Source organism: Saimiri boliviensis, chromosome 9, assembly GCF_048565385.1.
Source record: "Saimiri boliviensis isolate mSaiBol1 chromosome 9, mSaiBol1.pri, whole genome shotgun sequence".
Classification (NCBI taxonomy): domain Eukaryota; kingdom Metazoa; phylum Chordata; class Mammalia; order Primates; family Cebidae; genus Saimiri; species Saimiri boliviensis.
Genome location: NC_133457.1, coordinates 25,717,814 through 26,006,171, shown reverse-complemented (window position 1 = coordinate 26,006,171; position 288,358 = coordinate 25,717,814). Strand labels below are relative to the sequence as shown.

The 288,358-nt window shown below is 34.0% G+C and overlaps 1 pseudogene; it reads left to right on the top strand.

The window, feature by feature from the left end:
• Window positions 1-58,664: 58,664 nt before the first annotated feature.
• LOC101041509 (neugrin-like) lies at window positions 58,665-60,148 on the top strand (annotated as a pseudogene).
• Window positions 60,149-288,358: the final 228,210 nt, after the last annotated feature.

Sequence of the window (288,358 nt, the reverse complement as noted above, 5' to 3'; positions counted from 1 at the left end):
TAAGTGTGTATATACTTATATCCTTAGATTGTTTGTGGTAACAAGATCAGTGGACACACAAAAATAAAATATTTTTATAGATAATTCAATAAGAGTTCCAAAGCTGTTACATATTTTTTCTGATTTACATATTCATCTCAACTTTCATTTTTCATTTATGTATTCATTTATTTAGCATATAATTATTAAATGTTTTCTCTGTCAGATATATGATAGGCCCTCAGAATAGAAAAAAATGAATGTTACTCTCTTTGTACTGGAGAGGCAGTCAACTTTGAATATATACATATCTAAAACAGTATGATCTGCTTTATACCCTGAAGAGTAGCAGGAGAAGTATAACATGCATTTTCTTCTTAAAAGAAAAATATATGCTAATTAAATTGTTTATATGAAGTTTGCAGTGGTTTTTTGATCATGAGCTTTCTAGTTATATTTGAGTCTTGGTAAAACATTGCACTACAGAATATGATACCTTAAAACAAAAATAACCTATACAGAGTATATAAGGAACAAAATGAGTATTCGGAAATCATTTAATTAGGTAATCTTTGTTTCTTTGAGAAAAATTTCTTTGAGGAAATTTGAGATTAAGGTTTTTGTTTTATTGTTTCAAAGCCAGAAATCGTTCTAGTCTAAAGCAAAACTCAATGACACAGTCTTCTTTCACTCACTAAGCTCACAATTTAACCTTAAATCAATATTTACTCTACATGACTTCAACCAATTTTTTAAAGCATTGACTGTTGACTGACTTACCCAGTCATTGAGGTTATAGGCCAACATTCCTCACGTAATGTATTCATACTCTAGAGAAGCTAGAGTTTGCCGCTCAAAATGCCAAGAACAGAACAGAAGGAAACGTTCATCCCTTTGTGGTTGCTTCTCTCTCTTGACCGGGAACCCTGGCTCAGGCCTGTAATCCCAGTACTTTTAGAGGTCGAGGCAGGTTACTCACTTGAGGCCAGGAGTTTGAGATCAGCCCGGCCAACATAGCAAAACCATTTCTCTACCAAAAAAAAAAAAAAAACATTAAATTAGCTGAGCATGGTGATGCAGGTCTGTAATTCCAGCTACTTGAAAAAGAGAATATTAAGAATCACTTGAACCTAGGAGGTGACGTTTGCAGTGAGCCAAGATCATGCCACTGCACGCCACCCTGGGTGACAGAGTGAGATTGTCCCCAAAAGAAAAGAAATAAGAATACTTCGCTGGAGCTGCAGGAGTACCCATCTTCCCAGGAGAAGAACGCTTTAGGTTCCTTTATCCCACTAAATTTACAGTGCAAATTGCAAAAGAAAAACAGCACAATAAATCAAATTAAAAGATTTCAGTTATTTTCCAAATTCTAAAAAAATGCTTACAAAAATTGAAATTGTTTTACCTATTATATAAATAATGTTAACACCCTATTTTGGATCTGATGGAGTGCTCAGTATCAGTTGCAGGAAACCCATCTTCCAATAAGAGGAAACAATAATCAAATAAATGTTAAGAAAGTACATTTATATAGAATTTAGATTTTTCTCATAAGTTAGATATAAAAAGAAAATAAAGAAGTTCAACAGAAATGTTATGAAATAACCAAAGTTAGTAAAAGCATGAATATGTTTATTATTTACATTGTGTAATACAGTTTATTTCTGTAAATAAAATTATCTTTTCTGATATTAAGCATTCCATTATGGATAGAAGTGGCATATATAATTGATGTCATTAAACCAGCCCACAACACTTGTGAATTTCATTGAAGCAAAAAGATAAACCGGAAGCCAAAAGCTTTCCCCTGAATTATATACCAAATTTCAATTCAATATATCCTCATTCTTTACAGTTCTGACCCTTAAATATGCCAGTCATTTGAATAGCATAAGATCTGAATATCTGAAGTACTGATTTAAATCTGTTTTTTCACTTAATAGTCACTGGACTAACACAGAACATCAATCTGTTCTCTGATTTGCTTGGCAACAGTTGAAGAAAGGCCTATCGCTTTCGAGAGTAAACTCCGGTTTGAATTCTCCAGAATAGATACATTAAAAGAAGTATTTGGGGCATATTACTTTATTATCTCTGTCACTGTAGTCTTTGCTGAACCTCTAAGAATTTTCAGAGGACTAAATTGGATACAAAAAATAAGTGCAACATATTAATTCAACATCTTGCCAAAATATAGTAATATAGTATATAAATGTGTACAGATACGTGTGTGTGTGTGTGTACAGAACTATAATTCAAGCTAATTAAAATAAGAATACCGCTGTTTTGTTATGTCTTAATGATTGCAACTAAGGCCCATTAGCTTTTTTTTTTTTTTTTTTTTTTTTTGAGACGGAGTTTCGCTCTTGTTACCCAGGCTGGAGTGCAATGGCGCGATCTCAGCTCACTGCAACCTCCGCCTTCTGGGTTCAGGCAATTCTCCTGCCTCAGCCTCCTGAGTAGCTGGGATTACAGGCACGCGCCACCATGCCCAGCTGATTTTTTGTATTTTTAGTAGAGACGGGGTTTCACCATGTCGACCAGGATGGTCTCAAACTCTCGACCTTGTGATCCACCCGCCTCGGCCTCCCAAAGTGCTGGGATTACAGGCTTGAGCCACCGTGCCCGGCCCATTAGCTTTTTCATATAGTCTTAGTAGTCCAAACTCTCACTATTTGGGTCATGTTATGTGTAAATTTATATTTACAAATATATGTTAATTTATAAATCTCAGATATACTTTTTCTATATATTGCTGTACAAATGAATTATAGGTGTGAGTAATTTCTCTAATGTTGAAATATAACAAGATAGATTTATTTTTCTTAATTAAGCTGTTAATTTTCTTTCCTCTTCTGGCTTTGTTATCACTTTTGAATTTAAGTAGCATTAGCCCTGTCTTCATTAGTAAATGGAGTTTCAGGTTTGAATTCTGAATACAAGGACCCCAAATAATAAAGGTTATACTAAATGAACCTAAAGTTAGTGTCTGCTACCAATCCCTGTAGATCAATGCTAGACCGTATTTCCAGTGGGAAAGTTACTGTAATTGGAATAAATAGCATTCCATATTTATCCTTAGCGCTGCAACATCTCCACCTTTCTCCCATCCTATAATGCTTAATTGTGTAAGGGTCTCTGAGGTGTTTTCAATTCACGTTAACTATTCTCATCATCTCCTGTTTTCTTTGAATTATGTAAGCTGCTTTCATATCATTAGAAATATCCTCGGCCCTACTCCATAAAAAAAAAAGTTTAATTGGGAAAATTTATTAATTTATCTAGGCTAGAAATAATGAGTTTTTTATTTGGTCAATGAGTAGACAGTAAAGAACTTTTTTTAAAGGATGTTTTAATTTGCATGGAAACTTATTTCTAGAATATTATATTTGTTCTGTGTAAAATGTACACAAAACATTTATTCACTTTCCTTTTGTCAAATAAATGGTCCTCTTAAAAATAAGTATTAAAAAGATGTAAGTGTGAAAGTATATCTAAAACAGCCCGTGCAAGAATATAAAGCCTAATTGAGTTGCCCTGGCCTATTCTAGATAAAATATATATTTCTCAAAGCAACTAATCACTACTATCATTTGTTATAACCTTAAAGTAGAATATCTAGATCCATGCTAATATCCACACTCATTTATCTACACCCACTCTTCAGAATTCTGGCAAAGAATTCGACATCAGAAAGTGCCACTCATTCATCGTACAAATGTTCATGAGTGACTATATAAGATACTAAAATGAAAGCCGCAGCAAATATGAAGATAAAACAGATACAAGCACTTCTGCTACTGAATTTTGAATGAATAGTAAAGCCACACAAATGCATATGATGAGGTGCTACATACTGAGTAACATAGGAAATGCTTATCTCATATGTTACAGTAGTTCCTAAAAGCTTGATCATGAATCCAACCTCCTCCTTCAGAGATTAGGAAAAAAAAAAAAATCAGAAAAAGAAAATCTGTAGTTCCCTAAAAGCACCTAGTTAGTTGAAGAAATTTCCAACTTGTTTAAACACAAGACTAAAAATCTAGAAATCCATATGTGCTTTAATCTAGTGACATAACTGTAGAAACTACTAAAATTCTTTATACGGCATGCAATTATGAAGAAGCTTCTGTCCTCATGTAAATTGAATCTGGGCTTATGCCTCACCAGGACCATCCTTCAGCCATCTGATCTAACCTATAATAAAGGATTTTCATTGATTTCTAAAGCTTCAGCATTTAATAGGAAGCAACTATTTAATTAGTATTTCTGTGAGTTAAAAAGAAAGCTAGAAATATACATTCATTTTGGGAATAAATGTAATTATAGAGAACAGTTCATGTCAGTAATAAATTTGTGTCAGTGATTTTACTTTTTAAAAGTTATTACCAACAGCATGGTATAGTATAAAGAATTATAAATTATTTTCTGAGGTTCTGAGTTTAGTCATGTAGTACTGTATTATAGAATATGTTATTATATTTAGGCTTTATTATTGTGTGTAAACAGCTTTTCTAAACAGCCTCAAACATTATAGGTTAACACAATTTACATGCATTGGTTGCTCATAGCAGTCCAAGTAGTTTACAGAGCTTGGGCTAGTGTGAGGGTTGAAGTCAGCGACTGGTTGTGGTGTTTATGTATTCTTTTCCATGAAGTTATTCGAGGACTAGGCTATCGCAGGCTATGTAGTCTTTAATTTGTGGCTTCCAAAATAAAACTAAGCATTATCATCCCGGTGCCTCCCGAGCAGGGGGTAATGGTGAAGCACAAGCTTTAGAGGCAGGTCTGAAAGTGGCAAAAATACTTTGTTCAAGTTTCATTGTCTAGAACAAGTCACATGGCGATACCTAAATGTGAAAGAGTGTGAAGATAGTCAAGTTATTTTTCAAAGTAAAATGGATCAATGAATTTAAGGCCAGCCATTACTTTCTGGAGCAATCTGATTTTCAGATATCCATGTCACTCCTGTCCTTACACTTAGAATTAATTCAGTCCTTCCCAAAACATGGCAACATAAATTTCCATTTGCTTATTGCATCAAACTCAAGTTCAAAATCTGTGGTCTGGAGGTAGCTTTCTGTAGTTCAACAATTATAAATTCATAAATAAATAAATGTCTCCCATTTGTCTAAGTTCACATATACACAAACACATACCACATACACACGAAAATTGTGGAAGACAAAGTATTTCTGATATATCATTTGGAAAAAGAGAAAAACCATTTCTTATTCTATAAGACTTATACAATTCTTTTTTTAAAAAAATCGATACATGTGATATTTTGATACATGCATACAATATGCAAAGATTAAATCTGTATATTTAGAATATTACCTTGAATATCTTATTATTTCTTCTTGGCGTTGGGGATATTTTAAATCTCTTACAGCTATGGAGTATGAACTATGAAGACTCCTTTGGCTCTATCTTTTGTAAAAAGTCTTTCTTTTCCATTATTCTCAATGGCCACAACTATACAGGTTTATAGCAAGTATGTCCTCCATGAGCAGGAGAAAAATGTGGTTTCATGAGACTAGTCCAGGGTCCCCATTTTGTGTACGGCCTAGGGACTTGGGTGTCCTGTGTCTCAGCAGTTCCAGCCTTGGCTAAAAGGGACCAACACACAGCTCAGGCTGTGGCTTCAGAGGGTGGAAGATCCAACCCTTCACAGCTTCCATGTGGTTTTGAGCCTGCAGGTGCACACTAGTCAAGAATTTGGATTTGGCAACCTCCACCTAAGTTTCAGAAGACATATGGAAATGCCTGGATGCCCAGGAAAAATGTTTGTTACAGGGGTGGGGCCCTCATGGAGAACCTCTGCTAGGGCAGTGCGGACGGGAAATGTGGGGTCGGAGCTCCCACACAGAGTCTGTACTAGGGCACTGTATAGTGGAGCTGTGAGAAGAGGGCCACCGTCCTCCAGAATGGTAGATCCGCTGATAGTTTTCACCCTGAGCCTATAAAAGCCACATACATTCAATGTCAGCCCATGAAAGCAGCTGGGAGAAAACCTGTACCCTTCGAAGTCACAAGGGTGGAGCTACCTAAGACCATGGGAACCCACCTCTTGCATCAGCATGACTGAATCCGAGACATGGAGTCAAAGGAGATCATTTTTGATATTTAAAATTTGACTGCCTCACTTGATTTCAGACTTACACAGGCACTCTAACCCCTATGTTTTGGCCAATCTCTCCCATTTGGAATGGCCGTATTTACCCAATACCTGTACCTTCACTATGTCTAAGAAGGAACTAGCTTGCTTTTGATTTTACAGGCTTATAGGTCAAACGGACTTGCCTTGTCTCAGATGAAACTTTGGACTGTAGACTTTTGGGTTAGTGCTGAAATGGGTTAAGATTTTGGGAGGACAGTTGGGAAGGCATGATCAGTTTTAAAATGTGAGGACATGAGATTTGGAGGGGTCAGAGATGGAATGATATGGTTTGGCTGTGTCCCAATTCTCAACTTGAATTGCGTCTCCCAGAATTCCCCTGTATTGTGGGAGGCACCCAGGGGGAGATATGCATCATGGGCACTGTTCTTTCCCATGCTATTCTTGTGATAGTGAGTAAGTCTGGAGATCTGATGGCTTTATCAGGGCTTTCCACCTTGCTTCTTCCTCATTTTATCTTGCCCCTGCCATATAAGAAGTGCTACTGGTACCATATTAAGTAGAGATAAGACATACTTTCCGCTCTGCTTCATGGATATTCCAAAGGGGTAGATATGTAAGAAGCAATTTAAAATTAAAAAAAAGAGTACACTCAAATTATGATATGCTAGAAAATTAAGTAAGAAAACAGAAAATACTGAAGAAATGAAGGAGTATGCTGCATTATGTATAGATAGACTTCATAGAAATTTCTGGTAAGAAATTGTACTTAAAAGAGAGATAAATTAATGATGCAAAAAATGAGGGAAAGAGCATTCCAGGCAGAAGGTACAGTATATAGAGCATCCATGAAATAAATTATTTGAAGTTTTACATGTTTAAGAAACTGAAAGAATATCAGTATGCTTGTGGCTTAATGTGCCAAATTAATTTGAATATATGAATAAGATTAAATAACTAGGAAATACACATTATATTTGGACTTTTATGTAAAAAAAATTCTAGATTTTAACTTTAATTGCAATGGAATGCTACTGAATAATTTTAAGTGTTTAAATGACATCATCTAATTTATATTTGAAGGTTTATCTTGCTGATACATGTAGAATGAACTAAAGGAGGAAAAAACAAAAAGTAAATAGTTAGAATGCTGTTTCTAGTCCAGGTAACAATGGTAGGGGTCCAGTTCAGTTTTAATGGTGCAGTTTTAATGGTGGAGAAGGAATAAACAGGACTTGTGTATGGATTGAATAAACAGGACTTGTGAAGGAATAAACAGGAATTGTGTGTTGATTAAAGGAAAAAGGAGAAAGGAGAATACAAAAAAGGTAGGGATCAAGAATGACTCCTAGATTCTCACCATGGGCCACCTGGAAAATTGGTGATGACATTCACTTCATTCATGGAAGTGAGAAACACCTAAAGGTTCAGTAGAGGGTATGTTTAGATAGAAAAAGCTAGACATATTAAATTTTTCCAAGCAGAAATTTGAAATAAGTAGGTAAACATGAAATATACATTATGATGCATTCCATAGTTTATTCATTTATCAAAGCATCGTGTTGTACATCTTGAATATATACAATTTTTATTTACCAATTATAACTCAATAAAGCTGGGGGAAAAACTGGCTAAGTATAAACTATGAACACCAATAAAGAAGGATTAACTTGAAAGAGCAAGAAAATTAAGTCCATGGGGATTAGCACATTTATGATAATGGCATTTTGTGAACCAAAAATTTATATAAATGTGCTGAAAAAAATTTACTTACTCAAAAGCTTTATAAATGCATAGTAAAGCATCATTTAATTACCTATATTTTACTTTTAATTATGTTTCCATTACATGAAATAAAATTTACACTAGAAAACATGTACCATATATCTACCATGCCTATGACAAATCATTGGTACTTTGTTTAGCAAAGCCATTTGTTTCCTTTTATTCATTCTTCAGAGATATTATACTTACATTTACCTTATTCATAGTTATTTTTACTTTTTGATGTTTCTTAGATTTCCCTAAATACATGTTTTGAATTTTGCCATTAGTTTCTATTTTATTATAAAATACATGACACAAAGTTTCTAATCTTAAAATGTTAGACCACAGTTAATTTGGAAGTCACCTGTATTAAGCTGATTAAATAATGAGAAGGACAGGAAATTGTCTCTAAAGTACCTAGAGAAAAAAAAAAATCTGCAATTTAATGGCACAGATAAGGTTTAAGGGCTTATCTTTGCTTTTTTTTTTTTTTTTTTTTTTTTTTAAGACACATTAAAGAATGACTATCTCTGTAAGAGATAAGAATAAGTTTGGTTATCATCCCTTGTTAATTGCAACTATTGATCTTTTCTGTAAAAGTTCATTTATAGCTAAGTCCATGCATTTGTCTTCTAATTTATAGTTGTCAAAGCACAGAAAAGATTAACTATTTTCTGTTTTGTCAGCGAATGAAAAGTAAATTTTATATGTTTTCTTAACTTTTATATGACATTAGTACCACAAGGAAGGGAAGAGTTGCCAATGTTAATTGAAAGCCTACTTTGTTTAAGATACTATGCTAAGAACTTTCACAACCTTTCCCTAACCTAGTCAAACAGGCTATTAAGTACAAATGTCACATTAAGGAAATTTAGTATGAGAATAGGAAACTTTCCCAACATCATAAAAGTAATATCATAAAATGTTTTTCTGTTTTCAAAGCTATAAATCCCCACAGCATGTCACTACTTATCCATGTCTTTATGGCAATTTGTTTAAATAATTATTTAAAAAAATAGAAAAATAGTAATAATGCATATAAAATATGGATTTTATTAATTCACCCTTACTGTAGCCTTTACAATTATTTTCAATACCAAATGGTCTATAGGTGTTTGATACCAAGCTGTTGGCCTCTGATGGGTAGTGACTAAAGTTTTGAGAGCTCACATTAAGGCTACCCTATAGTGATACTCACTTTTTAAAATAACACTGTCATTTTTCAAAAGAGAAGAATGATTAGAATTAGATACTATTATTAAGTAAATTTAATAAATAAAAATTGCATTCTCAACTTTCACAATAAACCTCTGTTTTTACTCTCCAAAGTGCCACAATTCAGCAGATAAATTGTGTTGCTGTGGCTACAATAGAAGTGTATTTTATGTGTTACAGTATCACAGATAATAACAGCAAAACTCACAAATATGTAGAAATGATACAAAACACTCTTGAATAGCCGGTGAGTCACAAAATAAATTCAAAGTAAATTGCAAAATATTTTGAGGAAAGTGAAAATGAAAATACAACATGGCAACTCTTTGGGGATACAGAAAATGCCATAAAGTGAGGGAGGTTTATAAAGTCTTCAGGGTTTTCTATACATAAGATCAAATCATCTGCAAACCTGGGCAATTTGACTTCTTTCTTTTCAATTCCCATGCCTTTTATTTATTTGTCTTGCCTAATTCTCCATCTATAACTTGCAGTACTGTGTTAAATAAGAGTGGTGACAGTGGACTTACTTGTTTTGTTCTAGGGTTCTTAGAGAAGAAGCTTTCAGCTTTTCCCATTAAGTATGATATTAGCTATGGGTTTGTCACGTATGGCCCTTATTGAAGAGATGTTGATTTTTGTCAACTGCATTACAGTATCTATTGAGATTATCACATAGATTTTGTTCTTCATTCTTGTTGATATTATGTTTACTGATTTGCATTTGTTAAGCCCTGCTGCAGTCCTTGGATAAATTCTACTTGATCATAGTATACTATTTTTCTTATATGCTGTTGGATTTGGATTGCTAGTGGTTTTTTTGAAGAATTTTGTGTCTATGTTCAACAACATATTGGCCTGTAGTTTTCTTTCAAAAATATTAGAAATGATGAACAATTCAGTAAACTTGCAGGATACAAAATTAACATATAAAAAGTAGTTAGCATTTCTATACATGAACAAAAGACTAGCTTAAAAAGAAATCAATAAGGCAATCTCATTTACGATAGCCGCAATCTACAAAAGCCTAGAGATGAATTTAACCAGGGTGGTAAAATACCTTGTGATGGTTAATATTAGGTGTCAATTTGACTGAACTGAAGGATGCTAGATGTCTGGTGAAGTATTGTTTCTGGGTGTGTCTGTGAGGGTGTTGCCAGAAGAAGTTGACATTTGAGTTGGTAAACTGGTACAGGAAGACTCACCCTCATTGTGTATGAGCACCATTCAACTGGCTGCCAGTGAAGCTAGAACAAAGAGGGAGAAAAAAGGTGGGATAAACTTGCTTGTTGGGTCTTCTGGCTTCCTCCTTTTTCTCATGCTGGATGCTTCCTCTCACTCCTCCTGCCCTTAGACATCAGACTTCAGGTTCTTTGGCCTTTGAATTCTGAGACTTCCACCAGTGGCTTGCCAAGGGCTCTCAGGCTTTTGGCCACTGACTGAAGCCTGAACTTTTGGCTTCCCTGATTAGACTCAGACTGAGCCACTACCAGGTTCTCTATTCCTCAGCTTTCAGACGGCCTACTGTGGGACTCAACATTATAATGTGAGCCTATTTTCCCTAAGAAACTCCCTTTTATATACACGTATATTCTATTCCATCTCTCTGGAGAACCTAGACTCATACATTAATTTCTTTCTTTTTTTTAAATATACTTTAAGTTCTGGGGTACATGTGCAGAATGTGTAGGTTTGTTATGTAGTTATATATATATATATATATGCACCATGGTGGTTTGCTGCATACATCACCTCATCATCTACATTAACTAGCTTTTCTCCTAATGCTATGCCTCCTCTGTACTCCCACCCCCTGCTATCCCTCTCCTAGTACCCACACACTAACAGGTCCCCGTGTGTGATGTTCTCCTCCTGTGTTCATGTGTTCTCATTGTTCAACACCCAATTATAAGTGAGAACATGCAGGGTTTGGTTTTCTGTTCTGGGCCACTTTGCTGGGAAGGATGGTTTCCAGCTTTATCCATGTCCCTGCAAAGAATATGAACTCATCCTTTTTTATGGATGCATAATATTCTCTGTTATATATGTGCCACATTTCCTTTATTCAGTCTATCATTGATGGGGTATATGAGTTGGTTCCAAGTCTTTGTTATTGTGAACAGTGCCACAATAAAGGTAGGTGTGCATGTGTCTTTATAGTAGAATGATTTATAATCCTTTGGGTATATACTCAGTAATGGGATTGCTGAGTCAAATGATATTTCTAGTTCTAGATCCTTGAGGAATTGACACAGTGTCTTCCATGATGGTTGAACTAATTTATACTCCCACCAACAGTGTAAAAGCATTCCTATTTCTCCACATCTTCTCCAGCATCTGTTATCTCCTGATATCTTAATGATCACCATTCTAACTAGCATGAGATGGTACTACAAATTGCTGCTCATGGAAATAAGTGACAACATAAACAGGTGGAAAAACAGTCTATGCTCATGGTTAGGAAGAATCACTGTCATGAAAATGACCATACTGCCCAAAGTAATTTATAGATTCAATGCTCTCCCATTATGCTACCATTGACTTCCATTATGGAATTGGAAAACACCACTTTTCACTTTATATGGAACCAAAAAAGAGTCCGCATAGCCAAGATAACCCTAAGCAAAATAAATAAATAAATAAATAAATAAAAAGAGAAAAAAAAGCTATAGACACCACACTACCTGACTTCAAACTACACCACAAGGCTACAGTAATTAAAACAGCATGATACTGGTACCAAAACAGAGATATAGACCAATGGAACAGAATAGAGGCTTCAGAAATAATGCCACATATCTACAACCATCTGATCTTTGACAAACCTTACAAAAACAAGCAATGGGGAAAGGATTCCCTGTTTAATAAATGGTGTTGGGAAAACTGGCTAGCCATATGCAGAAAGCTGAAACTGAATCCTTTCCTTACACCTTATACAAAAATTAACTCCAGATGGAGTAAAGATTTAAACACAAGACCTAACACCATAAAAACTCTAGAAGAAAATCTAAGCAGTACCATTTAGGACATGGGCATGGGCAAGGACTTCATGACTGAAACACCAAAAGCAATTGCAACAAAGGCGAAAATAGACAAATAGTATCTAATTAAACAAGAGCTTCTGCACAGCAAAAGAAACAATGATTAGATTGAACCAGTAACTAACAGAATGGGAAAAATTTTTTACAATCTACCCATCTGACAAAGGGCTAATATCCAGAATCTATGGAGAACTTAAACAAATTTACAACAACAACAAAAAAAAACAAATAACCCCATCAAAAAGTGGGCAAAGAATATGAACAGACACTTCTCAGAAGAAGACATTTATGCAGCAATAAACAAATGAAACAAAGCTCAACACTGGTCATTAGAGAAATGCAAAGCATTCTTTATAAATGTGCTTTTGTGTAAGCTGGTCAGTAACCAGGATTTTTTTTTTTTTGGTCTCCTTTATAATTCTTTTTTGTTTTCTTTCACTAGTTACTTATTTTGTTCTTTAAGTCTGTTTCTGCATTCACTATCATTATACCTTTTGGTTTTGACACAAAGTAAATTCTAACATTTTATATAATATACCCCCACCATCTACTCATATCCTGGCTCTTTTAGTCAGCAAGACATTTATTTTTTGCTTACTGTCATATTATGTAAACTGCAGCATAAATGTCATTCTCGCTGGCCACACAGGAGAAAGCTAAAGTCTTGTACAAAATATTTTCAAAATTTTATAAAACTGCTAACAGAAACTTATGTAAATATTGACTTTTCTATATGACTAGTGAGCCAGACAAGACCCAGTTTCCTTTTTATTCAAAGATGATAATGTAAGTTACAGACATGTCTTAAATTTCAGGAACCCATATGATTTGTTGATATAGAGAAACCTATATTTGACTATATTTAAGATTGGGTATCAATTATTCATTTTATAATTCATTTACATATTAAGAAATTTGAAATTTCTGCCATACTGAAATATAAAGCTGTTTGTTGCAGACGAATTACCAGTCTGCCTTGTCTTGTCCTGTTGCACAACATTTGATATAAAAATGAACATCTTTTGAAAGAAAACAAGAACACTGAGACATTAAACTTTATTATAGTTGGTAATGGCAATGTCAAAGTCACCATCTTCATTGCTTGTTAAAAAAAGTGAGTTTTATTCCAAAAGGCATAAAGCTAAAATTCAAATACATAAGTCAAATTGTCAGTTATTTTGCAATATGTAATATATAAAACATTAAATAATTTTCTTTATTATAGAATTATCTTTAAATTATGAGCATCTATATAAGTGCTAAATAAGAAAGAAAGAAACTTGGATTACTTTCAGTGCTTAAGGCTTGTCTTCACTTATAATAGGATAAATTGTACATAAAGTGTTTACTGATCACGTTGCAGATTAGAAGAAAAAACTTCACTTTTGGCTTGGTTTTGTAAAATTAAGAGTGCTACAAACTCATTATTATTATTGTTCTTTAGCCACCAACTTCTTGACCAAGTGTTGAAGTCCTGACAATTGAAAGTGTAACTCTATTATTTTCCACCAAGTCCTTAAAATAATCAGGACTGGTTATTAAGCAAATCCCAAGTAAGTTAAACTAATTATGTAAAGTCAGTCTTAATTATTTCCATACTTTAAAATAGCTGACTTTTATTTAAATTTTTATTTATGTGTAGGATCTCAACCATACTCCTAAACTCAGAGCTAGAGGATACCCAAGAGCAATGAGTTATTCTCTCCCCTCATTTTACAGGTGAGGAAAGATTTCCAAGACAGGTTGAAATGACTGCTTAATATTAGCAAAATAGGATGTCTTAAAATTATAGGACATGAATCCAGGACTTAGAATTAATGAAACATAACTGAGCATTTACACAGTCACATAGGACTTGACATTTTTTTGAAATTTAAATAACATTGAAAAGTATAAAGTAATAATCTTCTGTATTTTATCTAAAATTAAAAATTGTTAATGGCTATATGTATTTGCTACTTTTTTTACAGAAATATATTACATTTAGCAAATACAAACCATCACAAGGATGAAAGTATAAAATAGTTTCTCAAAATTCGCCATCAAAAAATCAGCATCCAAGTCTTTAAAAAGCAATTGTTAACATATTTGTTCAGCAAATATTTAATAAGTACTGTGTACTTGCTATATGATAGGAAAAGTTCTATGCACATAGGAAAATATACGTAAAATCAAGGCAGAAGTTTTGTTTTTTTAAAGGATTCTCTGCTGTCATGAATCAGAAAATAAATATTATATCTAAAACAACAATAATAAAATGTATTATATTTATTGCCAAGTGAAAAATTACCCCACATATTAACAGCTTCAAACAATAAATATGCATTATCTTGCTGGTTCCAGGGGTCACAAATCTTGATGTGGTTTAGTTTGATCCTCCTACTCAGGAGCCTTCACAAGGCTGCAGTCACATTTCCAGCTGTGGCTGTATTTATCGCAAGGCTCCACTGACAGGGGTGCCCTTCTTAACTCACTCACAGGCAGTGAGTAGGTGTCAGGTTCTCACTGTCTTTTGGCCTAAGACTTGAGTCCTTTGCTACATAGACTTTTCTGTAGGACTGCTCCTGAGACAGCAGCATGCTCCCCTAAAGTGAGGATTCAGAAAAGAGAGCAAGAGAAAGAATGAGCAAGTCACAGTTTTTGTAAGCTAATCTCAAAAATAAGGTCCCCATCACTTTAGCTGCACTCTATTCATTAGAAGCAATTTACTAGGTCTAGCCCATGTAAGCTGCTTCTTCAAAGAGAAGAGGTCATGAAAAGACATAAGTATCAGGAAGTCACTGGAAGGAAGACATCACTGGAAATCATTTTATAAGCTGCATACCACAAAATATTATACGATGATAATACAAAGGAAAACTCAAAATGAGGGTGGTTGGGCCATTGAAGGTAATTGGAGATGAGGAGGAAGTTCATCTTCAAATCTAAATTAGACTAGCCTTCATTGAGAAGGTGACCTTTCAAAGAAGAATTAAAGAGGTGATGCCATTTTCTCCTTGGAAAGAGCAGTATAAGAATAGATACAACCTGTTTAAAGGCTCTGAGTTAGAATAATGTCTCATTTACTATAAAACGAGCAAGGAGATCATTGTGGTTTACCGCAGTCTTCTGGTGGTCTACCATGTTTTGACAGTTTTCCCAGCACTCTATCTCTGTGTTACATTCTACCATCCTGCTCTTTGCCTACTCTACTTCAGCTCTCTTTTCATCTACGTTAAATCTGTTGAATGGTTTTAAGCAGATGAGTACCCAATCCAGCTTATTATGTTGTTTTACATGTTGTTTTGCTAATAGACTAATAGTGCGATTTTGCACTTTGCTGTATTGGCTCAAGGGCAGTGTAACTGGAGAATCAGGTTTAACGAGTCTTGTGGTTTTACTGAGATTAAAAAATAAAATAAAATAAAAGCTTTAAGAGAGTTCCAGGTATAAGCAATTGGATGATTATTAAAAAAATGATAAAGTTTAAGCTAAGTATGGTAGGAAAAAATTACATTAATGGCAACATAATTGAAATGACTGACATAAGTGAAAAAAAATATCAGTATTATTGGACTGATACTCCAGCAAAGGGGGAAGAAGTTCAGTGGGGAGTCAACAAAGTAATGAAAAAATTAAGTAGAAACTTAAGAGACGTTGAATAGAGTAAGAAATGCCACAGATGACACTTATTACTAATGCTTAGTTTTAGCACTGTAAACAAAGGAATAAGAGTCTGAGGTAGAGTAGAAGGAATAGTGTTTCTTTGGGATACAACCAACCAGTTGAAAGGGCTTCCCAGGAATTAATGTTTTCAGAAGGCTAGGTTTTCATAAAAGCGGAAACATTCATTAAGGAAACATTCACATGAAAGACTATATATAAAGAACATTTTGCCTATGGTGATCTGGTAATTCCAAAGATGACAGTGGGAATATTTTAAAAGATGGAGAAATGTTAATAACATATGACATATAGACGAACTTATGAGAATAAGAATTCAAAACATGAAAAGTGACTGAAGCCCTGATTTTTAAGATGAATCACAGTAAGTTCTTTATTCCCTGAGTACTGCCTGGATATATAGGGAATAAAGAACTTAATGTGATTCATCTCAGAAAACTCAGGGAAGATAGTGCTAATGTTATTTAAAATATTAGGGAATAGGAAGAGTAGGTGTCAGCATTTTCTGACAATTAAGGCAAAAAGGTTGACTTTTGGGAAGGTGAGCATTAGCATTTATGAGCTGCCTTTGACTCGATACAGTGTCATAAATATTGACTAGAACAACTAGGTAGATGTATTGTTTGATTCAGTACATACGACTTGATTTTTACTTTTGTTGGAGCAAAATAAAGTTGCACGAGTCTTTCCATTACTCACTGATTATAGAATTGGAAATGCCTAGGGAAGCTCGGTGTAATTCTGGGAATACAGAATGTAGTTCATTTCTGCTGAAAAATATTCAGGACATCATGTTAGGTAGCATACAGATAAAATCATTTTATCAATATATCTAGAGATAAAATTGTATAAAAATTTGAATTAATAGAGCTAATTGTTAATATTTTCATGCTCTAGTTTAACGCAGCATATTATCTTTGAATTAGCTATCATCCAGTACAGGCAATAGCTACACATTTAGACCTTAAACTCTGCCGTATACCAAAAAGCTTTAGTTCTTATATAATGACAAAGGAAAATATTTGTAAAATTTAAAGGCCTTGGTTCAAATGAAGACTTGAAATAGTTTTGTTACACTGGTCAAATCATTTAACTTTTCATTTTAAATATTTTTAATAGTGGTAAAAAATACATAAGATCTACCCTCTTAATAATTTTACATGTTGTTGTTAACTGTAAACACGGTGCTGTACCATAGAATCCTATAACTATCTTTTAGTCTTCTATGGCTGAAATGTTATGACTGCAAAGTAACTCCCCATTTACCCCCCTCCCAGTCCCTGGTAACTATCATTCTGCTTTCTGCTTCTATGAGTTTGACTGCTGTAAATTCCTCACATAAGTAATACAGTTATGCAGTTGTTGTCATTTTGTGGCTATTTCACTTAGAATAATATTCTCAAGTTTTATCCATATTGTTGCATCAGACAGGATTTTATTTTTGTTTGTAATTAAATTATATTCCATTGTATTTGTAGACCACAGCTTTTAAAATCGGTTCTACCATCAATGGACATTTAGGTTGCTTCTATATTTTGGTTAGTGTGAATAAGGCTGCAATGAACATGGGAGTGCTTATGTATCTTTGAGATTCCAATTTCAATTCTTTTGTATAAATATCCCTCAATATCATTTAAAAATATTTAAATACCCATAAATTTAATTTTCTGCATTTCTTGAGTTATGTGTTTTTTAGTCTTAATTTTATAAATGTGGTTTATCTTTGCAATTGATATTCATGTATTCAACTATGCCCTCATCTGGGGAATATGCCCCATTGGTCATGGTGTATGAACCTTTTAAAGTGCTGTTGAATCTGGTTTTGCTAACATTTTGTTGATGTTTGCATCTATGTTTATCAGGGATATTGACCTATACTTTTTTTTTATTTTGTATGGTGTCTTTCTCTGGCTTTAATGTCAGGATAATTCTGGCCTCATGAAATGAGCTTGAAAGTATTAGATCTTCAGCTGTTTTTAGAAATGTTTGAGAATTACCATTAATTCTTCCTTAAATACTGGTCATGGTTCACCAGTGAATCTATCTACTCCTGATTTTTCTTTGTTGGGAGAGTATTGATTACTGATTTAATTTTAATTTTATAATTCTTTTGCATATGGATATCTAGTTTTCCCAGCCCCATTTATTGAAGAGACTGTTCTTTACCCAATGAGTGTTCTTAGCATCTTCATGAAAAAATCAGTCCACTGTAGATACATAGATTTGTAACTGGTTATGTATTCTGTTCCACTGGTCTATGTACCTGTTTTTATGTTGTATCATATTGTTTTTGAAGTCGATTAGTATGATGCGTCCAGCTTTGCTATTTTTGCTCAGTATTGCTTTGGCTATTTGTGGTTGTCTGAGTCCCTTTGTGTTCCTATAAAGGAATACCTAAGGTTGTGTAATTTATAAATAAAACAAGTTTACTTGGCTCATTGTTCTTCAGGCTGTAGAAGCACCATGGCATTGTCATCTGCTTATCTTTTGGGGAGAGCCTCAAGCAGCTTCCACTCATGGTGGAAGGTAAGGGAAACCAGCATGTGCAGACATCACTTGGCAGGAAAAAGCAAGGGAAAAGGTGCCAACCTCTTTTTAATGACTATCTCTTTAGGTAACAAATAGAGTAGTAACTTACTCATTACTGTGAGGAAGGCACCAACCCATTCATACTGGATCTATCTAACCAAAGAGCTCCAACTAGGCCCCACCTCTAATATTGGTACGCTAGGCTGTTCTCACATTGTTATAAGGAGTGGGTAATTTATAGATAAAAGAGGACTCATTAGCCCTCTGTTATGCAGGCTTTACAGCAAGCACAGTGCTGGCATCTGCTCAGCTTCTAGGGAAGCCTCGAGAGCATTTACTCATGGTGGAAGTGATGTGGGAGATTGCACATCACATGGCAGGAGCAGTAGCAAGTGAATGGAGGGGAGATGCAATGTACTTGAACAATTAGATTTAGTAAGAATTCACTCACTATCAAGTGAATGGCACCAAACCATGAGGAATCCACCACTATAGCTCAAACATCTCCCACCAGGACTCACCTCCAATACTGGGGATTATATTTTAACATGAGATTTGGCAGGGACACAGATTCAAACCAAAAAAGTTGAGGATCAAATTTCAACATAAGATTTGGAGAAGTGAAAAAGAGGAAGTTATATCTGGGATCTTTTCTGGTTTCATACAAATTTTAATATTTTTTGTTACTTTGAAGAATATCACTGGTATTTTGATAGAAACTATATTAAATCAATAGATTGTTTTCAGTTGTATGATCATTTTAATAATATTGATTGCTCCCATTGAAAAGCAGGAGATGTCTTTAAATTTGCTCAAAACCTCTTCTGTTTATTTTCAGTGTTATGTAGTTGTGCTTGTAGATGTCTGTATTAGTCAGGGATCTTAAGAGGGACAGAATTAATAGGAGAGTATTTATGTATATATGCAACGGAGTTCATTAGTGAGAACTAGTTCACATGATCACAAGACGAAGTTCCACAATAGGCTGCTTGCAAGCTGAGAAAGAGAGAAGCCATTAGTGGTTCAGTCCAAGTCTGAAAACCTCAAAATCAGGGAAGTTGACGATGCAGCCTTCAGTCAGTTGCTAAAGGCCTGAGAGTCCGCACCAATCCACTAGTGCAAGTCCCAGAGTCCAAAGACCAAAGAACTTGATGTCTGATGTTCAAGGGCAGGAGGAAAGGGAAGAAACATCCAGCATGAGAAAAAGAAGGAAGCCAGAAGTCCCAGGGAACCAGGTTATCTCATCTTCTTCCACCTTTTTTGTTCTAGCCTCTCTGGCAGCCACTTGGATGGTGCCCATCACATCGAGGGTGGGTCTTCTTTTCCTAGTTCACCAACTAAAATGTCAATCTCCTCTGGCAACACTCTCACAGACACACCCAGAAACAATGCCTTACCAGCCGTCTAGCGTTTTCTTCAATTCAATCAACTTGACACTTAATATTAACCATCGCAAATCCATCCTTTGAAAACTTGCCAACCATACACATCTCCTTGAATTACACTTAATCTCCAAATAAAGACAATAAAGTCATAAGTATCCCTAATATAGCACAGCTATCCTTTATATAACCAGAAGCACATTAATTCTTAAGCTAATGCTACTTCATTAAGTTAACACCTATACGCTGACATGAACTCAATAAATCTTATGTTACATGATATGGGAGAAAAGAAAATAAAAGGAATATATTTTCTTAGTTGTTGTGTATATATGCACAAATATTCTTGAGAAAGCAAAGAGAAAATATTTAAGACAATTAGTCCTCATTTCTGCAACTGGTTACCTGGTCATAGCTGGTATTAGTAATTACCTTCTAGAACCCATTCTGTATTTCCTTTGTCTTCAGCAAGCACCCCAGTTGGTCGTGGTTGTTTTTTACCTGGTGACCCAAACCCTCATTTCTGAAAGATCTAGGCCATCTGTAATTCTTCCTGGATTGGATTGTTGCAGTTTCCTATTGACCTCAATCACAGGGCATGGTAATACTAAGAGACACCCTAAAGGAACTTCTTTATTCCAGACATACTTTTCCTTATCTCCATTGTAAAGTAATAGTCTGACTCTATCTTGATAGTCTGGGTCAATCACCCTAGCCAACACTGTAACTCCTTTCTTAGCCTGTTGACTTTAGAGGCAAGAGGAGTCCAAAGTGGCCTGGTGGCAGGCTTAAATTTCAGTTTAATGGAATCATTGTTGTGTCTCCTAGTGACAGCATTTATTCTTATGAAACTAACACTTCTAGGCAAGCAGAAAATAATGTTGCAGGAACAGGAAACAAAATTTTGCTAGTAGATCTCTAGGGGTAATGGTGAGTGGAGCCACATTCGCTTTAATTCCTTGATTCCTGGGCCCATGAATCCTGGCTATGGGGAGGGGGGGGAAGCAAGTATCAGTTGGTAATCTATAATATTAAAAATTGACTTTTAAATCAAACATACCAATACATACTTAAATGAATACTATTAGTAAAAAAAAAAAAAAAAAAAAGTCACTGAAAGTATGCTAGACCAGAAAATGTCAGAGAAGGGAGTTACGATCCAGATTCATTTTAAATTGAGTTAAAAATATAGAGGTACAACTAGTTTTTACAGAGCAAAGAAGATAAATGAACAAGATGATTTTTTACCATAAAAGCATGTTTAAATTTAATTTAAGCATACATTGTGCCATGATAGTGATGAGTGAATGAAAGACTAACATTTTATTTCTCCAAATATACTTGTTTATATGAATTTAGCATAATTATTAAAATGGCAGTAGTAAGCTTTTTAAATATCACTAAGCTTTACCCATTAATTTAAAAGCAATTCTAGTTATAGTTTGAGTTAATTTTAATCACATTTTAATTCATCTTTCTCAGAGTTGTTACCTTTGATATATTTATTTTAACCTACATTCTGAAAAATAAAAATTATCTAGAAATATTAAAATAATAGATGTTTCTCTGAACAGTTATTGAAATGAGAGAGTTTCCTGGCCCCCCTCTCAGAACTTGCAACAGGGGTATGGCTTGTTTGTTTGCCCATTGCACCCAAATCCCTTAAAGGAGAGGGGGAATGCAGATGGGAAGATGCAGGAGCTGAGGCGGGCACTTTTGGGCTCTGGCCCCACAGTAGTGTTGAGGGGTGAGTGCCTCCAACTCCCAAAGCCCAGTGGGCATGTAATAGTGTTCTTTTAGCTCTGCCATCCACAGGTGGCTTAAGTGTTAACCAGCTTAGTGCCTTCTTGGTACCTGTGTTCTTTTCCAGCATCCAGGAAGAATCAGGCCACAAGGACAAATCAAAGGATGTTATTGCAGTATGGAGGTGGCTTTCAGTAGGATGGATGGGGAGCTGGAAAGGGGATGGATGGGAAGACAATATTCCTTTGGAGTTTGGCTGTCCTGTAGTCCATTTCCTCTTCCACCTTCCCCAGCCAAACTTCTCTCAATGTTCAGATGGTGTTTCTCTTTTTTCTCTGCATCACACCTCTTCTGTTCCTCTGTTTTTCTGCTCATCTACATGTCTGCTCATGGAGCCTAGGGTTGTTTCCAGACTTGAGGATGGGCCCTTTGCCTTGGAACTGCCCTCTTCTACCCAGTTTTCTCTGCTTCTTGTCCATATAATTATGAAGGGGGTGTTTACTCAATATTTAAAAAATAACTAGCTCTACAAATGGCAATTGTAGCTTTCTCAAATATTGTTCATTTCTGAAACTATTTCTGTGGTAACTGAGTTATGTCTGATCTTATAAAATTGACAAATATTAGATAATCATTATATGAACCATGCATTAAGAGATCAGAGAGATTATGTGACAAGAAATAAGTAACCTATTGACATATTAATTAAAATTGTTCACAGTTAATATTACTCATATTTCAAATAATATACATATATTTGCAGATTTTATCCAAAGTACTATGACTTATCATGATACTATACATACATTACACAATATATGAAATTAGAAGATGGCAAAAAGGTCCTGGGATGTATTGATACTTAGTAAATGGTAGTTATTTTTCTTTTGCGTGGTAATGTTCCTTAGTTTAGAACTTAAAACTACTCTCTTTTTCTGTATATTCTTAACAGCCTACTTTGTGACCCTATTATCTGCACATCAGCTTGTTTAATACATTATTTTATGTGCTGTTGATGGTCAATCCAGTTTATTCTAATGGCCTTTTATTGCTGCCTCATTAAAATATAGCATTTCAATTCCATTATATTCCAATGGTCACTCATTGATTTCTTTCTTTTATTAAAACCACTCAGCCTCAACAGGAAACCTAATCAGGATGAATCATCTCATCCTCTACAAAAATGGATGGAATATTCCTAAATCAACTTTTTGCAACTTTGAAAATACACTATACCTTTTAACAGATATAAAATATAATTACTTTTCTCTTTGTAAAAATATTGCTTTTTGGTATGAACACTGTTTTCTATATAGTTCAGACATGTCCCTTTTGGAATTGGTAATCCTGTCATCAGTGAAAATGCCTATGGCTTCTTTTGTTACTCTGTGTACAAGATATTCTAATTCCTGCTTTTGCTGAATATGTGTTACATATTTTATATAGTAAAAGCCAATACTTTGTTTTCTTAACTGAGAAACTACTCTTCTACTTAACGCAAAATATAAAGACACATATATATATATATGAATTCCATTACTCTAAAAAGTAATTTATTAATCATCATGAAAAGTTTATTCATTCATGAGTACCATAAGTGCTAATAAGCTCTATTTTATAAACAATAATTTGTGATGTTCTTGCCTAATTTTGGAAACTATTGTTATTGTGTATGCATATCCAATCACAACTGTTAAACAAAAATTATTCTAATATGAGAGTTTGGTTATAATCTTTTATTAGCAATGAAAATAGATAGCTCCTTTACATAACATTGGTGTTGCAATCTTTATTTTTTTTCTATTTTTTTCTATAGCATAAATGTTAAAATATTTTTGTTTTACAATTGTTTGAAGAAAAATAGATCCCCAGACCATATAGCATTAAATACATAATGAGTTTTTTTCTGATAGTTGTTATAATTTCAGATTTTGCATAGTCAAACAAATTAAAATGTATTCAACTGTAATCATATAACAATAATAAACTTATGTGTACTAATAGGTAGATTTTCATTTTTTTTCTACTGTAACTATTATTGGCTAATCTTGATCTTATCTTCAAAATATTATTCAAATACTTTTTTTTGAATAGCCCTGAATCTTTTTTGTCTGGGGTGGTACAAGTCTCTGTGTCTTCAGCCATCTTGGGATCAAATATCTTTATATAGCTTTCTAATGTTGAATATATGTGTAGCTCATCCAATGAACCCATTTATCTGCTCAATGTCTTAATTTTAGCCATTGTTAGGAGTTAATTCCATTAAAAATAGTAATGAAGCCCAGCATAAGAAATGTCAATAAAAAGCATTTTAAAGAAATAGGTTACATTAATTATTCACTTTAAAATGGACAATAGAGTCTGGAAAATATTTAAAGAATTAATGTTCTTAAAGGCCTTGGGTTAATCAGGTAGAATAAATAAAATACAATCCATGGTGCTGATTGTATCCTGTTAATAAGAGAGCTTATGTTTTTTTATTTTTACTAAAACAAAACATAAATTTATTTTTATCTTTGAGTTTTCAAAGTTAGTATTTTCCCTTTTCATTCCCAGCCTTCAAATTTGGGGATTCTAACTACTCATGACAGTTGATAGTTCATCATTTGTCTTGGTTATATCATAGCCTAACTTGTGTTAGCCTAACTGACTCCATCTTAACTGTGAGCCAGACAGACTCCATCTTAGTCTCTCCCTTCCCACCATTTCTTTCGTCACGTCTCCCTTGGGTGCATAACTGGGTCATACTGATGCTGTGCTTAAGGTCGCTGTGCTTATTCTACCAAATAACCATTGTCACCACATCCTGCTTGGAAAGCACACCTGCTATTGTGAGTACTCCTCCTTGGACCACCCCCCCCCCACCCACTTAGTGATTGTATGGAAATACCATGGCCTGCAACCACTTCCCTCTAACCTGCTCATTTTGCTTCTGTAAAATTCCACGTCAGCTAGGCTCCCCCTCCCCTACCTTAATCAAGGTACAAAAAGGAATCAAGCCCCTTCCTCTGGGCCAAGAAAATTTTGAGCCTTGACCATCTCTTGGTCACTGGCAGTAAAGGACTCCTGATTCTATCTCAGACTGTGGTGCGTGGTGCTTTCTCTATGACTCACTTGGTTACAACAGTTATTTTATTTTATTTTTTTTAAATGGAGAACATTAATGACTTTTTCAATATTTAGTTTGATAAAGCACATGCATAAAAGCATCTGCAGATGCCTCAGGATTGTAGATTTAATAAAAAATTACCAAGACTATACAAAACAAGTCTTTTATAAGTTCAGTAACACTTGCAGATAGTTTTGTGTTTTATTACTCCACACCAAGTGCATACATTAAAAATAACATCACATTAAAAAGTCCACTTTATTTTTTCCTTAACTTTAACAAGCAAAGCTTCTAATTTCTATATAATATACAGTTGGAGACAAGTACTATAATGTTTAATAACATCAGTTTTTCTTTTAAATAACAGAAAAAACAAATATTATAGTTTTTATAAGTTGGTAATCCTGTCTAAACTTCTGAATAAATGTTTAATGCCTCATGATACTCATAAGGCTTTGAGCATCTCAAGAGTCACTAATAATCATTCATTTTTAAAATGATGATCAAGCTCCTACTATCTGCTAAAAATGCTCAAAATGCAGCAGTAAATTTACAAACAAAAAATTCTGTATTCAGAGCTTATGTTCTAATCAAAGAGATAGAATATTATTTTAGAGAGTAATAAACAGTAACAAAAATATAAATTAAGCAACAGAATTAGGAAATGTTGAAAAGGAATTTGATTTCTAGATAGAATGGCAAAAAAATACTTTATTGAAAGTAACATTTGAATAAAGACCTAAAGGAAATTGGGGGTTAAGTCATGTACCTTATAGGGAGAGGAAGTTCCTGAGGCTGAATATTCCTGTAAAAATGTAGTCTGATGGAGAAAAGGAGTGGGGAGAGTGATGAGATAAGTAATCTGAGTTAGAAGAGAAAAGTTGAAATATTCTAGTAGCTCCACTCAGTGTGAGGACCATGAACAATTTGTTTCTAGTGTAAGGAAATGGATACAAAAAATTAAGAGTAAATATTAAGCAACTTTTTATAGAAATTTGATACAGTAATAATGTTATGTTAAAATTAGTATTGAAATACTGGGTTTTGTATGTCCTGCTTTTACTCATTTTATACTAAATTTTTTTTTTTTAATTTCACAAGAATGTTGAGCCATCATGGAATGAAGTAAAAATAAACAAAGTCCTTCACTAATAGTTTGAAAAGTTCTAATCTCGGGAATTTCAGACACAATAAAAACATTGACTTCCATTATGACTGAGATGGGGAACTATCGAAAGGTTTTATTTAGAAGGGTGACAAGATCAGATGTGGATTTTTAACACAAACATTCTGCTGTGCTAAGAAAGTACTAGAGGCAGAGGCGAGAGTGAGGAAGTAAAGAAAACAGCTCAGATACTGATTTTGAGAAGTTATAAAATTCTAGGTATCTTAAATGTATAGCCAGCAAAACTTGCTGACAGATTGGAAGGAGTGTGTGACAGCAAAAGAAAAATCAAGAATAAACCAGTTTGTGGCTTAGGAAGTGATGGAATACAGCTGACATTGATGAAGAAGAGCACAGGATGAAAGTGATGAGGGATACCAGGTGCTCATTTTTTTTCATTATTATACTCTAAGCTCTGGGGTACATGTGCAGATCCTACAGGTTTGTTATATACGTATACATGTGCCATGGTGGTGGTTTGCTTCTTCCATTTTCCCATCATCTACATTAGGTATTTCTCCTAATGCTATGCCTCTCCAATCGCCCCACGCTCTGCTGTTCCTCCCCTACCCTCAAGCCCCAAGCTCCCCAGGCCACATTGTGTAATATTCCCTCCCCTTGTCCCTGTGTTTTCACCCACTTATGAGTGAGAACATGCAGTGTTTGGTTTTCGGTTCCTGTGCCAGTTTGCTGAGAATGATGGTTTCTGGTTTCGTCCATGTCCCTGCAAAGGATATAAATTCATTCTTTTTAATGGCTGCATAGTATTCCATGGTATATATATGCCACATTTTCCTTATCCATTTTATCATCGATAGGCATTTGGGTTGGTTCCAAGTCTTTGCTATTGAGAGCAGTGCCACAATAAACATACTTGTGCATATGTCTTTATAACAGAATGATTTATAATCATTTGGATATATACCCAGTAAAGAGATTGCTGGGTCAAATGGTATTTCTATTTTTAGATCCTTGAAGAATCACCGGGCTGTCTTCCACAATGGTTGACTTAATTTACACTCCCACCAACAGTGTAAAACCATTCCCTTTTCTCCACATCCTCTCCAGCATCTGTTGTCTCCTGATTTTTTAATGATTGCCATTCTAACTGGTGTGAGGTGGTGTTTTAATGTGGTTTTGATTTGCATTTCTCTAATGACCAGTGATTATGAGCTTTTTTTCATGTGTTTGTTGGCTGCATAAATGTCTTCTTTTGAAAAGTGTTCATAGCCCACATTTTGATGGTGTTGTTTGTTTTGAACTTGTAAATTCATTTAAGCTCTCCATAGATTATGGATATTAGTCCTTTGTCAGATGAGTAGATTGCAAAAATTTTTTCCTATTCTGTTGGTTGCCTGTTCACTCAATTGATAGTTTCTTTTTCTGTGTAGAAGCTCTTAAGTTTAATTAGATCCCATTTGTTTATTTTGGCTTTAGTTGCCATTGCTTTTTGTGTCTTAGTCATGAAGTCCTTGTACATGCCTATGTCCTGAACGATATTGTCTAGGTTTTCTTCTAGAGCTTTTAGTGTGTTAGGCCTAATGTTTGGTATGTTTAGTTTGAGATGTTTATTAGGCACTCAAGTAGAGATATTTGAAAAGGTAGTTTGGTTAAGATTTTAGAGTTCAAGAGAGGTTGTTTGGGCTTGAAAAATAAATCTGATAATCTTTAGCATTTAATTGGTAATTAAACTTAGAATTTTAACTCACTTAAAGACTGAAGGATCTTAATTAGAAAATATAAAAGGGGTGAGCACCATGTCATGCCAATGTGTATATTATGGATTATAGAAGGTTGAAGCAGACTGACCAGAGAGGTGAAAGAAAACCCAGTTAAGATATAGTGCCTCATAGATGAAAGTATTTGAAGGAGAAGCGTGACTAATACTTTAAGTTCTATAAATAAGGAAATGAGAACCAAGTGATAAGGACTATGAAAGTGTAGTATGTTTTTTTGTTTTTTTGTGTTTTTGTTTTTTTGAGACAGAGTCTCCATCTATTGCCCAGGCTGGAGTGCAGTGGTGTGATCTCAGCTCACTGCAACCTCTCCCTCCCAGGTTCAAGCGATTCTTCTGCCTCAGCCTCCTGAGTAGCTAGGACTACAGGCATGAGCCACCATGCCTGACCAATTTTTGTATTTTTAGTAAAGATGGGGTTTCACCATGTTGACCAGGCTGGTCTTGAACTCCTGAACTCATGATCCGCCGGCCTCAGCCTCCCAAAATTCTGGGATTACAGGTGTGAGCCAACATGTCCAGCAGAAAGGGTAGTATGAATAAACCAAATAAATTTTTTATTGAGATGGAGGGATTGTTAAAGATGTGGTACCAAGGGAAGAGTATTGGAAAAAATTATATTCAGAGTTGCAATAATTAAAGTTGAGATTAAGGAAGATTTGTATTTAAAGTTTAAGACAAAGTCAAGGGCATAGTGATGCAATAAAGTAGCTAAGGTGGGAAAGAGGACAAGATTATTGGAGGAGGGGTGATTATAGAACTGAGATTATAAGAAATAAGTATTTTCTACATCTATATTGAGATTAACAATTACTATGAAAGAAGGGATTCTAGAAAGAGACATAAATGGCCCTATAGAACTGTGGTTCTAGACTTAAGACCCAAGACTACAATTACATAAAACATATCCAAGTATATGTATTTTTTTACCTCTTGCCTAAAAGTTTTACATTTTGTGGTAGGTATATTGAGGTAGAGTTCAAAATTTACAATTAAAAAGGAGGCCAGGAATTATAATAATGGACTAACAAATAAGGAAACTCCTGTCTTAAACATTGTATTTTGTATTCATTTTTCAAATCCCTAGAAAAATACCTGATTTCAACTCAATTGATCACTGCTATATCAAGTAAGTTTCTAGAGACTTAATTTTAATTTTATAGGTTAATCTTAGTACAATGTCAAGTCACATTAAGAATTGAGATAATTGACTTTGGGAGGCCAAGGCAGGTGGATCATGAGGTCAAGAAATTGAGACCATCCTGGTCAACATGGTGAAACCCCGTCTCTACTAAAAATACAAAAAATTAGCTGGGCATGGTGGTGCAAGCCTGTAATCCCAGCTACTCAGGAGGCTAAGGCAGGAGAATTGCCTGAACCCAGGAGGCGGAGGTTGCCATGAGCTGAGATCGCGCCATTGCACTCCAGCCTGAGTAACAAGAGTGAAACTCCTTCTCAAAAAAAAAAAAAAAAAAAAAAAAAAAATTGAGATAATTGGTAAATAATCTGTCTTCATACAAATAATTACATAAATTGAACCAATGTTTATAAATCTATTTTCTTTTTCTTAAAATATTTCAATTTTCTTATGTCATATTTAAAATATATTTTGCATCTGTTAAGCCATCCTTGCATTCCTGGGATGAATCACATTTAATCACAATAAAAGATTTTTTTTCACAACTTCTAAAATTTTCCTTTTATGTTTCTCAAACCCACACATTTTACATTCAATATAACTTTTTAATATTTCCATTAGCTGTTCTGTTTCTACTACTTTTTTTAAACAAGTAAATAATTAGACAGTCACATAAAAATTCACTTTTCTTCAACTTTCTTTTTGATTTTATGTCATTTATTTAAAATATTACAGAATGTCAGTCACTACTCAAGGCAGAAAAGAGAAATTTTAAAAATAGCATTTGAATATGGGTCCTTCACGTGAGAAGTCTATAGTTTAACTGCAGAAGAGATGTGGGAACACACAATTGTAGTGATACAATTTGTTCTCCAGCCAAAGCATTGAGGAAACTTCTAAATTTCCTGATACTATCGTGGTGGCTTCCTCAAAGAGGCGGCATTTGATTTGAAATGTTACAGCTAAAGAGAAATTTACTTCTTATCTATAGACTGATGATAAACCAGAAGGAGCAAAATGAACTATTATATGCAAAAGTTAAAAAGGCAGTAAGGCATGATGGTTTTCTGAAAGTTGCAAATGTTAGGAGTTAGCGTAAAATAAGGAGCCTTATAAAGAAATGTCATGGTGAAAGGCTAAAAAGGCAGAAAGTTTTGGAGTATGAAAAGCTACTAAAAGAAAATTAGATTTTTCCCTCTCATTTATGAGGAAATATTTAAGGTTTTTAATTAAGAGAGCCTTATGATTTTATTTTTCTTAATATGGGATACATAACATTTCACTATATATAATAAACAAAAGGTGAGATTTTATATTGTCAGGCTTTAATTTTTCTAGGGCAAGAGTGATCTAGTCAGCCATGTAGTGTTAGTTTTTTAAGGAAAAACAATGTTTTCATAAAGAGTAGATTTAAATAATTGTAACTTTTTAAATGCTTTTGTATGCCCTATTTTCCCAATGACAATTTCTTGCCCAGATTTTACAAGTCTCACACAAATGGACTAGATTGGCACAGCCTAAATGTGATAAGTATTATAAAAGACACTGGTAAATTGATAGGACAGAATTTAATGATAAAATATCTAATTTCAATTCCCATTACATATTCAGAAACCAGAGGGCAGTATTTTTAATCATTGATCATAGGGAGGTTGGTTATTTAATTTTCAAATATTTATTAAATTTTAGTGAAGTATTTACATTCATTAAATCATATGTATATATAATTATTAACATTAAATTTTTTAGCATGTTAACTATTAGTTTAAGGGCAAAAATTACTTACAAATTTATAATGTGAAAATGGAAATTAATATCATTAATCTATAACTAGAAATTAATGTAACTTTCTAGATCGAGTTTAGCCTAAAGCTGATTTATTACACATTTGATGTTTGGCCTAAAGGTTTTTTTGTACATCATGAAGTCTAACCTAAATGAAGTTGTATACAGACTATAGCCTACTCTTCTACCAATTACCAAGTTTTGGCCAATCAAAGGTAGCAGCTGTTCAAACCATGTTTAAATAAGTTAGACACCAAGATGTAACCAATCCAGCTGTTTCTGTACTTCACTTCCATTTTCTGTATATCATGGGAGGCTGCTCAATTCTCAATTTTTTCTTTGCTGAATTATACTCTGTTAAATTTAATTTGCCTAAAGTTTTTCTTTTAACGGATGGTGTCAGAAATAGGATTTGAAGTAGTGCTTCTAATGAGCCCCAGAAGGGCTGAGTGACCAGTGACCAAGCAAGGTAACCATCAGGCTCCCTGTGTCCATTCCTTTCTCTGGGCAACAGAGGATTGTGGTAAATTCACTCTCAGATTCTGAAGCTCCACAGATTTGTGTTTTGAGTATTCTGACTTTATTTGAACAAATTTCTGATCCAAACTAGGTTTGTAAGTCACAGGAGAAACTGAACTGGGTCCAGGATCAGATTGGATTTGATGATTAACTGGCTTGAATCCAGTTTAAGTCTTCTTATATCTGACTGGGTCAGAAAAAAACTGATACTAAATGACAATATTGCCCAGAGTATAAAATTTGGCTTTTTGAATTTCGTAGAAATATTTGTGTTCAACCCCTTTGTTTTATTTTTCTTGTGTGTTTGGGAAGGGAATGAAACCATTGGCTAACTTGATCAACAAAACCTGAGAGCCAAAGCCAATATTTGAGGTAAAAATGGTATCCTCAATTTAGGAAGAACTGAATACCTTCCAGCTTATACATGCATAAATATTAGGCCCCAAAGTCAGCAAAGTATTACAGAAATAATAAAATCTTGCTAAAGATAAGTTACAGAGCAACATTCCAAAGGAACAACACTGCACTGAAGTGCATTTGAAAATAAGAGCTCCTATATTAATTTCATCTAGGGAGTCCTGTTTATATGCAGAAACTTCTAAAAAGATTTTAGTATTTTTATTTAAAGACTTTATAAAGGCAAATCAAAAGCTTAAGTGAGTAATTGATGAGACTAATTAAATCTGCTAAACTTTTGGCTTAGTTACTATCCTTCCCTAAAGGTGGAAAGAAAGCTATTCTAGATAAGGTCTTTATAAAAAGTAGGCCTCATATAAAATAAACTTGATTCTTTTTCAAACCTATCCATGCTGAGTCCAGGCATACAATTCTTTGTTGGCCCTATTAGTCAATGAGCCCCATCCATTAACCCGAAATCAGGTAATTTTAGCTAAAATACACCCTATTAAACTAAAATAAACCTTTTTAGAGTTTAATTGGATATTCTTTTTTTTATTCTGTAATTTCATTGGAAATTCTTTTGAGAAAATAAATTTACATCTATAAAGGAAGTCTTCAATTTTTAAGGATGTCTGCCTATGTGCATTAGAAACTCTTATTCTTTTAAATTCACGTAAGAAGTCATAACGTTTCTGGCTGTCTTGCCTTAAGTGAACTTTTATTTCAGCAGGTTTTATTTCCTTGATTTGAGCAAATGATGATACAATATTTAGGCCTAAAATCTTAGCTCTGCGCTTATAAAAACATAATTTGTTTTGTTCCACCTAAGGGTTGTCCCTTTAGAAATGCAAATTTGTTGCCTAGTTAACAATGGCTTAGGGGAATGAAACAGGTAATAGGAAGAGTGATAGACCAAATGGGGAAAAGAAAAACTATTTAAAGGCCAGTAAATGAAAATCTATTATAAGAGCTATAAGTTCTGCTTTTGTGTATTTTATGTCTATATGTATTATGTGTATGTGGTATTTTGTAAACAAAATTAGTTTTCTTTTTTTTTATTAGGGGATATTTTCACTTTTAAGTTCAGGGGTACCAGTGCAGATTTCTTACATAGGTGAACTTGTGTTATGGGGGTTTCTTATATAGACTATTTCAACATCCAGGTATTAAGCCTAGTATCCACTAGGTATTTATTCTGATCCTCTCCATCCTCCCATCTGTACCCTCTGAAAGGTCCCAGTGTGTATTGTTTCCCTCTATGTTTCCCTGTATTCTCATCATTTAGCTTCCATCTACAGTATGCAATATTTGGTTCTCTGTTCTTGAGTTAGTTTGCTAAGGATAATGGTCTTTGGCTCCATCCATATCCCTGCAGAAGACATGGTCTTTTTCTTCTATATGTCTGCATAGTATTCCATAGTGTATATGTACCAGATTTTCTTTATCCAGTCTATCCTTGATGGGAATTTAGGTTGATTCCATGTCTTTGTTATTGTAAATAGTGCTGTGATGAACATACTTATGCATGTGTCTTTATAATAGATCAATTTGAATTCCTCTGGGTATGTACCCAGTAATGGGATTGCTGCGTCAACTTCTATTTCTGTCTTTAGGTCTTTGAGGAAACTCCAAACTGACCCCCACAATGGCTGAACTAATTTACACTCCTACCAACAGTGTATAAAAGTTCCTTATTCTCCACAACCTCAGCAGAAATCTGTTGGGTTTTTTTTTCACTTTTTAATAATAGCCATTCTGACTGATTTGATAATGTATCTCATAGTGGTTTGGCCTTGCATTACTCTAATGATTAGTGCTGTTGAACTTTTCTTCCTATTCTTCTTGGCTTCATGTATGTCTTCTTTTGAAAAGTGTCTATGCATGTCCTTTGCCCATTTTTTATGTTTCTTTGTTCTTGCAAATTTGTTTAAGTTCCCTATAGATGCTGGATATTAGACCTTTGTCAGATACATAATTTGCAAATATTTTCTCCCATTCTGTAGGTTGTCTCTTTACTCTATTGATAGTTTCTTTTGCTGTGCAGAAGCTCTTTAGTTCAATTGGATTTCATTTGTCAATTTTTCCTTTTGTTACAATTGTTTTTGGTGTCTTTGTTAAGAGATACATGCCTGTGCCTATGTCCTGAATGGTATTGCCTAGGTTATTTTCCAGGGTTTTTATAGTTTTAGGTTTTACATTTAAGTTTTATTTTATCTTAAGTTAATTTTTATGTGGTGTAAGGAAGGGGTTCCATTTCAATCTTTTGCATATGGCTAGCCAGTTGGGCCAGCACTATTTATTGAAGAGGGAATCTTTCTCCCTGTACTGGTTTTTGTGAGCCAGTTATCCCAGCACTATTTATTTAATAGATAATCTTTTTACCATTACTAGTTTTTGTCAGATTTATCAAATATCAGATAGTTGTAGTAGGTGTGTGGTCTTAGTTCTGAGTTCTCTAATCTGTTCTATGGTTCTGTGTGTCTGTTTTTGTACCAGTTCCATGCTGTTTTACTTATGGTGCACCTCGTTAAAATTGGGTAGCATGACATTTTCAGTTTGTTATTTTTGCTTTGTATTGAATTGGTTATTTTTTCTCTTTTTAATGCTATTTTTTTTTAAATGTTGGTAAAATAGAAATGGTTTCCAAATTATCAGCCAAATATAATTTGATACTTGCTTTATTTGGGACTCAGAATTACAGGGAGAAAATATTAAGGAAGTACCAGTGTCATGGCTTGAAATTGTTTTACTGTAATTTAAAATCTTAAAGTTATAGGCTGGGCACAGTGGCACACACCTGTAATACCAGCATTTTGTAAGGCCAAGGTGGGTGGATCACCTGAGGTCAGGAGTTTGAGACCAGACTGGTCAACATGGTGAAATCCTGTCTCTACTAAAGATACAAAAATTAGCCAGGAATGATGGTGCATGACTGTAATCCCAGCTACTTGGGAAGCTGAAGCAGGAGAAGTACTTCAACCTGGGAGGTGGAGGTGGCAGAGAGCTGAGATCGTGCCACTGCACTCCAAACTGGCCAACACAGTGAGACCCAATCTCAAAAATTAAAAATAAAAATAAGAAATTTAAAATAACATCTTAGTCATATTATATTAAATTAAGTAATAATTACTTAAGTCTGAGTCTTCTGTAAGTCTTCTGTTTGATACTAATTATTAAATATTAGTTTAGCTCTATACAACTTGAAATTTATAATCATATGGTAAATAAAAGATAAATATATTTAAATCTATTAATAACAACTTGAAAAACTATTTTTCTTAAACAATTATAAAATGGTTTTCATCTAGAAACATAAATATAAAACAGTTAATATACTTTCTAGGGTTCTCAACAGAAATTACAGTTACTAAGAGTTTAAAACTACTAGATATAAGAAAAAAAGTTATACAGACTATATAAACAAAAGCAAAATATGCATTCAATGAGAAAAGTAGTAAAGGCATAAACGTGTATTTTTCTGGTTTAAATTTACTTAAAGATTTCAAATTGGAGTAAGAAGTAGATAAAATATGACGAATATAGAAAGTTAAGGAAAAAGGTAAAGTGAAACGTTGATGGAATTACTGTTTGGTTAAAAATGACAAATTTAATAAATTTATGAGGTTTTATTAAAATTAGTTTTAGTATTCATGATACACTAATACAAAGTAAAGTCTGGTGACTTCTAAATTTCTAAAGTGCTTTGTGACCAACATTTGCTTTATCAAACCCATATTTCTGAGAAGATAATAAAAACATCAGGTGCATTTCACTACCTGATGGACCATTTAAATATTTATAGAGGAATTTCATTCAATCATCATTTTCAGTACATATTTTCTGGTTGTATAAAAGCTTTTCCCATGTAAGAGGGTTGATATTTTAACAGTAGCTAATTATGACCTAGTGTATTTTCACCAGGTAAGGAAACCTTTTCATATTTTACTGAATGAGGAAAATCAACCCCCTAATCAATTAAGAATCTGAAGATTGAATCTTCCAAGAACCTCAGAGAAAGACTGTCCTTGCCATTCATACTGTAGTAAAACTTCAGGACCTTGAACTTTGGGTTCATAATTTAACAACTCAGAAGGGCCTCTGCACACTCTTGGAACAGTTCACCCATTGAAAACGTTAAGGTAAAGCTAACCAGGAAAGTTTTTCCACAGAAGAAGGCATCCTTAATGTGAACAGATTTTCCCCAAGATACAGTTTACCATTTCTCTACTATAATGATACTCTTGTATTTCCATTTTTACCCTTGTTTATGTCTCTATGAACAATGAGGTATGCTTTTATTTGTAAAGATTTTTTTACAGCAAGCCTTATACATGGATAACTCTATGCCTTAGTAGATGGAAGATGAAGGCCCAGTATAGCTGAGATATCTTAATGGTACATTCATTGTCTCATAATCAGTAAGAAACAAACATTTGTCTACTCCTCTTAACCTACATCATGAGTTAAAGAGAACATTTCCAGGAGGTCTTCACTCTTCTAAAAAGAGAATCATATTTTAGGTCTTTTCTTCCTCATAGTTTGGGGTAAAGAAGACAATGATTAAAAATTTATCCCTCATGGTAGGATCTATAGCAGATTTTACTGTAAAGGCTATGGTTGCCCAACAGACTTTAAATTGTCTTGTGTAGGTTATGCTAAATGATAGAATTGCTCAAGACTACTTAATGGCTAAACAGAGAAGCATCTGTGCAGCTGCTGGCACTAGTTTTCAATGGAAAAATACATCACATAAGGCATAATAGAGATACATTTTTAGGGGATTAACAAAGAGACTAGTTAAAGCGAGCAGACTCTTTAGCTCATTCTTGGATCTATTTAATTTTAGATTAAATATGTATGTATGTACCATTAAGATATCTATTTAATTGTAGATCAAAGAATGAGCTAGATATTTAATTTTGGTTTGTGGGAACCTTGGCCATGGAGCATAACAAACTCTTTGTATTATCCTCCTGATAGTCATATTAGTAGTCTCCCTGGTGCACTGTGTTGTCTCAAAAGTTTTAAATGTTTGCATGCAACCATCTTTAGATTGTTAAATGATCTCTTTAGAATGTTAAAGTGAAATGACAAGAGCTGAAAAAAAAACTATGTGACCATCAGGGCACCTTTTAATGTATGATGATGTGTTGAAGCTAGAAATCCAAAATGACAGTAACTGAGAATAGTGCCAAGGTCCTAAATTTTGGTCACTCTAAGTGAGAGTGTGACCAAACGGGGAGAATTTTTAAATAAAGTTCTGGGAGGCCATTGTTTTGAACTGAGCTCATGCACTAGGCCCAACAGACCAGGTCAAACCAAAATGGACTCATTCATAATGAATTTGCCATAATCAAAATTTCTAAATTTGACATAATCAAGGTAAGACTTTAAGAATACACATAGGTCCTAGAAGAGTTTGGGTTCTTTGTTTTCTCCTATCAGCAGGGCATTGATAGGAGATGGAATAAGGACTTCCACCTTATTCCACCTTACAAAACACAGTGTTGTGTTATTTCCCACTAGGTTTCAAGAACCAGTAAGTGCATTTATGATGGTGATAGTGACATTAATGACTACAGTTTGGTCCTCTCGAAATTGAGATGACCAAAAGGGGGAATTGAGAAGACCCAGTTTGGATGATCAAAAGCGGGGAACTGTTAAATCAAGGTTAGCCTAAAGTTGCCTTCTTAAATATTTTAAGATTGGCTTAAAGGTTTCTCTGAACACTGTGAACTAAAACCTAAATGGAGTTATGCACAGATTGTAGTCTTCTCCTGTGCCAGACACCGAGTTTTGGCCAATCAGAGATGGCCAACTGTTCAAACCGTGTTTGAATAACCAATACAGCTGTTTGTTTACCTCACTTCCCTTCTCATTATATCACATTCCTCTTTCTGCCCATAAATCTTCTTCTACCATGTGGATGTGCTGGAGTTTCTGAGCCTGCTCTGGCTTGGGAGGCCGCCTGATTTGTGAATTGTTCTTTGTTCAGTTAAACTCTTTTAAATTTAATTCAGCTAAATGTTTTTTTCTTTTAACCATCTCCTGTCTTATGTAGTATTTAAAGTATGAAATTATGTTTAAATATTTCTAAGAAACTATTCTTCCTTCAGAAACTAATAATATATTTAGAGCTTATTATAAAGACAATTTAATCAGTGACACTAATACAGCAATATTGCGAACTTATGAGAAGAAAAAAGGTCAAATTTAAGGAAAATATGCTTATTGAAAACAGTAATCTGACTAAAACAAACAAGAATTATTTAAGTGACAGTCTTTCAAGTAATGGCAATGCAAAAAATTAGTTCAGCTTACTAACTATAGTACATACTCCTAGTCTATAGATTTCTGGGTATGTTTGTATGTGAGAACCCTTTCTTGGATTTATGTTATGTTTGTATGTCAGGAGGACTTTTTCAGATTGTAAGAAACATAGATATTATTAAATAATGTCAGATAATACTAGTTCCTTGTTAGTATTATCTGGAAAATTAATAAAAGTTATCTCAGAATTCAGACTACCAAAATTCACAGACAGGACTGTTAGGATATCACAAGCGATCTTGTAACTAAATCTCTTCCATTCTTACCTACTTGGGATACTTTTCTTCTGTCTTAACATATCTTTGCAATGTCCTGTGGTTTTTACTTACAATGTGTCTTTTAATTTCTAATACTTTCTGCTAATTCCTTCTTCTAGCATAAGGAACGCAGAGAATTTTCTATAATAAAGGGAGGGCTTTTCTGGGAAATGAGTGGGCAGTTCCCAGAATCAATGCCATCCTTTTTGTTCTTATTAAGTATGTTTAATCTGAAACTGTCATGGCATCGGGTGTATGATGGAAGTAGGAGTTTCCCCGAGGAATTTTTTTGATAATAGGGGCATAATGCTGCCAAGGGTCAGCAGCTGGTGAAGTTTTCAGCCATCTTGAATTTAACCACTTGAGGATTTATTTACTTGCAGTTTGTTTTTTGTTAGGACATTCTTATCTGTACCTAAACAGGATATCTATAATCTGTCTTCATTGTTATAGCCTGTTGTAACAGTTCTTTGCTACTAAGGGACAGCTCCTTGTGACAATGTGTTGGGGCCTATTCGTATTGCTTTTAGCCTGCTACAAATAATTATGCCCTGTTTCCTCATTAATTGCCTGACTTACATTCACAAAGTTTGTTAAAGAAGGCAGTAAAAATTCTTGCTTTTTTCTTTGAATTTTGAAGATAATAATTACTTTAACATCCACCAAGAATAATTAGGTGTCTGTTTGATTGTCTATTGTAAGGGAATATATATACTTTAAATGTAGATAAATTGATTCTCTGTATACATTTTCAATTGCTGATATGCTTTTTAAAGTGTTCCAAACAGAGTTTTACTTATACATTACTGAAATATCCATGCCTCAAATTATATTCTTGCAGGTAAAATTGAAATTGTAGTTAATATGTATGGTAATTTTGGCCAATAGATCATTGTGGGTTCTTCTTTCACCTTGGCAAAATGTGAGCCTAGAGTTTAGAAGCAGAGATATCCAGGATAAGTACTAGGAACATGGGGGTACAGAGAAACTTAGTTCATAAACATATACAAAGTTTTGAAGTTTAATTCGGACCTATAGGAGCTCACACAGACAGAACAAAGACTTTTTAGCTCAATATAACTTTTAATTTTTAACTATTAAATTTTATCACTTGTTTATAGAAATAAGTATTTAACTCATGTCATCTTAAAATATACCTTTCAATATTTTAAATTTTTCTTCTTCCTTTGTTAAACTATTGGTATTTTGCTACATTCACCATGTTTTATTGTTTACATATATTTTTTGAGATTTATAAAATAATACAATCTCTTGGAAAGCATAGGTTATTTCTATTTTTCATCTTTCAAAATACCAAATGCAGATTTTTACATTTAGTATTTCTTTTATGATAGCTTTCAACATTTACATTTAATAAAATACTATTTTCTATATGATGAACTTACCTTTTTTAAATTAATACTTTCAGAATATATAATGATCTTAATTGCTGATATGATCTGCCTAGAAAAGCATTTCTCAAAATGTGTAAACTATATACATAAAGACTACTTCAGTTATACCATTTTTTTTTTAGTTTTAAATAAATATAACAAGGCATAGCAAACATATCACAAACATAGATATTTACCCAAAGGAAGAAAATTGCCAACTAATAAGTTACTATAATTTCTCATTTGCATTCTGTAAATCAAAAGTAACAAAAATATTTAAAGAAAACAAAGTGTAAAGTTTGTACTGTGTAATATTTACTTTAAATATAAAAACTAGATCATTTTTAGATGTGTAGCTATGGTTCCATTGTTTTTTGTCTGGTCTAATCGTATGCCTGATGATCTTCACTACCAGACATTTTGTATAAAAAATTACATGTTGCCTGATGATGCTTTCCTTCTCTAGTAAGAGTTCATCGTATTTTTTGATAGGTGGCCTGGGTTGGGGGATATCACCTTAATACAGTGAGAGACTGACCTGACTTGAGCTTGTCTTGTCAGCTTTGTAAGGATCAGTTTACTTCATTTCACTCGATGACATTTCTACGTGTCTGGTAAGAGTTTTCTTCTAAACTATATCTTTAAGGATGTTTGTGTAGAAAATAGTTCTGGAAGGTAAAGTTAGTTTTTTCTCCAGGCTAAAAATCAATGGATGTTTTTATTTGCTTACTTGTTTGTTTGCTTGTTTTTCTGCTTGGAATAATATTGACACTATTTCCCTTAAAGGCAGAAGTTTGGCAAATTTGCTATTAAGGCCTGTGTAAGACTGGTAGCATTCTAAGCTTAAGACTTCTCACTTGCGACACAGACACACAGTTTTGTCTCCCTGCACCTGATTTTATATTGCTCCTGTGTGACTTAAGGGGAAATAATCACCAAAGTTAATATACCATCTGCTGTTCTATGAGTAATAAAGTTCTCTGTCTCTATTTCAGAAGTCTCATATATTTTGCCAGCATTTGTGAAACTATAACAGGCTTTCTTATCAGGTAAAATCTTAGTCCCTTCATATTTCTCGATATTCTTAAGATTAAGTCTTATTAGATCTCAAGTGGAAATTCTACATAGTTAGTAGAGGCCTTCCTCTTTGAAAGGCTTGAACTCCATTTTTTTTTTTCTATTTCTATTTTAGATACAGGAAGTGTATGTGCAGATTTGCTACATGGGAATATTGCGTGATGCTGAGGTTTGGAGTATGAATCCCACACCTACTTAGTGAGCATAGTACCTGATTTGCATTTATATTTAGTGAAAAATTTACATTTTATTAATATTAATTTTTAGCCAGCCCCTCCACCATTTGGTAGTCCATAATGTCTATTGTTTACACACTTATGTTCATTCATATATGCTCCATGTTTAGCTCCCCCTTACAAGTGAGAACATACAGTATATGATTTTCCATTCCTACATTAAATTGTTCAGAATTATGGCCCCCAGCTTCATCCAGGTTGTTGCAAAGGATGTGATTTTATTCATTTTTATGACTGTTTAGTAACCCATGGTATATACATACAACATTTTCTTTATTTAATCTTCCTTTTATGGGCACTTGGGTTGATTTCATGTCTCTGTTACTGTGAATAGTGCAGCAATGAACATAGAAGAGCATGTGTTTTTTGGCAGAATGATTTATTTTCTTTTGGTTATATACACAGATATGGGATTGCTGGGTCAAATGGTAGCTCTGTTTTAAGGTCTTTGAGAAATCTCCGGACTGTTTTTCACAGTGACTGGACTAATTTCCATTGCTACCAACAGTGTATAAGTGCTGAACTTCAATTTTTATCTTCTCAGCAATGTGAGACTGCAAAAATTCTGGCCTGCTTTTTATTGACTTTATGTTTAGGTTCTTAATGTCTGGCTCTCAGCACATTAAGAAATCACCTAATGCTTTGAGGGGAAAAACTTGCTGAGAAAGGTTCCTCTCTTCTCTCTGGATCTTGTCCCCTCAAGTCCCGTAAACTGAAAATGTCTAAAACCCAACTTTTAACATCTGCACTATGACCTTTCCCTAAATTTTATTAGCTTCTCCATGTTTTAAATATAATATTCTCTCTGAGTTTCTAGACATATACCTTACTCAAAATTAAGCAATCCATGAGGGAAAAGGTACTCAGAGAATTTTGATTCACATTTATACTTCCTTTGCATTAGGCATTCCAGTCCTGGTTGCCTCAGTAGCTCCCAGGTGCCCTCAAAATAAGCACTTGGCCGGCTGCCTTCCTGCCTGCCTGCCTGCCTGCCTGCCTTCATTCCTTGGTTCCTTTGTTCGTTCTTTCCTTCCTTCTTCATTTCCCTCCTTTCTTCTCTCCTCTTTCTTTCTTCTTGCTTTTCTAGTTCTTAACAACAATACAGTTCTGCCAAAAGCTACTCTACTCTAGCCAGTCATACAGCATTTACTTTATATCTTATGTGTATTTAAAGATATATATAATATTAAAGTAACTTTTGAGGCATTTTAGTAAAAGTGTCTCTGAAAGCTAATTTTCTCTCTTTCAATAGTATGGCAGAATTTAAAATCAACAATGGACTGTTTCCATTTCATAATATCTTTTGCAAAACATGTGAAGCAATATTTTTTAGACTATAAAATTGTACAAATATGAAATTCTATAAAATTTTACTCTACAAAAGAGCTCCATTTCTAATAACAATTTGATCTTGCCAAATCACCTCAATCAAGTATTGTAACTCTTAGATTCAGATTTATTAATAGATCAGGGCTTAGTTAAATGCAGCATTTTCCAGTTTATTGTTTTTCTCATATTCTTTCAAAATTGACAGGTATTGTGGCATATATGTATTATGGACATGATACAATATGCCACAGGCATTGTGGCAGAAATGCATCGTAGGTAGTGATTGCTGTGTCTCTTCTTTTAATGTAAACAATCCATGGTGGTAAATCTGAAGAGTTAAATGCTCTATCTCTATTGACTCGGCTTCCAGTCTCAGCGACTGCTGCTACTACTGGTCTCTGAGTCAGATATTTACCATTGATCAGCTCCCGCTTTGCCCAGGTGCTTCACATTCTTAATTCTAGGGCTTTGTCACCCTTTGCTGCTAACAATCCCTGGCAAGCATCTATCTCTTAATTCTGAGTAGTATTTTATGCTTCGTTTGGTTATTTATAAATTTTTATATGCTTCCTACCCTGTAGAAGCAGAAAATATTCAGAGGCATAGGATGAGTTTGGGTATCTAATTTTCTCTCTTCATTATAATATTGTAGTAATGATATTTGGTATGGGTAACTAACTGGAAATTGCCAGAAACTCAAATCAATAATAGGAAATATCTCCTCTCACATTTCCAGAATTATCTAGGGATTTGTATTAATTCTCTTTGGTTTGTTTTCTAAAAGGAAGATAGGCAGCAGGGAATTGTACTTACTCTTATTTTTCAGTCACATTAAATCACAGAATAACTTCTTGGTTGGCCACTGTATGATGAAACAAATGTTTATGCCTTATTTATTTCTTATATTCTCTCTCTTTTAACCTTATATACTATGATAGAAGCTTATGTGTCAGTGCACTCAAGCTTTGATCAGAATATACTGGGCCAAGTTTTAAATTTCTGAAGCACCATGCAAATAAAAATGTTTTTTATTTAAATCTATAGTCTCTGGCATGAGTTTTAAAATCATCCCAACATTGAATTAACTACTTTTTGAGGGACAATACCTTCCCTTTTGCAAAGCAGTAAATGGTAGTTTGACTTGATAGTCAGCTGTGGTTAACTCCACTAAGAGGGCTCAGAAGATAAACCATTCAAAATGTCCACCAGAATTGTGTTGGTGAGATGGATAATAATGTTGCAAGGAAGACTGGTGGTTTCCTCTGTAGGTCCTGGCTGATGGTAGGTAAGGCAATGAAGAGCTAGGCTCATTAATATTGATGGAGATGCCAGGGCTTTAAATTAAGAAGTGGCAAGTAGTAATGCTTAATCATCAAAGCTAGGAGGTCAAAATTACTATATCCAAATGGACAGCCAAAAGAACTTATCTACAGTAATTTATGGAGTTGGTTAACAAAGCATAATGTTCTAAGGTAAAAAAAAGAGAAAAGGAACCAACAGAGTCCTGGGATGATGGAGGAATAGGAATTACCAGGCATCTTTCTAACAACTTACAAAATAATTGCACTGGCAGTTTTGGAACTAAGGATTCTATTGATGCTTTGCAAATTCTAGGGGAACATTTGGATAGAAAATTGCGTTAATGCAGTCAATTGCAGCTCTCAGTTTACAGCACTTGCCATCTTCCCTATCCACGCCTCATGGAAAGCTGCTGTGCGCATGTTCCTGGACCAGCTTGCATAGCTTGCTGGAGCCACAGTGGACGATAAGGACTCTGTTCCCCCCAGATTAGAAATCTGTGTTCTGATCATTGACTGCTGCCTCTGTCTAAAGAGGTGTAGATATAGAGATGGGAAACTGCTATAACATGAATGCTGCTTGTTTTCTGCTCTATAATGTGAAGATATTGCTGAAAATGTCAAAAACATCTGTTGATACCCCATCAGTAACCATTAGAAGAAAAACAGGAAGTCTTTGTGTTTATCTATAGCACAGAAAGTAAAACTGTTGGAAAGACTGGGCAGTGATATAAGTATGAAACATCATACAAAATAGTACGATGTTGGAATGACCACTATATATGACTTGAAGAAAATAGAAAAACAAACTGTCAAAGTTTTAAGCTGAAATGATAAACAGGAGTTAATGAAAATTTAAAAGTTGCATGAAGCTAAAAAAATCTTGATTGTGTATTGAAAAAGTGAATCCATTTATGTTCCAGAGAGTACATGCCACTTAATCATATGCTGATCATGAAGCAAGCAAAGCAACAAATAGTGGACTGAAATTGAAGGGAATTGTGAATATTCAACAGGCTAGTTGTAGAAACGTATTAGAAGACCTGACATTAAATTTTTAAAGTTTCACGACAATAAAGAATTTACTCATTTCAGAAAATATTGATGAGTTTGCTAAGGTTATTCTTGATAAACATCTGATACCAGAACAAACAAATAATGCTGATAAAATGTCACTGTTTTGATATGATTGCTCCAGAAATATACTAACTATGGTTGAGGAGAAAACCCCTACAGGCATTAAGAATGCTAAGAATGGGAATGTGCATGCTGAGATGTGCTAATGCAACAAGCATGCGTAAGTGTAACTTTACTGTGATAGGTAAAAGCTGACATCTTCACTGTTTTCAAGAAGTAAATTTATTTGCCAGTAATTATTATAACAAACTGATGTGGATCATTATGAACATTTTTTTCTGATGGATTTCACAAACACTGTGATTTTTTCAGAGAAGCCAGACTGGATGACAACGGCAAGGTTTTGTAATTTCTTATGTGTTCTACTCATCCTCTGGCAAAAATTCTTCTTAAAAATAATGTTCATTCCATATACTTTCCCTCAAATATGACTTTATTAAGTTAGCTATGTGTTCAAAAAATTCTCCCCCTCTTTCCTTTTCTGCTCTCATACTCACATCCTCAGATAGGAAGTCTAGACTGCATTACATTCCAAATATGATTGTCAGTTGCTTATCACACTATGGACATGACCTCCATCTGTGCCTTGCCTCATCAAATTCCACTTGCAATAAACTTCAAATACAGCATAAGCCTGGGGTAATGGTATGTGCTTGTAGTCCAAGCTACTCGGGAGGCTGAGATGGATGTTGAACCTAAGAGTTCAAGTTACCAATAAGAGACCAACCTGGGCAATACAGTGAGGCCCTATCTCTTAATAAATATTAAAAGTACCTGTATAGTGCAATACAAGATCTTAAATATAATTTGAATAAATTTGACAAGTGAACATTGCATTCAAAACCCTCATAAATGCCAGAAAGCATTTTCTTTCTTTTTCTTCTGTAAGTTGTACTTTTTTTTAAACAGGAGAAAGGATGAATTGTGATACAATCACACAATAGAATATTACACAGAGATAAATATGAATAAACTAGTTGTTATAAACAAGTTTTAGGTGTACAGGATTGAGTGAAAAAGGTGATTCCCAAAACACTTTATTCAGCACTTTCTATAAATAACCAAAGTGACTAAAATTAAGCATATAGTATGTTATACATTTATATGTGATAGGTTAAGTAACTTGTCCAGGTTCACAGATTTAGTACTGGGGTCAAGGACATAATCAACTTCAGCACTCAATATCCCTCTAACTCTGTGGGATGAATTTCTATTTGGTGCCAGGAAAAACTCTGCTAAAGAATGGATGTTTTCCACATAACTTCTTTAATTTTCCTCTAAACTTTTTCATTTAAGTCTTTAGCCAATTATGAATTAACTTCTGCAGGTAGAGTGAGGGAGGCATCAAAATTAATTCTTTTTTTTTTTTTCTTTTGAGACCAAGTCTTGCTCTGTCACCCAGGCTGGAGTGCAGTGGTGCGATCTTGGCTCACTGAAACCTCCACCTCCCGGGTTCAAGCAATTCTCCTGCCTCATCCTCCTGAGTAGCTGGGATTACAGGTGCATGCCACCATGCCTGGCTAATTTTTTATATTTTTAGCAGAGATGGGGTTTCACCATGTTAGTCAGGCTGGTCTCAAACTCCTGACCTTGTGATCAGCCCTCCTTGCCCTCCCAAAGTGCTGGGATTACAGGCATGAGCCACTGCGCCTAGCCAAAATTCTTTTCTTTCCTCACATATTTACTGAATTTGTTGTAAGAATTTCCTTTCTGAATTACAGTACCATGACAGCTCATTGAAAATCAATTGACCAAATAAATACAGGTTTAGTTCTGAGCTTTCTAACTTTTCCATTGATATTATTTTCTTTCCATAGGGCAAAACCATGCAATCTTTATTAATAAAACATTATTGAAAGTCAGAAAATCAATGAGTCTTCCACCATTTTTTCTTTCTTTCAAGATAGTTTTAAGATTGTCCCTATCCTTTGGACTTTTGTAATATTGAGTCAGTTAATACATTTCTACCAAAAAAAAGTCTGTTAAGATTTTGACTGGAATTGTTTAGAAAATGTAGATCAATTTGGGGAAATCTAGCATCTTAACAATGTTGAGTCTTTGAATATACGTCTATACTGTATCTTTAAGATATTCTTTAATTTATTTTATCATTGTTTCATGGTTTATTATGCAGAGATCTTAAACATTTCTTAAATATTTTTTGTTAAATCTTTTAAGAACTATAATTTTTATGCTATATAAATACTACTTTAAAATTTTATTATCTACTTCTTTGGTTATATAAAGTCACAATTGATAATATATTCTGATCCTATAACCTGAACTATTCCTGATCCCCTACCATGGCTAGTTATAGTAGTCATCTTCAACATTCTTTAGACTTTTTTTTTTTTTTTTTTGAGACGGAGTTTCACTCTTGCTACCCAGGCTGGAGTGCAATGGTGTGATCTCAGCTCACCGCAACCTCTGCCTCCTGGGTTCAAGCAATTCTACTGCTTCAGCCTCCCGAGTAGCTGGGATTACAGGCACACGCCACCATGCCCAGCTAATGTTAGTATTTTTAGCAGAGATGGGGTTTCACCTTGTTGACCAAGATGGTCTTGATCTCTTGACCTCATGATCTATCCATCTCAGCCTCCCAAAGTGCTGGGATTATAGGAGTGAGCCACCGCACCCAGCTTAGACTTCTTAATGTAAATAATTATATAGCATTCTAACAATGAGTGTATTACATTTCCCTTTCCAATCTTTATGCCCTTTATTTTCTTGTTTTATGGCACTGGCTATGAGCTGTAGTAATGCCTAAAAGAATGTGTAAGAATGTACATTCTCTGCATCTATCTTATTTTAGAGAAAAAAGTATTGAATAGTTTAATCATTCAATATTTCCTATGATTATAAGAAAATGTTCTAAACCTGATATAAGGTGTTTACTGGAACTGTTGACAGTTTCAGTAAACACTCATTAACCTGAAGCAATTACTTTAGCACTTGAAGTAATTCCACTGGCAATATTTCTCTCATCTTTTGTTTACCTAAAAATTTCCTGAATTTACATTCTTACTTTTGTTTTTGTAATTTCTATTGTTATAATTTCTTTTAAATTTTGTCTTCAGTTCTGTGGTTCATGAAAGTGGCCATAAGCCAAGAAAGCCGTTCTGTATGAGAGCCCTGATTATGAGAAAGCTAGGATTGTGTGCGAGCAGTAAGAAACAATAGAAAAGTAAAAACAGAATAAATGAAAATGAAACAGAAGAAACGTATTACTTACATGTCCTAGATAGGTTCTGGGGTTGAGAGGATGCTGAAGGGATGTTTGAAGGCAGCAAGAAGCTCAACCAGAAGACTGAGTGTGTGTGTGTGTGTGTGTGTGTGTGTGTGTGTGCATGTGTGTGTGTGTGTTAGAGAGTCAGAGAAAAAGAGAGACACAGAGAGAGACAGAAAAGGAATACAACCAGTGGAACTACACCTTTATTAATGTCCATGGGTGTTATCCCTTAGGGTTTATCTCTGAAGTTGTCAATTGGCTAGTTTAAAGAATATACACGTGAAGAGAGGAACTTATTTACATTGCTTTGATCAACTCTAAGTCATGGGGTTATGTTGGGGTTTAAGTTAGTGAGATGAGGAATAAGTTGACTATATCACAAACAACCACACAGAGAAGGGAAGTTTTAACTAGGGAAAAGGTACGATTGAGTTTCAACAATTTATGTAGTTCCCCAAATTACTGATTAACACTAGTGATCTCTTTATCTAACAAGCTCTAAAGCTTCAATCTGCATCTTGAGAATAATTTCTTTGAACAGGTCTGGGTTCACTCTGCCCATAGTTCAGTGACAGTTGTCAAAATATCTTTTGTCCTTCTTTTCTTTATTAACTTTTCTGTCTTCTGATGTTCTCAACAGCACTGCACTGCCTAGACACAAAGCTCTTACTGACTCAAGTAAACTAGCTTGCTTACTTAAATTTAATAGAGGTCATATCTTGGGCTTGCTATGGTGGTGAAATCAGTCTCTTTCACTACATTGCATGCTGTGGTAAAGGCTTCAACTCAAACTTTTTAATCATAGCAGGGAAGGATAGCTGGTATTCCCCAACTATGAGTTCTGAGTTAGCAGAAAAGCATGGCCAGAGACCAAAGACTGCCTGTTAACTGCTGTTATCTTTTCAGCAGAGTAGTAAATGCAGTTTAAATGCCCTGCACTTGAAGGGTCAGGATACCTTTAATGGACTCTAATGGCTGGGTCTGCTAGACTTTTGTGCACTGAGATGATGGAACACTGCACTTACTTCTGCCACCATCTGTGATTTTTTTCTTTTTAATTTAGTTCCTCTGGCCTTGTGTGTAGGCTTCCTGGCCACTCATTGTTATTTGGTTGATAGCCTCAAACTTTTGTTCCTATATGGAAATGAACTTTTATGCTCTTCTCAGAAAGGCAAAGAAAAGTGATGTATATTTAGTTAAATGTCTCATATCTTTTATCCCCAATCTAATAAAATATTGATGTTACATGACAAAGTAGATGGCATCATAGCACAGAGAAATAATGTGCTATGCAATATTTCAAACAATCAAACTAACCAACTTACTCTTAAAAACCAAAAAGCACCCAAGAACATTACAGTGTACCTACTCTATACATCAAATTAATCCCCAAGGTGGTCATTGCCATTGTTTAAGAGAAAGTGTTTCAAACATAATTGCTTTTTCTATGAGAGAATAATTTATGATACCTGACAGTCTGTGATATCCATTAAATTTTATGTTGTTGAGTACGATTTGATCACATTTTGAAAGAATATTTCAAAACAGAATCCAATTTCTCCTTTTGATGGTCATTTTTGCTTGAAATGTTGGTCATCAATTTCTTTAAAAACAATGATTGGTTCATATTGCTTTGGCACACCATAAAGCTTAATAGTAACTGAAATGTCAAGAATATTACAAAACTACTTCATACTTGCTTCAACTGTAGAATTAGCTATTTAATTATGATCACTCATAAAATTCTCCATGTTTCTAATATAAAGTCTTGAAGGAATAGTAGAGTGGCTTTTGCTCTTACAATGCAAAAGACTGTAGATGAACATGAGATCTACCTACACCAAGAAATGTGATTTAATCCGCCAAATGTTAGCACAGGTAGGGCCCAATTTTGTTTTTACTGTGAAATGCCTATGCATAAAATAATAAGAGTTGTAATAATATTTTTTATCGTTTGCGTATTTATACATGTTTTATGGCAGAAGAAGATGTAAAAATGAGTAGATGGGCACTGGAGACCAAAGAATGTGCATGTAGGAAAATTTTGAATAACTAAAATAGGAAACGTGAATGTGCTCATTAAAAGAAATTCAATGACATAATATCAGTAGATTCTATATAAAAGTGTTATGTACAAGAATTTAGGTTATGAGAGTAAAATTTAACATTTTATGCATTCAGAGACTTTATCCTGCAAGATTGGCAACAAAAAGAAAAAAGAAAAAACAATTAACATTTTAAAAATATATTTTTAAGTATTTTCTAACTCAGAATAAAGACAGAATTAATACATTTTATGGATCTGGAAAGAATTTTTGTTATATACTTTAAGAATTTTTTCTTGAAAATTTTTTATACAGACTGCCAGTTGTTTTGGAAAAGGATATGTATTTATTTGTACAGAGATTATATCTCAATCAATGATTTATCTCAATAAAATCTTATTTACCTTTTTTATTTTTCTTTCTTTCTTTTTTTTTTTTTAAATGTAGTCTTGCTCTGTCTCCCAGGCCAGAATGTGGTGGCAGGATCTTGGCTCACTGCAACCCTCTGCCTCCCAGGTTCAAGCGATTCTTGTGCCTTCACATCACACCTGGCTAATATATATATATTTTTGTATTTTAGCAGAGGTGAGGTTTCACCATGTTGGCCATGCTCATTTCAAATTCCTGGCCTCAAGTGATCTACCTGCCTTGGCCTCTCAAAAGTTCTGGGATTACAGGTATATGCCACTGTGCCCTGTCAAAACTTTCTAACAATGAATACACATTTTAAAATATATTTATATAATCTCTGTATACTATTAGAAAACTAATGTATTAAGAAATTGTTGGTTTCTTTTACAGAATTTAATTTCAAATTCTGTGGTTTCACAATTTATAATTCTAATTCATCTTTAGCTGGTATACCATACATTTAGAAATCTATTCAATGAATAAATCACTGACATCTAACATATACTAAGAACTTAATATGAATTTGTCATTGATTAAGATGATTAGATTTGCATAGCTAATTCCTTTCTCATTGTCATCCTTAAAGCCATGCATCATGATTCAGATTTAGTGATGTGGAAATTGACACTTGCATTGATTAAGTAAACTATAGCAAGTACAGGTATTGATCGACTTACGACCTATGCAGCTTACGACCATTCGACTTTACGATCACGATCACTAGCCACGACTGCTTGGCGTCTGGCAGCGCAAACCTTGCCCAGCTGGGCGTAGGACAGTGCGGACCAGCTTCTGGCAGCACTACCATCTCCGCGTGCACCATTTCAACTGTACGTATAGCCTACTCAACTTACGACCAAATCGTGTTACAACCGTTGCGCGGTCCCGACCGTGGTCCGTAAGTCGAGCACTACCTGTATCTTGGTCCAAATAAGTTCTTTGATCTCCAATCCATCTTATGCAGTGGGAGAGGAAATAACAATACCTGTTCTACAGATTTTCATAAACATGTGGGCCCCATCTAATTTATCTTGTGCCTAGGACAAAAGAATTATTTAATCCAATTTTAATTCTTTTTTTGGTAGATATTTAAATTCTGTCAATTCTTATTTTCCCTCTAATTTTCCCATTGGCTAAGAGGAATCTTATGACGAATACCAGCAAGCAAGACCAATCATATGACACTGCTCTGGGCAATAAGCCTACAGATTTTCATAGGCTTATTGCCTACAAAATAAGCCATAAATCATCAACCCAAAGATTTATAGATCATTTCTTAATGATTTATGACAGAAATGTCCTACCTTTTAGCTGGGCAAGCTCTGAGTTCATGGATTTTTCACTTCTTCATTATAAACTAATAGATCCGTTGGAGTTCATTTTCTCTCAGCTGGTATTTTTTTTTCAGTGGCTTGGGTAATTTGTAACTCAAACTTTTGTCCTAATATTGCTGATCCCATCTGTGCACTTCTCTAGAATCTTATATCAGCTTGCTATCCCCACACCCCACTCCATTCCAAACTACCCACTGCAAAATTTTGCAATATTCCCAAAAGTCTACTTCTCCGGGTTAAACTACAATCAATTTTGGTTCCATACAGTACTGATGTGAGTCACAAGGCAGTCTGCTCATTCATCTCCTTTATAGCATCATTTTAGGGCATAGGATTTTTTTTTGTTTTTAAGCAATAGGAAAAGCAAACATGTTTAATATAGAATGTGGTAAATGACTTAATTAAAAAGTGGCACTATTTCCACATCTCATTCTTGAGTACAAGTGTCAACTCTTACTATTTACAGCTTATTTCTACAGAGACTTGAATGGGGTTAATTTAGAACATACACATACATGGATATGTATATTTTTCAGAATATTTAAGCAGAGTACTTAGCAACACAAACCACCTAGACTCACATATAGTACCCTCAAATAGGAAAGCCATTGCCCTTGTCTGCCTTCCCTTATCTCCAGGAGGATTAATTTTAAATTAATGGAGAATTATAATCTACTGCTCAGCCTTTATAATTCTGAAACTCTAAAGCATATGTATATAGGACCAAATGCTTTTGATCATGAACTTTCTGGAAGCCAAGCTGGTATTTAATTATATAGTGGATTTAAAAGCCTCTGGATTAACTTGTACTGTTTCCTTTTGCACTGGATTATAGATGATCTGATTTATAGGGTGCATTTACTTAGAAGTTGTTTGGAGTTTTGTTTTTCTCTTTCTCTCTCTCTCTCTCTTTTTTTTTTTTTTTTTTTGGCTTGATTTATTGATTAACTTACATTCAAATTTTCTTAAAGTATTTAGTTAAACCTGTGTAAACATATAATAATGTAAATAATCTAATTCAAACTTTTGAATTGTTAAAAGCTCAAGTCCACATTCAGCATCTTTGAACTGAAAAATACCAGTAAGTAAAACCATGTTATTTTTAGCTTAACAGTAGGTAAACTATTGTTTATGTTATCTAAAATTTATGGAAAAATTATACTTCTCAAACTTTTTACAAACATCAAATTATACGAAACAAGGCTTTCAACCTAAAAATATCTTCTTTCTTCATTTTTTACATTTCTACCAAATTTATTTATTAAAATTTTATTTTTGAAAACCCTAAATTATTCTATTGCTTCAAATCCAGTTTTGCCATTGGTATAATACACAGACATTGTAGCGTGATACACGATGTCTTTATATACTGACATTTCTTAATTTTTTTACATATATTTTATTATTTGGTACAAACAATCCATGTCCTATTTTTCCTTTTCGTAAATCTATTTACTAGTCTCCAAATCAACAACATTGTCTCATCCCTCCATGCCTTTATTTTTTTAAATATTTTCTTTTCATGAAGTGGACTATCCTTTTTCCACAGTCAAAAAATTTTACTTTATTAAATATCCAAATAAAAGGTCTTTCCTTTGGAGCTTTTTCTGTTTCTTATCTCTAAGACTATTTATCCTCCTCTCTAGCCTCTTTATGTAGATAACATTTGCATCCGTATTTTTATTTACAACATTTTTTGAAAAGCATAACATTACAGCACCAACATTAGAATCATTTGATTATGAGAAAATTACTAATTTGGGGACATCTCCTTAGAATCTACCCAATCAAAAAGTGGCGGCAGACAGTAACTGAATTATAAATAAGCACTCCAGGTCATTCTTAGGTGAATTCAAAATTGAGAACTACTGTCCTAGATGATGAACTTCTTTAGGAGAGAGTATTTGCTGGTCCTTTATTTTACTTCTAGAGGTAATAGGCTAGAGAAAATAGTACATAGGTATATAACTCTCAAAATATCTTCATTAAAAGAATGGTACTACAGTACCAAAATAACAATGCCACTAAATCATTTTAGTGTTCTGCTAATAAAAATACATTCAGCAGTAAAGGTGGAATTTATTCTTACTTATTAATTATAGTATTCATTCATGATTCCCAAATCTATTTTTAGTTGTGAAAAACCTTTAAAACAAAAGTTGTTGTTTTTTAACAATTTGTTATTGACTGAAGTAGACTGCAAACTCTTTGGACATACTAAATCATGTCTTATCTCTCATTTGATGGAGCACAACTCTTACTGTGGTTAATCACATTATAACCCACTTCTTTACCCCTTCATCATTTGTTTTTTTTCTTCTCTGTGTGGCCTCTCAGTTTCTTCCATTAAGGAATAGGATATGTTTTCCTGCCCCTTGGCTTTGAATGAAATCATGTGACCTGTTTAGTCAATAAAATCAGGCTGAATTGTTTGCCAGTTTGAAGTCTGAGCTTTAAGAGGCCTTGCACATTCTCCTTGGTGTCTTGTGTTCCTTCCTCCTCCCTGAAAGTGGTGTGTTTTGACTAAGCCTTGGTTCCAGGTTGGAGAAGAAAGCTACCTGGTGCAGAGATAAGCTGCAGCAGGTGAGCCTCAGCCAGATGATCCATTAAAAGTGTGAGCTAAATAAATACTTGTATGCTTGTGAGTTTTAGTAAAGCTGGTTATGTAAAAGTAACTAACTGATATACATGTTTGAGACACCTATTTTCCATATTAAAACAAAGTCAACATAAAAATAAATGTATTTAAGATTTTGAGTTTCTCATTGAACTGAAAGAGAATATATTCTCTTTTGTATGTGTCTGTTTGTGTATACATACATACGTATACACAACATATATATCACATTTCAAAGTCTTTTTTTAAAAGGCATTTTATCTATCTTGAGTATCTCTGTCTAGATGTCCCTCTGTATAGAAAATTTTAAAGGTTTCCTTTTTATGCATTATCGTAATCCTACAAAAAACATTCCTGTCACATAGTTGTGAGGGTAACCGCTCAAGGTTATCATTGAATGAGTCAAATGAAACTAAAAAAGTATTGAGTTTGGACTTCTAGCATTCATCCAGCTATATAAAGGAATAAAATTGAATTAAATCCTCTGGGGATCCAATATCTTGAGAACTCTTTTACAAAGTGAAAGGGTCCTTTATAAGAAAAACAATGAAGATAAAATAAGTTTAAATTTAAATTATTTTCCTTTTTCTTCATAAAAACTCATGTGGTATACTGATATGTGTTTATATGCATATTAACTGCCAACAAATAATCACTGCATATTTGATAACTTAATATCTAAAAAATAGGGAGAAGTAACATCAAGGTAAAATGTGCTGAAATACTACATTAAATTAAAAAAACAGTAATGGAAAAATAGAAATCAAAGATAAAAAGGAATAGAGCATTGTTATATGTTCAGTTTATTGTAGAGAGAGAATGTATTTTATACCCTACATGATATATAATTGGAATTGGGATAGTTATGTAATTAGGATGGCATGCTGCCTTCCATTATAATCCCTGCCCACTAGAGAGATGACAGTTGGGTAATTTCAAGCTTTTATCTGCAGAGGGGGAATGGACTTACTGGTTCATCTGTCAGGTAAGCCACTTTGTAGTCATCTCCTAGTTCATTAAAGCTTTCCAATCTTAGAAGAAATATATTTTAATATGGAAAATAGGTTGTTTGGGGATATTTATGCTTCACCTCTCTTATTGCTTCAGCTGTGCTATGTCAAATTTCTGCTCAGAACTCTTCTACAAAGTCAATGATAAATTTGGCAGTATTCTTTTAAACCTCAGAAACAAGATAATTGGACCTGAAACTTCAATCATCTTTCCATATCTAAACATGTTCCTTTCTTATAGGATAACCCTAAACAAAGTAAAAATTAGATAAATATTTTTCAAATTCTCTCTTATTTCATTAACTTACAATAAGCCTTTCCTTTCCTAATATTATGTGGTTGTTTGTACTGTAAGTTCAGAACTAACAGGCAAGACACCCATATTTATAATGCCATAGTCCTATTTTTCCAGGAATGTCTATTTTATTCAAATTAAAATGAAAGTATAATTAACTATAAAGGACTACATCTTGTTTTTAATATTCTTCACATCTAAAGCACTGAGAAAATAGCAAATGACTTTAAGTACTTTCTTAGGGTTGAGCCATATTGTATAAATATGATAATAAAGAGTAGAATGATATTTAGGTAGAATAAGGAGAAAAAAACTGCAACCTTCATATGCCAGCAAATCAGTCTATTCAGTTAGCAAATTAAATAAACCATATAGAGATCCCTATGATTGTTTGTTTGTTTAAGGGAAATTAGTTATGGGTTATGCTTATACACATCAGTTGTTGGTTAAGCAGTCTAGTTAGGTGAGAGAATCTTAGCAGGAACAATTTTATGTATATGCAAAAATAGCAAAGTATTATGCAAAATTTGTCAGTGAATAATCTTTATAAGAAGTTTTTGGATGTAAGTTTGCTATTTAATGTATCACAACTTTCATACTTACTAGACAGTATTAAAATAATCTAGAGTTTAACTCTTTTTTTTTTTTTTTTTTCCTGAGATGGTCTCTATTGCCCAGGCTGAAGTGCAATGGCACAATCTTGGCTCACTGCAAACTATGCCTCCTGGGTTCGAGTGATTCTCCTGCCTCAACTACCTTAGTAGATGGAATTACAAGCACACGCCAAGATGCCTGGTTAACTTTTGTATTTTTAATAGAGACAGGATTTTACCATGTTGGTCAGGCTGATCCAGAACTCCCAACTTGAGGTTATCTGGCTGCCTCGGTTTCCCAAACTGCTGGGTTTACAGGTGTGATCCACTGCTCCCGACCGAGTTTAAGTCCTAAATCTTAGGTATAATGAGTTTATGAGAAATCCAGGGTTTTTTTTTTTTTTTTCATATCTAAAATATGGTATTTTTGTTAAAGCAACCTGGAAATCAAGAAGGCATCTACTGAGCTGAGAATTGTCTCGTAAACATTTAAATCCTGATGATCAAAAATGATCAGCATTACTTCCCAAGTTTTATACATCACATAATTTATATTTCTATATTTAGTTATTCAATAGAGTTAAACTCAGTTGCTTGTATTTAAGGGTGTAAGGGTGTGTGTGTGTGTGTGTGTGTGTAAAATTTCACCCAATAAATACTGCATTTCTAGCTTAGAAAATATAGCCATTTGTTTTCTCTCTCTCAGCTAAGACAACACATTTCCATTTAATTGAAGTCTCGAACATAGCCTGAGTTCACACTAGAATTTCGAAGTTTGCTAACTAAATAAATGGATTTGCTGGCATTTAACATCAAAATAGTTTGTAGACTGACTTCTCTTTTGGCAAAAAATCCATAGAATTTCAAAACCTTAATTCACATGTTTAAATGCAAAAGTGCTAACTAAAATAAAGGATCAAAATGAGATAGATTAACTGTTTTATTTCTTCATATTTTAGTTAAAAAGAAATGGCCGGGCGCGGTGGCTCAAGCCTGTAATCCCAGCACTTTGGGAGGCCGAGGCGGGTGGATCACGAGGTCGAGAGATCGAGACCATCCTGGTCAACATGGTGAAACCCCGTCTCTACTAAAAATACAAAAAAATTAGCTGGGCATGGTGGCACATGCCTGTAATCACAGCTACTCAGGAGGCTGAGGCAGGAGAATTGCCTGAACCCAGGAGGCGGAGGTTGCGGTGAGCCGAGATCGCGCCATTGCACTCCAGCCTGGGTAACAAGAGCGAAACTCCGTCTCAAAAAAAAAAAAAAAAAAAAAAAGAAATAATGTGAGTTCTGTTTTCAGCTGCATTAGAGCACTTTAAATTGGAAAATAACACAGAACTACACAAAACCAAAGCTGGAGATTTTATATTTTATAAAAAAATATTTCAAATCCATATTTTTAGTTTTCAATGTCTTAAATCTGTATTCATCGTAACAACTATAATATTTGAATAGATGTAAGTTAGAAATAAAATTTTCTTAACCAAAAAAAGTTATAGCTTTGTTTCCTACTCATATTTATTGGCTAATTTCTGATTAATTATAATATAATTTATTTTTATTTTATTTCTTCAACTTTTAAGTTCTGGTGTATGTGCGCAGGATGTGCAGATTGTTATATAGGTAAATGTGTGCCATGGTAGTTTGCTGCGCGGATTAACTCATCACCAATCTATTAGGCCCAGGTACCATTAGCTATTCTTCCCGATGCTTTCCCTTCCCAACTCCTCCCAACAGGTCCCAGTGTGTTTTGTTCCTCTGAATGTGTCCACTTGTTTGTATTGTTCAGCTCCCACCTATAAGTGAGAACGTGTGGTGTTTGGTTTTCTGTTTCTGCATTAACTTGCTGAGAATAGCAGCTTCAGCCTCCATCCACGTTCCTGCAAAAGCCACCATCTCATTCCTTTTTATGGCTGCATTGTATTCCATAGTATATATGTACTGCATTTTCTTTATCCAGTTTATCATTAATGGGCATTTGGGCTGGTTCCATATCTTTGCTATTGTGAGTAGTGCTGCAAGGAACATACATGGAGATGTATCTTTATAACAGGATGATTTATATTTGATTATATACCCAGTAATGGGATTGTTAAGTCAAATGATATTTCTGCTTCCAGATCATTGAGGAATTACCACACTGTCTTTCACAATGGTTGAACTAATTTACATTCCCAACTGGGTAAAAGTGTTTCGTTTTCTCCCCAACCTTCCCAGCACTGATTGTTTATTGACATTTTAATAATCACCATTCTTACTGGCATGTGATGGTATCTCATTGCGGTTTTGACTTGCATTTCTCTAATGATGAGTAGTGTTGAGCTTTTTTAGTATGTTTTTTGGCTGCATGAGCATCTTCCTTTGAGAAGGGTCTATTAAGTCCTTTACTCACTTTTTAATGAAGTTGTTTTTTTTTTTTTTTCCTGTGAATATTATACTTTAAATATGGCAAGACTAAAAAAGAGCACTCTCGATTATGAAAAGAGGGAGTACAAATAAACACTGAGCAACAAATTTAACCATAAAACAGAGGAAATAACTTCGTTTCTCAAATAAATTAGAAAGTGGGGATTGAACCAGAAACATTATTTCATGTTTCTGAATTTGATTTGACAAAGCTTCACCTGAGTAATAATTGGTGAATAATCTTGTAAATTTATGTGCAATTTAAAGAGATAGCATAAGTAAAGGGAGAACGTCTTAATTATGTAATATCTTTTAAAACTCATTCTGTCAAAGAATATACGCAATTTGGCTGCTGAAGGCTGGTTTGTGTCCACATGATGGTTATCCTGAGTCTCTAGATGGGCGAGCGTGTCCGTGCTGGCATTGCTTGCTGCGGGTTTGAGACCCAGTGGGTGGCGGGCCTAGGCCATATTGGCTGGAAGCCTGACCCTGATTCCTGCTGGGAGCCGGAGGAACCAGAGCTGCAGGAGATGGGAGGAGGTACCGGCTTTTCCTGGCCCTCAGCTTGAAGCAGCACCTGGCTCCCCTGCGTCCCCTTGGCACTGGGGACAGCAGCCCTGGTTCCTTCTTACCCTTGTCAGGGCCCAGCACCAGGTGTTCAGCTCCCCTGGGACCACTGGTTCCTTCACTAATGACGTATTTCATCGCCAGTCGAGAGAGTTCGGCATGCTTAAGGACACTTACTGTTTTAGGGGTTAGCTTTCTGGGTGTATAGAGCAGCCTTAGGCTGGCAACATGGCCAACATGGCCCGGTTGTGATCAAAGAGAAGTGGGCTAAGTGCTCCATGACTTAGCCTGAGGCTCTTCAAACATCCATCCTGCTTCCGTGCATGGCTTCTGCCATTGGTTCTCTCCCCCAGCACCCTGCAACGCTGGAAAAAAGCAATACGATTCCAGAAAATTTGCAGGCAAATGAAATGGAGGTGCCTGGTCCTGATCAGTTCCCAGGCTGGCAGAAGGCTCTGCTGTCAGTACTGATCCGATACAAAGAGGTGGTTTGTTTGTTTGTTTGTTTTTGTTTTTGTTTGCCAGAGTGTCGCTGTCTCAGTGGCACCATCTCTGCTCCTGAAACCTCCACCTCTTGGGTTCAAACGAATCTCCCGCCTCAGCCTCCTGAGTAGCTGGGATTACAGGCACCTGCCACAACGCACGACTAATTTTTTTGCATTTTTAGTAGAGATGGTGTTTCACCACATTGGCCATCCGTGTCTCAAACTCCCGACCTCAGGCGATCCACCCGTCTCGGCCTCCCAAAGTGCTGGGATTACAGTGTGAGCCACCGTGGGAGGAGCGCAGAAGTTTAAAAAGCAAGTTTGTACCCACATTGGAGCAGAAGCTGAAGCAGGGTTTTAAAAAGTCCTTAAGAAAGCTGGGCTTGCCTAGCTCCTGCAGCTCCAGGGCTCTGGGAACACCTCGAAACTGCTCCCTGCAGGTCACTCGGTATCAGGATCTTTGCTTATGCCAGGGCATGAAGCCTCATCCAAAGACCCGAAATACAGCACAATTTTGAAAGAATAGATTCAAACACTCACAGGGAAAATACACCAAGGAGATAGAAGGGAAGGAATGAAGGAATCCAGGGCCTGTAAGAGAGCTTTGGCAGCCCTGGGTCATCAGGCAGAGCTGCAGAAGTACTCCAGTGATTGTGAAAGCACCAGAAGGACTGGCCATGGTGGGCTGCCAAGTGATCAGAAGCTGGTGGAGTTAAAGGGAAGGGAGTGGGTAACTTCAGCAGCAAAGTAGGCAGAGGGGGCAGGGGTTCTTTGACAGCAACAGGAACTTCCTGTACAGAATTTGAGTCGTGGCTTGGCTTGTGAAGATGCCTCGTGAAACACAGCTGGGCAAGAATTAATATAAATGGAGCAGCCTTGAATTCTGCCTATGGATAAGCTAGCTTGGAAGAGGAAGAAGTGATGAGCCTGGGTTGTGGGAGGAAAGAGGTGCGTGGATAGATTCAAACTTCTTGTAGCAGTGCTCCCAGTCTGACCTCTGTAGAACTTCAGTACTCAACCCTTCTTACCGGGGCTCTCTGTATGTTGAAAACCAGTCTGGTTGCATGTATTGTTACAATTTTCTGTGATACTTGCAATATATATTTGAGCAGAAGTGAAAAGTTGGACTTCTGACCTCATTTTCTTCTTTATCAGTGAACACTAACAATTCTGGGAAAACTTAGTCAATTGGTTTTCCTTACAAGCAAAATCAAGTAAAATATAGCAAGAAAAGAAAACATTTTTCTGATTATTTTTATTAATAATTTTTATAATTCGTTCTAAAATATAAATGTCTATTGTACAATAAAAATTATTACACCTATTTACTGTTTTGTTATTAGCATATGTCATGGCATATAACCTAACATTAAATAGAAGTTTAAAGTATTTATGGGATTTTAAAAAGTTTTGGATCTATGAAAATATTTTAAAATTATTCTGTAATCATTTATACCACAAGTACAAAGAATCAAAACAAAATATTTCATGTGCTAAAACTAGGAAAAGATCAGTTGAATCCCATAAGTATCAGAATATAAGGGCTAAATGTGGTACAGTTTGGAAGTTATTGTCAGAGGACGTGGAAGAAGCTCACACCAGGCTTATCTGCTTTGTTTACAGTAAGGTAGGGTGAAGAAGGAATGAAGGCAATTTCAAAGGATCAAAACTCATTCATTTCGGAGGAGGAGTGCAGGCATGCAGTCAGTATGCAAAATGAATATAGAATAAAAACTCTAAACCCATTTTACTCATCAGGAATACCAATTTTTAGAAATAGCAGTGGTTCACATAGGTTAAAAAAGATGAAATATGTATAAGAGCATATACTGCATATAAAAATTATTTACACATAAATACAAATACATATAAATATGTTTACAGAAAATATATACATTATATATTGTATATATTTATACATAATATAGGGTGAATATATGCCTATATATTTTGTGTGCATATGTATGTATAAATATAAAATGTATTTTCTTTAATTTGGCATCTGCATCAGAAAAACAGGCTTCTGGAAACTATTGAGACTCTGAAGTGAAGAGAGAGAAAATGCTCATTGAATTATAAACAAACAGCCTAGGTATCACTTTAGCCATTAAGAACGAAATAAATTTACCTAGAAATATTGCACAATCTCATAGAAAAGTTTACCTTCTAAGAGGAAAAATCGTATATTTACAATCTAGTGGGCCATAAATGGGACAAAAATTTAAATGAATTTATAGATAAAGTTTGGAAAACACTCTTAAAATTAGATACCCCTGGTTGGGTATCTAGTTCATCTTTGTTCTCATAGAATCAAATAAATTAACAGAAAAGTTTCTACAGTTTTCCAGAGAACACCTGTGCCTTACAAAAACAGGGAAATCATTTCATGAGCAATGTTTCTTAGCATGTGAAAGACACAGATTGGCCGAGTAAAGTAAATTGATTCCTTATGATCCAGAAAAAATTTCAAATCACCACCACTTCCACAGTCCTAATAAGAAAAATGTAAGAATATAAGAGGGTTATATTTTTAAAATATAAATTCAGATAAAATTTGGGAAAGGTAAAACTATTGATATCATTGAACATCATGCAAGAAACAAAATAAAATAATTTTTTAAACTATAAGGGATAGAATTTTGAAATGAATTGAACCAAAAAAGTACAAGAACACTTAAAAAGAAAAATAAAGTCATTGTACAACTTATAAATTTATGATGGGAAATGTCAGGCTAGAAATTTTCTTACTTTAAATGATTATGGCATTAAAAAACCAGAAATTATAGTTCTACTATAATGAGATATAGTGGCTAATGAAGATTCCCCAAATGGATAGTTTGGCCGTGACAGAAAAGCTAGTGAAGATGCCCGGAAATGTTTAGTTTGCCCATGACAGAGAATGTCTTACTGCAAACATCTGTGAAATCGAGATGATAGGTAGAAATACTTGTTTAAAGGGATTTATGAGAAACCAACAGTGGAAACATTTGAGGGAGTGTTAGTGGAATCACAAGCAGGTGCACATCATCTTTAGCACAGCATTTTCTCTGAGATTATTTATCAATTCCTACCGTGGTAAAGTAGGTTGCAGTCACACTGTCCAGAGGAATACAAAAGCTGAAGACTGGGTTAGTCAAAGTGGATGGAAAAGGGAGAACATGTGAAGAAAAGAGAAAATCATGGGAATGACCTAAAAATCTGCATGTAGCCTCCATCTCCTTCGGGCAATTATCTGCTGCTCATTTTGTCACTGTCAGAACCAGACTCTAATAGTCCATTGTAATGTAGAAGGAGAAAGGCTAAAGAGCTGAGATAAGATTTCCAAAAGTACTCTGCTGAGAAGAGGTTGGAATGTAATGCCAGTGTGGAATGGTGTGGTAGATACTCTTTCAGTTGAAACTCCAGAACTCACAAAATAGAAAGGAAAACTGAAACACTAATAGTGACAAAGAATGAAAACCAGTCTTTCACAGGATTAAAATACTCTGCTTCTGTTTTATATTACTGACAGAAGAAAACCTAACTTTCACAGGAGGAAGAAGACACAGTTCAATGTTTATAAAAATTCGAACTGTGATGGCTGATAGCCAATTTAAACAAAACAAAACAACAATAATAACAAACATCAAAAGGCATCAACAAAACAAAACCATGTGAGTAAAAATAGAGATAAAAATGTACTGTGGAAAAGAGGCACAGAAGTGATTTGAATTTGAGTATTATCAGATTGAAAATTTTAAAATAGACATGCTAATTATGTTCCAGCAAAGTAGCAAAATTTGAACCAAACTAAAAGAAAATTTGAGTGTTTCTAAAGGTATTGATATGGTTTGGCTGTGTCCACACCCAAATCTCACCTTGAATTTTAATATCCCCCACGTGTCAGAGGCAGGGCCAAGTGGATGTAATTAAATAATGGGAGCAGTTTCCCCATACTCTTTTCATAGTAGTAAATAAGTCTCAGGTGATTTGATGGGTTTATAAATGGGAGTTCCCCTGCACAAACGCTCTTGTTTGCACCAGGTGTGACTTTGCTTCTCATTCACCTTCCACCATGATTATGAGCCTTCCCCAGCCATGTGAAACTGTGAGTCAATTAAACCTCTTTCCTTTATAAATAACTCCGTCTCAGGTATGTCTTTATTAGCAGAGTGAGAACAGACTAATACAGGTATATAATAAAAATTCTAAAATAGGAAATGCTATAATTGAAATTAAAAATTTAATTAATTATTAGACAAGAACAAATATTAGTAAACTGCAAGGCAGGTGAAGCCATTCGAGGAAAACAGAATGGAAGAAATACAGAAATGACAATCAAGTACATGTTAAGATGGCATGAAAGTCTAATATACTTGTAATTAGAATTTAAGAAGAAAGAAAAAAGGTAACAAGCTAGAAATAATACTAGGAGAAATACTATTTTTTTTTTCAAAATTTACAAAAGATATTGAACTGTAGGATTTTTTTAAGAAATAAAAGTCTTGCAAAATGCAAGGAAAATCAATAAACAGAAATCCACAACTAGGCACATTATAGTAAAATTTTGGAAGAAAAAAAATGTTAATAAAAGCAGCCAGATAAGGGAAAATGCATTATCTTTAAAATAGCAACAATATGGGTAAGCTATTTCAAAGAAGAAATGTAGGAAAATCCGGGTTCTTGTCACACAACCCAGAAAGATGAGGCTCACAGACACTTTGAAGGGTAAGAAGAGCAGGGTTTATGGGGGTTGGGGGAAGGGAAACAAGGACTCCTGGCAAAGTGAGAGTCCTGCCAGCAGGCTCTTCTCCTCACAGACTGAATTCCCAGTTACCACCCAGGAACAGGAGAGGCCAGGCTTCTTGCCCTTGCAAATGGCATAAACTTCTGTGGACCCACCTTATTCTCCCAGTACACAGGCCAGTTGGAGATTCTCCAGGGACCTTCCCCCTTTATACTTGGCTGTCTCAGAAACCCAAAAATTACTAGAATAAACATAAAATTGAAGGAAATTTTATGTTAAAGAGCTCATGAAAGAAGTGAAGTTCAAGAAGAAAATTATGCTCAAACATGATAAATATAATACAAATACAGCCAAGGTAAAAGTTTTAAAAATAGCAATTACTTTGAAAGGTAACAAGAAAACACCATTAGTAAACATCTGGATAATAGATCCTGAACGTAGCCATCTATTTGGTTACAACTTAAATGAGTAATCGATAGATACTAGATGTCTGAAAGCCACATTTAATGTGAACCTAATATAATAGAGATAATTGAAATTTAACAACCCCTTTCTTGGTATAAGATCTGATGGCAGACTGCCTTTAAATGTTTTAGATGTGTGTAGAACATATTTGTTAGGAACAAATTTTACTTAAAATTACATTATTTCAAAAACCTATGTTTGAGAACAAGTGCCCTATATGCTCTATGAAAGCAAATAGTTGGGGGGAAACCAGTATGCCTATTTAGGACTGGATTATTTATGGAGTGGTCCCTTGGTAGACAAATGTTCAGAACTAAACTCAAACAGGGATAGAATGGACAATAGGATTGGTGCGACAAGTTAAAGCTATGACCATTCTTGTGACTGAGTAAAAATCACTATAAGAAGACTAAGAATTTTACTTTGTGAGGAGACACCTTCATTTATTCAGCAAATAGCCTCACCGCTTGGTTGGTCTCTTTTTATTCAAAGTCAGTTGAACTCTAGAAGTGAGAGATTTCAGAGAAAACTAATCTGTGTCTTACAATTTAGTGTGAGAATTGTAGGCACTTCTGGGAAATTTAATACTACAGGAGAGAATTTAAAAAACGGCTAGCCTTTCCCAGAAACACCTCTTTGTCAAAAAAGAAAATGTTTTGAGTAGGCTATGAATGAAGAAGTGATGGATTAGCAATATACACTGAGCAGTTTCTGTAAAAAGCGGCTGAGCTCATGTCCTTTGCAGGGACATGGATGAAGCTGGAAACCATCATTCTCCGCAAACTGACACAAGAACAGAAAACCAAACACCGCATGGTTTCACTCATAGGTTGGTGTTGAACAATGAGAGCACATGGACATGGGGAGGGGAACATCACACACTGGGGCCTGCCCGGGAGTGGGGGACTAGGAGAGGGCAGCAGTGGAGTGGTGGGCTAAGGGAGGGATAGCATTAGGAGAAATACTTAATGTAGATGATGGGGTGATGGATGCAAGAATCCACCATGGCAAGTGTATACAAATGTGTCTAACCTGAATGTTCTGCACATGTACCCCAGAACTTAAATTATAATTTGTATATACATATATATATTTGCAGTGCTTTTCTAATCATGAAAAAAAAAAAAAAAAAAAACAGCTTAGTTCAAGAAAGTGCTAGATCCTTACAGAAAAACAACTTAATAGTCATACTACTAGACACTAGCTTTGTCCAACTTCTTTGTTTTAAAGAGGACAGTAGGGTCCAAGGAGGTAAAATGATACTATGAAAAATTTCTACTATGGTTGTTAAAGGATCTAAGTTTGTAATCAGGTGATACTAGATTTTATTATTTAGAGAGGTGTATATAGCTGGGTTTAGAAAAGAAAACAAGTAAATATTATTCCAAAATTCAGGATAGCAATTACCTCTGCATAATTGGAAGGGGGTTTTACTTGGTAGAACAAAACAAAACAAAACACAATCCAGGAGCATCTTGGGTTGTGGCAATTGTATGATCTTGACTTAGAGAGTGATGAGGTGGTTGTTCATTTTCTAATTGTTTATTATATTAGATATTTATGGCTCATGTACTTTTATTTTTGTATGTTATGATGTTTGATAACACATTGTAAAAAATATTTGGGAGACATTATTATGATGTAACTTGGTGATCATTAAAGGTTTTTCTGCAGAGAGTAATAGTATGACATTTGTATCTGGCTGTAGATTTCTGTAGCTGTAATATGAGTAATGGCAGAAGTGGGGCCAAACAGGAAAATAAGTAGGTAATGATATAATGATAGCAGAAATAATAGAGATTATATGAACACTTAAAAAAGATTTTAGGAATGAAATCTGTAATGATTGATTCATTAGGTGAGTGAGGAAATGTGAAGAGTCAAGAAAATTGTGAGCAATCAGGCTTGATGTTGTGATGCTATTCCTCAGAAGAGAACAGGCTGAAAGCCCTGCGGCAGGGGAAGGGAGTGATGAGTTTATTGTGATGTGAACTTGATTTGAAGTGCCTGTGATATTTCTTACATACTCAGGAAAGGCTTTGAGGAGTAGAAAAAAGATTTTGGATAAAAGATATTTGAGAAGTGCCTGTATGGCAACGAAAGTCAAAGAAAATAGATGAGATTACCAAGAAAGATAAAATAATGAAAATATAAAACCAAGGGACCAAGTATAAGCTACCTTGTATATAGAAATTTAAAGAGTCTAAATGAAAATGAGATTGCACAGTTTACTGATTAAAAGGTAGACAGAATTATAAGGGGAATATCAGAGAAGAGTGATAATAATCAGGTATCACTTCACAGCATTGCCTCACTAAAATACAGATGCATGATAGATACATGGAGGAGTGAACAGATAGAATAGATTGATTGGTTGATACATATTTATAGTATCTGTTTACAGGGTTCTATGCATGTGCCATTTCTTTAATCTAAAATAATCTTCCTCACTTATTTTACACTGTCAAATTATGATTTATTGTAAACTCAGGCTTAATGTTACACACACCTGGAATTATTTTCTGATCCTACAAAGTGATATGCCTGACTCTCGTATTTTTTTTTTTATTTTTCCATATTTGTTCTTAACTCACTATATTATATCCAACAATAGCCCCATCCATTTATTTTAATAAGAAAGCCTGCAGTGTTAGAGGAGGTATCTTCCTTATCTCACTTAGTTCACTATGAGAGGCACACACTACACATTCAATTTCCATAATTACTGTTTTTTGACATTTTTAAAGAAAAATATTGCTTTGATAATGATGTTTGGGTCCCTCAAAATTTATATGTTTATGTATTTATATTTTATCAAATCAATTTACCATTAGTGCTTATGCTGCAAACATCTTTTTTATTAATAAAACATATTTTATTAATTTTTACTCATGCTGTCTTTTGATTCTTTGTATTTTAGTTTTATGACTCATACATTTGAATCAACTGGAATTTGACACAAGAGTAAAGTTTTACTGCTTAGTTTAGTCAGTCCTTTAAGTATTAAATAAAACATCATTTTCTTAGTGATTTGAAATGGTAACTTTACCATATATTAATCTATTTATTTCCTTATACTTCAGCCTGTTTTGATTTTTCTTTTGCTTTCACAGCTTTTAATTTTTTTTAACATTTTTAAAGATTTTAATGTATTTAATATTAAAGTTTCCAAATGTCTGCCAACTAGTTTAAATTACATGAAACATGTCAAATAATGCTCTGCTGAATAGACTTAAAATTTTTGAGTGACAATTTGACACTGTCTAATAAAATTATTTGAAGTTTTGACTCTTCCAATTAATTCCACTTGGAGGACTTAAGAATGATGAAGTTCATTTGGAGAATTACCTACAATTTTACTAAACTTAGGCTAAAATAAAATACAGCAAACCACAAAGATTATAAGTGAGAGTCCAGTGAACATTTTGACTCTTTTCTTATTAAAAAAAAAAAAAAAAAAAAACCAAAAAACCAAAAAAACCCAACAAACGAAAACAAACAAAATAAGAATGTCTTCCCTGGGATAGGAAAAAGTTAACCTTGCATGATCTACAGATAACTTCACCTTCTCCTTCTTTTCTTATAGGCTGGGCTGAATACTTGGTCTCCTCCTAATATTCAATGCCCAAAATCCGGTCTTATTATTTTTTGTTTGAAGATCACATTATTTACAAATTTATCAGCTAGATAGATAATAAAGTATTCCTTCATTCCAATGTGTTCTATATAATTTTGACTGCCAGCTCTGTTACATATAAACCATGTACAGCTTCTCTGCATGCCCGTAAGATGTAGTTTTGCTTTTATATGGAAATGCTAGAAACTTTTTTACCTGGGTTCTCCACTGAGAACACATTTATCCATTAGAAACATACTATTATAGTATTAATCAACCCCCATCTTTAGGATCTCATCTCCCCTCCAGCCCTCAGAGCAGCTCAGGTTCTGTTCCTGTTGAGCCCCATGTCACATGGTGTTATGAACAATCAAAATTAGGGAATACTTGCATTTTACTCCTGGCCTCCTCCCTTACTTTCGTTGTCAGCCTGTGTAAATTATGTAATTTCTGTGACTCAGTACAATCATTTCTAAAACAGAATAATTATAGTACCTACCTGATAACTATGTTTTAAGAAACATATTAATGGTCTAAATAACTCAGAACTGTATTGTCACAGAATGAGGTATTATTGGACATTTAAAAAAATATCTCCACATGGTGCAATGGTCAACCTAGCCAATTGTTTACATAAAATGCAATTACAATATAAATATATATATTATAATTACCTAAATTGCCTATATAGTTTAAACATGTTTTAATATGTAAACATTTACAGTAATTTTAAATGCTTTATTTAGATAACATGTCAGCCTCAAATTTGTTCAAATGCCATTGGGCTAAATTTTACTTTGTTAATTTCATAAGAGAAAAAGAGACTGTCACTTCATGAAATTGTATAAATGACAAATTTCAAATCTTAATGTTACTAACCTTATCAGTAAAACTCCAACTTCGACATATTTTTAAACATTTGAAATATACACTGTATAAATCAACTCAGGACAGGCAAAGTGACAGCGCCTGAGGAATTCACTACCTGTCTTCCCTTGGTAATGAAACTGACTGATAATTCTTTACTCTAAGTAACTAAACTTTACTAATGTGAACCCAAGTCTGTAAATTGTGTTTTATATGTTGCTGAGTGGTAAGCAAATTTGATTTCATGCAAATATTTTGAAGTGGATTAGTTGATGGAAAAATGGCATCCGAATGCTAATAACATGCCTCTATATATAAACAGAATGAAAACTCCTTCAACCCATTGCAAAATGTCAGCATTAATAAAGCAATGTCATGCTATACCTCCCTCATAGCTGGCCTATATTGACATGAAAAATTATAATGGTAGAAATACAGAACTTTTCAGATATAAATAACCTCACTGATTTATGAGATTTTTATCAGGAACTGGTAAGAGTAGGGAAATATCACTGCAAAGAATTTTATTGCTATCTATTGACAATGGAACTTCTGATAAAATGTAAAAATAAATTTTTATTATATAACGTTAGATATCCTATTTATTAAATAATAACCTATTAGTCTGAAGAAAAAGAATTCTGATTTAGGTGGTATGGATTTGGAGATAATAAATAGATGTTTATACTCTCTCTTAAACATCTGAAGAGTTTTTAAAAATGTGGCATGTATGCTTTTAACATTTTGTTGCATAACTGATGAAGGCTTTTGGAATAGAGCTGATACTTCTTGAGGGTTAACATTCAGTAACATCTCCTGACTTTCTATCACAGTTCTTTCTCAGAAGAGTTACTAAATAAGATATTATAGTTTCATGTTTATTGAATTCCCGAATATGCCTCTATTTTATAAGCTAAATGATTCAATTTTAATTAAATCAATTTTAAATAAACGCACATATTTAACACATATGCAAATATGTACATACCTCTGCATATAGGTAAAATAATTCTACAAAAAGGATTATAAAAGACCAACCTAGATCATTTCACAATGTATTTGTATATCAAAACAACAAGTTCAATTCTTTCAATATTTATAATTTTTATTGATTATACCACAATAAACCTGAAAAAAAAACAACAAAGAAAAATGAGTCAACCTAATAGGTGATGTTTCAAGGAATTCAGACAATTGCTATTCTATGTGCAAATACATCTATTTAAAGTTTTTAAAGAAAAATCTGTAGCTATAAGAAATGTTTTAAATATGTGCCAAGCTATCTTTCTTTTATTGATTTGGACTTCATTTACCACCATCATCTGCTCCAGTGTCTAGTCTCCCACTCTAGATACCTATTGATATCTACATGCATTGATTTAAATAAACTTAGTATCTGCCTGCAAGATATATACAGTCTCATAAAACAAAATTACCCTAGGGAATAAAAGAAAGAGTCAGTGTAATAAATTATCTTTAACCACAAAATCTTACGTTCACTTGGTCTGCCTGAGTGCTTTAAAATTCTAAGTGTAAATTTAGCCCATATTTTCATACCTATTAAAGAGAAGTAAGATTGAACATGATGCTCTAGGAGCATTGCTTCTTCCAAATACGTGCAGGCATGGCCAAGGGAAGAAAGAAAACCACTTTATCAAGACAATAATTATAAACAATAAATTATATTAACATAAAGTGAATGCTATCAAGAACATTGGACTAAAATTCTTCCACAATACACATATGTAACTTGTCTTCTGCTACTACTTTAATTTCAGAGATAGTGCTAGTTTCCTATACATTGTATTGCACTCTATTATGTTGTTACGGGAATTGTAATTGCTAGTTTAGGTGAAGTGATAATCATGGAAACAAATGATGATCCTCAGCAATTCTAAACCTATTACAACAAAGTCATTTGAAGTAAACTCTGACAATGAGATTAAATTCCTCTCAGACCTGGATTAAGACCAAAGGCAAAGAAAGGCAATTGAAAGTGTACCTATTTTGTCACTGGATGTGGATAAATTATTTCTTACCAGAAAGACTTTCACCATGGTAGAAGAGGGTTTTGTTATTTTACTCACATACTTGTAATGAAATTCAATTACTATTTTTGTTTACTTAAAATTCTGAAAATTTTTCTAACATTTGGTTAAAGCTTTAATAAAATAAAATTCAACAAAAATATAAAAATCAGGATTTTTTATGGGTAGCTGATTTGATCTACATGATAGTAAAACAAACAGATATGTGTGTACGTACACGTCTATTATGTGATCAGTTATCTTCCTACACATAGAAATAACATATTTTTATGAGATCTTCACCAAATTAAAAAATATATATATATTCATTTATACATCATGCTAAATGTGCTGTATTCACAAATTTCACAGTTAGGTACATGCCGGACCTCTGAGATTTTATCTCTGCTTAAGGGCCAAAAGACCTCAAACATTCCTCCATTAATCTGCCAAGATATCTGAATATAAATAGGTATCCTAATTGTAGATATATTATTCCAAACAACAACAAAAAGTTATATGTATTTTTCTTTATTAGATTTTAAATATTGGCAATGTGAAGAGTATAAAAATAATATGTCATTATTTATTTGCTTTAATGGAGTTCAGAATTTAGAGAGTCCATAGGCATACCTATGAACATACAATGTACAGATATTAAAAATGAGATTTGAGTACCAGTAATGTGCCAGTAGCTGTGTTAAGCATCAAACATTATGATATTTTGCAGAAGAAGAAAATGAAGCTCCCAAATATTGAATAATCTGATGGAAGTCAAACAGCTATACAAGAGAAGATCAGACTCAAAGTCAGGTACATAATTCTATGGTTGTTTTTTTTTTTTTTTTTTTTTTGAACCAGTCTCTTCTATCTGTAAGACATTTCAGGTAAGAAGTACATACTGAGGATTACCAAATTCTATAAACGGCATGCTATTTATGGCAAATAGGAGTCAGAGGCACATTCTTGGAAGTGTATGTTGTGAACAACGGACGCTACAGGCAGTGAAATGGGCAGTCTTAAACAAAGATAATTTAGTGAATGGTGGTACCAATTTCAAACAAGAATTTGTGCGTTCAGAAAACACATTGCCCAATTTTAGGTAATTTGAATTAATTAATAACTAATGACCCACCCAAATATTATGAAAGTTATTAGGAAAAAGATATTTTTAAGAGAAAAATCTTGTATAGAAGTAAATTCATTGAGCCTTATTTCAATTAAGTAAATTACTATTAAATGGGATCTATGGAGCTCAATGAGAATGAAAAATATTTTAAATCCTTACAGAGCTTATGTTCTCAAACCTGGGAATTTTATCTAAAGCTGAAAGTTACCAGATGTTTTTGCAAGAGGTAAGGTATTCTCAAAAATTAATAGCACTCTCTAGGAAATATGATTACACATTTTACTTTTGATAAACATAAAACTTTCAGGTCACTGCACAATTATCAGTTACTTTTTTCACAAGTCATTGACATATTTGTACAAATGGCTTAGCTTAATTGTTGAAAGATTGAATAATTTGACTAAAAGATTGTACTGTATTCTGTGGGTGATGAAACTGGGGAAAATATGTTTAATTTGTGCTTTTGGTAATATAAATTTTTCAGCAGTATGTGAGATGATGCTTGAGAAGTTTTATTTAAAATATTTAAATCTACAGAAAACATCTCTATTTAGATGTGATTCATTAACAGATTTAAAATAATTTAAATTATCAACCATAGATTTCCTAGGTCACTAAAAAGTATGAGGAGAGGCTAGATGTCCTAAGATCTGCAATCTGATGATATTTTTACTCCAGCTGCTTGACAAGTTTGAACCCAGTGATGTTGATATGGTTTGGCTATGTCCCCACCCAAATTCCATCTTGAATTTTAATTCCCACAATTCTCACGTGTCATAGGAGGAACTCCGTGGGGTGATTGGATTATGGGTGTGGCTCTTTCTTTGCTGTTCTCAGAATAGGAAATGAGTCTCATGGGATTTGATGGTTTTAAAAAGAGGAGTTTCCTGGCACAAGCTTTCTCTGTCTTTGCCTGCTGCTATCCACATAAGATGTGACATGCTCCTTCTTGCTTTGCACCATGATTGTGAGGCTTCCCCAGATATGTGGAACCATAAGTCCAATTAAGCCACTTTCTTTTTTAAATTGCCCAGCCTCAAGTATGTCCTTATTAGCAGCATGAGAATGAACCATTGCAGATATTTATCATGATTTTCTCCAAAGTCAACAAACCATCATGATTGAGTTCCATTCTTTCTCCAATGATGATAATATCCTAGTCACTGAAGGAAGTATTATAATAGATGTAAGTATAGTCATCCATCGCACTGGAAGAGATTTGGCTGGTTTTCTTTTGAGAGACTCATGGTTTTAGTCTGATGAACAAAAAGTAGTATTTGTGGATATTGAATCATAACCTCTGGAATAGAAGGAGAAAGAGAAGAAGGACTAGGAATGTTCAATTTTAGAACTTAACAACTTTGGCTCTTCTTATTCACTCTCAACTTTTTATTTTTCCTCAAATACCTCAGCATTCACTATTTCCTCTGCATAAAATACTCTTGTGATTGAATCTCTTCACTTTATTAGAGAGGATAACCAAAAATTTGACTTTTTATAGTAGATACATTATTTTGTTTGTCTATAGACTGTCTTCTTTACAAATACCTGAAATTAGGTAATATATATATGGAGGTTACCATGTACTGGGCATTTCTAAACATTTTATTTAGAATAACTAATTCAACCATGTGAGGGCTGTTCAACTATCCTCATATTACAAGTGATATAACTAAGCAAAAAAGAGATTAAGTTGCCGAAAGTTATAAATCTAAAAGTTATAGATGATCTGAGGCTTGAACACAGGCAGTGACTCCAGAATCTATGATCTCAACCACTATGATTTGTTGTCTTATGTAAGTGCTATGAGTATAGGAATTTGGTTTATTTTATTTGATACTGTATTCTCGGCAATCAGAAAGTGCCTTCATATGATAAGTGACAGATATTTTCAGAATGTGTAAAGGAATTAGAATTATCATGCACTAGGAAAAATGTAGAGGCAAATCCTTGTTTAGAATACTTACGTTATGAAAAATGAATCTGAATAAAAATGATAGCTAAGACACTGACCTATCATGAGGGGCAAAGAGCTCTGCTAATTATCCTGTGAAAAGAAAGTCAATGCTTGTACCAGAATCTTGATACAAAAACTATACTTATAATTTCTTATGTGTATATGTATATTTATTTTTTGTTTAAAATTAAACATATTGTGTTAGTTTGTTTTTAATTGGAGAAATAAATATTTAGCAGTAAAACACTGATCAGGTATTTTAAAGAGAGGTAGCTGAACAAGGAGAAACCAAGAATATTCAATCTCACTGTTATAAAATTCATAAAGCACATCATATATACATACATATATATATATATACATACACACACACACACACACACACACACACACACACACACCTTACAAAATGATATCAGTTTGGGAACCACCTTAGACCACTTATCCACTAGATGCTCATTGAATTATTTACTTTATGGTACAAAAATAATATTTCACCTCAATTGTCTTTAACTTTAAATAAAATTACATTGAAATTGATTATAATATTTCCCAAATGATGTGAGTTATTTTTTGTGTTTAAAGCATTCACATTTGGAGAAAGAACAATTTTTAAAAGTATTCTAATCAAATACATCAAATAATTTTTGTTAAATATTAGGAAAGTTATTAGTAAGAGAATTATATTTTTGAGAACAATGGTGTATAGAAGTAAATTCATTGAGCCTTATTTCAATTAATTATATTACTATTTAATGGGATCTACAGAGCTCACTGAGAATGAAAAGACACTTTAAATCCTTACAGAATTTATGTCCCCAAAACCTGGGAATTTTATCTTCCTCAAACCTGGGAATTTTATCTAAAGCTGAAAGTTACCAAATTTTTTTGCAACTAAGAGGTAAGGTATTCTCAAAAAAAAAAAAAAAAATAGCACTCTCTAGTAAATGTGGTTACACATTTGACCTTCTATTAACATAAGACTTTCAGATAACTGCAGAATCATCAGTTACCTCCTTCACAAGGACTGGTTTCTGCAGGAAACTCTCTTTGGTGATAGGATTTCTGAGAATCTTAAGTTTTGAAATTTACAGGAGACTTTAAAGATAAAGCATGACATTTTCAATATATAGAGGAAATTTTGCTGTTTGGAGGGTAGATTTAAGAAGAAAGTATATTATGTAGGGATTGTAGTAATAGGAACATATGACTGGATTCACTAAGATCAATATAAGTTGGTAAGTTTAATAATGCTGTAAAAACTAAGGTAGAGACATCATTTCTGGAAAGACATTGTCAACCACAGAGCTAATGTATTACAGCTGTGTGACTATGGCTGGCATTTGGGAATTGGGGTGAAAATAATAAACTGTAGTTAGAGTGTGTTCTTTGTTTCAAGAATAACATTTTCCAAACTGCTCATTTTGATATATGTCATCTTTTCTTCCGTAGGGAAAACAAAAGCTCTTTGAAATTTCAGACTATATACTATACTCCCAGTGAAACACCTAATTTACTAGAACAAAGACAAAATAGGTTTAAACAAAAATACACTGTTCTCTTTTGAGCTGTTCTTGTTTTACTGGATGCTCTTACTATTAAAAAATGATAGCAGTTTCTGATATTACTAACTATGCAACTTTGCAAGTGAGGTTTAAGAATATACTGAAATAATTTATAAATATATTTCTCTGTCTTCTATTTGTTCACCCAACAATAAAAAGTTATTTGAGGGCCGGGCGCAGCGGCTCAAGCCTGTAATCCCAGCACTTTGGGAGGCCTAGGAGGGTGGATCACACGATCAAGAGATCAAGACCATCCGGGTCAACATGGTGAAACCCCATCTCTACTAAAAATACAAAAAATTAGCTGGGCATGGCGGTGCGTGCCTGTAATCCCAGCTACTCAGGAGGCTGAGATGAGAATTGCCTAAACCCAGGAGGCGGAGGTTGCGGTGAGCCGAGATTGCGCCATTGCACTCCAGCCTGGGTAACAAGAGCGAAACTCGGTCTCAAAAAAAAAAAAAAAAAAAAAAAAAAAAAAGTTATTAGAAGTTGTGATAGTGAAAGTATATGAAAGGATTAGGAGAGGTGGGATCTTATGTTCTTGCCCTGGATCTAAACAAACTTGCTTCATTTTCTATAAATTTGTTATTTTTGGATCAAACTTGTACTTTCAAAATATTTTAATTAGACATACATTAGAAGAAATCTCAACGGATGTTGTAGAAATTAAGATTACATTAAGAATTAAAGAAGATAGAAGTGTTGACCCATATTTCGTTCAATATATTTACATATTTCCAAGTATTACCTGGAATCAATCTATACCTCTTTAAATAATATCTCTGAAATACCTTTTCCTATAATTCAGGTGCTATTCCGTTAGAATAGCACCTCCATCACATATTTGCCAGTCCTACTTTCCAACAATTATCTGGTAAAATTCCCCATTTCAGTTTGTTTTCTGCATTATTTACAATTTTATCTGTTCTAACAAGCAATCAAACCTTTGCTACTGAATGTGTCCATATTCCTTTCACAAAATGAATTGTGAATCTTTTACTGCAGCATACAGATGTTTCAATATTTAATTCCAATGTTTATGTTAGTGCATCTCGTTTTTGTCCTTACCAGGATGTGGAAAGAAGCTAGTTGTAAGTGTATGCATGCTTGAGTAACCAAAGAGGTGGCTTGCCTACAAGAGGGAATGAACTAATCTAAACTCGGGTTTCCCAAAGCCTAATGTTTTCAACATCTTTGTGTGCTTGAAACAGTGAATATCTCTTCCCCACCACTTGGGAAGCTTTTTTTACTCCCTACAGTCTGATGGGACTATCTGTCAGTCCTTTGAGCTTCGAAATTTTCAGCTAAATTCTTCCATCCAAACTATACACTAATAGGAATGCCCTTTGTCTTCCCGTTTAGAAGAGATGAGGGAAGGAAGATAACATGTTATTTTTCCATGAATCATTTCAAAATCTCCCATTTGGAATTAACCTCCTCTGTATTTCCTTATTACTTTTATATAAAGCTTACTATTATATTCAGACTATCCAGTGACTCTCATGTCTGTCTTTTTGTCATCATATTGAGATAAATCCAAGGAAGGCTCATGTTTTTTCTATTCTTTGATCTCACACACTGCCTGGAATTATGTTCTTTTGTGTCACATGCAATATGTATTTTGTCCAATTATCTGAAAAGCAGATTCAACAAGCATCTACACAGAACTATTGTGGAGGCGGGGCACAGTGGGTCTCACCTATAATCTCAGCACTTTGAGAGGCCAAGGCAGGTGGATCACCTGAGATCAGGAGTTCGAGACTAGCCTGACCAAACGTGGTGAAACCCGGTCTCTACTAAAAATACAAAAAAAAATTCGACGTAGTGGCACATGACTGTAATCCCAGTTATTCAGGAGGCTGAGGCAGGAGAATCACTTGAATCTGGGAGAGGGAGATTGTGGTAAGCTGAGATCATACCATTGCTCTCCAGCCCGAGCAGGAAGAGGAACCTCTATCTCAAAAAAAGAAAAAAGAAAGCAGTTGTGGAGAAGTCTGAGGTCAACATAACAACATAACTTTTATACCTTTATGGAAAACTGTGCTTTCTCCTTTGGTTCTTGAACTATTATTTTGCATTTTGGTTCAGAAGCTTCACAATAATGAGTATCTTTGTTACTTTTTGTTAATTTTGTCTGAAATCTAGAGATAATTATGTATTTACATGAGTCACTTTTAGCTTATGAATATTTTCTTCCAACAAACTTTGAATTTATTCCGTTACCTATGCCTGGAACTTCGCTTAAATATTGATTATTTACATAAGTCTCATTTCTCATTTTTATTTTTCATATCAAAATTCTCCAATGCCATCACTACTTCCTATCACATGTTATGCACATGATACATGCTCAAATGAATAAATGAAAGAACTGCACAATTAAGACAGTCTAACTTTTTTCAAAAAGTAAAATAAATTGAAGTCAATAAAGGTTATTTCTGCAAAAATTTAAACTTACAATATCCGCATCGATTTAGTTTTCTCAGAAAAATTCAAGACACATTAATTTTAAATGATTCACCTTTCTAATTATTTAAAACAATAAAATATGCATATTTCTAAAATGCCCAACATTAAGGGAAAACACTTAATGTTTCTAAAATTGTTCAGTCTACATTACCACAATTTGGCAGAGGGTGTTATTGGAACATAGAGCAACTTAGAGCTCTTAGTACTATTAATAAGTTTCACTAATAGGAGACTCATTCCAATCTAAATTATTAAGGTATTTATCACTCTTACCATCTAGAAGGTATTGTAGCAGCTAACTTGAAATACGTTGGCTTGTCTCTACTTTGTTGCTAGTAGCTAGAAATGCATATTATCATGCATACTGCCATTATTAAAACTCTTACTGTTGGTTTCAGCAGGGATAATTTGAAATGGTCATGGGACAATAAAGTAACTGTCACTCCCACAGAAACTGCCCCTTGATCATGTTAGCCTTTGGACAAATTCTAAGTCCAGATGCTACTGTGGTCCAGAGCAAAAGCTGATACATTTGTCAGTTTGGCAGGATATATCAGTAATGCATTCTTAAAAATAATTGAAACTGTATGGGGCATATTGGTAATTTACTTCTGCATAACAAATCACTCCAAAACTTAGTGGATTAACACAAGAGTATTAAACTTGTTTGTGATGTTGTGGACCAGAAATTTGAACTTCAGTTGAGAAGTTCCATTGGTAACATTTACTAGTTGGCCTGTTGGTTGGAGAATCACTGGTATTGCTGACCTTAGCTGAGACTGATTCTGCATGCTCCATGGTCCTATATTGCATTAGGTAGTTAGTGAAAGCTTCCTCAGCAGGAAGTCTTAGGAAACAACAAAGGATAAGTCTCAACACCCAAATGATACTGTTCCATTAACCAAAGCAAGTAACATGACTAAGCTGGGATCAATGAGTCTATACAATGATATTGACACAAAGAGGTATGATTCATTTACCAATATTGTAACCATCTATCGCCTATGGTAACTCATAACTGAATTCTAAGTTCTATATTCTAATTGTTCTAGAATTAGCATATTCTACATTCTAATTGTTTTAGAATATTCTAATTCTGCATTCTAATTCTACATTCATATTCTACATTTCTAATTGTTCTAAAATGGGCATATTCTACATTCTAATTGTTTTAGAGAGCATCGTCTTTAAAAGAATAAATAATAATTTACACTAATATCATTACAGATTGTTTTCCAGAAGAACAAATTTTACCTGAAAGTATTTATATGTACATTTATGAAATTTATTCTGTAGATTTTATAGCAAAAATGGTCTTTAAGAAGATAAGATAGGGTTATTAAACATATGCCATAGTTTAATCACAATGTTTCACATTAATTGCAGAATAGAGGAGAGGCCAAATGCATATATTTACAAGAAACTTTGTCTCAAAAATTAGTGCCTCAACTTTGGTTTACTTTTCATAAATTTGTTTAGAAGGTTATTTTTTAAATAGAAAACTTAAATTATAAATTTAGAATGAATTCTTCTTTGGGACTAAACTATAGCTTAGTGGTTTTGTAAACGATTTACAAAAATGTTAGGTAATTTCTCCACATGCTTCCCAATGATTGTCATTTTTTTAAATTTTTTGGTGATAGTCATCCTACCAGGTATGAAGACAATATAGCATTGTGATTTTGATTTGCATTTTCCAGATGATTAATGATGTGGAGCACCATTTCACATATTTAGTTGTCATTTGCTATGATTTGAATGTATGTCTTCCTTCGACTTCACATTCACACTCACAGAGCTATCTGATTCTCAACATGCACTACAGTATTGTGCTTCCCTTGTATTGGAATGCAGCGTTTAGTGTCTACACTGCATTAGTTAGATGAGGAATACCACCCCCTTAGCAGGCTGTCTTTTTTTCAGTTACTATATGAGTTGGCTGTTCCATCATTTCATGGTTCCACTAATCTCAGAAGACAGAATATATATTATGCCCACTGTATTTCATAGAGTACATCCATTGTTATGTTGCTTGAATGGAGAGACATTTTCCTGGTCAGAGTGAAGTTCCATGAAGTATCCAGAAACATGACATAAGTTCTCTCATGGAAAACTATGGTAGTCTCAGCCTCCACATAAATGATACGTATTTGCTCCTTCCAAGGTAGCAAGTCTTTGTTCCACAGAATATTTTCCTTCCAGGTAGCAAGTCCTTGTTCCAAATAGGACTATGGAACTATTTATTCCATATTACTTTTCCCACACAGGGGATTATTTACAGTCTAGTCATTCACTTGCCATTTTCCTGACCAGATGACTAGTCCTGTTGGCACTGTCTGTATTAATCCATATTCTCACTGCTACAAATAATTGCCTGAAAGCGGGTAGCTTATAAAGGAAAGCGGTTTAATTGACTCACAGTTTCACATGGTTGGAGGGGCCTCAGGAAACCTATAATCATGGAAGAATGGGAAGCAGCCACATCTTACATGGTGGCAAGCAAGAGAGAGTGTATATGTCAATGCAGGAAAAAACTACAATTTATAAAACCATCAGATCTCATGAGAATTCACTCACGATCACAAGAATTGCATGGGGGAAGCTACCCCCATCATCCAATCACTTCCCTTAACACCTAGGGATTACAATTTGAGATTAGATTTGGATAGGGACACAGAGCCAAACCATATCAATAGCCCATGAGTCAGTGAAAATATAGCAAAATATGGTGGTTAGGGTGGCCTGCATGGCCATTGCCACTACATGTATTTGGGCTCTTTGGATAGAGTGACCATGTCCAGTCTCAGTTAATGACAGCCATCTTTTGGGCAGATGGCAGCTATAGCCCAGTGAGCCCTGACTGCATGTTATTTCACAGACTCATCAAAAAAAAAAAACAAAAAACCCATGTTATATCATCAGTAAGCAAGTCTCTGAGTCAGGTTTTAGATAGCCCCAGGAAGGACATGCCCTTCTGATAAGCTGGCAATTGGGACATGGGGACCTGATCTTGAATGTACCATTTTCATTTGGTAATTAAGTCCTGTTGAGCTTGTCCAATTTTATTGGTGGAGTTTGTAAGCATCCAAGTGAGAATGAGCAGTTCAGTGACAGTTTCACATGTGCTGCTCCAGTTGTAAGATGGCCATATCAATCTTATGGGTCCAACTGCAAGCAAAACATTGTCATTTAAGAGGGATATTTGGTGGCTGCTTCACATAACTTATGTGTCCAAAAGCCAAGAGGCTAGCAGATACTAGTGGCAGATTTGTGTTGCCAGAGACTCCAGTCAGTAGGTATGGAGGAGGAAGACACTTGTAGTTTTATTGGGCAAGCAAGCTCTAAAGTGTTTAAAAGCAGAACCTGGGCCACAGCTCAGTGAATGGCTACCAAGACTTGCTGCTACAAAAGTTCCAATTTAAAGTTGGCAGTTTGTTGGGTCAGCTTATCTAAGGGGACTAAAAGGACACCCAGTTGGGGTACAGAGTATTCCTAGTACCCAAAGATGCCTACCAATTCTTGTCCTCCTTTTTCTTAGTGGGTACTTCCAGGGCCAGAAATTTTTGCTTGACTGTATCTGTCATGCCCTTTTCAGCTTCCTGCCTTAATATTCAGCCTGCAATGATCCATTTTTAGTCTCCATGTTCCAAATGACCTTTTGATCAGCCAGACTGAGCTGGTACATGATGACGGCGGGCGGCAGGGGGTGCGTAGTGGTAACTTTTTTCCGTAGCAAGTCGTAAGTTAACACAATGTCCCATTCTCCATTTGGTATGCGGTGCTACTTTCATTAAATAGCCTGTTGGAGCTTGGGTAGCTTAGGTGGCAGGCAGGAGTAGATATGCCGCAGCGTTACTGTTTGAGTTCTTAGCAGTGAGAGGGTATAACCTCTCAGGCAGCAGGGATGTTCTGTGCCTCAAGAAGCCAAAATGTCAGTAACTATAATACAGTCAGCAATGGGAATCCTAATCACTGGCACCCATAGTAGCCAAAAGAGCCTCACCCAGCAGCAGAGAAGCACCATGGCAGATAAATATCATGGGTCACTGTGTTTGTTTCAAAAGCCACTGATGTCATGAGTTTAATGTTTCCCCTGGAAATACTGAGGACCTGATAATATTGCCATGTGAGATACAGTATCAAAAAACTGCAGGAAAGTTTAGGTTCCCACTTTTTCCCTCTTTTATCTTGACAGGAGTACAGGGCCGTTGGCCTCCAGTACAAACCCAACCTGGGACCATCCCTAATTGCACTATTCAGCCAGTGACATTTGGATCTGTAATATTCTTTTATCCAACAAACGCAACAACCAGATTGCAGAAAATTTCCCTGGCCTTTCTCCGTTTCTATTTATATACGGAGTTTAACAGTTTTTTCGATTGTTAAACTCCCTTTCTGCCAATGCCTACATTGTACATGTTCATTTTCTTTTCATGTATCTTAGGGGAGGAATATCTATTTTCTGTTTCTCCCCAGATGCCTCAGGATCCATGTAGTACTCATTTCCTGAGCTCTTCACCCAGGGAACGAATGATCACATAAATGCCCAACAACAGGGGATTATGTATAGCTCTTCTCTGTTTCACTATTCCATTCTCTCTGCCTCAATCCATGCAGTCAGTTCATTCACATCCTGGGGCTGGTAGCAGGGTGACCTATGTCTCATTTAACATACTTCCTTCCCCATAAACTAACCAGCTGCATGTCCAGCCTATGCACCCCCAGGCTGAAATCTTCATGCTGGGCTGCATACTAGAGATTAGCCCTTCCTGCTTTGTCAGGAAGCCAAGTTTTCTTAGTCTGGACCCTATTAATAAAATAAATTTTGTGAGGCAGGTGCACTGTGCACTGAAATTACCAACTTGTCTGAGTCTGGCAAGACAAAACAGCCACAAATATAAATTGCATAAAATAGATTTATTACTTACATACAGATATGAAGGAGCAACGGAAGCTTAGGATTAATTGTGAGCTCTTCCCCTAAAGTTCAGGAAAGTTACTCAGCTGGACAGCCTACTTAATTTGCTTTTTAATATCCTTAGTTTAAATTTTTTTTTTCCTGACCATTCAGTGTTAGTCACCACTAGTGTGGATGGAAGCCCATGGCTGTGCTCCACTGCAGCCATTCCCATGCCAAGCTTTCTAGGCTTTGTGCAGTCTCCAGTTCTGTGTCTGCCAACACTCCGTGCAGTTTTCCTTGCCAATTCAAATGTCCATGGTGATTGTAGGGGTCTCTATAGCTACTTCTAGGATTCTAGAGGTTGGTGGTGAGAGTGGAGTGGGCCACTCCATATCTATTTCACTCACCCCTCCCCTAGAAGTTGCTGGGGGCCAGAAATGAGTCCTGGTGCTGTATACACTTGTACAGCTTTCCTAGCTTCCTTATGCTTTAGTCCCAGGGTCAGTGTCCTCCCTGTATCCACTCTCAATACCTTCTTTCCTAATATCTGCTGGCAGTTTGCTAGTGAACTTGGTGTTCTGTTCTCAGTGGGAGAAGATCTTACTGGTTGCTTTTAGTCAGCCATCTTAGCTCTCTCTTAATTCTTCTGAGTCATAAACATGTGATGTTTTTTCATTTTTATGCCTCCTCTGCAATTTTTTTTTCATCAGCGTTTTGTAGTTTTTCTTGCAGAGATCTTTTACCTACTTGATTAAATTAATTCCTATGTATTTTATTGTATTTTGCAATTTTTGTGGGTATTGTGAGATTGCGTTATTTATTTCTTATTGGTGGGTAGAAATGCTACTGATTTTTAAAAATTGTTTTGTATCCTGCAAATTTACTGAATTTGTTCATCAGTTCTAAGAGTTTTTGGTAGAGTGTTTAGGTATTCCCAAATATAAGATTATGGAATATGCAAAGAGGGACAATTTGACTTACTTCTTTTCAATTTGCATGTGTTTTATTTCTTTCTTGCCTGGCTGTTCTGGTTAGGACCTCCAGCACTATTTTGGTTAAGGGTGATGAAAATGATTATTCTTGTCTTATTACAGGTGTTAGAGAAAAGACTTTCAACTTTTTCTTGTTCAGTATGATGTTAGTTGTTAGACGTTAGACCTTTTGTATTTTGATATATGTTTCTTCTCCAAATTTGAGTTTTTAATCATGAAGTGATGTTGATTTATCGAATGATTTTTTCATGTCTATTGAGATGACCATATTGTTTTTGTCATTCATTCTGTTGGCATGCTATATTTATTAATTTGCATATCTTAAATCATACTAATATCCCTATTGTAAGTCTCACTTGATCATTGTTGTATTCAATTTTTTATGTAATGCTGAATTTAATTTCCTAATATTTTGTTGATTTTTTTGTCTATGTTCATCAGTGATATTGAGCAGTGGTTTTCTCTTGTGTCTTTTTCTGGTTTCTGTGTCAGGATAATGCTGGCTTCACAGAAACACTTAAAGAGATTTCTCTCTTCTTCAATATTTTGTGGTAGTTTGAAATGTTTTATTTAAAACATTTCTACTCTTTGATGTAGGTGTTTATTACTATAAACTTTCCTTTTAGTACTGACTTTGCTGTATCCCACAGGTTTTCCTATGTTATGTTTTCGTATACGTTTGTTTTCAAATATTTTTATGGCTTCCATCTGTATCACTCTGTTCTCACATTACTCCAATACAAAAAGACAGGAGAGTGGGTATTTTAAAAAGAAAAATGGTTTAATAGACTTACAGATTTTTAGGCTGTACAGGAAGCATAGGGGCATCTGCTTGGCTTCTGAAGAGGACGCAGAAAATTTAAAATCATGATGGAACATGAAGGAGTAGGAGATGTGTCACATGGCAAGAGCAGAAGGAAGATAGAAAAGGGGGAGATGCTACACACATTTAAACAACTAGATCCTGCGAGAACTCACTATCACAAGAACAGCACTGAGAGGATGGTGCTGAACTATTCATGAGAAACTGTCCCTGTGATCCACCTCCCACATTTGAGATTACAATGACATGAGATTTTGCTGGGGACACACATTCGAACCGTATGATTTTGTCCCTCGTCTCTCCAGATTCTCACGTCCTTCTCACATTGCACAATACAACAGCCTTCCCAACAGTCCCCCAAAGTCTTAACTTACTCAGCATTAATTCAGAAGTGTAAAGTCCAAAGTCTCATCTGAGACAAGGCTAGCACCCTCCTCCTACGAGTTTGTAAAATTAAAAACAAGTTAGCTACTTTCAATATACTATGAGGGTATATAGGCATTGGGTAAATACTTCCATTCCAAAAAGGAGAAATTGCCCAAAAGAAAGTTTACAAGCCCTATGCAAGTCTTAAAACCCAGAAGAGCTGTTTAAACCTTAAAGCTCCAAAATAATTTCCCTTGACTCCATGTCCCCACACATCCAAGACACACTGGTATGAGGGGTATGTTCTCAAGGCCATGGGCAGCTCTGCCCTTGTGGCTTTTTAGGCGTCCACCCCTCAGTCCCAGTTCAGCTGGACTCCAAGACAGTGCATAGTCTGTTGAGATGGCTCTAAAATGGCATCTTGATAAAGGTTTAGGTCTCAGAGAGCATGTGGGACCCAGCGTGAGCTCCTTCCCTGGAGCAGTTCCACTTATATGTAACAGCAATCTTAAACCACCGAATTTTCTATCCATAAGAAGGGGACATTAAGATGGAGTGTCTAATAGCCAGAAACAAAACTGGAAATAGTAGGTTTTGCAGAGGGTGTCATGAAACTTAAAAGATAATTGAATCAGGAGATCGAATAAAGTAAATGTAAGAAGAGAAATGAAATTATTCCTCTAAAGTCCAGAAAGGTGAACCCTTGAATGCATTTAGTCAATAGCTAGGAAAGGTAGAAAATAATTTTTGAAAAAGCATTCAGTTCAAGAAACCAGAGGAAAAAATCTTAGAAGAAGCACTTTATCCTGAAGAAAGTAAGAGTTAACAAAAATAAAAGCTGAAATTAATAAAAAATAATAAAAATGTTATTGCTTGACACATTGTCTTATACAAAGACTTCTCTCATTTTATTTATTTTTATATACAATTGTTTCAGTAGTATGTAAAAAACTATAAAAATAGAAATAGAGATTTGTGTCTATTGAGATTGAAAAAAATAGGAATTAAGGCAAATATACATTTAAAAGAAAATAAAGTGTTTTTAAGATATCATTATATTAAAATGTTTTTAGCTATGATAGAATAACTGGAACTAGACTTACCTCCCATCTTTAACAACTAAGAAACTACCAAGTTTAAGAAGCTCTTTTTTCCCCTTTCTTTGGTCAACATGCCTCTTATGCCAGGGAAATAAGGTAAACACATAAGATTATGCCCAAGATTGTTCTGGCCCAATTCTTTTACAAAATGTTTAGGCTGTAGTGCAAGACAGGATGCCAAAACTGGAGCATGCCAATCTTCATAAGATAAGGAAACAGAATGTAGAATTTGGGAAGGCCAACTTGGCTAGAATTCACAAGACATTATTTTAGAGAGGAAAAAGAGAGAGAGCGAGAGAGCGAGCGAGCGCACTCCAGAGGTCTGCAGAGACATATTACATCCCTTATGAGTGTGAATTGACATACTGATGAAGAAACTCGTGACCAAGGAAAGACCATTGGAAAGGAACAAACAGAATAGTTAATGGAGATCACATAGGGCTGGAAGTGGTTCATGTTCTGAGCAACTGGAGTGGAGTGATCTAACGACACATGGAATATCAAGTAGAGTCCTTAGTAGTATGAGCAAACAAATTCTGAATTATAAGTTATTCTGGGCTTGTCTACCAAAGCATAAAATCATGCATCAAAAGAAGAAAACCGTTTATAAGTAACTTAAATGAATACCCAGGACACGTTTAAAAATATTTTTTCAAATGAAAAAAAAATTTTGAACCCAGTCACATAAAATTTAAAATGTCTAGTATTCAGTAAGAAATTAGCTTGCATAGAAAGAAACATAGAATGAATATCTTTAATGGAGTGTTCACTATGTATGAGAATTGCTCTAAATGACTTATTTCATATAATCATTCAGGTAATTCTTCTAGAACACAATTATTTACCCATTTTATATGGTGCAAAAATACACTGATTGGTCAGAAAACCTGGCCAACAACACACAGCACAAGATGGCTGAAATAAGATTAAATCTCAAGTTTGGTCAACCAAAATGTCTACCATGTGCTTGTAACTAACTTACCTGTATTATTTTACTATCACTTAAAGTTATGGGGACATTCAATAATATTAAATACTTACTGGAATGATTTGAATGAAAGTAAATAGCCATAAGTTGTAGGGGTGAAATCAATCAGGTGTAATCTTTAAAGACTGAACTGATTTGAAGCTTTATGTTTACTAGCTACAAATAGGTACCTCAAATATCATATTGTAACTCTATAGGAAAAACTAATTTTTAAAGCAGTTTTTCAAAATATTCTAAACAATTAACTACATGCCGTTGGTTGATAAAGCATGCTAATAGAAAAATATACTACTAGCCCTTTAAGAGAAGAGCTGTTTTTTCAGTTTTGATATCATCTCTCCAAAATATATTTTGCTTATCTTGCTGAAGTTTACATTTCCAGTAGTTTCCTTGGGAATACCATCCAGTATTAGGCTCCCCAATTCCCATCCTAAAGGCAGGCTATCAAAATGTCAGGATTAAAAAGATTAAATCTGGAATTTTGGCATTACTAATGATTTGGTGAAGAGCCAAATGATATTAACTAATAATAAATTCATAAACTTATGATTAATTAGGAAAAATAATTATGATACAATATTGAAAAGCTAAATCTCAAATAGTTCTTATTTTGAAGGAATTTGTATTTAAAAATGAGGTTATTAAGATGTCCGTTTTTTATTTAACTTTTATTTTAAATTCAAGGATACATGTGCAAGTTTGTTACATAGGTAAATGTGTGCCATGGGGGTTTGTTGTTCAGTTTTTTTCAGCACCCAGGTATTAAGCCTAGTATCGATTAGTTATTTTTTCTGTTCCTCTCCCTCCTCCTAGCCTCCGTCTCCCAATCAGCTCCAGTTTGTTGTTCCCTTCTATGTGTCCATGTGATCTCATCATTTGGCTCCCACTTATAAGTGAGAACATGCAGTAAATGGTTTTCTGTTCCTGTGTTAGTTTGCTAAGGATAATGACCTCCAGCCCCATTCATATTCCTGCAAACGATATGATCTCATTTTTTATGGCTGTATAGTATTCCATGGTGTATAAGCACATTTTCTGTATCCAATCTATCATCGATGAATATGTAGCTTTATTCCATGCTTTGCTACTGTGCATAGTGTTGATGCCAGTGATCATGATGGCAGCCACGTTGGTGTGGAGCAGCTGCTGCCATGTTGGCTGCAGTGTGGCAGGCACAGCCAGTGCTGCATGTTCCATGGATCGAATAGAAGCCAGGGACAGGTGAGAACCCTGTCCCCTTCCAAGTTGGACGGGTGGAATCCCTGCCCTCCTGCGCACAGCTACAGCCACTCAGCTGCAGCTGTAGACCCAGGTACCTGGGCACTCTCAGGGGTGGGAAGCCTTACTGCACTGCAGGCTTGGCAATGCCTGTTCCTGCTGCCCTGGCTGAGCCTTCCTGAGCCTTCACCACTTCCAGCACCTGCTCAGATTTCAGAGAAAAGTTGAAGAGGGGCCCAGGCGCTGTCACAATCTGGCCAGGTGTGCGCTTGCTCAAGGCAGCGCTGACGTGCCAGCCCCCTGCCACCTCAGCCCCTTCCAGATTTTGGGCTCCGATTAGCACGAGAGATACGCTGGGGTAGGGGCTGAGGGTGGCTCAACATGAGCCTACAGGTACCCCTTGGCAAGAGCAGCCTGGGCACCATGGATAGTGACAAGAGGCAGATAGACTCTCAGGCAGAAAGAGAGGAAACCCACCTTCAGGCCAAAGATAGTCTGTGGCTTGGGGGCTGGGCTGCCAGTTCCAAGTGATAACTTAAAGCTCTTTTTCCAGGCCCACCCATGGCCGCCTATGGACCAATCAACATGCACTTCCTCCTTTCTGTACCCCATAGAAACCCCAGACTAAGTTAGATTTGAGCAGACATAGGGACGACCCTCCTGTGGAGAGGATCTACCCACTGTGGATCTCTTCTTCGCGGAGAGCTGTACAGTCAGACAGGATGACTTGCCTGCAGATAGGAGCTGCCAACTGTGGGACTCCTGAGAACTGTGCTGCTGTTCAAGGAAGCAGCTCTTTACCTTGCTCACCCTTCAGTTGTCCACTGCTTCTTCCCGGACGTGGGTCAAGAACTCGGGACGTGCTGAATGGCAGGACTAGAATAACTGTAACATAAACAGAGCTGAAACCCTCCCCCACCACTGCTTGCCATGTTGTGGGCCACAAGGAGAGCAGAGCTACAGCCCTTCTGGGATCCCAGACCTAGTGGCTCCCTGCACCGGGGCTGTGACACCCTCTTTGCAGTCTCAAGCTTCTGGGTGACACTGTGTTCCCCTTGTCCAGATACAGGAGCCCAGGAACAGGTGAGAACCCTGTCCCCTTCCAAGTTGAACAGGTGGGACCCCTGCCTTCCCAGGCACAGCTGGATACACGTGCAGTACATTTGGTCCAGCCATAGCCTCGAACACAGCTGTCACCTGTGCCAGAACCTCGGGCTTCTTACCCTGCCAGCAGCCAGAGTACCTGCCTGTGCACAGTGGTCAGAACACACACTCACTTGCCTACACACCTCTCACTGCTGTGCAACTGGCCCATCCTTGGCAGGTGTGGGATCCAGGCCATTAGCACAAGCCAAGAACGGCCTTCTGGGCTGAGTGTGTAGAATGAGTCCAGCAGGTGCGAGCAATACTCAAGCAGAACACACTGCCAGTCACAGACGTTTCCCGCTGTTGAGGCAAGGTCCTAAGGATGCCATGACAGTTACATCAGCGGTTTTAAAACCATGTATGTAGTCAAAAAGTATACGTATGCAAACACATGTGTATACATCCTGATTTGTATTTATGAAAATAAATAGTTGAAATGAAACAGAAGCGAATGAAGGTAAATTGTGGTTACAGTTTGTTTAACTGAAATTTATTAAAAGAAGTTCATATAGCGTGTTTTAATGATTCAGTTTTACAACATATTATGCATATAAGTGATACATAATAAAAGGTTTTACAAGACTGTTAAGCTTATTTAGAGTGTCAGAATAAGTTCTGGAAATATGGCTCTGAAAGAAATTTGTGTTGGCAAATTTTTAACACTAACCATGGTTTATTTTAAAATTCTAGCACATTGTTTGGTTCACTTCAAAACTCTCTAGTCACCCATCAAATCTGTGCAATTTTAATGGCCCTATTAAAAAAACAAATACATACCAAATTCGGGTTTCAACTGATACATAATCTAAAAGTAACAATAAAATAGCGTTGTCAGCTAAGGAGATATTATTATGATTAAGAGATAATATCTTCTAATAATTTAGTTCAGACATATATTTTTATTTTTTTAAAAAAGGTGATTACAACTTTTGTCAAAATAGATCTATTCCTGGTAAAAATAAAAAAATACGTGATAAGCAAGTGAAATTATTTCTCTTAAAGAAGTCATCTGTGAATCATTAATATAATGAACAATTTCTTAAGAGAATCATATGACATTCATGCCCTTTAAAATATACTTTTTCAAAGAAAGAAGACTGCCTTTATATAAGTATATAGGCTATCTCTGAAGATAGTTAATATAAGTAGGATAAATTATTTCTGTTGTTCATAATGTTTGTTAAGGGATTTTTAGTAATGAATGACAGTACTAAACAACTGTTCTCAAATGCAGAAATATCTGCATAAGGTTCTACCAGCAGAGGACATTAGCAGGTGATCCTTCCTGAGCCTTACTGGCTGTGGGCAGCTATTATGTGATATTTAAAAATATGACTTTATAGTACAGAAAGTGAGCTTGCTTAATCCCAAACCAAACCAAATTGAACAAAACAAATTCAGCACTAAAAATGAAAAGGAAAAATTTACACTTCTTCACTTGTATTATGTTTTCTTGATGAATATCTTCTCAGCATGTAGGCATTAACCTATCCACTAGTATTTCCTTGTGTAGCAACATACAAAATAAGTCATACAATAAACTTTACTAGGCAAGTAGTTTCTACAGAAATGTAGTTACAAACTAATATGGCATATGTAATTGTCATCTCTTTATTAAAAGATGAAAGCTGAATATGCATAGAGAGATTAAACACACCTCAGTACTGAGCTGAACTGATATTTATATTTGATTATAAGTATGAGCATCAAATATTTCTCACTAGGCTACTTTTGTAGTTTTCAACAGTCATTGGAGACTAATGGAAATTCACCAGGACTTGGTATGTGTTCTGCAGGACAAGATCAACCAAAATTAAATTCTGCAGCCTTCTTAAAGAGTTTGGATGACTATTTATTCCTATTTCTTGAAGGTTTTTTATTGAGGCCATTTTTGAGCTAGCCTTTGGATCATTAAAGAAATTGTTTTGAAATAGAAGAGAAAAATTATTTCAGTTTGGGGCATGGTACAAAAAAATTGTGATAAAGTACAGGGCATGGACTACAATAACAGAATAAACCAGACTTGTCTACAAAGAGCTCTGCTAATTAAAAACGGGATACGTTTGAATGGCTTTCCCCTTGTTATGCTGCCTCCTTCATGCAAAAGCCTTTATTCAGCTCCTGTTCAAAATATCAACTTACAATTTTCCACTTCTCTCCTTTGTTCTATTTTCTTAAGAATTCCTGGCTATTTCCAAATTATTGTGGAAATTGCCTACTAGCCCAAAGTGATGAAATAATCATATAGTTTGTATTCAAATTAGTAAACTTCACGAGTGGACAAAAGTGTTACTGATAATTATGCCAGGACATCAAGTACACACGAGGTTGTTTCAGGTAAAAAAGTACACAGATATTCATCTTAGGTATTGAGAAAAAAACACCCACTGACTTGACTTCAACCATATTATTCTTCATATTTAATCATGTATAAAAATAGGTATATCCTAGATCTTGCCATCACCTAAACCAGTCCTACACACAAACTTTAATATCCAATATAACAATAATTAATTAGGTCTACTATTCCTCTGTTCCTCATAACCTGGTTACCTGTTGTTTAAAAACATTGAACCCAGCAATCACTGTGCCTACTCTTTTCTTATTTTATTCCCTTTCTCAAAAACTTACATTGTTCCCTGTATAGAAAAAGCAAGTCATACAGAACTTCAACAACTTTCTTGCCTAACACTTTCTTTCCTCTTAGATTTCCACATTTAACAATCTGAATCTTCTCTTTCCTCGACTTTGTTGCTCTAACATAGGTAAAAATATGTTGAACACATTTTCTTGTGATGAGCTCTTGATGAACTGACCCATTTTTACATTTTATTATTTTATGTTGTTTTCATTTGCAATACATTCTATTTCGCTCATTAGTATTGAGTTGCAAATCAAGAATATATATGCATGTGTATATGTATGTTATATATTTTAGTAAATGTTCACAGCTTAGTCAAATGCATAGCACACATTTAGCATGTTAATGAAGTCTTACAGACTAAAGGCCAAAGAAAAATCCACACAAGAGCTGCATTCTACTTGATAAAATTGTTTTCCCATATGTTATGGACTATCAATTTATAACAATGATATTAATGGATATTGAATAGAACAATTACATAAATTGATAATAGATCTGTAGCAGTATCTCATTGTTATTTTTTAAATTTTATTTTTTTTTTGCATCAGATTCTCACTCTGTCTCTCCTGTTAGAGTTTAGTGGTGCGATATTGGCTCATAGATTAATACATGGATTTACAGGGCATATTTAGCTCATGTATTATTTAAAGCAAACACTGGAACATATTTAACAAAAATATCTTGTATAAAATATCAGTGATTACTAATATTTACTTTCTACCAACTCTATACCAGTCTCTGAACATAGAGTATATTATGTAGCTAATTCCATACACATTCCCACTTTTTACTTTCTGAATCCTAATGTAGAAATTCAACTTTTCAAAAGAATCTATTCCCTCATTTTGAAGCTCCTCTTTCTTTATCTGAGCCAGCTAATCTTTCATTGATTTATTTTTTAACTCAGTGAAAGGTAAAGATGGTTAAGTGGATTACTGTGTGTGCTAGAGTGAAAAAGAGAGGGAATGTTGTGATTGCTTTATTTCATTGATAAACTTGTTTTAGGCATTGAGACTATCACTATGCATAATAATTGATATTAAGACACATTATTTGATTCTCAAAATAATTTTCGGAGAAAGGTACCATAATTCCCTTTGCTTCAATAGAGCTTTTTTTAATGCTTAACAAGGCTGCAAAACTAATTTTAGCACTTAAATTTCATAATTCTAGACTTTATGTGTGTGAATGATGGTGAATCTATTTTTTAAAAAAAACTTTCAATTTTAGAATACTTTTAGAATTACAGAAAAGTTTTGAAGACATTAGTTTGTTGTTACATACTCCATTCTGAGTTTTGCCTTATTTTAACATCTTACATTAGTATGGTGCATTTGTCACAACGAACCAATAATGAACCCTTAATATTAACTAAGAGCTATATTTTCTTCAGATTTATTTTGTTTAACTTAATGTCCTTTTTCTGTTCCAGATTTTCTATAGAATACCACAGCTCATTTAGTTGTCACGTCTACCTAGGCTCTTCTTGGATGTGACAATTTCCCAGACTTTCCTTAGTTTTGATAACATTGACAATTTCCAAAACATTCATCAGTTATTTGTTAATACATCCCCAGTTTGGGGGATGTATTAACATGATTAGGCTGATGTTTTCTCATGTTTAGGCTAAGGTCATGGGTTTTTGGAAAACCATAGAGCAAAATTGCAATTTTCATCACATTGTGTCAAGAACTGATATTATCAGCATGATTTACAATATTGTGGTTAATCTTGATCATCTGGCTGACACAGTGTTTGTCAGATTTCTACACTATGCATTTACTGTTTTCCCCGTTTATATATTGTAGTAATTGGAAAGAAATCACTAGGTGAAACTCACATTAAAGAGTGGAGAGTTATACTCCACCTCACAGAGGGCAGGGTAGTGACATGCAATATTTGGAATTCCTCTGCACAAAAGATTGTGTATTCTTCCATCTTATTTATATGTTGGATCATTATTTTATATAACTATGGACTCATGGGCATCTATGCCATGTTTTGGATTATAGTCTACTACTGCTTCACTTTGTTGCTCCAGTTGTTCTAACTGTGGACATTGGGAACTCTTTAAATTGCTTCTTGTGTTCTTTTAACATATCCTCATCACTTGTTTGTGGTTCTGTTTACTTGGTTTTGAGTGGTTCCTTACTTTCTGGCACTTCAAGATGATCCAAGTTCAAACTGCATATTCATTAGTTTTATAACAATCAATCTCTCAAAAAAGTTGTGATTACTTTAGCAAAGAGAGCAAGGAAATATAGTGTGCATACTAACTGGTATATTATGCATACCATAAATGTTGATATAGGTATCTATTTGCCTTATATTAAGCTAAACAGGAATTCATAATGTTTCCAACTGTAATCCAGAGCTGCTTGGATAATTCTGCTCTTCTCTTTCTTGTCTGTAACTTCCCCCTTCAACAGTGAAAACATCACCACCAACATCCATCGTCAATTTATGTAATTGTTCTATTCAAATATACTTAAATATCATTGTTATAAATTGTTAATCCATAATATATGGGAAAACAATTTTATCAAGTAGAATACGGCTCTTGTGTGGATTTTCTTTGGCCTTTAGTCTGTAAAGACTTAACTTCATTCCCAGAGTTACTTGGTTCAGCATCTTTTCCTCCAAGATCCTTCAGCGAGCTTATTTCATACATCTGTAAAGCAGGTTATTTTGAAAATTCTGAATCCATTTTGAATCTTTTGGTTGCTTCATTTAAAAAAATCATACATGAAAATTTACTCTTACTGTTTGAAGTTCTATGGTTTTCAAAAAATATTTAGTGGCATATATCCACTGTTAAGCCTTCATAGAAAATAATATCCTTGCTCTAAAATTGCTCCTTTGTGCTACTTTTCAATGTGCTCCCTTCCCCCAATTGGCAACCACTGGGGTGTTGATCACTGTAGGTTTACCTTTACTAAGTATTATTTAATAGAATAATAAAGTGCGTGTCATTTCTCCAGACTGATTTCTTTAACTTAACATATTTTGAATATTCATCTATGTTTTTGCATGGCTTGATAACTTATTTTTATCACTGAAAAAGATTCCATTGAGTTGATGAGTTTATCCATTCACCTATTGAATGGTATCTTGAGTGCTTTTGGTTTTTGGCAATATGAATAAAGCTGCTATAAATAGTCATGCACAAGTTTTTAGCGGGGCATATTTTCAACTTGGTAAATACCTCAGAGCGTGATTGCCAAATCATTTCGTTAGATTATGTTTAACTTTTTTTTAGAAAAGTTAAACTGCCAAAGTATCTTTCAAAGCCTGTATGTCAGTTTGCAATCCCATCATAAATGAATTAAAATATTGTTGCTTGTTATCTTTTCTGAAATTGTTACTATTTTTAGACTTTAATCATTCTAATAGATCTGTAGCAGTATCTGGTTATTTTCTTTTCTTTTCTTTTATTATTATTATTATTATTATTATTATTATTATTATTATTTGCATCAGATTCTCACTCTGTCTCCCATGCTGGAGTTCAGTGGTATGATGTTGGCTCATTGCAATCTCTGCCTCCCAAGGTCAATCAATTCTCATGCCTCAGCCTCTCAATAGCTGGGATTACAGGTGCCCACCACCACGCCTGGTTAATTTTTGTATTTTATAGTAGAGATGGGATTTCCCCATGTTGGCTAGACTGGTCTTGAATTCCTGGCCTCAACCAGTCTACCCACCTTGGCCTCCCAAAATGCTGGGATTACAGACACGAAACACCATACCTGGCCTATTTTTTCTTTTAATATCCCTGAATTTTATTTCACTTTACATATATATATACACATTATTTGTACATCTTCTTTGTTGAGGTGTCTGTTCAGACAGTTTGTTCATTTTTAATTGAGCTATTTATCTCCTTATTGCTAAGTTTTAGAAGTTTTCAACATAATTTGATGCAAGTACTTTAGCAGATATGCATTTTGCAGCAATGTATGTTCTGCTTTTCCATTTTCTTAAGTGTCTTTCACAGAGTAGAAGTTTCTCACTTTAATATAGTCCAACTTATCCATCTGTCATTAATAATTTATACTTTGGAATTGTATATTCTGTTATCTTATTTATTGTGATTTTATTTTGCTTTATTTTAAATGCCTTTTTATTGTATATTGTTACTGTATTTATTGTTATTTTATTTTGTTTTATTTTAAATACCATGCACATAGTAATCAAATGGAAATGGAATAAACTATATTAATTTCAGAAAAAAATTCATTTTTTAAAAATATAGTTTCTTCCATTTCCATTTGATTACTGAGTGCATATTTTTTTTAAAATTAATTTTTTAATTTTTTTCTGAAATTAATATAGTTTCTTCCATTTCTATTTGATTACTGTGTGCATGCTAGATCTTTCTCTATCCCTTAAGTTTTAACCTATCTGAGTATTTAAAAATATATTTAAAACAATATTTTGTAGAACATATGATTAGATATTTTGTATACATTTTAAAAACCTATTTTTAAAATAAATATATTTAAACATTTACATTTCAAGCTGTTGATAAAGTTGGATTGACAATTACCATGTTGATAACTTTTTATTCTTTGAATTTTTCATGTTTCTTATTTTTCTTTTCCTTCTGACTCACTTGGTTTCATTTAAGTATTTCAAATAATTCTTTTTTTTTCCTTCTGTCTTATTTAATCAATGATACACATATTATAACAAAAACTTCAGGGACGACTCTATACTTTGTAATATTTATTTTCAATCTAAATTGGCTTTAAAACAATACCACATTGCTTTACAATTGGTACATATTCTTTATAAAATAACATTTTCAATTACTCTCTCCATACTTTTTTGGAATACCTGTAATTCATTTTACTTTTTTATATGATTTCCTCACCTAACACATTGTCCAAATCAGTGGATTTTTTAAGATTATCATTTAAATAAAGAAGAAGAAAAATAAAATGTTTTACTTTTATTTTTTCCCCAGATAGTCTTCTATATTCATGTTAATTCAAAATTGTGATGTATATAATTTCCTTTCTGCTTGAAAAATATTTTTCAATATTTCTTGCAGGACAGATATGCTGTTGATAAATTCCCTGAGTGTTTATTTGTCTGATACAGGCTTTATTTATTCTTAACCTTTAAGGAAAACTACCAATGGATATAAAACTTCAAGTTAGTGTTTATTTTTTTCTCAATTCAAAATGTTTTTCTCCATTCTCTTCTGGCTTGCGTAATTTCTGTTGCAAAATCTGCTATAATTCTTATTCTTTTTTTCTTATTGTTAATGGGTTTTAGGTTATACTTATTATTTTTTACCTTTTTTTGTGTTTGATTTTCTTCAGTTTAAGTAAAATGTACCTATGTGTAAATTGTTTGGTGTTTATCCTGCTTCATATTCTCTGAGTTTCTTGGCTCTGTGGTTCGATGTCTCATTAATCATGAAAAAATTATCAGTCATTACTACTTCAAACATTTTTTCTTTATATTCTTTCTTATATTACAGTTACCTGTCTACTACACTTTTTGAAATTGTCTCACAGTTCCTGAATGTCTATTTTTTTTTTTTATTTTTTCCTGTGCATTGCAATTTGGGGATATTTTAATTTTTTATTGCGAGCCAGATACATTGCATTTGACAATATGATCTCAGGTAAATAGGCATTTGTGCATTTATGTAAATCTGATTATGAGTTGAGCTGTATGTAAAACTTTTTGCGGCTGTAGATCTAAGAATCTTCTAATTTTTCTAGCATTTATGTTTTTTTATTCTCTCTTGGGTTTTATACATACTGTTACTGTTAAGGAGTCTACTTCTTACGGGTCTTTCAACTGGAATTCACTACTGAGCTACCTTGGTGTGGTAGTAGGATGTGAGAAGGGGGACATTTTTAAAATCTTACTATTAATTTTTTTCTTTATCTCATGGGTATGTCTTTTACATGTATTTAGGTCTCTCCTTTGGTTGTATTCCATTTTACTCCTAGACTCTATTTCCTTCCCTGAATGAATCATTTCCAATTGGGCTTTTTGAATCAGTATCCCGTTTGGCTGTATTTCTCTCTTAATTTCCTTAGGTGAGACAGGAAGATTGAAGGAGGTTAAAATGAGGAGTAATTTCCTTCCCCCAGCTGGTGCAGGTTTTCAGAATTGTGTTCCTCCAAAGCACTATTCACTGGAGAGTAGACCTCTTTTTAGGAAGGAGGCCCTGTTGATATTTACAAAGATTTCTCTTTTTTCTTCTTGCTGTGAGAGGAGAAAAGCTATAAGGGATCTTTCTTGGGTCTTCACAGTGAGAACCTGGGAAGAAAGCTTAGAAAATATGGGACTCTTCCTCTAGGACTGTGACTCCCAGAATCTTCATGCTCTCATGAAGCTAGTGTAAACTGTATCACCAGGAGCAGATACTGAAACACCCTCCACTTAAAATAATTTCAGGATAGTGGACTTCAGTATAAAATAATGATATTCTTATGATCTGAATCTTTATGACATCATAATTCAAATTAATTCTTATTGACTATTTTTGTTACTTGGCCTGTAGTCTCTAAGAGCCTGATTTTCTATGTACTCTGTATTCATTTTTTTTACTTTGTTTTCACTCACCTGTAGTGTCTATCAACACATTGACTCTTGACCTCCTCCTCAGCTCAGAGCTATGTTTGTAAACTAAACTGTTTTATTTAGAGTAAATATTAGACTAAGTTATGTATAAAAAGATTACATCTTTTTGTAACAAACATTGAGTAGTCTGGTAAATATTGCTACAATAAGCTGAAAATATTTCTGAAAATGGAACCAACAGGAATTAGGAATAAGAAATAAGAAACTGAAGTGTGTGAAGTGAGAAAGAATGATTAAAAGATTGATCTAAGATAAGAAATCTTAGAGATAAAGAAAGGTGAGAAGATGAAATCTGAATTGAAGGTATAGGAAGAGCACTGTATTACCCGGAGGTCTAAACACTGTCGCTGTAACCGCAACGAAAGTGCAGCACTTAAAGGACACAATTTTCTTCTTTTTAATATTTTCTTTGCCCTTCTCTTTTTTCTCAATATTATAGACCAAGCTTGGACAAATTCAAATGCAGCAAGAAAAAAAAAGTGCTATGAATTTGAAAATTCCATCCTCTTCTTTTTTCTTTTCTTTTTTCTTCTTTTCTTTTCTCCTACCTACCTCTTACTCCCACTGTTCTCCCATTTAAAATTTCTTTTTTCTTTCCTCCTTTTCCTACCATTAGCCTAAAGCAGGAAACTTCCATTGTCTCTATGAAAAAAATGGAAAGGAGTGGCTGTTTAGCACAGGAGAGAAAATGGAGAGCAGAAAAAAAAAAAGATTAAACACTTAACATAAATAAAAGTTTACAGAACAGACCAAGAAAAGGAAATTATTTTTATCACATCTATTAAGCTTCCCAAACTTACTTTGGGAAATATATATATATATATATGAGTATATCACTCACAGTCTCTGTAGGGAAACGATTATATATTTGAATTGTTTTTTTTAGGAGAATTTTATTTAAGGAAAGTTTGAGAAGAAAATCATAAAATCTAGTTCCGTGTATTAGAGCAATTAATTCAGGTATCAAAGGCAGAAAGCAGGAAACAGAGAGGAAAAAATTCATATGCCATTTGACAGGAGTTGTGTTCTTCGTCAAGAGAAACAACCAGCCAAGTGATGCCTCAGGCAGTGGGAGAATAAGAGAATAAATACCATGAAAACAGTGCCTTCCAGTATCTCCACTGGGAGACCACCATTAGAAGCCAGGGGTCAGGGCCAGACATGGTGACTCACTCCTGTAATTTCATAACTTTGGGACGTCAGGGCAAGAGGATCACTTGAGCTTTGAAATTTGAAACTATCCTGGGCAAATAGTGAGATCCCATCTCTGCAATAAAATAAAACATTAGCCAGGCAGGGTGGCCTGTTCCTGTCTTCCCAGTTACTCAGGTGGCTGAGATGAAGGCTCGCTTGAGCCCAGGCTACAGTGGGCAGTGATTGCACCACTGCACTGAACCCTGTCTTGGGAAAAGGAGAAAAAATAAAAAAAATAAGAAAGAAGCCATAGGTCAGGATTCTACTGACCCAAATAAGTAAGACACTAACAAGGTGAAGAAGGATGGAGAAAAAACCTGGGTGGACAAATGAAAACCTCTAGACTTTCAAAATTAATACAAAAATGTAAAACAAAACAAAACAACAACAACAAAAAAAACACCCTTCAGAATTAAACAGCTTTTCTTTAGGTCATGAAATCTTACTTAAGTCAGACATTATTACTTGTTTTGGAAGTCACTCTATTACAGAATGTAAGAGTTATCAAATTTCATTTTGAGATAGCCCTGTGAAAGTATAACAACTCAAGATATCAGTTTGCTCACATTTAGATTACATAAAATCATAATGCTAGGAGAATACACATCGGAACAGTAATGTACACAATAAATAGAAGCATTTTTTGATTGAAAAATCCTTAACAAAAATACTAGTTATATGTCAAGCTAAGGTATGTATATCTCTGTTCATGTTAAAATGTAATACAGTTTTCTTAAAGAATCACATTTGATTTCCATGTGCATATGCATTTTTGAACTTTGGTTGCAAATAATTATTTTTGTTATAGTAATCACCACTTGCTTTACTTTAATTCTATTCTTAGAAAAGAAATCATTTTGTGTTTGGATTAACTCAGATTTTACCCATTATATTGACCATGTTAGTGTTATTATACAATTCAGTTATGTTTTATTAAATAGTGGTCTATTTAACTATAAAGATAAAGGCAAATACCTTAGATAAAACGTTCAGTTGTCTAATTCAGTGTATTATAATCTATATCGCTTTGTGTGCATTCATTTGTGTGAGCACTGATGTTCTCTCTATTGAACTTTACCAAGAAAATGTTTCCACGTTTGATCGCAAAAAGGAGAATAAGTTCTTAAAATTATTTAACTATATAATTTCTTTGATTCAAGGGGTATTGATTAAAAATCTGCTCTGAACCTGCATAATCAGTTCCTATGTTTTTCGATGATATAAAAGAGATATGAAATAATCTAATGGAAAACAAATGAAAGCAGAAAATTTGTTTAGGAAAAGCCATGAACACATTTACCATGATCTCTCTCTCTTCTCCATATAGACAGATAAATACATCAGATAGATAGATAGACAGACAGATAACATATATATATATATATGTAAGTATATATATATATATATACTGTCTGTCTATATATATATATATATACTTATATATATGTAAGACATATATATATGTAAGACAGTATATATATATATATATATATATATATATATATATATACTTAAAGTATATATATATATATACTTACATATATATGTATATATATATGTTGTCTGTCTATCTATATATATATAGATAGATAGCCTCCTGGGTACCTGAGACCACAGACATGTGCCACCATGCCCTGCTAATTTTATATTCTAATTTTGTAGGGTTAGGAGTTTTTAGTATTTGCTCAGGTTGGTCTCAAACTCCCAGGGTCAAGCAATCCTCCCTCCTTGGCCTCCAAAAGTTCTGAAATTATAGGTGTAGTACCTGCAATTATATATATATAGATAGATAGATAGATAGATAGACAACATATATATATATATATATATATATATATATATATATACATATATATATATACATATATATATACATATATATATATGTAAGTATATAATGCTGCCAATATTTTTTCTCTGTATATAGATGAGGAGTATAAGGAGGACTTAGACACAACTATGAAAATGTTATAGAGCAAGATTATATATATATGTGTGTCTGTGTGTGTATAAAATCCTTATTCCTTCTCTCTATTCCTTATACATAATTTTTACATTCTTCATACATAATCAAATTGATACCTATACTTAATTATATTACTCTCATACTGAAAACTGTAATGTTTCTATTACCAGTAATTTAAAATGGAGCCTTTCAATTTTCGTCTGTTTGTTTTTTGAGAGATCATCTCACTTTGTTAACCAGGTTGGAATGCAATGACACAGTCATGGCTCACTGCAGACTGCACCTCCCAGGCTCAAGCAACCTTCCCTCACAAGCCTCCTGGGTACCTGAGACCACAGACATGTGCCACCATGCCCTGCTAATTTTGTATTCTAATTTTGTAGGGTTAGGGGTTTTAGTATTTGCTCAGGTTGGTCTCAAACTCCTAGGGTCAAGCAATCCTCCCTCCTTGGCCTCCAAAAGTTCTGAAATTATAGGTGTAGTACCTGCAATTATTCTCAAATGCAAAATCTTTATCTTTACTAAACTTGCCTTATTGACTTTCAAACATACATTTTAGTTTTTAGTTTTACATTGCACAAAAAAAAATCTTGACTACATACTATTTAATAAAGTAAATGCTTTAGACAATGATTTTGGAGGGCTTCAGTGAAAAGTAATCTATTTGAGCCCAGATAATTTTGAAGGATTTCATAAACCAGTTAGACAATAGTTGAATTTTAAAGGATGCATAGGAATGAGATACAGAGGAACATCAGTTATTAATACATTGCAAACCAACATTTTCAGATGCAAAGTTTACCTCTTCCACCCTTTATCTTATTTTAATTAAGATTTCAAAATAAACAATCAAATAAATCAATAAGTAGATAGACCACACTGACTAAATACTATATTTCTTTCTTTTCACATTATTTGGCAGGGATGGGAGGTGTCAAAGAATAACTTCGCATATGACTATAAATAACAATAGAATAGTACTATATATGCTATTTTATAGAGGTATGTGTGTATATACATGTGTGTGTATAAGTGTATGCATGTGTGAGTGTGTGTGTGTGTGTGTGTATAGTATTTACTCTGATACTTCTCAGCTTTTGTTGATTTCTAGGTAATTCTATTTCTCTTTGTTTCTATCCAAAACATTTCCTTCTACTTCCATTGAGATTTGGATAATATGTGTTTCAAGCACGGTCCTCTTCCTTTCAAACTACTCCTTTTCCCCTCAGATTCAAAATTGTGATGATTGTGTCACCTCTGTTTTATTTTGTTTTAGCAAAAAGAACAAACATAAAATTTCTCCAGTGACAACACTATTGTCTGCTACACTTTAAGTACTCCTGTGCTCTAGCTGTGTAAAAGGCCATATTATGCTACTTACCTATTATAACAGTGTACATATTATTTTTACATAGTGTAGAAACTGTGTAGAATATTGAGTTGGTTAGAGGCAATCATACTACAAATTCGTTGGAACCATTATTCTCAGGAAACTTACACAAGAAAAGAAAACCAAACACCACATGTTCTCACTCATAAATTGGTGTTGAACAATGAGAACACATGGACCGTCGTGGGAAACATCACACACCAGGGCCGATGAGGGATTGAGAGCGCTAGGGGAGGGATAGCATGGGCTGGGGAGCCAAGGGAGGGATAGCATTAGGAGAAAGATCTAATGTAGATGACAGGGTGAGAGATGCAGCAAACCACCATGGCAGCTGTATACCTATGTAACAAACCTGCATGTTCTGCACATGTACCCCAGAACTTAAAGTATAATAATGATTAAAGAGTATGCCATTTCTTTCACCAATTTCCATATTCTTCTATTCCAGCTCTCCTAGCACATCCCAGAATTGTCCTCATTTATAACACTTATTTCCTTGATGAACCAGGCTTTTCTCCTTGTCATTTTACCTAGTTGGCTATTTTTAAATATTTATTCCAGTACTTTTGATACTTCCAAGTATATTCCTGATTTTATTTTAATTAAGTTATAGGACAGTTGTGGAAGAAGTGAGTCTGATGTAATATGTAAAGGATCAAATCTGAGCTCTATACCCTGTTACTACTTTCAACCTAGAACAGGCACTTCATTATGCATTCTCTCTGTGGGCCAAAAGGCATAGTTAATAATACAACATGTCTATGTATATGGGTATATTTAAATCTCTGTTTATATTATGTTTTTAATTGGAACGTATTTATACAATGTTTTATAAAGACTTTTTTAACTTTCATTGCAGTTAATTACTTATCACATTGTGTACCTCTTTGAAAGCTAATTATGCATTTGCTTTATGCTACCATGCACAACTGTGAAATTACAATTTCATCTTCTCTGCTAGACCTTGCATTATAGGGAATAAGTCCATTTGTTCCATCGTGCCTACATAGTGCTGTAGATATAATATGCTTACTATGTTTGTTGAAAACAAATTATCAAAAAAGTTATCCCTTCCTATTTTTGTTGCTTGTCATGTATTTCTGTAAAGAAGACTAAATAATTATATCAATTTATATTATTCAGAATAAGATTTTTTAAAATAGTTGTTAAAAATTAAATTTTGCATGAATATATTGTGACAAGTATAGAAAAGAAACATATTCTTTTTTTTTTTTCCCCCTTTTTTGGGGCAGAGTCTTTCTCTGTCACCTAGGCTTGAGTGCAGTGGCATAATCTTGGCTCACTGCAACCCCTGCCTCCTGGGTTCAAGTGATTCTCCTGCCTCAGCCTTCTGAGTAGCTGCAACTGTAGGCATGCACGACCAAGCCTGGCTAATTTTTGTATTTTTAGTAGAGATGGGGTTTCACCATGTTGGTCAGGCTGGTTTTGAACTCCTCACCTCATGATCTTCCTGCCATGGCCTCCCAAAGTGCTCAGATTACAAGCATTAGCCACTGAGGCCGCCCAACAAATAAATATTAACTCTAGTGAAATAGATTCCCAAAGAGATTTAAGATTCTTAACATAAAATTATTTAAGGGCTAGGAACAGTAGCTCACACCTATAACCTCAGCACTTTGGGAAGTCTAGGTGGGAAGATCACTGAAGGCTAGGAGTTTGAGGCTAGTCTTGGCAACATAGTAAGTCTCTGTCTCTATTTAAAAAATAAATTTTAAAAATAAACCATTTAGGGGACAATAAAAATATAATTATCTTTCTGGGATATTTTTCTACCTAAAAATATCCCTTAATCTTAAAAATACCAACTGGTATGTTTTGGTTGTGTCCCCACCCAAATCTCATCTTGTACTTTAGTTCCCATAATCCCCACGTGTCATGAGAGGAACCCAGTGGGAGGTAATTGAATCATGGGATAGTTACCCCCATACTGCTCTTCGCATAATAGTGAGTATGTTCTTACGAGGTCTGATGGCTTTATGAGGGACATTTCCCCCTTTGCTCAGCACTCATTCTCCTTCCTGCCACCATGTGAAGATAAATGTGTTTGCTGCTTCTTCCACCATGATTGTAAGTTTCCTTAGGCTTCCCCAACCATGTTGAACTGTGAGTCAGTTAAACCTCTTTCTTTTATAAATTACCCAGTCTGAAGTATGGACTTATTAACAGCGTGAGAATGGACTAATACACCAACATTTTAGGTTCCCTATCTTTCTCTCCCACATTATCTCAGAACTCAGGTCTGAATGCAGTGTCTGCCCCACCCGTTATACATCTATTATTTGTATAAATTTCAATTTGAATAGTGAGCATCAGCAGAGAAGAGATAACATATAAATGCAAAATAAGTGAATTAATACACGAATTTTTCAACCTATTCTCAAGTCAACTGGAAACTTGAGTTTTAGAAGCATACTGAGTTATTATAAAAACGGTTTCCTAAAATACCACAGTGATTTAGAGTACAAACTTAATATACTCCTCTATTAAAGAATTCAAAAACAATACTAGAACAAAAGTCAACTTGTCTCATTGTATTTGTCTCAAAATTTAAGTACCCTGAGAAAAAGTAGAAAATGAAATACAAAATTATTTCTCTCATTTATTTATCTTATTAAAATGTGATTAACATGAAAATAGATACAGCTTCAAATTTGATTTTCAAAATTATAAAATTTTATTTCTGTTCACTTCATCTGCAGAAAAGATCACTAATCTCAAGAATTGTTCCCTTTTTTATGTGTGACCCATTCCCTGAACATCTGCAACTTTTCTTTCTAGAGTGATCAGAAAGAGATGTAATGATGATTAACATGTTGTAAGGAAAGAGAATGTACTCTGGTTATGACTGTTTTGTGCAGTTTCCGTAAATTGGAATAACAAATGACATCCCACTTTAGCTGAATCTGAGATAATCAGACAGCATCTGCCTTCTGTTTTCTAACTCCATTTGTAGGAAGAAAATGCTAGCTTTAAAATCATTCATCTTCTGAAGTGCTACCTCCTTCCTTTCCCTTCAAGTCTCTTCTTGATTCAGTGTTCTTTTTGAGGCATCTTATCTTGACCATTCAATACCGTGAAATCTAACATCATTCTTTTTGAGGGTTCTGAATGAAAACCTGCTTTTTGTATTTTAATCCATTATAAGCCTGAACTGACTATGTTTTTGCTTAGCAAATAAAATTATTTTCAGCAGCAAAACTAGTATTTATGTTTTAAAAAAGCAAAACTGAACCGATGTTCCTGTATATGTCTAATATCATTAATTTATTTTTAAATCCAGACTATTATTTTGTGTCTTGAAAAAAGAATTGCTGTAACCTGTTCTAGATTAACTCCATCATGTAATGTTTTGAATCCACCGAGGTAACGCAGGGGTTTATCCGTCTATTTAGACTAATTGTTCTCATCAGGACAATTAGTCCTGATTATAGCTGAAGAAGATTAAAAAAGAAAGTGATTATTAGATTAAAAAGTGATTATTAGATTATTAGATTATCAGATTAAATTATTCTCATCAGGAGAAGAATTGGAGAATGGAGGTGGAGAGACTGCTCTGTGTGATAAGTCATAAAGCATGAATTTTCACCTACGCTCTGTAACTGACTTATTATAAGAGCATGGTTTTGATTATAATTTGAGAGGGTATTCTATTTTATAGAAGGTGAAGACAATCATAGCCTTCAGGTAAGTTTTAAGTGTAGAAAGTTGAATCAGATACTTAACATGCTTGAAGTATATATTAATTTTATGTTGTTGTGTAACAGATCACCACCAACCCAGTACCTTAAAACAGCAAACATGTATTATTTCACAGTGTCCATGGGTCAGAGTCTGGGTATGCGTTACTGGGTCTTTGGCTCAGCCTGAAAGCCACATGCTGGCCAAGGATGCTACCACAGTGGAGGCTCAGTGTCCTATTCCAAGCTCACTAATTATTGGCCTAACTTAATTCTTTCTAATGATGAGACAGAGCTTCCTGCTTTCTTGCTGGTTATCAACAGGGAGCAATGTTTACCTCCTATAGGCTGTCCACCAGTCTCTGCATGTGGTCCTCTTCACAACATGGCATTCTGCCCCTTCCAGCTGCCAGGATAATCTCTCATGATTTACATCTGCTCTCTAAGAAAGGATCCAGTATCTTTTAAGGGTTCATCTAATTAGGTTAGGTCCACTTAGCTTCTCCCTTTTGATTACATCAAAGTAAACTGGCTATATCTGAAAAATCTGTTTGCCATGTAAGACAGTATCATCCTAGGAATTAAACTCCATCATATTCACTGGTCTTGATTACAGTTAAGGGTAAGGGGATTATACAGGGCAGCTACATACCGGTAAGGTGGAATCTTTGCGGCCGTTGAAGAATTCTGCACCACAAAGTGCAGAAAGGAAAAAAGTAAGTGTCCAGGTTAGACAGAAGTTGGATTGATAAAAATTAAAATCATGCATTTTCTCTCTCTCTCTCTCTCTCTCTCTCTCTCTCTCTGTGTGTGTATATATATATATATATATATATATATATATATGACAGAAAATAAATGTAGATGAGAAATGGTGATAGAAGGATTAAAGCATATATATTATTTCAGATGATAGGAGATATGATAAGGGAAGAAAGAATGTATTACAACAAAGAGCCAGTCGTATAATGTAATGAAAATGAAAATGCAAGGACTGTTTCTGTAGGTCAGCTTGGCCAGTAATCCTAATAGCAAAGATTTAGGTCATTCAATGGAAGGTTTTAAATGCATTGTGCTTGTTTTAGAAGGCAACAGGAAGTCAGTGAATGTTTAAGGCGGCTGCACTATTCTCTACTTTCCCCTTCAGATACAGCTTCCACTGCTTACTCTGGGGAGCCCACCTATTGTCACCACATTCATGAGACCACTTGGCTTTGGGCTTCTGGTTGGGTTTGCCCAACCCAAAGCAGTGGCAGGCCATCTGGGGGATGCAAAGAAAGGGAAGTGGCATACATACCTGGATTCCCTTCCTGTGGGGCTTGGTACCTCCCTCATGACAGGTGGCCTTTCCACACAGATTTTTGTGTCTTTAGATACTAATAATCACTTTCTTTTTTAATCTTCTTCAGCTATAAGAATGGAAAAAATATTGAGACGTAAACCGCTGGGTATACTGTTATCCCTTGTGTTTTTTCTTCACTTGAGGAACACCTTTTTATATCTTAGTATGAAACTTCCTTAAAATTCACAAATTCGGGAGTGCCATTTATTTGTCCTGAGTCTTGACTGAAATTGAGTTTGATATAACTAAAATTCTTGTGAAAGAATTACTTGGAGAGTAATTAACACATGGTGCAGAGAGAAAAAATGTTGAATATTTTAGTTAAGAGTAATAATAAAAATAAATTACATAATAAACACGAAAATACATAAAATGTGATGCAGGAAATAATGTGGAGGCAGACTACAAAGTACTCAGCAACTGACTAAATGTAGATGAAGTGGAAAAGAATGAAAGGTAATCCAAGGACAAATCTTGGCAATTAAGAGAATTGTCATTCCAGGAAAGAAAACATCAATTTTAGAAGAGGACATTTATTTAGTGGCTATTAAGAATAATGAGTTTGTTTCTGAACAAGTATACATAAATACAGTAGACACTCAAGTACAAAAAACAAGTAGGTGGTTGGAAAAGTGGATTTAACATTTCAGAGCATGGTTGAAGCCAAAATTATAGACTCGAGAACTACATATGAAATATGTGATAAATGAATTCATAAGAATTATTATGTCTTGAGAAAAAGCAAAGAAAAACTGTGGATCCAAAGACAAAACCTTAAGTTACCTATCAACAGAGAAATTTGGAGAAAAATCTTCAGAGGAAAAAAGAAGCAGAGAAATGTCAGAGATGTTAAAAAATAAAAAGTCAAGATGTTATAATTTAAAACAAAAAGAATAAAAATTAGCTACTGTAGCAGAGCATGACTGTAGTCCTAGCTCTCAGGAGGTTGAGATAAGAGGATTGCTTGAGCCCAGGAGTTTGAAGTTACAGTGAGCCATGATCACACCCACTATACTCTAGCCTGGGTAACGGCATGAGACCTTGTCTCCAAAATAAAAAAAATAGAAAAGCTTTTTAAGAATTAGGAAATGGTTTGATTAATGCCAATCTCAGTGTCTGCTTTGTAAACAAATTAATCCACACAGTTTTGTCCTTATTCAGTCAATTATTTCACCATGTGACCACATTATCCTTTTGATCAGATCTTTTTGGATTGGGGTAAACATCTTAAGTAAACATCATTAATTCAGAGTCTGGTCAGTGGTCCAGAAGTGCACTTGCACCATATGCTGAGTTTGTCCGAAGAGATTCTTACTTTATAAAATTTATATTGATAAACTCAGACTGAGTTAGTGGAAGTTGTGACTAATAGTGGCTAAGGAGTAGTAACATTCAGGTGACCATAGTGGGCCATATGCAAGACAAAATAAGAAGCAGCAGTAGCAAATAATAAAAGAGTAAGAGGCAGAAAATGTTCAGATGAACAGAAATCAGCAGAAATAGAAATCATATCAGCAATTTTGGTTGTCTAGCTACGATTCATGGCTAAAGCCAAGAGACATTCATTGACTGAAGAATCACCTTACCAAGAAAGTCTCCTTGAGATCTGGCCCTGTTTAGATTTATGTTCTTAGACTTCCCTTAAATCTCTATATATCCAATAGAAAATTATCTGTATTTTTGATAGCTTCTTAGATTACCTGTCTGCTTGCTCTAGCAACAGAAAAGACTTGAATGAAAGAAAATCCTTAAACTCACTCTTTCTTTCTTCTGTCTGTAGAGATACACATAGACATAGACATGGATATATATATCAGTTGGTTCAAAAGTGTTTGTGTTTTTTTCTTATTGCTTTTAATGGCAAAAAACACAATTACTTTTGCACCAGCTTATAGAATCACTGCAGTGAAAAATCAAGAAACCAATTATCAAAAAGTCCCAAAAGGTCCTAGGAATTTCTGGGGAACAGCTAAGAAATGAGGTGAATTAAGCCTTTGCCCATTCCAAGAAGGTAAACTAGCTGTTCATATTTGGCAACACTGCTAATAAATCCCTCCCATCAAAATCAACAATGTTGACGGGTAGGGAATATCAAAAATGATGACGACTGTTCCAATCTAATGATAGTTCTTAGAAATAACTGGCTGGAGCCCTTGCTTCCCAGGTGCTGTGTTTTGTGCCATTTGACTGCCACCTCACCTTTTAGATGATAAACTATGCCTAGCCAAGCAAATATCAACCCACTGCTGATTAGCAACCCATTAGGGACCTTGTAACAAAAAAATAAGCTGGATAATGAGGTGATTGTTACCAGGAATTGAAACCAGGAATAAAGAGTTAGATCTAGTCAACACGTAGAAATTAGTTTAAAAGACATGAGGTGTAATTGGAGCCAGAAATGTCATGATGGGTCTTGTTTACTATAAAATATATAATGAAGTCTATTAGTGGTAGAAGAATGATACAAGATGAAAATAGACTGTAGTTGTCATGTCCGTAATGTAAAATTGAAGATATACAAAATTCTTCCTCTTGAGGTCCTTAAGCTTTAGCGTCATTGTAAATCGCCTTTTTAAATTTGTTCAGAACATGTTGCATATCCTACCATATTTTTCACTTGAGACTACAGTAGAAAAACAACAACAACAAAAAAAGTGTTTACAGTGCCAAGCAGTAGAATAAGATTCAGGATAGGTATATTGAAGTGTATGGTGTATTTGAGAAAAAATGAGCTTAATAATGACCTTTCAGAGAGCAATTTGAGTAGGGAGGTCAGTAAGAAAAAGGGATGATTGTAAGAGATGAAGACTGAAGGAATAATTGGACATAAAGAGCAGAGAGAAAATAAATTTAGAGCACTGTAAATGAAGATAGCTTTTGAAGGGAAGGAGAGAGGTGAGGTCAAAGAATAACAGGATACAGTTGAATTTTTTTTCCTCTTTTTAAAATTTATTTACTTACGTAGAGTTGAATTTTAATAAAACTGTTGTTTTTATTGCTTAGCTTAGCTTTGAAATTTTGGGAAAACTGGAGAATATGTTTAAGCAGTAGAGTTTGATCAGTGGAATATAACCAAAATGCAAACTCCTAGACAAATGATATCTTATTTTTCAAGTATTTTTAAGTTATGAAATTAAAGTATTTGCCTTGATCTGTCTGCTCTCTCCTCTTTATCCTATTAAAATTTTTCTTAAAAAGGAGAAGAACTGAAAACCATATGGTTCAGTTTCTCATTCTGAGTTATAAAATCATTCAGTAATCCATTGCCTAAATCAAATCACTGGATTATTTAAGGTTTATACTCCTTGTGATTCAATTAAGGTTTTGTATTTTTGCGGTCTCATTGCTTTGTCCACAGATTTTTTTTAAAATGAATCTTTTTATAATTTCTACTATTATATCTAACATAAACATGAGATTATATAACAATATAAGAGAAGTGTCAAAAATTTAAGTTCTACAAGCACTATAAATACTTTGTGTACAGTAGCTGGTCCACGTAGCTATATAATGATAACATGGGGAGAAATGCTGTAGTATACAACTAAAATTAAAAAAAAAAAAAAAGAAAAAGAAAAAAGAAATTATCGTCTATGTTCTTTGTATTTTAACTAACTTTTTAATATCAATGAGTATTTGTGAGACAATGCATATTAATTTAAAATGTAAAGGTATTTAATTTTGTTTTTGTTTATTCTTTCTTTCAACTGAAAAATAAGTTAGAATCTGTCCAATTGCTTTGAAGAATATATCTTGCCTTAAAATGGAAGTGAACTAAGAAAGGGAAGACGGAAGTCGTGCTAATAAGAGTTAGGGATTTTATACTGAAGTTAGTTACTTCGTTTACATTTCAGGTCTGGAAATAATAATTATGTCACTGACAATATTTCAATAAAATGCCATGAAAATTTTTATATCTTGAAAAGATTGATAATGTAAGAGGGAAATATCAGGATCTATATAAATTATGTATCAAAGTTTAGATTAAGTGTTCATATTCAATTCAGAGATTAAAGTGTATTATTTATATCATCAGAAAGGTAGGTTGGACACTATATACATGCAACTGTTACAAAAATTTTAAGTGAATGTCTAAATATAGTTGAAATATTAGGAAATATTAAGTGGAAACGTAATTCTGAATATCATCACCAGCCATTATAAGTCAAGCATTTTGCACAGCGCTGAATATTCAAAGATGAACATGGCAGGATCCCTATTTTCAAGAGGTTCCCAGATAACTGATATTAAAAAAACAACATCCTAGAACACTAACACAAACTAACTAAACATCGAAATTTTAATGTTTACCAAAATGTCATTACCTGTAAACAATAAGCACATTTATGAAGTGGACCCTATTTCTATTGTCCTTTCATACTGGGAGAAATGTTAAATAGATAGAAACCTATCACAATGTATATATATGAAAATGTAAGCAGCATGCATAAATGATATTTTTTACTTCTAAAATGGTTTAAATACCTCTGTACCCTATTAATGAAAATTATACTTGATTGATTTTTTTGTTTAAAATTTTAAGTGGCTTTACCCTCATGCTCTTATCTCCCATTGGTAATTTGTTATTGTAAACATATTACTTAATAAAAACAACCTTGAGTAATTTTTAAATTCCATTTTTACAAAGTTAAAATGCATGTATAATTTTTTGGTGTCCTCTGGTGTGGAGGGCTTCCAGTTAAATAGAGATACATCTCTGGATAGATAAATTGACTGGTAGAAATAAAATAAAGTAGATTTATAAAATTTTATCTTAACATTTCCTATATAATTTGGATGAAAAATATTCCATCAGAATTTTTAATTTTCTTATTTTATATAATCCAGAGCTGTTAGAAATAAAAAGTAGATGAAAACTATTAATCTGTATCACTTTAATTCATCTATACGATGTCTGCATGTAAGCTAACACAATCTTGTATCTGTGTTTATGTGTCAGATGAATGTCATACAATACAACTGTCAAAGTACTTCTTATCTATATATGTTAATTTTTAAACTGATTGAATATTAATATCTTAGGCAAAGCAGAAAATAAAGGTCAGATTGGCTGAGCATAGCACACTTCCTTCCCTTTACCACTTGGTCTACTATTTAAATGCATCCTTTGCCTCCATATCATGTCTTTTTAATACACAATTTGTTACATTAGAGGAAAGCCATCTAAGAAACACATTTACATTAGTGTTATAAGGTTTATCATGATATTCATGCAGGAATATTTACATTTTAATTAGCAGAGAGTTAGTATTATTAGCATGCTTGTTAATCATCTTGCTTCCAGATTTAGAGAGAAGTGAACTCAAATCCTGGTTCCATTAGGTATTAAGAGCAATTCAGGTAAATCTTTTAAGATTCAGTTTCCTGTTCAATGGAAACAATATTCACTTCATAGAATTGATATCCAGATAACAGGAGAAAATTTATGCAAAGCACTTAGCACAGTTTCTGGCAAGAAGTATATGTTTTATAAATTTGAGTTAAGAATACAGCTAAAATTGATTGAAGCTATTATCTATAAAAATACAAGGAAAGGGATGTAGAATGAATTAAGGAATATTTCTATAGCTTAATTAGCACTTAAAACATTCCAAACATTGCATTCAGGTTTTATGTGCTTATGTTTACCTATAAATGTACATAAGTATGTGTTTGTGTTTATAAATATACATAAGTATGTGCTTATGTTTACCTATAAATGTATTTATTTATATATGGGTATATATACAACACACACACATATATATGTAATATATGTTTATTTAAATATAAAAATACATAATTTGTTTTATCTTTTTAAATATATTATAACTTGAAAAGACAAGTTTAAAAATTTTTGATCCTTCATTAAGTCTCTAAACTAATTAAAAAGCCAAGGTGCACTGTTTAGACCCGGGACCAACCCAAATGCCCATCAATGATAGACTGAACAAAGAAGAAAATGTGGCACATATACACCATGGAATACTATGCAGCCATAAAAAACAATGAGTTCGTGTCCTTTGTAGGGACATGGATGAATCTAGAAACCATCATTCTCAGCAAACTGACACAAGAGCAGAAAGTCAAACACCGCATGTTCTCACTCATAGGTGGGTGCTGAACAACGAGAACACATGGACACAGGGAGGGGAGCATCACACATTGGGGGATGTTGTGTGATGGGGGGCTAGGGGAGGAACAACACGGGGCAGGGAGCTGGGGAGGGATAACACTGGGGGAAATGCCTGATATAGGTGACAGGGGAATGGAGACGGCAAACCACCAAGGCATGTGTGTACCTATGCAGCAATCCTGCAAGGTCTGCACATGTACCCCAGAACTTAAAGTACAATTGAAAAAAAAAAAGCCAAGGTGATATTTGGAACTATTAGGAGCTGATTCAAAATCTAGATAAGTGAGGGAGGCAATAAAGTAAAATACATGAAAGTAATAAAGCCTAAAGAATAGGGACATATGGGCACAAGCAAAACAAGTTTAAACTTAAAGATTCTTAGAAGGGAAATAATTGGACTGGTGTTAAAGCTAAATAGGAATTTACTAGGTAAATAAATGTAAAGAGTTGCCTTCTAGATTGAGATATCTTGCAAAAATCTTTATACAGATGCATAAGAAATGATGAATAATTATTGTGGGCAAAGAGCTTTTTCCAAATACTTTTCAAATCACACTGCCAGTTGAGCCTGAGCCTGTTTTCAGAAGTTGAGATATTTCTGAGTATGTTGGAGGCCCAGTCTACTGCAGTGGACCTGAGAGAAAAGCATGTGCTCTAATAAACAATATTGCAATGATGGGGGTTTCTGTGCACTCTATTGGAATTGTGACTTTGGATTTTTTTTTTTTTTTTTTTTTTGAAGTTCTTATGCTGTGAAACATTGTTTCTTGTCACTTTGTGTCTATTTTCTGTTTCAGTCTCCTGTTTTCCTTCTGATGCAGCTTGGACTCTGCCCAGGGCTGTGTGTGTGTGTGTGTGTGTGTGTGTGTGTGTGTGTGTGTGTGTGTATAAGTACAACTTTCATAGCATAATATAAATCTTCAGGGAAATCATAATTCAGAAAGCTACAGATTTATTGAGTGATCCAGTTAAATAAAATGAGTGTGAGCTATATGACTGAGGACAAGTTTGTTTTTTAAAAACTCGACTCTTTAAAACATTTCCCCTTCTCCCTGGTTAGATGTTTGCTTTAGTTCTGTACAATATTGCAGTTTGTTCAGACCTGTCATTGCTGATTAAGCATGATTAATTTTTTAAGACTCTTAAAACTAAATATACTTATTTACCCTGATAGAAACCATAGCTATAAGAAAACAATGACTGATAGTGGCCATTAATTAGAAAATATTTCAAAAGATACTGACATTTTTATTACCCCTCTATATTAAGTGAATAATGCTTTGTGTTCAATGATCAGAAAAGATGAAAACAGGCAGGTTACTTTAAAACAGTTATGATAAATCTATATGGGATTAAGAGGGTTTTTCTTCTGGCAGACTCCAAAATATGTGTGACATGTGCTGCGATTGGTATAGAGATGATTTTAAGTATTAAAGACACAGCTTTAAATTACCCTGGATTACATGGGGAGAAAATGATTTGGTTTCAATTTTTCTGATTGCATCGTGAGAAAATTGTCACTTGGCACTAAGATGTATTTAACAACCCTCAGTTTTCACTGATCTCCCTTTTTATAAAACAGAGGTAGGACTTAGTTGCGTAGCCTTCTCCAAGCAAAAGTATTTGGTCAGAAGATAATATGTTTTCATCGTATTTATTTTATACTATCTCTATGGACAGTTTGTTCTGGTTTCCTATCTACTTATAGTAATAAAATAATTCTTAAACACATAATACATTTTGAGTACATTTATTTATTAAATAATATAAACAATTATAAATTGGGACTACTATTCTTCATATTAAGATTTTTTTCCCTCTCGGGTTGGTTCTTTCAAAAAAATAGAAAATCCACAGTAAGAGACAAAAAACCCCACTCTTCAAAATTGGAATTGCATCAGGAGGCTCTAGGTTAGGACTACTTCTGACAAAGAGGATATATAATGACTAATTCATAGGAGATGCCCAACAAATGTGGACACAGAAGGTCAAGAATCCCTATATGTTTTATGAGTTAGGCCCATAGTGAACATCAGTCACTAGCCAGAAGGCCAAAAAATTGACAATAATAATCACATGGCTTTTTATTTTAAATAGAAAATTAACCAGCCATTCTTTCTTGCTTTTCTGTTAAATGTATCTTTTATTGAGCTAATAGAAATTTTTCTTAAAAGTTATGAAATGTTTCCCATTGATGGAGTGTTATAACTGCTCTGGTAAAGTGCCCCTTAGCCCTTTCTTCCTCTGATAACGGAACTACCAATCACCCACGTCATGTTATTACCTGTAGTGTACCTCAGTTAACAAATACAAAGTGAAGCAAAGCCTTGTTTATTTCCCTCTTTGATTCCTTCTTTGTAAATGATGAGAGTGAAAAAGTGAGTAAAGTTACTTTAAAGAACACTAACGTTTTCTCAAGATAATGTGCTTATAGAATCATAAAATGAAAAGAATGGTAAAAGGATTTATTTGAAGGGATTACAGGGAAGGAGAATAAAGGGAAGGAAATCCACAAAAGCAAAGATTTCTAGGATTAAATGTTTTATAAAAAAGGGTATGGATATAGATTATGCTCTGTGCTATATTAAAAACACACTAAGGAGCTATACACAATTTCTGAAGTGTTTAGCTAAGAAAGAATGTGCAGAGTAGCATTAATAACTGAGTGGAATAAGGAAAACTTTGAAATGTATGTGAGGCAAGAAAAAAAATAAGGCAAGTAGAACGACTTGGCTTTCAATGACTAATAAATGTGTAATATTGAATTAGAGATTTTAAAAAATGAAAAAGGAGATTATATTGGTTAACATATGATCCTGTTTTAAAATACTTTCAGGGGCACATGTGATGAGGAAACTGGGCAGTCTCATCAGTTTTAACTTCTTATGGTCATAACAGACAGATTATTTTTAGTGAAATTAAACAAAAATAATAAACCTGCGGGAAAGCAGAGACATCTGTGCAACTAATCTTTCCAATATTTGTAATACCTTATATTTGTACACATTCTTTTTTAAATATTAGAGAAAATATTAAAATGTATATACTTCTAATATGACAGATACCTTTAAATGTTATTTTATTTAAAACTTGTAACAAATTTGAAACATTTGTATTAGGATCTCTGTTTTACAGATAGGTGAAATTGTACAAATAAAAATTACGTGACTGTTCATAATCATATCTACTTCCTCCATACTAAAGGGTCACACATAGCTTTATTATTGTTATTATTATTATTTTTTTGAGATGGAGTCTCGCTCTGTTGCCAGGCTGGAGTACAGTGGCATGATCTCTGCAATCTCTGCCAGCTAGTTTCAAGCAATTCTCCCGCCTCACCCTCCCCCGTAGCGCAGACTACAGGAGAGCACCACCACACCCAGATAATTTTTGTATTTCTTAGTGGAGATGGGGTTCACCATGTGGGCCATGATGGTCTTGATCTCTTGACTTTGTGATCCACTCACCTTGGCCTCCCAAAATGCTGAGATAGATTATAGGCATGAGCCACTGCACATGGCCAGCTTTATTATAACTTCAAATTTTACAAAAAGAGACAAAAAATTATTCTGTTTCCTCAACTATATTCAAAAGGTGTAGTTGGATATTTCTTTTTTCTTTCTTTCTTTCTTTCTTTCTTTTTTTTTTTTTTTTTAATTGAGAGAGAGTCTTGCTCTGTTGCCCAGGCTCGAGCGTAATGGCACAATCTCAGCTCACTGCAACCTCCAGCTCCCAGGTTCAAGGGATTATCTTGCCTCAGCCTCCTGAGTAGCTGGGATTACAGGTGTGCACCACCACGCCAGGCTAATTTTAAAATTTTTAGTGTAGACGGGGTTTCACTGTGTTGGCCAGGCTGGTCTCAACCCCTGACCTCATGTGATCAGCCTGCCTCAGTCTCCCAAAGTGCTGGGATTTACAGGTGGGAGCTGCCATGCCCGGCCATAGTTGGATTTTTACTTCCAGCTATAATAGAACAACTGATACCAGATTTATTCTTTCATCAAAAACAATTATAAAATTGGACAAAATATATTAGGCAACAGTTTTTAGTCACTGACCGAATGGACCGCTCATGCTTACGATCCTGGAAAGAAGAGAAACATATGAAGGCAGTTCCATGATACCAAAAGGTTTCTACCTGGAGACACTTATGCCAATGTTCATGAAGATGAAATCCAAGCAGAACTATAGTTTCACTGAGCAGAGAATGCAAATGCTGGAGTTGCAAACTGCTACATTGGCAAGAATTTTAAGGACAGTTGTTCTGAAGAGAAAGACGTGTGGGATAAGGGAGTCTGAAACAAGATTCATCACAGGTGTTTAACCAAGGTCTTGGCAACTTATGCTCACATTTAACTACAAGATTACCTGCTACAAAGCAAAAAGATGAATGGGGCTAAGAAAGGTTGTGTAGTATGGAGAAACACTAGATTTATGATCCATCCAGAGTTGAGAGTCCTTACTGAGTCCTTGGTGAAAGCCCAGGAAGGACAAGCCTTTGGAGTAAATAAAGCACCACGGAGTAATTACGACAATCTAAGTCCAATATATAAAGCAAAATAGGCCTTCCCTAACCAATAATAAAATGAAGTTTGACAGAACCAGAAAGATCCAACAGTAATTTCTTCTCAGTGTGTGAGAGGAGGTAACTAGGCAGACGTGAGCAAGGCGGGAGAGCGCCGCTGCCCAGAAATATCAGAGGACCATCAGGTGCTGGTCAGGCAGTTGTTAAACTGTCTCTCTAAACTAATAAATAGTTACAGGGGGTACCATGAAAAGGTACATTCCCAATAGATAGAAAACACCAGAAACTGGTGATCAAGAGGTCCCTAAGAAGATCTCAGGAATTGGGTGAGTGGCCTTGAATGTGTGCACTGAAAGGCAAAATACCAGTTGAACTGGTAAACCACTTGTTTGGTAAGTGAAAAAAAAAAAAAATGCCTCAAACAAGCATGTACACAACTCCAGTAAACACACTGCTCATGCACCACCATACATGAGGACAGCTTGCCCCAAGGTAAAATCAAGGGAGGAGAAATGCAAATCCCAGAACCCCGCCAAAGTGTAGAACCCCAGGTCAAAGGCTGACAGTGCATTTGGATCTCTCAAGTCACCTCTTTGGTGCTCTTCCAAATGTGCTTTACTTCCTTTTGTTTCTGTTCCAAAACTTCTAAATAAGCTATAAATCCTGCTCTAAAACTTCCTTTGGTCTCTCACTCTGCCTTATGCCCCTTGGAGGAATCCTTTTCCTTGAGAAGGCAAGAATGGACTTGCTACAGACTTGTATAGATTTGCTGCTGCTAATATACTTCAGTGGCACGTGACTTGGATACATTTCCTAAGGATAAGATCCCTCTGCCTTGCCTTCTTTGCCGGAGGCAATCAACTTCTGTACAGGATTTCTCACCCTTTACTTTCCTGCTTACTAACCAACCCCCAGAATGATTCCCTGTGGCCACAGTGGCTTTACTTACTCTGGTGGATCTCTCACCTCATAGGGTAGAAGGACGTGGGAGTCTGCACCAAGCAGACCTGAGACACTAATGGCTTCCTAGACAGGATGCTCAGGAGAGTGACAAGCTAAAGGCTAAGACCACACAATGTCTGGGTTTTCCTCTGCTTTTTCCACACATTTGGCTCTTTCCCAAAACCTGCACTGACTACCCTCCTGTTGTGTGTGTGTGTTTTTGTATATATTGGGAAATGGGCTTGTACACTTGCTGGACTCTACCTTGTGGGCAAGTGTGCCTTTTCTCTGCTTTCAGTTTGCATACCAGGTTCCTTCTTCCTCTGCCTTAAATACATACTCACTGTTTGTTATTCCTGCACCTGTGGCACTTGCTGCTTTGCATGGTGGCAAAGAAATTGTCTCCCTTGCAGATGTCTGTTGGCTCATTACCAGGACAGACACTAGTCAGAAACCCGACGCTGCCAGCTCCTTATGACTTACAAAAAGCTCTTCATCTCTGTTATGCTCCAGGGTTGAATTTTCTGGTGGGTTTTGAAGCACGTTGCCTACCTGCATGCGACCTCGTTCTGTGGCCCTTTAAGCACACAACCAACTTCCTTTTTTTGAGTTAGCACCCCTTTAGGAGGAGGAAAAATTCTTCCTTTGCCATTTGTGAGCCCTTATCCCAGGCCCCAAGTCTTCCAGAGGTTCCTCCTTTATGTCAAGAGAACAAATGAACATCGCCCTTTCAAATAAAATGGCTGTCATTTTTTGAGAGCATAGGAATGCTTTCCATAAGTATTCCTTTCAGTTTCTTCCACTTTTTCCTATAGCAGAGAGATTTTCCTGTCTGTTTAAACATTTGTTCTGCATGTTACCCCAGGAGGAAGAGAAATGCAACATATAATTTTTTCTCTATTTATTGAATCACTTCCAAGCCCTTCTCAGAATGCATCAAGACCTTAAAGGTCATACTTGAAGAGAGAGAAGTCCAACTCCTTGTGCCAGGTAGCTGAAAAACAGACTTCTCGTCTACTTAGAGAACATGGGAAATGGTAATCTGAGAAAAGAGATAATCATTTTGTTATTAGAATGCTCCAAGCGAGAGTCACTATAAGGTCATGGAGACAAGGATATAGGCTGACCCAAGGCCATGCAGGACAAGAGACAAAAGTGCACAGTGGAGGGAGATGAAGGCTGGTCCTAGCTACAGGCACAGACAGATTACCATTAGAACGGAGATGCAGGCAAGGTGTGGGGTACCTGGTAGGACTGGTTCTTTCTCAGACCCCCAGAATGAATAGGGTGCTTCCTGTTTACTCCACTGTCACCTCATTTTTCAAATGGGTTATCTTGATGAGATGGGACCAAGGTTAAGGGTACCTAGTGACATTGTTTCATTCCAGAATCTTAACAGTGAATGGGGACACCCTATTTAGGAAAGGATAACAGGGAAAAAAGAGGGGACACCTTCTCTTTCCTTTTTCTTTCCTCCTCTGTTCTCTCTTCACAGACGAGCAATCGCATCTCCGTATCACACAACACACCCCTTGGATGCATCTTCAAAAACTGGGAAAAGTTCAGTTTCTAAAACTTTAAAACAAAAAAATTGAGTTTTCTTTGTAATATGGTTTGGCCTAAAAATGAACTGGCAGAAAATTAACAAAAGTCAGCCTCAAAACCCAACGCCTCTCTACAGGAAATTCTCAAATTAGTCCCAAAATCCCTCTAAAAGCTCTGGAAAACTCAGGATTGTGGTTCAAGTAGCCAATCTTGTATCAGAGTCAAAGATAAGTCACTCCAGAGGAAGTTTGAAAGAACTCCTTTCATTGGATGAGAACATGAATGGGGAGGGAATAACTCAAGGGTGAAAACTTCAGCTGTTCCTGACCTGAATGGATTTTCCGCTCCAAGCTCCCCTCCCACAACAGCAAGGGAGTGCTTGCACCCATGTGCGCTCTCTCTCTCTCTCTCTCTCTCTCTCTCTCTCTCTCTCTCTCTTTCTCTTTCTCTCTGTCTAATAAATCGCTCTTCCCGCAAAAGTCTTTGGGTCCATGATTTTTATTCAAACAGCAAACTCACCACGCCTTTGCAGCCCCTTTCCACATTCTTTGTGGTTATAGGGGCCAAGAACCTCTTTGCAACTGGGAGCTGGGTACACTCCCATGGTTACATCTATCATGAGCCAGCCGGGAGTGTTGGACTTCAGAGCAGTGATTGATAGTGGACCCCTTTCACTTGCTAATCTGTCCTTTCCCTTCTTTTAAATTTGTTAAGGAGGTAAAAACCGGGCACCTGTCAACCATCTAAGAGTGACTAGTGTGGCCACCGGACTAAAGACATGGGTGTCAGGCTTTCTGGGAGCAGACTCTCTGACCCTGGCTCTTCAGAACTGGGAGCGTTGGTCAGCCCTGAACCAGCTTCTGTTTCTTACTGTTTTTTCTTTTTCTGGGCCAAGCCAAGGACCAGCAGGAGGAAAGGGTGGTGGTCCTGGACTCCTGGTTCATTCCGGTTGAGGTTGACCCTGCTTAGATCTCCTAAGAAAAAGCTGCCTATGTGAGCCACATCTAGCCTTTCAGACCCCAACATCCTGGTTCCAGATATCCATAAGCCATACTTCTTTCTGGATCTTTCCTCTAAGATATTTCTTATACATGAGGCTATTACCCTTCTTGCTAGGACTTTGAGGCTCTTGGGGTGGCAGTACAGGGCCCCTTGCCTGTGGTGCCCTCAGGCTTATGCCTATAAGGACTTCCTACAGTATAAATACCCAGGGCCAGTTCCCTTAGTCTGCAGTTCTAGGTTATGTCCTAACAGAGCCAGAGTCTATCAGAGTACTGGAAGCTACAGGACATTGTATTTTTTGTCACCCACAATTTCCCAACACAACCAAATGGCACCAGAATCCAATATCGTACAGGCAGAACTTCTCCATCTAGAAGTCCATAGTCAGACCTGCTTCAAGGCTCAAATAGTTAATTACAGGCCCCACAATCTTAGGGCATATTCCCAAAATGGAAAGTGGGATGGGGGAGAAGTCATTGTTCAGAAAGTGGGATGAATCCTGAGGGCATTGTTCATCCTCAGCCTTGCGGCCAGCCATTATCTTCTTTTAGATTGTTGTGTTTAGAGGCCCTTCTCAAGGACTTTATTCTCCTGGGGCAGTTTTACAGTCAGGCATATGTTAATTGAACTCTTGATAGGGAATATTGGCACCCAACACCCAAGCAAGAGTTCAATTAGCATACACCTAGTTCAGTTAACATACGCCAATTAACATGGCCTAGTTCATCAAGGACACACCAGTACAAGGCCACTAATCCACTGGGATTAGTGGAAGAAAGCCCGTGTTCAATTTCAGATGGGTGCTGCTCTTCTCAAGGCGAAATCACCCTTAAAGTGTATCCTGGATAGCTGGGACTAAAATGAGTGCAGAAAGTATACCTATCCTTTATCCACCTCAGCCAAATATTACTTTCCTAGTGCCTATTAGTGTCTGCCTGGAAGAACGTGAAAGGTATTTCTGATTTATAGTAAACATTCAAGATAGTAAATGGTTAAAAGAGAATGTTAGGTTTTTGTTCTTTAGTTACAGTTCTTTAGAGAAATACAGGAGCTTTGGAACACGAGAGTTCACCAGCTATTCACTCAGATGTATAGCATAGGGGAAAAATGATATTGAAGTATATACTCAGGAGGGCAGACTTTGACGGACAGAAGAGAGGTGGCTGGAGGAAAGTGAAAACTGTTTAAAGAGAGGGGAGTTTGCCATATGTTCAAGATCACGACATTAAATACATACTTTTGAAAGATAATATGCTTTTTAGAGGTCCATTTTTGACCTCTGCTTGACACATTTGTCTCAGATATTTCTCACTGTTTATTTTGCACTGTCTCAGATTAACATACCATCTTTTAAAATAGGCCATGATGGACGGCACTGCTTAAAAGGTTTGGGAACTTAATAGTAACCTTTTGAAGTAGGATGATTTTTAAAAAAAACTAATCTCTATTTTATGGATGAGCAAAGTGAGTTTGGAGGTTAAAACACAGGTCAAGAAGTTAGTAGGAATAAAACTTCTGACTTGAAACCAAGTGTACATTTTATTGCCACCAACTTTGAATCTCTATTTTTCAAAAGCAAGCAATCTCTTACTCTTTTTCCTAGTCTACAATTAAATTTTATCATAAAACAGAGACATTTAAAATCGTATGAACCTATAATATATTCATTTATTCTTAGCTGCTATATCTTAAATATCCATTTTGTTTAATTCAAATTAGAATGTGTATGTTTTATTATTTTTGAAGCTGATTTTATTCCTAATATTGAAGGTCATTTTTAGACTATCTTGTACAATTATGTCAAAAATATATTAATGAGAATCTGAGACTTTATTAGGACATACAATTTAGAAAGTGTGTCTAATTCTGGATGAAGAAGAAAATTTGAAAATTCTAAATGCCGAAGACGTATAATAAATATGACATTACATAGCAACAGGAAAAACATTTCTGCCTTATACCAACATTTCTGTTAAATTAAATACTTAAAATGTAAAAATTGGAAGTCAAAAAAGTACAAAAGAAAACTTAAAAGCCATGTGGTTATGTAAATATACGTGGTTACGTTCTATATGAATAGTATATTGTTTCTAGTTATGAAGACCCTTTTCTGCCCAGAAACCATAAATTGAAGCACAAAAGCTAATACTTTCTCCAAGGCAAAATTATATTTTATAAATAAAATTAAAGTAAAACATGAGGAATATTAGGGGAATTTGTAAAACTTACCAGAGTTAAAAGATTGTGATGTTATAAAAATAACAACAAACTACTTAAAAACATAGAAAGGATATGGCTCCATGGTGCAGAGAAAAGTAAATTCAAACAGTTCTCAGATAAAAAGATCCAGAACATAATTTATAAACATGCATGTCAAAATTACGAGATTTCTTCATTTGTCAGTTTGAAGATCAAAAAGATTTATAATCACTACATGATTTATTGTGGAAGTAGATATTCTCAGGTCTTTTTAAAAGTTTGCAGTAGGCCATGATTGAGCCATGGCACTCCAACCTGGGCAACAGAGTGAGATCTTTCTCCACAAAGGTTTTTTTTTTTTTTTTTTTTTTTTTTTTTTTAATTATCCAGGTGTAGTGGCATGTATCAGTAGTTCCAGCAACTAGGGAGGCAATAGGGGGAGGATCACTTGAGCCCAGGAGGTTGAGGCTGCAGTGAGATATGATTGTGCCACTTCACTCCAGCATGGGAGAGCCTGTCGAAAAAAAAGAGGCAAGCAAATTGTTGGAACATTCAAGAAAGCATTATTAGGTATTGTCTATCAAATTGAAGATGAGCATAATTTTGCTGCAGTATATTCCTTTGCAGGAATTTATCGTATAGCTATCGTAAGCTTTCAGAACATTAAGTATATCCATGCTTGTAATGACTAATTATTGAATTTAGTGTCAATATAAATATAAAATAATAAGCAAATTATAGAACTTTAATATTTAGTAATTGTTCAACTAATTAGAAGAATTATACTTTTCTTTCTCTTTCTTCCTCCATAATTATATCAAAACTATATGAACTTAACAGAGTTTATTTGAGAATAGAACAATTCATGAATTGGAGAGCATTCAGGACAAGAAGCAGTTCAGAGAGCTTGGCACAGCAGTGTGAGCAGCAAGCCTGTATAGGCCAAACACAGAAGCAAAGTAGAGAAATTATCTGATTGGCCACAGCTAGGCATCTGTTTTATTTGGTCATGGTGTCATGAGGTATGTATCTTATTGTACAAGGCATGATGAATTGGCTGTCTGTGATTGAAAGCTCTGAGGACTTTAAAGATGATTACTCTGCAAGCCAATAGGATTCTCTGGTTCCTGTCCTTATCTGTCTTCAGTTGATGTGATACCTTACTTTCCTGGGTTGTTTCTTAGCTGTACCAGAGAAAGAATGGACAGTCTTTGCCAGCAAAGAAGAGCACTCTAACCCAGCCACTTACCACTTGCCTATCCTACCACTGGTGTGCTATAGAGGGAGGGGTGTAGTCAATTAAAAGTCATCACATGCAGCTTCTTGAGATGTTAAATAGAAGACTTGTTAAAAAAAAAAAAAGCCTTGTTTTATATTTGTGCTACAAAATCCTGAATAGTAAATTTATCATTGATAGATAATAAATTATTGGTTCTTCACATTTTTCTTAATACTCTGGGTAAGACTTGTATTTGTGATCATCGTGAAGGGAGCACAGTAACAACCTATCATGGAGTAAATGGCAGCCAGTATTCACAGGTGGCATGATGGATGATGCAGAGTCATGAGCAATGATGTAATCAGAATTGAAGATATTATGCTAGGAAACTGCAGATGCAAAACGTTCTGCATTATTTTAATAGAAAAGGACTTTAAAGAACCATGTATTGTATGTAATAACAATGCTACATTTTTCTTTAGGTGTAAGATAAGAAACTAGGTAATAATGGTCATTTGATAATAGGGAACATTAAAAGAGTTCCTGGATCTGAATGGGAAGAGATGGTGCCTAGAAAGCATCTTTATATGCATTAATTAGATAATAATTCAATATGTTTTATAAATATTTTAAATCTCCTTCAATAAATAACATTACCTGATGTAAACCTATAAATTTTGAAATATTTAAAAATACATTTAATAAAAAATATATCACTGAGGCTCCACATGTCCACGTGGCCAGTGCAAGGGAATCAGACATGCAGAGTAAAAGTACCAAGTAAATTTTTAACTCTACGTTTTTTCTCCCATGCATTCATGCTTATTATCCAAAAGTTAAATAAACATATAATTATTTTAAGTAAATACATTGAAAATAGTTTGGCTATGCATTAATAATAATACTACAAACTTTTTTTATTTTAAGTGTCATCCCAGTTTTAGGTACAAAAAATGTTTTACAGTTGTAGGCATTGATAATTATGAAAACTGATCCATGAAAAAAGAATACTGCAATATGTCAGCAAACATAAGAAATTGGAGCGCTGACAACAAATCTCAACACATCCTCATATCCCTCTCCCACAGAAAAGGTGTTAAGACTTAGGTTTTGTATAGTTAGTTTGGTCAATCATTAGCTAAACCTATAACTACTTTTATATTCAAAATAGTTTTGAGAGTAGACAACATTGGGTCACTCATATGTTGAAGCTAGTATGATTTGACATCAAAATATGGAAGAAAATTATGTCATCTCATTTGTAAAAATAGATGCACCTGCATCCGGGGTCCAATAATCTGGAAGACAGTGCAGTGGCGTTGCTGTGTGAAATGCTGAAGCACCCAGACTGTAGCATACGGGAGCTGTGGTTGATGGCTAGTTTCCTTACTTCTGATTCCTGTAAGGACATTGCTGATGTTCTCATCTGCAATGAAAAACTGAAGATCCTGAAACTTGGGCATAATGACATAGGAGATGCTGGTGTCAGACAGTTATGTGAAGCTTTGAAGCATCCTAGCTGTAAATTAGAGTGTCTTGGGCTGCAAACATGTTGGATCACCCATGCCTGCTGTGAAGACCTTGCTGCAGCACTGGTCGCCAGCAATATGCTGAGGAGCTTGAACCTTGACTGGATTACCTTGGACCCTGAGGGGGTGGTGTTGCTTTGTGGGGCTTTGAACCACCTGGACTGCACCCTGCAGATGTTGAGGCTGCAGAAATCTGCCTTTGATGAAGAATCTCAGAAGATGCTGGTGGCTCTGGAAGAAAAATGTCCCCACCTGAGCATTTCACATGAACCTTGGATTGAGGAAGAATACAGGATCAGGGGTGTGATCTCCTGATGGGGAGCACCCTGAAGTAGTCTTCTCATAAAGGCTTTCCTTGATCATAATGGGCACTTCTCCTCCTGGCACCTCTGTCCCATAACTGCATGTCACAGCAGCAGGTCTGTGATTTCAGGGCTACTCCGTTACAGTGTTCTAGCAGTATGATTATGGAGTGTGATTCAGTAGGTATGTGCTGATTGTCTTGGTCTAGGTCCTATATTCCCTCATCTTTAGAAATCCAATTCTACTTTGTGATACTTAGAAAAACAAGTATGTTAAACGAGTGCTAAATGCTCTGGAAAGCATGGCTTTATTTTCTTAGAGGAGTCCTGGTGTGTAGGACCATGGATTTGCAGGCACCACAATCCTGATACTTCTGATGTAGAAGGGACTTTAGAATGTGTCTGTAGATTGTATTGCGAGCACCCAAACTTACTAGTTTGTCCAGATTTAGATTTGATCAGTTTTCTTGTCCAATAAAAAAGCATGTTCAAATCTCAAAAAAAAAAAAAAAAAAGATGCAGCTGTCATTAATACATTGTAAATGGAAAGCAGACAAAGAGTACAACTGCACATTTAATACTAGTAAAATACCCCATGACTATTATTCTGTTCTCACCCTGCTATAAAGAACTACTAGCAACTGGGTAATTTATGAAGAAAAGATGTTTAATTGACTCATAGCTCTACATGACTAGAGAGACCAAATGAAACTTACAATCATGGAGGAAGGCAAAGGACAAGCATGTCTTCTCATGGGCCCAGGAGAGAGAGAGAGCAAGAGGTGAACTGCCATACTTTTAAATCATCAGATCTCTTGTGAACTCACTCACTATCGTAAGAACAGCATGGGGAAAAACCATGATCCAATCACCCTCACCAGGTCCCCCCTAACACTGATTTCAATATGACATGAGATTTGGATGGGGACACAGAGCTTACCTCAATAACAACATGTGATGGCCACAAAATTATTACAATAGTACAGTATGTTCTACAGTAATTGTATACAGTGATGATGTAATACTGCATCATTATATTTGCATTCCTTTTGATTGTGAATCATCATGTATGGTCTGTTTATGTACAAAAAATTTGATAAACTTTAAGTTTTTTTAATATGTGTATATTTTATAATAGTAAATGATAAAACAGTAGCTATGTATAGTTAATACATTCAAAACAGAAAAATACTTATTTTTATTTTTGATATTTCTTGGCTATGTGGTTTTTCTGTACATTTTTTCAAGTTGCAAATTTACACATACATTTATAATATATTTATTCAAAAATATTCACATATATGTGGATCTATGTAGCTAAAACCTGTGCTATTTAAGGGTCAATTACAGTTTATGGCTGAATTGGTTGATAGTCAACAGATACATAATGAGACTTTAATTTTCTTCAAGGAGAAATATTTCTTTCATATGTGTGTATATATATATATATATATATATATATATATATATATAATTGCACTTTAGGTTCTGGGGTACATGTGCAGATCTTGCAGGGTTGTTGCATGGGTACATACATGGCAATGTGGTTTGCTGCCTCCATCCCCCTGTCACCTATATCTGGCATTTCTCCCTGTGTTATCCCTCCCCAACCTTCCCAACCCCTCTGTCCTTCTCCCCCATAGTCCACCCCCAATAGACTCCAGTGTGTGATGCGCCCCTCCCTGTGTCCATGTGTTCTAATTGTTCAACACCTGCCTTTGAGTAAGAACATGTGGTGTTTGATTTTCTGTTCTTGTGTCAGTTTGCTGAGAATGATGGTTTCCAGATTCATCCATGTCCCTACAAAGGACACATGAACTCATCGTTTTTTATGGCTGCATAGTATTCCATGATGTATATGTGCCACATTTTCTTTGTCCAGTCCATCATTGATGGGCATTTGGGTTGATTCCAGGTCTTTGCTATGTAAACCATGCTGCGATGAACATAGGTTTGCATGTGTTTTTATAATAGAAAGATTTATAATCCCTTGGATATATACCCAGTAATGAGATTGCTGGGTCAAATGAAATTCCTATTTCTAGATCCTTGAGGAATCACCACACTGTCTTCCACAATGGTTGAACTAGTTTACACTCCCAACAATGTAAAAGTGTTCCTCTTTCTCCACATCCTTTCCAGCATCTGTTGTCTTCAGATTTTTTAATGATCCCCATTCTAACTGGCGTGAGATGATATCTCAATGTGGTTTTGATTTGCATTTCTCTATGACCAGTGATGACGAGCATTTTTTCATATGTTTGTTGGACTCATATATGTCTTCTTTTGAAGAGTGTCTGCTTCTATCCAGCTGCCCACTTTTGAATAGGCTTGTTTGTTTTCTCATAAGTCTGTTTTAGTTCTTTGTAGATTCTGGATATTAGCCTTTTGTCAGATAGGTAGATGGCAAAATGTTTTTCCCATTCTGTTGGTTGCCGGTTCACTCTAATGATTGTTTCTTTTGCTGTACAGAAGCTCTGGAGATTAGTTAGATCCCATTTGTCTATTTTTGCTTTTGTTGCCAATGCTTTTAATGTTTTAGTTATGAAGTCCTTGCCTAGGCCTATGTCCTGAATGGTTTTGCTTAGGTTTTCTTGTAGAATTTTAATGGTGTTAGGTCTTATGTTTAAGTCTTTAATCCATCTGGAGTTAATTTTAGTGTAAGGTATCAGGAAGGGGTCCAGTTTCTGCTTTCTGCACATGGCTAGCCAGTTTTCCCAACACCATTTATTAAACAGGGAATCCTTTCCCCATTGCTTGTTTTTGTTCTTAAGTTTCTGTTCTATAATCTCAGTTTGATATTCAAAGCCTTTTGACAATTTTTAAAATTATTGGTGGTAAGCTCTTCATTCACATTTCTAAAAATTATTCTAGTCAAGGCCCTACTCATCCTCACAGTCTTCATTCTCAATGCAAAGAAAAAACTTGCCTTCTACTTCACTTAAAAATCAGCCTTATTATCAAGAATGAATGATTCATTAACACAATTTCCTTCTCTCAAATAAAATTTTGTATAAATTAGTCGCTTTCTTAATCTTTTATAGACTCGGTGATAGAAAGGTTCATTATCTTAATTCAATCCATCCACATGAATCTTAATTTCTTCTTCGCTGCATTTCTTCTAGGATCTTGCCTGCTCTATTCTCATGTGTCTTGTCCCCATCAGATTCCCTTTCTGCTGGTCCTTTACCTCTATGTATAACAGTTTTATGTCTCCTTCTTTGTAAACATTCTATTTTGAATATTCATGCATGTGCTCTTCTTCAGAGTCTGCTCGACCACTCTCCCTACCTCTCTTTGTTTTGCAAGATTAGTGCTCTTTCTCAATTTTAATTAATGCCTCAAATGTATTGCAGTCTGACTTCTGTTGTCACTAATTCATCAACACTACTATTGAATACTTCTCCATTTTTATCTTGTTTAATATTTCTGCATCCTATGACATTGCTAACCATACTTTCCCCTGGAAATATTTTTTCCCATTTCTCATGGTATTCTTTGTTCCTGGTTTTCCTAGTTATTTTATCCTCCCTTCTTAATCTCCATGAGTTCTGTCTTTAATTCTACCTATAAAATACTGCATTCTCAAATGTATGTTCAATAGTTTACTGCTGTTTTCCTCTAAAAACACAGTGTGATCTCATCCACTCCAATTATATTCCATTGTTTTATAGAAATATGTTGATTGTTCCCAAATTTATTTTCAGTTTGAACTGTCTTGTGCTCAATAAACCAATGCAAGCTGTCCATAAACAGATACATTTTACTCCTCCAACCTTACTGCTTTACATACAGTTAGTGTCATGAGACATTTGAGTCAGAAACATGTAGTTTATCTTCACTTCCCTCAAACTCCTTAAGTATCCCGCCCCAAATCTGGTTAATTTATCTCAGTAATATTTGAAAAATAATTCAGCCTTACATATGCCTCACCCTGCGTGGTAAATTCTTCTTAAGATAATTTTGAAAGGGTACTTACCAATCTTGTCTTTAGCCATGCCTCAAGTTTATCCAAGTTCCATATTGCTATAAAAATCAATCTAAAATTCTACATTTATTTAGACCAAAATCACTGTCTTCAAAGCTCAGTTCTGCTTTTTACTAGCAGTATAAACTTGAGCAAATTATTTAGTTATTCTTTGTCCTAATTTTCTTATCTGTATGTGAGGCTAACAAAGTACCTACCAGGAAAGGTTATTAAAAGATTAATTAATATGTGTAAAGAGCTTTGAGCAATGTCTAGCACATAGAAAAAGGTAGGTATTTTTCTAACTTTTTCAGTTATTTCAGATTCCTGCTTACTATCTTTTAAAATGTGGAACAGAAGTCTCATAGAAAATTAAATTTCAGGTCGGGTGAGGTGGCTCAACCTCTAATCTAAGTACTTTGAGAGGCTGAGGCAGGTGAATCATGAGGCCAGGAGTTCGAGACCAGCCTGGCCAATATCATGAAACATCACCTTTACTAAAAATACACAATTAGCTGAGCATGGTGGTATGCACCTGTAATCCCAGCTACTTGGGAGGCTGAGGCAGGAGAATCGTTTGAACCTGGGAGGCAGAGGTTGCAGTGAGCTGAGATCAGGCCATTGCACTCCAGCCTGGGCAACAAAAGCAAAACTCCATCTAAAAAAAAAAAAGAAAAAAATAGAAAATAAATTTTTATTAATTGCATATATAATGTGACTGGGATAAACAAGTTTATGTACCATGCTATGAATCTCGTTTACAAACTAATTTGAACATTTGATTCACTTAGTATGAAGTCTCCCTGACACACTGCTGTCTTGAAGTGGTCACAGAACTTTTAGGGCTTCACTAAACAACAGTAAGAATCAGAATGTGAGTTTGGATTCCCTATATCAACAACAGGGTATAAGATGTTGTTATCTTCCCCCTTCTGCTATTTTATCAACAAATGAATTACAACTGAGCTTTTAAAATTGACTGTTTCTACTCAAAATTTGGCTTTCCTGCTTTAATGGAAATCATAAGTTCACCAATTTTCTCCATGGCATTTAAATCTGAAGCTTTGTAGAAACTGATTTACTTTACGGGGTTTGTTATACATTTTGACCAAATTCTTCTCTTTATATTTCCTTTGATTTCTGGTTCATTCATTTCTATTACTGTGCAACAGATTCTCTCAAATATAGTAGCTTATAAAATCAACCATTTATGGCCAGGCATGGTGACTCATGCCTTTAATCCCAGCACTTTGCGAGGCGGAGACGGGGCAGATTGTCTGAGCTCAGGAGTCTGAGACCAGCCTGGCCAACATGGTGAAACCCTATCTGTACTAAAAATACAAAAAATACCTAGATCTGGTGATGTGTGCCTCTAATTCCAACTACTCGGGTGGCTGAGGCAGGAGAATCTCTTGAACCGGGGAGGCGGAGGTTGCAGTGAGCAAAGATAACACCACTGCACTTCAGCCCAGCCAACAGAGTGAGACTCTGTCTCAAAAACAGTCAAGCAAACAAAACAAAACAAAACAAAACAAAATGCCAACATCCATTTATTAGCTCACAGTTTGGTAGGCCCGAAGTTCAGATATGGCATGGCTGTGTTCTCTGATCAAAGTCTCACAAAGCAGACAGATATTTCAGCTTTTATCAAAGTCTCACAAAGCAGAAAGATACTTTTCAGCTCCAACAAGCTGTCTAAATTACTTATCCTATAGCTCCCTCCATCTTCAAAGCCAGAAATAGAGAATCTCCCTGTATTGAATCATTCATCATACTTGGATACTTTGATTCCCTCTCCCGGAGAGGCCCTGTCCCTTTAAGTCCTCACCTAATTAATTCAGGCCCACTTAAAATAGGCTCCCTTCATAAAAGTCAACTGAGTTGGGACCTTAATACCTTATTTATATTGGCAAAATCTCTCTACAACAGCACATTCGTATTTGATTGAATAATTGGGAGAAAATCTGAATATACTCAAGGTGGAAAATTCTGGGGGTCATCTTAATCCTGCCTTTGATATTTATCTTATTTTACACTGTTTGTATTTTGTACTTACTTGTTTTACACATTTTGCCATACAGTCTATAGATTATTGCCTGGTATTTTGGGTTTGATTTTTTTTTTTTTTTTTTTTGCCTTTTTTCAGTTGTAGGAATGCTATATTTCCCAAAATTAGGATAGGCTGCAAAGTGTTTACTCAATCTACATTGATTGGGACTTACTTTTTGTCTAAAATTTTTAGGTATTTTATCCATAGAATGCCAGACAACCAAAAATAATGCAAATGTTTATACCTTTTATTCTTTCTCCAGCAGCATTTTGGATTAAAATTTAAGTGAATTGTTATCATTTGTTAACAAAAGTCCAGATTTTTAATAACTCTTTAATAATAATCTTATAAAATGGTATATATTTGTTAGAAATGTAGAACTCTCTAAAAAGGTTAAGTGAATTTTATGACTTTAAAAATTAGATTTATGATTACTAATCTAATGTCAGTATTCAGCAAGGTCATTTTGAGTAAATAATTAGACATTATTTTTCCTAAGGTTGTAAGACTTTCATACTGCTATAGATATTTTCATTTCTGACTCTCTAATTTTACAATTAACTGCTCTCAGCCTTAAAAGTACTGAGATATTAAGGGAACCTCACAAACCAAATACATGGAAAGACACATTTTAATGTCCCCTGTCTCTAGCAAGGCCTATCTTCTTGATGTAAGGTTGGCCTTATCCTGCTGTGTGAGACACAAAAGATCTTTCCTCAGGTTCACTGGTGGTTCAGTGGCCCGCTGTGCTTCCCCCCAAGTCAATAGTTGTCAGCCAGTCTGTTGACTATCATTTGATATAATAAATCTTGATCTTCTCTATAGAGAAAGTCAATAACCACTTAAGTTAAGAAAATAACAGTGTTTTCTTTTATTGTGAAACAGGAATTGCCTACACCTTGTTTGACCTAATCAAGTAATCTATTTCCTGTGGTGAAACCCATTTTGACACCTTTTGATTGGGGGAAAGAATACTATGGACAGTCACTAAAATGTCAAGATGCTGTGATTTACCTCTCAGAAAGCTTTTTCCAGTTTAGATGGGGAGAGTCCTACAATGAAAGTTACAAATTCAGGTTTACTGGCTTTACTATTATTTATGACTTGTATTAAGCAAAGTATTTATTTGTTTGCTGGTATTTGAGTTATCTTTAAAACATAATTGTGCTGAGACATAACTTTCAATAATTACTTCACCATTTATTATCAATGTAGCCATGTGGATAATATTTAAAACACAAACTTTCTGAGTAATAATTCTCTAATTTGCAAATTGAGAGTAATAGTTATGTTTTCACTAAAATTAATATTATCTTATTCCTGAATAGTTTTTGACATAGAATTTTACATGAGGCATTTAATAAAAATGATTTTCTTTCTTAATGTGGCTTAAATTTCCCATTTACTTACTAGGCACAGATAAGATTGAGACAGGGAATATCCATTACCTGACATTCCAGATAGATAAATAATCAGGATCGCATTTCAGAATATCCTTTCATACTGCATCATCTCAGTAATTCTTAATTCCAAGCTAGCAAAGGATTGAATGATCTTGGTTTTCTTTTACCTGAAATTTTCACTTTAGACATCTCCATTTGTTCCATGCACAGTTATTTTTAATCACCTAACTATTATAAAACTTGCTAACTTTTAGTTTGCCCGCAGGATTTCTCCTCCCCACATACTCCATTTTGTACTTTAAAGTTCAGCCATAGCAATATTTGAAAAACAAAAATCTAGGTTTTCATGGAATAATAGGTTTTCTTTTTATTCCCTCTCTCTTTTTCTTTTCTTTTCTTTTCTTTTTTTTTTTCTTTTTTTTTTTTTTTTTTTTTTTTGAGACGGAGTTTCGCTCTTGTTACCCAGGCTGGAGTGCAATGGCGCGATCTCGGCTCACCGCAACCTCCGCCTCCTGGGTTCAGGCAATTCTCCTGCCTCAGCCTCCTGAGTAGCTGGGATTACAGGCACGTGCCACCATGCCCAGCTAATTTTTGTATTTTTAGTTAGAGACGGGGTTTCACCATGTTGACCAGGATGGTCTCGGTCTCTTGACCTCGTGATCCACCCGCCTCGGCCTCCCAAAGTGCTGGGATTACAGGCGTGAGCCACTGCACCAGGCTGAATAATAGGTTTTCATATAATAATGATGGCTACTATAATCTGTATCTTTTCATTTTAAGAAATGCACATATTGAACAAAGATGATAATTTAAACCAGGCGTCCCCAAACTTTTTACACAGGGGGCCAGTTCACTGTCCCTCAGACCGTTGGAGGGCCGCCACATACTGTGCTCTTCTCAGTGACCACCAATGAAAGAGGTGCCCCTTCCTGAAGTGCGGCGGGGGGCCGGATAAATGGCCTCAGGGGGCCTCATGCGGCCTGCGGGGCGGTAGTTTGGGGACGCCTGATTTAAACTATGCATAACTTAAACCATTTGATAGTAGGGAAATACTTTATAATACCAAAACATACTTCAGAAACCATGTCAGAGAAGAGTTAGGTGAAAACTGCACCAAAAAATAGGGTAATTAATTGATCTTGATATTATAAGTCATGGAATATATGTTAAATAACTTGCCAAAAAATAACACCACATTATATGAGGAAATATTTGCAAAAGGTCTCATATGTAGGAATTCAGATATTGGCAACTGGGAAATCAGAAGAGTTTTAGTATGAAGTTTAGGAAAGGCATTGCTTCTGGGAAATTGAGTTTACTTGAATAGAGGAGCTATCCCTTGGAAGTTTGAAGGACACAAAAGGTGGAAACGAGGAAGAAGCTGGTGGAAACATATTACAAAAAATCAGAAGTACAAATTCAAATTCTCAAAATGGCAATTTATTAAAAAGACTACGCTTCATTTTGCCAAAAGGAGAGAACATTATTGAACTAAAAAAAAATGTAGTTATTAATTTTATCAATTAGTCTGTTACTACTAGTCCCCAAAATTGGAAGAATTGAAAAATAAACAGTAAAGGTAGACACACCCATTTAAAGCTAACCTAATAAGAAAACAAGAGAGGAGACTGAAACTACTAGTTTGATTTGCACAACTAGTTTTCACATGCCAGTATAAGCCAGGTCCAGTATATTTGCACATTTCCATCAGTTTTTGATGACTTCTTTTCTTGTGAGCAAGATATTCCAGGCTAACCTTGTATTTTTCCTTGCTTAAGCTCAGGGGTTAGTCATTTCTCCCAGGTCGAAAATTCTTTCTAAAGAGTAACCAAGAGCAGAAAAAAGCACTAGATTACATCTATTTAAACAACCATTTATAGATATGCAAAAATACTTCAAATCAGAAATGCACCAACTCAGAAAAGCTGAACATGAAATAAGTTAATAAATTCAGAAAAAATTATCCAAAAGAACTACATCATAACAGAAATGAATACTAAATTATAAGTTTTCTAAGAGATGATAAATGAGACTGGATTTATAAAAAATAAAAAAAATCTATAAATTAAAATGAAATTAAATATCAAAATATCTGAGAAACAGATCCATAATACAGGCAAAAAAATATTTATTATATATACAAGTACCTAAAAACTATTTTTGGAAAAATCACTCCTTACTCCCTAATTGTCACAGAATTGTCAACTCAGACATACATTAACAGAACTATTTGAAGTTGAAGATAAAAATAAAATTATTTGGTCTAGGAAAGCCAAGTAAATAAATAAAATCTGTTATGAGGAAAGAATTATCAATTAATCCTCAGCCTTCCCTTCAGCAATCAATGCATGAGCACATAAATATTTTTTATGAAACTCACGGAAAGAACATGAAAAGGGAGGACTTTATACTCAATATACTGTTCTTCAAATATGAGGAATATAAGAAAATGAACAGTCCAGCACACATTTTAAAGCATGTAAGAATTCAAGATAACTGTGTTCATGAGTCTTCCCTAAGGACAACCAGAAGGCAAGATTCACTATGTAGAGAAGTTGGGAAAATTTGGCAAAAGTGCTGAAGATGAACATTACATATGTTTTATTGTAGATTTAAAACGAAAACAACATGAAAATAATTATTTGAGTATTTTGTAAATTATATATGTTATGGCATATTTGAAAATACAATTTTATTAATATTAAGAAAATAAGAAAATGGAAAAAAGTTACATCAATACAGAGGAGTTAAAGGATATTCAAAAGATATCTTTTAAAACTGACAAAATATTTGAATGAAAAGAGGACCAGAGCTTCATTAAAGCTATTAGTTAATAAAGTAGATAAAATACAAGTTTCTCAAACATCAAAACAAGTTAAAATAATATTAATAAAGGCATATAGAAAAGAAAGTAAAAAAAACACAACAAATGAGCATATTATGTATAAAATATTGTATGACAGAATAGGGACTTATCATTCAATGTTACTAATGGCTATAAATGGATTAACTATCTTATTAAATGAAAACATTAGATAAACTTACATAGCAAAATCCAATTGTTTTCTATTTAAAAGTCCTCTGAAAAGGATATTTATAAAGATTAAGTAAAATGGTAAACAAATGTATGCAATAAATGAGCAGGAATTGTGATTCTGATATTAGACTTGGCTAAATTTAGACTAAAAATGAGTGAACTGAACGAAGATTTGCAATTCTTCATAGTAAAGATTTTATTTCACAGTGAATTTGTGACATTAAGAGTATCTACAGAACAAATAAAACAACAATAATCTCCTTAATTCAGAATTTTGTTTGTGTAAGGAGAAATAACTAAATTAAAAATAATAGAAATTTTCATCCACTAGTCTTATTTCAAGACTGATCAAGGGGTTGAAAAAAAGTAAATCTCTCGAAAATCTAAACAACACAAATAATAAAATTTTATAGGTAGATGATAAAAATGATAGCTTCTTCTAAAGTACATGTAAAATAGCTAAAGTATCTTGTCATATAAGCTCACATAAAATCTCTAAATAAGTTATAATTCAGATGATATCCTCTAATAGAAGGATAGGACTAAGATTAATTATAAAATAAAAATGCAGTGACTTTCCATTTACTAATTGAAATGCTTATATATCCTACAATATATATGGAGTATACATATATATTTAATTTTTCTTGATTAAAAAGGGAAAACACATGCATAAATTGCAGAATTTCAAAAAATGAAACTACTTTATAGCAAGGACATAGTTGAGGCAATGATTAGACAAAAATCCCCAACCATTTGTTAAATTCAGTCATTGGAAACAATTATTCATCACCTCTTTGCCATATAACTGTCTATAGTGTTTTCTCACTTTGAAGAATCCATTTATTCTACTTCTTAAGTCTGGGCTCGGCCTTATGACCTTGTGGATAGTGGGATCATAGCAGATATAATACAAGTAGAGGCTTGGAAAGCGCTTGCAAATATGACTTACTCTCCATTTTGTACTTTTTTAATTTTCATAGAAATGCTACATTATAACCAATTTAATTAAAGAAGAAGTAATTGAGTCTCAAAATATGTAAATTAGTAAATTTAAAAATAGAGGGATAAAGAAAACATCTTCTTTTAATTAGGGCACCAATGGAAAAAAGTATAATAAAAGACATAGTAAATCAGTACTTGGAATTTTTTATTACAAAAACTACAATAAATTTATTAAACAGGGAATCCTTTCCTCATTGCTTCTTTTTGTCAAGTTTGTCAAAGATCAGATGGTTGTAGGTGTGTGACATTACTTCCGAGGCCTCTGTTCTGTTCCATTGATCTATATCTCTGTTTTGGTACCAGGACTATGCTGTTTTGATTACTGTAGCCTTATAGTATATTTTGAAGTCAGGTAGCATGGTGCCTCCAGCTTTCTTCTTTTTGCTTAGGATTGTCTTGCCTATGTGTGCTCTCTTTTGATTCCATATGAAGTTTAAGATGTTTTTTTTTCCAGTCTGTGAAGGAGGTCAATGCTAGCTTGATGGGGATAGCACCGAATCTGTAAATTACTTTGGGCAGTATAGACACTTTCACAATATTAATTTTTCCTAACCATGAGCATGAAATGTTTTTCCATTTGTTTGTGTCCTCTTTTACTTCCTTGAGCTGTGGTTTGTAGTTCTCCTTGAAGAGATCCTTCACATCCTTTGTTAGTTGTATTCCTAGGTATTTTATTATCTTCGTAGCAATTGTGAATGGGAGTTTGCTCATGATTTGGCTCTCTGTTTGTCTGTTATTGGTGTATAGGAATGCTTGTAATTTTTGCATATTGATTTTGTATCCTGAGACTTTGCTGAAGTTGCTTATCATCTTAAGGAGATTTTGTTCTGAGACAATGGGGTTTCTAAATATCCAGTCATGTCACCTGCAAATAGAGACAATTTGACTTCCTCTTTTCCTAATTGAATACCTTTTATTTCCTTTTCTTGCTGATTACTCTGTCTAGAACTTCCAATACTATGTCTAATAGGAATAGTGAGATAGGGCATCCTTGTCTAGTACCAGTTTTCAAAGGGAATGCTACAGTTTTTCCCATTCAGTATGATAATGGCTGTGGGTTTGTCATAAATAACTTATTATTTTGAGATACATTCCATGAATACCTAGTTTTTGAGAGTTTTTAGTATAAAGGCTGTTGAATTTTGTTGAAGGCCTTTTCTGCATCTATTGAGATAATTATGTGGTTTTTGTCTTTGGTTCTGTTTATGTGATGGATTATGTTTATAGATTTTCGTATGTTGTACCAGCCTTGCATCCCTGGGATGAGGCCTACTTGATTGTGTTGGATAATCTTTCTGATGTGCTGTTGCATTTGGTTTGCCAGTATTTTATTGAGAATTTTTGCATCGATATTCATTATGGATATGGGCCTGAAATTTTCTTTTTCAGTTTTGTCTGCCAGGTTTTGGTATCAGAATGATGTTGGTCTCAGAAAATGAGTTAGGGAGTATTCCCTCTTTTTGTATTGTTTGAAATCGTTTCAGAAGGAATGGCACCAGCTCCTCTTTGTAGATCTAGTAGAATTCAGCTGTGAATCCATCTGGACCTGGAGTTTTTTTTATTGGTAGGCTGTTAATTGTTGCCTCAACTTCAGACCTTGGTATTAGTCTATTCAGGGATAGACTTCTTCCTGGTTTAGTCTTGGGAGGGTGTAAGTGTCCAGGAATTTATCCATTTCTTCTAGATTTACTGGTTTGTGTGCATAGAGTTGTTTGTAGTAATTTCTGATGGTAGTTTGTATTTCTGTAGAATTGGTGGTGATATCCCCTTTATTATTTTTTATTGCGTCTATTTGATTCTTCTCTCTTTTCTTTTTTATTAGTCTGGCTAATGGTCTATTTTGTTTATCTTTTTCAAAAAAAACCCACCTTATTTATGGATTTTTTGAAGGGTTTTTATGTGTCTCTATCTCTTTCAGTTATGCTCTGATCTTAGTTATTTCTTGTGTTCAGCAAGCTTTTGAATGTGTTTGGTCTTACTCCTCTAGTTCTTTTAATTTTGATGATAGACTGTCAATTTTAGAACTCTCCTCACTTCTCATGTGGGCATTTCGTGCTATAAATTTCCCTCTAGACACAAAAATGGAAGTCATAACAACGAGTCTCTCAGACCACAGTGCAATCAAATTAGAACTCAAGCCTAAGAGACTCACGCAAAACTGCACATCTACATGGAAACTGAACAACTTGCTCCTGAACCACTACTGGATAAATAATGAAATGAAGGTAGAAATAAAGATGTTCTTTGAAACCAATGAGAACGAAGACACAACGTACCAGAATCTCTCAGACACATTTAAAATAATATATATATATTTAATTTACTGTGTTTATTGTCTCCACGTTTTGGCGTAAGAATTTTTTCTGTCCTGCAGTGACCTTTCTCTAATACATGTTCTTCTACTTATTCAAGGAACTTTACTTACAGTAGCACTTAAATATCCATCCTACTTATATCTAATACCAGATATAAAGTCAAATAACATTCATTCTGTATAAATGTTCTTTCATCTTCTTCCCAAACAGTAAATTTTCCAATTGATTACAAGCTCTAAGTTGGCAGACACCAGCCTACTTTTGTTTATACCTGCCACTGTGTTCTGATAAATTGAAATCTTACTAAATGCAGTGACTGAAATATTTTGTGCAACCACCTAATAATCATCCAGTTAATGTACAACTTCAGTTGAAGCCTTATCTGTGCTGTCACATCACCTTGCAAATCCCCGAGACCGTTTATACTTGTTACCCTTTTATCTGTGGGTGATTTGGCTACAACTTGTAATCCCATTGATTTCTAGAGTTGTTTTGTCTGCTAGATGAATATCCTCATCCTGGAGGCAATACATGAGTGAAATGCTCTTTTTCAGGTCAGAGTGTAAGAGTAGATAAGTTCACTTTCCAATATCACTAAAGAAGCTCTCAAATTCCATAATTAACCTTATCTTGATAGTTTTGACTTGTTACAAAAATTTACATTATATTTCCCAGAAATGTTCTTATCATTTGTATCCTATGAATATTAAAAATGTATAAAGCTTTAACAATTTTATTTGCATTGTTTCTTCTTTGACATAAATATTAATATTCCTTTGGTCATTATATATAAAATAACAACTGTGCATGATGCCCAAACGTACCTAGAGACTTGAACTCAATTTGATTGCCTAAAAGAAATAGAGGTGTTAAAAAATACAAGCTAAAGATCATACAGCTTCCAAAATGTTTTAGCAATTACTACAAATCCTTTAAAAGCTTATAAGTAAAAATTTCATGGTTCAAATGTCAAATGTGAATTGTGTTTTTCATTCTCACTTTTTTTTATTGTTGTTTTTATAATTTAATGAAAGTTATTCAGCAAGGCTAAACAGAGTTATATGTTATATTTTGTTGAGATTCACCAATTGGGGAAAATTACAGTTATTCAACTAATTTAAGGCATTGTTTTGAGACAGTTGACTATGTTTAACTGAAAGAAAACCAATGACTGTTTATTGTGAAGCATATGCCTTTCCTCTTTTTGGTTCAGTATCTCCTCCAGGAAAGCATTTAATCCTGCCATACTCCATTGTTACTGTTTCACACGAGATTGCCTTTTCACTGTCTGTCTCCTTTATCTCCCAGAGGTCTGAGGAGTGTTAAAGTTCCAAACACATTAAAGAAATAGTTGCTCAGATCATTCCATGTATCCTTCTCTCTAACTCTCCTCTAATTTCTAGTACAGACAGTCCCTCAATTATGATGGCTCTACTTACTATGTTTTAACTTTAAATCATGGGGAAATGTTGCAGTTTCAATGTACCTCAAATTTTAAATTTTAATCTTTTCCTGGGATAGTAATATGTAGTGTATGAGATATTCAATAATTAATTATAAAACAGCCTATAGTTAGGCAAAATAATCCAACACAAAGGCTAATGTAAGTGTTCTGAGAACATTTAAGGTAGGGTAGGCTAAGATATGATGTTATATAGGTTAAGTGTATTCAATGCATTTTATACATGCAATATTTTCAACTTACAATGAGTTACTTTGGATGTAAGCCCATTGTAAATCAAGAAGCATCTATATTTTAATGATCACACATAGTTCCTTTCTTCTTTTTGTTTTTTTAACCCTCATTTGTCTTCCTTCAATTCAGTTCCATGGAACTTATTCCAATTGTGAGTAAGTTTCTCTAACAATATGGTTCATTTTACTTCAACATTCCTTTCTTTCTTATCAAACTTGAAAATAAGGTTATCCCCTAATAGTGCTACATCTGAAAAATCTTAAACTGAATTACTAATATTATTTAATCTTTCTTTTTGCAAGACTCCAAAGGTCCAAATTTATTTCTCCTTGCCCGTTATATTTGAACATCTTTGTTCTACATTATTTGCTTATGAATACTGTTTTGCTTATTAACAACAAAGCCTCACTTTTCGTTTGTAAAATCCTGTGTTTTAGCAAAATAAAAAGATAACTGTTTATAGTTACACTTACTGTGTATTCAATTCTATTCTACAAAGGACACTTTATTATTCAGTTATATACCCCTATATGTAAATATGAACTGAGAAATGGAGACTTGTTCAAGACACAGAAGTTGTAGTGTTGATATTTGAATCAGGCAGCTTGGTTCTAGAATCTCAATTCCTAAATTGTATTTTCAATCACAAAACTATATATGAATGCACAAGACTCCTATTACCTTTTCTCAGAAACGCTAAGACATAGTTCTCTATAAACTCAATTTGAGCACATCCAATACAGTACTTAATAAAGCCTTCTTTCTTGTACTATGAAGTCATCATATGATTTCTTTTCTCAATGTCTGTTCATTAACCGAGTATGAAAAAAATTCTCAAATGTTATTCTCTATGAGGTCTTACATTGTCTGAGTCTGGTAAAATCTTCCTTGCAAAAAAGCAGGTCCATTAGTCTAAAAGGAATTCTGCCTGGAATGGTGGCTCACACCTGTAATCCCAGCACCTTGGGGGTCCAAGGTTGGTGGATCACCTGAGGTCAGAAGTTCAAGACTAGCCTGGTCGATTTGTTGAAACCCTGTCTCTACTAATAATATAAAAATTAATCAATGTGGTGGCACATACCTGTAATTCCAGATATTCAGGAGACTGAGGCAAGTGAACGGCTTGAACCTGGGAGACAGACATTGCAGTGAGAAAAGATTGCATCACTGCACTCTAGCCTGGGTGACAGAGTACGACTCTGTGTCAAAAGAAAAAAAAAAGGCTAAATGGAATTCTACTTCTACCCTCATGTTTCGGAAGTTTGGATAGTGATTTTGGTCCTGACTTGGCCATTCACTAACTTTCTGACTAATAATAACTATGTGTAACCATTTAGCATCTTAATTATATTTTACATAAAAAATATATATCTGCCTCAACTGCCTCACATTATTTTTATAGAGATCATATAAAAGAATATAGAAGTACAATTTAAAATTTTAAAGTAAAAAGCATACAAATCTTAATACCTATTTGGTACCGTTGTACCACCCTATCACAACGGTGGTGGGGTGGTACTACTGTACCAAATAGGTATTTTAATAGTATTCGATTCATGAGAGTTCATCAGTAGTAGGGTATTTGTTTTTTTTTTCCAAATATTAAGATTGGTATGCTTTTTTGTGATTTAGGAGACACACTTTAATATGTACCTCCTAAGAACAAGAACAATAAATAAAGAATCGCTATAGACATAGTCTCCACTGAGATTCCTCAATAGTTAGTCTTTTGCCAGTAGGCTTTGTACTTATCTCCATATATAATCATATTTTTTTCTGAATCATTTGAGAGCAAGTTACAAAAATGATGTGATTTTACCCTCCAAACTTCAGTGTATTTCACTAGAACAAAAAGAGTCTCTCATGTAACCTAAGTATAAAACTCTGACGTCTTACTATTCATTATTTAATATATAGACCTTAATCAAAGTTTACTGATTGTCCCATGCTGGCCTGCATTAAAAAGTTTACAAAGTTTCCATTTCGGGATGACATATATTACATTATTTGTCATGTCTCTTTAGCCTACTTTAATCTGGAACATTAAGTCCTTCTTCGAATCTCATAAGCTTGCATAGATGGACCAATTCTTATAACCTTAACGTTGACCTTTTTATGTGTACAAGCCAGTTATTTGTAGAGTGAAGCTCAATTTGGGTTGATCTGATGATGGAATACCACAGATGAAATGCGGCACTCTTAGTGCATTTATCATGGAGTACATGATTTTTTTTTTTTTTCACTTCTAGTGATCTTCACTTTGATCACATCTTTGCTATAAAGTTATTTCCTTCTCGGTGTTATTTAAAAGTCATTTGTGGGGAAATATTTTGAGGCTGTATAAATATATTTTAATTTATAAGAAATTCCAAACTATTTTCCAGAGTGGCTGTAACATTTTGCATTTTCAGTAGTAATGCATGAGAGTTTCAGTTTCTCTACATTCTTGTTGTCACATGGAATTGTCAGTAATTCTCCTGTTACTTATTCCAATATATATGCATCGTTCGAGTCTTTCAATTTATGAACACAGTAAATTAACATTTTTAATCAATTTTATATTTTACACACATAACAAATGTATAGGACATGAAAATCATACTATTTATATATATGTGTGTATATATAATCTTAGGAATTTGATAGCAAATATGAATGACTCAGAAATACATGTATTCATAATAATGATATAACCTATATTCTATAAAAAGCTAGATATAATTTATAGTTGCTTAGTTTGTGGTTCTTAAAAAATGTTGACTGAAAGGAATTAAAGCAAAATTTAGCTTAAAAAAATATAAAGAAGAAGAAAAAAAAAAGAAAAGAGAACCCAGGTCAGCCCTAGTCCTGTTAAAAACTTAAACCAGTGTGGTGGTTAGAACAGTTGAGTATGCTAGGATTCAAAATAACCTTAGTTTAAATTCTTCCTTTTAAAGATGACCTGAACACCAAGTAAGTTAAATAAGTTGGCTACAGTCAGTAAGAATTTACTATAAGAGAAAACTTTTGAATTGTCACCACTGTATTGTCCTCCTTTAAATGTACATATATTTCATATTAAATAGGCTGTACAGAAATAGAAATAACACAGCTAAGAAATGGTCCATCACTCACATCAAAGTGTGAATTGTGAAAGTTGAACAAAAAGATAACAAATTAATTGTAAGGTCACTTTAAAGATGTTTGGTGACTACTGGAGCATAGTTATAAAATAATAGCTTTATTTTCTGTGCAAATAATGGTTGCTTTATTGAAAGTATTTGGTCTTCATGAAGATAAATGAGACATCTAATTTTTCTAGACTGCCATGGGGCAAGACTCATTTAAATTTACCCTATAAGAACCATCAGGGTTTTTCTCTTTTAGAAAAAGTGACTTTCTTTTTAATTAAATAGAGTAGTTTTAAACTATAGTTAGTTCATTTTCATACTTGCTTACAGCCTCTTAATTTTGAGAAAGACTTAGAAACTTAGCAGACAAAAAAATTAAAGAGCCAGAAAACAGGAACTATTCCAAATCTTAGCTTATATTCCTAAAACCTTTCTACATTGGCTAAAAATCTATATTCTGTTGAATTATGACAACTTTTGCAACAAAAATTACATTCTGAAGAGGCAAAATGAGTTTTGAAAAGGAAGTTTTGAATACCAATGACTATTCAGAGAGCTTTGAATATATGAAATTGCCAGACGTGCTGGAAATATTTCATTTGCTCCTGCAAGTACTCCACACTTCACCTTGCTCTGTTTTCTGAGTATTTAAGCTGTGTGGCCTACATGGCAGGGATCCCTTGCTGCTTCTCTTCTTGGATTTAGCCAGTACAGAGCTCCAGGAGAAACTAAGAGGAAGGGTAAGTGAGATTGAGATACTTATTCCTCTGGCTTTCTTCCTGTGAGGCCACTGAAGGCTGATTTATGTTTTCCACGCAAGTTTTCACCTTCTGTCAAATGTTACTCTCTACATAAACCCTTATCTCTTCATGGTTCTCCCTGTTCCCTAGATATGATTGTTACTCACCCTCATCACACCTTTAGGTCTAGTAATGGTACTAGAATATTACTAACTTTAGGAATTGCATTACAGGCTTAGGGCTTTCTAACTACCCAAATCTTGTGGATATTACTTTTATTAAACTGTCTTCCAAATTGTATGAACTGTGCTATTCCTTTCTTCTGGGACCTTGACTAACAAAATATGATTTTAAAATAACATGTAAAATTTTATGCAAACAAAAGCATAGATGTAACATTTATTAAAATTATAAAATACAATGAAATTAAATAAATACCTATGAACCCAGAACTCAGCATAAGAACTAGAACATCATCAGTAAAATAACATCTGTCTAGAAATCTGTACCTTCTCTGCTCTCTCCACCCAAAGTTCATCCTTATCTGAATTTTGAACAGCTTTATTATGTATATGCTATATATGGTTTTCCTTTGCTTGATTCTGAGGTTTTTTCAAGTGGTAGAATACTCTATTGACAACTTACTTTTTTCATTAATTTTTATTTTCAAAGTTTTTTTTAATTTTGTTGCATGTAGGTGATTGTTTCTACTTTTAGCACTATTGTCAAATTTTAAAAACAAAAATATCTAGAATGTTTCCCAGATAATTTTTGTCAAATACTATACTTTTTTTTTTTCCATTTTTCTATCTATCTCCAGGCTGAGGCAGGAGAATCACTGGAACCCAGGTTGCAGAGGTGGCAGTGAGCTGAGATCGAGCCACTGCACTTCAGCCTGGTGACAGGGCAAGACTCTATCTCAAAAAAAGAAATAAAAGAAAAAATAAAGGCCTCCAGAAGCACAAGAAAATAAATTTCCATTGTTATAAGGCACCTAGTTGGTGATACTTTCCTACAGCAGCCCAAAGCAACCAATACACCAACTAGCCAAGGTACTACTTGAATCTATAGCTCCAAATTGCTTTTTAAATTTCAACTTATGATCTTTCTACTAAGAAAACTCCCCTATTAATACATCAATGACTACATTGGGTCATTTTATTCAGTAAAAAAAAAAAAAAAAAAAAAAAAACTTATATGCTACAGATTTTACCTCCTTCTCAGTTATATTTGCTCACTTGATTAAAAATGTTTCAGATTTTTTTTTCTTTTTTTATTACACTAAGTAAGTTCTGGGGTACATGTACAGATCATGCAGATTTGTTACATAGGTATACATGTGCCATAGTGGAGGTTTGCTGCATCCATTGCCCCATCATCTACATTAGGTATTTCTTCTAAGGCTATCCCTTCCCAATCCTCCCACCCGCTCCTATTCCTCACTTAGCTCCTCACTGCCCAGGTCCCGGTGTATGATGTTCCTCTCCCTGTGTCCATGGGTTCTTATTGTTCAATACCCACTTATGAGTGAGAACATGCAGTGTTTGATTTTCTGTTCTTGTGTCAGTTTGCTGAGGATAATGGTTTCCAGTTTCATCCATGTCCCTGCAAAGGACATGAATTCATCCTTTTTTCATGGCTGCATAGTATTCCATGTTGTATATATGCCACATTTCCTTTATCCAGTCTATCATTGATGGACATTTAGAATGGCTCCAAGTCTTTGCTATTGTGAACAGTGCCGCAGTAAAACATATGTGTGCATGTGTCTTTATAATAGAATGATTTATAATCCTTTGGGTGTATACCCAGTAATGGGATTGCTGAGTCAAATGGAATTTCTATTTCTAGATCCTTGAGGAATCACCCCAGTGTCTTCCATAATGGTTGAATTCATTTACACTCCCACCAACAGTATAAAAGCATTACCTATTTCTACACATCCTTTCTAGCATCTGTTGTCTCCAGATGTTTTTAATGATTGCCATTCTGACTGGCATAAGGTGTTATCTCAATGTGGTTTTTAATTTACACTTCTCTAATGACCAGTGATGACTAGCTTTTTTTTTTTTTAATGTGTTTGTTGGCTGCATAAATGTCTTCTTTTGAAAAGTGTCTGTTCATATTCTTTGCCCACTTTTTGATGGGGTTGTCTGTTTTTGTTCTTGTAAATTTGTTTAAGTTCTCCATAGACTCTGGATATTAGCCCATTTTCAGATGGGTAGAGTGCAAAAATTTTTTCCCATTCAGTTGGTTGCTGGTTCACTCTACTGATAGTTTCTTTTGCAGTGGAGAAGCTCTTAAGTTTAATTAGATCTCGTTTGTATATTTTGGCTTTTGTTGCCATTGCTTTTGGTGTTTTAGTCATGAAATCCTTGCCCGTGCCTATGTCCTGAATGGTATTGTTTAGGTTTTCTTGTAGAGTTTTTATGGCGTTATGCCTCATGTTTAAATCTTTAATCTATCTAGAGTTAATTTTTATATAAGGTGTAAGGAAGGGATCCAGTTTCAGCTTTTTGCGCATGGCTAGACAGTTTTCCCAACACCATTTATTAAATAGGGAATCCTTTCCCCATTGCTTGTTTTTGTCGTTTTTGTCAATATCAGATGGTTGCAGTTGTGTGGCATTTGTTCTGAGGCCTCTGCTCTGTTCCATTGGTGTATATCTCTGTTTTCGTACCAGTACCAGGCTGTTTTGATTACAGTAGCCTTGTAAAATAGTTTGAAGTCAGGTAGTGTGATGCTGCCAGCGTGATTTTTTTTTTTTTTTTTTTTGGTGTTGTTTGTTTGTTTTGCTTGGGATTGTCTTGTCTATGTGGGCTCTTTTTTGGTTCCATATGAAGTTTAAGGTATTTTTTTCCAATTCTGAGAAGAAGGTCATTGGTAGCTTGATGGGGATAGCATTGAATCAATAAATTACTTTGGGCAGTATGGCCATTAATAGGACAATATTAATTCTTCATATCCATGAGCATGAACTGTTTTTCAATTTGTTTGTGTTCTCTTTTATTTCCTCGAGCAGTGGTTTATAGTTCTCCTTGAAGAGGTCCTTCATATCCCTTTTTAGTTGTATTCCTAGGTATTTATTCTCTTTGTAGCAATTGTGAATGGGAGTTCACTTATGATTTGGCTCTCTGTTTGTCTGTTACTGATGTATGGGAATGCTTGTGATTTTTGCATATTAATTTTGTATACTGAGAACTTGCTGTAGTTGCTTTTCAGCTTAGGCACATTTTGGGGTCATCCACAAATGGGGACAATTTGATGTCCTCTCTTCCTATTCAAATATGCTTTATTTATTTATCTTGCCCAATGACCCTGGCCAGAACTTCCAATACTATGTTGAATAAGGGTGGTGAGAGAGGACATCCTTGTCTTGTGCCAGTTTTCAAAGGGAATGCTTCCAGTTTTTTCCCATTCAGTATGATATCGGCTGTGGGTTTGTCACAAATAGGTCTTATTATTTTGAGATTCGATCTATTGATACCTAGTTTATTGAGAGTTTTTAGCCAAAAGCCTGTTGAATTTTGTTGAAGGACTTCTCAGCATCCGTTGAGATAATCATGTGGCTTTTATCTTTGGTTCTGTTTATGTGATGGATTACGTTTATAGATTTGCAGATGTTGAACCAGCCTTGCATTGTTTTTTTTTTTTAAAGAATTATTTTTCAAAAGATTACCAGTTTTAGAAACATGTAAGGCTTAAGAACCAATTAAAATACATAATTATGCATCACATATAATTATGTTTAACTTTTGTTTCAATACATCAGTTAGTTTTATTTTAACACATAGTACCTAAATATAACGATTTTATCAACTCAATACTTTGTTGGTCAATAATATATATTTTGAAATTTGTATTTTAGTTAGTTTACTTTCAGAAATTTCCTGATTTACTGATAAATTCTGCATTCAAACTAGAAAGAGAAAGATTGACATTTTACTTCAATAATTTTTAAATTTACATGACTGTGGAAACCTATGAAGCTGGCAGTAAACAGCATACATTATTCTAAGGCAACCCTGATGAATACCTTATGATCAGGCATCAGTGATCTCTAATGCATGTATTTATTCTTTCTTGTGTCAGTGATACTCAATGCTTATGATATTCCTGTCTCTGTACCTCCCCCAAAATACTTTAATTTCATATTCATCTTTTACATTGTCTGTTTATCTGTACACAAGGTATTTTATGAAAATACATCAATTAGCATGTGTATAAAATATTGATACCTTTTATATATTATTTAATTTAATAATGTCAACAATAGTCATTTTTAACTTTTATTTAAGGTTTATGGGTATATTTGCACGTTTGTCACATAGGTAAGTTGCATGTTTTGGGGGTTGGGTGTACAGACTGTTTCATCACCCAGGTAATAAGTATTATACTTCATAGGCAGTTTTTTGGTCCTCACCCTCCTCCCATTCTCCACCCTAAAATAGATCCTAGTGTTTGTTTTTCCCTGCTTTGTGTTCGTAGATACTCAGTGTTTAGCTCCCACTTACACGTGACGGTATTGTTATTTGGTTTTCTGTTTCTGTGTTACTTTGTTTAGGATATGGGCTTCAGTTCTATGCATGTTGCTGCAAAGAACATACTCTCATACTTTTTATAGCTATGTAGCATTCCATGGTGTATATGTAACACATTTTCTTTATCCAGTCTACCATTGGTGAATATTTAAGTTGGTTCAATGTGTTTGCTTTTGTGAATAGTGCTGCGGTGAACATATGTGTGCATGTGTCTTTATGAGAGAATGATTTACTTTGTTTTGGGTTCAGACGCAATACTGGGGTTCTGGGATACAATAGAAATTCTGTTTCTGTTTCTTTCAGAAATTGTCAAACTGCTTTCCACAGTGACTAAACTAATTTATATTCACACTAGTAGAGTATAAGCATTGCTTTTTCTCTGCAACCTTGCCAGCATCTTTTAGTTTCTGCCTTTTTAAAAATAGCCATTCTGATTGGTGTGAGATGGTATCTCATTGTGGTTTTGATTTGCATTTCTCTAATGATTAGTGATCTTGAATTTTTTTTCATATGCCTGTTGGCTGTATATATGTCTTCTTTTGAAAAGTATTGTTTATGCCTTTTGTGCACATTTTAATAGGGTCTTTCATATTTCCTTGTATATTTGTTTAAGTTATGTATTGATTCTGGAGATTAGATCTTTATCAGATGCATTTTTTGCAATTTTTTTTACGTGTATAACAAACATACAAATGTACCCTTGAATTATCCTGTAGGTTGTCTGTTCACTCTGTTGATAATTTCTGTTGTTATACAGAAGCTCTTTATACAGAAGCTCTTTAATTAGATCCCATTTGTCAGTTTTTGTTTTTGTTGCAGTTGCTTTTGGCATCTACATCATAAAATCTTTGCCCAGTCCCATGTCCAGAATGGTATTGCCTAGATTATCTTCCAGGGTTTTTATAACTTATGTTTTACATGTAAGTTTTTAATCCACCTTTAGATGTTTTTTGTATATGGTATAAGAAATGGGTCCAATTTTAATTTTTAATTTAAAAAACTCATGTGGCCTATAGTCTTCATTTTGTCGTTGAGCATAAAATATAAAAAATCCTCAGGATTAACAGCAGTTAGCTTAATGCTTGCTATAAATATCTTCCCCTCCCTTTACACCCCTCCTCCTCCCTCAGACTAGGACAGCTTTCTTCTCCCATACATCTGTAGTGTCCACACACTTTTCCTTCAAAGGCTTTTCATAATCAGTCTTTTGTGTTTTTCTTTAGTCTCCCTCTTTCAATATATGGTGTGATATACTTAAGGATAGCCCCGTGCTGTGTTTTTTTTTATGATTATATTCACAGAAAATAGCACACTGTTTGACACACAATAGATAATACATATTGAAAATATCAATTGACCATAAAATTGTCTATAATTTCATTAATTTACATTATTTCATTTGAACATACATATTAAGTATCTACTATGCAAAACACAACATACTAATGACCAAAACAAACAAAAAATATCTGCCTCATAGGGATTAGCTTATATTGTTGTATGAATCAGAAAATAAAGAGTAAATATAACCAACTTACATCTTATATTTTATATAATATAAAAGGTGAGAAGGACTTAGAAAAAATAAAATCAGAAGAGGATAATAAAAACTGAGAGTAAAGGGTGAGAGTAGGAGCTATAACTATAAATAGGGAACTATATCTATAAATAGAATGTGATGTTTGAGTAAAGCCTTGAAAGAGCTGAGAGAGTTAACTATGGAGATTATTGGGGAGAACACTTGAAATAGAATAGCCAGTACACAAATCTCAAAGGGAAGGATGCCTGCAGTGTGTGAGGAAAAGCAAGGAGACTAACGTTGCTAGATCTCAACATGTCATGGGAGATCAGCTAGAAATGCCATTTGAGAGTTATACTTCATGAATTCTTGAAGAGCGTTCTCACAAAGTTCTCACAAAGAAATATTTACTTCAAATTTACTCACTTAAATGAATATCTGAGAGGAAAAGTAGACTAAATGGATTTCTTCTACTAAATTCATGATGTTTAGAGAATAACTGAAAAAATGCACAAGATTGAGATTTTTGTTATCCAAGGGCAGATATCTTATTGATACTGTAATTTTTAGTTAGAAATGAATGATAGAATTACTTTTATTTCACCATGCATATTTCAATGTCTGCTAATAATTACTATGTGACATGGTTTTTGCTCAGAATATATGTTAAAGTTTTGCTAAACATAAATTATATTTACAAAAGAATTACAGTTATTTACACAGTGAATAATCTGTTATAAAATATTAAAGCATCACAAAAAATAAAAATAAAAATGAAATCTTGAAATTGGCAATAAAACCAAAGAGAAGGCTATATAATCCACAGACCACAGGGAAATAAAGTTAAAAGGTCAGGATGATATACTTGTAACAAAGACCAATTTTAATAAACTCTATACTACAGAACTCTTAAATACTTCAGAGAAAATGTGTTAGGAGTCTATTCAGATTTTCACATTACTCTTCATCATAATAGTGTAACACTTTTAAACAAAGTTGCCTTTTCTATTTTGGATGTTGATTATTTTAAACAAGACAAAAATTGTGTGGATGTATAGAATAGAATATCTTGGTTATCAAATTCAAGGAATATATGAAAATCCATCATCTTAAATTAAGGATGTAGAATTTTCCCTACTTTTTGATTGTATACTCAAATGAGAAAATATTTTTAAAAATATCATTAGAAAATGATTCAATTATTATTTCCTTGTAATTATACTGTCATTTTAAAATATGCTTTTCATAGTTAAATATTTAATAAAGGCAGCTTCTAAATATGACTGTGGTTTATATACCATTGCATCCCTATTTAGTTCTCCTAAACTCAAGCATCGTAGATAACCCAGTGTTGTATTACTAAACAATGAAAGAACAAAACACTGACAAAGACTCACAGTGTTAAACCTATTTACTTCACAGTACTTAGTTATGTTTTACCTAACCTACAAATAATTGAAATTTTAATTATGAACAATTCCAGGTCGTGATGGAATTTGTCATATAAGAAGAGTTGCTGATAAAAGCGATTTACCTAACTAGTACCAATAAACAGTGTAAAATTCTATAACTTAAGGATGTTTATTATTATTTTAAAGAATTCACATGCATTAAATCCTCCAATCATTAACTGTGTTTTAATGTTTTCTTTTCATAAAACATTAAGCCCACATTAAACACGAAATTCTTTTTGTTGTATATGCTGAATTATTTGCTTAGAAAAAATGTCATTCCATAATTTTTTGGATAAAATTATTTCCAAGAAGAAATTCTTGCTTCATTGCTGTTCTTAGTTGCTTCATACTAAAGAGGTTAGCAAAAGACTGTCTTCACATAAGTTAAAATGCAAAATGATATGACTTGATTATATGTGATGATGATGAGAAGACATTATATTAAGTGTGTTTTGAGGGAAATGATGGCAATCATTTTTCATATTGATTGTTGATTCCTGTGCCTGGGATACTATGAAGTCCTTGTGTTAATCAGGTCTTTTGGAAGCAGACATTGACTTAGAGTTACAATTGTAAGAGACTTATTACAGGATACCATCTTTGAAAGATGAAAGGGGAGGGAAACAGGATTAGGAAGGGGAGGGCTTCAGACTTCGAAGCAGATCAAATACCTGGCACATTAAAAGGGCAGGCCAGTATTTGGCAGGGAGAGTCTTCAGCTTAGTTCTCTCATTTATAATATAATGGCAAGTATATAGCTATTTTAAAAATAGTTATAAGTATGAATTTAAAAAATATTTTCTTTAATCTTTGTCCTTGTCTCTATAAAAATACCAATATTATAAATATAAATATATTACACATTATATAAATATATATTATATATTAATATATGATTAAATAATAAAATTATATGTTATTTAATTATGATTGTGATAATGATATGTGTTAGTAAGGGAAAATATAAGGTGCTACACACCATGTATGTAATAATTCAGCAAATAATTTAAATATTATTTTATATACTTACAGTACTGATTATTTCCAAATTTTTTTGCCCATAAAAGTTTGGCGTTTTCATATTATGCATCAGCAGAATATATCTGAAACATTAGGGGAGACCTTAATTGATATTACGTTACTATAATACATGCTCTATTAAACTGAAATTTGAAACACATAAAAAGGAAGAATTAAATGAAGCCTAATAACAATAGTCTTAATCACTGTGAATTGGATGTATTATACAGTCATTAGGAAAATTATGTCTTCAGTAGAAAAAGATAATTTGTATTTAGTTTCTAGATTTCTTTGCTATGTATAATTTAATATTTCCATGTACTATAAATTTAAACACAAATAATCACAATTTCTAGGGATATTAGATTATATATGTATATATGTATATATGTGAAATTTTAAATTGCCTTGTGATGTCCGGACTGAAAAAAGTAAAAATAAGCTGAATTAAAAAAATATGAGTATAAGTAATTGGATATGTTTAAAAAATTGTTTTAAAGCTTCAAAGAAATGCAGTGAGGAAATAATATTTATTAAACACCAAAATTTTGTTTTGTGGGTTTATTAGGTATTTTCCACATATTATCTCATTTAATCCTAAAATTAACTTGAAAACGATTAGGATTTGTGAAAAGTATTTTATTTTGATTTGGTCAGTGTATTAATTTACTACATTATGAAATAAATTTTTTGTATTATATACATGAATTTATATAAGACGAGCATAAATACAAAATGCAAGACAGCAATATTATCCATAACTTTAACACTTTCAGAATCTCATTTCTGTAAAATTAAATTTCATATATATTATGTATTAATATTAGATTCTTAGTATATCCTTTCATATGGAGGGTAATGTGTGGGCTTTGATATGTACCCTGTGAATATATCTCCTCTCTGATTGACATAATTATGCTTTAAATATGCCAATAGCATCTCTAAACTAATGAGAAAATACTTGCACTTTTTACTTCTAAGTGGAAAAACACTTTTTTCCTTAATATTTATTTGTCACATATTTATCACATTACAACTATGTAATCTAATAAATAAGTTGGGCTTAAGTACATGAGATGTACAGGTGCACTTTGACTTATACTGAGTCGGATGAGAGTTTGAGGGAGGAGCTGACAGTAAATCTTAAACATAAGAAGATACCTAAATGGTGCTGAAGTTAAGATTATAGTACAAGATGAAACTAGGGTAATAGGATGAAGTTACTTGTGACATAGAGAAGAGAGGAGGATATTTGGAGAATAAGAAAAGGAAATGTAAACTGAGAATTTGTTAGGATTACATGGGTGGGAAAAGAATACAAAGTTTACTTAGACTATTAAATATATAAAATTATCTCTAATAATATAATGCACATTAATATATTATATATAGTTGTAATGTTCCATAATACACCTGAAAAGGTAGTATTATGAAAAAGTGAATCATTGTATTTTAAATGATCTAATTTCCTTTAGGTGTATATATTTTAAATAGAATATTTATTTTAAAAGATTTACAATGGAAGTCATACAAATGTATTTCTTTAATAGTTTTGTTATAAAAGATAGTTTTCTTGAAAGGTTTTTGTTGTTGTTATTTTGTTGTTATTTTAAGGTAAAATATGATAGGTAGTTTAAATTTCTTTCTGGCGCACAGTGGAATTTACTATCTAAAAGGTCACCTAATGTTTTATTCCAGTTACGCAGGAAAACAACTGATTTAATACATGCAACTGGCATTTGAAAAACCTAGGTAGGTCCCAAAGGAAAATTTCCTGCCTCTTCCCAAGACCTTTCCTCTTATAGATGTACATGCAATAAAAGTGACAAAACCAGACAAGGACAAATAGTAGAGCTTCTAGTAATAACGCAAACAGTCACCAAAGATAAAAGTTTTCAAGATAATCAAAAGATTTTAGAGAATCAAAATACTCTATAAAATGTTTATCATTCCTTAGGGATACAATATCCTCATTTGTTTTTATAAATGAAATAATGAGAATGCATACATTAAATTCTATTTCATTTCTAATCATAGATATCTGAGGAAAGCAAAACTGACTACGTAATTTGGATGGCTCAATGTAAAACAAAAAGGCAGTGCCCACATTTTGCTACTGTTAAAAAATTACAACAGTAATAAAAGAGCTTTAAAGTGAGCACAGAGACCTTCTAAGTTTGGGGCCTTATGAAACTGCACAAGTGACATACTCTTCAAGCCTGAATGGTAGGGAACATTCCTCTTATAGATGTACAACCGTCTAGGGGCCTCAGAGTAATGCATTGTTTCTGAATTGAGAAATGTATTACATGTAACAAAATTTTACTTGTACCTCATACATTTGTAGAAATATCAAATATTTATATAACCCTCATTTTGAAAGGGCCCATCAAATACCCAACAGAAAATACAATGACAACTCAAGACCTGGAATATGCTATGGTGGTTTTTGAAAATGTCTAAACTAAAGAGAAAATCTAAAACTCTTTCTAAAGAAAGGGCAACTGGTCATCCACAAAGGAAAACAATCCATTGGAAATCATTTTTATGACAAAGATACTGTTTTCCAAAAATTATGGCCTATTTGCTGTTAACTATTGGTGTATAATTTTAAATATATTTATATAGAAGTATATTTTTATTAAATTATGAGGTATGAATATATTACTAGTCATATAAGCCCGTATGTACTTATAGTGAAACATTTTTGGTTAAAAAAATATGATAGTAAGGAATGTACTCATAGTGAAAACAATTTTGTTTAAAATACTATGATAATAAGGAGAACAAATGCAAGATATGTTAAAAAGCTTTGAAAGGTTAAGGAAATGTATCTGAATATCCATAATTCTAAGTAAAAGGAAAGAAAAAAATGAGTATACTTTATAGATAAAATCCCAAACCAAATTTCATATATCAAAATAATAGGAAGGGAAAGTAAAATTGAAAAAAAAAATTGAGTACATGTTTCTTATGAGGGAAGTAGATGATAACTTTAAAAAATTAAATATTAAAATGGGAAATAAAAATAAATTGTATCTAGAATTAGTGGCAGCCTGCATAAAAACAAAATAGGAGTGGGAAAAAAAGAAAAATTATAAATGAAAACATAAAGTACATGATATAACTAGTTTCTCACATAATATAACTATAATAAATGTATATGAATATAACCTAATTAAAAGACTCACACTATATTTGAAAACAATATGTAGTTTTACTGTTGTCTGTAGAAGACCTTAACATAGAAAGAAACAGAGAATTTGAAAATAGTGTAATGGAATTAAACACATTGTAGGCAAATATAAACCCCCCAAAAGCAGTATCAATTTGCATATTTATAAAATTTAGAGTTATAGTCCAGTTTTATATGGGACATAAAATAATAATGTATATACACGTAAAAGATGTAGAAATACAAACTATGTAATTAATATATTTATATTCTAAGGCATCTTAAAATGTATAAAATGATAAATAATATAAAGGCAAAGAGAAAAGCTAAATCAAGATTGTAATTGGTAATTTTAATCTACCATTATCAGAAACTGATAGAATCAGTAGATAAAACACATGCAGATCTAAGACTGAAACACTTAATATGACTTTGAACTCCACCCATGTTTCTGTAAATGACAGGATTTCATTCTTTTTTATGGCTGAATAGCATCCAGTGTGTATATATGCCACATTTCTTTTATCCATACATTCACTGATGGACAAGTAGGTTGATTCCTTATCTGTGCTATTGTGAATCATGCTGCAATAAACATGAGAGTGCAGATGTCTCTTTGATATACTGATATCCTTTCTTTTGGATATGTACCCAGTGAATTGCTGGATTGTATGGTAGATCTATTTTTAGTTTTCTTAGTAATCATCATACTGTTTTTCACAGTGGCACAACTAATTTACATTCCTATCAACAGAGTACTAGTATTCCCCTTTCTCCTCATCCTTGCCATTATCTGTTATTTTTTGTCATTTTGATGATAGCCATTTTAACTGTTATGAGATGATGTATTATTGTGCTTTTGATTAGCACTTTCCTGATGATTAGTAATGTTGAGCATGTATCTGTAGGCCATTTGTATGTCTACTTATGAAAACTGTCTATGTAGGTTTTTTATCCGTTCTTAAATGAGATTTTTTTGTTTTGCTTGAGTTGTTTGAATTTCTCATATATTCTGGTTATTAATCTTTTGTTGGGTAGATAGTTTGCCAATATTTTCTCCCATTCCATAGGTTGTATCTTCATATGTTGATTGTTTCCTTGGCTATGCAAAAGCTTTTTAGTTTGATGTAATCATATTTTCCTATTTTCATTTTTCTTGCCTGTGCTTTTGAAATCTCTTCCAACAAATCATTGACCAGATCAGTGTTCCTGAAGCATTTCCCTATTCCTTTCTTCTAGTAGTGTTATCATTTACAGTATAATACTTGTTTTTAATAAAATTTGATTTATTTTTTAACATGGTAAGAAATAGTAGTCCAATTTTTTACACACGATTATCCAGTTTTCTCAGCACCAGTTATTAAAGAGATTGTTCTTACTCTATTTAATATTCTTGGTTCATTTGTTAAAAATTGGTTGTGTGTAAACATATGAATTTATTTCTGAATTCTCTATTTTGTTCTATTAGTCAATGTGTCTATCTTTTAACAGTATCATACAGTTTTGGTTATTATAGTTTTATAGCATAATTTGAAGCCAAATAATATGCTTCCCCCAGCTTTGTTCTTTTTGATCATTCATGGTCTTCTGTGGTTCCATAAGAATTTTGAGATTTCTTATTTCTTTTCATTTCTGTGAGGAATGGCATTGGTATTTTGAAAGATATTGCATTAAATCTATGGATTCCATTTTGTCTTTTAAAAATATTAATTCTCCAAATCCACAAACATGAGAATTATTCCCATAGTTTGTGACTCTTCCACTTATTTGATCAGTGTTTTATAGTTTTGTTTGCAAATATCTCTCACCTACTTGGTTAATTTATTCCCGGATTCTTTTTTATAACTGTCGTTAATTAGATGGCTTTCTTGAATTCCTTTTCTGCCAGTTCATTGTTGATAATTCGAAACACTACTTATTTTTACAAGTCAATTTTATATTCTGCAACTTTACTAAATTTATTTCATGTTTTCATTCATATGTGAGAACTAAAAAAGTTTATCTTCTGAAAGTAGAATGTAGAATGATGATCACCAGAGGCTGGAAACAGTGGGAAACAGGACAGATAAAGAAGGTTGATTAATGTGCACAAAAATACAGTAAGCTCTAGTGTTTGAAAGAACAGTATTGTGATTTTAGTCAACAATATATACACTTCAAAATAGCTAGAAAATAAAATTGGAAATGTCAGCACAAAGAAATGATAAATGTTTGGGGTGATAAATATTCTAATTACCCTAATTTGATTGTTACAGATGTATGGATGTATCAAAATATTACATGTACATCATTAATATGTACAATAATGTATTTATTATACAATTTTAAATATATATATATATAAAATGGAAGAAAAATCTAAAAAATTATTCATTATAACGATTTATGAGATATGCTTAGATTTCAATACTAACAAATTGTGAAGACACTTTTTTCCTAAAAACAGATGAAATCTTCCAAAAATAGGTAAGAACAAAATGTGTCTTTTGCAGGAAGATGAATGTAGAGGGAGGCTAGTCATCTAAGTGAATTAACACAGAAACAGAAAACCAAACACCATATATTCTTACTTAAAGTGGGGGCTAAACATTGATACAGAATATTTTACTCAAAGCAGATAATGTATGAATAATCAGAAATCCAAAAAACAAGGAACCAACTCTAAGTTTTAGTAGAAATACGGTCCCTATTTTTGGTTGCAAAGACATGCATCTCGGGTCTAGATCAATTTATTTACTGGTTATGTGCTTTACAAAATGTTAGGTGAATGACAATTTGGAAAGTGACTTCATTATCAAAGCTGACTGGCGTATAGGAGATTATTACAGAAGATGATTCACAACTATAGCCAGACACTAACTTGTAAAAAGATTAGTTGGTTTGCTTAGTTGCACAAAGCAAGCTCAGCATATTTTTACATAAAGAATTTCATAGAGTAGTGATACATTCAGATATCAACAATATGTATTTCACAGTGATTAAATACATAAATGTAAGTCAATGTGTAGACACATAATTTATGAGCATTACATGTGATATAACTAAGAAAAGAGGGTGGATTCTTATTAAACATACCAAGACTGATAGATCCAAAAAATATGTTTTCCTTGCATTCCAGTACTTACTCTAGATGAATTATGAGTTTAATTCACTTACATTCTTTTTAAAAGCCAAAAAGTAAGTGGTGGGGCAAGGATAATGATGTATGTGCTAATGTTTCTCTAAGTTTCATTTCACAAGCTGTTACTGCTCCATTGGGTGATAACAGGGATATTCTACATAATGCCTTGTTTTGGACACTACACAGAGGTGTGGTGTACCTCTCATACAAAATTTGGTTTATAAATCTGTTCTGATGACTTCACACAAACAGGAAGCAAGTATGAAAAGTTCAAATACATTTATCATTAGGCATTTTCTAGTGAGCTGGGCAGGTTTCCAAGCCAACCCCAAAACGGTTTCAGGAGCAAAAAGAGACTGGCTTGGGGTTTTGTGTTGGTTAGGAGATGAACCCAGAGTTAAAGTTTCTATGCAAAAGGGTCAGGGCCTTCAGAATCTAAACTGACTTCCAGGGCAAAAGGGGGGGAACACCCAGGCTTGTCTAGATGGGAGGTAGAGGAAAAGGGAGGATGGTGGGACTTAATATCTGTCAGCCATTAAATATCAAATACGGTGTAAGTTCTGTATTATGTGCCCTCTGTTTAACTACTACACTCATGACATAAGCAACATTAAATGGAGTTCTCAAACTTGTTACATGCAAACTTACTTTAAAACAACTATAATGGGAGGTAAATGTAGCTTTCCCCCAATACCTACCGCCAAGTATGCTTTCTTCACTTGTTTAAAGTTCTTGTGCAGTACAGATGAACGTAGAAGAAAAGTGCAGTTTCATCCTGATGTACTAGAATATAAAACTCATAGGGAGTAAAGGTAATAAATTATTTTTCAGTATTAAATTTAATCCTAATCATAAGCCCTGTGATTTTCAACAAGCTCTTTAGCCTAAACTTGTTTCCACTCTGATTAAAAAAATAATCTCTTGGCAGTGCTTACTTCCCTATATTATTTTGAGCTTCAAATATACATGTAAAGCAATTCGAAAAACATATTGTGAAGTATAAATAAAAAAGTTGTTATCTTGCACAATTTTAACATATATTCAAGTTTGTTATACGTATATAGATTTATGTCCAACATACTTAGTAAAACTAAGAGAAAAAAAGAATAATTTGTTCATTTTGCAGTTACTCTTCCTTTTTGTCATTATTAAATGTAGCCAGCTGAAAAAATGTCCAAAAATATAACAAGAAGTATGAACCTAGACATTCAGTCTACTGGCACAAGGAGTATGACTGAAGCCTAAAGCCATAGACAAACACTTTTTGGCTAAGTTACAGTGTTCCAGGAAAATTGGCGGATTTCAAAAACTAGGCAGGCTACCCTTATACATAAATAAATAGTTAATACTACCAATAATTTTGTTGCATAACAGACTGTTGAGAATTTGTTATTTTCACATTCTAAAGGAGAGAGGTATTAACTTGAAAAATAAGAAAATTATGTTTATTAAGGTCTATTTGAGTGTTCATATTTTTACATCCTTTAAAATAAGTGGCTGAATATTGTGCAGAGGGGAGATGCTCTCAGGAAGGAGCATTATTTCCCTACCAAATGTTCTACTTGTAATTTAGATGGTACTGTCTGTACCAGCTAAGTTATAGACCAGGAAAATTAACCTCTCGTAAAATGACATTTATTTTCTTTTTTTTTTTTTTTTTGAGACAGAGTTTCGCTCTCGTTACCCAGGCTGGAGTGCAATGGCGCGATCTCGGCTCACGGCAACCTCCGCCTCCTGGGTTCAGGCAATTCTCCTGCCTCAGCCTCCTGAGTAGCTGGGATTACAGGCACGTGCCACCATGCCCAGCTAATTTTTTGTATTTTTAGTAGAGACGGGGTTTCACTATGTTGACCAGGATGGTCTCGATCTCTTGACCTCGTGATCCACCCGCCTCAGCCTCCCAAAGTGCTGGGATTACAGGCTTGAGCCACCGCGCCCGGCAAATGACATTTATTTTCTAATAAACTTGCTTTTATTTCCATCTATGTCATTATATTTAAGTTAAAAAGAAAAGAAAAGATTTTTCTGAACTAGAAGCTAGTTAATCTGTGAAATTAGAAAAGATAAACTACAATAGCTGGTAACAGATGTTAATATATTATTTCACTGCTAAAAGATAAAAGTTATTTACAAGTTTTTAAAAAAACAATTTTAGGTATTTTGAAGGCTGTATAGCTTGAAGAAAATTTATTATAAAATTGTTTATTATAAAGTAATTTCATAAAATTCCTACTTAAATATTTGAATAATTATGAATTTGAAAAGTTTAAAATGCTATTATTATATGAATGCTGCTTTCATTACATGGGTATACAATGAATGTTATTGCAAATGTGCTATGCACTTAAACATTGAGTGAAAACATCATCTCAACTGTTTATAAATATAAATGGCATTCAAATACCTATATATTTATACACTCTATAGTCAGCACATATGCTTAAAGCTACTGAATTGCTGTTGCTAAGCATTTATCTCTATTTTTGAAATTAATTTCCTTTGCAAAGGAGAAATGTGGATCTCACTTGGAGAAAATCTATGCCTTTGGGGCATTTTATAATGAATGGCTTGACTTTTTTTGTGAAAGTTCTTGTACTATTTTGAGAAACGGATATACACTAGGATGGTTACCAGCAGTTTGCTTTGCTGTAATTTCTGAAAAACAGCTTTTTGTGTTTCTGAGAATAATTGATTTTTAAAAATAGTACTCCCATAGCTGTAGGACTTATTTTATGTTATTTTTCTCTTTGCTTTTAAAAACATATGCTTATTTAACTTTTGCAGCAGTAAACATGAATTATACAGTGGTATTTTTGTTTTTATTTTTAACTTTTTTGGAGGCAGAATCTTGCTCTGTCACTCAGGATGGAGTACAGTGGCCCAATCATAGCTCACATAGCTCAAGTTTTCATAATAAATCCCTTTTTAATGGATTAAGAAAAATGTCAAAGGTAAGTATTCTCACATATAATAAAATCAAAGGATACTGTGATACTGAATCATAGAGAATATTTTTTAAAAAGGCTAATGAGTTCAACATAGAAAACTTTGGCAGTTAATGAAAATATTTATAGACTCATATGCCATAGAAAATATGTGAATAATTTTTAAAATATATATTTAAAAATAAAAAAAGGATGAGCAATCCATTATAAAAATGAAATAACCTTGTTAGTATTAAAATATAATGAAATGTTTCATTTAAAGTATAATAAAATGATGTTTCCTCCCTGTTTGACTTTAAATAATAAATATTCAGTGAAGACAGGACTCTGATGAAAATCAGCAGTCTTACACATATAGCTATATTGATTCCACAATTCTAGAAAATTAATTGGTAGTATACATCAAAAGACATTGAAGTAAACATGTATTGTATATCAATAATGTCCATTTTGTGAATCTGAAAAATAACAGCAACAGTGGAAAGAAAATAAATTTATTATCAGTTATTTTATTTATATTAGGTAAATTGAATACAAACTGAATGGTAAACATTAGGAAAACCTCTTATCAACCTGTAGTGTAATATAAAATGATAAATATATAGTCTTCAAAAATGTTATGTTTGTATAATTCTGAAATGAAATAATTTTAAATCATCATTATAAAAAAAAGATATTACTGTTCTGTAACAGCTTATCCAACAGACTCCAAGTTTAGAAATCTATTTATTTACATAATTTTAAAAATGTTAAAGGTATTGGCAGAGGATTGTTTGGCAGTTGTGGAGATTATGTTTCATTTTAATTGTCACTATTTGCTCATGAGTGTTTTCTATTTGTTTGCAGTTAAACAATACCTATCTATTTAAATTTGGTTAGCAAATAAAACACAGTAAATTGTTGTAAACTAATTAACAAAATGTAGTATTTACATTTCATAAAGAGTTGAAGAAGAAAGAAACATGAAAAGTGGCTTAACAGTCAGAGACAGGTTTATTTTAAAGAATAAACCTGAGAAGGATTTTTGCTAAGTTAAGTCAGGAGCACTCTCTCTGAAAGACTAAGAGTATTTATGGGTTCAGGTGGGAGAGCTTATCACATTTTGTCTCGTTCATCTGGGAGGGAGAGTTTTTGTGTCTGTTTCTACACATCTTCCTGCACCTGCAAGCATACCCCCGCCCCAAGTCTACTTTTTGCTTCCCTATCTTATTGAACCTAAAAGGAAAGGAATGTGTTTACACCTCAGCCTCCTGAGTAGCTGGGATTACAGGCACACGCTGCTCTGCTTGGCTACTGTTTGCATTTTTGTAGAGATGGGGTTTCACCATGTTGGCCAGGCTGATCTTGAACACCTGACCTCAGGTACTCCGCCTGCCTCAGCCTCCTAAAGTGCTGGCATTATAGGTGTGAGCCAGCACTCCTGGCCAGAAGATTTTTTTTTAAAAAAGATTTTAAACACCCTTTTGCTGAGAAACCAGCCCTACCAGGATATCTCCTTAAGAGAGTGCTCTGTTTTCACCTTCCTTCTTCAAATGGGACAAGGTCAAGTCTGTTAGGTTTGCATGAGAGAGAATTCCAGTATCACTCTATTAGCCTCAATTTCGTTGAATTCATCCTCTGATAATTTATATAGTTGATGAAATTCAAATTAGTCAAGAGAATATAAATGTAAACTTAAAAACTACATTTTATTTAGCAAAAATATGTCACCAAATAGAAATATATGATATTCTGTGAATATGTATGAGATATATATATGATATTGTTACCTTTCACTTTGCTATATTTCATAGATGAACGCGAAAACACCAATCACTTTATTAAATGTCACTGTTTCATAGATTGAGCTTCTTTTTAGATGTAAGACACATTTGTATGTGTGTTTGATACATACTTTTTCATTGTCATTTGTAAGCATGATCAAAGTTTTTAGAATTTTGAAAATAAGACTTGACTTTGGGCTGTTTTGGATCAAAGATTTTATTTGCATTTAACTGTAAGTTATGTTTTTCGGCCTTTTTACAAACAGATTAGACTTTCAAATGAAAGTATAGGGGAAAAAAGAAGAAAAAAACCCAATAACATCATTCTTAGTTAAGGATGAACACTAGAAATGGAAATAGAAATACCCATTTACTATTGGTATTACAAATAAAAACGTCTATGATAAGATATATTACTGTGTTGTTGATTGAGCCTAAGTATTAAGTGTAGCATCATTATAGAGTGAGAATAAAGTATAACTAAAGCTTTCCTGCCTCCACAAATGCTGCATCCAAATGATAATATTTACCTTTAAAATAACAATGCATATTCATATGAAAACAATTAATATCCATCCTTAACCTAGCAGTCTGTGGCATTATTTTATAAATTTAAAATTCATGAATTCCTTTGAACAAGGGTTTTGCATAAAAAGGCTATTAGAAGGCTAAAAATACACCAGAGGTAGAAAATATTTGGAGAAGAAATCTGAACATAAGAAATTTGTCAAACAAAAAGGAACTTTAAAAAGGTAAGGCCAATTTCATTCTTCTTTGTGTCATTTTTACTCTCTTCCCAATTGGTCAGTGGTCTCAGACTGCCTTTGCCCTTTGAGTCACGCTGTTAAACATATTTTATGCCCCAGTTATGCCTTATCTTGTCATCACCCATCACCATTTTTCTGTCCTGTGTCACATTCCTTTGGGCCTTATTAAATAGCAAGCTGCTTAATCTATAAAACAAATCAAATTATAGTGTTATGTTTACCAACCGTGGTGTTCAAAATTTTTAAAATTATAAACTTCAGGTTTCCTAAACTGAATGATATAAGTTAGTTTGGGTTTCTATGAAAAAAAAAAGGATAGAATTAAAGTTTATGGAAAATAAAATATTTTCAAATTCTGCCGATTAGATAGGTCATTAACAGTAGTCCACGAATAAGTAATATCATTTTTACAGAAAATATTTTATTTTTTCTTGAGTTATAAATGTATAATTGTAATTTATCTTGTTCAAACTGTTTACCTACATATAATAGAAAACCTCAGTTCAAATATATTTAACAATAATACTTTTATATTAAAAATCAATGTTAAAGAGTAGGCCAATACTTTGATACATACCTATTTCTGAACAGATCAATAGCAAGGGACAGGGCACCAGGCAGAGTACTGAGGGCCCCAGTCCAGGCGCTATCTTCTAGATGACAATTCTAGGCATATCCTGGGCAAGAAGGACACCTGCCGCCTTGAAGGGAAGGCACTAGTTCTGACAGATTTAATTATTTGGTGACTAATGGTCCCTTGGGCCCTGCATAATCAGTAGTAATACCCAAGCAGTACTCACTGTGGAACTTAGGTGAGACTCAGTGATGGGCTGGCCTCAGGTATGACCCAGCTTATTCCTATCTGTGATGTCTATGGGGAGAGACTCCTGCTCGAGAAAAGGAGAAGGAAAAGTAAAGAGGACTTGGTCTTGTTGTTTAGGAACCAGCTCAGCTACAGTATGTAGAACACCAGATGGGCTCCCGGGTCCCTGATTTCAGACCCTGGCTCTTCCATGGTGTTTTTGGACCTAAGCTGAGACTGAGGGGAGCCTACTTCTCTGAAGGGAGAGTTCCAGGACTGGCAGCATTCAACACATGTTAACTAATAAGACATTTAGCCTTGAATTAACATTGATGGTAGCCAGGCAGTACTCATTACAGAACTGAGGTGGCGGTTGCTAAGGGAACAGACTCCTCTGTTTGTGGTAAGGGTAGGAAAGAGTAGGAAGGACTTCCTCTTATTGCTCAAGTGCCAGGTAAGCCACAGAAGAGAAGAGCACCAGGTAGATTTCTAAGGTTTTTGACTCCAGGAATCAGAATATCTGGATCTGCCTGGGCCAGGGTGGGACTTGCTACCCTAAAGGAAAGGACACAAGCCTGGCTGGCTTTTCCACCTGCTGATTATAAAGTGCTAGGGCCTTGAGTGAACATAGATGGTAACCTAAAAGCAGTTATCTTGGGCCTTGGGAAAGACCCAGTAACATGCAGGCTTCAGGTCTGACCTAATGTAGTCTCTGTGGTAGGGGCAACAGGGGTACTTGTGTCACCCTTCCCCCAGCTCCAGGCAACTCAGCACAAAGATATAAACTCTGTTTGTCTGGTTGAAAGTAAGGAAAGAGAACCAGATTCTCTGTCAGGTAATCGAGATAATGATTCAAGATCTTATCCAAGACCACCAAAGCAGTACAATTATGAATCTGTAAGAATGACAGAATTACTGGGCTTAGGGTGCCCCCAATGCACATATAGCTACAGAACTAAAGGCTTAGGTTACAAAAATCAAGAGCCTTCAAAGACCTGGAAAGCCTTCCTAGAAAGGTGGCTACAATAAAATGCAGAGTACAGAGACTACAATACTTAGCTCTTCAGCACGTACATATCAGCAAACGTTCACAATCATCAAGAACATCCAGAAATATAACCTCACCAAACAAACTAAAAAAGTCACCAGGGACCACTTCTGGATAGAGAGAGATATATGACCTTTCAGCCATAATTCAAAATAGTTGTCCTAAGAAAACAAAATGAAATTCAGAAAATGGAGAGAAGGAACTCAGAGTCCTATCAGATAAATTTAACAAAGAGATTGAAATAATTAAAAAGGATGAAGCAAAAATTCATCCTTTTTACTGAAAAATGCAGCTAATATTTTTCAGTAGAAACTGAAAAATAAAACTAACATTTTTCAGTAGAATTTATCAGACTCTCTTAACAGCAGAATTGATCAAGTGGAAGAAAGAATTACTGTACTTGAAGACAGGCTATTTGAAAACACGTATTTAGAATAGGTAAAAGAAAAAAAAATGAATCAAGCCTACCAGATCTAGAAAGTAGCCTCAAAAAGGCAACTCCAAGAATTATTGGTCTTAAGGAGGAAGAAGAGAGGTGGGCAGAAAATTTATTCAAAGGGATAATAACAGAGAACTTCAAAAATGTATAAAAATATATCAATATGCAAGTACAAGAAGGTTATAGAAAACTGAGCAGATTTAATACATATAAAACTACCTCAAGACATTTAACAAGCTCCCAATGGTCAAAGATAAAGAAAGCATCCTAAAAATATCAAGTAAAATCTGAGGGATCAGATTGAAGAACTATCTTTAGCATTTCTTGTAGCACAGGCCATCAACACAAGATCTGTCCTTCAAGAAATGCTAAACAGAGTTCTCCAGTCTGAAAAGTTTGTTAATGAGTAATAAGTAATAAGGTGTTTTGGGGGAGTATATACCTAGCAGTGGGATTGCTGGATCATATGCTATCTCTGCTTTTAATTTTATAAGGAACCTCAAAAATTTTTTATAGTGTTTGTTCTAATTTACATTCCCATCAACTAGGTATGTGGGTCTCTTTTCTCCAAATCCTTGTCAGCATTTGCCATTGTCTGTCTTCTAGATAAAAGTCATTTAAACAAGGGTGAGATAATATCTCATTTTAGTTTTGTTTTGCATTTCTCTGATGATCTATATTCCATCCTTAATTTTTGGGGATAGTTTGGGTAGAATTGATATTAGTTCTTCTTTAAATATTAGGTAAAATCAAGGTCCTAAGCACCTTTTTTTTTTTTTTTTTATGGCTTTGATTTTATTACTTGGTATTGGTCTTTTCACATTATGTAAATCTTCATGTTTTTGTATGTGATTATTACACACTGTATGGCTGTTTAAAAATCTCTTGTACCCCATGAATATGTACACTTATTATGTACTCAACAAATGAACAAATAAAATATATGTAGATGATTATATGAGTTTATGCCAAAAATTTAAGGAAAATTTATCATCACAAAATCAATTATTATTGATGTATTCCATATAACATCAATAATATATACTTTCTTTTGGTGGCCTAGGCTGGAGTGCAGTGGCACAATCTTGGCTCATGGCAACCTCCGCCTCCCAGGTTCAAATCGTTTTCTTGTCTCAGCCTCCCAAATGGCTGGGATTACAGGTGCATGACACCATGCCCAGCTAATTTTTAGATTTTTAGCGGAGGTGGGTTTCACCATGTTGGTCAGGCTGGTCTCAAATTCCTGATTTTAGGTGATATGCCCACCTTGGCCTCCCAAAGTGCTAGGATTACAAGCATAAGCCACCATGTCTGGCCCCATATTCCCCATATTAATTGATTAAAAGAGTAAAATCATGCTATTTTAATGGATTTTAAAATCATTTTCTAATGTTAAGTACCATTTTGTATTGAAGAATTTAGGAGAACTTTATAAAATTATAAACTAAACACAAATAATATACTTTTTGAAAATGATTCCCTAAAACTCTTCGGCTCATTGTGTAAAAAAATTATACTATTTTTGAAAGCTCTTTACCTGGAATATTTTTTGATGTTTCTATTGAAGCAAGCAATCATAAAGGTTGGGATGATGTCTCCCTCTCTTGATTAGGGTTTGCCATATAATGGTGGTTTCCCCAAGATTAGTGTTCCTGTAACATAAGGCAATCCACTGTGTAGTTTAGTTAGCAACAGGCCTTCTCTGCTGCCTGGTGGAAACTGAAGTTCGAGAAAGCAGTGAAAATTTGTTAATGCTCTGACTGTTGATTTTGCTTTAAGTGTCTTTGATCCAGGACTCTTAAGTCTTCTGTCAGCATCTGTAGAATTGTGGTAAATTACATTGCTAGCTTTCAAATAGGGTAGCAATCTTATACTCTTCACAATTGCTAACATAAGCATTTTGTTCAATACAGAATATCAGAATTATTTATTTGATGTCTTAGACAATGCAATTAAATAGGAAGAAATGAGTGATATTAGCATAAGAAAAAATCACAGTATCATTAATTGAAGATACCATAACTATCTACTTAGAAATTAACAAATTAAAGCAAACTATTTTGATTAAGCAAAAATAAATATATAATAAGCAACAAATGCTATAATAATCCTAGGAATGAACCTAACAAACTTGTCTAGGTGCTCTGTAAAGTAACTGAAAACTTTATTAAAAAAACAAAAAAGAATCTGAATACAAATGCCATGAATTATGTAACTTACAACTGTAAATACTTCAGTTCATATTTAAAAATTATATATATTTAATATTATAATTTAAAATTTGCAGATTTCGCTTAAGAATACAACAAACTTACTCTATAATCTGTGTGGTAAAATGAAAACTCATGAATAAAATATATTTTAAAAAGAACATTTTCTACCTGATAAATTAGTAAAATTTTACAGTGAGAATGAATAGTAGGTGATAGTAGATATACATGCTCATTTATAAAGGATGCATTCTAAAGGTGGTACCAGAAATTAACAAGGAAATAATTTTTTTCAAGGTGAATTCAAATTGGTTGCAGACCTAAATGTGAAAGAGTCAAAATTTAACACTAAAAGTATAAATTTGTAGAAAATATACTAATTTGAGAATGGAAAATAATTTCTAAATAAGAAGGATGCCGCCTTCCACCCCTTTTGTTCAAGATAGTACTGGAAGTTCTAGACAGAGCAATCAGACAAGAGAAAGAAATTAAGGACACTCAAATCAGTAAAGAAGAAGTCAAACTGTTATTGTTCGATAACGATAGGACCTAGAAAACCCTAAGGAGTCATGCAAAAGCCTCTAGATATGATAAATTAATTCAGTAAAGTTTCAGGATACAAAATCAAGGTATACAAATCAGTAACATGGCTGTATGTCAATAGCGACCAAGCTGAGAATCAAATCAAGAATCCTTTTAAAACAGCTTAAAAAAAAAATAGAATGCTTAAATATGTACCTGACATAGGAAGTGAAAGGTCCCTACAAGGAAAGCTGCAAAACACTGATGAAAAAAATGTTAGATGACACAAACAAATGAAAACACATTCCATGTTCATGGATGGGTAGAATCAAAAATAGTGGAAATGAACATACTGCCAAAGCAAACTACAAATTCACTGCAATTCCCACCAAAATTCCATTATAATTCTTCACAGAACCAGAAAAAGCAATTATGAAATTCATATGGAACCAAAAAAGAGTCCACATTACCAAAGCAAAACTAAGCAAAAATAACAAATCTGGAGTCATCACATTACATTATCTGACTTCAAACTGTACTCACCAAGAAGCATGATAGTGGTATAAAAACAAGAATATAGACCAATAGAACAAAATAGACAACCCAGAAATAAACCCAACTAATCTTCAACAAGGCAAACAAAAATATAAAGTGAGGAAAGATACTGTATTCAACAAATGGTGCTGCGATAATTGTTAAGCAACATGTAGAAAAATGAAACTGAATCCTCATCTTTCACATTATAAGAAAATCAACTCAAGATGGATCAAACACTTAAATCTGAGACCCGAAACTATCTAAATTTTGGAAGACAACATCAGAAAAAACCCTTCTAGATATTGACTTCAGCAAAGACTTAATGACCAAGAACCCCAAAGCAAATACAACAAAGTTAAATTGATGTTACTTAATTAAACCAAAAACCTTCTGCACAGTAAAAAGAATAATCAGCAAACAACCACAGAGAGAAAATATTTGCAAACTCTGCATCCGACAAAGGACTAATATTCAGACTCTACAAGAAAATGGAACAAATCATGAAGAGAAAACCAAATAATACCCTCAAAAAGTAGGCTAAAGACATGAATAAACGATTCTCAAAAGAAGATATATAAATATCCAAAAGCATATGAAAAAATAATCACTAAATATTAGGAAAATGAAAATCAAAGCCACAGTGTGATATTACCTTACTTCTGAAAGAATGGAAGTAATTAAAAAAAAAATCTAAAAAAAAAAAAAAAGATACTGGTGTAAATGTGGCATAAAGGGAAAGCTTTACACTGCTGGTAGGGATGTAAACCAGTACAACCCCTATGGAAAACAGTATGGAGAGTCCTTAAAGAACTAAAAAGTAGAATTATCATTTGATCCAGCAATCCCACTCCTGAGTATCTACCTGGAGGAAAATAAGTCATTATATGAAAAAGACACTTGTATGTGCATATTTATAGCAGCACAATCTGCGATTGCAAAAACATGAAACCAACCCATATGCCCATCAATTAATTAGTTGATAAAGACTAATACCATTGATTACTACTCAGACATAAAAAGGAACAGAATAATGGTATTCATAACAACCAGGATAATGTTGAAAACCATTATTCTAAGTGATGTAACTCAGGAATGGAAAACCAAACATCATATGTTCTCAATTATAAGTGAGAGCTAAGCAATGAGGATGCAAAGCATGAGAATGATATAATGACCTATGGGGATTGGGGGTGAAGGGTCAGAGGTTGGTGATAGCTGAAAGACTACACATTGGCTACAGTGTACACTGCTTGGTTGCTGGGTACACCGAAATCTCAGAAGTCATCACCAAAGAACTTATCCATGTAACCACATCTTGTTTTCCAGAGAAACTACTGAAGTGAAAAAAAAAATTTTTTTTAAAGCTTATGTAATTAGAAACTTGGTTCTGAGAACAAATTTAAGCATTTTTGTCTCTTGTTCTATTAAAAATAGATTGTCAAATTTTCTTTCTTAGGGACCCCTGCCCTGAATTTACCTGAGCCAGGAAGCAACTGTTAATCCCTGATGCCATTTCCTGGTGGCTCTTTCTTTGGCCAGGATTTGGAATCAGTTTCCATAGGGGCTGTGACAGGAAGCCCTTGGTTGGGTAGAAAGAGTCCCTTTCTTCTTGCCCCCGACTTTGTTCCCAGGACATGAAGCCAGAAATGACAAGCTGGGATCTCCCACAGGACAGTATTTTCTTCCTAACTCTCACGGCTGTATATCTTTCTGGTCTTTTGCAAAGAGAGAAGCTGTATGTTTAAACAACTGAACTGATTACATCTTTTCTTTTGTACCCCTCTAAAGCCTATGTAACTTAATAATTCTGGAAAGTATTTCCAATCTCTGCAACTTCAGAAATAGAGTGGCTTGTATATTTTAGAGAGATTTAAAAAATGAAGAATAAACCCCTTATGCAATATTTACTTTATTTTAGTTTGTGTAATTAAAGCTATACCACCAAAATGCCAGAGCACATGACCAGATAGCAAAATGTAACCTGATTCAACCAATTACCTCTTAAACAAGGCTCAGCTTTCTCTCCTGAACAGGCAGAATACCTAGTTTCAGTTCTCTTTTATTGAATTTCACTCCAAATCTGCAAAAATATCCAGTTATGTTCAGTTATCTACATTATCTCTCCTATCCTCTAAATCATTATTTTATTCATTTTTAGAAATAGTATGAAGTCTATTTCCAATATTTTTGGAGGCTTATTACAAGTAAAAATCCATGCCATGTCTTGAGTGTGAAAAAAATAAAACGTTCTCTTTTTTCAAAGAGTTTATAGCCCTTTAAAGTATCTCTTTATTGTTTTATTAACAGCATTATTTACTGTAACATTTAGCAATGTAAAATTAAAAGTGTATCTATTTACAGATATTTTGTAAATGTTTCAACTTTTCCCAAATAGCTTACTCCCTTTTCTTTAATGCCCTAAATTGGTAACTTTCAATACTTTTTCTATGAAAAATTATGTTATCATGTGAAAGTTTATAAGCATTTATTAATCAGCCTTTTTTAACGTGTCATCAATCTGATTTTGTTTTTGTCTAGAGCTAGTATTGCAGAAGTTTCTTGCTATTTAGTGGGATTTTGGATTTTTGTGCTTACAATGACACTTTAATTTCCAAAAAGTCCTTCCAGCTTTAGTTTTCTATTAGTATAATCCAACCCCTCTTTTACTCCCTGAATACCAATGATCATATAATACATAAAATAATTTATTTCAAAGGCTTTATGAATTTTGTATTCCTTTTTTTTCTGCTTGTATATTACAAATCAGTGTCATCAGGCATTTGTATTCTGACAGATAATCTGTTTTCTGAATTGTGTTTGAGTTCATAGTTTACAAAATATGTTCTGCAACTTAAGCACTAGGCAAATTTGTTTATTTTATACCAAGATAAAACAAAACCAAAAACTCATTCTGCTCGTAGTAACTCAATGTTCCCAACCAAAAATTGATTGTTTTTATAGATTCCCTCTTAGTAATATGTTATTACCCGATATGTCTTAAATTATCCTTAAATGCATTGAGGTTTTATAGAATATAATTGTTGACAATTAAAAAGATAACATTCTGAATATACATAAATAAGGAAAAGAAATGGCACTCAGTTTATTGCACATGGAAATATGTTCAGCTAATATAGAGACTTCATTCTACCTTTTGCATATAAATAACATTGCACTGCATTGTATAGTTGTTACCAACAACTCTTGGGCTTCAAACAAGTCATCTTGATGTATATTTATATCCAAATTGTTCTGTTCAGATGAGATCATGATTCTGTGACCTCATTTTTTACACAGCTTATGGATTCCACAGCTCACAGCTTGACTGGTTCTTATGCTTAGAACAGTTTGCTTTTTTTCTGGTGGCTTAGCAACTCATTGGTGCAGTTGTTGGCTTGATTTTTATGATCTGCTTAAGTATAAAAATTTCAGCTTGTACTGGAGCTTTAAATGCAAGCATGAGGATGGAGTATTTACTAAACCTTTTCTGGTGGCCTACATTTTACATCTTTCTGTAAAACACCATTTAAAAAATACAAATTTTACCCTGTATAGACAGAGTAGAGCAGAAATGTCAACACTTAATACTTTAACCAAATGATCAGAAGTAACATATAAATTGTAATCACTAAGAAAATAATATGCATTAGTATATAACTTGCAGGATTTAAAAGCAATAAAATACAAGGACAACAATAGAGGAATTTCAAATTCCAATATTATACTTGGTGTTTTAATGTCCTAACTGTAAATACTGCAAATACATCATAGGGAACTTTATCATCCCTGAATAGTTTTCCATTTCGATGGAGGATAAACCATGAAAAGAAGATTATATAATCAAGGTATAAGATTATTCAGAAACTAGGCTCAACAAGGGATGTATTCAAACCTTTCACTGAATTTCCTTGCTGCTTTCTCATTTCGCTGAAGCAATTCAGTTCACTGAGTGTCATTAAGTAAAATGGAACTCAAAAGTCAGAGCAATTACAAGGGAACTGTTGAGGAGATTCAAATTCATCCTAAAGTGAGCCCCTGGTCCTGATGTTAACTATATATTAGTTTAATGTTTCTAATTTAGCTAGTGTCCCTCAGCAAACACAAAATATGTAATCAAATGCTTTGCCCTTAGGTTTCAGCACAACTCCTGACAATCACTTTACCTCATCTATGTTGACCTAAAGGGACCTTAACAATGTACATTGAAGTCCAGGGCCACCTGGAGTTTAATCGCATAGGTTTTAAGCAACTATTATGTGAGTCTAGCATCCAATCTTAGTAAATCAGCAGTTTCCTCTTAAGATTGTACTCCAAGTGTCATGATTAATCCTAAAGTCTGGGTGTCTATTTCATTTCTCCACATGGGCTCCTATTAAACCAGTTATTTGTATGTGTCTAAGTGTAATGTGTGTACATTATAAACAGTAAATTGTTCTCAGCAGCTATGAACAGGTGGTAAGAAATTCAAAGGATAGGGCTACCGGGATATTAGCCTTTAATGGAACTTCAGAGACAATTGCTATTCAAATTAACTAGAAGAACCAAAGAGAATTCTCATCCCTTCATCTTAGCATTGGTCAACACTGCTAAGGTCATTAAGAAATATTCATTGTTCAGAATTCTTTAATCTGTTTTTGTACTAATCATTGTAGTTGCTTAGATTTCTGCTTCTAAACCTGGCTGTCTGTAATTGTGTTTGTTTGTTGTAGATTGCATTGTGAAATACAAATTCTTGATCTTTATCCCCAGAGGTCCTGTTTCAATTTTAGAAAACATTGGCATAAAATATCATGCAAAAAAGATACAAGGATTTTAATGCATTTTTAATTTTAGAGACTTAAATTACAAAAGACGTAATTTTTAAATATGACTTACTCTCTTAGCAGACATTCCCCATGTTAACCTGGAAAGTATATATGCATCCTTTAATTACTGGGCCAAATATCTCTTTTTCTTCTTTTCTAATAATAGTTACCAAGAGTTTAATGTCAGACTTAGGTTTTATATGCATGTTTGTTTACATTTATCTGATGCATAATGGCTTTATGATTATCATGTTTTAATATGCCACAATTATATCTGTATCTGTCTTCAAAAAAGACTACAGAAGGGATTCTGGCTTTCTGTATACTATTTACGTATGAGAATTCAATGTTATGCTTGAAAACTTTTGAATGAGTTGGTGAATGAGGGCAGGGAAACATCTGCTCACCCTGAGAAACTATTCCAGAAATTCCCTAGATACATATAACACAACTGTAGATAAATAATACCAATTCTATTCCAAACTTTGAATGATACATCATAGGCAATGCACTATACTCAATGAGAGCAGGCAGATAGGCAAATGAAAGGTGTCAAGTTACTACTTTTACCTTTGGTTGCATGGAAAGACAAGTAGTCATTCATGAACATAGTAGTAACCTTCACCATTGATCTCTATGACTCAAAGTCCCCCTGACTACAATAGCCAAAATTCCATTACTAAAATTATTTTCTTATTGTTTCTATAGGTTACATGCTTCCATCTGACCCTTCTGAAATTCTGTGAGGCTTTTTCAAAGGCAATATCTCATGTCAACCTCAACATAAAAAGAACAGACACCACTGAGATTCTCAAAGGGTGTGGTATGCCCTTCACCAGTGGTTTTTGACTCTTTTAATAAGAGGAGTGTACTCTATAATATTCTAAAGAATGCAGTCTAGAGTTTATTCCCTAGCCTTATAAGATCAAACCATTCTAACGCCTTAGTCTTTCTTTCCAAACCTTCTTACCCCTTAATAGGCACACTGCAAAGGAAATACCAGAATCTTTACTTCATAAACTGACTCTTCATTTACAAGCCTCAAGGTAGTATTTTCAGCAAAGATTACTGTTGTCTCTAGAAATCTCTGAGAATATATTGAAATACTAGTGATGGAAGAGAGCTTCTATGTCAATAAAACGTCTCCTAGCCAGCTTCCCATGAGTAGTCCAAAAAAATCTTGGTGATTAACTTCAAACACATTCACAAGTTTATGCTGAAACATATTAGCCAAGCTTTGCATTACTTCAACATATAAAAGTACAAAATATGTCTACATTGAGACCTGATTCTTGAAAATTTGGAAAAGTCATGACAGCTATTGAGGAAACAAATAAATCAATGGCATAAAACAAATAAACTTACATATTCATTACACTACATATGAATGTTTTGCATCTCATAAGATGATATTCTAAATTACAGAGACAAAAATTGACTCCAAGAAATGATATTAGAAAAACGATTCATATATCTAATGACATCTGTTTAGTATATCCAATTGGAAAAAAATAAATCTATATCTTACACTACATACCAAAAATTCCAAATATATTAGAAATTTATGTGTAAAAAACAATCATACAATTAGTAAAGTTAACATTAAGAAAAAAGTTCTAAATATGATTAAATTCTAGACCTATTAAACAAATGTAAGACCTGAAACTGTAATTGCACTAGAAAAAAAGAAGAAAGAAAACAAAGGCAACAGAAGCAAAAATAGACAAATTAGACTGCATTAAACTAAAAATTCTGCCCAGGAAAGAAAGGAAAAGAATGTAAAGACACCTCACATTCTGTGAGAAAATATTTGCAAACCATACCTTTGATAAAGGGTTAATGCATAAAATATACAAATAAGTCAAATAACTCAATAACAAGCTCCAGCAATCCCACTACTGGGTATGTACTCGAAGGAGAGTGAATTATTATATCAAAAGATAACTGCATTCCTATATTTATTGCAGCACTAATCACAATATCAAAGATATAGAATTAACCAAAGTGTCCATTAATAGGTGATGGGATAAAGAAAGTATGTCCACCAATGGAAGATTGGATAAAGGAAAAAATATATACAATAGAATATGATTTAGCCATTAAAAAGAATGAAATCAGGTCTTTTGCAGAAACATGGATGAAACTAGATGTCATTGTCCTACATGAAGCAATTCAAAAATCAGAAAGTCAAATACCTCAAGTTCTCACTCATAAGAGAGAACAGCCTGGGTGCAGTGGCTCATGCCTGTAATCCCAGCACTTTGAGAGGCCAATGCAGGTGGATGGCCTGAGCTCAGGAATTTGAGGCCAGCTGGGCAACAAAGTGAAAGACTGTTTCTTCTAAAATACAAAAAATTAGCTGGTCGTGGCGGTGTGCACTAGTAATCCCAGCTACTTTGGGGATTGAAACAGAATTACTTGAACCCAGGAGGCAGAGGTGGCAGTAAGCTGAGATCACACAATTGCACTCCTGTCTGGGTGACTGAGCAAGATTCCATCGAGAGAGAATATATGTAAATGGACATGGACATAGAATGAGGAATAATAGATATTGGAGCCTCAGAAAAGTGGGAGAATGGAAGAGGAATGAAGAATAAGAAATTACTTAGTAGATGAAATGTAAATTATTTGGGTGATGGTTGCACTAAAAGCCCAGACTTTACCACTAAACACTATACATTCATGTAAACAAAACTGAACTTGTACTCCTTAAATTTATATGAATTAAAATAGTCAAAAGATATGTACAGATATTTCTCAAAGGAGGACATACAAATGGCCAACAAATGTATTAATAATGAAAGTATTGCTAATCATCAGGGAAATGCAAATTAAAACCATAATGAGAAATTACTCCTCACTTGTCAGTATGGCCACCATCAATAAAGCAAAAGATAGCAAATTTTGGTGAGGATAGAGGATCAAAAGAAAGCTTATATTACAGTCATATTACTTCTTTTATTTTTATGGAAATTTTAACCAGTCATTCTGTCTCTTTTTGCTTACATCCATAGGCACTTGATTTCTGGCAGTTGCTAGAGGAAGATTTTGCAAACCACTACAAAAATGATTTTATCACCACTGGTGAAAACTTCTTAGGGGCGAAAATGAGTTTATAAGTGACTTTCCTTGAAAAACTCAAAAGTACTATTTTAAAATTCAATAGTACAAAAGTACTATTTTAAAATTCAAGATTTTCCCTCTCATTGACTCAACACCTTTTAATGTTATGCCATTTTTGAAATGGCAAAGTTGGTAATCACACAAAGCACACCTCAGTAAACTAACTATACTTAAAAGGGTATTTTACTCTTTTAAATAAATTTGGCTCGCAAAACCAATACATTTTGCAGGGATATCAGTGGCTCACCCCTGTAATCCAAGCAGTTTGGGAGGCCAAGGTGGGTGGATCACCTGAGGTCAGGAATTTGAGACCAGTTGGTCAATATGGTGAAACTTTGTCTCTACTAAAAATGCAAAAATTAGCCGGGTATGGCAGTGGGCACCTGTAATCCCAGATACTCTGGAAGCTGAGGCACAAGAATCACTTGAACCCAGGAGGCAGAAATTGCAGTGAGCGGAGACAGTACCACTGTACTCCAGCCTGGGTGACAAGAGTGAGAATACATCTCAAAAATGAATAAATAAATAAATAAAATTAACAATAGATAGAAATCTGTTTTGCAGTACTGAATAAGAGTAATGTCTATTAGCCATGATCTAGATTCTTTCGTGAGGGTTGTTTGTGGTGATGCAATGCTCTATACTGGTGCTTTAGTATTTTCCTATGTGTTCTTTCACGTTACACAGCAATTCCCAGCTTTTTCTTTTAGATAATTTTCTGACAAAGTTTTTGTAAGCCTGTTTTTATCTTGTCATAAAATACATTTGTAATGTTGATATCTGTTCTAATGCTTATGAGGAAGATCCACTTTAGAATACTTTGTTACACTTTTATTAACGGGAGAGTGAATATTCTAACTGAAACCACATTTTCCTCACCCAAGGCAACAGTGTTCTCTCTCAACTTTATTGCAATTTTGTGTTTGTTATGTGTATGTGTTTTCTTTTGTGTGTGTGTGTGGGGGGGTAGTAAAGGCTCTGTTGTTCTTGCTGTGGTTGTGGTTTATAGACATTTTGAATGAGAAATTGATATTACTCTAGCTGTAATAAGTATCTTTCTATTTTTTAGATAAAAGTAATTAAGATAGCAATGAATTAAGAATTCATAACATGCCTGATGTCTCTTACATGTTCTACTTTTACCCTCTCCCCCAAAATTTTATCAACTTCATGTATACATCCACTTTGCTAATCTTTTTATATTTAATGTTGATTGTCTCTCATTGTGCAATCTCGTTGTCTGTTCCTTCATCATCCCTTCAAAATAAAGGAGATCTATATTTACTTTGCTCTATCCAAACCCCCAGATAGGAGAGAGACTGAATGAATATGAATTGGGCATTAATGAGTGGTGCAAACACTGTAGTGTCAGCTGATGTATTAAGACTTTAGTTTATCATAAAGTGTCATCGAAGCCTATTAGTTTGCTAAACATAAATGAATGCACATACTTGGAATAAAGGTAAAGAACATATTTCAGTGAATATGTTTTTGCCATCATCTGTTTTCTTACATTAATTTAGCAAACAAAAATATTCTCATGAAGAGAGACCCTAAGATTACATTTTATCTTGCATACTTGTGCTTCTTCATTTTCTTTTTCGCTTTTATAAATATACTAAAATGCTGAGATATGAATTCACCAAACTTAGAGACACATTCATGGTAATCTTAAACATTCTCTCCAGCCTGAATAGAATGTTATACTCTCAATAGATTTTATGGTTTTCAATTTTCCTTCACAATTCCTAAGTAATCTCCATTTCTCAAAGCCTAATGTATTTCAATGTATGCCATCTGTAACTCGATTTCTTCTTCTTCAAAAATGCTGAAGTCTACTTAAATCCTAATATCTTTGCAACTGCTGGAAATTTTTCTTCAATCTTGCTGTCATTTTAAGCTCACAGTTTCAACCCTGTAAGGATAATATGCTGTAGCCAAAATATGCTGTGACTTTTGTCACTGTTGTAATTCAGCTTCAGAATCTGTTTGCTACCTCTTTTGGTTCTGTTTTAATTTAATCAGCAATTCAAAGAAGATGATAGGCCATAGAAAATACCTTTTAAATGTTAGGTATCTAAAGCCACTATCCACCTAGAGCTACTAATATACCATATCTATTAATTCTTATGTCTTGAGTAGAATTAATTAAATTAAAGTAACAAATTTAACAATTATGAGGGATAGGAATGACTAAAAATTTCAGATTTCCACTTTCTCATATACAAAGAAACACGATTTACACATGTGAAAAATATTTATTTAAAATACAAGTGTGTGTTTTGAATGTTTATCCTGATATCAAATTATTTTCACAGTTTTATTATTTAAACATAAGAAGAAAAATGTTTTATCTTATTTTTCTACTTGGTCCTCTTGATAAACTACCCTGAAGTGCTCTTAACAAAACATAAATACTTTAAGGGGTGTTCTAATAAAGAATTGAGTAAAATAATTATTATAGTAAGTTATGTAAAAAAACTGGCATTAGAGCTCAATGTGTTAAAGTATTATTGAAGATTATTTAAACAGGAGTGAATAAAAGCCAAAATTTCCAAGATAAACAGCTGTGTGAAGTAAATTTTCATTAATTATTTACAATTTTGGAACAAAGCAGAGGGTATCTTTAAAATATGTTGCTCCTTGAAAATCAGAATATTCCTCTCAAAACTCAGCACTAAGTCATATCAATTGAAATACCACTTGTTAGTAACTGAAAGGGTTTTAATATAAACATTTAACAAGAAACTGATGATTCTTAGAACCTCTAATTTTATTAATGTCACCCTCACTTTCTACACTCACATCTATAAAATCAACCATGTATGAGAAGCTAGTTGCAGTTATAAATTATGTGTTATAACACTATATTTGGCAACAACACAAATAACTCGTATGCAACTCCAATGGCTTAACAAATCCCCAGTTAACTTTTTTCACGTAAGAAGATATTTCCTTTAAAGTAGATGGTCCAGAGCTGATGGGAGATTTTTCAGTGTTGCAAATATTCCAGCCTTCTACTTTGTTTTTGATCCAACATTCTTTTGAAATGTTGACATTTATTTCTATGGCATAGTTAAGAATTGTTCTTGAAGTTTAAACTTTTCATTTTATGTAGATAATAAGTAACATGCCAGAAAGGAAAAAAAAAAAAGGATTTGGCTTTCTTCTCCCAAGGAAATTAAAGTAACAAAATTAGACAACCGCTTTAACAACCATATCTCTAAAGTCCCCCCAAAAGATTGTCTTACAACTTACTGACCAGTATTCGGTCACAAGATCACCACCAGGTACAAGAGCTTATTGGTAAATGAAGGGTGAAAGTGGGACTGGATGTGGGCAGGTCAAATAGCAGTGTTTGCTGCAAACAAACAAAAAAAAAGAAAGAAAAACAGTTTTTATCTTGTTATAAAGATATGTTCTCAAATATCAGAAGTGAAATTTAATATGTGGCTATTATATCTATTTTATTCATAATTATAAATATATGTATGTGTGTGTGTATATATATATATATATATATATATATATATATATAAAATTGTACTTTAGATTCTGGGGTACATGTGCAGATCATGCAGGATTGTTGCATAGGTCCATACATGGCAATGTGGTTTGCAGCCTCCATCCCCCTATCAACTATATCTGGCATTTCTCCCCATGTTACTCCTCCCCAACCTCCCTCCCCTCCCCTGTTCCTCCCCTAGCCCCCACAACAGACCCCAGTGTGTGATGCTTCCCTCCCTGTGTCCATGTATTCTCACTGCTCAACACCTGCCTATGAGTGAGAATGTGTGGGGTTTGATTTTTTGTTCTTGTGTCAGTTTGCTGAGAATGATCCATGTCCCTACAAAGGACACAAACTCATCATTTTTTATGGCTGCATAGTATTCTATGGTGTAAATGTGCCACATTTTCCTTGTCCAGTCTATCATCAATGGGCATTTGGGTTGGTTCCAGGTTTTTGTTATTGTAAACAATGTTGCAATAAACATGCATGTGCATGTGTCTTTATAATAGAATGATTTGTAAACCTTTGGATATATACTCAGTAATGGGATTGCTGGGTCAAATGGAATTTCTATTTCTAGATCCTTGAGGAATCACCACACTGTCTTCCACAATGGTTGAATTAATTTACACACCCACCAACAGTGTAAAAGTGTTCCTACTTCTCCACATCCTCTCCAGCACCTGTTGTCTCTCTTAATTATTTTGCTGCTTATGTGCATTTGATTTTTCTGGTACTGATTCCCCTGCTATGAATGTGCTTCTCCACATGTAGCATTACATCTTCTGCAGTTTTTATTTCATAAAGATAATTTTTTTTTTATTTTTTTGACACGGAGTCTCACTTTGTCACCCAGGCTGGAGTGCAATGGCTTGATCTCGGCTCACTGCAGCCTCTGCCTCCTGAGTTCAAGTGATTCTCCTGCCTCAGCCTCCCAAGTAGCTGGGACTACAGGGGCATGGCACTGTACCTGGCTAATCTTTTTTTTTTTTTTTTTTTTTCCAGTAGATATGGGGTTTCACTGTGTTAGACAGGATGGTCTCGATCTCCTGACCTTGTGATCCACCCGCCTCAGCCTCCCAAAGTGCTGGGATTACAGGCATGAGCGACCGCGCCTGGCCATAAGGATAATTTCTAACTAATTTAGTCCATAAATATTGAAGATTATTCATTGTAAATTGTGGCTTTTAGAAACAAAACAAACTTTTCACATTTGAGACTATTTAATTGAATTATACTTTTGTAAAATATCAAGATGAGTTTTCTTTTTTCTTTTCCCATATTTTGGTTATTCCTTTGACTACACTTTAATTTCAGCATTTCTGATTAATTTTAGTTTATGTATATTTTACAGATTATAGTTGCATCTTGCCTTGTCAATTAGAGTTCTTTTTTTTTAATTTGTACATTAAGGAAATTCACTTTTATTGATGTGATTGATAAGTTTAATTTCCACCCCATCATATTATTTTATAATTAAATGTACGCATGTGTGAATATGTAATGTTTTTTGACAAAATGTGTATTATCTATTAAAAATAAATTTATATTTCACATGGTTTGTATTTTTGCTTCAGTTAGCTTTGCAATTATGCCTTATGATGCTAAATTCTCTGTTTAGTTTTTAACTAGTTCGCATTTTAAAATGGCACTCTTTAACTGTCATATGTAGCCTAATATGAAAAATCCATGAGACTATTCTCCTTCCTTGTTTTCCCTTCCATCATCCTTTTCTAGGTTGCATTATTTTGTCAAACAGATATATTAGTGCATTAGCCTTTCACTCTCATCACCATCTATTTTTAGTCTGAGGCATATTAATATATTAATGTTTTATGCTCATCTACCATTCTTTTACTAAGATTTTCTTAGTCCTGTTTTGGTTGAATAAAGATTAACTTGTAGTAAATCCAAGTAATTCTTATGGGTACATAATTCCCTAAGCTTTTTTATGTTTAAGACTTTTTCATAGCCTTAACATCTGACATTTGGGTTAGGTAGCTAGAAAATATTTAGGGAAAAACATTTTCTTTTATTGGATCTGAAAATTTCTGCTCCATTGGTGACTTGCTTTACATGTTGCATTGGAAAAGTCTGATGTCTTTTTAAATATTTCACCCTTGTACTTTATTTGATGTTTTGACTGAAAGTTTGATGAGTTGTTTTTTTTTTTATTTGATCTAATGTATTTTTCTGCAATATATGTGGGAGATTATATTGGGGGGATAATATTCCAAGATGACCTTTGGATCCTTTCAATATTTAGATTTCTAAGTTGAGTCCACTTCTGGAAATACTTTTTGTGTTATAGTTTCAAACATTAGCTTTGTTTCACTGTTTTAATGTTTGCTTCCCACTACCCAACACTTTAACTCTTTATCTTATTCCATTCACTCTCTATTTCTGTTTTATCTTTACCCAATACTCCTCATGAAATATCAGTGATATATTTACCTCTTTATAATTTAGTTTTTGTTTCTATTCGTCATTATTCTCTTTAATTATGTTCTCAGTTTAATAAACTTTCAATAGTTTGTGCTTTGCTCATGTCTTTTTAAAATTTAAAATAATTCTTGTTTCAATGTGCTTTTCATATTCATAAATACTTGCTTGAATATATTTTATTTAAAAGGTTGTCTCATAGAATTTTCCTACTTTGCAATAGATTTTGGCAATAAATTTTCTTCAGATGTATATTAATCACGTATTATAATATTTCCAAGAAAAATGTGTAAATATTTTCAATTTCCCATGCACTATAAGAACTTGTGGTGATTCATAATATTTTTAGTTAAATATTATCATTTTTATCAGTGTAGCAAACTACATATTCATTAACAAGTTTTCTTTTTGGTGGTAAAAGGAAGAATTCTATTTCATGTGATTTTTGTTTTTCTTATTAGATCCTAAATTTTCTTCCATTTGCACTTTTATTCCGTTACTGTGGAAATACTCATTGGTGCCCCACTGATTAGGTGTAAATTTGCCCTAGTATCTAGGCCTTTCAAATACTGTGTCAAATTATACACAATATCCTTCCCGTCAATGTTTTACAACAGCAGTTCTACTGACATTTTGGACCGCTTTTTTTTTTCCCTGTGAGGGCTTCTCTTGTGTACTGTAGAATGTTTACCGATCTCTCTGGTTTCTACCCACTAGATACCAATAGTAACCACCTGTCCAATGTGAAAACTAAAAATGCCTCCAGGCATTGTCAATTGCTCTTTGAAAGGGAAAATGCCCCAAGTTGAGAACCACTGTGTATAAAAATATTTTACGCTTAGGGTTAACTTATTCTTGAAAACTGAGGTTTATCTAGATTTCCTTTTCTTTCCCCTGTAGTTTTTCTTGGACTGACATTGCTTGAAACAAAAATTTGTGATGGAACTGAGTAAAAGAAATAGTTCACTGGGATTCGATTTTTTTTTTTTCTTATTTTGAAGTGTGAAGGGTCTCTCTTTTCAGGCTGTGTGGAGATTGTACTTGGTATGTAGTTTTATTTACTCTGCTAAAAATTATTCTTCTACAATTTTTAGAGAAAATATTGAAAGACTTGATTGCCATATCTTCTGAATAAATATAAAAATAAAATTTTATTGTGGAGAAATTTAAAATATAATTTTTTAAATTTAAAATTATTTTAAATTAAAAATATAAAATTATAAAATAATTTTTATATGTATTTATTTAAAAATACATATAAAAATAAAATTTTATAAGTGGAGAAAGCTATATCCCCTGAAAAACTGGTTGTAGTTGATGAATGACTTAGATTTTATAAAGAATAGTTGCTTAAAAAATATTTTTAGTAGTTTTCCATATATAAGTCTAGATATTGGAGCTTCATATACAGTATAGGAATAATGACAACTTTATGAGGGTAGTACAGTAATAAAAACATAATGCATTTGAATACTATGGCAGACTAATTTCATAACTAAAATTTCTCAAAATAAAATTATTTCTATTGCAAGGTTTCTGGGTTTTCTGGACTCTGAGGAATGGTTGATCATTTAATATGGTATGATTCCTACCAGGTTCCCTATTACCTATCTTGGTTTATATGTAAGATAGTCATCTTTTACAAGAACAGAAAATCAAACACCACATGTTCTCACTCACAGATGGGTATTGAACAATCAGAACACATGGACACAGGGAGGGAAGCATCACACACTGGGGTCTGTCCGGGGGAAATAGGGGAGGGACAGCGCGGGGTGGAGAGTTGGTGAGAGATAGCATGGGGAGAAATGCCAGATATAGGTGATGGGGAGGAAGGCAGCAAATCACACTGCCATGTGTGTACCTATGCAACAATGTTGTATGTTCTTCACATGTACCCCAAAACCTAAAATACAATTTAAAAAAAGAAAAATAAAATAATAAAAAATAAAAATAAAGATAGTTATCTTTTTTAATAGAACAGTTTCCCAACTTTGTAAATTAATTGCTTAACATTTATAAAGATTTAAAAGTTTTTTCCTTGCTCTTCTAACTCCAATAAGCCATCAAGTGTTTATTGACTACTTAAATATAGGTATATGTTATGATTAGAAAAGATATTTAAATAATTTGTAGTCCAGGAGTGAAGATAAAAATTAGAACTTAAAAACAAGCCTAAAGCACATTACACTGACTACTGTAAGAATACATTTAAGTATGTAAATAAGGCATCACATTTTTAAAAAGAAAATAGATAAATAATAAAACAAAAGCAAAAAAGAAAACTATGTTACAGAATCTGAATATAGATGTCATGAATTAAAAGTTGAATGTAATATATGAGAACTATCTTGAAGGTGGTAATAATAATGTTAATAGTTTTGTATTCTATTGATAAAATTGTGTACATGCTATTCACATCAGACACAGTAAAAAGCATTTAATTATCATAAATGCCCTTATGAATAATAGTATAAATATATCCAATTATAGATAAATAGATTTTGTGCATTTCTCAGGTTCACACAAGTAGTAATTGATGGAGTGAAATGTTTAATTCATGGCATCTGACATCAAAACCCATATTTTGGAGAGCCATTCTAATTCATTTGTGTCTTCAATTTGCAAAATAGTTTCACCTACAATCAAAATATGAAGACTTGTGTGTTACTTACCTTCTGGCTAGAATAATGCTCTTCCAGGAAATTTTCTTGTTATTCACTGTTTGGAGAATAAATAAGATATAATGCTTTGTCTGTCATAAACTATTTTTTGTTAGAGCAAATATAATTCCTTAAAACCATGGGTTATAGATTCTGGAAAATACAACTAAAGAAATATTACCAAATTTATAAAAGTTTCCATATTTTTGAATCAATATTTCCGAATGTGGCTACTCTATTCATATCCCTATGGAATTATTTTTCTTTTCAATTCAATACCAGCAGATATTTGGATTATTAACATTTTATTTTGCGTAATGATTTTGAAGAAATAAACATTAAGGTAATTTTAGTAATAAAAATATTGAATTATCAGTTAATGTGGTTATCTCAAATTTCTACACAAAGAATAAATGCTATATTTATTCTCATTAAAAGAGACAGCATTTATTATATTTTAATGAAAAATTTAGTTTTTAACACAGGATATCAGTAAGATCAACATATTTTTTATATGTAAAAAATACAATGGTTTTTATTTTAGTTATTCCTTATAACATTGCACTGAGTTGTACTATTCAATATTAATTACTTAAGTGATATTTCCTGTCATGTTGCTGAGCTTGTATTTATATTATTCTACTAGAGAGAAACATCACTTTACTAACATGCAATATCTAGTTGAATACAAAATGTCTCTGAATGTTATGTGCAATACACAAGGTACCATACCTATTGAATGTACAATGTCTATTTATCTGTTATCTGGTTGATGCCAAGTTCACTCCAGTTCGCAAGTAGTAATTTTTGGATTGAGATTGATGTTGAGTGTGTGTCTGTGTATCTGTGCATATTTAACAGTTGATCCTGCCAACCTAAATAGTCACTATTATATTCTGTCAGCTATGATTTGGCTAACAGTATGAAAACAATTGACATTTTACAGTTCAATTCATAGATTGCAGAAAGTGCAGTAAGCCATAATATGAAATAAATCTCATAAATGTATCCCGTGAATTTAGATTTTATGGCATGTATATGAAAAGGAAGTTCATTTATTTGGAAAATAGGCATCGAAACCTTGTTTTCAAGTGTGACACTAAGATTTCCTTAATGTTAACTTTAATATAAAGTTTCCAGAGCATCTCGTACTGCCAAACACATATATTAAATACTCAATGTAATTTCAATTCGCTCCAGAGCTTTTGTAGATAAAATATCGTGTTGTAATAAAATGTTTTTAGGGATCAGTAGGAGCTTATATTATGAAATATAAAGTAAAGTGAGTAATTAGATAAAATTCTTTAACAAGAGTATACAAATTAATTTAGGAAGCATAGATTTTTGAGACTTTTTATTATTTAAAAATGACAATATGAAAATTGTCATGGTGAAGAATGAAATACCATATTAAATTATTTTAGTCCTTTCCAAAGCAAGGGTAGAAGGCATGCTGCAAATTGAAAACGGTGACAGATCAAAGCTAAATAACTTGACACAGACACAATACAACTGCAACTTCTGGCTAAACAGGTTGTGATGTCACTCTCAGGCACAATCCATTATTGTGCAAAATTGGACATGTTGCCAAGATATTATACTCCAGTGACTTCAATAATGTTACTGTATTAGGCTCCCAAGCCTATTTCAGCATCTTATTGTATAATTTTTAAGATATGTTAGCATTACTTATTTCAATCTTTCAATAAATTAATATTGTATTCATATGTGGAACCATGTTCTCAGAAATGAGCCATATGAAAATATAGTACAATACATTAAAATTTAAAAACATTATTTAATGTGTTAATTTGAAGTAATATTAATAAACAGAAAATATGTTTATAATATAATTTGTATACTAATATATCTAAAAATATATTTACCTGTTAAGTTGCCTATTTAATACATATGATATATATGTACATATATAATCCATTAAATTATACTTTAGATATTTTGATATTAAAATGTTAATATTTAGGTATTAATATGTAAAATATATTTTAGATACAGAATTATATTTTAGATGTTTACAGTAGGTCAATCCATTATGCTAAATGTTCATATATTCAAATTAAGGTAAATGTTACTATAGTAAGCCAAATAATGTTCCTTTCACTTCAAGATATCCATATTCTAATTTCCAGAACCTGTTATTATTATTACCTTAGATGGTAAATGGAACTTTGTAGATATGCTTAAATGAAGAATCTTGCAGTGAGGGAGATTATTCAGGTGGTACAAATATAATTACAAAGGTACTTAGTGCATGCAAGAGGGTGAGTATGAAACAAAGAGATGTGAGCATTATGAGAAGAGGAGAATGAGAGTGAGGGTGAGATAGAAGAGGAAGAGATTTGGAGATGTTGTGTGGCTAGCTTTGAAGATGATGGAAGGGGGATGGAAGGGGTCATGAACTAAGGAATGCAGGTGGCCTCTAGAAGCCGTAAAAGGCAAGAAAATTGATTCTAACCTACAGGATCTAGAAGGAATACAGCCCTGCCAACACTTTGAAATATGGAAATAACTGAGTGGTAAGATATTCTTTAGGCAAAACAAGTGACAAAAGAAAAACATAGGTTAACCAGATTTCATCAAAATTAGAAACTTGTATTTCAACAGAGACCATCAAAACAGTAAAAAGACAACCCTCAGAATGGAAGAAAAGAACTATTACACCTTAACAAAGACAAGACAGATAACCCAACTAATAAATGGTCAAATTATGTGAAAAGGTTTTCTTCATTGAAGATGTACACATATGAAAAAAGCACATGAAAATATATTCAATATCATCGTCCTTAAGGAAATAGAAATCAAAACCACAATGCTATACCACTTCACACCCCTTAGTATGGCAAGAATATATGAGAGGCAGTATCAGGTGTTGGTGAAAATGTGGAGAAATGGGAACACTCATACTTTGCTGGGGCAAATTTAAAATGGTACCAGCCACTTTAGAAAACAGTTTTGCCATTCCTCAAATAGTGAAACATAGATTTACTACATGTCTCATCAATTCTACTTTTAGATACACACCCAAGAGAATTGAAAGCACTTGTACATGTATTACCTAGCAGCAATTTTTTATAATAGTTGGAAAGTGGAAAAACCCAGATGCCTTTCAATTGATGAATGGATAAATGCAATGTGATATACACCCACAATGTAACATTATTCAGCCATTCAAAGGAATGAAGATTCATAGATGATACAACATGGATGAAGCTATGAAAGAAGTATAAAAAAGCCAGACACAAAAGATCACCTATTTTATTTCATTTATATGGAATGTCCAGAAAAAGCAAATCCTGGGATAAAGAAAATAAGTTAGTGATGTTCACAGGCTAGGGATAGAGGAAATAAAGAGTGACTGTTAACGAGTACAGGGTTTGTCTTATGGGTGAAGATTATATTCTGAAATTAAATGGTGGTGATGGATGCACAATTCTGTAAGTATATATAAAAATCTAGATTTTACACATTAAAATATTGAATTTTCAGTATGTGAATTATATCTAAAAATAAAATATCTTAAAAATATTTAAATATGTAACTCATTTTGCAATCTTTGAATTGTTAAAATGAATAAAGATATTAGGTGCCAAATTACATAAAGAAATAGGATAGAAGCAGTTTTTTAAATGATAAAAATGGATGTAATCAATAATTCTTTACTGAAAATTCATGCAGTTCTTACCATATGTATAGCTGTAAGAAATTCTTCAAACACAATGATTTTCAGTTTGGTCATCAGAGATATGAAGCATTACCTTACTCACAGGAACACTACAACACTGAAAATTCTCAGGTATAAGAAAATGCTTCAGAAAAGTATTTTGACTGGCTGCTTATGGTTGATATGGGTCTAAAGCTCATTTCAGCATACATGTACTAAAATGATCAAATTTTGCTAGTTCAGCCACTCCTTGAGACAAACCCCTTCAGGGTTTCCTTTCTCTTTAAATACCACCACACTTGTTTAACTGGATTCACAGCAAAAGTTGAAGCCCCTTCACTTGAGTTTTGAAGGTCACAGGCAACTGGAGTTAGCCATCATCTTCTTCCTAAACAATTACATCATCATTTTTACAATCATTTTGCTAAAAACTATCTCTTGGAGCTTAACTCCAAATGGATACCATTCCCTGCATTAATATTTGCCTCCACCATCCAGGGGACCCAAGGTACATTCTTCTAAGAAATTGCTTACCAGGTTCTTCCCTGTAAACTGGAACACCAGCTTGGACCTACAGGCTTCTCAAGTTAACAACATGTAGTCATGTAATATCATTCTATACACACTCTCAGTCTCTAAGTGTGCTCTCAGAGCTTCCTTTCATAGTCTTCTCTTTCTCTTTCACTCACTGTCTCTCTCTTTTAGCCTTCTCCCTCCTTTACTCCATCCCTTTCTTAATTGACTTTGATAAACTCTATTGGGAAAGCTAGGATGCTGTTTGGTGGTAACATGGCTCTTCTTTTACTTCCCAGAATGTCATGAGTTAAGTATGTGGCCCAAATTATTAAAACATCCCCTTTAAATGGGATATTTAGTGTCTCTTTGTCATTAGCTATGAGTCATAATCACCAGTCAACATCCTCCACATTTCTGTCCATTCCTATATTGGCATACCGTTCTTTATGTGTATGATATGCGGCTTAATAACTTGTCAATTACTGATTCTACTAATCAGTGAGCATTTGTTGGTGCTAGAGGTTTCCCACTGCAAAGAAAAGTGCTAATATAAACCTGGCTACCTGAACAAGCAGTCTGTGAGAGGCTGCCCTCCACTGTGGAAGTGAGGCATGTGCACTCAATCGATCTGGAAAAAAAGCAATATGAAAAAATGATATCTGTGCTGTATTTTGGTTAGGGAAATATTAAGGGTTATTGGTTAGTCCCTTATAAAGGAGTTTCATGACAAATGAAATAAATTGCTATTGAAAAAGAAAACTTTAAAAGCAATATTCAGATTCTTGAATGCGAATTATTTTAACATATATTTTTGCCTGATTAGAACTTAGTATTTAGTAAGTCTAAATTTAAATAAAACATAAGATAATATATTTATATTCAAATATATATATTATAAATATAGGAGAAAATTTGAGAATCATTTATTGGATAGCAAGCATATTCTTGGAAATCTTCATTTTTGCCTGAGAAGAAATACCATAGCACTGCTTTTTGGAAATGATACAACAATTACTGACATTTCTTAATGTAAGTTACAGAATACAACCTTGAAAAAAGAACCATATTTTGAGAAAAGTGTATTTGTTTTGATTCTCAGAAGATACAGGATTATTCATTTTATTTCAGTAGCTTTAAGTCACTTTGAGTAGGCATAAAGGTAGAAAATAAGCAAACAGAGTTGAAATTATGTATTTCAGAACTGAATTACCGTGAAGGTACCTGTGGACATGGTAGCTACAAGTTGAATTCTACTTTTACATATTTATAAGCACACACACAAACTTTGAATAAGACATTTTTGTTTTGAATTCCTGCTAAGTTTATATGTTAACTTAATTAGAATAAATATATACACTGTATTTCACAGAATGAGAACTGACTTGTCTTATAAATATTATAAAGTATCCAGAAAGTTGTACTAATTATTATCGAAATTACTATGTACCACAACAGACAATAGATAGATAATAGCTCTTTTAATGTTAGAAGTACTTTTATAGTACTAATTTTGTTACAAAATGTTTGATTAATGATTTAAAATACATAGTACAGATATACTCTCTCTTTCCCTTTCTCTATCTCTATATGGTAAATAATAGAGATAAGATTTTTTCAAATAAACTGTGAATAATTATTTGAACAAAGTATATATAACTCTCATAAAACTAATTTTAACAATGATTTAAATTCCACTCATGAAATATCAACTGAAACTAACTGATTGCAATATTTATATGTGAAAATGTTATACGAAATAAAATTATGCTGTGGCATAAATCTGTAACTAATTGCTAGTGTACATTACTATAACTATTAAAGAATGTATGCATATATCTGAATTAAATCTACATCTAATTATTTTAAAGAACGACACAGGGATTCTGTGAATTGAAAGTATTTTTTCATTAAATATCTCTATGAAGATTATTTTACTTGGGTTTAGAAACACTTTAAATTATTCTGAACTGTTCTTACCTTGCAAAAGTAAATCTAAACTACATTACAGCTGAAATTTATATAGGGTAAAAGTTTTGACAATTCTAGGAAAATGAAATAAAGTTAGGTGAAGATTGATTATAGCATGAGCCAGAATTAAGGTACAGGCATATGAAGGTTAGAATGATTGCTGATTATGTGTAAGCCTAACAGCATCTTAAGAATATAGACAAAATGTGTTAGAAAACCAGTTTCACCTCAAGAATGAGTAATATTTTTAGCCTTGGTAACAAAGCTAATGTCTGAGTTAAAGAGACAGATTGTTAGTGCAGTTGTCAGCATCAACATCCATCTGGAATTGTTTTTCTCTCTTGTTTTTTAGTTCTTCTATTTAAAAAAAAATCATTCTCTCTTTGTTGAACAATTGAAAAGAAACATGAAATTAACATAAATGTGCAGAAATCTATCCACAATGAAACTTTGTCATATAAAAATTTAAAGTGACTCTTCTACAATATTTATCAATTTAAATAAGGTTTTTGAAACATATGTACAGCCATGCACAGGTTAATATTATGGATATGTTCTGAGAAGTATGTGTTTAGGCAATTTATTAATAGTTGTGGGAACACCATAGAGTGTACTTACATAAACCTAGATGACATAGCTTAATACAAACCTAGGCTATGTGGTGTGTATATACTGCTGGACTACAAACCTCAATAGTGTGTCACTGTACTGAATACTGCATGCAACTGTAACACTATACAATACATATTTGTGAATCTATATATACATGAGCATTGAAAAGCTACAGTAACAACATAGTATGAATGACAAAAATGGTACACTTGAATAGGTATACCTACACTTACCACAATTAGCACTTGCAGGAATGGAAGCTCTGCTAAATCACCCACTCAGGTGGCAAGCAAATGTGAGAGCCTAGAACATGACAATATATTACCATAGACACTATAAACACTGTGTACTCCAGCTACACTACCTTTATAAAAAGTTTTTCTTACTTTAATAATAAATTATTGACTGAGAGCAATGGCTCATGCCTGTAATCCCAGCACTTCGGGAAGCCGAGGCTGGTGGATCACCTGAGGTTGGGAGTTCAAGACTAGTCTGACCAGCATAGAGAAACTCCATCTCTACTAAAAATACAGAAAATTAGCTGGGCGTGCTGGTGGTGGCACATGCCTGTAATTTTAGCTACTTGAGAGGCTGAGGCAGGACAATGGCTTGAACCTGGGAGGCGGAGGTGGCAGTGAGCTGAGATCATGACATTGCACTCCAGCCTGGGCAACAAGAGTGAAACTCCATCTCAAAAAATAAAAATAAAAAAATAGAAAAGGAAATAATAATTGCTTAAGCTTACTCTAACATTTTGCTTTACAAACCTTTTCGTATTTTTGACTTTTTGACTCTTGTAATGAAATTTGGCTTAAAACACAAACATGTTGTAATGTACAAACTATTTTTACTATACAGAAATATTTTCTATGAGCTTTTTTCTATTTATTAAATTTTATATTTGTCAAGAGCTTTTATATTTTCACTTTTTACACTTCTTTTGTGAAAACCAAAACACAAACACACACATTAACTCACATAGGGTCAGGCCCACATAGGGTCAGGATAATCAATATCACTTTTTCTTTCACCTTCACATCTGGTCCCACTGGAAGGTCTTCAGGGTTAATAACATGCCTAGAGCTGTCCTGTCCACTAACAATGCTTTCTTACAGAATACCTCCTGAAGGACCTGCCTAAGGTTATTATATTGTTAACTTATTTCCTCAAGTAGAAATAATACACTCTAAAAACCAGTAAACACTCTAGTAGAGTAAATACATAAATTGTAACAATCATTTGTTATCTTCACATAATATGTCCCATACATATAATATGTCCCGTATGTGCTGTACTTTTTTTATGCCTGAAAGTGCAGTGGTTTTGTTTACACCAGCATCACCACAAACATGTGAGTAATGCCTTGTGCTATGTTATGACAGCTATAATGTTGCTTACTAGGTGACAGAAATTTTTCAGCTCCATTATTATCTGACAGGACTATCATAGTATGTGCTATCTCTTGTGGACCAAAACATCACTATGAAGGACGTAATTGTACATATTGAGTCCTTCTTTTTGATATTAACCCAAAAGGGAATTTGGAAGTTATGAAGATAAATTCAAAGTTGAAAATCCAGCCAGACAAGAAATTTTTGTAGGTTCACCATTAAAGTGTTGCAGAAAAGTGATGTACAACAAGTCACAGAATCTCATTCTTCCCTATGACTAAACATAACTCCATTGTATATACGTACTACATTTTCTTCAGCAATTGGTCTGTTGGTGGGCACTTAAGTTGCTTGAAAACCTTGGCTATTGTGAACAGTACAACACAAACAGGAGTGCAGATATCTCTCTGATATACTAAATTTTTGTGTCTATTCCCAGCAGTGTAATTGTTGGGTAATATGGTAGCTCAATTTTAGGTGTTTGGGGAATGTTCCAACTGTTCTCCACAGTGTTATACTAACTTACAGATCATCCACAATTTTAGAGAGTTCCCTTTTCTCTATATCTTTGCCAGCATTTGTTATTGCCTAGATATAAGCCATTATAATTTGGATATAAGCCATTTTAACTGGGGTGAAATGATATTTCCTTGTAGTTTTGATTTGCATTTTTCTGATAATCAATGATGTTGAGCACCGTTTCATATGCCTACTTGCCATTTGTCTATCTTCTTTTGAGAAATATCTATTCAAATCTTTCGTCCATCTTTTGAATAGATAGACTTCTTTTTTCCTATAGAGTTGTATGAGCACCTTACGTATTCTGAATATTAATCCCTTGACCTGCTTTAGCTGTATCCCATAAATTTGAGTATGTGTGTTTTCATTATCATGTGTTTCAATATAGATTTACTTAATTTCTTCATTAACCCACTGATCATTCAGTAGTATATTGTTTAATTTACATGTAATTGTATATTTTCAAAAGTCCCTCTTGCTGTTGATTTTTAGGCTTATTCCATTTTGATCAGAAAATGTTCTTGTTATTATTTCAGTTTCTTCAATTTTCTAAAGACTTGCTATTTGACCTAATATATGATCTGTCCTCAAGAATGTTCCATGTGCTGAGGAAAATAATATATAGTCTGAAGCACCTGAAGCACTTAGATGAAATGTTATATAAATATCTATTATATTAATTTGGTCAATAATGCAGATTAAAGCTGATGTTTCTTTTTTGACTTTCTGTCTGGAAGATCAGTCCAATGGTGAAAGTGGAAGGTTGAGGTATCCAGTGAATACTGTACTGGGACTTACCTCTCTCTTTAGTTCTAATAATATTTGCTTGGTATTTCTGGATTCTCCAGGATTAGGTGCACATATATTTAAAATTGTTATATCCTCTTGCTGAATTGGTCTATTTATAATTGCATAGTGATCTTCTTTGTCTCTTCTTATGGCTTTTGCCTCAAAGTCTATTTTGTCTAATGTAAATATAGTGACTCCTGCACTTTTCTGGTTTCCACTGTCAGGGAACATCTTTTTTCATTCCTTTATTTTCTGTCTGTGTGTGTCTTTGTAGGTGAAATGTGTTTCTTGTAGGCAACAGGAAATAGATCTTATTTTTTCATCCATTCAGCCATTCTGTCTTTTGATTGGAGAGTTTAGCCCAGTTAAATCCAATGTTATTATTGATAAGTAAAATTTGCTCCTGCCATTTTGTTATTTGTTTTCTGATTGTTTTGAGGTCTCTTTGCTTCCTTATTCCATTAGTGAAGATGTTTTTTTCTCTGGTGATATAATTTAGTTTTTTGTTTTTAATTTATGTGTGTGTGTGTATCCATTGCATGTTTTTAGTTTGAGGTTACCATGAGTCTTGCAAATACTGTCTTACAACTCATTATTTTAACTTCAAAATAAACAAATATACTGTTTATTGGTTTATGTGAACAAATAAACAACCAAGCAAAAAGAAAACTAATATGAACTCGGTTCCTTAACTTCATCCTCAAACTTTTTGACTTTTTGTTGTTTCTATTTTATCTCATTATACTATGTCTTGAAAAGTTGCCATCATTATTTTTTTCAATTGATTCTTCATTTAGTCTTTCTACTTAAGATACGAGTTGTTTACACACAACAGTTACAGTGTTACTATATTCTGTGTTTCTCTGTGAACCTTCCATTTCCAGTCAGTTTTCTTTATTCACATGATTACGTATTATTCATTAATAGCCTTTTGTTTCTGATTGAATCATTCCTTTTAGTACATATTTTAGGACAGATCTAGTGTCAATGAAATCTGTAAGCTTTTGTTTGTCTGGAAGTCTTCATTTCTACTTTATGTTTAAAGGATATTTTCAACGGATATACATTCTAGGGTAAAAGTTATTTTCCTTCAGCTCTTTAAATGTGTCATGCCACTCTCCTGTGGTCCATAAAGTTTCTTCGGAAAAGTATGCTTCCAGATGTGTTGGAGTTTCACTGTATGTTATTTATTTCTTTTCTCTTGCTGCTTTAAGGAAACTTTCTTTGTCATTGATCCATGGTAATTTGATTATGAAATAACTGGAGGTAGTCTTTTATAGGTTATATCTGCTTGATTGTCTATGACCTTCTTGTACTTAGTAATATCTTTCTCTAGGTTTTAAAATTCTCTGTTATTATCCTTTTGAATAAGCTCTCTACCCCTCTCTCCTTTTCTCCCTCCTTTTTGAGGACAGTAAGTCTCAGCTTTGCAATATTTTTGAGGCTATCATCCAGATTCCATAGGTAAGGCCCCCTTTTTTTTCTTTTGTCTCCTCTTTGTCTATGTATTTTCAAATAGCCTTTCTTCAAGCTCATTCTTTCTTTTGCCTAATTCTGCTATTAAAAAATTACAATACATTCTTCAGTACAGTGAGTGCATTTTTTAGCTCCAGAATTTATGCTTGCTTCTTTTTAATTATTTCAATATTTTGGTTAAATTTATCTGATATAATTCACAATTTCTTCTCTGTGTTATCTTGAATTTATTTGAGTTTCCTCAGGACAGCTATTTTGAACTCTCTGTTTCAATGATAACATATCTTTGTTTCTCCAGGATTGGTCTCTGGTGCCTTACTTCATTTATCTGATGAGGTCATTTTTTTTTTCCCCCCTGGAATGTATTGGTACTTGTAGATATCTGTCTTCTTCTGGACATTGAAGAGTTCGATATTTATTATAGTTGTCATTCTCTGGGCTTGTTCGTACCTGTCCTTCTTGAAAAGGCTTTTCAGATATTCAAAAGGACTTGGCGTTGTGATCTGAATTGTACCTGCTTTAAGGTTATGGAACCAAGCCCAGTAATAATGTGGTTCTTGCAGACTTGTATACGTACTGCCTTGATAGTCTTGGACAAAATCTGTGATAATTTTCTTGATTATCAAGGAGATACTTTTGTTCTTTTCCACTACAATTACCAGTGGCAAAGCTAGCCAGGCCTGTGTTTTTCACTTCAGAGCAGTGAGTTCCCCCAGGCCCTGAGTGGGTCCAGAAGTGCCATCTAGGAGTCAGGGACTAGAGTTAAAATCTTAAAAGTCTCTGTGGAATTGTATTGTATTGAGGCTGAGCTGGCACACAAACCACAAGCAGCAGTCCTTCTCACACTTTCCTTCCCTTTCCAAAGGCAAAGAAATGTCATCCTGTGGCCACTGCCACCACAGGTCCAAGGAGAGTGCTGCCAGACTACTGCTGATGTCCTCTTAAGGCTCCGGGGCTCTTGGATAAACACACTGTGATTGCTGCCCGGAATGGGGCTCACCTGACTCACCCTGCTAGGCAGTAGGTTTTCCTCTGGCCCTGGGCAGGTCCATAAATGGCATCCAAAAGCCATGTCCTGAAATTAGGGGGCCCCAAGTGCTTTCCTGATGCTCTATCTCCCTGTGGTTGAACAGGTACCTAAAGTGCAAGACAAAGTCCCCTTTACTTTTTCATCTACTTTTCTCAAGCAGAAAGTGTCGCAACAAATAGCCATCATATCTGGGTGCGCTGAGTCTTTCTGAAGCCAGAAAGTCTCAGAGCTTCATTCAACGCCCTTTACATAGTACCAAGTTGTCACTGCTCTTTCAGGGACCAAGGACTCTTCAGTTAATACATGATAAATCATGCCAAGACTGAGTCCTTTTGTTCAAGGCAGCAGATTCCTTTCTGGCTAAGGGTATGTTTACAAATGTTGTCTGGGAGGTAGGGTTTGGAAAGAGTGTGTCATAACTGTGATCAGTGCCCTATCCATAGTTGGTATCCACTATGCAAAACAAAATACTTATTCTCCCTTCCCCTTTCCTCCAAAGGAAAGCAGCAGTCTCTTTTGGAATTGTAAGCTGTGCAGCCTTGTGTTAAGGAAGGAATGATCCCAGCACTCCTTCAGCTGCTCCAGCTAGGATCTCAGTAGGTAACATATGCCTTCATGTCTGCTGTCTCTGGGTACAGTACAGCACTCGGATTTGTGTAGAAGTTTCAGTCCTTGTTGCTTAGACAGGCTTTCGAGTTTGTTAGAGCCCTAGGGCACCGTAGCCTGTGGTGGCAAGGTTTGTGGTAACTCAGTTTCTACTGCTATTATTGGCAATTCCACTATGGCTAGGCATTTTTCATATGGTTCCTTTATGGGTGGTTGGTTGAAGTGGAGCAGGTGACCTATGTGATTTAATGTTTTTCCTAACTCTTCAGTACCTCTTTCAGCGATGTAAATTTAAAAACAGGTACTGTGAGAGCTTACTTGATTTTTAGTCCTCATGAAGGTGCTTTTCTGATGTATATTGTAGTTAAATTTTGTGCTTGCGGGGAGTTGGGAGGTAATTAATAGAGCCTTCTATTTCGCCAGCTTACCCCACCTCTTACGTCTTGAATTTGAATAAAAGAAAACAAAGAAAATAGATACCATAAACCACAATGTCATTAGCTGGAAGAACCAATTTAATCAGAATAGCAATTGAAACAAATTTTCCAAGTTGAAGATAATCAATTACTTTTTACAAATTATAGGCCAATCTTTAGTGAAATGAAATACTTGCAGGGGTTTAAAACAAATCTCTATACTTTCTTCTTAATGTTGCTGTAAATCTAAAACTGCTCTAAAAATTCAGTCTTCACCTGAGCAACATAGCAAGATACCATATCTAATAAAAATAAATGAAAGTTAGCTGGGCATGGTGGCACACACATGTAGCCAAATGGAGGCTGAAGCGAGAGGATCACTTGATCCGAGGTGTTTGAGACTGTAGTGAGCTATGATCATGCCATTGTTCTCCAGACTGGTTAATAGACTGAGACCCCATCTCTTATTTAAAGTAAAAAAACACATTCTTAAAAAATAATGGGAAAATAATTTAAAGGCAAGGGAAACGTTCTCCAATGGAGTCTATAGAAAGAATGCAGCCTTGGTGACATCTTGATTTTAGCTCAATAAAATTCATTTCAAACTTCTGACCTCCAGAAATATAATACAGTAAGTCTGTGACTTGTTTCTAAGTGCATTTTATGGAAATCATGTTAAAATACATATAAAGTTAAGATGATTATATTTCTTTATATACAAAAATGTTTTATATAAACATGTTGAGATTGGCATATACTTGAAAGATTTTATGCACACAAAATACAACATATTAGATAATATATAACATTGTTATAGAACTAGCTAAATGTATGTCAATGATAAACTTAAATTTTTAAACAAAATTACAGAAAATTAACATAGACTTTTAAAAAGCTATCTCTGACTGATATTGTTGATTCTCTTGCTTTAAAATGCCTATTTGTTGGTAAATAGTTATTTGCAGAAAACTGATAATTATTTTAATACATTTTAATTTGTATCAGGTTCTCTTGTTTCTTAAATTGTTTCAAATCCATCTAGTTTTCATAGTAATGAATGTAACTTATGCTCTGGTAAAACTATTCACTAAATAAGAGAGTAAGAAAATGATGGCATAAAATATGTATATGTCATTCAGTAAGCAGCTACCATTATAAAATATTTACTACAGTAGCAGGGAGTATCTGAAACCAGAATTCTGCTAAGACTAACACTTGGCTATAAATGTTCATTAAAATGTCCACAATAAATTTTTTAAAAATCTCAGTTCCTGACACTACACTGGCATTAAAAATAGAACAATTCTGAATATGATGATAGGGATTTTCTGGAAAATGTTATTAAGGTGCATTCTCTTTATTCATTGAAATTGATTTACACATTTATTAGAAGGAAAGTAAAGCAAGTTTAAAAATGTAAGGATCTCAACTTTACGAACCCCGTTTTAGAGTAATCATAATTTATTCTATTCAATGGTTCTGAGAGTGTGATTTAACCAGCTTCTCCAGGTCTATCTATTCCTTAATCAGTCAGGAAATTGTAAATATTACCTGCTCCAATTGCAATCTTGAAACTATTAGGAACCACTGCCCAGAGAAAATGAATTTATCCCAGAATGTGGATGATATCAGGGCAACAAATACAGACAAAAATATGACTTTATTTAGAAAGTTTTAAAATGCACCTGGTCCCTATGACCCGCAACATGATTAAGCATATACCTTTAAGAAATGCTTTAAAATTTGGATAAGGAGATAATACAAAGATGCAAAAATATTTAAATAAGCATGATTTATATGGGAGAAAGATTGGAAATAAGAACAAAGTTCCTCAATGGAGGTATGGTCTCAATGGGGGTATGAGTAAATAACCTGAATTATGTTTCAGTAAATGGATTCCTAGGGAGCAATGAAAATGAGTACATTATAGCTACATATATCAACATAATATATTTTAAAATATAAAGCAACAATTAACATTCAATTCAGGATATAATTACTTCTTACGAGGAGTGTATAGGGATATACCAGCAGGAAGGCATGTACAGTGGATATTAATAGTACTCGTAACAATTTTTCCCCAAAGCATTGATAACCCCATTTTATATCCCCAGTCAATTTTAATAAGAATTCAAGTTGCCTTTGAGGCTACCTTAAAATTCAATCTCAATCATCATAGCAGCCATGATTCTTTCCAAGAGTCACAACATAATCTGGTGGAAAATCTGTGAATCTGCAGAAAAATTGGCGCTGAATTACCTGCTCAACCTTATCTTCTATCACTCTGTCCTTGCTCACTTAGGTCCTGACAAGCAGGCCTCCTATCCCTCAAATTTACAGAGAAGCCCTTCCTGAAGTGCCTTTGCACTTGGTCTCTCTGCCCATCTCACATCCTTGAATTCTTTGCTAACATGTTACCTGAAAGAAATTTTCTCCTACCAATCTATTAAAGTATTGATCTCCAGCCCCCATCTTCCTTATCACTGTTTTCGCTTTCTCCTTCAAAGGATTTATAATCTTTTAATGCATTACATCATTTACTGATTGATTTATTGTCTGTCCTCAGCCCCTTAGAATGACAACAGAAAATTTGTGTTCATCTTTCTTACTGTTGTAATGCATGGTAAGTATGAAACAAAAGATTTTTGATTCAATTCTTTCATATCTGCTACTTAGGTGAATGTGGTAGAAGCCAGGCAACTCTCCACATCTAACAGTTCTGTTGTTCTTATGCTTGGTAAAGTAAAGAAAATATGGGCCAAGGCTTGGAATCAAGCGCCCAGATTCCAGTCTTCCAAGGTCTCATGCAGATTCCTCAACTGCAGTGTTTCTTAATCTATTTAAGTTCTTCCAATGACCCTTGTGCTTGCTCTTATTATTTCTCATGAATTCAACTAAGAACTTATTTTAAACATTTTGGTCTCCTCTTAGACCCCAGATTCTCCTCCAATCCCCTGGAAAGCACTGAAATTAGTATTTTCAATAAAATTTCCTATGATAAGCTTTAGGAAAACAGTTAAAAATTCCGAATGTGGCCTAAATACACAAATTTCTGCCACAAAAAGAGTGGTAGAAAAGGATCTATTGCTTTCTTGAAAGGAGGAAAAAAATATACTGAAGGGAGAAAAAACTTCAATTAACTGTATTTTATACTATAGTAACATATAGAATGGCACAATTAGTCATCATTATGTTCCTAGTCTATAAAAATAATATTTTTGTCCTTTGTGTTAAAAACTGAGTCAGAATTTTGTTTCCAGGAGACACTATAAATTTTAAAAACACATGTACTCTCCATTGTCCATTATCTTTGTGCACAGGAAACATATTTATGTGGGGTCAGGGACTATAATTTCTGAATGAACCTGAACATCACTTTATTAGCTCAGTGGTTTAAGCAACTTGGATAATTACCCACATAAGATTATTTTCACTGACTTAATTGCACTGAATTAGGCAATACACAGATAAATTACATTGAAATATAGACAGAAAACCTAATTACATGTGTCAAACACTATACTGTGCATATAAATATCGAATGCATACAACTGTCAATATTCAAGGAAATACACGCCATTTATCTTTTAGTTGGAAATATGTCTTTCTTCTATACAATAGAAAGAACAAAAAAAAATTCAATCACAAGCTTTGTTCATTAGTTTTGTGCTACAATAGTTTTCTTAACAATAAGAAAATATTTGAAATAATCATTTCTGTGTCCTGCAATGTTTTGTTTCAGAGTATTAATTATTCATGAAGGAGGAGGAAAAGCTAGAACATAACGATTCTTGTAGTCTCCTAATAAATTGATTGCCCAGAGTGCACATCACTTAATTATAAGTTGTAAGAAAAATAAGTTGTAAGAAAAATCTTCTTCTGCTTGTACTATCTATTAAACTTTACCATGAATTTGAGTCTTTCCCTTTAAAAAATAATTCTGCTTATTCAAAGTGATTTTTTTCCTTAAATACTGTCAATGTCCTGGAATACCTACTCTGTGATTCTGACAGGAAAAATATACCTTGTTTCAAGAGATAAAAACAAGTGAGAACTATGACAAATATACATTAAATGAAGACAGTTCATATTATCAAAATGTTTTCTAAAATAGAGGGTTAGAAACTCTATCCACATTTTTGTTAGATTGTTAGGAGAAATATATCAATTTGAGTCACAGAGTGAAAATATTGTGGGCAAGTCATCATAAGAATATAAAGCAGAACCTGGAATATATTTTAATAAAAAGAGAAGCCAGGTTAAGTTTTCAGAATTAGTGGGAAATGGAAAAAGCAATATCTTAATATTTATTAACTATTATAATTAAATAGACTTTGAAGGGTTTTTATTTTTTTAAGTTGCAAGTATATTGTGTATAAAATTACTCACAGGTCCTCATGGTATATATCCTCAGTCAAGTTATTACAGAGAAATATGGGTGAAATGGTTGCATTATAGATTCACAACTCCCCTGAAACCCATGGATTTAGATCATACGTTAACACAGTTGACTCAGTGCTCAGAGAAGTACACTGTAGTGAAATGGCGAGTGGAGAGCTCCTGTCCGTTTACTTCCTTTTCTGGTGGAGAGTCTGCTGCTGTTAAGATACTAGATAAAATAAACTTAGTGATTCTGAGAGTTATTCACTTTAAAGTATAAGTATTTTAGAAACAAGGTACATTCTTTATCTCTATAACTAAGATTTTGTTTTTAATTATAATACTAATAATCTGTTAGTGAAGAGGCAGAGAAATGGGGCACTTCTATAGACTGCTGATTAAAGTATAAATTACTCTATTAAAATAATGTCTACAGTGAAATTTTCCAAAACTCTCAAAGGCCTTGTAATATTTTTCCTGTGATTGCATTAGTCTGTGGACCTGTAAAACAAAATATAATAGTAATAAATGTTAAGATTTTTAGAAACAGAGTAAAATAAAACTTGGGAGTACTTTAGGCCAGATAATCCATAGACTGCTTGTAGTGATCTAAGCATAATGAATGTTCTCCTGACAAAAATCATATTCATTGTCATTCACTATAAACAAGGTTGACCACTCTATAAAGACAGAGAAATGACTCACCAAACAGCAAAAGCATTGTAATACTTCTTCTCCCTGGGCCCCTGAAAAGTATCAAGTATGTGCACCATTACCTAACTCCCCCATTTTGTATTGATATTGAGAATTCAAGACAATTTGTTCACCCTAAGGAATTTCTGGTTCAAAATGAAAACCTAATCTTTTTTTTAACCTTCTCTTGTTCTTAAAAAGCTGCTAAAGTTATGGCAATAAATAATGCATGAAACTACAACATATTATACAATTAAAAACAATTATATAGAGTAGTTTCAATTTCTAAGATCCAGAAGATTTTTTTTTGTTCGTTTTCCTGATTTATTTATTTGTTTGTTTGTTTTGCTTGGAGAATAATGGACATTTGAGAAAGTTTAGCTCTGTGCATACCTGGAGAGACTTGGCATAAAAAGCCCAGATAAAGAATAGTTTAAGAGTGATAAATTGAATTAAGATTAATATTAATTACAAGTCTGAATAAAAGACAAGATAATCCTCGATTCTCACTCCATGTCCACTCAGAATAACAACCAACTAAGTGTTGATCCTCCAGGTTCAAGTGTTGATTAGGGTAGATGGGGCAGAAGATTGGAGGGCAATTGCAGTAGGATTGCTAACATTCAGAGAAATGGCCTCTGAAGTCTGGCATTTAGATTGTTATCCTAAAGAATTTCCAACTATCTGACATTTTACCACAATGAAGAAGAGGTGGTAAAAATATAAATAAGGATTTATTTTCCCTTGGGTATATACCCAGTAATGGAATTGCTGGGTCAAATGGTAGTTCAATTTTAAGTTGTTTGAGAAATCTCCATACTACTTTTCATCATGGCTGAACTAATTTACATTCCCAACAACAGTGTATAAGCATTCCCTTTTCTCCTCTACCCTGCGACAACTGTTGTTTTTTAACTTTTTAATATAGCCATTCTGACTGGTATGAGATGGAATCTGATTGTGGTTTTGATTTGCATGTCCCTAATGACTAGTGATATTAATCATTTTTTCACATATTTGTTGGCAGCATATATATCTTCTTTTAAGAAGGGTCTGTTTATGCCTTTTGCTCATTATTTACCCAAAGAAAAATAAGTCATTCTACGAAAAAGTCACATGTAATTGTATGTGCATTCTAGCACTATTCACAATAGCAAAGACATGTAATCAACCAAGATGCCCATCAACAGATGACTGGATAAAGGAAATGTGGTGCAGATACATGTTAGAATACTATGGGTGTGGCATAGGATTTGCATTTTTTGTTATGTATTTACAGGCTGTTGTATACCACCAGAGAACTATGGGGAGAAGATAGCTACTAATCATCTGATATTAAGGCTTTTATCATAAGGAAAGTCTCCCTCTTAATTCTCTTTCTCTCTCATTATCGTATATTTTTAGAGTGAAAACCCAATCTTGAGGTATGGTTTTCATTCATCACAATATAATAAAGATGTTTTATTTATTTTGTAATGGCTTTACACTACTTTTTAGTTAACATGATTATCATCACTAAGCAAACACCCTTAGTGGATTCTTTACCTTCTATTCATAGTAAACCCATTTAACTTCTTTCCACAGAAATAATTTATGTATTAATAAGCACCTAAATTAGCCCACTCTGACAAAAATAAAAATTCCATATTCTCTTCCTATTCTTTTTGTTAAATATTTAATTTTCACATATCTCAGTATCTCTCTCACACACACTACTCTCTGTCTCCTTATATAAATGTGCGTGTGTCTGTGTGTGTGTGTCTGTGTGGGCAGTTTGAATTAAATAGGTGAACTTTATGTCTCCTCACCATAAGTTGGTGACAAATTTGAGAAATTAGACAGTATTTTCATAGAGAATTAGCTAAAATTTTTCACTTTCAGACTCTATCATCTCTCAGTAAGATGTAGAAAGATGGAAATAATAATCTTTACCTAATAACAAGCATATTCTGATTAATAGGCAAAATCACAATTTTTCTTGAGCCCATTAGACAGTGGAGATCAGAGAACAATTAAGTAACCTGAAATCCAAGTATAATATGTACCTCTAAGGAAAAATAAGATAAGAACTCCTGTTGTCCTTGGGTAGATACCAAGTGCCAGTGAAAATAATTCAGTTACAATGTTTAACAAATTTATACAGGCAGAGTTTAGGCTGGCATGAGACTTTAAACTTATTTAGAAACACAGATACGGTGCAGTTACCCACGTGTGGCTCTTCTTCATTGATCTCATTATGCACTCATAATAGTAAATATTACAAACATGATGAAATTTTATGAGAGTTCATATGGCCCCTGTGGCACAGGATGAGGAAGAGAGACCATAGTCAATGAAAGAAAAGCAAAATACTCCACATTGATCTATTTCTCTATAAAATGAAACCTTAAGCCACTGCAAAAAGGTCATATCTTCTTAAAGACGGTGCCTTAGGGAACAACTATCACCAGAGAAATGAAATGAAAAGGAAAACAAAACAAAAGCAACCTTTTATTTTTGGAGTTCATCAGGGATAGGTACAGAATGGGGAAAGTGTAGAATCATCCTGAAACCCAGGAATGTACTTGCTCACAACAAAGTTTCAGAGTAATGAAGAATGTCCACTTCCACCGCTGAAAGGTAACAAGTATCCAGGAAAACTGACAGCATTCTGCTGTTGAGGGAAGGTTTGGAGAGCATGAAGTGAGACCTTCTTTGAGATATGGCTACAAGGAAAAAACTTAAAGCCGACTATTGTGCAGACATTGAGCAAGACTCTTAGGAAAATCTACCTCCAACACAAACAAAAGTTAGCACTGATGGAGTTTGCAATCTATGGGGCATACGTTAGCACTAGTAAAAGCCAAGCTCAATTCCTGGCAAGACCCACTCAAGTGCCCACAGTAAAGGCCTATTCAAAGATAAAGCATGCTGGTTTCCCAGCATAAATACAAATTACTTCCATCTGTTTTTTTACTGTCCTTTGCAATATGTTTAACTTTCCACGCAAACATGTGAGGCAAACAAAATGTTAAGAAAACAAGAGCTATGAAGAGAAATAGCAATCACTAGGAGAGGTAAAGTGCAGATGTTAGAAATATACATTAAGAGAGTTAAAATAGCTGTTTATTAAAGGCTCCAATAAAAAAAATGCGGGAAATATGCATGATGAGATAATTTCAGCAGAGATGTAAACGGTTAGAAAAAATAAAAGGAAAATAGTAAAAATGCAAAACATAGTAACAGAATGATTAAAAAAAAAAAAAAAAACCTCTCAGTAGACTTGACACATTTGTGGAAATAATGAGTAAAGTTGTGGACAGATAGGTAAAACTTAGACAACTGAAGAACAAAGAATAGAAAACATGGAAGAACGCTATCTCTACTAAAAAACAAAATTAGTCAGGCATGGTGGTGCATGCCTGTAATCCCAGCCACGCAGGAGGCTGAGGCAAGAGAATAGCTTGAATCCAGGAGGCAGAGATTGCAGTGAGTTGGTGAGTTGAGATCGTGCCATTGCACTCCGGCCTGGGAAACAAGAGCGAAACTCAAATCTAAAAAAAAAAAAAAAAATCCAGGAGATCTTTCATGATATGTCATTATCTAACTATCAGTTTAATTTAATATACATGTAGTTGCAATCCAAAACTGATAAAACAGAAAAATAGAGAAAACATTTGGAAAAGATTATTGCAAAAAATTTTCTAATATTAATGAAATGTAACAAGAGCCAATTATCTAAGAAGACACCCAGAGTCTCAGAAAACACAATCAGCGTAAACAAAAACAACAAAGAAATGACATGAAATGTATCAAAAAGCAAAGACAAATGGAAATATTAAAGGCAGCCAAAGAACAAATAAATAAAAGGAAAAAGAAAAATAAACTCTCAAGAATAGGAAATGAGAAAGTTAATTTCTCATCAAAAACAATATAAGCCTGAAGATAATGTGACATTGTCAAAAGACTGAAATAAAAATCCATCATCAATCTAAATTCTACACTAAGTGACAGTACACTCAGTGATAGTATATTTCAAAAGTAAAGGAGGAATGTATTTTCAGACAATTTCATAAGATTCAATAATGCTAAGATGATAAAAGGCAGACACAGTGGGGGAAAATCAAATGAAATTCTACAGCAGAAAAAGTTAAAAAAAATTTAATGTAGACAAATCTTGAAGAAAATCTTTATAGCCTGAATAATATGCAACTGGCCTCATGGATGAATGCTCCACGTGGTGCTGTGCTTCAGAGAGCTTGATTATTTCCGTTTTTTAGTTAGAGTAAATGAAGAAATAATGTAGAAACATACTTACCGCTTTATTTATTTATTTATTTATTTATTTATTGAGACGGAGTTTTGCTCTTGTTACCCAGGCTGGATGCAACCTCCGCCTCCTGGGTTCAGGCAATTCTCCTGCCTCAGCCTCCTGAGTAGCTGGGATTACAGGCACGTGCCACCATGCCCAGCTAATGTTTTGTATTTTTAGTAGAGACGGGGTTTCACCATGCTGACCAGGATGGTCTCGATCTCTTGACCTCGTGATCCACCCTCCTCGGCCCCCCAAAGTGCTGGGATTACAGGTGTGAGCCACCGTGCCTGGCCGCATTATTAAAAAAAATTTCTGAGTGATGAAGAAACTTCAAAATATCAAATTATTACGCCTATAACAATAGCCTTTGATGTATTTTATGTCTAAGTACATATAGTCAAGTTTTATAATTTTAAAGGTAGAACTAAACATATAGTTAATGCTATGTTAATATTATATAAACTCTAATTTTTTTTTATTAAGTATATATTCTATTGGAGGACAATAATCTAATGTTAACCAAGTATTAACCTAAATGCAATAAATTATGTAAATGTATACACTTCTCACTTTCTTATTTTTACAATTTATTTATTATACTTCAAGTTTCTGGGGTACATGTGCAGATCATGTAGGTTTGTCACATAGATATACATGTGCCATGGTGGTGGTTTGCTGCATCCATTGCCTGTCATCTACATTAGGTATTTTTCCTAATGCTATCCTTTCCCAATTCCTCCACCTGCTCTTATTCCTCCCCTAGTCCCACAACACTCATGCCATGGTGTGTGATGTTCCTCTCCATGGGTCCGTGTGTTCTCATTGTTCAACACCTACTTATGAGTGAGAACATATGGTGTTTAGTTTTCTGTTCCTGTGTCAGTTTGCTGAGACTGATGGTTTCCAGCTTCATACATGTCCCTGCAAAGGAGATGAACTCATTCTTTTTGATGGCTGCATAGTATTCCATAGTGTACATGTGCCACATTTTGTTCATTCAGTCTATCATTGATAGGCATTTGAGTTGGTTCCAAGTCTTTGCTAGTGTGAACAATGCTACAGTAAACATGTGTGTGCATGTGTCTTTATAATGGAATGATTTATAATCCTTTGGGTATATACGCAGTAATGGGATTGCTGGGTCAAACTTCTCACTTTCCTAAGTAAAACAGAGGAGACACAATTTTTGACAATCAAATAGGAATCCATTTATCAATTTTGTCTTTTTGATCTATGTAATCTAGTTTAAAACTAAATAATAATATTTATTTTTAAAATTAAAATATGGAGTAATATTTGGAATAAATACCATGTAATAAATTATTATATAGTGCATATATAATGTGGTATTGCCTAGAATATGTATATGCTATTATATAATATATAATTTATATTCATACAAGAGGGAAAGTTAAGTTCCTGTTAAGTTACACATTCGTTTTATAGCTAATAATTTTACTTTCTCAAGACGGGGGGGGGGGTGGGGAGAGAGAGAGAGAGAGAGAGAAGATACTAGCAGCAGGTGAAAAGAGATATCTAACCAAGATAATGTAGGAAAGCATTTGGTCAAAATGTTGGGTTTGGCTTTTAATAGTAAAAATTGTTCAATCATAAATATAAGTGCATAATTTTTATACCACTTCTACATAACATTAATTACCAATGAGACTGTCACTCTTCTTTCAAAATCTGGAATAAAATAGTAGAACAAATTGATAACCATATCATCACTGTCTCCATTTCTGATACAAGATATTTCTGTCTTAGAAAAGAATAGTAAAGAATTAGAAATATTGAACAATCATTTTATGTTCTGGTCCCAGATTATTTTATTCTTTACATAAGAATTTGATTAATAATATAAACCAAAATTTTCAAATTTTTACTCACAGAAAATGAAAAACATATAATATATGGCAGTTTAGTTAGCCTTATAAACATTGTCTCTTTTCCTAACAATACATAAAAGAAGGAAAATAAATCTTCTCTAAGGAAACACATGAAAAAGAAGAAAATTGAGGCAACAAAATGCATAATATTCTTTCTCATCAGAATTTTTAAGTAAATACAATTTCTACTCACTTTCATCTTATCATAGTACAAATATGATTAAGTACTTGAAACATGAATAAATGTATAAAGGTAGAAGATTATGAATTTTAGATGAAATCCAGAGGAAGAAAATTTTAAATTAACTCATATGACTACACTAAATTATAATAATTATGACATTCATACTAAGAGTAATAACTTAAAAGGAATTTTCAAATTACGATGCATGAACACCATCTAATTTATCAGATTTTGCTCAAGATACGAGAAATTATATTGTAAAAGCAAACTCTCAAATATATAATATATAATGCTGGCAGAAAATTAGTTTAAAAATAAACAGTTGATGTAAGCACAAATTTAATACTTGAATTCTGAAATTAACTTATAGATTTTCATTAATGTGATTTACTACAAATATCTATTGAGTGCCCTGGAGACACAGCAGTCAACAAAAAGATAAAAATTTTATCTCTACTGTCTGTATTTAAGTGAGGCTGAGGTGGTCATAATACTAATTTTTAAAAAATGTATACTATGTTAGATAACAAAAGATATAGAAAAAATAAGAGAGGGAAATAAGCAGAAGAAAGTCTTTAGGTGAGTAATTGTAATTTTAAATTGTGCATTTAAGAAAGTTACATTAGTCAGAGAGGTTATATTGCAGTAAAATATAAACTCTGAAATTTTAGTTGATTTGACACATGAATACATATTTTTTGGCTCATGAAAATCTTTGGAAATGTACAGTAAACACTTAAAAATATTTAACAACCATTTCATATTTTCTACTTTTATTGTTTTTTTTTTTTTTGTAGCTCTGGCAGCTCTCTATGGCAACTTTCTCCTCAGGGATTACACAGTGATCTAGTTTATATATTTGTCCCCAAGAAAATAATCTCAGGTTGAATTGTAATTTCCAGTATTGGAGGGGCAGCCTGGTGGAAGGTGACTGGATCACATGGGTGGATTTCTCATGAATGGTTTAGCACCATCCTTTTAGTGCTGTTCTCATGATAATAGGATCTCTTGAGATCTGATTGTTTAAAAGTGATGGCTCCTCCCTCTTCTGTTCCTTTTCTTGCCATGTGAGAGGACAGTTTCCCCTTTGCCATCTGCCGTTGGTTAAAGCTCCCTGAGGCCCTCCCAAAAGCTGAGCAGATGCCAGCACTGGGCTTCTTGTACAGCCTGCAGGCCCACGAGTCCATTATACACTTTAAATTGTTCAGTCTCTTTATTGCAATGCAGATATGGCCTAATACATACAGGGGCCAAAATTCTGGCTCCGTAATAAAATATGGCCCTCATTCTTGCTGTAATGTGAATGAGTATATGGGCATATTAGTTATAGGCTTCTCACTGTTTCTGTCTAGACATAATATTCTTTTTTCTCACAGTCACAGTTCTGTCTCGTAGGCAGACTGTTTTTTTTGTTTGTTTGTTTGTTTTCAAGAAAGTAAGGGACTTTAGATATTTGTGAGTACCAGTAGTATTACTACACAGGCTTTATTAGGAAGGTGACATTTAAGTAAAGACCTGAGGTTAGCGAGGGATTAAACCCTTTATATATATTCATTCTGGATGAATAATGCAGATAGAGCAAAGAAGAAATCCAAATGTCCTGAAATGGGTGCATGCTGAGCTGAATCAAAGGAACATGAGGAACCTTATGCCTAGAGACTGGGTTAGGCTGCACCGGAGAAAAGATAAGGTAGAAGTTTATCCAAATTAGAAAATTGGTAGATGTATCTGAATTCCAAGATTCACTGAGAACACTCTCCTGCTTCATCACAGTTTCTGTTGATGTTGTGAGACACAAGCTGGAGATACTGGCAATGTGAATTCTATAGCCCAAAGTGGAAATGAAGCACCAGAGCACTAGAGGATCATGGAGGATCAATTTTAACATGGTATCTGGGCTAGCCAACCAAAGACCACAGCGGTCTCTTCTGTTTGCAAACTTCATTATCTTTGCTAAATGGGTGAATTATTGGTAATAATCTTAGTCATTAATGAAATTCATGTCTTATTTCCTTTAAAGAACAAGGATTTAAGTAGATCATATATTGTAATTACACAACTTAATTTCAAACAATGGGAACAAACTTTCATCATAAAATCTTCCATGAAAACTAGGTGGCTATGTGGTTATATTCCCACTCTGAAACTAATTCTGTTTGTGCAGTTTATATAATGTTTCTATTAAGAATTGTGTATGGCCACTCAATACCTCTATTTTATGAGCATAAGGAAATGTAATTTTGTATCCTTGAATCACCATGGGCTTGTGTTCCTGGATGCTTTATTTACAATAAACATGGCAACCAGTTCTTTTCACTCTACTTTGGGGCATTTCATTTTCACTGACTCTGACCATTGATAATCTAGAATTACTTTTCTGAATTATGAGTTCTTGGGTCAAAAGGTATATGTCTTATCAAGCTTTTAATTCATTTGCCTAAATTACTTTTAGAGAGATTGAATATGACATTCCAATTTGAACTGACATTTGGATGAAAAAAAATCTTGTCAACTTGATAAGTGAAAAATCATATAATTTTACAAACATACAACTTTGGTAAAAAATTATCAGAAAAGATTAAGAAAAGATTATTTTTACTTCACATTATTTCTGTTACGATTTTCCATGAGCTATATAATATAGTATTTAATAATATATGATTGCAGACTGCTTGGATTTGAATCATAGCTCCATAATTTACCCTTTGAGATCTTAGGAAAATAACCCAACATAATGCCTCAGTTTCTCAGTATAGTGCTAGGAAGAACTTCAAAAACTATTTTGGTAAATTCTTTCAAATAATTTATATAACAATTTTTGTAGTCATTGTTCAAAGTATAAACTTACAATATACTATTACTTTATGCATTTTTACCAAAACAACTATGTAAATTTTTGAACTAAAGATAAGCAAATATAAATAATTTGTACATAATCATTTGTTATGCATTTTCCATCAAATTAATTGAAAGACTTTTTTAAAAAAAAAGATGTTAAAAACCCCCTTTTCTAATTCATTATACATATTTTAAGGTATTTTACTTTGGGCATATTTTTTACATAACAGCATTTATTGTTTACATGGGTTTTATAGCACAGCCAAATTTAAATGTGCTGTCTGATTTTGTGCCAGAGGACAATGAACTTTATGCTGCTTTTAGTATAGCTCTCAAATTGATTGCTAAAATGAAAGGAAGTGTTGAAAACTCACCGACGTTGTTTGGCAAATGCATGCTATTTCTGTAGGTGAAAAAACTCGTTTTACTGAATAATATTCCTCTTGCCAGCCCCTCACTCTGCAAAGGTCAATCAAGGACTCTTTAAAGCAGCAGCTACTATTTTGAACACTATGACAAATTTCATAGTTTGCTTTGGTAATATGCTTACAATTAGGTTTATGGGCTTAATTTATTATTTGGAAGGTATTGAAATTAATATTTATTTAGTGAAAAGTCATTATTTGCTCAGATAATTGTAAATTTCTCTTATAATTCTCATTGACAATAATGTAAATAAAGCAGAAAAGCTACAAGTAGCCTAACTTTTCATAAAACAGTTTTACTTAAATATCAGTTAAAATTTGCCTTGGAGCTCTGGCTCACACCTGTAATCCTAGCAATTTTGGAGGTGGAGGTGGGTGGATCACTTGAGGTTAGGAGTTTAAGATCACCCTGGCCAAAATGGTGAAACTCCATCTCTAATAAAAAATGAAAAATTAGCCAGGCCTGGTGGCGGGTGCCTATATAATCCCAGCTACTTGGAGGCTGAGGCAGGAGGATCCCTTGAATCTGGGAGATGAGGAGGTTGCAGTGAGCAGAGATTGTGTTATTACAGTCCAGCCTAGACAAGAAGAGCAAAACTCCATTTCAAAACAAAAAATTAAAATTAATTGAGATATTATGCAAAGTATAGAATTATAAATTTATTTCAAAAACTAATATCATGATACATTCATTTGTTAATCTCCTTAAAATCAAGAGTATTGTATCCTAGACAACCCAAACATTCAGTGGTTCAAATATGTATGTTGCTAATAAATAAAGAGTTAATAGATTGGAGTCTTTGTTAAATATATGTATTATTTGTTAAATATATATTTATATCTTAGCTGAAAATTATGTCATATTAGAAGAAAATATTTTTAAAAATTGACATTTAGCCACAAGTCATTATGTGGAGGCCAACCAATTTCCAGTGAAAATAGGTCTATTTTCTGAATTTCACTACTGTTTTGGGTAAAAAAATTTACACATTTCTCTACAGTTAGTATTGATTTCATGTTTTACCGTTTACAAGATTACCTAACATGCATTTCTCTTTAACCTCAAATGAAGACAATAAAATAAGTATTTTGGCCTGTTCTCAAATTACATAGCTGAATTTCAAAGAGCTCTATGAAGTTTCCCAAGGCCAAGTCAGTGAGTACAGAAGACATTATAACCACGGGATCAGCTGTCCTAATACAATCAGTACTCAATTTCTTCCGCTGTTATATTAGCCACACCATGCTAGTATGACCTTTTAAAACATAACAGGAAATGTCTCTGCTTCAATAATTTCTATCTAACTCAGAAAATTCTTATCACCCGTCAGGTTCACATAAATAAGTTCTCTACCTCTATGATCTGTTGCACATTCCTCTAACTGTCTGGGTCTCTGCTTTCACCATGGATGTCTTATTTCTGGTCCTCAAACAAAGCAAGTACCATGCCATTTCAGAATCTTTCTACTTGTTCCTTACTACATTTTTCCAGAGAGTCATATCACTTGCCTCTTCATTTTGGTTTCTTATTAAATGTTATTACCTTGGAGAGGCCTTCTAGAGAACCCTATATAAAATAGGCCTGCCACTTCATTTTTACTCCCCATCTTCATTTTTCTTTATAGTGTTTATTACCAATTTGTTCATTGTTATAATATTGCATTCAGAAGTTCATATGACTTTGTATTACAGACCTCTGGTTGCCTGGAAGGTAAATCACCTTACTGGAAATGAGTATTGAGCTCGAATGCTGCTTCTTCTCTTTGGATTTATTTTGCTAAAATTGTTCCAAAAATGTAGATGTTCTAGAATATGGCAACAGTGCTAAAACAGGGAATCCTAGGAGCATTGGGATTTTAACCTTCTCTCACCACCATACACCTAAATACTGTATCAGATATTTACAAATTGATTAGTTAAAATGGTTTTAAAGGCTGAGCCATTTTAAGATCAGTTCTCATTATGACTAATTCATTTCATGGACCACACATATTTGAATCTTTTGTGGATGCTAACCTCACACTAGTACATGGTGATAAAAAGATTAAGTCTTAGCTCAATTGCCACTGACACACCTTACAGGAAGTACCTGAAGGCTTACTCACTTGCTACGTTACGGAGGTCTTTCTCTTCCCTTATTCACACAATGGTTTTACAAACCTTTCAAGGCTTTATTTCACACAGACACACACACACACACACCCATCAAGTGAGAACTGCAGACATTGCATCTTACTAACCCTGTGATATTTGACCATAAATTTTTATTTATAACACTCCTTTATGTTCAAACTCTGAATCACTTATTACCTCAGATTCCAGTATCTTCCCCATGTAAAATATAAATAGAAACATGACAAATCAATCTATTTTTATTTATGCTAAAAGTGCTCAGATTTAGATATAATGAAAGTTACATGTATTTGAATGACAAATACAAGTTACATGTATTTGACAAAAAAATTCTTAACTTTGTATAGCTTTGGTAATTTTTAGTATCTTAAAATGTGAGATTTTTTTTATTGCATTTTAGGTTTGGGGGTACATGTGAAGAACATGCAAGATTGTTGCATAGGTACACACATGGCAGTGTGGTTTGCTGCCTTCCTTCCCCTCAACTGTATCTGTCATTTCTCCCCATGCTATCTCTTCCCACCTCCCCAACCCCCCGTCCCTCCCCCATTTTTCCCCAACGGACCGAGATTTTTATACAATGTGAAAAGTTATAAAATATACTTAACATCCAAAAACATTGACAACTTCTGCTCTCCAATGCAGAAATAATAATTAAGCTATCAATATTCTATCTCAAACTATAGTTTGTATTCAGCTGGATAATGTTACTTTTAGTAATGTCTTAAGATAAGCACAGTTGAGGGAGAAAACTGAAAGGGCCTGAGAGTTTAAACAAACTCAGTTATAAATGACTTATTGGTAAGGGAGACCAAAATCCAAACTCTCTTGCCTAGATCTTTAAAAAACTCTGAGTTGTGTTTTTTTGTTGTTGACAATTTCACTATGAAATCAGTCTGGGGCTGGGAATTATTTGTTACTCCTCACCCTTTCCAATTTGAGTACTCTCTCTCTCTTACTATTTCTGTGAGTGTTTAATAAATCAATTGCACATGAATTCTTATCTCAATGACTCTTTGTAGGGGACTAATCTAAAACAGTACTATAGTATTATGTTTCATTTGTCTAATTTAGTCATAAGTGAAGTTAGATTGATCCTTGAAGATCTAGATGCCTAGACAGCCATACCCTCAAAGCCTACCTTAAAGAATTATGTGCTCCAGGCTGGGTGCGGTGGCTCATGCCTGTAATCCCAGCACTTTGGGAGGCTGAGGTGAGTGGATCACGAGGTCAAGAGATCGAGACCATCCTGGTCCACATAGTGAAACCCCGTCTCTACTAAAAATACAAAAAATGAGCTGGGCATGGTGGTGCGTGCCTGTAATCCCAGCTACTCAGGAGGCTGAGGCAGGAGAATTGCCTGAACCCAGGAGGCGGAGGTTGCGGTGAGCTGAGATCATGCCATTGCACTCCAACCTGGGAAACAAGAGCGAAACTCCATCTAAAAAAAAAAAGAAAGAAAGAATTATGTGCTCCAGAATCTTACAAACCCATGTGCTTTAGCCCAATCCTTTAAAAATCTACTTTGAAAAATTCTATTATTTAGGACATCAGCACAAGCGATTAAGTTTCTATGAAACCGAGTATGGGGTTTTTGCTTTTTTCTTGTTTTCCATAATTTCTTTGGCTATTTTAACAATTTAACAGATTTGCAAATGGTCTGAATATTAGGTAATATTGGACTGTAACATTAGCTAATATTATTGTATTTATGTTATTTATGGCATCATGTTAAATTTCATTGATTTTATTAATTTTGAAAGAAGGTTATTTAAAAATATACCCTGGGTTTTAGCAAAATCATGCCAAATAATTCAAATACAAATACAATGATCATAAGTTTCCAAATTATTTTCAAACATTTCAGAAAGTTAACATATACCTATTGCTCTATAACTCTCTATATAAAACTTGATATTATTGTGAAGTAGTGTTAACATATTTAAATATATAAAAAGGGACAATGTTAAAGAATATTAAGAATTTAAATGGTTATTTCATTTTAGTAAAAGACATATGCATGTTAAGTTATCCTTGAGCAATTCCTATGTTTGAAATTAAATTAAAAAGTAACAGTTTATAACATCAACTTTTGGGTAATTTGAAGGGAAAACTGTTACAATATCAAAGTTTTTATTCTTTATAACCACTGGAATTTTAAATTTGTTTTCGACATTATTGATTATGTAGTTTCAGATGACACTTTTCATATTTTTTCAGAGAAAACTTATGTGCCCTAAATGCATTTCAAATGGCAAACACTGAAATATATATATAATCAAAATTAATGTATTACAATAAACATTTTAAAACATCAAGATAGAGTTCCAATAGTGAGTACAGCCTTATTATATATATATATATGGGAATTACCTTTTTCAGTAAAACTTAGTATAGCTTTTAGTAGTTTTTAGTATCTTATCTTAAAATGTGAGATTTTATTCTTTTTGTTTCAAAATTGACTATTCATTAAAATAAATGTAATTGTTACAGATTTTTCTTTTTTTTTTCTTTTTTTTTTTAATTGCATTTTAGGTTTTGGGGTACATGTGATGAACATGCAAGATTGTTGCATAGGTACACACATGGCAGTGTGGTTTGCTGCCTTCCGTCCCCTCACCTGTATCTGTCATTTCTCCCCATGCTATCTCTTCCCACCTCCCTACCCCCCACCCCTCCACCATTTCCCCCCAACGGACCCCAGTGTGTAGTGCTCCCCTCCCTGTGTCCATGTGTTCTCATTGTTCAACACCCGCCAATGAGTGAGAATATACGGTGTTTGATTTTCTGCTCTTGTGTCAGTTTGCTGAGAATGATGGTTTCCAGGTTCATCCATGTCCCTACAAAGGACGTGAACTCATCGTTTTTGATGGCTGCGTAATATTCCATGGTGTATATGTACCACATTTTCCCTATCCAGTCTATCATCGTTGGGCATTTGGGTTGGTTCCAGGTCTTTGCTATTGTAAACAGTGCTGCAATGAACATTGGTGTGCACGTGTCCTTGTAGTAGAATGATTTATAATCCTTTGGATATATACCCAGTAATGGGATTGCTGGGTCAAATGGGATTTCTATTTTTAGGTCCTTGAGGAATCACCACACTGTCTTCCACAATGGTTGGATTAATTTACATTCCCACCAACAGTGTAAAAGTGTTCCTATTTCTCCACATCCTCTCCAGCATCTGTTGTGTCCAGATTTTTTAATGATTGCCAGTCTAACTGGTGTGAGATGGTATCTCAATGTGGTTTTGATTTGCATTTCTCTGATGACCAGTGATGATGAGCATTTTTTCATATGTTTGTTGGCCTCCTATATGTCTTCTTTTGTAAAGTATCTGTTCATATCCTTTGCCCATTTTCGAATGGGCTTGTTTGTTTTTTTCTTGTAGATCTGCTTTAGTTCTTTGTAAATTCTGGATATCAGCCCCTTGTCAGATGGGTAGACTGCAAAAATTTTTTCCCATTCTGTTGGTTGCTGATTCACTCTACTGACTGTTTCTTTTGCCGTGCAGAAGCTGTGGAGATTGATTAGGTCCCATTTGTCTATTTTGGCTTTTGTTGCCATTGCTTTTGGCGTTTTGGTCATGAAGTCCTTGCCTACACCTATGTCCTGAATGGTTTTGCCTAGATTTTCTTCTAGGGTTTTTATGGTGTTAGGTCTGATGTTTAAGTCTTTAATCCATCTGGAGTTAATTTTGGTGTAAGGTGTCAGGAAGGGATCCTGTTTCTGCTTTCTTCACATGGCTAGCCAGTTTTCCCAACACCATTTATTAAACAGGGAGTCCTTTCCCCATTGCTTGTTTTTGTCAGGTTTGTCGAAGATCAGATGGTTGTGGGTATGTTGTATTTCCTCTGAGGCCTCTGTTGTGTTCCATTGGTCTGTTACAGATTTTTCAATATTTGTGTACCAAACTGGATCCCTTTCAAAATGATTGTACTTGCAGTTAGGTAATGCAGAGGGAATGAGTGTTTATAGGAACTCAGACAACTAGATTCATAGTATCTGAGTCTGAAATGATATTGCCTTTTCTGACAATATGAAAGCCAATTAAAAAAAAAATGACCCAAGTGTTCTTATCTTAAAATTTACAAAATGTGGTTTATGTCAAATGTTTTTATTTTACTTGTCTGAAAACATTCATTATATAATTGTTTTCAAAAATAAAATTTCATTGTTATTTTCTATGCCCAGCCCAAATGCAACGATTAGAACAGATTTCTTCTTCAAAATTTGAAATTTATTTTTGTTATTAAATAAGTGATTATAAGAGCTACATTTGTTTCTATTACAAAGCTTTGCCATATTTCTGTAATAATATGTGTATGTTGTATAAATCAAAACTAGAAGATGTCTACATTTTAATAAGCAAAATTAAACCTATAGATGTGTAGATATTTTAAAATAATATAATAATGGATAGTGCTCAGTTTAACCTTACATATCTGAGTACATCACTCTGTCTAACTTATCCATATATATCAATAACTTTGAACCTTTGATTTGGCCACCAATCTCTGGTATACAAACCACTTTACACAATTCAAGATGTTATTACAATAGGAAACTCAACTTGAATCTAATCCTCAGTTTAGACCATCTCTTTAATCTAGGATCCAATTTATCCATTATCCGCTATCTTTGTTTATTATGTACTTTACAGTCTTTTCTTTGTGTGTATGCATGTGTATGTCTGCACGTGTGTTATGTTTTCAGATGTTTGATAATTAAATATTTTCTTAAAAACAGCTAGATTGTTGTAATGCTACCGTTTTGTAAGTTTATTGTTTATTTTAGCAGTTTATGTTTGATTGATCTATCATCTATTGAATCTACAAATAGCACATACACACATAAGGTCTAGAGGTAGCAGTATATATATATATATATATATATATATATATATAGTGTGTGTGTGTGTGAATTAGGCTCTGTATTGTCTGAAAATATTGTAACTATTTTATTGCTTGAGTTTCTACGAAATTTTTCACAATACATATTGTGTATTCTTCTATATCAATATCGTGGGCATACCTTATCTGTATTTTTACTTACTGTGATTTCAGTTATCCATGGTCAATCATAGTCCAAAATTATTAGGTAAAAAAATGCCAGAAATAAATAATTTATGTTTAAAATACCATTTATTACATTTATCCATTTTATATATATATAAAACCTTATATATATTATGGGTCTGTTTTATATATATATATATATATATATATATATATATATATATAAAAAATATGTATTATGGATAAATATATATATATAACTTTAACACAAGTATATATATATATATATAAAACCTTATATACATTATGGGTCTCTCTCTCTCTAGATATATATAGATATATATATAGACCCATAATGTATATAAGGTTCCACACTATACTTGTTTCAGGTATCCACTGGGGGGCTCTTGAAATGTATCTCCCACACGTAAGAGAGGACTGCTGTATTCCAGACATATTTAACACTGGGAACCCAAAATCTAAAGAAGAATAAAGTAAAATTACACTGTGTTTTTGGTGACAGAAGAATGAAAATATTCGGAGCAATTAGAGTTGTCAGCACTTCAAACAATTATTTGGAAAATAGAAGAGGCCTTGGGCACTAGTTCATCTCAGTGTTAATGGATATGGTGGTTTAAAGGTGGAATTAGTGTGTGTTTTGAAGCTAATTAGAGCACAGTTGTTAAATGTCACATCTGTTGTTAATAAAGCATATGGTTTTAAGATTTAGTCCTGCACAGATCTGGCATTTTTAACCAATATTCGCATATATTTGAATCTGTAATGATTTTATTTATCTTGCGGTTTATTGCAATTCAGTATCTGTTGCTAGATTTCAAGATGAACCTTTAAAATATTTTAGGTATAAATTTTCTAATTAGGTTATAGTCTGTCACTTAAAAACCATTTATGAATATTTGTATCGTAAGTTAAAAATTATCATGCTAAACAGTATTCTAAAAATTAGAAATTATTTCAACTATTGGATGAGTAGTTATTCCTTTAACAAAAATTTTGAGATCACTTTTAATTAAGGCATTTAAGTACTGATTCTTGATAAACATTTTTTATCCTGCATATCAATTTAACATGGATATGACTTTATATTGCCTTGGTTCTAAGTATATGGAAATTAACACTATAAATCACCATATGAAATACATGACAGTTGGAATGTATCAATATTACCAATGTTTTTCTGAAAATTTTAGTTGATCCAATATTTAGGGCAATATGTGTTTATGATCAATTAAAATTATCTTTAATTGTTAGAATATGATTTGTCTTGTATTTGTGTCTGCAACCTAGAAAGGTAAAACAAGAAGGAAATTACAATCCTGTAGTTGACCTCTTTCCACAGCTAATTTGAGAGTATTGTTTCTGTGGAGATAACAGTCTCCATGGTTACTGGTTGCAGACTTTTTAAATGTTTTAACAAGGTTGGAAGGATCCATAGAACTGTTGCTTTGCATTTCAGCAAATAAGGGCATTTGTCCTTTGAGATTTCACCTTTCAAATAAATCCAGATTAGATGAAGTGCACTGTAATTTCTATAACATATCAGCAGCTTATACATGTTATATATGGGTGATTATTTAATTAAATACTTTGTATCTAAATTTGCAATTTGTCTAAGTAAATGTTTGTTATTAGGAAGAAGTGGTTCCTAGTGTCTGGACTGATCAATATCAATGTGCTGTTCAAATGACATAGAGACAACGTCTCCAGTTGCAGGATCAGTCTTGTTATCTCTGAATATGTCAGAAAATGTCATAATTGCATAGGGAAGATAAAATGTCACTGAAGGAAATAAGGGAGTGGGTTATAAAAAATAAGATTTATAAAAATAGTCCAAACCCTGAATATAATTAAAAGCACTTTAGTTTGCCTTTTGGTATTTTTTTTTGGAACACAGCAGTTCGATGAATAGGGGACACTGAAGCATTGCCATTACTTTCAGTGCCAAACACCACAATTACTTTTGCACCATCCTAATATTACACATTTTAACATTTTGATCATTTCATCCACCATATTTTGTTTCATAGCATGATCCATTCCTTAACATGCCAATTCTATATGCATGTATTTTAATGCTGGATACATGCATAAAGGTTGATACTACAAGTTTGCTCTTAGTCAAAGTTTGTGGATTTTTTTTCAGCTATGTACAATTTTGGTTGGTCTAAATATTTTAATTGTATAAATCATGTACATTATTAACATGTATAAAATATACCTTTTATTTCATTCCGTATATTTGACTTGTGAAATTTTGAGCATTTGTCATTAACAAGTAGTTAGAAATGATTCTATTTTAATATATATTTTCCTTCCAGTTAGGCATTTTAACCAATTCATTTGAGACCAACTACTGACTATATCTGTGTTACAGTCATAGACCAAGGAACAAACTGAAAGAAATAGAGCATGGCAGTAATCCTCTGAGTGCTGGTATTTTATTTGAGAAGATTTATTCTATGCTCTGTTTCACTCATCCTCAGTCATTTTAATTCAAGAGCTTTGGGTCACATCCTTTGAAAAATGTTTTCCCTATGAAAATTTAGCTACTTAAATCCAAATTTGAGTCCTAGCTTATTTTACTAAAGTTTATATTTTAATATATATTTGTTTTACATAGAAATATCAATGAAACATATTTTAAAATAGTTTGATTGTTAATATTTTCAATATTGAAAACAGAAAAAAGAAAACAACTAAATCAACAAAATCTCATAACTTACTGAAAACTACTGTTGCAATTTAGTGTGTGTACTCTATTTTTCTTTCAGTTTAGCAATGGGAAAGTCATTATCTAATTTATGTGTTCTTGTGAAGGTGTTAAGCAGCCGTTAGTAATGATGTCAATGAAAGTACTTATTAAATTAAAAATGTATATAACTAAAATTATGTCAAAAATAAAAAACTATATAGAAATTTAAGAAATGTACATGAATATTCACTCTTGCAAATAGTTTAAAAGAAGTTGTAGGACAGTTTTTAGGTGTTTATTACATATTTTTAAAATGTTGCTTTGTTGTTCTCATTATCAGTGTAACTTATTTATGCAGAAGACCTTAAAGAAGGGGAAAATTTTATTTTATACTTCAGTTACCGTGCAAATATATCTGAGTCAATGAAAATGTAAAATTGATATTGCATTTATCTGAAAGTATGTGAAAGAAAAACAATGTTGTAACAAAGATCATGTTCTATTTTGTTATACATATTTATTTGTGTGTGTGTGTATATATATATATACGTATATATATGTACGTGTATATATACACGTGTGTGTGTGTATATATATATATACATGTATATATATACGTGTGTATATATATATATACACACACACACACATATAAATGAAGTCATTACCGCAGTTAGCATGTCCATCACCTCATATTGTTACTATTTCTTGTGTTCATGGTAAGCACATTTAAGATCTACTTCATCAGCATCTGAAGCATACAACACACTGTTATTTACTATAGTTACTATGTTGTACATAAGCTAGACAGAGACAAATACTGCATAATCTCATACATGGAATCTAAAAAAGTTGATAGTTGTGAGAGACTGAGCAGTGAGGGAAATAAGATTTGGGTCAAAGAGTATACAATTTTAATTATAAAATAAATATATTTTGGAAATCTAATACTTGTCTTTTCTTTATTCTCTCCATTTCTGCTCTCTTTTTTTGCTCTTTTTCCCACTCCATTGCCCCATTCTCCCTTCCTTTCTCTGTCTTTTATAACCACCCATCGGGGATATATGTGAAAATTATTAAACTTACAGTGGAAAGCTAAGGTACTAATTCAGTTTTTCTCTAATCTAGCCTCTCTTGTCTTCCCCATAAATTAATTTAGAATGTTCAAACGATATGTAAGCCCTTCTCTCCTATATCAGAATATACAATATGATAAATACATTTATATTTACATTTTGCATATGCATATAAAATATCTTCGTAGAAATATTTTGCATATATATGTTATTGTTTTGGTTTTGCTATTAAGTCAGTCTTGACCTTGAACAAAGCCTATCACAGTGAATCTAAATTTACTCATTTTAATATAATAAGGTTGGAATAAATGTTTTCTACAGTATGTTAATGTTTTACATAGTTACTATTCTAATGATTTTCTAGAAGACATCTGTAAAACGGAGTCCATTTTGTAATGGAGTACTCAGGCATTAGGATGTTATTTGATAAATAAAACTTAGATGAAAATATAGCATATAACTCAGAGTTTAGGTATCTGCCTGTATTGATATACCATCTGGTAATTTACATATTCAAGTAGTTGAATTTTATATATTAGCAATCATTTTTGGCCAGGCATGGTGACTCATGCTGGTAATCTAAGCACTTTGGGAGTCCAAGATGAGTAGATCACTTGAGGTCAGAAATTCAAGGCCAGCCTGACGACCATAGTGGAACCCATCTCTACTGAAAGTTAAAAATATTAGCTGGACATGGTGGTGTGCATCTGTTCTCCCAGCTCCTTGGTAGGCTGGGCAGGACAATAAAAAAAAAACAAACACACGCACACACAAAAAAAACAGAAAATAATTTTCAATCTTCGTGTTTTAATACTTCACAGTCTTTTTACAATTAACATAGCTATTATGCATTAGATAAAAAGGTGTCCCCTAGACATATAATTATAAGAATATTACAGTGTACTCATTCATTTGCTCATTCATTCAGCAAATATTGAAGTATATACTGCATGCTAGACAATGTGTGAAGCTCTGGAAATGGAATAAAAATGATAGATTTCCACAACCATTGAGCATACTCTATAACGTAAATAAAAAAAAATTGCAATGTGCCTAATAAGTGGTATAAAGAATATGTTATTACAGAAAGTAAGAGGGAAGGCTTTCTGGAAGTCGAATTTTGAAAATTACCTTAATTAAGAAGCTGTCTGCTACTGAGGGACACAGATCAGAAAAGAGACTACTCCAATACCATATGAAAAGTACATTGGGCGAAGAATGTGCACAGTGTTTCATGGGCACAAACAGGATGAAAAGGTATCCAGGCATAAGCTAGAGATTGAATGCAGCAAGGAAGCCTTCCTGCAGGAGAAAAGAGATGAGCCACATTCTGAGTTACAGGTTAATATTTAATGGGATAAAGAAGAGGGATTGGGGAGTAGAAATAAAGGAACACAAAAAGAGAGAGAGGGAAATATACAGCATCAGAGCCAGGATAATAAATTGATATTACTAAAAATTATAATTATTCATATTTTGGAAAGCTTGTTCTCAGTAACCCATACTGATTTTCTTGTCTATTTTCTAACATGACACAGTAGTGCCTTCACTTTTATGTAATTATGTCATAAAGGCCTTATGTTACTTTTAAAAACAATCTTAAGAAAACGACATAAATATGTTTTCTCTTCTTATTTTGTTTTTTAGTAGTGTGACATTTGAATCATTCCTATATCAGGTTAATGCTGATACGTATGTTTCTGGGTCAACACTGGTTTATTTGAATCAGTGAAAACCAGTCAGGTCAACAGCTTCTGTATTCCTGCTTCTCTGCCTTGATCACTCTTAATCCTGATCATTTATAATTTGTGGCACAGACTTAGATAGCTATTCTCAGAGGCTTCAGCTATAAATTCTCTTTGAACTGGTTCTGTCATTAATCACAGTTAAGATATGTCCCTTTTTGATCCTTTTAAACAATGTAACTGAGAGCTTAATGAGTAGCAAATAGGTAGAAAAAATACATATTTCTTCATTTTTCTTAACTTCTTTGCAAAAATACTTTATAAAATATTCCTAAACATGAAAGATCTAACGTAAAGTAAATGTAACCCTAGCAAGACAATAGAATTTTGTTTTTATATAAATCACCCAAAATTCATATGAGGCTTTTTTCATGCTGTCTGTTAATAACATCAGTAAAGTCAGAGTGAGAATATGAAGGGCATACAGACACAAAGTAACCTTTTAAATAAAAATGATAACCCTAAGATATATACAACAAATATATTGTGACTTATACATTTGTCCTAGAATTCCCAAACGTTATAAAAATATTTTTCCTCACTCTGTTTTTTAATTTCTCTCTCTCTCTCTATAATTTCTATAGATGTATATAAATGTATATTTACATATAAATGTATATGTGAAATTTAGATATGTATATGTAAGTAGTTACCATTGCATCTAAATAAATAAATAAAACTATTTTCACCAAGCATTTACAAAGCTACATTATTGAGTTGTAATTTACATACCTTAAATATAATTTTAATTTTATAGTTCTAATTATTCAGGTTAATCGTAAGTTTTAACCATCCCATTTAATGCACTTGGCAAGTATGTATACCCATGTAATCAGTGTCACAATTAAGGTATAGAATATTTTGGAGTGATGAAATATTCTAATAGTAATTTTCATAGATTTTACAAACTAATGCCAAATTTGTCTCTGGTAAATAAATAATAATGTTAATATTTAATGTAAAATGTAACTAATTAACATATAATTGTATGTAATAATACAATTATTTAAGGTCCATAAGGGCAGAGATGCTTTTTCAGATTTTCTCAGTGCCTTATTTGCCAGTGACAAATGTTAGTTGCTCAATACATAATATTGAATGGATAAACTGTAAATAAATGACTTACACTGATAACTGTGTTTATTCAATAGTACTTTTTATCATCTTTCAAATTTTTCAATATCTTCAATTATATCAAAAAGAAACTGATTTTTAAAGCATATCATTTTAAATGCTGTTTAAAAAAATAAGAAAAAATAAACATTAATTATAAACAGAGTGCTCCACCAAATTTAATGCTTTATAAACATATATATTTTATCTTATCTAGATGTTATTTTTTTAATCTCATATCATCTAGTGTTTTTTTAAAAAATACTATTTGTGTCTAATTAATCAAAGCTATTTCATTTGACGTACTACCTAAGTTATTTTAATGGTAATATATACACTACCTTAAATAACTGATACAAAATTGAAACATTGAAAACAATGCATAATTGAAAATCAATTACCCAAGTATAGATAATTGACTAGATTAATGCTTTTATATACTAAAAATTATTAGATAGCAAAGCAAATGTTATAGAGACATAAGTAATTGTCTTTGGCCATGGTAACATACTAAAAGGCAACACTTTAAACTATTCTTAATATTACAAAAAAAGTTATTTTCATTCATGGACACTTGCAGTTCTCCATGACAACAGTAATTTTCAATGCCTGGAAAATCTATTTGACATATTAGGGTCAGGAGTTGTTACTACCAGCAACAGCAGGTGCTTCTAATTTTGTGACAGCAAAAAAGTTCTCATTGATTATGATTGTTATAAAATTTTAGACAATAGATGTTTTCATTCTTCTCATAAAGTAGCCCATTTCTTTCTTTTATAACCATTTTTTCTCATAAAATTATTGTGGATAATTATCTCATTTACTCTTGGTCCTTCCCAAAGAGTGTGACTTTTCTGACAGCCATGTCATTGCCAAGCTGCGTCACAACAGATTATGTTTGTATTCTGGTTCCCACACAATTTTAATCTAACTTCAAATGTTAACCTAGCAACCGCCACCATTTCATGCTATACTATACATTCATTACTCTGAAGGGTATGTCTTGCCAAGTTACTATGCAACAAGAAGCAAAACTAAACAAGAATCATCAGCAAAATTAACTTTTAGCATAATTACAGGTTGAATATATACTCAGCGGTTACTTTAAAATAGCAAAGAAGGCATGTTATTTTCCAAAAGAAAGATAAAGGCAAATAAACAAATAACTACAGTAGCAGATAGCTTTTATTTTTTTAAATTTCATTTTAGGTTTTGGGGTACATGTGAACAACATGAAATATTATTGCATAGGTACACATGTGGCAGTGTGATTTGCTGCCTTCTTCCCCATCACCTATATCTGGCATTTCTCCCCATGCTATCTCTCCCCCGCTGTCCCTCCCCTATTTCCCCCCAATAGACCCCAGTGTGTAGTGCTGATAGCTTTAAAAATCAGAAAGAAAAACAATTGATCAGGCGTGGTGGCTCACACCTGTAATCCCAGTACATTGGGAGGCCTAGGTGGGTGGATCACTTGAGGTCAGTTTGAGGCCAGTCTGGCAAAAATGGTGAAACCCTGTCTCTACTAAAAATACAACAAATATGCTGGTCATGCTGGTGCATGCCCATAATCCCAGCTACTTGGGAGTCTGAGGCAGGAGAATTGCTTGAACCCAGAAGACAGAGTTTACAGTGAGCCAAGAGCCAGCCATTGCAGTCCAGCTTGGGTGACATGAGCAAAACTGCCTCTCAAAATTAATAATAATTTCTTTTACACTGAAATACAATCTAATTTCTCGAGAAACTCTATCCATGGAGTATTGGAATAATTTTACTAGAAACTTTTTAAAGATCATTCTCTATTCCTCAGGCAGTTACAAGCAAATTTAGAGGCATCCAACAATTGCAGTTAAATTTCACTGCACTGGGAAATCTCTTTAGGAGTGCAGGTGTTTCCAGAATTCATTTTCAGAATATGTTCAGCCAAACAGATGAGTCAAATAGCTGTCTAAAACTTGTGTACTTAGTTGACAAAAATACAATTGATTAATCTAATGAGTAAAGTGAGTTGATGGACACATAAAAAGCTCTTCAGGGTCAAAATCAACGACAGTTATATTAATAAAAATAAATAAATTGATTAATAAAAATAAAATTAGTTCAAACTGGCAATACTTTGTTTTAGGCAGGTAACTGATCTTAAAACAAATATGGATTACACAGAAAGACAAAAAGACATTTGTGTTTACTATTTATACAAATTCCTACATTTCAAATATCTTGTGAAAGAAAGAGGGAGGTAAAGAGACAGATGTTCTGGTGCTCTGTTCTCTTATCTTCATGTCTATATGATCATCAATCATTGCTAAGTTGTGTTTAATTATGTGGTATAAAATATAATGAATACTCCAATGTATAACTTTTTAAAGACTTATATACTTACTATGATTTGTCTTATTTTTATGAAAATAATCTATAGCCTTCTTGGTTGAGAAAATGTGAAATGAATCTAGATAATGAACAGTTATATGTAACTTTCCAAAAGTAAGAGTTTATTTTACAGTAAGAAATATAAGGAATAAAAAGTCTGCAAATCTATATATTTGTCCAAATAAATATCAATATCCCTCATATAAACAATTGCGAATGAGCTTATTAGGATTAAACTATTTTGACCTATACTTTCACTTTAGAAGATAAAGTACATCATAGTAGAGACCTCATTTATATCAACAGTAGAATCTCACACAGAGTAGGTAGTGAATACATTTTATTGAGTGAATTAAAAAATTGAACAAATGTAAAAATAGTGTAAATGCTTAGAAGAGAGAAACAATAAATACTTGTCCTTAAAGAACAAGTGATACCAAAATAGTATTTATTTCATTTTAGACAAGATTCATGATTACAAAGTTGCTTGTATATAGAAAAACAAACCCCAAGCCAGAAAATTGTACAATCAGCTAATTTGTACAATTAACTAGATTTCAATATTTTAACACATGTAATTAACAATTCAGCCACAGAAACTTTGCCCGTGATATTTACTGGTAGTCATTCTTTGACAGTATTCTATTAAATTGTTTTATTATCATTGTAGATAATAACATGAAAGGATTATCAAATATATCAGAGTTATATAGACTAGTACATTTATGTTTAACATTTTAAATAGACTAAAGAAACAAAAGCTAAGTTTAATCTTAATAAAGTTAATGAGTTTAATTTACAAAAACTTAGTCTTGCAGATTTAACATGTAGAAGAACTGAATTCTTAGAAATTCATGTGACACGAAATAGAATTTGGTTGAGCTGATGCCAAATAAGCAGTCTGAATATACATGCAATATAATTCTAATGTAAGGTAAGATTTTCTTAGTACATAATACCTATATTATGTATATATTTTTATTTTATATATGAAAAACTCATATTTACACTTCTGTGTATATAATCTCTTAGTCATATGCACAGAAGTGTAAATATTATAAATGTTTATATATGGAATCATTTGACATTCAATCCTGAGGCTGTCATGTTCTTTAGAGTTCACACTTGTCTTCTTTAATTAGTATATGGTATATTTGAGAAAACTTCTAGAAAAATGTTGGGAAAAATAGCTAAGAAGAAAGGACTTACAGAATGTCTACATAAAGTGATTATGAGTAACGTATAAACAAGGAACAACAAACTGCAGAAGGCCGCAGGAGGCCTCTGAGCAGGAAGGCCTCTCCATGCCTCATGTTCCGGTGCAGGGTGACCTCGGCTCTTTCACCGTAAACATTGTGCTCAAGGATGTAAACCCCCTTCGTAGCACTATGATGTGGCCAGACTTGTAGGCGCCTTGTAAGACCCGTGTTCCGTCAGCTGTACATAGATAATAAGCTAAAGATAACCACATGTTCTTGTTGTGTGAAACTCCCAAACTGCCACTGTTATCAATCCTTAGGGTGACACACCAGTTGTCACGGATTCACTCCACCATCAATCCACCCCTACCCTATAGATCAAAGTGATTGTAATCAATAAATAGTGTGGATGATCAGAGGTCGGGGCCTTCACTGTCTCCTCCAGAGGAATAAAGTGATGGCCCCCTGATGCCACTATCTCTCTTAATCTGTCTTTTTCTCATTCCTGTGTTGGCACTGAACTCGGTGTACCCACGGGTGATGTAGGGCTGGCTCCCTACATTCTGGTGCCCAATGTGGGGCTCATAAATCCCTACATTCTGAAGCACCAATATGCAGGGTTCATAAATTCCCAACAGAAAAAAAAAAACACGTTACATTTCTAATGTTTCTAATTATATTTTTCCAAATGTATTTTTAATTATTCATACTTTATTTGTATGTAATGTTAAATTAGGTAAACTCAAATCTAAGCCAAGTCAAATCAAGGATAAAAAACAGTACAACTTACTTCCAGGGAATTTTATTTCATTTTCATTACCAAATGAAAAAGAAAAGCAATAAGTGAATTAGAAGTAAAATCAAGAGAGTGTATTATTATGGTAGTTAGAAAAAAGCTTCAATGAGGACAGATTGAGCTGGGATTTCTAAAGCTGTTAAATGAAGGCAAATAATTTAGCAGAGAATTCACCATCCAACTTAGCAAAATGGATGTCATTTTCTCTGAAATGACAGGCACAGAGGCTTGAATTTTCAAACCAGAATGAACAAAGAATGGAGAAATTGGCAAGTGTTGGAGATGGCCTTTTTAAGGGAAGAGGTTAAGTATGTTTGTATGAAGATTACATTGATCTAGACCACAAGAAGAAAATCCATGATACAGGAGAGAAAGAAACATTGCCAGAGTGTTGCCTTTAAAAACAAGAGTGTTGGATCTTGTGCAAAAATAAAATGGAGGTATTGCTTTGGATAGGAACTTGGACAAATCAATATAGAAATGCGTGAGAAGTAGGATATAAATGCAGGTAAGAGGTGAATTGTTAGATGTGATGGTGAGTCTTTGGGTAACCCTCTTCTAATTCCTATTTCTTTCTACTGTGAAATAGGAAGCTACAATTTCAGCTGATAACAGGATGGAAAAAGAGATGATGATAGTTTCAAGAAAAGAAAAAAAAGTATAAAATTATTGTAGCTAGTAGAGTAGAAATAGACTAGGGAAATGTCATGTGATTATAATACAGTATCAACTTGAATCTGATAATTAAAATTTAAGGCATGTTCATTAAGTATAGTCTGCTGTATATTAATTAGAGGGGCCACTTTCAGCTTCAGGGATTCAGGCAATGACTAGACAGCATTGAATTAAACCACAATTGTGCCAGAAAAAAAAAAAAAGAAAAGCATTTATTGCATTGAATTTAAGTTATTAGTGCAAATCAGTTTTACCAAACTGTACAAAATATCTAAATATTAAATAGCTGAGATCATATTTGCTCTATCAAGATATGTAGAATATAGAATATTAGTAGAACAATACAAAGATAAGACACTGTAGTGTGCTGTGGTGGCTAGGGAGGCAGTAGCATATCAGTTATGTATACACATTGGGTAGTTAAAAGTCTAGAAAAAAATTGTAGCTTCAAAACCATTCTGAGAACATGGATGCTTAAATTCCCTAGGTCTTAATTTTTTTGTTGTTTATTTTAATTGTAAGTTTGATGCAATAATTTAATGAGATAATATCTGTGACATATTTCACAATGTGTTTGCTGAGATTAAATGATCCATTAATTATAGTTTATGAGATTATTTCCCCACAAACAATCCCATTTGTTCTGCTCACTAGCCATCTTTCTTATATCATTGCCATATATTCTTCCAATCACCACTTATCTTCATGAGAGAATTGCATTGATTAACATTTCACCCATGATTTCATGATATACCACTAGCTGCCCCTTGCTCTTTTGACATTTCTAGCTAAATCCATCCTGGATAAATTCAGATGTTATATCTTAATTGAGTGATAAAGGTTAGAGGACTCTTTCCTGACTTAGCCATTCTAAAACATAAAATGTCACTTAAAGAAATTAATTTCTCAACAAACACATCCAGGTAAAATTTTCTATACATTTTTAAATACATGTATTTATTACACAAGCTCATTCACTTATCTTACACAGATTTTTTTCATGTTTGCACATTCAATAGGAAATTTACATGCCTACTTTCAAAAAAGTTTCATAACATCGTTACATTTTTCACACATATTTTAGTGAAATTGTCATTTATAGAATGAAAATAAGTTAATGTGTCTGTAGGATAATAAAATATTTATAATAATCTACCAACTGACAGTGACATTTTTTATATTTGCCAAAGTGGATTATATTAACTTAAAGTTATTTTTATATGAAGAATATTCTGAATAATTTAAATAACATTAGGCAAGTTACTGATTTAAAATAAAATATTATTGATACTTTTGGAAAAATGAGACTGTATAAATTTTATTTTATTTTTATTTATAAGAACGTATTTATATGTAAGATCAGGTGCCCTGTGATCTTCTAGGGGAATTCTACTCTATCAGTTCTGCCCTAATCCAGCATCGTACCTAAGAATACTGTTGCACATCATCTGCTCCTGCTGAAGTGTGCTGTGAATAGAACCCTAGGCTCTGGCATTTTAAGTAGATATTAGCAAATGACTTTTTTTTTCAGGAAGAAAAAGATAAAAAGCAATAGGAGGATAAGAAGCAGGCAGATGCAGGTAAAATTTATCCTCAATCAATAAAGCTTAGAACCACAAGTTAGATAAGAACAGAAAGACTTTTCACCCAATACTCTTAAAAAAATGAAAGTAGATTAAAGCAAGTATACTCACAAGGTCAGGCATGCACATCTATTCAAGGACAATAGATGTGATTCCCTCCCCAGAGGGTTTACTACGGCTGCTTCCAGATGATTGCAATATATTTTTTTAGTGATGAATATAAGACTTTTAAAAATATTATTTTAGAAATGAACTTTTAGCCTTGAAACATCCCATCTCTATTCTATTTTAAATGGAAAAGAATAGGGGGTGGAAAATGCTTCTGTTATTGAAAACCAAATATTATGTGCAATGGAAGAGATGTCACCTAGAAAAAGATTCTGTGAGCTACATAATCTCACTTCCATCTTGTTTATTTATCTGTATGTTGACAAAAATGCACTGTAATAGAAGAATTTCTGGGCCTACCCAACTGCATTCAGAGCCAATCTCAGGGAAACTCTGTCTATAAGCACCTCCAAAGTAATTAAACTATAATAAAGTGTCACCCTGGTGAAAATCTATAACATTTACCAACTTTTTTTCTTGAGGGTACTTAAAATGCCTTATTAATAATGTAATTAAGAGTGACAAGCTTAAAATTAAGAAACACTTGGCATGTACTTCAAAACCAGTAGGAGACTTACTCAGGGCACTTTGAATTCCTTAAAAGCTTTGTTTTCTAATATATTTTCTTCTTTGATCTTGCTAATAGTCTTGTTTTGTAAACTTTTATTATAAAAATCATTTATAACTTAATTTTTGACAGTTTCCTTAATACCAGACACTCATGCATAAACGTAAAAGAGTCAAAAATAGTTCGGCTTGTTATGCTTCAAATTCATCTTTCTCACAACCCTTGACCTGGTCAACACTGCATTTAACAAAATTTTTAGATACTTATTATTTTGTTAGTATTCAGTTTAATATACTCATCTATTGGTCTAACATCAATATGTCCAATACTCAAAATCCACAAAACAAAACTGTTCTTGTTTTACATAAGTGGCTTGTTCTAAAAACATTTTATTCTTAATGTCTGTGAAAAAGAAAGTTTCTCTTTTATGGCTTTATGGAATAGCAGGTATCCCTAGTTTCTCAGGATCTTACTTCCCTGTGTATTTTTGATAAAGTAGAAGATTACTTTCATTCGTATATTAACATTAATAATATTGCACACATAAGAAAGAAACAAAAATATTTCACATATGTGTGTTTGAATCTGAATATTACAGACTTTCACTATTGAAATCTATCAAAAGATAGCCTATGACTCAGTGATATTGCAGTTTGAAGGTACTACTAGATGGTAGATTTCTCACAAAAATATGCAGGCTCTTTCACTGTTTTGAACCCAGCACATAGTATGCCACCTCTATCTAGAACATGTCTCATATACAATAAGTAATCAGAAAATATTTGTAATGAGGTATTAAATAGATTGCAAGAACAAGTAAAGAATTAAAAATTGGCTAAACAACTCTACATACAGAAATCATTATTCTAAAATATTTGTATCTGTAACTATCTAATATAAGTTAAATGGCATTAGGATTTTTTTTTAAGGGCTGGGCATGGTGACTCGTGCCTGTAATCCCAGTAAGGCCAAGGGAGGCAGATCCCTTGAGGTCAGGAGTTTAAGGCCAGCCAGGCCAACATGGTAAAACCCCATATCCACTAAAAATACAAAAATTACCCTGGCATGGTGGTTGGTGCCTGCGAGCTCAGCTAACTTGGGAGGCTGAGGCAAGAGAATCGACATCGTTCTATGTCTATACCCATTTCATTGTAAATGAGTTATAAGTCAAGGCTGTACTAAGTCAATCCTATACTCAAGCCTATACTCAGCTCCTTCCAAGATACTGAACTCCATAACCTGGAAGGAGCAGAACTAAAGAATCAGCAGACCTTTGTTACAATCATCAGAGTAATTAATAAATATTTTGAAGAAGATTTTTTTTGTTTATTTGAGACAGAATCTCCCTCTGTCACCCAGACTGGAGTGCAGTGGTAAAATCTCAGCTCGCTGCAACTTCCCTTCCTGGGTTCAAGCTCTTCTCCTGCCTCAGCCTCCTGAGTAGCTGAGATTACAAGCACATGCCACTGTGTCCAGCTAATTTTTGTATTTTCAGTGGAGACAGAGTTTCACCATGTTGGCCAGGCTGGTCTCGAATTCCCAACCTCAAGTGAATAATATTCCATTGTGTACATATAGCACATTTCTTTATCTATTCATCCATTGATGGACACTTAGATTTTTGATTCAATTTCCTGGCAGTTGTAACTAGTGCTGAAATAAACATGGAGAGGCAAATATCTCTTTGATACACTGATTTCCTTTATCTTGAATATGTATACAGCAGTGAAATTAATCATGTGGTAGTTCTATTTTTAGTTTTTTGAGGAAAATATTGTTTTCCATAGTGACTGTACTAATTTACATTTCCACCAACAGTATACAAACTTTTTTGCCTTTTTCATAAAAGCTATTTTAACTGGAGTGAGATGATATCTGATTGTGGGTTTGACTTATATTTACCTGATGATTAATGATGTTGAGTGTTTCTTCATATACCTATTGGCTATTTGACGTTTGGTTGTTGTTGTTGTTGTTGAGTAATGTATATTGAGATCTTTTGCCCAGTTTTTTAATTGGATATTTTTTTCCTATTGAGTATTTTTAAGCTTCTTACATCTTCTGGTTATTAATATCTTGTTTGATAAAAAGTTTGCAAATAATTTCTCCCATTCTGTTTGTTTTGTCTTCCGTTTATTGATTATTTCCTTTGCTGTACAGAGCTTTTTAGCTTGATGTTATTCCATCAGTCAATTTTTGTTTTAGTTGTGTTTTGTTTGTTTGTTTGTTTGTTTGTTTTTTGAGACAGAGTCTCGCTCTGTTGCCAGGCACCAGGCTGGAGTGCAACGGCACCATCTCGGCTCACTGCAACCTCCACTTCCCAGGTTCAAGCAATTCTCCTGCCTCAGCCTGGAGAGTAGCTGGGACCACAGGTGCACACCACCACACCCAGCTAATTTTTGTATTTTTTAGTAGAGACGGGGTTTCACCATGGTCTCGATATCTTGACCTCGTGATCCGCCCGCCTCAGGCTCCCAAAGTGCTGGGATTACAGGTTTGAGCCACCACGCTCAGCCCTGTTTTAGTTGTTTGTGCTTTTGAGGTCACACTGAAAAAATCTTTGCCAAGACAAATTTTCTAAAGCATTTCTCCAATGTTTTCTTCCAGAAATTTAATATTTTTAGGAATTCTATTTAATAATTAAATCCATTTTGATTTTATGGTTTTGCATGGTGAGTGATAGAGATGTAGTTAATTTTTCAGCCAATGGATATCCAGATTTCCCAGCACCATTTATTGAGGAGAATGTCCTTCCTCCAAAATTTCCTGGGCAGTGGGCAGCAGGAGATGAAGAGTGTTCAGTTAATGAGTACGAAAATACAATTAGATAGAAGAAATATGTTTTAGTGTTTGATAGCAAAATATAAAATCTATAGTTAAAAATAATGTGTCGTATATTTATAAATAGCTAAGAGATTTGAAATGCTCCCAACACAAAGAAATGATACATGTTTGAGGTAATAGATATCTCAATTACTCAGATTGATTTACATCTGGATTATATTTACTATTCCAATCCAAATATTGGTGTATTTGTTTTTATGCCTGGACATACATTTTTAGTTACCATGGTTCTGTAGCATAAGTTGAAATCAGGTAATGTGATGTTTCCAGCTCTCTAGCTGTGTTCTTTTGCTCAGGATTGCTTTGGCTATTTGGGCTTTGATGGTTTCATATAACATATTGAATATTTTTTTCTGTGAAGAATATTTATTTATACATATATGTACTTAGTTATTGTAGATAGGATTGCTTTCTTGATTTTTTTTTTTTTTTTTTTTTTTTTTTTAATGAGATAGAGTCTAGCTCTGTACCCCAGGCTGGAGTGCAGTGGCTTGATTGGCTCACTGCAACCTCTGCCTCCCAGGTTCAAATGATTTTGTTCCCTCAACTTCCAGAGTAGCTGAGACAAGAGGTGAGAACCACTATGCCTGGCTAATTTTTATATTTTTAGTAGAGACGGGGTTTCACTATGTTGTTCAGGCTGGCCTCAAACTCCTGACCTCAGGTGAGTCACCCACCTTGGCCTCTCAAAGTGCTAGAATTACAGATGTAAACCACCACACCTGGCCTTTAATTTCTTTTTCATATTGTTATCTTATGGCATGTAGGAATGCTGCTGATTTTTGTTGATAGTTTTTGTAGCCTGGAAATCTACTGAATGTATTTTTCATTTCTAACAGTTCTTTTTTTTTTTTTTTTTGATGGAGTCTTTAGGTTTTTCTAAATAAAATATTATCTTAAAAAATTGTTATTAAAAATATTTTTAAAAGAATGTCTATGTTATGTGATAAATATGCTTTTGTATTCAGTATTGCCAAGAAAAGTGCCTTACATCCAAGTTATAGTGGAATCATATTCTTCTAGTACTTAAAATAGGAGAGAAAAATATGAAGTACCAAACTGATTATCTATTCTCTTAAATATTGTTAATATTATTAGTTATTACTGTTTGTGTTCAATATCTTCTTTGTTTTATTTATCTCAAACTGTTATTTTTATAAACGCCCTGAAATTTTTTAGAGTCTAATTTTGTCATGTCTTTTGGCAGTATTACATATTAATAGACATATTAGTCAAAATGCTTTTCATGGTAAACAAAAAAGTTTTTAAAAAGTTACCTTTTTCTTCTTTAGATGTTGTTCAATTTGTTAAATCTCATTTAAGCTTCCTAAGACACTCACACATGTATACAAAACTCCTTAAATAGCCATTATTTTCTTCCCTAAACAATTTTTATTGAAGGTTTGTCTCACCTCTGATTCATCCATCAGCTAATTATTGTTAGAAGAGGATACTATTGATTAAATTGGTTTACCTAACATAATCATGTGCCAGTGAATTCTAAAATAATGTCTTATAACAATAAATAAAATTGACTAACCATTATTTCATAATACAAACTTTGTGTTTTGTTCACAAAGTCATAACAATTGTTTTACTAATCTGAAATTACAAATTTTTCATTATGAAAGGAAAAACATAAGGAACAAAGTGAAAATGCTCAGTGAAAGCAGGAGACTTTCCTGAAACCATTAAGGAAATATATCCACAATGAATTACTAAGCTTTAATTTTAAACACTAGTGAATATGAAATTGCTACTTTTATGATAGGCTCCATGCAGGTTTCTATTTCCAGTGGCAGCTATACTTCAGTAATCATGTAACTATTTGTTACTGCTATAAAGCTCTTATTTAGCCATGATCCGGTGCTGCTTCAATTTTCTAGCATAAAATCAGATACAATGTTTCTGTTCAGTCATCACAATATTCTTTTTAAGAACCCTAAGAATCAGAAAGTAGATAGGATTTAAAAGGGTGCACCTAAGGCATGGATTGTCTTTTTATTAAACAAAAATATATGAAGCAATTTTAAATCCAATTCTTTTGTTGCTCTTATTTGAAAGTTAATTGACCATATTTCAAGACTTTATAGCATATTCAAAGTAACTACTGAATTATTAAACATAATAATATCTCTATAGCATTTTATCTGCCATATTTCAATAAACTCCTAAACAGCAACATGAAACACCAGCTACCTTTTATTTGTGAAGTCATTAGATATTTGAAACTCAATGTTGTATATTTTTAGGCAGTAATTAAAATATGTGTATGTTTCATTTTACAAAACTGCCTCAAATAAAGGAGTGAAATGAAATAATTTTTAGAGAAACCAATACGTGAAAGAGCATAACTTGAGAAACTGATACATAATTAGATACAGAGATATTTATAAATCAAAGAGTTTACCCAGCACACCTCTTGACAATTCAGCTAAATAATGTAAGACATACCCTACAATCTGGAGAGAGGATTGATAGAAAACACCAGGACAGTTTCTGCAAATTAGGTTATTCTGGTGGCAGAGTCCTTATATGACTAGACAGAGCCTCTTCAAAGGTCCCAGGAGTTGTACCATTAAAAGATACAAGAACACAAATAATGCAGTGAGTTACCGCTGTGGTTAGGTTACTGTTGTGGTGTGTTCGCTGTTTTTTTTTTAATTGCATTTTAGGTTTTGGGGTACATGTGAAGAACATGCAAGATTGTTGCATAGGTACACACATGGCAGTGTGGTTTGCTGCCTTCCGTCCCCTCACCTGTATCTGTCATTTCTCCCCATGCTATCTCTTCCCACCTCCCCACCACCCCGTCCCTCCCCCATTTCCCCCCAACGGACCCCAGTGTGTAGTGCTCCCCTCCCTGTGTCCATGTGTTCTCATTGTTCAACACCCGCCTATGAGTGAGAATATACGGTGTTTGATTTTCTGCTCTTGTGTCAGTTTGCTGAGAATGATGGTTTCCAGGTTCATCCATGTCCCTACAAAGGACGTGAACTCATCGTTTTTGATGGCTGCGTAATATTCCATGGTGTATATGTACCACATTTTCCCTATCCAGTCTATCATCGTTGGGCATTTGGGTTGGTTCCAGGTCTTTGCTATTGTAAACAGTGCTGCAATGAACATTCGTGTGCACGTGTCCTTGTAGTAGAATGAATTATAATCCTTTGGATATATACTCAGTAACGGGATTGCTGGGTCAAATGGGATTTCTATTTTTAGGTCCTTGAGGATTCACCACACTGTCTTCCACAATGGTTGAATTAATTTACATTCCCACCAACAGTGTAAAAGTGTTCCTATTTCTCCACGTCCTCTCCAGCATCTGTTGTTTCCAGATTTTTTAATGATCGCCATTCTAACTGGTATGAGATGGTATCTCAATGTGGTTTTGATTTGCATTTCTCTGATGACCAGTGATGATGAGCATTTTTTCATATGTTTGTTGGCCTCCTGTATGTCTTCTTTTGTAAAGTATCTGTTCATATCCTTCGCCCATTTTTGAATGGGCTTGTTTGTTTTTTTCTTGTAGATCTGCTTTAGTTCTTTGTAAATTCTGGATATCAGCCCCTTGTCAGATGGGTAGACTGCAAAAATTTTTTCCCATTCTGTTGGTTGCCGATTCACTCTACTGACTGTTTCTTTTGCCGTGCAGAAGCTGTGGAGTTTGATTAGGTCCCATTTGTCTATTTTGGCTTTTGTTGCCATTGCTTTTGGTGTTTTGGCCATGAAGTCCTTGCCTACACCTATGTCCTGAATGGTTTTGCCTAGATTTTCTTCTAGGGTTTTTATGGTGTTAGGTCTGATGTTTAAGTCTTTAATCCATCTGGAGTTAATTTTGGTGTAAGGTGTCAGGAAGGGGTCCTGTTTCTGCTTTCTGCACATGGCTAGCCAGTTTTCCCAACACCATTTATTAAACAGGGAGTCCTTTCCCCATTGCTTGTTTTTGTCAGGTTTGTCGAAGATCAGATGGTTGTGGGTATGTTGTATTTCCTCTGAGGCCTCTGTTCTGTTCCATTGGTCTATATCTCTGTTTTGGTACCAGTACCATGCTGTTTTGATTACTGTAGCCTTGTAGTATAGTTTGAAGTCCGGTAGTGTGATGCCTCCTGCTTTGTTCTTTTTGCTTAGAATTGACTTGGCTATATGGGCTCTCTTTTGGTTCCATATGAAGTTTAAGGTGTTTTTTTCCAGTTCTGTGAAGAAGGTCATTGGTAGCTTGATGGGAATAGCGTTGAATCTGTAAATTACTTTGGGCAGTATGGCATTTTCACTCTTTTGTATACACATCTTTGACAATCTCTTGACTGCCACATCTAGGTTACTTTAATGTTTCCTCTGCCTGCCTGCATCTTACTTTTCTCATTCTCCTTTTTTGTATAGCTGTTTTTCCACTCCTCATTTTTCATCCTCTATTTCTCTCTTTCTCCTCTTCCTCCCTCTTTTCGTTTTCTCCCCCCACCCCCACAACCCCGCCTTTCTTTCCTGACGGAGTTTCACTGTTATTGCCCAGTCTGAGGACAACCTCCGCCTCCTGGGTTCAAGTGATTCTGTTGCCTCTGTCTCCCAAGTAGCTGGGATTGCAGGCATGCACCACCAAGCCCAGATAATTTTGTATTTTTAGTAGAGACGGGGTTTCTCCATGTTGATCAGGTTGGTCTAGAACTTCCATCCTCAGGTGACCCACCTGCCTCAGCCTCCTAAAATGTTTGGATTGCAGACGTGAGCCACAATGCCTGGCAAAAACCAAGGTAGATCCTGCCAAGATTGAACTTGGATTGCGAGATTCAGAGTCGAGTGCTGAGCCTTATGCCAGGGAGCCAGCTTCTTCCTGTCTTAGTTCTGTCTTCCTCTTTTCTTGTCCTTTCCTCCCTTCCTCCTTCCTTCCCTCTCTCTTTCTTTTCCTTCCTTCCTTCCTCCCTCCGTCCCTCCCACTCCTCCTTCTTTCTTTCCTTCCTTACTTTTCTCACTTCTGCCTCCTATCCTAACCTCCTTATAGGCATTTTCTGTCTTAGAATTGGAAAGTTACTTTCCCTAGATTATTTTTCTTCTTTGATAATTAATGAGCCCACTCCTTGGCTTTTTGTCAACTTTTCCTAGTGGTTGGCTGCTCTGTGTTGTACTAGTGAGAAAGAAATCTTGAGGTTAGTTTTAGGGGAAGACAGTAATAATCTGGATATACTAGAAACACCTTGTTTTGCATTGGTAACGTCTTAACTGAGTTTGGATGACTGCATTCATCTTTGCATTTCTAATTACCTACTCATTTTCCTATCTCTTTCTTCTCTTTGCTATTCTTAATTTAAAAAGTACTGAGTGTCTTTGAATTTCTTCAACTCCTAACTTATTAAAAAGTATTAACTGTGACCAATAACTGATTTTATTAATTTGGGTATAGTCGCATTTTGTTGTCCAGCTGCATATTGTGAACCCATGAGTATAATTTTATAAACATTATTTGAAAAATTGTGATGGGCATTTAAAATGACTCATTTTCTATATGAAAAGTTTGTAAAACACAAGGAACCTCAGACAGTAAGAAAAAAAATGTAACCATATTTTGATATGACCATGAACGTTTTCATTGAGGAGAAGAAATTGAACCCAGCTATACAAAGTGGAAAATAATTTGACAATAGTTAAGACAAATTATTAGGGCCAATTCAGAAAGTTAAAATAGTGTGATATGCACTTCTATGGACAAGCTTGCAGCAACAAAGAAGTAGTTCAATACCATTAAAGCCTATGGACAATTATGGAGATATTGAAATGTAAAATAGGTTTGGGCAAAAATGCCCAAGGAATTGATCTGTTTATTTAATTTAATAAGAATGCATTAAAAAAAATTAACAGAAAATGTTGCTGCATAAGAATGGATAAAGCAATATTTTGTTAGTAAAATAAATACAATGGATATATGTGGTTTGAAAAAATACAAAAGAAGTCAAAAAACTTTAATTCTGCTTTGGGACTTGATCAAGTCATTGACTATTCTGATGTTCAGTTTATTTAAGTCTAAAATTGAAATAATGATTATAACAATAAATTCTGAATACCTTATAGATATGTGGTAAAGAATTAAAAGATCATTTATCTAAACCTACTTTGTATGTAAAACTATTTAAAAAATAATACCCTATGTGAACAGGAGTTTCAGTTGTCTAGAACAGCCATGTGGAGCACAGAAAATGCTAATCCTTCTTTATCCCTGTGGACTAACGCTGAAACATTTACCAAAAATGAATACAAGTCAAAGAATACAATAGATAAATATTTGGAAATAGGAACAGATGATAACAACCCAAGAAGCAAAATATAATCCTGAAATAATGTGTGTTTCACATTGCTTACCACTGAAAAAATAAAGATTATATTGTGGACTTTTTATTCACATATTAAATTGGGAAAATCAGTAATGTTCAAAATACTTGACATTGATAAAACTGTAGAGAACAAGGACTTACATTACTTATAAAAAGTATAAATTAATATCAACGCTTTGTTTGACATTTCAACATTTACATACATGTACACTTAATGTCAACACTTTCAACAATTAAACAATTACACTGTGGACTATCCTCAGGAATCCAGAATATACTTAAAAGCAAGAAGGAGTTCTTTGTTTCATAGTAGAAATTAATACATCTATGTGTCAATTTTGTAAAGAAATAATGTCGAGAACTGAGATGCTCTAAAGATCTAAAACTATTGTAATATAAATTTTCTTTTGTTTTGCTTTTCTTAAATAGAATACATGAAAGATATTTTACTTCTTTTATTTTTGTCTAATTCACTATGTGTTTATTTTCTCTGGGAATCTGGAACTCATAAATTGCACTTTATAGGCAATCATCTCTCTTCCTACTTTTATAACTGGTCACTTTGAAGCTCACTATTGATATTGATGAATTGTGCCTAAAAGGAGAATAATTCTAGCACTAACTTTAATTGTCCAACTCCACACTTCCTACTTAATGGAAATAGTATCACAGTTTCTGGCAAGAAGTAATCATAAATTATGATATCAGTTGGCTTAATTAGCATGACTGTTACGTGTTGTGTTGCAGATTAGAGAAATTAACTTTAGCAACATGCTGAGTCTATCTTTAGTGATTCTTCCCATCTAAGTATGAATAAAGACATGAAAATATCCATGGATCAGCTAAAAAATAATCAGTTATATCTGTTGTCTTACTTAAAAATCGTCTATAATTTAGGAAATAATTCTAAACACAATCTTTTACTAGCTTCACAATGTGCTTTCTAAAACCTGAGTTAAGTAAATGCACACTAATTTGCTGCTAAGTTACTGGTAATTTTGCTTGCTCTTTTTCAAGTTGCTTAATAGAAATAATCTATTTCATATTTGTATTTTTATTCAATTTATAGAGCTTTCATTCTTGCAATAAGCAAGACAAGGCAGCCACTCTCACTGAAAAGAGAAGTAGCAGAAGAATAAATTACTTTTCCCTTTTAGATCATATGAGACTTTAACACAGATTTTGTTTTGAGGTTCATGCTCTTTCTGAGTATAACAGAGTTATCTGTATACCTTGAAAATAAGCAAGAAATTAGAAACTGTTTTTAATATATCTGCTAAGAAATTCCAAGGTACGTTAAAATGGCATTCATTTGTATTAAGCACATGTAGTAGATGTTCCCAGTGCCTTGTACGTATCCCCTTGGTCTTTAATTTCTGAGTACATAAGCTAGAATTCCAACTGGTGGCAGCTGCATTCTTTGCCTGAAGGGTTTTTCTGGCAGCTGGAACCCAATTTTTCCGTACAAGAGGCAAGTCGGAATTACTGTGGAATTAATAACAGACTACCAAACAAATGGCTGATAAATAATTAATAAATAAATTCACTGTTCATTTGAGTGACATTACTGAGGAGTGTGTTGGATACTGGCTTTTCAATACTTCCAGTGGGATTAAAGTTGTGTCACCTTCGGCAATAACTTGTTTTGTAAAGCAAGTTTACTGATGATAATCCTCTCCCCCCCAATCACAAGCTAATTTTTGTGGTCTGGTTTCCATGGGTTCTCTCTAAATGAAACTAGTTACACTTGCTTCAAAACAAACTACCAAAAACAAACTAACAACAAGATGCATGAAATGTTGAAATACTTTGATTCAGTTTTCAGGAAATTAATATGATTCAGGGTGACTAAGAATTCAAAAAGTAAAATACTAGCAAAGTTCAAAGATTTAAATATGTAACAGTGGTGGAGATAAACTGACCTAACCCAATTAGTTCACTCTTTAAAAATCTTTAAAATTTGTTAAGTATGAGTTTGCTAATAGTAACAGATCATGACCTCAAGGAAACAGACAGTCAAACAAACATACAAAAAAAAAAAAAAAAAAAAAAAGAAAGCAAGAAAGAAAAAAAAAACAAAACCAAAAAAAACCATTGCTTCATATTACTTTTTTTTTTAACATAATTATCGCTGACTGATATTCCTCTCTTATTTTCACTTTGTGAAGCCATGAGGGGAAGTAGAAAGAAACTTGTGAGTAGAGTAGCTGGAGAAAATAGAGAAGACAGTGTAGGAGTTTACTGAGGGTTACCAAGAAGTGGCACAAGTTAGATGAAGTATTTTGATCTTTTTAAAAGTGGCCTTTTAAAAAGCCATTTTGTTGAGGCAAAACTTCATTTGAACTGCATTTGAAAATAAATCATTTTCCACATCTGAAAAGTCTGGAATCTTGAGGCTGATATTTCGTTGCTAAGATATTTTTAGATAATGGATAGTGGATTCTTTTTATGACACAGGATTCTTTTTATGATTCTTTTTATTTTGCTCCCTGTCACATATGCCATTTCTGTCTTATAAATGTAGCATATTAAGAATTTCAAATATCTAATTAAAAATAATTTTAAATTATTCCTTCACTGTTACCTGTATACATGTGTCTTCTTGTCTAAAGATCTGAACTTGCTTCATTTAATTTTTTAAGAAAGTAAAGATGCTACCATCTGAATGTGTTTCACATAATTCACATGTTGAAGTCCTTTCCCCTAAGGTGATAGTATTAAGCCTATTATGCCTAGTTTTCCCTTTTTGGAATGCTAAGCTTTTGGGAGTTCTTTGTCTTCTACTGCTCAGGGTCATCACCAAAGTCTGATTTTTCACAGAAAATAAATGTGCAACCTCCATCATAAATGGGTTAAGGGATAGGGCCTTTGGGGAGATGATTAATTCATGAGAATAGAGCTAGTTCACTAATTCACTAATCCTATTAGTGTCCTTATAAAAGAGTCCCCAGAAAGCTGACTTATCCCTTGTACCATATAAAGGACAATGAGAAGGAGCCCTCTTTGAAACTAAGAACAGACCCTCACAAGACACTGAACCTTAATGCCGAACTTCCAAGTCTCAGAACTGTGAGATGTTAATATCTGTATTATAAGGTACTCAGTCTATGGTATTTTGTTATAGCAGTCTAAATGGGCTAAAACAAAGGAGAAGTATTCAGTGATGATAATTTTGTAAGAGAAAGTCAGCAAAAATAACATTCAAGAATGTGAAATCCTGTGATGCTGACTCAGCTTTGGAACTAAGTTTGAGATCTACTGTTTTCCAAAGAGACACTGAAGATGTTTCTAAGCCATTGTATCTCCCCCAAAAGACTAAAAGTGGTCTAAAAATACAAATTGTTGCACAGAGATTGTTTTATACTTGTCTGTACAGAGCTTCATCTCTAGTTTGTGACCAAAAAATTGTCATCTAAGAAAAAGCCAGCATTCTAACAATCTGTTTTTACCAGCCCCAAAAACTATGATTATGGTATCTATAATTGGAGAAAAGGCCACTCTTTCATTTCCTCAACTTGTAATTGATAAGAGTTGGATTATGAGTTATATAGGTCTTAATAAAGCAGTATAGAGATTACTAAAAATTGAAATATAGTAAGAAAATATGTATTATTTTGTAAATCAATACAGACATATTTTTAAAAGAAGAGGAAAGACAATGTGATTCAATAAAAAGAGAAACTAAAGCAAAAGTATAGCCATCAGATAATGGAAAAACAAATTGTTTTACAACAGATGCTGCAACTCCACAATTGATGAATGCACTCATAGAAAAAGAAAAAGTACAGAGTCTGAAAATAGCATTATTGCTTCTGTAAGCATATGAGAAACACCTGGGCAAACATTGCGATAATTTTCTCTAGCTCATGAGGGAAACATCTATCCTTGAAAGATAATGAAGGATATTTTTATATTTCTCTATACACAGGAAAAGTACTTAACGTAATTATAATGATTCTCATTATTATTTTCCAATATTTGATAATTATATTCAGTTTCAAGAAATAAATGGAACTTTTATCCCCATCTTTCAGCAATATTAAAAAACACTAAGGTTTTAGAGGAAAAAATACCTGCATAAAAATGAAAAAAAAAAAACATCTTTCACTAAAGTAATAGAGGGAGCCTTACAATGTAGTATATTATAGAATTAGCAAATCAAATCCGTTCTCCTATCTGATCATGCAATAAATTCCAGATTTGTAATTCTTTCACAATCAATTTAATAGTAGCACTGTTACTTAAATAGGAAACATTCTTCAGTAAAGAAACATGGAAATAAAAATCTATATTTTGTTTCTCTGTGTTCCATCTATTCACACAAACCTTTTCCATTAAACATGCCAAACCCTCCTCCCCACCTCTGTGTGTGTGTGTGTGTGTGTGCGCGTGCGTGCGTGCGCATGTGCGTGTGCATGCACATGTGTGTGTGTGAGACAGAGGCTCCCTCTTTCTCCCAGACTCGAGTGCAGTGGCACAATATGGCTCACTGCAACCTCCGCCTCCTGGGTTCCAATGATTCTCCTGCTTCAGCTTCCTGAGTAGCTGGGATTACAGGCGCCACCCACCACACAGGCTAATTTTTGTATTTTTAGTAGAGATGGGTTTCACTATGTTCACCAGGCTGGTCTTTAACTCCTAACCTCAAGTAATCGCCCACCTCAGCCTCCCAAAGTGCCGTGATTAAAGGCAAAACCCACCACGCCGGCCCAAACTCCCTTCTGACAGTGTCACTTCCCCCCCCTCCCTTTTTTTCTTTTCCTGCAGTAGTTTTTCCTGAGATATTAGTATGGCTCTTTTACTTTTTTCTGTTGTCTGGTCAAATTTCACTTCCTTATAGAATCTGTCACTTAATACTCCATCTGTAGACTTTTTCTTTTCCGTTATCAATTGCCTTGCTCCTTTTTTCTTTGTAGAACACGCTAATATCGGCAATTTGTTAGTTACATCATATTTGGTGTATTCTAGGGGCTAAATAATGCTTTTTCTGATCTTTCTTCACTTAAAATAAACCCCAAGTCTAGAAATACTTTGTATCAAATAGTTGTTATTTTTTAAAAAGACATTTAACTGCCAGTTAGAACTTTTGATCAAGGAAATCATCTTAGTTGCCAAACTAATTAATATACCTATCCAGATCAAACGCAGGTGGAAGTTCTCGTTTGTTTCAAAACAGGAAGTGGATTCCAGAACTTGGCCTTGGCAAATCCTTTACCTTGACCTGGCTGGCCCTGAAGCTTGTGTGTGCCTGAGCACTGTATAGCCAAATAAATTTCCAGGTGAAAAGTGAGGTCCTCATGGCCTCCATGACAAAAATGGGCATTTAAAGGTGGTACCAGTGGCAGCCCCAGCTCTCTTTGAAAACACAGTCATCGTTAAAGAGCCCACAGTGAGGTTCTAGGGAAGGCAGGTCAGCTAGGAGTCCTTGGCTCTGAATCCCAGGTGTGCCACCGATCCTAGTTGACTTTGAGCTGACTTTTTGGTTGTGAGCATCACTTTTTCCATTTGTTAAATGAGACCGTTTCAGTACTGGAGGTTCCTTAAAGAGCTAATGTTTTAGGAAGTTTTATGAACAATGCCAGAAAATCAGGCTGCCCCAAGGGCCCTGGATACCAACTGACCCCACTTGCCCAAAGAATTTCTGAGGAAGCCTCTTGGCTCCCTCTTCAAGAAGGGGACACTTATTTGCTTTGGGCATTTTGCTTTAAAAAGTTATTTTCAAATGTATAGAAAAATAAATCTTCTCTATGTCAGGCAAAAGAAAAACGTTACTGGGGCTTGAGAACCAAACCGAATCTCTCCACTGTTTCTGTAAATAAGTTTTAGTTAAACACCACTACATTAAAAACAATACTTGACTGGGTGTGGTGGCTCACATCTGTAATCCCAGCACTTTGGGAGGTGAAGGTGGGTAGATCACCTGAGGTCAGGAGTTCCAGACCTGCCTGGCCAACATGGGTAAACCCCAACAGTACTAAAAATAAAAATAAAAATAAATTGCTGTGTGTGGTGGCACAGGCCTGTGATCCCAGCTACTGGGAATCTGAGGCACCAGAGACACTTGATCCCAGGAGGCAGAGGTTGCAGTGAGCCAGGATCGCACCACTGCATTCCAGCCTAAGCGACAGAGTGAGACCCTGTCTCAAAAAAAAAACAAATAAAAAACCTTGTTGTGGCTGATATCATGCTATGAAGGCAGAGCTGAGTGTTTCAACAGATGATTAATAGCCATAAGTGCATTTTATTATTTTTTTTTATTGCATTTTAAGTTTTGGGGTACATGTGATGAACATGCAAGATTGTTGCATAGGTACACACATGGCAGTGTGGTTTGCTGCCTTCCGTCCCCTCACCTGTATCTGTCATTTCTCCCCATGCTATCTCTTCCCACCTCCCCACCTCCCCGCCCCTCCCCCATTTCCCCCCAACGGACCCCAGTGTGTAGTGCTCCCCTCCCTGTGTCCATGTGTTCTCATTTTTCAACACCCGCCTATGAGTGAGAATATACGGTGTTTGATTTTCTGCTCTTGTGTCAGTTTGCTGAGAATGATGGTTTCCAGGTTCATCCATGTCCCTACAAAGGACGTGAACTCATCGTTTTTGATGGCTGCGTAATATTCCATGGTGTATATGTACCACATTTTCCCTATCCAGTCTATCATCGTTGGGCATTTGGGTTGGTTCCAGGTCTTTGCTATTGTAAACAGTGCTGCAATGAACATTCGTGTGCACGTGTCCTTGTAGTAGAATGATTTATAATCCTTTGGATATATACCCAGTAATGGGATTGCTGGGTCAAATGGGATTTCTATTTTTAGTTATTTTAGTTATCACTTCTTTGTAGTTCACTTTTTTCAGAATTTTAAAAAATAAACTGTCATCATCAGGATTGCTTCAGAAATATAGAAAACGTAAACCATAATTTTACATTAGGATCATTGTATGTGTTTAAGTTTATTTTGCTAGCCAGTTTTAGATATTTGAAAACATTCATTTTTAATTCAATTTTTCTCTGAATTCTAAATGTTGATGTATTGACATAACCTCAGCATTAGGATTTTCCTATATCTCTTAGAGAAGAAAATCTTTCTAACATTTGTTGTTAAGCTAAATGTCTAATGTTTCAGCAACAAATTCTCTCTACTTTTTGTATAGTTTAAGAGGAATGTTGTAATGAATTCTAATAGCCATGCTTTTGGACCAGAAAGGTTGCATATTTTTATGGCTGTTCTTGAATATATCATATTGCTTTGTACAATAGTTTTACCAATTTATGAGATAATGACATTGAAAAGATCTATCATTGTATTTTTAAAAAGGTTTTTAGAAAATAAAAAAAAATATAATCTCCACAGGTCTGAATATGTGGAGTGGTGGGTGTTAATTATTAATCCATTCACTCATTCATAATCATTTAAAGTTAATCCTTTAACAAATATTTAAGTTCCCCTACACTTTGCCAATTCTGGAGAATGTTCACAAGGCACTGACTTAAGTTGCTCAGAAAATAATGGAAAATAAAAATATGTAAATATATATACATATATGTACACACACGTATACATGCATATATATAGACACACACACACACACACACACACACTCAGTGATAGATGCTACAATAGATTCCTCTGCAAGTAGAAGAAATACAGAAAGGAATATAGTTAGGGCACATAGGAAACAACAGGGCTGAATCAGGGAAAGTTTAAAAAAGCCAGACTCTAAAGAAATTGGAACAACATACCCTGAGATTTTTATTTCATTTTGCAAACAATAACAAGTAGATTAGGGAAGATAACAATAAAACTAGATTTGTGTTTTACAGTAGAGGAATGTATGGATAAGAGGGGAAGAAACTAGTAGGAAGGCCTTGAATTTATACCCTATTCAAATATTTTGTCTAGGCTGAATAAAATTTCACTTTGATCTAAAATAATGATGGCTGATACAAAGTTTAAGAAAAGTTTCCAGGAAACATGGATGCTGCCTTAACCTTTTACACACAAAATAATAGGAAAAAAAATGTAGCAAAAACAAAAGTGGGGGTGAGAATTTAGGAAAGACTTCACTTGTTTATTTTTTTTGGTTGACCAAAGTAAACTACTAATTTCTTATTTTATCTTACTATATAATTATGAATTTTCTTTCTCTCTCTTTGGTGCATTGTTTTAATTTTCCTCTACAAGTCCTGGGCTTCATCTTTTTCATTTAACAGGTTTCATAGTATTAAAATTTCGTAGGATGAAAAATAAAACATATTTACTTTTGTATTATCTTACGTGATTGATTTGTTTCACGTAAGGTTTAATTTCAATTTCTTTTTTAGAAGTTTTAGGCTATGACACATTGCAGTTTGCTGTATATTTTTGCTAATGATTAGTCTTCTCTCAATTTATAACATTTCTTTTTCTACAAGCTGATATTTCCCCAATAATATTGTGGGAGCCCTTAAGTGAACACTGAATGCTAAAATGGAGAAGATAAATTTACTAATCAGAATTATTTTCATCCAATTAACATAATTTTATTTTTGCAAGAGCTCAATAATGATTACATGTTTGCATAGGCTATATTTCAAAATTTCACACATATGTACCATTTGATAGTAAAGAATAATATGCCATAAAAATAAGAAACATAGCAAAATTTATTTATTAACTTGTCCCAAAGCATAATCTGAATCTCAGGATCGCACTAAGGTAATTTATTTGGAGAACTGATGCCAATGACCAGAAGTAGAAAGACTGGGAAGAACAGAACAGGGAAAGAGAAAAGGCCCATTTAAGGGGGAAGAATGAGTTGGATATTTCCGTGCTAAAATGGACATCATTGTTGCTGGGGATAGTTCAAGTGACTTTTTACCATACATTCCAGAATTGTCCATCTGAGACACAAATGAAGGGAATATGTATTAATTCACTTTTGCTGCTCATTGTTCAAATTTTGTCCCAGAATTATTATAGCCTTTCTACTTCCAAGTTTATACATGCAAAGAATTCCCAAGTTTTAATAATAAAAGGATAAAACAGACCCCACAGAGCATACTTGTGTAAAGCTCATATTTGAAGGCACACAATATTGTCTAGTAAGAGAAAGAGAGTGCAGACAAGTATCAGATCCTGGAGACATACCATGCACGAGCTCCCAGAGGTCTTATTCACACATAGACACATAGACAGTGCTTTTTCTGCAGCTGGAACTACCAACTTCTGCATGAAGAATCATGGTTTCCAAAGGGCTCAAAGCAGAAGATCTAGTGAGGGTTTGCAATATACCTTGGGCCACTAAATCAAAAAAGCTGACTTAACCGATTAGGCCCATAGCAAAGTACCAGTAAAGAAACTGATTTGGAGATCATCAGGAGAGTTTCAACTTTAAACTGCACATCATAAGTCTTGCACTTATCTTAGCCAAGAGTCAAAAACGAGATATCCAGGAATCCCCAGAGACAGAGATGAAGCTCTTTCAGCCCAGCCATAAATAAACTCTGTATCCACAGTGCATGTGCCAGACTGGCTGAGCAGGCTCCTGCAGGCATCCACACACAAGAGAGACAGGCTGTCCAAGACGTAAAGCCAAAGATTTGGGATATAGCCGAGCAAGGAGTTTTCATGATAACTCTTAAATATTATCTGTCACAGTGGTGGTGATTACAAAAGGTGGAGGTAAGAGTGTGTAAAATGAGGCATGAAAAATACTCAACACGTAGAAAAAGGATTCAGTGTCTTTTATTGCAAGGGGCCTTAGACTATATTATTTGTATTTTATACCTAGAAACATAACATTTCTTAATAGACAGCCTTTCAGTTACCTTACAGAAACAGATCTGAAGGTAATACTGTATCACATCTTGCCAACATCATTGTACCATTTCTAAGTTTCTTTATTAAAATTAATAATGAAAGATAAATTTTGTTTTTAATACCAGGCTTATAATTAGAAGAAAGAAGCATTCACTCATTATAACATATATACAAATATGTTATTGATACAAAGTATTAATCATGATTTTTCCCTTTAAGGTCTTTCTTTATTACTAGTTGCCAACTTATGTACATATTTGTACATATAATGTATACATATTTGTACATATAATGTACATATAATATACAAACTCTCCTGATGATCTCCAAATCATGTAATGTACAAATGTACATATAATGTACATTTGTACATATTGTACATTATGTATCAAGAATACAAATCTGTGTTGACTCTTATTCTCTTATTCTCATGCACAAAATTGATAGAGACACATTTTAGTATACTTCACATTTAGAATCATTACAACAAAGAGTATGACCAGGTAATTTAGAAAATATTAATTCACTTATGAAAAGAAATTGTGCAATACAGAGTATTCAAATTTTAGACACACTGATGTGTAGTGGGAGAAGGCTCAAGAAAGGAAACCCTGGGCCCATATTATCAGGGCCCTCTGGGCCACTGTCCTTTTCCTGGGTTCCAAAAAGCTAGAACCAGGTGCAACTAGAGAGGGCTTTTCTATTATTTGGATACAAATAAGTAACAATTAACAAATATCCAGTAACACCTGCCCATTCAAATTCCATTATCAAGATTACATACATACTGAACAATTGTTATCTGTCAGGCACTATGTATCATAAAGTAGGAGAAAAATATAAATATTTTAAATCTTTATTAGAGAGGAAAAAGTAAATACAGATATATCCCATCTTTACTAATTAAAAAAACTAGTAGTATAAAGCTGTCAGATATACTCAATGCATAATTTTAATGAAATTTTAATGAAAATGTCTCATATAACACAATAAAGAGATGCTAAAATATACACAGAAAAATAAAAACGAGAAATAATATCAAGACTTTCTCCTCCAGGTACCAAGAACTATTACAAAATTGTACTAAGCAAGACATTGTAACTTGGCATATAATAAAGTAACAGACACAATGAATATAACAAAGAACCCAGAAAAGACCCATACTTATTTTACTTATAAATTCTTCTACATGACTTATTTTAGATTTCAGATAATTGGGAAAAAATAAAATGTTCAAAAAATGCACCAGACCATTTTGTTATTTATATGGAAAACAAGCAGTTGAAAATTACCCCCCAAAAATATCCAAAATGGTCTAAGAACCAAACATTTAAAAAGGTTTACATTTATAGATAAAGCAAGTGATGATCTATATGCATGTGTGTTAGAAACAACTTTCTTCAGTATAGCAAGTCAATCATGAACAACTGAAAAAAAAGTCGAAAAATTTGACAGCTGTAAAAGAAATATTTTCTTTTTTTCTTTTTATTTATTATTATTATTATTTAAGTTGTACTTTAGGTACACATGGCAATGTGGTTTGCTGCCTCCATTCCATCCCCTCAGCACCTATATCCGGCATTCCTCCCCAACCTCCCTACTCCCCTCTGTCCCTCTCCTAGATCCCCTCAACAGTCCCCAGTGTGTGATGCTCCCCTCCCTGTGTCCATGTGTTCTCATTGTTCAACACCCACTTATGAGTGAGAACATGTGCTGTTTAATTTTCTGTTCTCGTGTCAGTTTGCTGAGCATTATGGTTTCCAGATTAATCCATGTCCCTACAAAGGACATGAACTCATCGTTTTTTTATGGTTGCATAGTATTTTATGGTGTATATGTGCCATATTTTCCTCGTCCAATCTACAATCAATGGGCATTTGGGTTGGTTCCAGGTCTTTGTTATTGTAAACAGTGCTGCAATGAACATATGTGTGCATGTGTCTTTATAGTAGAGCAATTTGTAATCCTTTGGATATATATCAAATAATAGGATTGTTGGGTCAAATGGAATTTCTGTTTCTGGGTCTTTGAGGAATTTCCACACTGTCTTCCACAATGGTTGAACTAATTGACACTCCCACCAACAGTGTAAAAGTGTTCCTATTTCTCCACATCCTCTCCAGCATCTGTTGTCTCCAGATTTTTTTAAATGACTGCCATTCTAACGGGCATGAGATGGTATCTCAATGTGGTTTGATTTGCATTTCTCTAATGACCAGTGATGATGAGCATTTTTTCATATGTTTGTTGGCCACATAAATGTCTTCTTTCGAAAAGTGTCTGCTCATGTCCTTCACCCACTTTTGAATGGATTTGTTTGTTTTTTTTTCTTGTAAATCTGTTTTAATTCTTCATAGATTTTGTATACTGGCCCTTTGTCATATGGGTAGATGGAAAAAAATTTTTCCCATTCTGATGGTTGCCAGTTCACTCTAATGATTGTTTCTTTTGCTGTACAGAAGCTCTGGAGATTAATTAGGTCCCATTTGTCGATTTTGGCTTTTGTTGACAATGCTTTTGGTGTTTTAGTTACAAAGTCCTTTCCTATGCCTATGTCCTGAATGGTTTTGCCTAGGTTTTCTTCTAGGGTTTTTATGGTGTTAGGTCTTATGTTTAAGTCTTTAATCCATCTGGAGTGTAATTTTAGTTTAAGGTGCCGTGACAGGGACCAATTTCTGTTTTCTGCTTTCATTCATTGAAGGACATTATTTGGAATTTGAAATCAGGTCACGCTTGGTGTCTCATGTGTGTAATTCCAGCACTTTGGGAGGCTGAGGCAGGTGGATTACTTGAAGTCAGGAGTTCTAGATCAGCCTGGTCAAAATTGTGAAACTTTGTTTCTACAAAAAATACAAAAATTAGTTGGGCCTGGTGGTGGTGCACACCTGTATTCCAAGCTATTCAGGAGGCAGAGGTTGCAATGAGCCAACATCATGTCACTGTATTGAAGCATAGGTGACACAGTGAGAGTCTGCCTAAAAAAGAAAAAAAAAAAAAAAAGTGAAATCACAAGCCACAAATACCAAAGAAATATTCACCACACATACTTCCAAAAAGCGATTACTATCAAGGTTATGTAAATAACTTATGTAAATTAACAGGAAAAATATAAACAACTCAATAGAAATACTGATAAAAGTTTAGAAAGCATGACTTTACATAGAAGAAAATATAAATGGTCAACATGTAGAGAAAAAGACATTCACCCATAACAGAAATTAGAAAAATGCAAAGTAAAGCTGAAATCGGACAGGATTTGAAAGGCAATGTATTCTCACAGACTAAACATCTAAAAATACAGAGTTCTGGTAAAATAGTTAGGTCAAGTTAATTCTAATATACAATCTTGGTAGGATCTTCTTTAAAAAATGTGGAATTATCCAGTAAATTTGAATATTTTTAAAATTGACAATTTATCAGTTCTAATATATATTAGTCTGGATTCTTTAAAACCTTATGAAGACAGTATTACACATGGATGGGTTTTATTAGGGCAAATATCCACGTGAAGGAAAACAAGGAGTCTCTGAGCCAATTTTAACCATCAGTGGAATCCCATCTCTCCCAGACATGGACCTGCCTGATACTCCTCCTGCACTCAATCACTGCCTGGGAGCAGCCCAGAGGAACTGTGGACTTCATGTAACCTCAGGGTGAGACTTCACAGAGCAGCTTCATGATCAAATACATTTTCTATCATTAGAGGCCTACAAAATATTTGGTTATTTTAATGACCACCACAGTATACAATTTGTGCCACTCTTTCTCTATATTGGTTTGTGGTACAGCTTCTCCACGATTTCTATGTGCCATTTTGCCTGAATAAGGTTAGTGGCGGTGAACTACAGCCCCCAACACTTCGGGTGATCTCTTCACTGAAATGAGTACACGTCTCTCCTAACCACTATCTGGTGTAATATATCTTTAAGCTTTCACTTTGGCAGGTCTGCACATGCTGTGTCCCAAACCTTCACTGTTCAAACCTTGATCCTTTTAACCTTCTCAGATCAGGTTGCTGTATATGTCCGTTCACACTTAAAAAAATTGATCCAAGAAACATCGGGAGGCACCTAGATGGATTACTTGGATTGCACGTATATTTCTTCTTTAACCATTTTGTAAAAGCAGCTCTGTCATTTCCTGCTGATTATACTCTGCCATTATGGGGACTCTTCTTTTCAACTGCCAGTAAAGAGTCCAAAATGTTTTGGCAGCAGCTGTAACTGGTAATTCACTGATATCCTCACTTTGTTAGCAGGGAAAAGTGCAGGTGTCTTGGGGAACCATTCCAAATATACAGAGCCAAGACATGAGGGAAAGGGAAGCACAAATGTTCAGTTGAATCACTGGAGGTGATGGTAATTTGAGTCCTGCTTTATCTCTAGTGAAAGTCCCATATGGCCTTTTGTTTGAGAACATAGCATCATATTGAGGTTTCTGTATAGTGCAGTACATAATCTGACTAGTAGATCCGATTGTTACATACCCTCATCTCATTAGTTTTTGTGAAGTAGGGTCCCAAGTTGAAGAATACACTATGCAGCATTTCTTGCTTACGTATCAGGTATTACATAAGCCTCCCAGAGTGATAGCTGAGACCTTATTCTTCTGCTTTAACAGTGCTTGAAACATAAGACACAGGGCTTTAGTCAGGTCTGCTACTTGGTTTAGTATGTGGTCTTCTTGGTTAAGCCCGTGGACTTCTTCCCCCAGACCCATCCAGATTCTCCACAGAGAAAACTGGTGAATAAATGGAAATATGGTAAGACTCACCATACCTGGTATTTTAAAAAATGTATTTCAATTTAATTTTGGCTGATATTTTCTTATGATTATTCTGGGGAAGAATAATAAGAGGACGCCCTTATAATTTCATCAAATCAGGGAATACATGGTATCAATATGACATTATTTATAATTCCAATTTTGATTAATTAATGATTATGGCATTGGATAAGATGTTGTCTGCCAAGTTTTTCTACAACAAACTTACCATTTTTCTACATCCATACCCATTTCATTGTAAATGAGTTGTAAGTCAGGTGGGAAAAAACACTCAGTGGGAAGAAAATTGAACTCCATATCCTGGAAGGAGTAGTACCAAAGAATCTGCAGATATTTGTTACAAACATCGGGGTAATTAATAAATATTTTGAAGAAGATTTTTTTTTCCTTGAGATGGAGTATCTCTCTGTTGCCCAGGCTGGAGTGCAGTGGCATAATCTTGGCTTACTGCAACCTCTGCCTCCCAGGTTCAAGCTATTCTCCTGACTCAGCCCCACACATAGCTGGTTTACAAGCTCCTGCCACCAGGCCCAGCTGATTTTTGTATTTTTAGTAGAGATGGAGTTTTACCATGATGGCCAGGCTGGTTTCGAACTCATGACCTCTGCTGATCTGCCCACCTCGGCCTCCCAAAGTGCTATGATTACAGGTGTCAGCCACCTTGCCCAGCCAAAGATAATTTGAATCTACAAAAATATTTTGTTTCCCCTTAAATTTTCACATATAAATTTTATCGTTCAACTGTGGATGTATGTGAAGCACTTATTACTGTGGTGTCACTATGTTCAACCTTTGTGTTCTCCAGGACTTATGCTGAAATGTGATTACCAATATAATGGAATAAAGGGGGTAACTCTGAGGGGTAATTTGACCATGAAAACTCCACCCACATGAGTGAGTTTAATAACTTTAGAAAAAGGATTTCAAAATTACATGCTTTCTCTCTTTCTCTTTTCCTCTCTGTCTCTGTCTCTCTGCCCTTCTGCTGTCTGTCATGTGAGCCTCCAGGCTTCCTCCCACCCAGAGAACACTATGTGCCAGGCACCATCCTAGAGGAAGAGAATAGCCCCACCAGAAATTAAACCTCCTGAACCCTTGCCAGTAGAATTCCCAGACTCCAGGGCTGTAAGCCAATACATTTATGTTATTTTTAAATTACTTTGTCTCACTTACTTCATCGTAGCAGTACAAACCGAAGTAAGGCAGGTGTTAATAGGGATTTTCTATCTCCCACAATACTTTTACCTTCACTATTTGAAATTCTTTGAGTAATATTTACTTATCCCAATCTATTTAATTATTTATTATATAATATTATATTTTTTATTACTGCATGGCAAACCACTACAAATTCAGCAGCTTAAAACAGCATGTTTAATAGCTTAGAGCTCTGAAGGTCGGGAGTCTGGCATGTTGCAGCTAGGATTTTTGGTCAGAGAATCACAAGAGTAAAATAAGAATGTTAGGCAGGCTGAATTTTCTTGTAGAGATATTAAAAAGAAAGTTCACCTCCTTATATTTTCTATTTACCAAATGAAGGCTATTCTCATCTTCCAGTGACAGCTCTCTCATTCCACCTATCTGGCCCCCAATAAGCAATTCACGACACCAGTATGTTCTTTCATTTAAGCCAGATGGAATACGTTTCTCAGACTTCCTTTTTCAGTGGCAAAGCATTGAGAACTCTGCTTTTAAAGAGCTCATATGATAAGGTCAACCCCAAACACACATTAATCAGTCAAATGTATGCTTTTTTAAATTTGTTTTTAAAAATTGTGCATATTAGGATGCACTCTTTGTCTTATAAAGTTTCATGAGCATAAAACATAGTATTATGTATTCACTGTTTAAAGTATTATTCAGAATAGTTTTGATTCCCCAACAAATTCCCTTTACATTACCTACTTAAATTCATACATTACCTACTTATTTCCCACCGAATGCTGCAACAACTAAACTGTTTACTTTTACTGTCTCTAGAGTATGTTGTTTTTCAAAGTGTGATGTAAATGGAGTCATATATAGTCTTTTAAGGATGACTTCCTTCATTTAACATATGCATTTAAGATTTATCTATGCCTTTACACCTCTTAAGAGCTCATTTCTTGTTATCACTGAATAGTAATCCATTGTATGACTATGTAACCAGTTACCCTATAAAGGACATTTTGGTTGTGTCCAGTTTTGATAATGCTGCATAATACTCCAGTACACATTTGTTTGCTGTGTTTTGTATCACCATAGGTTTTCAGATCCGTTGTGTAAATACCTTTGAGTGTGATTGCTTTTCATATTAAGACTATGTTTAATTCTGTGAGAAACTGGCAAACATTCTTCCAACGACTATCGTATGGTAATTACCCATGTGCAATGAATGAAAGTTCCTCTTCTACTGTGTCCTCACCATTAGTTAATATTGTTCAGTTTTTAGATATTAGCCATTCAAATAAAAGCGCAGTGGTATTTCATTGTTGTATCACTTTGCATTTTCCTAATGACAAGGGATATTCTGGAGTGAATATTTTTTCCTTCCAAAATTCTAGTATTGAAACCCTAACCTCCAGTGTGAGATATAACTTTGGGAGGTAATTAGTATTAGATAAAGTCATGAGGGGCAGAACCTAGTGATGGGATTATGTCCTTCTAAGAAGAAATACCAGAAAGCTTGCTAGCTCTCTTTCCACCATGTCAGAACACAATGAGAAGGCAGCTGTCTGCCTTCTCAGCAGAAAATTGATTATCACTTTATCTTGTACTTCACATCTTCCAGAAGTGTGAGAAATAAATTTCTGTTGTTCAGGCCACCCAGTCTGTAGTATCTTGTTATAGCAACCTTTGTTGACAAAGATGGATGTTGATTATATTTTCAGATTCTTATTTTTTTACTTGGGCATCTCTTCCAGTGAGTTATCTATTTATATTATTTGCAAATATTTTAATTTTAATGGAGTTGATTTCCTATTTTTGAGTCTTAAAAATTTTGTGTGTATAATTTGGATGTCATTCCTTATCAGTTGTATGTTTTGCACATACTTTCTATCATTTTGTCGCTTGTCTTCTTATTCCACTAGTGTCTTTCACAAAGCAAATTGTTTTAGTTTTAATAAGTCCAACTTACCAATTATTTCTTTCACTGACTAAATTTTTGATGTTGAATCCAGAAACTCATCACCAAACCCAAGGTCATACTGAATTTTCTCCTTTGTTTTATTCTAGATTTGTTATAGTGTTAAAATTTACAAGTAGTCTATGACTATTTTAACAAAACTTTTGTATAAAATCTGAGGCTATTTAGAGGTTCCCATTTTTTACATATGGGCTTTGAAGTATTTTAGGAAATTTTATTGAAAAGACTATTTTTTAATTTAATTGTCATCTCACCATGGTCAAAAATTAGTTTACTATGTTTGTTTAAATCTATTCCTGTGCTTTCTATTCTGTTCCATTCATTTATGAGTTTATTCTTTGCCAATACACTACTTAAATTGCTTCAGATTTATAGTACTGATATTTTTCGGGTTGTGAATCCTCTAATTCTCTAACTCTGTTCTTCTCTCTCTTTTTTTGTAGACTTATTTCTGCTACTAAAGTTTTCTTTTGTTTTGCCTTTTATATTAACATTAAATCTATTTGTGAATATTTACAACTAGTGGCTGATACTGTGACTGATATGACCTTGAATTTATGGATCAAACTGGAAGGAATTCACATCTTAACAAAATTTAATATTCCAATGCAAGAAAATGAATATAATTTAATTATTTTATATCTTCTCTTATTTCTTTAATCAGAATTTTAGAGTTTTCCACATATAGATTCTATGCATATTTTGTCAAATTCAAACCTAAAGATTTCATTTTGGTGGTGTTGTTGCTTTGTAAATGTCATTATTTTTAGATGTAAAACAACATTATTCATACAGGTATATAAGAACACAACTGATTTTTATATATTCACCTTATATAATTCTCTCTTGTGAAACTCATGCTCGGTTTAGAGGAATTCAGGTAATTATTTGAGGATTTCTAAACAAACAATTTTATTATTCAGAAATAAGATAAACAATCAGTTTTGTTTCTTCCTTTTTACTATTACACATTTTTATTTTTTCTTGTCTAATTTTAGCATCTAAAACTTTCCATAGAAAGTTGAATAGTTGTGATAAGATAGAACATCTTAGCCTTGTTCTTTCTGGTTTGTTTTTATTTTTTTCAATTATATCCGTATAGGTAATATGTATATTATATAAATAATATGTACATATTATGTTTTATATCTCCCCCACACACATACAAATATATATCTCTCTGTGTGTGTTATGAAACACTATTTTGATATACAATTATATAGCAAAATGATTATTACAGTTGGCCGGGCGCTGTGGCTCACACCTGTAATCCCAACACTTTGGGAGGCTGCGATGGGTAGATCACCTGAGGTCAGGAGTTCGAGACCAGCCTGGCCAACATGGTGACACCCCATCTCTATGAAAAACAAAACAAAACAAAACGAAAGGATTATTACAATCAAGGGAATTAACACATCCATCTCCTAGCATAAGTAGGGGTGTGTGTGTGTGTGTGTGTGTGTGTGTGAATAGCATTTGAAAACTGTTTTCTTAGCATTGTTTTTTATTTTAGAAGAAAAACATTGTATCTCACTATTAAGTATAATATTAGCTGCAAGTTTTTTGCAGATTTTTTAAATCAAATTTAGGAAATTTCCTATAATACTTGCAGAGAGTTTATATTATTTATGGCTGTTTGTTATTGGTAACAGTTTTATTTGCTTCATTTGATACTACCCTTTTTCTTTTTGAGCTTATAGAGACAGTGGATTATAAGGATTAGTTTTCAAATGTTGAATAAGATTTCCTTAGAAGTAATAAATGCCACCTGGTTGTAGTATATAATTCTCTTTAAATATTGTTAAATTTTATTTGTGTTTGTATTCATGAGAGATATTCAGCTGGTAGTTTTGGTTTCTTGAGAAGGCATTGTTTGGTTTTGGTATTAGGGTAATCCTGACCTCACAGAATGAGTTAGAAAGTGGTCTTTCTCGTTCTACTTCCTGGTAGACAATATTGAAAACTGCTGTTACTTCTACCTTAATTCACTAGTGAAACCATCTTGACCTAGTGGTTTCTATTTAAGGTTATTAACATGATTCCATTTATTTATCTATCAATTTTGAGACTTATGAGAACTTATTTTACTGTTATGTCCATCTAGGTCTTGCTCTGTCACCCAGGCTGTAGTGCAGCCGCACAATCATAGTTCACTGCTGCCTTAAAATTCTGGCCTTACACAATTGTCTTGCCTTAGCCTCCCAGTAGCTAGAACTATAGGCACACACCACTATGCTGGCATACTTTTTTATTTTTATTTTTATTTTTTGTAGAGACAGGGTCTCACTATGTTGTTTATGCTGGATATTTGTTATACACACACACACACACACACACACACACACACACACACACACGATTAAATAGTATTTGGTATTTTTCTCATTTTATTTGTGATAGATTTTCGCTCTTGTTGCCCAGGCTGGAGGGCAATGGCATGATCTGGGCTCACTGCAACCTCTCCCTCCCAGGCTCAAGTGATTTTCCTCCTCAGCCTCCTGAGCAGCTGGGATTACAGGTACGCGCCTCCATGTCCAGCTAATTTTTGTATTTGTAGTAGAGACGGGGTTTCTGTATGTTGGTCAGGTTGGTCTTGAGTTCCTGACCTCAGGTGAGCTACCTGCCTCACCTCCCAAAGTGCTAGGATTACAGGCATGAGCCACCACACCAGGCCTTTTCTCCCTTCTTTTAACTTACCTATGTGTTGATATTTTAAATGGATTTCCTGATACCAGGTTATATGGTTTGGATCTCTGTCCCTATCCAAATATTCTGTTGAAATGTAATCCTCAGTGCTGAGATTGTGGCCTGGTGGGAAGTGACTGAATCATGGGGGTGACTTCTCATGATTTAGCACCATTCCTCTAGTGCTGTTCTTATAATAAAATCCTCATGAAATCTTGTTGTTTGAAAGTATGTGTTACTTCTGCTCTCACACTTTATCCTGCTCTGGCCATGTGAGGTGCTTGCTACCCCTTTGCCTTCCACTATGTTTGAAAGTGTCCTGAAGCCCTGCCTAGAAGTCAAATAGAAGCTAGCCTGCAGAACCATAAGCCAATTAAACCTATTTTCTTTATAAATTACCTAGTACTGGTATTTTTTCATAACAGTGCAAGAATAGACTATTATAACAGGATATATTTGGGTAGGGCTTATGAGAACTTATTTTACTGTTATGTCCATCTATTTACTTTTTTAAAAAAACATTCCATTCTGCTACCTGTTTACTATCTATTCCCTTTATTCTTTGTTGTTCTTCCCCTATTTTTCTTCTTTCTGTGTGATTAATCAATTTTAACTATTCTATTTATCTCCTATATTGGGCTACTATTTAAGCTTATTTAACTATTTAAAAAAAAAACGTTTTTGTGTATGTCTTAGGATTTACAATACATGTTATGAAATGGTCTGAGGCCTCCTTCAAATAATATTAAATTGCTGCCCAAAGTGGAAGAATCTTACATTCCTGAATGATTCTTTTCCTCCGTTTTTGTCTGACATTTACGTATACACACACTATAAAAAACATATCACAGCATTATTTATGATATCTCTAGTAATACATAGTTTATATCTCCCTATTCATGTTGGACTCCTACATCTCTGAGACTCTGCAAAGAGAATCTGTCTCCTGAAGTCTTCCAAGCTATATTCTAATGTTATTTGTATTGAAAGCTTATAGGATTGTTGGCTTTGTGTTGGTGATTGGGTCTTTCTTTGATGGTCTAATTGGGTCTTAGTCTTCCTAGGTACCGTAAACCTGTTTATCAAGTGTATGGCTTTTACAAATATTACTGTTCCTCCACCATATGCATCACTATGCCAAGCACATATTCTTTCCATTTTCCTAGCTGAGATGGATTTCTCTTCTGCACTGAGGCTGTAACGTTTTGGGTTTTGCTGTTTTGCTTTACCCTTTTATCTGTAGATTAAAGCTTTCCTCCAAAAAAATAGATGAGGAGATAGGTACAGGCAGAGTTTCTTACGTGCATGTTATTTGGAAATATATGTATTAAAAATTAGTTTGTAGCAAATAAATGTTTTCTAGCTATTAAATGAAAAGTGTATGTTATAAAGTATAAAGGGCAGACGAGATTCCTACAGCAACTCATTTCCTTATGTGACATTTAACTTTTTTCTTTTTTTCTTTTCTTTCTTTCTTTCTTTTTTTTTTTTTTTTTCTTTTTGAGATGGAGTTTTGCTCTTATTTCCCAGGCTGGAGTGCAATGGTGCCATCTCAGCTCACCGCAACCTCTGCCTCCTGGGTTCAAGCCATTCTCCTGCCTCAGCCTCCCAAGTAGCTGGGATCACAGGAATGTGCCACCATGCCAGGCTAATTTTATGTTTTTATTAGAGATGAGGTTTCTACAGTTGGTCAGGCTGGTCTCGAACCCCCGACCTCAGATGATTCACCAACTCAGCCTCCCAAAGTGCTGGATTACCAGCAAGAGCCACTGCACCCAACCTAATATTTTTCTTAATAACAAGTCACTATGCTGCTCATCTTTACAATGTTCTGCATTGCAAATTTTTGTAGAAACTTTATGATAGAGTTTTTTACTGGTTGTTATATAATATCATCATGAGCAACTATTCTTGTTAGGCAACCACAAATAAGGCTAGTGTTGAGATGGCAAAGTTGGAATTTTAGATAATTTCACTGGAATAATGAAACTGGAGTTATTAAAATATGAGATCATATGTAAAATTTGCTATATATACTTCAAACCATTTTACTAAACTTTTGTCTGTATTTCTCTGCAATCTTTAATTTAATGAGAAATCAGATTTATCTTCCAAACACAGTTTTTTAAATTATAAAACCTTATTTAAAAAGGAAAGATATGATTCCCTTTACTTTTTCCATGTATCAAGTCTCCTTTACTGATTCCACCATTTTTCATAGTTTGATTACATAAATAATGTGACTACAGTTCTTTGCATTTAAAATAGTGGAAGAGAAAGAGATTGAATTTTAAATATAGCATAAAATATATTTTCAGGGGAAATAATTCTCTTTGTGGGAGGATCAAAATCCGTCTGTTTGATGATCCTCCCACTCTGTGTTCCAATTGAGCTCTGAAGTCTGAAGCAATTAGCCTGAACTATGGGAAATAGATGGCTTGGGCACCTAGTGACATGATACAAGAAGCTAATGCAGAATGGACCTCTTCCAGCCATATTAAAAATACATAGAAATGCTGGGTAAAATATTTTTAAAGTAATCCTTCACAGTGGAAATAAAGGAAATAATTCATTAACTTCTAGAATTAAAGAGAAAAAGATAAGATTTTGAGATTTTAAAAAAAGTAATGTCATAGCAGGCCAGGGTATGAGATGTAATATAGGTTTCAGGCACTGTTTTTTAATCTGAGGATTGTGACCCATCAGTGATTACTGAAATCGATTTAGTGGGTTGTGTCAGAAGAAAAAATTAAATATTAGAGTTAGTCAAAAGAAATTGCTTAAATTATTCTCAGTGCATGAAATTATGTTTGGATATTCTTTTTTTTTTTTTTTTTTGAGACAGAGTTTTGCTCTTGTTACCCAGGCTGGAGTGCAATGGCACGATCTCGGCTCACCGCAACCTCCGCCTCCTGGGTTCAAGCAATTCTCCTGCCTCAGCCTCCTGAGTAGCTGGGATTACAGGCACGTGCCACCATGCCCAGCTAATTTTTTTTGTATCTTTAGTAGAGACGGGGTTTCACCATGTTGACCAGGATGGTCTCGATCGCTTGACCTCGTGATCCACCCGCCTCAGCCTCCCAACGTGCTGGGATTACAGGCTTGAGCCACCGCGCCCGGCTTGGATATTCTTGAACTAAATTATTATTGGGTAGAAGCTTTGCTTACTTTTATGGCAGGAACTAGTTTTGAATAGTATGTATACAATTAGAAGTTGTCCTGTAGATTTTTATCTAGGACATAAGAAAATAGCAGAAGCGTAGTATATATATCGTATGATAAAGTTACTGTCTCTATGTAGACCATTAACCATTTCTTTATATTACTCAGAGAACTTACCCTAATTGTTCCCCATAAAATTTCTTATTCATAGTTTATTTTTCAAACTGTCTTTTGAAACTGTCTTAGCGTCTTACTTTATCCTTTATTAATAAGGCCAATAGAATCATTAAAATTGTTTATTTTTTATTTGAATGAGTGCCATTTTTGGTCAGCCTTTTGTAAATTATACTTAGCAGCATTTATCAGTCTGAATCTTCTATGGTAAAGGTAAGTTTTGATTTTGGAAATGTGGTTTTGTGTGTGTGTGTGTGTGTGTGCATGTGTGTGTGTGTCTGTGTGTCTGCATGTGTCTGTGTACCAGATTACAATATAAGTGAAAATTTCTTATGATTTCAAAGTTACTGTTCTAGAGTCTAGGGCTTGTATGATAATATTCACTAAAATATTTCAAAAAATCTATTGGGAAATGTTGAGAACTAATCCCCTTGTCAAAAGCTAGAAGCATGAAAACACTGTAGTTTCTGTGAACAGACCTAGTAGAACATCTTCCTCAACTGGCCAAACAACACAGAAATGTAGTTTGTCATCCATCCAAGACATGGTTAGGGAAATAAAAGTCACCAAAGAAAAATTTAAAACACAAACTTAATTTATAAAAGAGCATGGAGCATGCTGCATTTACATAATTTGTTAATGAAAGAAGCCCAGATATAGAATTAAAAATATAATTGCTTTGGTCCTGAAACCTGTTTTGCAAAATCAAATTCCAAAACACTCTGTAGGCATAGATACATAACAGCCTAACACACACAAAGAAACAAATTAGTGTACAATAGAAAAGTTAAAATGACACATTAAACAAATTATTTTTAAAGGAAGTTAATATAAAAACTAATTAGAAAACCAATCAGTCAAGACCCCAGAACATTCTGAATGATAAGGAATTTATATATTTAAAGAAAAAATAGATATTTGTATGGAATGAATTAACGAGGTAAAAATAAATCAAGAGATTTAACACTGTAAGTAGAGGCATTACTTTATGTTCAAAATTTGATTAGTTTGAAATAGATATTTAAGAGCCAAGTTCAGAAAGCTAATTTAGAAATTATTTAAGTGTGAATAAGAAAGCCTAGATTAATATTTTTGGTACATATTGGCAATATGTAAAACCCTGAAAGATTTAGCCAATCCTCTGTAACTCACATTTCCTTTTACAAGAGGGAAATATTAATAAACCATAGAATTGTTATGAGGATTTACTTTTTTTTGAAAAAAGCACAAAGTAGCATCCAATAGCATCTAGACTAATCTTAGCCATAAAAGTTATGAGTAATACTATCATCATCATTCAACTCTTCACGAAAGTTAATTCTTATATTTAAAGAGATGTTACCATTTACCTAGAGAAGGTAAATTCTTTTGCATAATTGTTGTCTTTGACTTTTAAGATGACATTTCTTGAAAGAAAATGTTATCTGAAACTAATTTACACTTAGTACAAAACAGCTGCACAAAGGTAGCATAAATTACAGCCAAATGTAATAAAAACAGCTACACAGACACAAAACATTCACATTATCTGCCTATATTTGTCCTAAATCAATTATTTAAAATGGATGATTAGAGCGATTATAAATAAAATATATTCATAATTCTTTGTAACACAGACATTAATAGACCTAAGTTAAACATTTGCATAAGACTAAAATGTGAGTGTAAATATAAAATTAGAACATTCAATATTTTATTATGACTAATTTTTTAAACTGCTTTTTAATATCAGTGTTTCTGTGGTTATAAGTGAATGATCTACAGAAGCACATATAAAAATATTTCCCATCAGAAATTGTCACAAATAAATTTTTCCAAGTATTACAAGTGTTTTAAGAGGAATTCAATCAATTCTCTTACTTTCTAATCAAAAAAGTTATATAAGATTCAGCTTTTATTATCTCCTGCTTAATGATAAATCTGACATATCTCGTTTCTATAAATGTAAGGTTAATTTTAATAGCTTTATCATTATTTTAGACTTTCTGCGGGATTTTTAAATTTGTTTCCTCTCAAGCATGTGAGCTTTCATTATTCTTTTGTAAATATTTTCACATTATGAAACTCAAATTTATTTTTTGATTGAATTTATGACTGAATTTTAGCACTTAGATACGTTTGTTTTGGAACTACCACAATCGGGACACAGAACAATTCCTTCATGATTAATAGCTCTATAATGCTATCCCTTCAACCCTAACCTCTTGCAGCCACTGTTCTGATCTGCATCATTATAATTTTATCTTTTTGAGAACGTTGAATAATAGAAAAATAAGATATGTAACTTTTGTGACTGGCATATTTTACTCAGCAAAATTTCTTTGAGATCCATCTAAAATATTGGGTGTACTGGTAATTTATTTCTTTTTTTTTTTTTTATTGCAGAGCAGCATTCTACTGCATACATTTATTTATTCATTTACCCATTGGAGGAAATTAGGAATATGTATTATGTGGGGAAATTATGAATAGAACCAGAGTACAGTTAGAGCTGAGAGATTCCTGTTGCCACTAACTTTATAATACTTGTTGATCTAATTGCATGGTTCACAGTAGTATTTCACAGAAAAGAAAGTTATGCATTTACCTTTGCTGTTCAAATAGTCTGAAAAATGTTCATGGACTGATGTAGACTTGAACAACCTGTTATGTAGTAAACACCAAGCAGACACTGAGATGAGGTGTGCAGTAAGAAGCCAGTCTTTATTGTTAAAAAAAAAAAGAAGTGTGGTTTTAGCCAAAGTGCAGATTTAACACAAGGTGTCCTGTGCCAGACTAATTGTGTCATTATAGGTTAAAAGGCCCACAAGAATATAATCTGGAAGAATTCCACTCTAAAGATAAAGGAACCATATGTGAGTTTAATACTGGGGAAAGTGGTATTTTCCTTTAGAATTTCAGGAATCAATAGAAATAAAGAACACCTGTCCCGGTAACCTTAAAGCCTGGGCCAAGTGATGGGCATGCCAGTGACTAAATAGAATGCATTAATAAACCCTTGGGTTTTTGGAAATAAATAAAAGGAATTCTGGAAAGAATAATTCTGAGAAGAGTTTTAAATAAGTAAGTGTGTGTATTAGGGGTCGACTCAAAGTAAGTGCTATCTAAACATTAAGAGGGAGTTTATTTTACAATCTCAAGTTGCAGAGAGGATTCAGACGGAAACCTGTGTGTTACACAACTACAATGAACTCATTTTTGACAAAGGTGCCAAGAGAACACACTGGTGAAAAGACGGTCTCTTCAATAAACTGTACTGAGAATACTGTATACCCACAACAGAAGACTAAAAGTACATATAGAAAAATCAAATCAGCATGGATTAAAGGCTTAACTTTAAGACCTCAAACTATGAAACGACTACAAAAAACAATGGGGAAATGCTCCAGGACAAATTTTAGTTTTGGTAAAAATTTCCTGAGTAACAGCACACATCCACAGGCAATCAAAGCAAAAGTTGACAAATGGGAATGCTGGGAAGATGGCCGCCTAAGAACAGCTCAAGACTTCAGCTCCCAGTGAAAGTGCAGAGGGTGAGTGGACGCCGCATTTCCAGACAAACACTTATTGCCCACAGACCAGGAGATACCCAGGCAGAGGGGTCGCCAGCGTCGCAGTCCCAGCCGGTGCGGCTGTTTTGGCCCCCGCCGGGCTGATTCCGCCCGCGCGGCTTCTGTGACCACGCCCTGTTGCTGCGGTTCTCCGGACAAAAGCCACTGGTCTGGGAGCCCTCTTAGCTGGCGAGCAGAGCCCTGAGACGGCAGAGTTGCCCATTCATCTGAAATAGCGAGTCAGGCCAGGAGAGTCTAACCGAATGCAAAGAAAATAGGAACCTTGAAAAAAGATTGGACGAACTGCTGACGAGAATGGACAGCATAGAGAGGAGTATAAGTGAATTGATGGAGCTGAAAAACGCAACACGAGAACTTCGTGAAGCATGCACAAGCTTCAACAGCCGAATTGACCAAGCAGAAGAAAGGATATCAGAGGTCGAAGATCAACTCAATGAAATAAAAAGAGAAGGCAAGAACAGAGAAAAAAGTGCAAAAAGGAATGAACAAAATCTTCAAGAAATGTGGGACTAGGTGAAAAGACCTAATCTACGTCTGATAGGTGTACCTGAATGTGATGAAGAGAATGAATCCAAGCTGGAAAATACTCTTCAGGATATTATCCAGGAAAATTTCCCCAACTTAGTAAGGCAGACCAATATTCAAATCCAGGAAATACAGAGAACACCACAAAGATATTCCTCAAGAAGAGCAACCCCAAGGCACATAATCGTCAGATTCACCAGGGTTGAAATGAAAGAGAAAATGCTAAGGGCAGCCAGAGAGAAAGGTCGGGTTACCCACAAAGGGAAGCCCATTAGACTCACAGCAGATCTCTCAGCAGAAACCCTACAAGCCAGAAGAGATTGGGGGCCAATATTCAACATCCTTAAAGAAAAGAACTTTCAACCCAGAATCTCCTATCCAGCCAAACTAAGCTTCATAAGTGAAGGAAAAATAAAATCCTTTGTGAACAAGCAAGCACTCAGAGATTTCATCACCACCAAACCTGCCCTACAAGAACTCCTGAAAGAGGCTCTACACATATAAAGGAACAACCAGTACCAGCCACTCCAAAAACACACCAAATGGTAAAAGAGCATCAATACAATCAAGAATCTGCATCAACTAACCAACAAAACAGCCAGGTAGCATCAAAATGACAGTATCAAATTCACACGTAACAATACTATCCCTAAATGTCAATGGACTAAATGCCCCAATCAAAAGACACAGACTGGCAAATTGGATAAAAAGCCAAAACCCATCAGTGTGCTGTATCCAGGAAACCCATCTTACATGCAAGGATACACAAAGGCTCAAAATAAAGGGATGGAGGAAGATCTACCAAGCAAATGGAGAGCAAAAAAAGGCAGGAGTTGCAATTCTCATTTCTGATAAAATAGATTTTAAAGCAACAAAGATCAAAAGAGACAAAGAAGGACATTACATAATGGTAAAAGGATCACTGCAACAAGAAGAGCTAACGATCCTAAATATATACGCACCCAATACAGGAGCACCCAGATACAGGGACTTACAAAGAGACTTAGACTCCCACACAATAATAGTGGGAGACTTTAACACCCCATTGTCAATATTAGACAGATCAACCAGACAGAAAACAAGGATATCCAGGACCTGAATACAGACCTGGAACAAGCAAACCTAATAGACATCTACAGAACTCTCCACCCCAAATCCACAGAATATACATTCTTCTCAGCACCACATCACACCTACTCTAAAACTGACCACATAATTGGCAATAAATCACTCCTCAGCAAATGCAAAAGAACAGAAATCATAACAAACAGTCTCTCAGACCACAGTGCAATCGAGTTAGAACTCAGAATGCAGAAACTAACTCAGAACCACACAGCTTCATGGAAACTGAATAACTTGCTCTTGAATGTTGACTGAATAAACAATGAAATGAAGGCAGAAATAAAGGTGTTCTTCGAAACCAATGAGAACGAAGACACAACATACCAGAATCTCTGGGACACATTTAAAGCAGTCTCTAGAGGAAAATATATAGCAATGAGTGCCCACATGAGAAGAAAGGAGAGATCGAAAATTGACACCCTATCATCAAAATTGAAAGAGCTAGAGGAGCAAGATCAAAAAAACTCAAAACCTAGCAGAAAACAGGAAATAACTAAGATCAGAGCAGAACTGAAGGAAATAGAGACACAAAAAACTCTTCAAAAAATCAATAAATCCAGGAGCTGGTTTTTGAAAAGATCAACAAAATAGACCACTAGCCAGATTAATAAAAAAGAAAAGAGAGAATAACCAAAGTGATGCAATAAAAAATGATAAAGGGGATATCACCACAGATTCCACAGAAATCCAAACCATCATCAGAGCTTATTACAAACAACTCTAAACTCTATGCACATAAACTAGTAAACCTGGAAGAAATGGATAAATTCCTGGACACCTGCATCCTCCCAAGCCTAAACCTGGAAGAAGCCGAAACCCTGAATAGACCAATAACATGGTCTGAAGTTGAGGCAGCAATAAAGAGCCTACCACCCAAAAAAAAGCCCAGGTCCAGATGGGTTCACAGCTGAATTCTACCAGACATACAAAGAGGAGCTGATACCATTCCTTCTGAAACTATTCCAGACAATCCAAAAAGAGGGAATCCTTCCCAAATCATTTTACGAGACAAACATCATCCTGATACCAAAACCCGGCAGAGACTCAACAAGAAAAGAAAATTTCAGGCCAATATCCATGATGAACATAGATGCAAAAATCTTCAATAAAATACTGGCAAACCGATTGCAACAGCATATCAAAAAGCTCATCCACCATGATCAAGTAGGATTCATCCCGGGGATGCAAGGCTGGTTCAACATACGCAAGTCCATAAACGTAATTCACCACATAAACAGAACCAAAGACAAAAACCACATGATTATCTCAATTGATGCAGAGAAGTCTTTTGACAAAATTCAACAACACTTTAGGCTAAAAAGCCTCAATAAACTAGGTATTGACGGAACGTATCTCAAAACAATAAAAGCTATTTACGACAAACCAACAGCCAATATCATACTGAATGGGCAAAAACTGGAAGCATTCCCTTTGAAATCTGGCACTAGACAAGGATGCCCTCTCTCACCACTCCTATTCAATATAGTACTGGAAGTTCTAGCCAGAGCAATCAGGCAAGAAAAAGAAATAAAGGGTATCCAAATTGGAAAGGAGGAAATCAAATTATCTCTATTTGCAGATGACATGATTGTATATCTGGAAGACCCCATCATCTCAGCCCAAAATCTCCTGAAACTGATAAACAACTTCAGCAAAGTCTCAGGATACAAAATCAACCTGCAAAAATCACAAGCATTCCTATACACCAGTAATAGACTTAAAGAGAGCCAAATCAAGAACGAACTGCCATTCACAATTGCTACAAAGAGAATAAAGTACCTAGGAATACAACTAACAAGGAACGTAAAGGATCTCTTCAAGGAGAACTACAAGCCATTGCTCAACGAAATAAGAGAGGACACAAACAGATGGAGAAACATTCCATGTTCATGGTTAGGAAGAATCAACATCGTGAAAATGGCCATACTGCCCAAAGTAATTTACAGATTCAACGCTATTCCCATCAAGCTACCAATGACCTTCTTCACAGAACTGGAAAAAAACACCTTAAACTTCATATGGAACCAAAAGAGAGCCCATATAGCCAAGTCAATTCTAAGCAAAAAGAACAAAGCAGGAGGCATCACACTACCGGACTTCAAACTATACTACAAGGATACAGTAATCAAAACAGCATGGTACTGGTACCAAAACAGAGATATAGACCAATGGAACAGAACAGAGGCCTCAGAGGAAATACAACATACCCACAACCATCTGATCTTCGACAAACCTGACAAAAACAAGCAATGGGGAAAGGACTCCCTGTTTAATAAATGGTGTTGGGAAAACTGGCTAGCCATGTGAAGAAAGCAGAAACAGGACCCCTTCCTGACACCTTACACCAAAATTAACTCCAGATGGATTAAAGACTTAAACATCAGACCTAATACCATAAAAACCTTAGAAGAAAATCTAGGCAAAACTATTCAGGAAATAGGTGTAGGCAAGGACTTCATGACCAAAACGCCAAAAGCAATGGCAACAAAAGCCAAAATAGACAAATGGGACCTAATCAAACTCCACAGCTTCTGCACGGCAAAAGAAACAGTCAGTAGAGTGAATCGGCAACCAACAGAATGGGAAAAAATTTTTGCAGTCTACCCATCTGACAAGGGGCTGATATCCAGAATTTACAAAGAACTAAAGCAGATCTACAAGAAAAAAACAAACAAGCCCATTCAAAAATGGGCGAAGGATATGAACAGATACTTTACAAAAGAAGACATACAGGAGGCCAAGAAACATATGAAAAAATGCTCATCATCACTGGTCATCAGAGAAATGCAAATCAAAACCACATTGAGATACCATCTCACACCAGTTAGAATGGCGATCATTAAAAAATCGGGAAACAACAGATGCTGGAGAGGATGTGGAGAAATAGGAACATTTTTACACTGTTGGTGGGAATGTAAATTAATTCAACCGTTGTGGAAGACAGTGTGGCGATTCCTCAAGGACCTAAAAATAGAAATCCCATTTGACCCAGCAATCCCGTTACTGAGTATATATCCAAAGGATTATAATTCATTCTACTACAAGGACACGTGCACACGAATGTTCATTGCAGCACTGTTTACAATAGCAAAGACCTGGAACCAACCCAAATGCCCAACGATGATAGACTGGATAGGGAAAATGTGGTACATATACACCATGGAATATTACGCAGCCATCAAAAACGATGAGTTCACGTCCTTTGTAGGGACATGGATGAACCTGGAAACCATTATTCCCAGCAAACTGACACAAGAGCAGAAAATCAAACACCGTATATTCTCACTCATAGGTGGGTGTTGAACAATGAGAACACATGGACACAGGGAGGGGAGCACTACACACTGGGGTCCGTTGGGGGGAAATGGGGGAGGGGCGGGGGTGGGGAGGTGGGAAGAGATAGCATGGGGAGAAATGACAGATACAGGTGAGGGGACGGAAGGCAGCAAACCACACTGCCATGTGTGTACCTATGCAACAATCTTGCATGTTCATCACATGTACCCCAAAACCTAAAATGCAATTAAAAAAAATTAAAAAAATTAAAAGTTGACAAATGGATTTTCGTCAAGTTAAAAAGTTTCTGCACAGCAAAATAAACAATAAATGGAAGAGACGACCTACAGAATGGAAAAAAAAAATAGTTGCAAACTACCCATCTGATGAGGGAATAATAACCAGAATATATGAAGAGTTCAAGAAACTCTATAGGAAAGAAATCTAATAATTCAATTTAAAAATGAGAAAACCTTTTTGATAGAGATTTCTCAAAACAAGACAAGCAAATGGCTAACAGGTATATGAAAAGGTCCTCAACATCACTCATCATCAGAGTAGTGCAATCAAACTACAATGTGATACTGTCTCAGTTAAAATGGCTTTATACAAAAGACAGGCAATGACAAATGCTGATGAGAATGTGAAGGAAAAAGGAAACCTTGTACACTACTGATGGAAATGTAAATTAGTACAACTATGGAGGACAGTATGGAAGTTAGTCAGAAAACTAAAAACAAAGCAGCCCTATGATCCAACAATTTCACTGCTGGGTATATACCCAAAAGAAAGAAAATCAATAATTTGAAGAGATATTAGCACTCCCAAGTTTGTTGCAGCGCTGTTCACAATAGCAAAAATTTGGAAGTAACGTAAGTGTTCATTAACAGATGAAGAAATAAAGAAAATGTGGTAGATACACACAATATATACTATTCAATCGTTTAAAAAAAATGAGACTGTCATTTGCAACAACATGGATAGAACTGGAAGTCATTATATTATTTGAAATAAGCCAGACACAGAAAGACAAACAGTGAATGTTCTCACTTATTTGTGGAATCTTCCCCTCTCTGCTGGGAACCATTCTCATCACCATCCTTTAATCATCCATGTGACCTCATTATTCTTGGACACAGGGCAAGAGCTCAGGACCCACCGAGTGTGGGTGTCCAGAAAGGCTGTCACACCAGCCATTTTTCCTGACCAGCAGAGGGCGGCCAACCCATGTGATGAGGCAAGGAGCTAAGGAGCTGCTAATTCACAGCCATCTGTGGATGGTGGAACTAAAGGAGCACTGTCACACCCCCTGCCGGGCTTCAGGGTTGTGGGCACCCTCACCTGGGCACTGCTATGTTCTCCTCAAGGCCACATGGCTGGTCGGCCTCAGGCCCCACATGGAGCTTGCTCCTGTGCCAGTGCCTGGAGCTGCCAGCCAGATTCTGCACTTGCTCACTCATATGCTCCCTCCGACAAGGGCTAGAGCACAGTGGGCTGTGTAGTTAAGGTGCCCCTTCCACAGTTCTGGCAAAGGGCCCTAGAAAAATCCTGCATTACTTAGATCCTAGCGTTATGACTTATTCTCATATACTACACTTTGATTCATCATCAGATAATTTTTTTTTTTTTAAAGAAACTCTCTTGCAATGACAACCAAATAGGTCTAACTCGGATATAATTCAAAAACATATATTAGACTGGACATGGTGGCTCATGCTTGTAATCTTAGCATTTTAGGATGCCAAGGTGGGAGGATGTGTTGGGCCCTGGAGCTCAAGTTTACAGTGAGGTATGATTGTGCCAATGCACATTAGCCTGGGTGACAGAGTGAGACCCTGTCTCTAAAAATATACAGAGATAGAAACTCAGACATATACATTATTGAGCAGGAGAGTTTTCCCTGCTGATTTTATACTCATTCCTTATTGCTATTGTCATCTCTTAATGCTTTCAGTTTTCCATTGTTATTTAAGGCTAAACGAACCATATTAAGAATAAAAGAACTATATTAAGAATAAAAGAAAAATATTTTTTAAAATTTTTGTATTTGAAGATTATAATTTTCTAAGGCAACTCAAATATCTTTGACAAACAATAAACATAGTGACCACCTTCAGCAGATACATGCATGATTTTTCAATTACTATCACAAATATTTACCTAAACTTGTCAACACACTCTGTGAAATAGTTTATGTATTCCATAAAATTTTTTTTCTGGGAGAAGTTATGATGTTGTTAAAGGAAAGTAAAATATGACAATTTTTGAAAAGAATTGTTTTCACAAAATTTAAACATTTTATCTATATTTCTCCATGACCAAAGTATATTTTCTGACTTCTTAGTGAAGATAAATATTTTATTTCTCTCATATAATCAATAAATAATTAGTAACACAATAAATTTACCATCTTAGAGTATCTGTTAGTACAAAAAATGTAAATTAGGAATATTTGGTGAATTTGAAATAAAGGATTGGGGTTGTTCTCTCCTACTCATCCATATGAAGATGTACCTGCTTTCCCTTTTCCTTCTTCCATGATCATGTTTCCTGAGGCCTACACAGAAAGGTTTTTTGTATACTCTGCACAAATATGAGTTAATTAACAATATTTTCTCCACAAATCACCCAGTCTCAGGAATGTCTTTGTAGCATTATAAAAATGGACTAATACAACCTTGTTGAACAAAATCAGAGATTTAAAAAGAAAAGCGAACTCTGATGCTTTTCAATTTCATGGTGTCGATTTTCACTGAAGAGTAGCTGTCTCCCTGTTCTTACCTAAGATTTGTCCTTTTTTATGATTGATAGATCACAGCATCCTTTCCAAACTGACACCACATAGACATTAGATAAGATTTGATTTCAATACCTTGAATTCAAAATAATTGAAACTATTATGAAATTATAAGTTCCTATCTTAAGAATCTGTTATATCAGTGGTGTATGTATGGCTTTATGTACTTTAATATTTATACTATGAAAAATAAGATATTTATCAGAATTATACTCATTTAAATATACCACCTAACTGGGAGATGACTGAATTAAGATAAAAAATTCCTTTTTGCATTTTTAAATGCTAACTTTTTGTAACATAAGATGCTGGATTAATAATTTCTTGGCCTTTGTATTATATAAATAGACTCTATAACCAATGTTTTATTTGAAGAACAGTAATTGATGTTTAATACTTTTACATTAAATGATACATCCTCCAATATATTTGTTATTAATTTGAATGTTGTTTGAAGTTTGTGGCAAGCAATCATTTTCCTTAAGAATAACAGTGGATTTATTATTTAATATGAAAATTTTATTTTATAGCAGTCACTGAAGTTAGAATTAGTCAACAATATTCTTGCATCATCATTTGGTGCATTAAGATTCTTTAGCAAATATTCTATCTTCATTGTAGGAAACGAAAACATATGTTAGACTTCAACACGTTTACAAATGCTGAAATGCTTAAGAGCTAATGGTAGGTATGTACTAGCTCGCTTGACCCACTAAAAAGCGTTCCGAAGCTAAGGATCTGAAGAGCAAACATATGTCAATATAAAATCATTAGATTCTTACTTGATTTAAAAGATCCCCTTTTTGAACAATTAAACTATTTAAACTTTATAATACAAGATAAATAAGACATTTTTTCTGATTTTTTATAACAAATTAAATATAATTATTTTTATGTTCCTTTAACTTTTTTATTATAATGTTTATGCATAAAGTAAACATAATGAGAACAGTTATAAGATTAAATACAATTTATCATTTTTGTACTTGGGCTATCTTGGTATGATAATTACTAGTAATTGCATAGACATATATATAAAAACTAGTTACAGTTTTAAGGCAAAGCATCATCATTCACATGCTAATCACAACATCAGCATTCTTCTCAACTTCAATGTTTTAATTTAAATATACAGTGAGAAGTGTTTATCACCTGAGGCCAAGGAATGCTAAATATAAATTTTCTGTGAACCATCAGGCCTCAAATTACCACAACATTTTCAATGTATTAATACATTTTTAGTAAAATCCTTCTGAAAAGAGAAATCTCTGTAGGCAACTATCATATAAGGCAATTCTGTTGCAGATAACTTGAAGACAAAATTAATAAAAATATCTCAGGGCTCTTGAGTGTTAGCATCTGTTCTCATCAAATCCCAATAAATTTTGGGTTATAGTAGCCATAAAAAGCCAGATTGTGCTTGAGGGTTATTGTCCTAGCCCAACTATCAAAGGCATGTGACCCCTAATTTGGGCAAATAGTGCTAGTGAATATGGCTAATAACAAGTCATAATATCAAGGATTACATACAAAGTTGTTATTATTTAAGAACTAGGTGAGAAAATAATAAAATTGCAAGTCTGATGTGATATTTAAAAATATATTGAATTGAATGTTTAGGACATAGACTATAAAGTCAAAAGACAGAAACCAGACAAAATAGAACATCGTGTTAAAACTCTTGCAATAACTATGGGCCATGGTCTCATCTGGCATACTTGAAGTACTTTATCATTGACCTTAACTGTTGTCATCTCTCTGTTGTTCTGTAATTAATAAATCAAAATATTTAAAAATAAGAATGAATATTTATATATATTTTTTCTAGAAAATCCATTATATGTTAACTTACAGTTTACTTGATTCTTGGAAAAATAATAACTAAAGTTTAGAGTAAAGTGAAGACAATGAGCAGTAGAAGGCACTGATTATTGATGAAAGCAGTATGAAGTAAACCATATAAAGGAATGACATGTAATTTCAGCAATCCAAAAATAATGATGTGTCAAGCATTTTTATTTAATAAATATGTATTAATGATCTTTGCGATAAGTACAAAAAGTCCAGATATTTCAAGAGCCAAAACACTTCTGGAAGAACTTTATCCAGAATATATATTTATATTCTTCTATGACTAAACTTCTACAGAAATAACATTATGTGTAAATGTCAGGAGTTAGGTTAGGTTAGAATAGTATCTAAACATGGAAGGAAGGAAAAATCATGCTTCTGCCTATTCTGAAGTAGTTGGAATAAAACAAATCTTCCCACTGAATACAAACATAAAGTCTATATAAAAGTATTTAAAACAAAGCAAAGCAAAACAAAAATCCACATATGCTTAAAAGCATGAACAACCAAATCAGCCAGGACTTGAAGAGCCAAGATGTCAGACAGAAGTGAAGCACATTGAGGTTATCCCTGTTTCTCTTTGGGATATTTTTTGAATTCTAGTGCAGGGTAGAAGTATAAACAAAATTATACAAACTAGAATTTACAGTTGTCTCACCAGACTGGTAGGACAAAACTATGTGAATAAATTTCAACAAAAGAAAGAGAAAAGAAAGAATTTGGCAACAAGGAAGGAAAGGAGGAAAAGAGGGAGAAAGGAAAGAAAAGCAGAAAAGTAGGAAGGATGGGAAGAACAGAGGGAAGGAGGTGAGGGAAGGAGAAAGGAAGAGGAGGAGGAAGGAAGGAAGAGGGGCAGGGAAACGGGTGAAGAACACCTATGTTTCTGGATTTGAGCGAGAAGGGGGCCTCTCTTAGAGACATTTGATAGGATTTTAATGCAGATTCTTAATGTCCATTAATAAAAGGAAGATTTACCTTTATAGAAAAAAATGAACTATCCTTACATTTTGTCACACACAAAAAAAACTCTACAGAAAAATATCATCCAAATTCTTTATAACTTCTTGTCATCAAAATATGCAATAAAATCATTACCAGACACTCAAGTCAGCATATAGAATTATTTGAAAACCAGAAAGTAAAAAATTGCAGATAATAGACCCATAAGTGAACTAGATATTGGAGATTTAATACAGAAGGTATAAGGCAACTATAAATAAAATACCAATAAATTAGAAAAAAGTAGAAATATTTTTGCCAGAATAAAGTGCCTGAAAAAACAAATGGGAGCATAAAATATACATTTGAAAATTTAAAAAAATAGATGTACAATTCAATAACTAATAACGGCACAACTGACAAACCAAAAAGAGAATTGTCATCTATAAATGTGCTATTAAAAATTTGAATTGAAGTATATATTAGTCCATTTTCATGCTGCAAGTAAACACATACCTGAGACTGGGCAATTTACAAAAGAAAGTGGTTTAATAGACTTACAGTTCCACATGGCTGGGGAGGCCTCAGAGTCATGGTGGAAAACAAGGACGAGCAAGTCACATCGTACATGGATGATGGCAGGCAAAGAGAGAGCTTGTGCAGGGAAATTCCCCATTCTAAAAGCATCAGATCTCATGAGACTTACTCACTATCACAAGAACAGGATGGGAAAAACCTGCCCTGCATGATTCAATTTCCTCCCACAGGTTTCCTCCCACAAAATGTGGGAATTCTAGATGAAATTTGGGCAGGGACACAGCCAAACCATATCAAACCCCCCCCCCCCACACACACACACACACTCTGCAACAACAATACAAAATAAAGCAAGAGAGACCTCTATGCCCTATGGATTGTTCAAATATACATACTTTCAGAGTCTCAAAATGTGAGGAGAGAGAAAATATTCAGTGAAAATGTTGCAATAAATACTGGAAGATAATTTTCCATACATGCTGAAAACCATTGCATTCATGGGGTTTAATGAAACAGCAGTAAGAAAAAAAATCTTAAAGGACAAAAATATTGTTGGAAAACAAAAATAAAGAGGAAGTGATAGCAAAGTGTGTGTTTATTTTGAAGAGAAAGAACTGTTTCATGGACTGACTGTGGTGGTGGTAATATGTGTTAAATATCCATAGTATTATACACCAAAGAAAGGCATATAAAATATAAATCAGGTGAAGAAACGTGACAGATTACCTTCTATATAACAAAGAGACTGAAAAAAACACAAAAAACAAGAAGTTTCCATAGAAATGATGGATCCTAGTATAAAAGGAAATGACATTTTAATAAATAGTTCCCCACAGTTTTAAAATATCTTGACTTTTTTTCATTTTTTATTAAAAATCTTTTTTTAACGCATTTCCAGTTTGGGAAAATTCTGTTGACCTACATAGATGTTTACAGATTTTTCCTCGTATCTCTCCTGTCTATGGATTAACTCTTCAAAGGTATTGTTTATTTTTGTTACAGGATATTTTTATTTCTAGCATTTCTATGTATATAATTGCATTATCCTTCTGTTCTTAAATGTAATCTAATATTTTCATCATGGTCTTTAATATATTATAGTTTTTAATATTTACCTTTTATTAATATTATTAACTGACAAATCATAATTGTATACATTTATGGTCTTCAGTGTGAAGTTATGAAATATGTATACTATGGGAAATGATTATATCAAGCTAATTAACATAGCCATTATCCCACTTATCTTTCAAGTTTTTGGTTAAACATTTGAAATTACTCAGTTATTTTTAAATATGCAATACATCGTTTTTAATATAGTTAACTCTGCTGTGCAATATACTCCCAAAGCCTATTTCTCATGTCCCATTTCATGCCAAAAAAGCAAAAATAGGTAAGTGGGGTGATATCAAACCAAAAATATTCTGCACAGTGAAGGAAACAATAAAGTGAAGAGAAAACACACAGGGAAGAAAATAAGAGGTTCATATATAAAATATATAAGGAACTCAAACAAATCACAGTTATTTTAAGATCCCTCCCTGACAATTTCAACATCTGTGTTATATCTGATTCTGGTTCTGATGTTCACTTCATTTCCTCAGAATGTACATTTTTTCTTGCCTTTGGCAGGATTTTAATTTTGTTTTGTCATAAGACCAACATGTTGAACATAGTAGGAGGGATTTAGGTAAACAAACCTTTAGCATGAGGATTTATGCTAATCTGGCTGGGAGGTGGAATGTTTAAAATGGGTTTTCATTGTTGTATGTGCCAGAGGCTTTGTTTCTGTCAAAACTTTGAGTTTTTCTCCTCTCTTTAGATTTTTGTTCTTTGCTGTGTATTTCTTCTCATAGACCATCAGTGTTTTGGCCAGGCGCGGTGGCTCGCACTTGTAATATCACTTTGGGAGGCCGAGGCGGGTGGATCACTTGAGGTTAGGAGTTTGAGACCAGCCTGGCCAACATGGCTAAATCCCGTCTCTATTAAAAATATACAAAATATACAAAAATTTGGGTGGTGTGCACCTGTAATCCCAGCTACTTGGAAGGCTGAGACAGGAGAATCACTTGAACCTGGAAGGCAGGGGTTGCAGTGAACCAAGATCGCATCATTGCACTCTAGCCTGGGTGACAAGAGTGAAACTCCTCCTCCTCAAAATAAATAAATAAATAAAAATAAAAAATAAAAAAGTCTGTGACTTGCAACTCTCTGAGTTATAATCCATTATTATACTGGAGACTTGGTGTATTGGTACAATACAATAATTATATGAATAAAAAAGGGAGTGCAAGTACATTTATTTTTAAAACTCTAGAAATGTATGGTAAAAAAACTAATCGGTTTGCTACATGTCA